The sequence below is a fragment of the Pocillopora damicornis genome, chromosome 2 (assembly GCF_964200805.1).
Source record: "Pocillopora damicornis chromosome 2, jaPocDami1.2, whole genome shotgun sequence".
NCBI lineage: Eukaryota > Metazoa > Cnidaria > Anthozoa > Scleractinia > Pocilloporidae > Pocillopora > Pocillopora damicornis.
In genome coordinates, this window is record NC_142671.1 from 15389187 (window position 1) to 15654317 (window position 265131).

Sequence of the window (265131 nt, forward strand, 5' to 3'; positions counted from 1 at the left end):
ATCAGGCCAAAGGTAATTGGGAAATGGCATATTAGTCTACAGTTATGTATCATACAAGCAACTGTTTAGAGATCATTCTTTTGTTTCTCTTAAAATCCACTCAACTCCAGGTTTAACGAACTCAAGCAAGAACAATGTATCTGAAAACCTGCCTGCTCATTCTGCTCTGTCTTGGTCTCATACAGGCGAGAGGTAACGTTTTCACTTAATTGTTATTTACAGCTTCCCAATTTATTTTCCTTTTATCTATTGGGAGAGGAATGCTCCGATTTTTTATAACAAGTTTGCTACTTTATTCTTTCATACACGTTCAGTGTACAGGAAGATTCCAAAATTGTTTCGCAAGGGCCCGGCAGAGGAATTACAAGTGAGAGGTAGGCATAGTTCGTGGTCTTCTAGTCTCAGAAAACTACGGTACACTTTATTAGCTAAACACTTCGTGTGTTTCTCCTACCTAAAAGCTGGAAATTTCCTGGATTCCCTAATATATTTTCTGTAATATTTTAGGTGTACCATTAAGGAGGTTTGCATCAGAACTTTCTCGAAAGCACCTCAATGGTGATTATCTTTTGTTCGAAAGCAACGTTTTACTCATTGTTCAATTTCTGTTCCCCTAACTACAGAGGTTTTGAAGTGTTACTCCTGCCATGGAAGTAACGCAGACACCTGCGACAAAGAGGAAAAAGTGTGCAAACAAGAAGATCCTGTCTGCATGATAGCAGAAATGCCAGGCTACGCGTATATACTTCAGTGCGCAAGCCGGGCGTATTATAAGCAATCAGTAAAGGATTGTTCGGATGGTACCTGTGACGTGAAGAAGTGTGAGAAGTCTTTGTGTAATGCATAAAGAGAGACACCACGATAAGTCACCATGATTAAGGTGGAAAAATAGATCTTTGGTTCTCATCTTCTGGGCTCATTTCTGAGGATTTCTCTTCACGCACCATTTACATGTTACATTTAACACGAGCGTTTTGCAAGAAAATATTAGGCACATTTGTAAACAGTAAATCAAATGTTTTTCAAGTCAATAAAGCACCAAGAAATGTTTGAGGTCGAAGAGCTCATTTGAAGTCATTATCTCATGAAGTAAAAAGTTACAAATAAGTCCAACTCAGTCCAGTCTAAGCTTTAATTTTTAGACCGGGATAGAATTTTTTTCCTGTGGTCATTGTTTTGTGGCCACATCATCCTCCATTCGGGTTATTGCACTCTTTTTTGTGTACAAAGTTTTCCCTTTAAATTGGAGAAATTACAAATAAACAAACCTCCAGCAAAGAAAGCGATTCAGGGTCATTCAGGTCAAATTTCGTCAAAGACTATATTATAGAATTCCTGATCCGCGGGAGCAGCGCAATGAAGGGTGGAGTCGGGAGGCAAAGGGGCACAAAAGTACGGGAAGCGGGAGAACGTGTTACGGGAGACTCTGACCCCCCTGTCTTTCCCCCCCCCCCCCCCCCCCCACGACATGTGCAGCAAAAAGAAAACCCCTTTAGTTTCCGCGCGGCAGCAATCGGTACATTCTCTGTCGGTGAGTCACAGGTTACGGATTCTGAAGTTTGACATTTTATGGAGTTTTTCTGCTTAACATTATTTAGTTCAAACAAGGACGACACAAATCAGCGGTTTTGCAGAATGGCCTACTGAGGAAGACAGGAAGTTTAACAGAATACAAACAGTTTTGTTTGGCCGTTCACCAGGGCACAAACGAAGCACGCCGCAGCGTTTGAGATCATCGCCAAACCTCAATATGGGATTTCTTAACCGAAATACCGCATGAAATACCAAGCAACTCTGCAAAACCGAGACTTCCAATGTTTCCCTCACGATGGAATGCATCTTGGTAACGTATCGCAGCGAGTTATGATAGGTTACAAATAAATCATACAATTAGTCTAAAATTATGTATTATACAAGCAACTGTTTAGAGATCACTCTCTTGTTTCTCTTAAATCCACTCAACTCCAGGTTTGACGAACTCAAGCAAGAACAATGTATCTGAAAATCTGCTTGCTCTGTCTTGGTCCCATACAAGCGAGAGGAAATTTTTTAGTCAATATGTAAAGTGATTGTGATTGTTAAACCACGATCAAGGTTATTGGGATGTTTTATTTGAATTATTCGAAGGAAGATAGATAAAGAACTTTCATGGACGAGAAAATAGCAGAACTGCACAAGAAAGATTGCATAATCCTCTTCTTCGGTTAATAAAAAGCTTCATGTATTTAGATATATTTAGCACGTTTGCGGAAAAAAACCAACGTTTGCCAAGTCAGTATAGCAGTGAAAAAGGCACGGTTTGGCAGCCCCTAATTGAGGGTATATTTAGTTGTTATGCTATCAAATTGCAAGCAGGGTGTGTAAGATTGATTCAATGGCGAAATTTTAAGCCCACACTACACTACTACATTTTTGTTTGAAAATGCATGCTTTTTGGTGCGTTTTCGCTGGGCATCCAGAAAACATTGATGAAAACAGAGACTTTCGGAAACGGTTTCAAAAGTGGATTTTTTTTGAAAAACGCATCGTTTTGGTGTGGAAAGGTGAAAACGGAGGCTTTTGAAAACGATGACAAAAAAATTAACAGATGTGATTGCTCTCACGGTGGCGAAATTCCAGGTCCCCCTCGTTTTATCGTTTTCGGCCGTTTCAGTGTGGAAAAAAAAAACACGCTGATGTGGGCAGAAATAGTTTGCTTCGTTTTCGCCTGTATGAAGACTTTTGAAAACGTAGTAGTGAGTTCAAGGCCTTAGTTCAAAATGCAGCACTGATCCATTTCCGCCCACACTACTTACGACAAATTTGAGCTTGGCCACAATATAGCCTTACCTTTGCCGGCTCCTCCCTCCCTCTCTTTAAAAGGCACAGACCGCAGTGACGTTAGCGTCTTCGAAAAGCGTAATTGACAAAATGTCTTTCGATCACACTAAAACGTTTTGAAATTCACCCTTTCACTACTGGTTCAAAGGAAGTTTGTAAATTGCTCCACTTTCACACCCTTTTTGCGGGCGTAATAGTCGAAAGGAAGCTGCAAAGTATGGCCTTAGCCTCAAACACGCAAACCAGACGCGTTAAACGAGCTAACGTAGCTGGGATATATACACTTTGGGAATGCTTATCATAACTCAAGCCTGGAAAACCTTTTTGCAACCTGATTCGGGAATGCACCATTTTAAAGAGCTCCTCTCGATCGAATTTAGGAAAGCAGTCTACAAACGTAGAGATTCCTTTGGGAAAGCATTCTTAGAACTCTGGAAAGCAAAGCAAAAACGTATTTTGGGAGCGCAAATAGAAAAAGAATTTGGAGGCAAAATTAGACTCCAATGGAAAGCGAACTTAGAAATCTGTTATAAGATAATGTAAATAGTACGCGCGCTCTGATTGGCCATAAAACCATTTTACATGAGCGTATGTAAACACGGTTTTCGTTCCTCTTTCATTAGTTATTTTATGAAAGAAATGTAAAATGGTTTCCGTGTTTACATAGCCTGAAGTAAACACTCACGCTTATCTCGTGTTCTCCCAACCTCCCGCGTGTTTACACCAGGCTATGTAAACACGGAAACCATTTTACATTTCTTCAGTATCAACTTCTATTGAAGAAGAACAATAAGTGCCTTGTGTCTTCAACGCTCTGAAAATAATTCTATCGTACGGTCATATCTTCTTTATTGATTTCTTAAACAGTAAAACAGTAATTTAATTGTAATTCTGAGATATAAGCACGCAGGACACTCTACCTTTTAATCAAAAATACGATCGAGATTCATAGCTAAGATTCTTACATCACCTCACAAGCCCTGACCACCACATCACAAATTATTCAGAATTTCAATTTTCCTTCACCAGATTGAAATATGTACAGTGTTCGATAAGGACGAACAGTATTCCTTTTCTCGTGTGTAAATTAACAACTGAACATAAACGATGCCAACATTTCTCTCAAGTTCGTCAGCTCATTACATCGCACAGAGTTCTCTAAAGTGTAACATCCTACTCTAAATGAGCTCTAAGGAAATCATTGTAAGAAATCCTTCCTGTCATGTTCTTATCGTAAAACGAAAACAGGTGGAAAAACTCCTCTTCATTTAAGTCGACCTTGAATTTTCTCATCATCTGTCTGAACTCGACAAGTGAGCAAGTTCCGTTTCCACTTTTGTCAAGACCCTGCGGAGGATAGAAGAATTATTACTACTTCCAGCAACACCACCAGAAATTAGGATTTCCATCAGAGTTACCCGTCAGAATCAAGTGAGAAGAAAACAACAACTGTTTTACTGATAGTTCTCCCTCCAAACACTGCACGGACCAATGCAACCCTCTTATTTCACAACCCATTCGCTTAAAGACAACTCCTCTTTTAAATCTTACGGAATGTATGCATGGCCGGCGAAGGCTGTTACAAAATAGACATTAAAGGCAACTCGGCAATGTGCTAGTGGAAAATAAATGATCACCTAAAATCTTAGTTTTTAGAGAACCGAAACACCCTGGCGACTGGGAAAGAGTCTACAGGTGCAATCACGTTCGCTTGTTTAATTCCATTTCATTACATTATGACGACAAAATATCGAGGACTTGTGATGTAATATGCCTTACCCTGAATGCTCTCCTCATCTCCTTCCATTCACGCCTTATTGGTGCTCGAATAGTGGCCATTAGTTCGATTAACCGGTCACTCCTGTATCCTGGACTTGTCTAAAAGAAAGGGACGATAAAATCATGCCTTGATTTAATGAATTTATGCCAACATCATGATTTAAACTGTTTAACCTGACAATCAAAACTCTATCCACGAGAGAGTGTATACCATTCACATAAAACTACTTTCGACCAAGCTTTTCACTATGGAGCGAAATCGTATCAGAGATGACGCAAATTGACATTGATAACTTGTATGAAGTCGTCGAGACTTCTTTTTTTAACATGAGACATTTGGCCTCTTTTTCAAGACGAGGCCTGGTGCCCAACCGTTCGTATGAAAATGAGTTTTCGGAAATGGGCAATTAAGAGCGGTTGTTATTCTAAATTACTTATCCAAACCCTCCGTTATTAGAATTGCACTGAAACAAGGTGAAGACGCCTAGTAAGAAAATTGTATATTAATGACGCTTTGCCTTTTTTGTCACTATCTTCTGAATTTGAGAGTTTTCTTCAACGCAAAGGTAAGCTACTTACCGGCATTCTGCTTGGCTGCAATTTGGGTCTAGTAAGAGAGTTTCCCTCCTGAGATTTCAAATTTAATACAAAATGCCGCATGAAATCTTTGTACACAATTCTGAAAGTAAATGAGAATAACAGAGATGAGACAAAACCCAATACTCGAACAAGCAATTCCCACACTCGAAATGTTTCTGAACCAACATGAAAAAAATAAAGGACCGTAATTTAAATTGGCTGAAATGTATATACTTAAAAATACTGAAATATATCTTACCCTCCTTTTTCTTCACTGCTGTGTTTTCTCCACAAAGACAATAACTCGGTTGGGCTTAGATGAATGTCGTGTTTCAAAAGGACATCTGAAACAAGAATTATCAATTTTACAAAAAACATTACTAGCGCGTGCTTGGTTTGGAATGGTATCAATTTGGGGATGGAACAAAAAGTGAGGAGACAACCATTGCAGTTGCTTAGTCGTCTTGAACGACTTGATGTTTTGATTTCTTTAACCCATCCACTCCCGAGATCTCATTACCAATTCTCCTTACTGTCTGCAATACAGTTCTTGTGATGCTAGTGCGGAGAAATTGGTATTGGATCAACTGATAATTCCTTAATTGATATTTTCTTTATTCTCATCATTTGCCTGCTTGATATTGTAGCGATGTATTAGAAATTCTGTCCTGGTCACTCTTGAGAGTAAAAGGGTTAAGAATGGATCGTTTCCTATGCCAAACAGACTGAAGGTAATTGTTCGATTTTACAGAACAAATTATGGTGACATAAAAAATAAATGCGTTCTTCGTGCAGTGTGATCGACTGGGGTGGCACCAACCTTTAAGTTGTTCAAAATCCACCGTTCCCTTGTTGCCACTGTCGATGTTCCTGAAGGATTTCTGAATCTGCTGCCACCGACGACAGATCTGATGAGAAAAAAATCTCAGTATTGTACTTTTGGTAACACGTCAAGATTCGGAAAAAGCTCCTTAACATATTTTCTTAGACGAACAATGATACTCACCGCGTCTTTTATATTCCTCTCTACGTCACTTGCTGAGAGGGGCGGGGTCAAAGATTCAGGTGAGGGGATCCTAACAGGCGTATGGACTGGAGACATTGCGGGCTCATATGATGCCTAAAACAGACACAATTACATTGTTCTTAAATCATGAATGAGTTTAATTTCTTTCTCTGCTTTTCAAGGCCTAAGATAAAAGAAGAGTTAAAAGAGCTTAGACGACGAAGGATTTATCCTAGCTACTCTAAAATTTGCAACACAGCAGAAACAATGCGACCCAGTTGGAAAAAGAAATTTCTTGGACTCAGAAAATGTGTATTTTCCTACCCTTCTATCGCGTGAATGAGGTGGTGTTGCAGACGCTGCTCGTGTTATTTCAGGTCTTGTAGAGAATATCTTCAAGAACTCCCTATAATCTACAGCACCATCGGAGTTTTTCGGAAGCTTCATCCAAATGTGGTTAAACTGATCACTTGTCATACGGAAGGCATGTTGATTGAGTATCTCATGAAGAGCACTGGCGCTAACTGTCCCACTGTGGTGAATGTCTTCGTCTGTGAGGGCCTTATCAATTCAAAAGAAAATCGTTACGTGATCATCCATTAAATGGTTAAGAATATATGAAAGTCATATATTTGAACTGCGGATAAAGACGTGAACGAAAGTGATCCTCGCAGTAATTTGCACTACTTAGGCAGTAGTGAAAATAAGGCCTGAAAAAAAAAATTCAGGCCTGTACGGGATTTTTTTTTCACTACTGCCTAAGTAGTGCAAATTACTGCGAGGATCACTTTCATTCACGTCTTTATCCGCAGTTCAAATATATGACTTTCATATATTCTTAACCATTTATTCAATCACTTCACGGGTTTATTTAGAACCAACTTCATGACCAGCTCCCAGTTGGCTTGTTAGCTCAGTTGGTAGAGCGCTGCACCGGTATCGCAGAGGTCATGGGTTCAAATCCCGTACAGGCCTGAATTTTTTTCAGGCCTTATTTTCACTACTGCCTAAGTAGTGCAAATTACTGCGAGGATCACTTTCATTCATGATCATCCATTGTTTAACGTTGAAAAGCTCTTTGTAAATTGTACACAGACTTAAGAACCGTGCATCTGGACACAAAGAAATAGCTAAGGTTAAACAAACACATTCTGACAGTTTGAAAATAAAACAACAAGAAAAAGTTTATTAAAAAAAAAAAAGTACCACAAGTCTTTTAAACAAAATATGACAAAACATCCAAGTGAAACGACCAAACAAGACCAACAACCAAGAATAAGCATCAACATCTCTTGGTTTTAAAAGCCGGTAAAACGTCGCCAAGTAATGCATGGCTTTAATTCGCGACGTTACTTTAATAACTTGGTAGGTTACTTGAAATTACTCTTCTTCAGAGAATGACAACTGTAGAATGACAATTGTCACGGGAGATAAACAAAAAACACTTTACCTTTGCAAGACTGTAGAATCGCGCCACTACAACTTCTCGAACTCTCTTCTCTACGTCGGCATCAGTCATAACACGCGACCGCTTGGTGAAGTTATCGGCCGTTCTTTGGCGTTTTTCAGAAGAGGGATACAAATTCTCCAGCCACTTGCGAGTTGCCTAAGAAATAAACAAACGTCTTGCCATTAAATGATCTTTCTGATAGCGCGCTTAAACCGCAGATACGTAAGATTAAGATGCTCGAAACCGTATTTTTAAATCTTTTAAATAGGTCGCCAAGAATTTAAATGTTTAGTGAAGTATTTTACCTTAACTTTGTGCACGTAACGGGAACAAGAACGCTTAGAACGTTTTTTCCCCCTTTTTTTTAAAAGCAAAATGACTCTTCAAACTTCATGCAATGGACCCACAAACACAAGGCATGGGAATTATGATTGTATCGGCGTAGAAGAAGCGACAATCATCGGTACCACTTTTGGCACAAGCAGTAAAGTAGGGGTGAAGAAAAGATCGACAGCGCATTTTATAGATGTTGTGAAAGCGCGTTTGTTATCAAGATCTCCTCGTTATTACGCAAAACCTCATGTGGTACGAATAAACTGAGTCCTTTCATATCATTAGCTTTTTTCTTTTTCTTTTAGAACCTCGATATTTATCCAACCACTCAGAACTACCGAGTGTCCAAAATAGATTGTGGTCTGATTCACCGCTTCTCACTGTAAGTTGCAGTCATCATTTCATAATTCTATAGCTGAAAACAATCGCAGTTGTTCTCACCTCGGCGTCTGATTTCTGAAAGCTCTTCAGGAAATCATCGTATGATATCAAGTCTCCTTCTCCAAAGTTTCCCTTCTTCATGAGTGCCTGCGAAGTTGACAGCGGATTTATGACACAATCCTTCTTAAGCAAATAGTTTTGAACTAAAGTAAACATGACAGCTTCTTGAATACAACGAGAATAAAGAAATCTCTTGAGCTGTTGAGCAGGTTTCAGCTGTAGATTCAACAAACTAAAGTGATCTACATTAAACTACCCCGAACATGGAAATTCGAGCGGTTCACCTGAGTTAAAATTCATCTGTCATGCAAGTATCTTAAAAATTTCCCACAATTTGACCCAAAAGTAAATTGCTTTCAAAATAAGAACCAGTAATTCTGGGATTGCACCCGCGAAAATTTCTGCTACAGGAGAATTAAACTCAAACGTTAAGTAATAGATTCACAACAGAATTATTTTTTTTTACCTGAAATTGTTTATCAGACATCACAAAACAGAACGCATTGACTATTTGATGCAAGTCTTCCTTAGAAACCAGTCCCACTCCTTCTCGATCAAACGCGGCGAAGGCCTAAAGATCAAAGCATAGAATGAATACGAAAAACAGTCAACATTTGAAAGTGACAGAAGTGAACTTCACAAGGTGGGGGGAAGGATGGGACTTACTCTTTCGATAGTTTCAGGATTTTCGCCGATTTTGTTCCTAAGTCTGTTAATGGCGGCTTCAGGTGAAAGTGAATCGTGTCTCTCAAACAGCACCGGCGTGAAAACTTTGCCAGGTGTATCCAAGGTAACGCGCCCATACCCAGTAAGCCTCTGGTCTTGAAACGCGCCCAGGAACTTCTCGTAAGAAAGCTTGTTCTTCCCGGATAGACCACACCTGACAAAAGAAAAATCATGAGGCTCCTAAGCTCAGGATGTTTGTAAGCCAAAGAGGAAGGGTCAGGTGGACACTTTTAATCCCAAAATCTCAAAGCACGTTCGTCGAAATGATGAATGTAATTTTCTCCAATGGCTGTAACGGAAGTTAATGTCATTCCTAACATCATTCACAGGTTGTTGATTTCATCAATTTCAAAATTGTTCGACTTGACGATGTAATCACATTGTAAAAATCAAGACCGCCACTGGCTTTCAATGTTTGTGTGTGGAAAGTAAATTTTTGGTGGTTCGTGTGGTGGAAATCGGTATTGGTCAACAACAGAACTACGCTGATAAAAATAACACAAGTTTCACGTTTCTGTTCCGACAACACAGTCGTCGAACGAAGCTATCAAGAGAAAAACCTTAACAAAGCGTAAAAACAAAAAGGAGAAAAGCTGTACATAGTTTGTCGACAAAAATCGGAACGAGGGAAAATAAAAGCAACAATAAAAATAAACAAACAAAAGAAAATTACACACACGTCGCACCACGAAACTCTACTATCAATCCCTTAACTCCCACAGATGATTAAACAGGTAATGAGAATATTCAAACTTATCAGGTAGGAAATGTTATCTTTATCTAACACCAAATTCTCGTAACTAATTAGCAAGGAAACGTGTAGCAGCCAGGGGGGAGAATGTAGATCTTGGGAATTAAAGGGTTAATACAAACCTGTCGAGTAGAATATTGAGTTGAACATCATCCAGGAAGTAGTGAAAGTCAAACAGAACTTTCTGCAGTTCGTTCCTCGATATGTAACCATCTTTGTTTTTGTCAACTGTCTCGAATGCTTTCCTCAAACTTTCGTAGCCGTCACGAAAACGATCCCTGAAACAAAGACAATGAGTTTATATAAATAAATAGATTAAGCAGCGGTACATACATGGGAGGCTTCTTCGCCCAATAGTACCGAGCTGAATTGATGGAGAACAGAAAAGTTATGGACATGGAGGGAAACCCTCGGAGTAATAATAGAAAATAAAAACAAGCCAAACCCACAGGTTGAGACTCTTAGGTACTGGAAACGGACTCAGGCCACAGTGTTTGTGAGGGGAAGAGGGGTGAGGTGAGCACTTTGCTCACGATATGGATTCTCCTTTCCTCATCATCAATACTTGCGACTCTTAGGAACACAAAATTAGTAACAATAATTAATCGATGGAATCAAATTCACCTCAGCTGTTGTTCAACTTCAATTGCGGATAAGAACGAAGCAGCCTGAGCTTGATTGAGTGTGGCAGCCATGTGCATGTCCTAACAAAGCAAGATAGATAACATTACGTAATGACTAAATGGGGAGACAATACTCGAGGTATCCAAAAATTGAATACCTTACGCCCCACCCTATAACAAAATATGGCAAGTAACACTCCTCCAACGAGACTGCTTAGAAGTCACATTTACAACAGTAGCGTTTCCTCAGGAGGTACACTTCACTGATACTCCTTAGTGCATACAAACACTTCATCACCGTGTACAATAAGGATATCAAAGTACTCTCGCGTAACTGACTTTATCTCCACTGTAATCTACAAACTATGTTACAATAGTATTTATAAGGACTAGCACCTGTTGTTTCCTGTACATACTCTCCATAACCTGTTGGCTCTGTTCAGTTATCTGAGTGCTTGGTCCGTGCACATCACCTGGCGCCATCTCCCCTCCTAACTTGGCTAGGAATTCATGATGATCCACATAGCCATTTCTATCAGTGTCATACCTGACAAGGGTTACGCACGTTGTGAGATACGAGCAATAAATTGAAGACTGGTTTTCTAGAATATAAAAGGATATTTCGAGAAGTTTTCGACTTACTTTTCCCACAATTTCTTGAATTCTTCTTTGCTGACCGGGATCTGAAAGTGATAGAGCACTTTCCTAAGCTCCTTCTTAGTAACTATTCCGTTTCCATCGCGGTCGAAAGCCAAGAAAGCTTTTGACAAGTCTGCATTCTGCTCCCAGGCTTTCCTTCTGATGATGACATCCGCTTGCTCGGCGCTCAAGTAATTTAGATCCTGTGTTTCATTGAAGCTGAAAAAAAAAGCCACATTGTGATAAACAAAATTACATGTACTTCATTGTTGGCAAGAACCACATAGACGATTCAATTACAAACGAGGACGTAAAAAGCTTTAAAAGATCCTACAACAGTCGCCTAACTGACGTAATATTAAATTTTGAAACTAGAATAAAGCCTCGGAGCGAAGGCTTTTTCACTTTTCACTGATTATAATATTGACGATAACTTTGCGTTTATATTGAGCACTTTTCTTTTATGTTAACTTCTTTGGTTACTTTCATTATTCCGATTTTAAAAACTTTCATATTTAATAACACAGCTACATAGGCTTGTTAGCTGACACTGCTTCAGTTACCGTCTAGAAATAAAAGCGTTTGATTGGCTGATTGGGTTCTTTGCCTGAAAACATGATGAATGGGCGAGACCATGACAAGGTGATTTTGATTGTTGACTGTTGTTGGGCTAGGGGAGGGGTAGGTGCGCCGTTCCTCAGATACTGACATTGATCCGGTGATTTCATAGCGAAGTATGACTAATTTTTCGTAATCTAAATATCCAAGAAGTCAGCTTCTGTTACCTGTGGTTAGAGTACAGCCATGGATGTCCCTCTTCAACAGTCTCAACATGCTCGAACCGTTTCAAGAATTCTCTGTAATTCAATTTAGCTCCTTTCTGTATTCCGAGATTTGACATGAGCTTGTCGAACTCCTCGTCTGATAACAGGAACATGAAAGAGTCCAGAATGCGCCTGAATTCCGGTCTGGTAATCAGCCCATTCCGGTCATAATCTATCTTCTGAAACGCCGCACGTAGGTCCTGTTAGAGAAAAGGAAAATATAGAGTATAGTTTTATGTAGAGGCTGTGGGGCAGAAAGTTGTTTCAAGTCGCAAAGAGCCGTTTCGGGCTTTTGTAGGTCCCAAAAGCCGCTGGTACTAAGGGGAAAATGTTGTGCGCAAGCCGTTGACTAGGAATCTTTGATCTCTGGATTATCACTCCTTTGTTTCCAGAGGAAGTTTTTTGCTTCAGTTGTTCTACAGACTATGTGGAAAATTGTGCTTCACAATAAGGTTATAGCAAAGGTGACAGCCTAATATCTTCTTGAAGGGACTGAAAGGCTGATGCTAAGACCTCAGTTGTCCAGGCGTGGATCAACGATCTACACATGTTTTATTGATTCAATCCTAATTTGTAGAGGGAACACCGTAGCACATGATGCAAAAAGCATTTGTAGGGTGGGTTTTACTGTCCTTGCTTTACAGCTTATGTTTTAAAACTTACGACTTCCGTCATGACTTTACATCGCAAACATGAATTCCACAGGGAAAAATAATTTCAGCAGAATGTTTCACCTTCTTATTAACCCCACAACATCTCTTCTACAGGTTCAGTATCAACTTTTTAAACAAGTTGACTCTCGCCTAACGTGAGCATTTACACAAAATGGGAAACTTAGCATAATCATCTCTTTGTCTGCTATGTTTTCTTTTTTTCAAAATGAATAATCCATGCGATAATTCAACCCTATATATCACAATTTGTAACCTGGAAGCTCTCCCGCAATTTGCTTCTCAGTTTCGCCTCCACTACACTTGCTTTCATCGACTCTTCTGGAGGCACCGGGAGGTTGTATCTGACAAAAACAAAATTCCGATAAATTGAGTAACGTGCGTACTTTTAAAAAAAATAGAAACGTGATGACCATTCTGAAAACCTTTACTACCTGTGACTTGGGTATTCGGGTGCTTTTTCTCCGACACCAAAGGACCGTCGATCTTGAAAATGGTCCAGAAATTCCATATATGTAATCTTTCCTTTGTGAAATCCCAATCTGAAAAGCAATCATGAAGTTTCGATATAGAGCGCTTTTCGATTGAGTGTCTTAGGACCATAGTCATTACAAAGGCCAATCAGAAGAAAGGGAAATATCTTACACAGCCGATACGAACTCCACGTAAGAATAAGCAAACTGCTCGATGCGCAGGAAAACGCGGGTGACCAAATCGTGATTGGTTTTAGTTTTGCATCTGATTGATTACGAAAGTGGCGCGAGTTTTCTGGACCAATCACAGAGCGAGTTAAGCAAATACAACTACTATTCCAATCTACTTGCAGCTGGCCTTAATCACACAGATACTTGTAATTTCAACTTGACAAGGTTTCCCGAGCAATTGGCACAATTTTCAACTAGTAAGTAAAGACCGCTTCTCAAGTGAGTGAAGGAAAAGCACTAAAAAAAAAACCAAAGGAATTAGAAGGACCGATCGAAACAGCAGTATTTGGGATCGAGCCAATGAGAACCAGAGGTAAGCGTAAGCAAAATAGCTTGTAAAAAGGGGAAATGCAAGTGACTCAGTCACGATTCGTTTTTGGATCTGTTAAGAGGATGGTGTAAGTCATTTAGTACAAAGAGCGAAAAGACAAAAATAAATCACTGAAAGTTTGGATAATTTTCAAAATTCATTTGAAAAGTGCTCTTAGTTAATAAATGTTTACATTCTTACCTGGCACTGAGAATGCGAAACTGATCATCTGTCATGTATAAACCCAGACTGTCTAAAATCTGCCAGAAAACAAACAGAACACGTGTGAATCATGTACCAACACTCAAGGTATAGACACGTTGAATACTGAACCTCATGGAAATAAAGACAACCTATAATGGACTTCATGAAGTGCTAAGTTAAAAATATCTCAAATGTTGGCTGTCGTGTACATACCAATCGGAATTCTTTTCTCGAAATTTTTCCATCTCCATCGTTGTCAAATTTGACAAAAGTTTTTCGGAAGTCTGGTGACCTTTGAGAGATGTACTCCTGGGAAGACAATTAATACATGTATGCTGAGTCAGCGGCTTGACAAAGTGGATCAGTGGGTGGAGTCAGGTTCGTTCTAGGCTCGATTACCGGCAGGCATTCGTGAAAATGAACCCGCGCTCTTATCCCCAACCCGCTTCTTGGGGAAGAGCGAAGACCAAACACGAGAGAGCGGCGGAAATCGAGCCTAGGTTCGTTCAAGCTCAATTAGAAATTACTATCTATATGTCTAAATTTGGTTCAAGAATTTCCAGGTTGTAGAATCTGTGACAGTGAACACGGCTTTTACCTCTAAGTCTCCGTTAAAAGCAAAGTGATCATAGCTGCCGCTCAAAACTACGCTGACTATACCCAGGAACCAATGAAAATTCTTAGTCAACATATGCTACCGTCCTAACGCGGAAAAAATTCGAGTGACTAAGTCTCGATTGCCTCTGAGTGGCTGAGAGGATGGGGCAAGTTTTACACCAAAAACAAAACCTTTTGAGGTCAAACCGAAGCAACACCTGATAAATTGCGACTGTAAATTGGAAATTGGTCTTTCGTCATTTAGTTACTGTTGGAAATAATACTTAGATATTTTGGTTGTACCTTAAGGATCTCCATGCATTCATTAGCAGTTTTCTGGCCTGTGAGGTTCAGGGCTCTCTCTTCCGCAAGTTCCAGTCTGTAAATATAATAATAAATTGGGTGAAACATACCAGAACAGAACATCACGGTAACCACGTTTCGAACATTACCAACGATATAAAATGCTAATTTTACTTCACACCGACGGCCATAGATGGCCCTTCGAAAGAGTGTCGTAAGACCAAAACCAAAGTAATCCCAACAGCCAATCAGAGGAAAGGAAAAAAATCCTAAGAGCCAATAAGAACTCCAAGTAAAAACAAGCAAACTCACTAAAGCGCGGGAAAACGCAATTGACCGAGTTGTGATGGTTTTGGTTTTGCATCTGTTTGCTTGAAAGAACGACATGAGTTTTTTTGGACCAATCACAGCGCGATGCAAAAATTTCTTTAATTCGTTAGTATTATTCCACTCCTAAAGGGCGTATAATATCTTTATCAGGAGAAGTTCCTTACCTTGTAGACTGGTCTTGTTTCATAAACTGAGCCTTCGCTTCACTTTCATCATGAATTCTAGTGCTTAAACCGTTGATGTCCCCGCCAACAATGTCCACACCCTGAAGTGATATATTCGAGTGGATTTTGATTGTAAGAATAAGATGGAGCCATACAACTTTTGAAAACGAAAGAAAATTTTATTAGTCTGTAATGAAAGAGTACTTACAAGTTTAGCAAGAAATTCTTGAAAATCAACAGTTCCATTTGAATCTTCATCTACCCGACTCCACATCCTAAAATAATTGAAGAATGTCAGTAAGAGTGCGTTACATTTAATTTTGATTACACAATTCCAAACTTTATTTCATACTTAATGTGACAATCTGGCAAAATTAATCAATGACGACACTTTGTGATGCTTACTTCAACTAACCGATAGGGGAGAAACGCAAAACGTAAAAGTGTTTCTTTGGTTAACGCGTTTGTTTATGTTTTTTGTTTTCTTTCTTGATCTTTTGACGCTTGGTTAAAAAGTCTTCCTTATGTGCGATTTTTGTTAGTTAACGAGAGTTGTTGGATACCTATCTCTAGAGCAAAAGCGTTGTTTCGAAAGTGCCGCCACCCTTTCTGGGCATGCGCAACGAAACAAACATCGACCTTCGACCTATCAATCGACTCTGGAAAAATCGGACGCATTCACACAAGATGCAGCATTCTACCGGAATACATCTCAACATATCATCTCAAACGATCTGCACTTAAATCAGTGCTGTTTTAATAAAGTTACAATCATCCGAACTTTACATAAAATGGTGCCTTACAGTTCAAAATGATCATCAGAGACAGGAAGGCAGTATTTTTCCAGCAGTAGCCTCAGTTCATCGCGTGATATGGATCCATCTCTGTCTCCGTCAACACCAAGGTATGCTGAGGCAATTGCTTTCCAGTTATCTGTAATCTTTGCGCGCAAGATGTCTTCCACCTGACAAAACCATTCGGGTTTTGATTCAACAGACTACATCAGTACTTGCATGTAATTTGTAACTTACTTAGGTTTATACGTAAAAAAAAAACCCAGCCTGTACTTAATTAATAATTATAAACTTGTCTTACACCTTCTTCCAAATTGTCTTATCCAAATGAGCGGTAGATCACAGTCTCTTTCAGTTTCCCAACTCCGCAAGGTATAAATCCAAGCGGAATGTTTGAAGAACACGAGAAATTTGGGGCTGTCCTGGTGTACCGGTACACGAGGGAATTCCTTTTGTTTTCATAACCATACATGGAGTTATGACGCAGTTCGTTAATGTTTTCTTCTTTTGTGTGCCGGTACACGAGGACACAACCAGAAATTTTAAAGTGTGGTTTATTGCTTGGGTAAATGACGTCACGTTTTTGAATTTGCTCTAGATTTATCAACACAAAAGACGATAGTGTTGTAACCAATCATTTCTTCGCACACTATCCCAGTTAATTCAGATGGGAAAGTGAAGAATGATAGAAACTGGACAACAACTATAGTTTCATATATTACACTAAACACCAACTTACAGTGGACCAAGCCATGACAGCTGGAGGGGAGACACTTTTTGGTGAATGATCTGACATCAGCCAAGGGTGTGCACCCTAAAAGGAACAGTTACAAACATGTTGAAATACACTGTATGAAAAAGATCTAAACTTGAGCCACATGGCCAGTACATCTGGAGCTCATCCTGGTCTTTGTAACAAGAAGTTAAGATGAGTGTACTGCTACTCTATGGTGTGGGTTACCTGTCGACTGCAAGGTTATCCCCTTCCCCTAGCATTTTATCAGGTTTCCCCACAGTTTGCCAGGACCCATTTAGACCCCAATATGGAGGAATGTAGAGTGTCTTTCTTAGTAACACAACACTATGACCCAACCAGGTTTTGGAATGAGACTTTGTGACTTAAAGCTAAAACCTTTGGGACATCAGGTCTCTTGTTTTTCTTTCAAGCTTGCCTCAATTTTGCAGAGTGGCTATTTGGTAAATCTGTAAAACATATTAGAATCATAACTCAAATGATTCAGACAGTCACTACTATGAAACCACTTTTCCAAAACAGCAAGGAATCACACAGTAGTTAATTTTTTCTATATGTATCCAGTAGCTTCTGCATTTAAAGATACACCAGCTGCAGTCAACTATCCAGATTTGAAGGGTAAAACAAATTGATTATGTGAAGTCCCTGCTGCTCACCTCTGTTTCTCTTTGTTCAAATCTGTCCAGGAAATCTAGATAGGAAATATAGCCTTTGTTGTAAGGATCAATCTTGGCCATCAACTCGTGGAACTGCTGTTGACTCATACGGAAACAGAAGCTTTCTAGGACACGCCTGAAGTCACGTTTTGTGACACGACCATCTTTATTCTGTAAAGGAAACACATGAAAAGCCAATTAGACTACATTTGTAGATAATTGTATTTGTGCTCTGAGGGACTTTCACAATTGAAAGTTGCAGAGCTCTCTCCCAATATAAAAATTTTCAGGCATGTTTCCTATTGGTGACTACCATCTGTCACTCCTAACAGTATCAACCCTGAATCAAGAATCAAAGTTAAATAAATAAAGGAAAGAAGAAGTGCTTTACTGCTGAGTGAATTCTTGATGGCAACACTGGTGTTATGGGAAAAGTTGGAAAACAGTGTAGAGATTATGCATACTGATGTTAGGGTGAAGTGGGTTAAAAGCATCATGTATTGTACACCTACATCATCAAAAACAAGAAAGGCTTGCTTGATGGACGAGAAACTGTTCATGATCTTTGAATGGAGGAGTTTCCATATGTCATCTGTGGTTGGCATTTGTTCTGCTTCGCGCACTGGATTGTACCTGAAACAGCAAGAAAATTTTCCAGAATACAAAAGTTTAATACACCTGTTGTGATGCCTTTGATTGGCCATCTGCAATATCAAGCAAGTTAACTTCAAACAAGCCACTTAGCAATTAATTGATTAACATACTTATGATTGGGTTTGATAGGAAGAGTCTGTCCATTTCCTTTTGTTACTGGTGACTGGAACTTTTCAAGAAACTGTTCATAAGGTATCTTGTGATTTGCACGAATTCCACACCTAGAAAATAAAACAGAAAAAAGGTAGAAATTTTCTAATCTGGTATATCTGTATTCAGGTTTTCTTTCCATGTGAAATCAATCTTTATATTTTCCTCTTATTATCAATTACCTGTCCATCAGCTCCACAAACAGTTTATCAGACATTGGAAAGGCAAAGTTGAACAGAACTCTTTTAAGTTCATCTAAGGTTACAAAACCATCCCCACGCTTGTCAAATGCCACAAAAGCACGAGTAATATTGCTGTGATTTTCTAACATCTATAAAAGGAATAAAATAGTAGTTTTTTTATTTTTACTCTCCCAACATAGCATTCTAAAGAAAGCACAGATTAATCAGATTCCAAAATTGTCTCACAGTTTTGATTATCAGTTTAAAAGCAGATGTCAAAAAATACCAAACAAAAATTTAAAAAAAAACAAAGCCCAACATAAAATAAACTTAAAAATGTGTCTGTAAATAAATTGGAAAAAAAAAGTTTTGGAATGCTTATCAACATTATTTTTAACATTTTTAAAATATAATATTAGAGGCTGCAATAAGGGAAAAGGCTGCAACCATGTCCACTCACCTTGACACAAAAATCAGCTGTAACCCTGATCAAATGTACATTGTAATGATGCTATTTAATGGAACACACTCTGCTAAAAAATTTTCCAAGATTATTTACCTTCTTTCTGAGTTTATGTTCAAGTTCTACAATGGTGAGAACAGGTCAGGACTTTGCTTCCTCTCTTGGCCTGATTTGGGTCGACTGTTTACTGCGGCAAGTTTCACCAACTGTTGACCCTCAACTTGGCCTGAGACAAAAAGTCACATGCAATGATCAATAAATAAGACCTAAATTATGTGAATTTAAAGATAAATTATGACAAAAATCACTTTGTTTACTATATTGTGTACCCTGTAAGAAAATACGATATCTACAGAAGTACATAATTTAGAGCATATCTGTGACACAAGGCATCTGACTGTACACACTGTTATAACCAAAAGGCCTCCATAAAAAGTAAAAACAAAGAAATCAATCAAAGAAAAGCTACATAAACTTAATAGTACTAGTTTTGATAGTGTTATGAGGTGCAGGCTAATTAACACCAAGGAATGTCAACTTCATCTGCTACTTATGACATACTCTGTGTTCTGTGATGAAGATTAAAAGATGTTTCAGTTGTTCTTCTGATACTTTCAAAAGTGATTTTCCTTCCCTCTAAGGAATAGAAAAATGGCATTTCGCCATTGTAGTGATCTTGCAACAAGACTTGCTGCAAAGGTTCATTCTTCTTAATGCTTGGGAAGGTACATGATCGCCTGTGAGCCTTAGACTTGGAAGGTATACGTTTCAAAGGCATGTAGAATGTAAAGTTGTTTTTTTTAAATTATCACGAGCATAGCCTTGGTTTGGCCTTCTTAGTTGTCCTCCAAGTCTAAAAGGAGTTTCCATAGCCAAATGCATAGTGATCTGACTTTAGAGAAGACTGCTTTACTCAAAATATTTATCACCAAAAATTTGATTCTGTTAAATCTTCATAACAGCTCTAGACTGACTGACTCTTCTCTTTGAAGCACACGCTCAGCCATTACCTCACTTCCTCCTTCCCAGAGGCTCTGGAAACAACTGATGATGAATCACATCAATACGCAAGCAAATGATCTAAAAGCATAAAAAAATTGTTAAATAACTGTTGGTATCACACCATGTCTGGAATTCCAACCGTTTTACACGTTAGACACAGTTGCAAATACAAAACTTAGTCGAGGGGTGTACATCTTGCATATACTTAACCGCTGAACTGTTTTAACCTTTTTCAATCTTAACCATTCCTGTTCCTATTTCATTAGTGTGTGTGGTTTTTTTTTTTTGTGACCGAACTAGTATTTTTTCATCTCATTCAACTTAGGTAGTATTGAACATTATGAAATATGGCTCAAAATGTAATGACGAATATCGTATTTTACTCTAGTGTGAAAGGAGTTGGACAGGAAGGGCAGCGCAGGTTATTTACATCGGGTCTAAACCAAACCGCGGATTTACGTAAGCAGTGGGCCTCGGGGATTCTCTATAAGAGAGTTTATTTCATTAAATAACTGTATTTCACCATTAGCTTTCGGCGCTCTTTACATTTTTTACCAAAGTGATAGTTTAGATGAAGGGTTCGACTACCTTGAAGATGGTGTAGAACGCGGTTTTGTTAAACAACGGCTAAACTGGCTTTGTTTGAATAACCGGCGCAAAGGGTCTGCATTTGTTTTTTCATGTTGAACGTATGTATCTCTTCATGGAGTGACGAGTTGGGAGAATGCAGCGCTTTCTCTGCATCACTTACGCTTTTCAATCGACTTGTTCATGGAGGTCACTTTCCGCTCATCTAATGCGCACGGGGCACGACAACACACTCACCCTCAAGGGATTAGTGGGGAGGGAGCGTGAGCTCGAGAACGAGTTTGCTTTTATTTGGCTTAAGTCCAAAATTTACACCGCGTTGATGCCCTTGGATGGGATTGTTGTCTGTTGCATGTATTTGTGTTCCATATCGTTATTAATTCTTCGTATACCTTTTAATGCGAGGCATTTATTTTTTTTAACACCAAACCTGCCTGGAAAATCTTTTTCTCTTAAGGTATGTACGTAGTGGCTTAAACTTTCATGCTCAGAGTTCAGGTGCGGTATCATAACTAATGTTCTCCATAACATTCTGTTTCGATTTGATTAAAGTCCAAAGTTACGCAACGTTGGTGCCCTTGGATGGCATTTTTGTTGTATTTGTGATCCGTATCATTGTTAATTCTTCGTATACCTTTTTAACGCGAGGCATTTATTTTTTTAAACACCAAACCTGCCTGGAAAATCTTTTTTTCTTGAGGTATGTAGGTATTGGCTCAAACATTCATGCTCAGAGTTTGGGTGCGGTATCTTAACTAGTCTTCTGCATAACATTTTATGCTTAGGCAGTTCTTGTTGAGAATGTTTCAGTTTGCTTAAATAGTGGACATTTTACCATTGATGGGTAATGTATATTGTTTCGGTTAGGCTTAAAACTCAATGCAAGGACCAAAGTTTGGTTTTTGAAGTGTCAATATTAACAACAAGATCGGTTGGATTTATGCCCTTGAACTTGCCGCGTTAACCATTCAATCTCATTCAAGTTTTACCGGCAAAAGATTGTCAACCAAGATCGTTGGGATTTTCCTGTTTTTCAGTTCGTTTCCGAACCGTGATGAAGAACTATGACTGAGTGAGGAGAACAGTTGAATTCCTTTTTCTCGATCCGGAAGTTTTTGTTAAGATTTACCCCATTAATTTTAATGTGCGCCTGGTTTGAGGTGAATTGGTTTCACTCAGAAATTGGAAAAGCTTACTGCACGTCTTTGTCATTGAGAAGAAACTTTCTTAGTTGTATAAACTGATAATCACGAGAGACACACAGCTTTTTTTCGATGTTGGTGATATTGCATTTATTGGTGCGTTAAAGCTGTTTGATAAGCAATTGACATTTGTACTCAATTTCCATATTGTTTGTTTCCTTGAGAAACAATAGAGCCACCGAGCATTATATATTTTGATTTACGGCATAAGAAAGCAAAGTGGGTTTTCTTTTAATATGCATGATAAAACTTTTCAGTTATTTGATAAGAAGGTATTATCAACTGAGTTGCAAGCCTGCTTCTTGAAACTTTGAAGTGGGACCAGCTATCATTAAGAAGAAGAAAGCAGAAAGCTATAATGATGTTTAAATCCCTCAACGGGTTAGCCCCAGTGTACTTGCGTGATTTATTCAGTGAGCAACACACAGACTATGACTTGCGTGATTCTTTCCGTAAGTTAAACTTAGCCAATCCGCGTACTGACTATTTGAAACGTAGCTTTGGCTATAGCGGTGCCTTACTGTGGAATTCTCTTCCTGAGAACTGGTATTAGGGCGATTAGATCAATTGGGTAATTTAAGAAGGAAATCAACCGCGCACTTGAAACATTCGATTCCCACTCGGCAATCTTGTAAATCAGTTTTTATAGTTATTTTAATTTTTACAAATGATTTTAATTAAAATACTATTAGTATAACTGAAGATTCTTAACCGAGTTTAAATAAAGATCTACTACTACTACATCTACTACCACTACTACTGTGAATTGTGCAACATAAAAAGGTTCGATGGTTGACTTTCCGAGCGTGAGCCCTTCGTTAGAGCGATTCTGATAAAGAGCTTAGGCTCGAGCACCAGCTTACTCTTTGTGATGGCCATTCACACCCAGACACATTGTTGGTTTTAAGTTACATGTGAACTACCATTATGAACCTAAAACCTCTGATTAACAAGAGATCAGAATCTGTCATCTCATATCCAACGCGCGCTCTTAGAATAATTGTTTGTTAGATGGCCAACAAATTAAAGCATCGTGATCATCATTTTATTTGCCTTTGTAACAATTCAAAAAAATAAACAACAACATTACAATTATACGGCGAGTAGACCTCATGAGCCACTGGGCTTATGGGATAGGCCACCACTTACAACAATGTATTGAAAGAAATAAGAGCTGTGAATGTGCCGCTTGGCTAATTCAGTAATTTTTTCAGTAAAAAGTGTTGCATTTTGGTCGTAAAACTAACAAGACTTGGCGAGTCACTGAAACAGGAAGAGAGTTCCAAATTTTAGGACCTTGATAGAGAATTGTAAATTGCTTGAGATTTGTACGACACAAATGCGTTTGAGAATTACTGGCTGTTCTGGTACCATAGAAATTAATTTGGCTATTTGTTAAAAAAAAGATTGAGAGGCAATGTGGGGAATAAGTAATTATGATAATCAAACACGAATATAGCAATTTCAAAGGTATTGACTTGGAAAATATCTTTAATCCCTATACTTTTTGGAGAATAAAGGAGCAGAATAGACTCGATAGTCTGAATTGGTGGTAGCTCGCACAGCTCTCTTTCGCAAATAAAAAATTCTATACGATTCGTTTCCGTTGATATGGTACCCGATACAGTCGTTAGTCCACCGCCCTCGGCTCCAATTGACATGTGATTCGTAATTCTTTCCGCCACCTTTATTTCTAGACTTCGACATTCTCCTGTTCCCAAAATGCGAACCTAAAAGTAGGAAAAAAGGAGGAACCAGAAATGATTAAAAACATCGTTCCACAAGGAATTCACATGAGGGATAAGAATAGAATAAGGATGAGAATGGGTAGTTTGATAGGAGCATTATCTGGCGTTGGCAATTACCACTGAATGCTTGTTGTAGGTTAAATATTGAAGAACGTTTAATGACTGTGTTTCGCTTCTTCTAGTAGTTCCGACAGAAGATCATTCTTAAAGCTTGAAAATGGAAATCTTTGCGATAACAAGAACAATAGACAGATTTTTAATCCTCTTTGGGCCTAGTGGGTCCCCTGGTGTGTTTCTGTCGTGTTATATTAGAAAAGGGTTGCTATGGTAAGTAAATTCCTTTATGCATTCATTTATCCATTTTTTTAATCATTCGCTTTTCAAAATTTTTCATGGCGGTTGATGTACCTTTACGACTTCTCGTTGGCATGCAACGACACATTATTTTATTCGTTCAGACCCGTGCCATTTAACACTACCACTTTTTGTAACTTTAGAGGAATTCTTTGAAAGCGTTAGCATAAAATGATTGGTTCAAACTGCTTTTTTATTGTCTTTTCGCACTCTCTTTCCTATCTCTAATCGGAGCTACCTAATATGTGTAAAATCAAGAAACCATGTTTATATTGTTTTGGTACATTTCTTTCCTCAAATCTGGGAAACTTTAGTGAGAGGATCAAGATAACTGGCAGTATGATTCTTTTGTGAGGCTGTTGGGTGATCCTTGCACGTCTTGCAAACTTCCTCTCCCTCATATGAGAAGGCTATCCTCTATCCTTATGCCTTCACTCTTCCACGCCTATCATTTATAGGAAGGAATCAAAAGCAAAAAAAAAACGCGAAGTCAACGTTTCGCGAACACTTCTTGTGTTAGGAACTACAGCCTTCCCGTAATCGAGTTCTGACACAACCAAATAGAATTATCATCCCTACTGGTGGCGTTATTTTAGTAATAAGAAGGAACTCTTTGTCCAGACTGAACTCAATCCGATTGGTAAATGATTTAAACCTGTTTTCAATAGGGTCGTTGGTAATCCAGAATTGCTTTGGTTTTTCTTACTTTACTGAGTGATAAATTAATAATACTCGCGCCACTTTCTCCACTGATCAGAGTCACAACTGAAACCTATCGGTACTCGATAACTCGCGTTCCCCTGCGCTCTAAGTAGTTTGCTTCTTTTAGCTCTGAGTTCTCATTGCCTTTTTTTTGTATTTTCTTCCCTTCTGATTGGCTGTTATCTCATTTGTGAGTTTTTTTTCTTTGGTGACTGAATTAGTCCTTCAACTTAGGTAGTATTGAATATCACGAAATATAGCTCAAAATGTAATGACGAATTTCGTATCTCACGCCAGTGTGAAAGGAGTTTGACAGTAAAGGCCGGTTATTTACACCAGGTCTAAACCAAATCGCGGTTTTACTTTAGGACTGGGCTTCGGGAATTCTCTATAAGAGAGTTGATTGAATTAAATAAATGTATTTCACCATAAGCTTTTGGCGCTATTTGACATTTTTCACAAAAATAAAAGTTCAGATAAAAGGTTCAGCTACCTTCAAGACGGTTTAGAACGCGGTTTTGTTAAACAACGGCTAGACTTTGTCTGAATAACCGGCGCAAGGAGTCTGCATATGTTTCTTCTTGTTGAATGTATGTATCTCTTCTTGGAGTAACAAATTGGGAGAACGCAGCGCTTTGTCTGCATCACCTAATGCGCGCGGGGCACGACAGCACGCTTACCCGCAAGGGATTAGTGGAAGGGAGCGTGAGCTCGAGAGCGAGTTTGCTCTAATTTGGCTAAAGTCCAAAAGTTATGCCTCGTTGATGCCCTTGGATAGGATTGCTGTCTGTTTCAGGTACTTGTGTTCCGTATCATTATTAATTCTGCGCATACCTTTTAATGCTAGGCATTTTACCATTGGCGGGCGATATATATTTTGGTTGGGCTAAAAAACTCGATGCAATTGGTTTTTGAAGTGTCGATATTAACAAGAAGATCGGTAGGATCTATGCCCTTGAGCTTGCTACATTAACCGTTCAATTTCACTGGAGTTTTACTGGCAAAAAACTGTCAACCAAGATAGTTGGAGTTTTTCCATTTTTCAGATTTTAGGTTCCGTTTTTAGGTTCCGGTGATGAAGAACCATAACCGAGAGAGGAAAACAGTTTAATTCCTTTTTCTCGACCCGGAAATGTTTATTTAGATTTGTTCGATTTATTCTAACTTGCGCCTGGTTTGAGCAAGATTAGTTTCGCTTAGAAATTGGAAAAGCTTACTGTACATCTTTGTTATTGGGAAGAAACTATCTTGGGTATATAAACTGATAATCACGAGAGACACACGGCTTGTTTTCGATTTTAGAGATTTTGTGTAAATAATAAGTGCGTCAAAACTATTTAATATGCAGCTGACAAATGAACTCAATTTCCACTTTGTCTCAAAGGTATTGTTTGTGACCTTCGGAAACAATAGAGCCATCACTACTGGTGCTGTCATGGCGATTTCTCACGCCATTTTTCCCATATAGAAAGTATGTATCGAAAAACGAAATATGCGTTCACAAGGGGGTTTCACAACATTGTAATCAAGAGGGGTAAAATAGCAGATATTACAGCGCGCCATCAAGAAAAGAAGTGCATTTGCAGGGGGGTGCAAAAGCATTTTTCCATTGCGTGACATTCACATAAAAACAGGAAATCAATGATGATACACAACAGGGACTTTCCGGAGGAAATGATTCATCAGATTACTGTTGTTCTTAGGTCATGTGAAAGTCTTGTGAGATCCTTTGATGTTTACAAATATATATTAAAAGCTTATTTTAAGGAAAGATTACCAGTGAAGCTTGTTGGTTAACTCTGTCAGCTTAGTTAGTCAGTGAAGTTTAACGGTAGGATTTTGGGATCTAACAAAATCTCATATAATGTTATTGAATAATGAATTGTAATTCTGGAATTCATGGCACACTAGACGAATTAAATTATATGTCCGTTTTGTGGTGAAAAACTTAAAAAATATACTGTGATAAGTGAAAAATGTTGTAAGACCATGAAACTTGAAAACGATAATGAAGAATATGTATGAGTATATTAATATTGCGGTCGGGTTGATAGATATGACACGCTTGATGAATTTGATGATTTTTATGGTAATAGCCATAAGATAATCCCAAAGTCCGTTTATCATGGAAAGTATCACATTTGTAATATGATTACCAGTTTATGCAGTAAAGATAACATGCAGATATCAACGAATGATAAAAATAAGATATTAGAGATCTTTGAAAAGATTGAGAGTGTGCTACCTCATATTAATGGTGACCATAAAAGAGTGATCAACATCAATTTCATTTTAAAATACAAGAATATACCAATATCCAGAGCTCGATTTTTTTCTTATAATTTTGTATTTACTGAAAGTCTTTAGCAATACACCTGCTCCAAACATAGTCCCTAATTCGACTGGATTTAGTGTCACACCACCTGCTATTGTGATACAACAAGACATGCTGATGATAAATTGCACTATACGTTCAATTGTTTTAAGTGTTTGTATGCTCTCCTGTATAGCCAAAATTTTTTTATGACAAATCGGCATAAGGATTTGATTTCATCCATCTGATTTTCATCAATATTTTTGTCCATATAATTACAATCAAAAATCGTTTTAGTTCCTTTCATATATATATATATATACATATACATATATATGTATACACACATTTATATATGTATATGGGTGTGTGTATGTGTTTCGATTATTTTAATCAATCAGTTGAAAATTATAACTTTATAGTTTTATAATCTTTATAATAAAAAATGATGAATAAGTTTCTCCGTCTAGCAAACCGGTGCTCAAATCTAGTGTTATGGATGCTCCCTTTCCTAAGCCGACAACGTGAAACGTAGATATATCAAACCAACGACCCTGTTTTTATTCGAAATTAACAATTCTAGAAAAGTTTGTTATAAATTTATTTGTTTCCTTGAGATTTAAAGTAGTTGCAGATGCCTTGAGGCTGTCTTTGAAAAAAATCTGATAAAAGCCTATTTATCGAATAACCAATTTACCTCCATTTTTAAAGCGTCCGACGTTACTGTATATCGGCGTCATGTATCTTTTTAGACACAGGATTTTGATTGTTGACAGGACCAACTATATCCATTTTAACCTTCTCATTGAAATTGATGACATCATTGTAAACCGTGCACATCTTATCCCAAACACTTTTTGAGACATTATTGTGATACCCTTTAACACCATACACAACAAAAATTTGTAAGTCTTGCTTATAACTGATGCCACTTCAATTTTTTAGAGTCATGTCGATAAGGAGATAATTAGGAGTCACGAAATTGTATTCATGATGGTGAATTATACTTTGGCTGTGATCACTAACTCGGTTTTGGTTGGTGTTCTTGAAACAGTCTCAATACTACTTGTTGCTGGTATTTGGACTCAGTGTTGAATGGTCGATTAATGCTGACGGAAAATATAATTAAAAAACGACAGTATATTCTTTGGTCGCAAGACGGTACATATTCAGACCTACACGACTGCTATAAAACCCTTTGCTTGAATCAAGATGAAAGGTTCGTCTACGAGTCGATCCGGCTTTTTAACCAGTAATTCTCCCAGCCAGGAAAGTGTCCGTCTCAGTCAGAGAGAAATTCAAGGCTTAACTTCAGAGGTTGCAGGATGTCGAGGTCATTGCTCTCGTCGATGAACCTACCAAATGGGTCAGCCAGTTTAAGACACGCAAGACACTCTTTCAAGAGCGTTTCTCCCAGCTGGTTAGCACGAGGAGTCAGAGTTTGAAACCTTTAAGTATCTTCCGGTATCGGAAGAAAGGCTCCAGCAGATTTAGCGATACACTGAAGAGGACGAGTCTCTTCAAGTGTTAAAGGCCATGATCCAGAAAGGCTGGCCGGAGCATAAAAGTAAAGTACATAGTATTGTGAATATGAAAGCAATCTTCGCAGTAGTGAACACTACTTGAGCATTAGTGAAAATAAGGCTTAAAAAAATTTAGGCCTGTACGAATTTTTAACAGTCGTTTCACTTCACGGGTTTATTTGGAACTAACATAATTGGTTATTGGTGAAACCCCCAGGCTGTGAACACATATTTCGTTTTTTCGAGACATACTCATGAAAAATGGCGTGAGGAATCGCCTTGACAGCGCCAGTAGTGCTACCGAGCATGACATATTTCCATTTATCTGAGACATGGGTTTGCTTTTTGTATGCATAATTAAACTTTTCAATTATTGGATAATAAGGCATTTTCAACTGAACTGATACTTTGAATTATCCACCATAAAAAGATTCGTTAAATGATGTTTCGAGCATCAGCCCTTTGTCAGAGCGATTCTGATAAAGAGCTTAGGCTCGCTCGTCAGCTTACTCTTTGTGATGGCCAATTCACTCTCAGATACAGAGAATCAAACTTTTCTTTTATCATTATTTTTTTCACTTTAACTTACGTTTCATTACGATGTTAAGAAAAAGGAAAGAAAAAATAACATCTGAGAAAATAAAAGGGGTATTGACAACACAAAATAAGCGAGGAAATTGATAAAAAAAAAATGGGAGGACGGTTCCAGTGCCTTAAACAGTGAATCAAACTAGGTGAGTGACCTTCGATGCCAGTTTTTGCTGTGATAAATGACAGGATTTGCTGTGTTATTTCACTTTTCTAGTCGAAAACAAGAGAGGAGTCTTAGTCCTGTCATATCTTCTTGTGATGTTTCCTTCACCCGCACTGAACTATATGTAACACTCTCTAGACCGTATTATTCTCTCTTCGCTAGTAAAGATTCGTAGAGATTCGTAGTCTAGTCTCCGTTCTAGTATGTCGGAGCTGAAGGTTTATCAATATTCATTTTGCTCGTCGTCGATGCTAAGTTGTATGTGCGACAAAACCATGATCCTAAAAACCCGTACTGAACAACAGGGGATCGAAATTTTAGGAATTTCCTTTCATGAGATCGGTGTTGAGAGTATTTTGTGGGGCTTTTACTTTGCTGTTTGATTAACCCACCATTGTTTTCTGTACTACACACATTCTTAATAAAGAAACGTGTGATTCACTTTTTTTTAGGTGCCACAAACATAAAAGGTTTGAGTGTCAGACAAGATGATATCGTTGTCAGCATTGACGTTCATGAGGCTTGTATTATACTATTCCGGTGGGTGTCAGTTTAATTTCGAGGGGAAATAAGCCATAACCATTTGAAAAAAAGCTTAAGAAACAACTTTCAAATTGAAAGGGATTCTCCTATAGATATTTGGCGAATTCGATAATTTTTGCATGTACATAAAGTAACATTTGATGATATTTGCAAAAGATACATATACCGCTTGAAGCACTACATATATATATATATATATATATATATACTCTACGATACATAAAATATACACTTAAAAGCTGAATAGTTTTCAAAATTACGCCACCACTGTTATCATGGAGTTTTTATCCTAAAGTGTTTCTGATTAAATCGTGGTCCTTTTCCAGATAATATCTATATTTCCCTGCCTTGTGGAGAAGGGGGGCTGCCGCATCTCCCTTCTCAACCCTGTGGCCAGGGCTTGTAGCAAGGGGTTACTACAGGGAGACTGACGAGAGCGATCAAATGACCAATAAAAGCACTTGCTGGCTTTAGAGAGAACGGGTAATACCAATGCTGCAACTAGCAAGCTGCCAGCGGGCAGTCAGCTACCGCACAAGGCAAAGATAGTTCTCCCTTTGGCTTTTGATAGACGAAATTGAGTCGTAAGTATTTGCTCATCGACTGAAAAACCTGCATTCAATTTAACAGATGTTCGCATTCGTTTAACTGGTTCCAACATGACATTCGCTGGACGTGTTGAAATTTTTTCTCATGGAGTTTGGGGACGTATCGATGGATCTTCGTCTTGGGATAGAACAGAGGCTGAAGTGGTATGCAGGCAGCTTGGCTTCCCAGGTGTTGTCACGGCCTTGAAATATTCACCGTTTGGAGAAGGGTCCGGACCAGTCTTGATGTCTTTCGTGAGTTGCACAGGAAGTGAGAAGACTTTACAACAGTGTCAGTACCGAGGCTGGCTTGAAAGTAATGTCAGGGAAGGCAGGGAAGCGGGCGTGATATGCAAGACCCATGAGCTTGAGACTGATGTCCGCGGTAAGTATCTGAATTTAGATTTCAAGGCATCCAGAAAGGATTTCATGCTTGCTTTGGGTCATTTTTGCATATGCTTTATTAGCGATAAAAAGTGTACAATATAAGAAAGTCGAGCAAACTTCATGAATTAAAAATCCTAAGTGTTAGATGTTGGTGAGTTTGGTCGTGGATAATATCATACTCGGGTCATTTTATACCACTGAGCTGATGCATTGGCGACTAGTGTTGGTCATAGGTTTTAAATGAAGCATTCAAGGAAATTGCTTTGCCTGGCCACTCCTTTGATAGTGTTGGAGATCTGAGTACAATCTTTAACATTTCCTACGGACTATCAACACAAATGAAATTAATCTTCTTTTGACTCTGTGGATGCAAACGAAGAATTTTCACAGACAGACTGTGGTTGAAGAAATTTCAGAAAAAGTTTGAAAAAATATCAAGCTTGGAAGAGATTCGAACCCTGTATTCCCATAAAGTTAAGTTTGTTTAGCGGAAGACGTCACAACTACTATGTACCGATTAGGATTAGCAGCGTGCCTGTGGCCAATCAAAATTGAGGTAGTGACAATAATGCAAAATAACAGCTCTTTCCAAATGTTTTGAGCGCTGAGACGGAAACAGTTAATGTAAGATTTAAAGCGCTCGCCAGCTATTTTTTGTGTAATTTGTATTCACTTATTTCGTCCTTTATTTTTTTCATACCTCTCCGTTAGTGTTTTTTGTTAAGTTTGGTAACGTTTTCTTCGTCAATGAAACCTTCTTGCACGTTTCTCATACAGCACGTTATTTCGCAGTCCTATTGTATTTAAAGCCAGATTCTTTTACGCCAAAGTAACTCAAAGACTGGACATTACTCTATAAGAATATGACGCCAGATTATTTCTGTGAGGTGGGTTGTGCATTTCGCTATTTTTGGGACTCTGGTCCTAGACTATAAGAGGTCAACACTTTCCAAGCGTTGGTCTTTTGTCCCAGCAACAATCATAACGACACTTTTAAAAATTGGTCGGCCAAGGCGGTTTATCAGTCTTAAGGGGGGAGTCTGGTTACATTTTGGGCCCAAATTTGTAATAGATTGTAGAGATTATAAAACTCCAGCTATTTAATGTATCACCATAAAATTTTGCATGCAAATAGACTAACCCACAACCTAATGTGGCATATGGTTCGCAGACCATAATAAGCAAATTTATGGTTAAATATTAACCAAATTCATCATGGAGGCTAATTCTCACTAATTTCATGCCCCCCTACTTTTTTTTCTGTTCTAGTAATACAGTAAGCATAATATTTCACACAATAACACTACACAAACTCTCCTACAAACCTATTGAGCAATTTTGGTTTTCACCAAATTGTGTTGTCATAGCAACAGCATACTTTTGTAAAGAGTTTAACCTGGAATAACTTCAACAGAATTCATCAAAAAGAAAAAAGGCTCAATAGGTTTGTAGAGCAGCCTTTCATGTGTAACTGAGCCAAATTTGGCAGAAAATGGATAAAAGCAAATGAAAAAAGTCTAGGGGGGCAGCTAAAAACTCCGTAAAAATGCCTTTTTGAGAAAAATGCTGCTTAAAAATTCCAAAAGCAAAATCAGTGGTGAAACATCCATTAAACAAAACAATCATTAATTAATTTAAAAAACAGCCTTATTAAAGTATCCTGAGATCATTTTCTAGTTATAAATCACAATTTCTATTTTTTTTTTCTTTTTTTCGCTGGTGCTGTAGTAACAGTCAGTTCGTTGAAAGCACCAGCACTGTATGTTGTGCCCTCTTTTTGTCTCCGCTGCTCCTCATCTCTTTGTTTTGCTTGTCTTCGAGCAACTCTGTATTTCTTATGTTGATCCTGGATCCTTTTTTCAGCCTTTTTGATTCGCTCAGAGTCTCTTCTGGTGCTCTCTTTCCTGGTGTGGCCCCCAACAGCAAGCCCAGCCCTTGCCATCACCTCATGCTTTGCTGTTGCTCCTGCACTAAATTGAAGGGTAGCTGATGCTGTTGCCAAAAGAATTCTTTTCCTTCCATGCCATTTGTGTTTTGGGCATCTAATCCACACTAATGAATTGATAGACTCATTTGCATTTTGAGTAAACCCAGGAAGACAGCGTGAAAGAAGGGCAGGATCACTGAGCCTCTCATAAATAGGATGCAAATACTTTTCAAACACCGGATCTAGGTGGTGAGGCTTATCAGGGCAAGGAATTTTCTTCTTGTACCTGCACCAAGAATTGTTTGGGCAATACTTGTGTCTTTCTTTGTTTGGTAACTTCAAGCTGTGGTACAAGCCAGCCATAATTTCAGTCTGCATAACCTGGACAGCAGCATCTCGCTCCTCTACAGAGTTAATGTCTCTGTTGACATTATTTCGAATAGCTTTCCCATAAGAGCGTTTCATTTTCTCAATTGCTGTTTTTGTTAATCGACCCTGTCTTCCTTTCACAGGCTTACCATCTTCTAGTTTTAAAGCAGTTCTTTGAAATTCGTACAGAGCCTTTCCTAGCCTCTTCTGGACATGTCCAATACAATCAAGTTTGATTACTCTATTGCAATCCACAGATCCATCAAGATGTTCATTTTCCCACTTGACATAATCTTCAGATGCCTTCCAAGTTTTGTATTCTTCACTTGTTGACTCTAAAGATTCATATTGATTACAAATGTCACATGCCCCATAGTAGTTCCAAATGGCACTATAAGACTTAGAGTCTCCATCGGAAATCATAAATTTGTATCGAATGGAGTAGTCTTGACTCCTACCCCACAGACGCTTTGCAGATTCCATCTCCATGCTAGCACTTGAGCCTCCAAAACTACCCAGACAGGTATGGTTTTCAGCCCACTGTTCAAAGTCATGTTCATTTAAAGATGATTTTTTTTGTATGCAAGTGTTGCATACCTTTGAAATGACTTCGTAATCCAAAACCTTTCCAGTAGCAGCTGAGATGACAAAACCAATTCCATGGTTGGCAGTGTATCCTCTCCTGGACCATGTGCCATCAAAACTGACTGGGATGTTTACTACAGTGTCCTCATCCCCTGCACTGATCCCTTCTTCTGTCATAGCCAGCTTCCTTGCTTCCCTTCTGTTTTTCTCCAATTCAACCTGGACAACTTCAATGTGAGCTTGAAGCAAGGCATCCTCATGACTATGCCAGGTATCTTTGCTCAAGGAAAAAGGCATATTCAATATTTCACAAAACTTGGAAACATCTTCTCTGCCAATTCCCATCTCAACGGCAGCGTAAACCACTCTCCGATTTAAATCTTTTCCCTGCACAGTTCTGGGGGCATTGTCGGAGGGATTATGATCACCGGTGGCCAGAAATTCCGACAGACCACAATCATCACAAACAGCATATAAGCTGCTACTGAGGCCAAATCGGCTTGTGCTTATTTCTCGAAGTTCTAGATGGTCTACAACATCAAAAATAAAGAAACAACTTAGTGATAACGACACAAGATGAGAAAAGCAATAAAGAACCACATTTTATGATGAATACAACGTAAATTGCGAAAGAACAAATAATTATCTCACCGGAAGAACAGGGCGAATTGGAATGAATCCTTCTCGCAAATTCCACAAGACTATTAATGGACACAAGCCGGTATCCTTCTGGTATTTCACCTTTCGGATCCATACTTTCATCCGAAGAGCTTTCTGTGCATTCGACAGCAAGTTTTCTAAATGACGCCGAAGCAGCGGGCGGTGGAATTTGCTCGCTCACAATATCATCTTCACCGACAAACGTGATTTCTGTAGCAGAATTTCTCGCAACTTCCACGGGAAGTTTCTTCTGCTTTTGGACTCCCTTGAATTTTGGTATCTTTTTTCGACAACTTCTTTTCAGAACGGACTGTTTTTGTCCGATTTTTCCTCCCTTTGGCATGGCGTTATTACTACTATGAGCTGGATTCACGAGGAGTCAGCATGAACAGCGAAATGATCCCGTACTAAGCATCCAGGCCTTTTTTAAGCTTTGGAAATATACACAGATAAGTCTTGGAAGGGACTACAGGAACAAACGAATCATCGGACTTAAAAAAGACTCTCAAGAGACCTTAAAAGTGCATTTATTTGAAACGGTTGCCATGGAAACGGATCAACAAACTTGTACACGTCATAAAGATTGAACTTTTTTACCATTTTCTGGGTAATTTCTGACATTAGAGGCATTAATATTTTAAAGTTGAATAATTTTCCTGTCTAATAACGTGTAGAAAAAAAATTTGACCGAGTTCACAATTTAACTCAAAATTTCAACCAGACTCCCCCCTTAATCATTTAAAAATTATTGTGGTAACCAACTAATTGATTCCCTTGCAAGAAAACTGATAGCCTTGTTTATTTTATTTTCTCGAGATACACCGTTGTTTTATTTATTCGTTTTAGATATTTCAATTCGCCTTCAGGGATCCTCAATTCCTAATGCTGGTCGAGTAGAAGTGATGTACGCAGGAATTTGGGGAGCAATCAGTGGAACCAGCTGGGATATAAACGACGCCACAGTGGTATGTCGCCAGCTTGGTTACCAAGCTGGTGCAGAAGTAGCTTTAGCAAACGGTGTGTATGGGCCGGTCAGCGGTCCTGTGTGGATTACTAATCTTCAATGCTCTGGAAGTGAAGCTGACGTAATGAGCTGCTTTCATGATGGGATTGGTAACAAGTCTGAATCACAAAATACAAGGAGCGTTGCTAGTGTCATATGCAAGAATTTGTTCCACGCGAATGGTAAGCGCTTTGTAGCCTTGTTTCTTTTTTTTAGGATACCCTGAATAGCTTTGTTCGGTTTATGCGCTCTTTAAGTATAAAAATTACCCTATCTATGCTCTTCAAATTTACTCAACATAACTCGTTTACAGCATAGAAGTCGAGGTCTGTGAACAAAACTTTTGGAGGGCTCCTACTACTAACGGCGGATAAGCGTTTTGAGAGCTCTAATCGGGCACGGAAACCCTAAACTTGAAGGTTGCCTCTCGATATACTGGTGCTGAAAAATTTGTTTCTATGATTTTATACCGATACAATTTGAATTGATTAGTTATAACTAATGTCAGTGGGCCAAATTCCCACAATAAGTTTCGCCCTTAGAGTTCCTTAGACTCTTATTCAAATATGCCGGCAGCCATTTAAGCTTTGAAGCCTCACGTGATCCCTAATTGTATGCCAATGAGAGATAGAGTTTTAAAATCAAGCGAGACTTTCTTGCGCGCTTGTTGTTCCCGTGATATTCTCATTCCAAAGATAGAATCTCAATCGACGTTGACTTAGAGTAAAGTTTGATTTTATGATTGCACGGGTCACTTCAGTTTGATTGGATCAACAACTCCTCAAAGTGGATACCAGGAGTTGTTTTTTGCCCTGTATACAATATCTCAATTGACCTGTTTTCTTAATAATAGAATCCCTCCTGAAAATAAAGGACAGACACCTTTTCACTCTCTGCAAGGGAAATTCCCACCTGAGATAGCGGTGTATCTAACGGTACCAACTTTCAGATAAGGGCGACTATATATAATTCACGGTCAATGTAACTTTCCTTATTTCATTCGTCTACACCTAGGAATGCCGGTTAGGCTACGGGGATCTACTTCACCAAATATGGGACGAGTGGAGGTTTATTATGCAGGAATTTGGGGTTCAATTTATGGCTACCTCTGGGATATCAGGGACGCTACGGTTGTCTGCAGGCAGCTAGGATACACCACAGCATTATTGGCAGAAGGACAATTATTTTGCTCTATTATTGTGCCAAATTTTTTTCGAAACTTCAGGTGTCATGGAAATGAATCAGCGATAGGCCAATGTGCTTGGGATTTCTTTGACTACACCTGGTCAAGTTCTTACTGTGCGAATGTTGTGTGCAGCGATGGTACGGCTGACTTAGGTAAATAATAGTTTTGCACACACTCATATGGGGATGTATTTGAGAGCGTGAAAAATGCATCAATGGAAATGAGTTATTTATACTTCGTATTGTAAGCCCTGTAGTGCATTCTCTGAACCTTTGTGATGTCGTTGTCTCAGGGAATATGAGGTCACTTCACTCATGGGTCAAGACGTTGCGACCCATGTCGTTAGTCCTCCTCAAGCAGTGGTATTCATGGTGCATTCGAAGAAAATGTTCCACCAGTGATCCGCTGCACACGGCTTTCCCATTGCTGTATTTTTTTTATCATCAGAATTCATGCCTCTGCAGGGATTTCTACTCCACTGTCCTTGTTGATGCTGTTATGGTGAAGTCTTATGTGCATGGCATCCTTCTCCCTGCGTTAGTAACAATTGTGATCAAGATCAAAAAGATTTTACGTACGTTGTTCAAGAGCTACCAGAATCTCTTGTCAGAGCAGTTCAGTTTACATTAACTAGACCGGAGGACCTGTATAAGAGTAAATCAAGGAGCATGACAGAGATATCCAACTCGTTAAGACACTAATCTCCGCCGTTTCATAGCACCCCCTAACACCAAACGTTTCCCCCTCTAGAACAAAGTAAAGTTCATTTAACATGATCCCCATCACCACCGACAATTAAGTACATTTTTTTATATCTCTTAAAGGATTTGATGTAAGGCTTACAAATTCAGCCGTTAGGCACGCTGGTAGAGTAGAGCTTCGAATTCATGGGATTTGGGGAACTCTTCAGTTAGATCCCTGGCTTTGGCTGCACTACCATTATGATCTCAGTTTTGATGGAGTGATATGCAGACAGTTAAACTTCTCCGACAGTATCCTTGCAGTTGGCTGGGCTGTGTTTGGACCGGGAACTGGACCTCAGTGGTACGACACCACGGATATACAATGCCTTGGAGACGAGAGTAGTTTGCAAAATTGCACCTATTACTACCAGCCTCAATTAAGGCCTGGATATCATGACTATGATCTCAGTGTTATTTGCAAGCCAAATAATGCACAAGCCAATGGTGAGTTATTAACTTATTTCTGGGCAGTTATAACAGTTTGAGCTAAAAGCTAATACAAACAATCAAATCATTTGCTGACTCAGGCGTAGAAACTTTTTTTTTTAGAATGATGTACAAAACACTGACTCTCAGTCTATGGGCTACCACGATGGATTGCCCAAGTGGACTACCCCTACAAAATTCTACTTCGAACGAGTACCATTGGAGGAATTGCTTTTGATATACTTACTTTGCACGCGTGTTCTTTATTTTTGTCCGCAGGGCCTCGCGCCGCTATTTTGAATAGTTATACTAAATGAACAAACGATGAACGCAAAAAACGTACACTCAAATAAAAACGCCTTCTGAGGACAGGTGGTTTTATTTTTCCGCCGTTGCCACGTGACCCGCAATTTCCTTACAACCGAGCTATGGATCACAGCAAAGAGGAGATCACTGTTCCTCCATCGACTCCATAAAAATTACAAGATCTAATTTTTGCTTTCAGATATTAAAAGTACTATTTGCTCTAATTCAAGACCCCACAGTCGGCTGAAGAAATTGCAGCAATAATGAAAGTAGACGCAGACGCTACAGCGCACTTAGTGGAATTGTCAATCATTCTCCACTTATTCGCAAAGATAATGTGAAAATGCATTGAAATTGGCATTAGGCACCAATTACAAATGGATCACAAGCTAAACTTACCGATCGACGCCCCCTCACTCCCTTCCGATGTTGCTATTTACTGATGTGTCGAGACTAATATTGAGAGGGGTAAGGGAGGCAGTAAGTGTTCCAACAAATTATATAGGAGTGTAACTCATGAAATTCACACAGTAAATGTGTCAATCATGTCACCAAGGGGATTCAGTAGATCTAAGATTTATCAGTCTAGGTAGTCCATCGAAGTTGTCCATGGACTGAACTGTCAGTGTTTTGTCCATCACCGGTCTTGTGCATAAGAACTATAAATATGATATGGTATCAGATTTTTCAGGGTTTTAGCTTTTTGAGGCCAAGAAAGTGTTTCTCAACATTACCTTAGTCAGGAAAATCCAGATTTTTCATTTACTTTCGACACATTTCAGTAAATTGCATATGCGAACTAGTTTCGTCCACGACGACTTCGTCGGTTGATACAACATTCAAACGAATGCATAATCTCTGCAGGAACATACTAAAAGTAATCACTCGATGGCAGTGATTTCTCCAAGAAAGAAAGAAACAAAGCCCTTAATAGCAGTGTTTTTGCAATTTTTTTCTTTCTTTTTCTTCCTTTCTTTCTTCCGTCCTAATTTTCATTGCTGCTCAAGTAGTGTTCCTTACCGCGAAGATCGCTTTCATATCGACGTCTTTATCCGCAGTTCAAATATGATTTTCATATACTCACAGTCATTTATTCACCACTTTATGGGTTTATTTGGAACCGACATAATGACCAGTTCCCTGTTGGCTTGTCAGTTCAGTTGGTAGAGCGCTGCAGCGGTATCGCATAGGTCATGGCTTCAAATCCCGCACAGGCCTGAATTTTTTTAAGCCTCATTTTCACTACTGCTCAAGTAGCGTTCATTACTGCGAAGATCGCTTTGATTTTCAAGACGTCATTCCATTCGTTTTTGGAGTTGATCAGTTGAGAGAAAATTGACAACTCCAAAAGCGAATGATTAAGAACAGAAGAAGAGAAAAAGGAAAAGGAGAAAAAATGATTTTCTGATTTTCCCTGAATAAGGTAACAAATGTTATTAAAGTTATTGAAATTGTGCGTGAAGATTTTTGCATTCATTTCCCTAAACAGTTGTTATTGGCTTTTAGGAACCCTTCTTTTAAGGAGGATACTTCACAAGAAGTTTTGTTTGTAGGCTTATTTTTGCATCTTAGCCCAAACGGCTTTGAAATTCCGACTCTAAGGGAAGATTTAAGCTGAAATGATTTAAAGTATCCTTAATTTAGCAATATTTTTCAGATTTCAAGGTTCGCTTGACGGGATCCAATTTAACTTTTGCCGGTACAATCGAGGTGATGTATTACGGAGTCTGGGGAGGAGTATTTGGCGGTGGTTCTATTGATATTAATGCAGGTCATGTGGTGTGTCGTCAGCTGGGATATCCAGGCGCTGATGAAATTTTCCGATACGCAGCTTTCGGACGATTAAAAGGTCCATTGTGGATATGGAGAATACATTGTAATGCGAATGAATCGAACATCTCAGACTGTGCAGTGACGACGTGGGAAAATATTACACACGCATGGATTCAAAGTTATTACCAACGTCCACTTTTTGCAGCCGGAGTATTATGCAGACAGACAAATTTCAAATCATCTCAAAGTAAGTTAAAACTGGCTGTTCTATTCAAGTGATGACACCAATTTTGAAAGGCCTTTTTCGTTAGCGTTAGTGTTCAAGTCTCAAAGTATTAGAGAAACCCATCGGAGGACATTTTCAATTGCCACTTCGCGGTGGAAGCAACTGCGATGACAAGATATTTTCTGTCCTACTCTTCCATTTTTCCGGTTTTAATGTTATTTCGGTAACTACTTGTTTTGCTGCCTATACTGCATGTAAAAATGTAAAGATTTCCAATGTAGGCATACGATAAAGATTCTTTTGTTGAAAATTGCTAAGCATGAAATAGTATGGAATATTTATGTATTAAAGTCACAATATCAATTCCTCAACGTAAAACTTTTCCGGAATCTGAAAATTAAGTTTTGATCTACTAGTCTTAAAATTTGTTTTAAAAACTCTGGTAGATTGGGGTCTTTTGGATTTCTGTCGATTGCTGAATATTTGTACTTACCTATATACTTGTATACGTGTCGGTAGTATAGCCTACATACACTGCGTCGTACAGATTTCTTTTCAATTCTTCAACGAAGCATTGGCTGGTAACATTTACGCGGAGGAAGGTGCAAAAAATGACGGTCGTTTGCTTTGGTTGTCAAAGACGCACGAGTTCCAAACCGCCAGCAACTGTCTGCTGTACGAATAAAAAACTACCAACCAGCAAAATAGCTTAATGAAAAGCATCAAGTCATACCTAGGCAGAAAACTAGCTCGATTGTGGTAGGATTTCACGTAAATGTGATATTCACTGACTTAACAATTTTGTGAGAAATTGTCCTGCAATAGCTTTAATGTCGCGATAAAAACTAGACAAAAATGTGATTAGTAAACATAACAAACATAATGTACAACGACTAGAAGAAAAATCTTAACCGAAAAGGAAAATCCAAGGAAAATTTTAACCGCAGCTTTTACCTTTTACCTTTTACCTTGCCGGCAGATTTAGAACCCGCTCTGCCATAATAACTTACGTATTTTTTCAGTATCGAATGTGAGGCTCGCTGGTTCTCCAATTAGTAATGCTGGACGAGTAGAAGTGTTTTACTTGGGAGACTGGGGGACAGTAGATAACTGGGGATGGGACCTCAATGCTGCTCACGTGGTATGCCGCCAGCTGGGATACCCTGCGAGCCTTTCATCTGGTTATAATAATCAGTTTGGTTCGAGCACAGGGCCGGAATGGTTCAGGAACGTGAGATGTTTTGGCAACGAGACCAATCTTGGAGAATGTACAAAAGATGTGTATGGTTACATTTCCAGTGGATCATGGACTATAACAGTATTGTGCAAGTTACCATATCAAGCAGGTGACCTATCTACTTATTGGATACACGCTTGTGTTGATACGTTTTCACAAAATGATCTCCCCAGAACCTAATTTAAATTTGCATTAAGACAGTCGTATTTTAATAATGTACCCAGCCTTACTTTTCCCTTGACATAAGTGAGGCAAAGGAATGCAAAAACACGCGAAACACGAAGGACGAGTGCGAACTTCGAGGAGTGGGGATTAAGGCATAAAAAAACAGGAACAAAGCAAAAAAGAAAAAAAAGGAAAAAATGCGGGGATGGAGTGGGCTGCACAAAATTTTTGGTTTTCCCTTTTCTGGATTTTCGCTCCCTTTCTTCCTAGAATAATAGTGGTCCAATCTTATTTCTCATTCACACCATTCCATCCACGTAAAAAGGAATAAATGAATAAATAAGTAAATGAAATGATCTATTATATTTTGGGAGGTGGGGGTGATCCAAAGAATAAGTTTCCTCTGTAATGAAACAGTGAGGATTTTCCGACACTTTTACGAAGACGAGGCTCATATCTTTGCAAACCGACCTTTATTGTCTAAAGCAGCTTCTCATTCCCTCTTTTAATTAGCAAAGTTGAGATCTCTAAGAATATTTTTTTCCTTATTGCATTTATTTTCCCAGATATCTCTTCAAAATGCTTGGAGGTCAAATGTCAACACCAAGGAACCTGCATTGACACTGGAGGTGGTGCTATTTGCAACTGCACACAAGGATTCACAGGAATCCATTGTGAAAAATGTGAGTGAAACAACCTTTTTCAATAGTTTTATACGTATACGTGAAAGATAACCACCAGCCAGCGAATTGTGTTTGGACTGACAAGAACTGATTAGACGGATCTATATTCGCATATCGTACCTTGTCAAAGGAAAAAAAGATGCTTACAGAAGATCAGATTCCCTTTGTTGGATTCATGCACTAACGATAACTATAAGTAACGCTCCCATCTTGAAGAGGAATACTACCCTACAGTTCAAAGCTTTGATTTTGAAAGATTACGAACGGTTAGGCGTGATCTTTTCAGAGCTCACCGCACGCCAGATGCAAAGCAAATCTAGTCCGTCTTTCTCTGCTACCTTGTTTGAGCATAAGAAGCTTACTTTTTTCCGTTAATCGGTTCAAGAATCTGATTTGTATATTTTTCTTTCCTGGCACTCTTAATATGCGAAAAGTAGCATAAGCTCAAGAGGTATCTGTACGAACTGATGTTATCACTTTCACACCATACAGACCAAAGTGATCACTTCAGTATCTTTTTTGGCTTGTCTGATTCCTGTAGCAATATCTAATCCATGTCAGAGTTCTCCATGTATGAATGGTGGAAAGTGCATCAGCAATGAATCTTCATATATCTGCTCGTGTCCCGTTGGGCTTTCGGGGCATCGTTGTGAGGAGCGAACTGCCATCAGTAAGTTTATTTATGTGTTCTTCCCTTGTTGCAAATCAATAGAGCTATTATTATGTCAAGTCTGGAGACGAGACGAAATTGTCGAACACGTTGTGATGATAATGAAAGCGAGGCTAGGGGATTTTCCACTACCGCACTATAGCTTATGTTTTGTCATCAAAGTCACCAGATAAGCTTTTAAGGTCTTACGAGTATTTAAATCTTTGTTTGAAAGTAAGCGTATTCATGTTGAGCCTAAGTATTAGAATAGAAACCCTTAGCTCTCACTGGTGGCCAAATAGTTTTTTAAGAGAACTGAGTTTCTTTTTCTTGTGTCTACTATGCAGCCATGAAGCCGTGCCAGAGCCACCCGTGCCCGAACAATGCATTTTGCCACGACAATGAAACTCATTTCTACTGTGTGTTTAATGAGGCAGAGCATTCAACATCACAGAGCGGTGGTGAGCTTTAGCTTTTTTGTGTGTTCTGTTGTCTATTTCTTCTCAAACTCATCATTGATTTATTAAGCTGTCTCAAGGAAAATTTTAAACGTGATAATGGTAAGATACAAGATACATTAAAATAATTTGCTTCTTCGATTGATGAAGTGTATCAAACGCACGAACTGTGTATTGTTACATTTCGAAACACCTCGAAATTTGTTAAAAATAAACGTCATCTAGGACGCATTGGATGTGTCCTTTCTCATGAAGTTGACCTTGAAATTGTTTTTTCTCTACAGATGGGTCCTTGCATAAACAGAACGGAAGTACAACCTCCAAGACTACGTTTCTTGTAACATTATCAATTCTCGCGTCTCTTGTGTTCCTTCTTATTGCTGCAGTTGTTTACCTTAGCTTCCAAAATCGGAAGCTTTCTAAACTTAAACCTAGAGACCAACAGGCAACCTTTAGCAATATGGCCTACAGAAGTGATAAAGAGGAAACCTACTACAGTGACGAAATCGACCTGGGAACAGGAACAAATCACAGTTCTATGCCAACGAGGGACAACACTAACCATTTATATGAAATAGCTCCCACTTTCCATGAAACAGCCACCTCTCGAGCTCTTCCACCAATTCCACCACCACATAGGGCGGAAAGAATGAATCCGCAAGCTGCTCGTAAGAAAGCCAACCGGGGAAATGACGGTTTAAAAGCGATAGCCGTGGAAGGGTCAAAGAGGGCCATGACAGGGGCCGGAGAGCATTACATGGCTTTATCAAAGGAGAACAGCAGCACTGCCTCACGTAATATCTCAGCTGATGGAGGACCGAATCCCAACGAATACATGTCTCTGTCACCAAACAGGCACGGAGATATTTCTCATTCTTAAAGTCCTCAAGCGTCTCCTAAAGATCGATTAACATTACAAAGATAGAAAAAGGCGGAGGGATCTGAAAAAAGGAGAGTCAGAAAAATTTGCTTTATTCTTAGGGAAAACTAGTATTGTACTGCACAATTTGTTCACCTGGATACCTACGCGTGTCTATTCCTTCAAACAAAGCATTATTCCAGGAAAACCAAATACGTAGCGTCCAAAAGGCACTTGGTATGGTCGAAGGCCTAGTTTGAATTCATTAGAGCACGGAGAGAGAAGTTAGTAGTGCGAACTCTCTCTTATTACGCTTTCTCGAGCGATACGCTTTTGTACATCGGCCCTGCTTAACGTATGAAACGCCTTTTGTGTCTCTTAGTATGTATATACCATACATACATGTATATACCATACTATACCGTATATACCATATACCAGGGATGTCTAAGTTCAAAGTCTTCCGGCGCAAATGGGAAAACTTCTTGTGGTTTCAGGGATTTGAATTGTCCAAACCTCGCGGTAGCTTTCTATCTCCTAGATTTCTTCAATCCGTGGGGCTAATATTACTTCCCAAGTAAACACCGAGTTCAGATGACAGCCCGGTTTTGTCTTGTAATCATTAGGGGTTTAGATTTCATTGGCAAACTTTTCAGAGTGAATGAAACGTTAAGTAGGCAGCATCTTTCAAGAAAGTAGTAGAGGATCTAAAGTAATCCAGGACTGCACTATTTTTGCATAATTCTGCTTTATAAATGGTGTCACGCCATCCTCTCGACCAATCAGATTCAAATCTAAAATCAATCCTGACTTGGTTAATTTTTTCACTCTTGTGGCAGAGTAATTAAAGTACTTTGAGCTCTGATTGGCTCTTATGGTATGTTTTGGTTCTATTAGCTTGTTGTGGTTTCATTTATCTTTGTAATAGGACACTCAAAAAGAGCTTTTTTGTGTATTTCTTCTACCCAAACTGATATTATCTATATTCCTCGATTTTAAGACAGTTTTGAACGTCCCAAAATATTATTACCACTCAAGGTATTATGAAGAAGTTTTTAAATCAAACACTTCATTTTACACCAAGGTGAAAAAAAGTTTAACACTAAGTTTCTGCATGTGTTTCTTGTTGGTAAATGTTGGTGTATCTACATGGACTGACAGATTAGTGAACGAAGTGCGCAAATTTATAGCATCAGCTACCTTTTTCAATCTCGTTCCTAGAGGTCCCACTCCCCTCATCCACTTTCGAGCAGGGCTCGATAACACCCACCAAGATTGGTTTCGCTTAGAAATTGGAAAAAACCATTGTACATCTCAGTTCCAAAGAAAAACTTTCGTGGGTACATAAATAATGACAATCTTTAATGAGGAAACTTTTTCACTAAAAAGTGGTTTACAAAAAGGACCTCGAAAATTAAAAATTAAAAATTTACAATGAATAAAAATGCTAAAAGATGCTACTAAAAACTAATGTATCTTATGTGTAATACAAAACTTAAATCAATGAATTAAAAATCTGACGCTTCAAAATATTTACATTATCAGAGGCTTGTATAGTTTTGTCCAGCGAGTTAAAATCACTTACAGCATGATAGCCAGTTCTTTGTTTACCCCAGTTTCTTTTAACGGATGGAATTTTGAGGTTTGCTTTATTTCTTGTGTTGTAACTATGCTTTTCTTGCTGAGTGACTAATGTTAATTCGTGATGCGTGAGACCATTAAGACATTTATATACATGTACGCATCGGCGCTGGAAGCGCCTTTTTCTAGTGTTAACCACTTCAGTGTAGTTAACGCATCAGACGCAGAGGAATACAGTGGTCGATCTAATATTATTTTAGCCGCCTTATTTTGAAGCACTTGCAAACTAGACATTAAAGTTACATTACGTTTGTCTCCCCAAACTAAATCAGCATACTCGAATAAGGGCATAACAAGGCTTTTATAAAAAAAGATGCGCGCCTTAAACGGTAACAAATGCTTAATGCGTCTAAGTAGGCCAAGCCTTTGATTAACTTTCCCTGCCATGTATTCGACATGATTTGTCCACGAAAAATCAGACGATATTAAGATTCCAAGATATTTAAAACAAGTAACATTGTTTATACAATGATCAAAGATTGAAACAGTTAGAGCTATTTTCCTCTGTAACTTCTTGTTACTGCCTATAAGCATGCATTTGGTTTTGTCCAGATTCAGTGTTAACTTATGTTCATTCAGCCATTTCGCCACAGCCAGGAGGTCTTGGTTGAGCTTTTCAGTCAGCTCCTGAGAGGAAGACCCAGGGGTGGATCCAGGATTTTGAGTGAGTAGTTTGCACCCGAGGACCCACTCCTGCTAGGGGGGTTCGGGGGCATGCCCCCCGAGAAAATTTGAAATTTGGAGCTCTCTAAAGGCCATTTCATGCATTTTTAGAAAATTTAATTGCCCCCAAAAGACTAAAAAAGCATGTAATCAAAAAGGCAAAAAACATTTATTTTTCTTGAAAGTACTACAGGAAACACTCTGATCTACAAATATTCCAAACATTCTCTCAAATTTCTTCTGTGTTGTGCTCCTATAATGAATGAAATGAATGAAAGCCAGGCTCAATAAATCCAAATGTTTAGCAACACTAAAAACAACATTTCCTGAGCTGGCTTTTATTCATTTCATTTATAGGAGCACAACACAGAAAAGAATTTGAGAGAGAGAGAAGGGCTTTATGGATGGTTAGCCTGTGTTGGGAGCTGGAATTAAAAAAATAAAACAATTATTAGAAAAATATAAATTATAAGAATCATAAAATGATATACAAATTGAAGTAAAATGATAATTTGAAATAATACTAGCCTTTCTTCATCCTTGGGAATTGCTGTGAAGCTGGTTGAGTTCAGTGAAAATGTTTGTTAACCATTTAAGCTTAACATGAAAACCCAATGTCAATGTCAATGGAAAATCATCACAAGTAAAACAAAAGAGAAAATAACCTTGAAATGAGTTGAAAAAAGTTATACAGGCACCAGTTTGAGCTTCTGTACTGTTCTCCATCAGTTTAAGGATTATGAGACTTAAAGGCCATAACCCAGACAGAACATAACTCACAAGTACTCTAGAAACAGCTGGTGCAAAAAATTATTACAAAATGTTTGCCATTCTCATTCTCCTAGGATGTAACTCAGCAAATAAATCTATTATACGTTCAAGGTCAAAATCCATGTCTCTGTGGGCATGCATCAGTGCCAATCCATTCAGTCTGTCCTGGGTCATTGTATTTCTCAAATAGTTCTTAAGATTCCGAAGGGATGATATGGATCTCTCACAAGATGCAGATGAAATTGGAATTGTGATCAGGACTTTCAGCATGGAATAGATGTTGACATATGCATCTTTGTCAATATCCTTCAGTGTAGCCTCCAAACTGTCAGGAATAATATCTCCTCTGTTATCCCTCCCCTTCCACAATCTCTCCCATAACAAAAGCTCTGCCTGTAATCCTGCATAATTTGGTATGTCCTGTCTGTAATGGTTACAAAATTCCAAAACATTGGCCTTCCAGGCAGGGTCAGTAGCTAGTAAAACAGAGGGAATAATCGAAATACCTTTATAGCAAACAAATACATCATCCTGGAATCTGGTGTTGAGCTGCTGGAGTACATGGTCAAGAAAAACTCTAGTGAGATTGATCTTGAAATATCCCTCAGGAGTTGCGGCAGGAGCATTATTTCTATGCATTTGTCTCTGGGCTATCCTTGGCATTTCTGGCTGGACTGCTACTTGTCTTGCAATGGTCACTGCTTCCTGGTAGAGATTACGATGTCTGTTATCAATGTCAGTGCTCATGTCTTCAAGGACTGATTTCAAAAGAGCAAGTTCATCTTTAGCTTTTAGAAGATCTATTGCTTTTTGTTGCAGCTTCACTGTGAGTGGTCTAGTTAATCCCAAAATATGTCTGACAATAACAAGAGAAACAATAAAGGAAAAGTTGATTGCATTAATTAAGGACTGAGCATCATGTCTGCTTGTTGGATTCCTGGTTGAGTCTCCAGGGCTGTTTCTGTTAAGTGAGATGTCTTCAAGTGTAGCTGTGACTGGGTAGAGAAGTTCAACTATGCGGTCCATTCCATCAATCCGTTCAATCCATCGTGTGCGGCACACATCAATTAAAACAGAATGGTTTGCCCGAGGCAATAGTTCTCTGATCTTGGCTATTAAATGTTGTTGACGCTTGGGAGAGTTGTTAAAAAAATTAGAAATCTTGCGCACAATATCCATCATGTTCCTGACAATTGGCAATTGGCAAGTGTCTGCTATGCACAAATTAAGCCTGTGGTTCATGCAGTGGACATAGATTGCCTTTTCGTGTTCTGCACTGATCAATGAGGAGGCTCCATTTAGTCTTCCAGCCATATTGCCTGCACCATCATAACACTGCCCACGACAGTCTTCCATTGTCAATCCTAAGTTTGCTACAGCTGCAGTTATAATGTCCTTGATAGCCTCCCCTGTTAATCCCTCCTCACAAATGTAATACCCAATAAATTCTTCTCGGATGGTTTTAGTTGTATCCAGAAATCTTATTACTACAGAAACATTCTCCTTATTTGAAATGTCAGCAGCTTCATCTGCCATAACTGAAAAATACTTACTATTTCTTATTTCCTGTGATAGATCATTCAAAATGTGAGCACCAACAGTTTCTATCATTTCATTCTGAATGGTCTTTGAAATGTATGTGGCATTTCTGGGTGCAGTGTCCAGGTGTTGCTGCAGTGTTTGGTCACCACTGTGAGTGTCTACCCGGAATTCTAGCAATGCCTGGAAATTACCGGTTAGGGCAGCATTAGTGGGATCATCATCTCTCCGCCCCCTGAGTGGGATGTTGTTTTTCCCACAGAAAATAATAGTTTTGAAAAGGGACTTTAGAATCTCCCGATTTCTCGCGATTTGCTGTTGAACTATGTTATTTAACTGCTGGTCAATTGGGACAGCTCCTCTTTGCATCATTCTCTTGAAATCATTCATAGCAGTCATAGAAAAATTGTGAATTTCACAATTTCCTAGCGAGTGTTTGGTTAAGCGAGAAGCGGCCGAAGTCCAATTTGTGAGAGGAGACTTCAATAATTTGTCTAACTTATTAGCGTTCGCCCACACTGAACTCCAAAACAAACACAAGCTAACCAAAATGCTCCATCGAAATATTTGGAGTAAGCTAGCCATGGAAATCTTTTCAGCCAGCCCGAGACAAACTTACGAGATTTTCCATTTTCCATTGACAGGGGGAAATCAAAAAGCTCACCTGGTTTCCACACGTTTTCGACGAACTCCAGCTTCTGATGCGGCGAGTAGTTGTGGATCTCGTCGAAAACTAGGCCAATGTCGAAGGGAGAACAATCCTCCCTCCGACAAACAGGATCTCCGCGAGTCATAACACTAGTATTTTTTAAACGTTTAACAGTAAATTCCGTCGTTAACCCCTGAGCAAGTTCAAAAGTACTTGTATTGTAGGAGCAACGAAAGAGACCCGCTGGGGGAGGAACTGCCCTTTTTATACTTTGTCAGTAGTTTCCAAGGTAGTTTCCAAACACAACTGGCCAATCAGAAGAGTGTTTTGAGTGAGTTCCGATGACGAAATCTTTGCTAGCCAATCGTGAGGGGTTTTGACTGTGTTCCGCCTGTTATTGTCACCAAATAAATACAAGGACTTACGCCCACCGGTTGCGTAAAGATTGGCTCCACGAACATTTTCCGACGGCTTCCGACGGTTTCCGAGGTGTAATCGAAGCTCGAAAGGCCAGCGCGTGATCCGGAGCGCTCCCGAACGCCTCATGACCGCAATTATAACGAAATTAGTCATTCTAAACGTATTTTCTTTAATAAATAACTGTAAAACAGGAAGATGGTTTATTTCTGGAAGACGTTTAGTGATTTCCACAAAAGTATCAGAAGTTTCCAAAGGGAAATTAGAGTGTTTTCCAAAAGTACTTTTATCAACATTTAACTAGGTCGGAAAAAATTTGAGTGAGTTCCGGAAATCAGGTAAACTACCCTGGATCCACCCCTGAGACCCATAGCAGTAGATCACCGTGTCATCTGCATAAAGTGATGCTTGACAGGCATCTAGAACGCTTGGCAAATCGTTAATGTAGATGACAAATAGCAGAGGACCCAGAATACTTCCTTGAGGGACCCCATGGGTAACTGGCAATTCATCAGACAACTCATTCCCACAACATGTACGCTGTTTCCTGTCAGTAATGTAAGAGCGGAACCACTGAAGCGAGTTCTCACATAAACCAATTTTGGAAAGCTTGCGTAACAAAATCCGATGGTCCACGGTGTCGAAAGCCTTGGTTAAATCCAAAAACACGGCCCCACACAGTTTACCTTGTTCCATGTTCAATAAGACTTCATCAGCAAATGATGTCAAAGCAGATTCAGTAGAGAGCCCCTTCCTGAATCCAAACTGTTTCCTTGTGAGAAGGTTGTTAATAACCAAGTACTGGTACAACTGGGAATGCACGGCTTTCTCGAGAATTTTACTGAGTGTCGGTAAAATAGAGATAGGTCGATAGTTCGATGCATTTGATCGGTCGCCTGATTTAAACAAGGCTGTAATTTTTGAGCATTTCCACAATTTAGGAAATTTACCAGTAAGAATCGATCGATTCAACAGCTTAGTGATGGAGGGAGTGATTGTATTAGCAGAGCTCTTGAGTAGTCAAGCACTAATTTTGTCCAAACCAATTGCTTTATTTGTCTTCAAAGAGGTAAGCTGCTGAAACACAAACGATTCCTCTAGTTCAGTTAACTGGAACTGAGACAACGGTTGTTCTAAAACCAAGTTGCAATTCGACCAGGTAGTCGTTATTTTGTCAGCTAGGCGCTTGCCTATGGATGCAAAGAAGCTATTCAAAGCAACAGCAATGGATTTGGAAGTGGTGTGCTGAATGCCATCGGAAATGATGCACTGAACCTTTTCTGAGGATGAATTACGATTGCATGCTTCGTTTACAGCTTTCCACATTTTGCCGTGATCTCCTCTGGCTTCCTCGATCATGTCACAGTAATATTTCGACTTAGCAGATTTTACTAAGCGGTTTACTTTGTTCCTCAGTTTCCTGTAAGTGTTCCAGTGCTTTTCTGAGTTCGATTTACGTGCTTTACGATGATACCAGTCTCGATCTCTCATTGATTCGCTAATTTTGCTATTCATTCAAAGTGTTCTCATATACATCTGAGAACCTGAAGAACTCCAAAGTGATGTAAATACAGAGAAACACACATAAATTTGCGGAGAGCTTGAAGCCGCGTCCGAACGCCATGATAAAAGTATCACTTCATATACTGATAATCGCGAGTGACACACACATTCAGCTTGTTTACGATTTCAGTGATTTTGTATCCAAGATAGTTTTGTTAAGACTATCCAGTTAATAGTTAACATATAAATGTTATTTCCATTTCATATTAAAGCCGTTGTTTGTGACCTCGCGAAAAAGTAGATTCAGCTGAAACACAGGAAAACAAACTGGGTTAATTGTTTTATTAACCGAGTTGATAATTAAAATTGGCCTCGCTAACGAGCTTCTAAAGCTAACGTTTTGAGCACTGGCCGTTCGGGCGTCGGTTTTGAGTGTTAGCCCCTTAGGCGTTAGTTTCGAGTGTTGGCCCTTTAGGCGTCAGTTTCGAGTGTTGGCCCTTTAGGCTTTAGTTAAGTGTGCGATGTGGGACTCAGAGGGTCTTAGAGCGCACAAAGTCCTGTAGTAAACCGGAATAGACCCAGAGCACAAGATCGTTTTATCTCAGATCTTAGCGCATAAAAGTAAATCATTAGTTTTTCTCCTAACGACTGAAAAACTTAAATTAAATTCAACAGATTTTCAAATCCGTTTATCTGGGCTCAACGTGACCTATGCCGGGCGTGTTGAGAATTGTTCTCATGGAGTCTGGGGACGCGTCACTGGACCTTGGGAAAAAACGAAGGCTGAAGTGGTATGCAGATTGCTTGGCGTCCCAGGTAACGTCACGGCCTTGAAATATCCTCCGTTTTGGAGAAGGGTCTGGACCGGTCTACATGTTTAACGTTCGTTGTACAGGAAGTGAGGAGACTTTTCAACAAGCACTGCGTGAATTAACAAATATCAGGGGGTGTAATGAGCCCGTATACATGACGTACATGTACAATGAATGTCTATAAAAACCAAGAAGTGGGTGTAATATGCAAGACATATGAGCCCGATATTGACGTCCTCGGTAAGGAATAGAATTTTTATTCTTTTTTTTGCTTCGCTGCGCACTTTTTTTTTTTTGGTAATGAAGGGATTTAAGAAAGTTAAGCTAAGTTTATGAAGTAAAAAATCTCTATGTATCAAGATTTTGTTTTTGAAGTTTGGTCGTGGATAATATCTTCCTCAGATCGCATTTGTATGATTGACACATGTCCTACTAACTATTAACACAAATATATTAAATGTATCTTCTGACTCGTAAATACTGACAGAGAACTTTAGGTTTCGACGGGTTTTGAACCCATACTTCCAGCTTATTTGGCTATGGAAGTCACAACTATGTGCCGATTGGATTTCAGCCAATTGGATAGGAGATACTGACAGTAATGTCTAATATCAATATACAATAGCGTGTGAACTCGACCTGATAACCCAGAGAAAGAAATCAATTTGCAATTCAAAACTATATCAAGTGCGATGACCTAAAAGACAGTTTGCGATGACCTTTTCGTCTGGTAGAATGCAACACTTTGAAGGAGGAAAATGTCAACTCCCTGTTGTTACACTTTATTACACTTTCTAAAGCAATGCATATTTGTATAGGCCCTGTTTAACGCATACAGGTGCCATACGTATTTTGCGTCCTCCAGTATATACACAAGTTGTGCAACGCTTTCGAGTGGTATACCATGGAATATCCAACCGGTCACTAATAATAGGAACACTCAATTAGATGTATGTTTAGTGCAATAATGTCTTTTTCCAACCGCTTTAAATTAAATTTGATTTGACTGACTGTTCTACTATTAAGTTTAAGTCTTACTTCATGAAAACTCTAAAAAACTGGACTTCGATCACAACCGCGAAGAGCAGTAAGGAAATTGTCTCGGTCGGTGATAAGGACTTTATAGTTGAACTACTCTTTCGACTGGAATGCGTGAGAAGGGAGAAAATGCACCTGTCGTTTTCTGCTGCCATCTTCTCTTCCGGAGCAGAATTTAAGTTTAAATTTACAAAATTCTTATTCCAGCTGGAAAAACGGGAAATTTTCAGCTCTCTTATAGATAATTTGCCTGTGACTTCAAGCCGGACATAATATATTACTGGCAATGCAGAACCATAAAAATCGGCGCTATATTAGTGGTACAAACCTATGCTCCAGAAGATTAGTCTTTTCTTTTACTCCCACCAACAAATTTGGCCGCTGGTTACGTGAGTCAAACCCTTTATACATTTCTTGGCCTAAAATTTTGCCGTTTTCCCGTAAGTTTTTGGTACTTTTGGCAAACCATATTCACTTAACAAAAGTTTAAGTTGCGCTTTATTGCATTGACCAACAGTAAACCGTCTATTCGTATTGAAGGCAATTCAATAATTTTACACCGTAAACTGTTTTCACCGTCATCCACACAATCATGCAAGGTTATTACCTCGCAACTTTAACCAAGTCGATCGAAGTGCTTTTATTTTCAAACACCAATCTTTCAATGGATTGTCGCCTCCACACTTTATTTATTAAGCATTTCTGATACCATTTTTAAGGAATGACTCGAAAAATTCGGTTTTTTCGATCAACTTTTGAATTGATTGTTGGAAAATTAAGTAAAGGAATCTATTTGAACCTCCGTAAAAGGGGTTGAAAAAGTTCCAGTTATTGTCTCAGGTCAACCTGCCTCAGCTGTAATGTCCTCCGGTGTTCAAAAATTGGTCGAACTTTCTATTGAGATGTTTTCCAAGCTCATCTACCTCCTTTAATCCTTCTAAAGTTTCTTTTATCTTCCTCCGAAGGGCTGGCCCCTTTTCAGACGAGTCGTTCATCAGCATGCATTCTTTATTCCATCCATTAAAGACGTCTTCGATTCTTCTGAAATTCATCCTCACGTTGTCTAACATGTCGTCCCGGACTCGTCGAAACTTGGTTTCAGCGTATTCCAGATCATGAAAAACTGCAGCTTTCTCATTTTCTTGTCTAGAAACTATTCCATGTGAACTGGTGGAAGTCATTCTGTCCCACATAACTGGCATTGTTAACCTACTAACGCCTCCACCGGGCCGCATCTAAAAATTATGGGTGAAAAAGATGAGATGGGTTGTTAATGGTCCATTCTCGTGATCCAGTTAAACTGATCATTGAATAGACGTGTCAATAAAGTGATTCAGATTGGCTGAGAGTCACGCATGTCCTTTATAGAGCTCAGCTTAGAGTGATGCCTGGTAGTGCCCATTAGTAGTGTTGCCAAGCAGATCGACCTCAACAAAGATCAGGACAGGATCAGGTTTCCATCAAAATACCACCAACAATGCAATATGCCACGATGCCCGTGTATCATATGTGACGCTTAGCCTGTGAATCTTAGGCTATTATCAGCTATGAGAAGTAAGAGCCACTCTTTTACAAGTTAAAACTAACCTTAGCTGACACCGTTACTCCTTTGTGTCCCATACTAACGAATGGAAACAACAGTGATTCCTTATCGTCAAAATTGGTTGAAATGGTTACTTGAGTGATCTGTTTGCCATTTAGAGTAAACAAAATAGGGACTTCTCCATTTCCAGCCATTTCAAACATCACCATGCAACCAATCACATCGCCTCGATCAGCCATAGCATCTGAAATAAAAAATAATTTCTTCAAGGCTGAGTATAGTTAAAGAACTAAAACCACTTTGGGCCCGGCGATAATTGACAAGGAACAATAGTTATGTCCAAATAAACTGTTGATTTGTATCAGTACAATGTCATCCACTTAAAGGAAAAAAGAAATATATTTCAAGCATATCATCATCATTATTATCATCATGATCATCATTTTATTTGCCTTTGTGACAATTCAAAAACATTAATGATCAGCATTACAATTGGAAGGCGAGGAGACCTCATGAAGCCTCTGGGCTTGTGGGAAAGGCCACCACTTACAGTAATACATTGAAAAAAATAAGAGCTGCGAATGTGCCGGTTGGCTAATTCGGTGATTTTTTGAGTAAAAACTATTGCATCTTCGTCATAAAACTAAGAAGACTTGTAGAGTCCCTGAAACAGGAAGAGAGTTCCAAATTTTAGGACCTCGGTAGAGAATTGTAAATTGCTTGAGATTAGTACGGCACAAATGCATTTGATAATTACTAGCTGTTCTGGTACAGTAGCGATGAATTTGGCCATTTGTTACAAAAAGATTAAGAAGTAATGTGGGGAATAGGTAATTATGATAATCAAACATGAATTTTCGTAATTTCAAAGGTATTAACTCGGAAAATATCTTTATTCCCCATAGTTTGGAGAATGAAGGAGCGGAATAGGCTCGATAGTCTGAAATGGTGATAGCCCGCACAGCTCGCTTTTGCAAATATTACATTCTTTACGATTCGTATGTGATACATATTTGTCCTGTGCACCTTCAATTTCAATGATTGAGTTTGCGGTAAAAGCGTCGAAAATATTTCCGTTGATATGGTACCCGATACATTCGTTAGTCCATCCTCGGCTCCGATTGACATGAGATTCGTAATTCTTTCCCGCCACTCCCATCTCTAGACTTCGACATTCTCCTGCTCCCAAAATGAGAACCTAAAAGTAGAAAAGAAAGGAACCAGAAAATGATCAAAAACATCGTTCCACAACGTATTCGCATACGCTGTAAGGATAAGAATAGAATGAGGATGAGAACAGGTAGTTTGATACGAAAATTATCCGGCGTTGGCAATTACCACCTACTGAATGCTTGTAGCTAGTAGGTTAAATATTGAAGAACGTTTGATGACTTTTACTCGCTACTACTAGTAGTTCCGACAGAAGATCATTCTTAAAGCTTGAAAATGGAAATAAGAACAATCGACTGATTTTTCTACCTGTTTAGGCCCAGTAAGCCCCCTTGTGTGTTTCTGTCGGGTTATATTGGAAAAGGGTTGGTATAGTAAGTGAATTCCTTCCTCTACGCATTAATTTATCTATATATTGAGTCATTCATTTGTTTTCCGAAATTTTTCATGGAGGTTGATGTGCCTTTTCGACTTCTCGTTGGCATGCAACTGATTTATTATTTTGATTAATTCAGACCAGTGTCATTTAACACTATGCCACTTTTTGCGACTTTAGAGGTAATTCTTTGAAAGCATTAGCATAAAATGATTGGTTCAAATTGCCTTTGTATTGTCTTTTTGAACTCTCTTTCCCCTATCTGACCGAACTTCATAATATGAGTAAGATCGAGAAAGCACGTTCATATTGTTTTGGTATATTTCTTACCTCAAATCCAGGAAACTCTGAAGTGAAAGGAATAAGATATCTGGCACCATGATTCTTTTGTGAGGCTGTTGGGTGATCCTTGCACGTCTTGCAAACTTCCTCTCCCTCGTACATGAGAAGGCAATCCTCTATCCTTATGCCTTCACTCTTCCACGCCTATCATTCAAAGGAAAGAATTAAAAAACAGAAACAATACTGGTGAAGTTATTTTATTAATAAGAAGGAACTCTTTGTCCAGACTGAACTTAATCCGATTGGTAAATGGTTTTAAACTGTTTTCAATAGCGTCGGTGGCAATCCAGAATTGCTTTAGTTTTTCTTAGCTATAGTTTGCTGAGTGATTGATTTATAAAACTCGCGCCACTTTATCAACTAATCAAAATCACAACTAAAATCGATCGTTACTTGATAACTTGCTTTCCTCCGCGCTCTAGGTTGTTTGCTTCTTTTAGCTCTGAATTCTTATTGTCTTTTTTGAAATTTTCTTCCCCTCTGATTGGCTGTTATTCTAACTTTGGCTTTGGTTTGAAAAGTGCCCTACGTAGGGTAAGGATTATTTTGATCAACTACGTCTAAGTGAAAAAGTTTTCCACTACAGTCGTTTATCGTTTGCCATACGATCGCAATACATTAAAAATCAAACAGGAACTATTTCGGAGCTAATGAAGCACCCACTTCGTATATTAACGGAAAGAACCTCACCTTCGGACCCGTTGGTAAGACACATTTGTCGTACCCATTCGAAATAAAGGTGTTGTAAGCAACTTGATTCGTCATTGGTCGAAGGTTTCTAGTTTCCTGAAAGACTTGATCCATTTTATCTTGATCTGTTTTAAATGAGAAAGGCAAGATTATTCTCTTTCTAAGCAAAAGACAACGAAATATTTCAAAATAATTCCATAGCATCATCATTTCTACATATCTCGATTAATACTGGCTATGTTTGTATTTCAACTTAAAAAGAATTAAACAAGATTAAAAAAAGTAAATCAAAATTATTGTAACAGTTACCTGTGAGTGGAAATATGTACCCATAACTTGCAAAATATTTGGTCTGAAGATTTTTGACAACCAAATCTAACGACTCCCTCTGCAATTTGAGTGCAACAGCAAGAATCAGCTTCTCATACTTTCATTAATCAGGAATTGAATAACAACAATTACAGTGATCCTATGTCACTGAGAAGTTTGGTTCGTGTGCCTCGTATGAAAGTATGAAAGCTTTACCTTAAGTTTTAGCATCTTCTCTTCCATTTGTGATATTCGTATTGATCTTGGTCGCTTCACAAGGTTGCGCTTTGAAAAGTTTGAAATAAACAATATAAAATAGATAAGAATATTTTCTTTAAAACGTCGTGCACTGCGAATGCTTGTTTGATATTATGAGCGTAATAGTTTCCTCGTTGATCTGAATTCAAGTTGTTTCCTTTAACTAACATTATGATATCCTATAATATCCTCGAGAGTAAATTTAGCGATATTCCGACATTATGTCCTCTTAAAAAAGGATAATAATTCTATTGTTTTTTTCTGTTTTGTTTTGTTTCTTTTTATATCGATTTGTTTATTTGTTATTTTTCCTCTTCCCAGAAAAAAGAAAAAAGGAAAAGATGATCTGGAAGAGTTAGTATTCATTGGAAATTATGTGCTATTACTGCTTCATTCCAACTAAGATTGACTTCACTTTACAAATCATTTACATTTCCATCCTTTATGTCGATCTCTTGTTGTCTTTCTCGCCTCCACCTGAGGCAGAAGCAGAAACATTGGAAAGAGGAACGCAAACCCAACAGCAGACTTGAGACGAGGTTAAAAGGAACAGGAATGGGATCATATGAGCTGTACGTCTGAATTCTCATGGCTTTACGGAATGACCATTCTTTTAAGGAATTATCCTTTAAAATGAAAGAAGAATGTAAGTCGAAGTGAAGTATATCTTCCTCTTTATTCAACTCGCTGATCTACCTGGTAAATAGATTATGAGCTCGAGATTTATTTGGCGTGATAGTTAATGAAGGCGAATCTAGAATCATGGAAATCAAGAGCAAATAATATCATTGGTTTCGTACAAATCTACCATTCGTTCAAAACTAAAAAACAAGCAGGCCATCAATCTTATTTTATTTTGCTTACATTCGTAGGTAAGGCGAGTTACTTTACTCGCTGTCTATCACGAATTAGATAGCGAGTAGCGTAGCCAATCAGTTTGCAGCATTTGTAATAGAACGCTATATAGTAAATTTCTCAAACCACCGATATTCAGTTTAGCCTGAGACACTTGTTCCCTCTCAGCCAATTTTTTTCAAAGCTTCCATTTATGGCACGACTCCAGAGAGAATTTCAACCAGAAATCAAGGAACTAAAACCATCTCTCAAGAAATACACCGAAATGTCGAGCAAAGATAGCGAAGCGTATGGGAATGCAAAGCAATACGCGTGAAACACACGATCAGGTAAATCATTCCAAAATAAAAAGAGATTATTACCTCAACTCGTTGATATGTGTTTGATAGAAGTGCTATCATCATATTCATAAGGAGAACAGCTCCCATGATCATAAAACCTCCATACAAAAAGCGAACCACAGTCACTGATAATTCGTCTGACGAGTCCAGTGGATCAAGCTCTACAATTCCCAACAAGGACCAACATAGATGCTTTGCTACAGTCCACCAACTACAACAATCAGAAATTTTAAATTTTAAGATTCACTTTGTAATCTATAGATATAAAACTGTAGTGCATAGTCCACATGTAAGCACCGGTGTGGTTCGATTGAGCATACATACGATTAACACACCCATCGTAAAAGAGTTGCAAATCAAGTTACCCAAACAAAACATACCAGGAAAGAACAGCTGCACTGCAAGCTCTATATGGCAAAAGATACAAAGAGGCTATTATTAGGATTGATTTGCTTCTAATGTACTCCAATAATTAGGAAAACAACTTTATTTTGTACCAGTCAATAACAATGATTTGATAACTTGCATTGGCTTGAGATTCTTCTCTGAGGTTTGTTTTTTTGCGCTTTTTTTTCAAGCGATTTTTTCAAAAAATAATGGCAGGTTAATTCGGATTATTGTTTAAAGTCCGAAATTAGTTACCCGGGCTAAATATTGTCTCATACATTAAGGTTATCATGTCATTTTTAGTAAAAACAATTAATCATCTAATAAACCTTTTTCTGCGCTGAGGAAGTTTAAATGATTGACTTCGTTATCTCTCACTTACGCATTTTTGTCTTCGTCTTCCTTAACGAGGTAGGATTTTTCTGCAACGTATACTTTGGTTATAGCAATAGAAAATGCTAAAATCGCAGCGATAAACTGCCAAAATATGATCGCCACGTCTTTAAGAATGAAAAACAACGCGATTTGAATGGCACCCACTCCTCTGGTAATTTCCATCACGAGACCAAACGCTCGGAAAGTAAGGAACATGGTGTTGAGGCCGTAAAGATAACCAGTTATAACAAGGGCTCTGTTATCAACCACAGAGTCTGATACCGCCCATGTCAGCATTCTCAAGACAAAAATGGTGAGGTATACAATGATTGTGGTTAAATCCAGGACGTTCCAACGATCACTGAAGGACCAAAAATATGCAAAGTCACATAATTAAAGAGATTCTTTACCGTATATCAGGCTCTCTCTCATTCTAAATATCACTCATTTTTTCCCAGTTCTTATCGATTAGGGCCCGTTTTCAATAACTGCTTCATAATCTTAGATGACGTAGCACGAATTTGTACTACTATTCCTCATAACCGGAATCTAACACCCCTCTTTTTTCTGTAAAGTTATCGTCCTCCTCTCTTGACAACCAGAGATTTGAGGGGGAAGTCTTACAGGGGACGCGAGGGGGGAAAAGAGGTTAGAGATACCAGAAACACAAGGTTTCTGGGGCCACGACTTGTAGGTGGGATTAGGCTTAGGATACTCGGACTTAACGTGTCCAGGGAATATTTATGGTGATAATATAACAGATCAAAGATCTCTTGCACAAATATATAACCGGTCTTTCCGGGATATAACCGATCTTTCAAAGATATAACCGGACTTATTTTGCTATCGCAAATCTCCCTTACATCAGTAACCTGCAACATACTTTCTGGAGTAACGCGTAATTTCATAACCTTTCCGTCAAACAGATGTTTAAATAAATTACTAACTATTTAAGTGGGATTGCTCAAGAGATTATAAACTGTTTATAATCTCTTGGTTTGCTAAACCCTGAAAATCTTAGGACATTTTTATGAAATGTTAAAAGTAGTTTTATTCAATAATTGTTCTTTACATACTTACTTCAGGTATTTACTAAATCTCATCCCCAACGACGTTGATTTTGATTTCCGATTACTGGTCTCTTTCAGCTCAGTTAAAATTTCAACACTACCACAAGTCATTGGTTCCTTGATACCCGGCTTGTCTGACTCTTCACTTTGCAATACCTTTGTGTCGCTTATCTGTTTGATTTCAGTTACTATTCGACCCATGTAGAACACACAGACAGCCCACTCTAGTCTACTGATTGAAATGCTCGAAGGCGCAAGACAAGTAGCGAAGTGTAGTCCTAGGTGGACCAGGAAACTGAAAGTGTCACGGACAAAGATGAAATACGGGATGGTGAAGTACTTGAGATAACTTCCTGCCAAAAAATAATAATCGGAGAAAAAGTAAAATTTACCATCGAAGTCTGAAGGCATTAGGTATATATAATACATTTTCTGCCGATAGTTTTACTCACCGTATATGTCTTCCTTGTTGCGAAATATTCCTTGTCAGAAGAAACCAAGAAAAAAAATTTTAATTCGTTAGTGATACAAGAAAAAAATGATATAATATCTGCATTACCTATTGGTTTTAATAATAGATCCACAACAAAGTTTTTCTTCAACGTAGCAAGAAATGTTGTTAAAACTTTCTTAACTTCGACAAACAAAACTTTGCTGAACTTTTTCATGGTGCAGATTATCATTCTATATGCTAAATTTCTGGAGTTTAGTAATCCTTTAAAAAGTAATGTAAAACATCCTTAGGAAAAATGCTTGCATTGCGCCAACGAAGCTTTGCATTGTATCTTTCCTTATGGCACAATTTCAAGATTTCACCATAGAAAGTGGGATGAAGAACTTAAAGTCTCTTCATATCCAAGATTACCTTTTCTGTTCCTCATCTTCTTCCTCGCTAAATGATATCCCCCAAAAACAACGAAGATTATGGGGAAAAGAAAAACATCAAACACACACCAGACGTTCAGGAACACCCATATCCAGCGTTCAGTACTCAACCAAGAACATTTTCGCATCCAGCCAAGTTCACCATGCCACTTCTTTGTCATTTGGCTGTTGATTACTGGGTGTGCAAAGAACTTGAAAAGAAAGTTGCCACAGAGTTTTAAACTCCAGTGAAACCAAATTAATCATGACTAATCTGCTCTGCCCCAAACAAACAAACCTTAATTTTGTCCATTTGACAGCATCTAAAAATTTATAGATTTCCCCTGTCATATATAGTAATGAGGAGGCAAGGCCAATTGCAATAACATCAATCCAGTTCTTTATACGACAAAAATTTTACACAAGACGGCGGCCTTAGTCTAGAGAATGGCTGGAAAGAAGAAGGCCTGGGAGGTTCTGGTTTGTTTACACCTCCTAATTGAGAAAAAAAGGGACAGAGTGATAGTCTCAAAAGTAAAACAACCTGATATGGCTCTAACCTACAGTAGAACTGCCGCAAAGGAAAGTTCTGCCAACAGCCTTGTTAATGAGGCTCGCCAGTTTTCAAATCAGGGCCAGAAACAAAAGTAATTTTACACTTACATTCTTTTGTTTAAACTCTATCGCAGCGTCCATGACGTTGTCAATGGAATCTGATAAGAAAACATCACGTAATCGTCCACCTGATTTTAATGGATCAAAGAGGCGGGAAATAAATTCATCCAAAGAAGCGGCTAGCTTATTGAAATCCTCCTCGTCCGGTCCCTTTTTGTCAGCTAATCGTCGTAGTTTAAAAGTCACCTCAAAATAGATTTACAAAACAACATCGTGAACATAAAATTTATTAGAAATAGCAGTAAATGGCATGCGATACCTTGCCCTAATTTTCTTCACGAGAACGATAGTAAACATGAAAGGCGCCCGCTTTTTCTTCTTTATGAAGTAACTGACATGTTACGAGAGCCCTGTTGGGTCAAAAAATTATCATTTATCGCACCGGTAATTTCATAGGAAATCGAAACATTTGAAAAGGCTCGAAAAGTTTGTAAGTCACTCATCTCTGGCTCGTGATTTACAAATTTTTTTCGTGTTCTCCAAACATCTTGCGTGGGTTATCACGCCGGCAAATTGATAGAAAATGCTGTTTATGGCTTAATTGCATAAAGTTAATGAATTTGACAGAGGGTATTTTTAATGAACTTTCTGAAAAATCATACGAAACTTTCGTCAAGAAATATTCGCTTGCCTCAGTGTTGAATCAAGAAAACAGAACGTTATCGATAGAACAGGTCGGTCCTTTTATGGTCTCATTGCAATATCCGGTGCCAATTATTGCAGGATGTTCTCTGATATTGCTGTCTATAGCATTCAAACAATGTAAATGTAATACATTTTACCTCCATAGCCATCAGCAGAGCGTTCGTGTTACATTTTGTCAAAGCTCTCGGAGTAAGTTTGTCACTGATCTCATCAAAATCTCCATCCTTTATTGTCTTTCTCAAGCTATCTTCAAAGGCTGGCGTAAAAGTCAAATAAAAAGAACGTCATAAATGTGTTAGAATACTTCGAAAACTCAGACCACAGGTCTATTGTACATATATATTCAAGGTAAATACGATTTTACAATTGACCTGAAAACTTGGAATTATACAGATAAATATTTCGCTCTTTAATTCTCCTGAACCCTTTAAAAGCATGCAATAGTTAATACATTGTTTTGACTACAGGTCACCAAATGGGACGTAAGAGGTACGTTTAGACTATAAAAGTCCCAAACAGAACGAATTATTAATGTCATGTGCCTCATTAGAATTACTGCTTCGTTCTGGGCCTAAACGTCCTTCATTTTACATACTAACCTTTCCTGTCGTTTACTTCTTCGTTAGATACCCCCTGCAATTCTAACCAAGTAGTGTATTCCTCCATTGCGTATTCCTCTCTTGATAGATCAGTGTACTGTACACAAATCCCTACTATTCAGAGTTTGGAGCGCGCAAAAAAAGCACAGTGAAGTGAAGACTGCAAAACGGAACAGTTAAGAAATTAAATTGAAAGACAACTAAATCTCCCCAAGTTTCCAATAACCTAAATGGTGTTGCTTAAGCACTACAGTCATAATGTTAATTAACATGCAATATTAAACAATTTTCATAACCCGAGTGACTGATTTTCCAAGTTGACGACCGATGTTTTATACATCTACGTTGACGCTTCCAAGCAGTGTCAGAAGATTCGTTCAACCTTTTCGTTTTGTTCTTCTTTTTCCCCGACCTTAACTTCAATGATGTAAAAAAAACAGTGGCTTAGAGAAAAAATCTGATTGAGCAAAACATTGCTTTCGTCGCTTGATTAGTCGTACTTGGCTGATGGAGTTGATTTTAGGGGGAAAATCTTTACTTAGTAGTAAATGCCGGACCAACTAGAGATTGGCATCCAATTTTTGGATTCGTCTTTAATGAAACTAGGCACTATTAGCTCACTAGGTTGTCAAAGAATATTAACATCTCATTCTGTCTGACGACTGTGGTGATAGCTACTCAATATCGCCCATACGAACGTTAGAAACGAATGCTTCAGTTTTAAAATTTTAAGAAAACTGTACTAACATATTAATAATGAAATTTGCTTAGCTAACCTGTAATTTGAAAGTTCTTAGATTTTATAGCCTTCCGAGCGTGTTTTCAGGCGAATTAATATCCTCTTTAAACAGATTTGTCGTAAACCTATGTAAAAATGTACTCAGTCAGTGAAAAGTGTTCAGTCAGTCCCTGGAGATTCAACTTACAATGCAAAGACCCACAGATTCTTTAGGGAAAGAAAAGCTTTTGCTTTATTTGCACATAAATAAAATGCCGTCAACAGAAACGATTCAGCAATTTTCGTGGATTGCACGACAATATTTTCCCACAATAAAGCTTTTTTTCTCCTAACCATCTAGCAAAAAAATTTCAAATGAAAGACTGCCAGAGGATGACATGGCGAAATGATTTCAAGACTAAGCAAATGTTTTCAAAAGTGTTAGAAAGATTAAATGATGAATGTGATCATCAATGCGTGTATATCTATATGTTATCAGCTTGTTTGGAGAGGTTAAACCTCTAACTCCCGAGATCTCATGAGTAATTCTCTATATTGTCTGACATTCAATTCTTATGATGTCAATTTGGAGAATTTGGCATTGGATCTTCTAATAATCCCCTAATTGATGTTTTACTTTATTCTCATCACTTCTATGCTTGATATTGTATTGATATTGTGAGGAGAAATTCTCTCTTTGTCACTCGTGGGGGGTAAAGGGTTCACCCTTTTATAGGCTAACCAGCAGTACAAAAATAGTCTCTTGATTCAAATCACTGCGCAATAATTCAGGCTACGCCAAAACTGAACATCAACGCTACCGAGACGACCAACCTGCCAAGGTAAGCCTTACTTGATAAGTTCATGAATCTAGGGATGGCTGCAATTCTAAAACTCGGTAACAGAACTGTGTTAATGTTTTTAAGAAGGTGATCCTGTTAAGTAAAGAAAAAAAAATGACGCGATTTTTGATGCAACGGCAGGAGTTGCATCTGGTAATCTTTATGTTAACACCTCTCACAATCTGTCGATGAATTGTTGGTCGGGGTTTCTAAGATTTTGAGGTTCGTGTGGCAAACTATTTTGGAATTTCAAGGATTTGAACGTCGATATATTTTAAGATGTTAATGCAGAATGATCAGTCGAAGCGAGTATGAGTTCAATTCTTGTTAGGTGTGGTAGACAATACCTCTCAACTGTCACAAGCTCACGTAGGACGTTTTAACTGACAATATAGTCGATAGAGGGAAAAGCTGAAGACGGAAATTTCGAAACCATTTCCCGTACAATTCTACCCTTATTGCCATAAATGTTCTTTTCTTTTTCGTTCTGAAATCATCTTGGCGCGACTGATTTAACGTTTGTTCTATGCTAATTCATCAAGGGGGTACTTAATTGGGCGGCAATCTGAAATCTTTGATCTGTGTTAACAAAAGTTTTTAGGAAACATCACCAAGGAGACTGCAAAAAAAGTTCTGAAAACCGCATCAAAAGCAATTTGTAGATAGAATACTGTCACTGCAATGGGTTCAACATTCATAATTCATGCGCACACAACTAATAAAAGTAATAAAAGCATACTACATCCCTGCAAGAGTTGTGGATAAAGTCTGCTAAAAGAAGGTTGTCAAGGCTCAGCGGTTGTTAATTGCAGAAAGGCACTCTGAGGAAGACACGAAGTCAAGGGCGACGCAAAACCTGAAGTAAAGCACGTCACAGGATTTGAGATCATTTCCATACCGCAATGTGGGATTTCTTTACCGGAATACCGCATGAAATACTAAGCAACACAGCAACCCCATTTATTTTGCTTGATGCATGGCAGTGGAAATCTATCTAAACATTTCTTTAGCAGTATATTGCAATCTTTTCTTAAATTTGAACTGTTGCAGCATTTTGTACTGAGATACATCGTTCACGAATTGTCTTTCACTTATTTACTTGTTGCGAACAAACAACTGAAATTAATTTTCATAACGAATGCAAAGGTCGGATAATGCAAAAAGAGGGGTAGTGAGCAACTAACTCCTCTATTTTCTCACTCCTGCACGTTTGTCAGGCCGCTCTCAGACCGTTCACATTAATTCCCCTGTCGATGAATAAGTTTTTGGCTTCCGTTGTTTACAAAAGGGCGGATGTAAGATGTAGAAATGTCCAGAGAATATGCCAAGTTCCGTCTCATTGCCCATCAAAGACTTTACGATTGCCGCTTTTTTTCCATATTATCAAAAGAACTAGAGATCATTCGACGGGAGACGAGGGACTTTCAGTTGTTCTCTTTTAGAAAATTAATTATAGTCCTGCCTGCATGCGACATTCATTTCCATAAAAAAGAAAGCAAAAAAAACTTAGTTAGGTCTTTGCGCAATACTAGAAGGTTATTAGTTTACCGCACGAATAGGCTCTATAAAATTCAAATCACTGCACATTAACTTAGGCAGCGCCAAACCCGAAGAATAGTGCTACAGAGACAAACCAACTGTGAAAGTAAGCATTGCTTGATAAGTTCACGAATCTATTGATCGCTACAATTCCAAACTCGGTTAAAGAATGAAAGACGCTGTTATCAGATGAGAGATAATGTCACAACTATTAATCATTTCCTTAATAATAGCTCGAACGCTCTATTTTGTATGGAGGTTTTAACGAAATCTGTGAGAGGTAATTACCATACAGTACAAAAATAGTCTCTTGATTCAAATCACTGCGCAATAATTCAGGCTACGCCAAAACTGAACATCAACGCTACCGAGACGACCAACCTGCCAAGGTAAGCCTTGCTTGATAAGTTCATGAATCTAGGGATTGCTGCAATTCTAAAACTCGGTAACAGAACTGTGTTAATGTTTTCAAGAAGGTGATCCTGTTAAGTACAGAAAAAAAAATGACGCGTTTTTTGATGCAACAGGAGTTGCATCTAGTAATCTTTATGTTAACACCTCTCACAATCTGTCGATGAATTGTTGGTCGGGGATTCTGAGATTTTGAGGTTCATGTGACAAACCATTTTGAACTTTCAAGAATTTGAACGTCGATATGTTTCAAGATGTTAACGCGGAATGATCAGTCGAAGCGGGTATGAGTTCAATTCCTGTTAGGCGTGGTAGACAATACCTCTCAACTATCACAAGCTCACATAATACGTTTTAACTGACAATATAGTCGAAATAGGGAAAAGCCGAAGTCGGAAATTTCGAAACCATTTCCCGTACAATTCTACCCTTATTGCCAGTAATGTTCTTTTCTTTTTCGTTCTGAAATCATCTTGGCGCGACTGATTTAACGTTTGTTCTATGCTAATTCATCAAGGGGGTACTTAATTGGGCAGCAATCTGAAATCTTTGATCTGTGTTAACAAAAGTATGCATGAAACATCACAAAGGAGACTGCAAAAAAAGGTTCTGAAAACCGCATCAAAAGACGATGTGCAAATAGAATACTGTCACTGCAATGGGTTCAACATTCATAATTCATGCGCACAAAACTAATAAAAGTAATAAAAGCATACTACATCCCTGCAAGAGTTGTGGATAAAGTCTGCTAATTATTCAGATTTATTAGTTTCTTGTCCAAAATCCTTTTCTACTTTATTTAACGCAACCCTCGCTGCAATTTTCTTTGGCATGTTAACAATTTCTTTCTGCTAAAATGAGCAGAGGTGGGTAAAAAAAAGGTTGTCAAGGCTCAGCGGTTGTTAATTGCAGAAAGGCACTCTGAGGAAGACACGAAGTCAAGGGCGACGCAAAACCTGAAGTAAAGCACGTCACAGGATTTGAGATCATTTCCATACCGCAATGTGGGATTTCTTTACCGGAATACCGCATGAAATACTAAGCAACACAGCAACCCCATTTATTTTGCTTGATGCATGGCAGTGGAAATCTATCTAAACATTTCTTTAGCAGTATATTGCAATCTTTTCTTAAATTTGAACTGTTGCAGCATTTTGTACTGAGATACATCGTTCACGAATTGTCTTTCACTTATTTACTTGTTACGAACAAACAACTGAAATTAATTTTCATAACGAATGCAAAGGTCAGATAATTCAAAAAGAGGGGTAGTGAGCAACTAACTCCTCCTTTTTCTCACTCCTGCACGTTTGTCAGGCCGCTCTCAGACCGTTCACATTAATTCCCCTGCCGATGAATAAGTTTTTGGCTTCCGTTGTTTACAAAAGGGCGGATGTAAGATGTAGAAATGTCCAGAGAATATGCCAAGTTCCGTCTCATTGCCCATCAAAGACTTTACGATTGCTGCTTTTTCCCCTGTTATCAAAAGAACTAGAGATCATTCGACGGGAGACGAGGGACTTTCAGTTGTTCTCTTTTAGAAAATTAATTATGGTCATGCCTGCATGCGACATTCCTTTCCAGAAAAAAGAAAGCTAAAAAACCTAGTTAGGTCTTTGCGTAATAGTAGAAGGTAATTAGATTACCGCACGAATAGGCTCTGCAAAATTCAAATCACTGCAAATTAACTTAGGCAGCGCCAAACCCGAAGAATAGTGCTACAGAGACAAACCAACTGTGAAAGTAAGCATTGCTTGATAAGTTCACGAGTCTATTGATCGCTACAATTCCAAACTCGGTTAAAGAATGAAAGACGCTGTTATCAGGAGAGAGATACTGTCACAACTATTGATCTTTTCCCTATTAATAGCTCAAACGCTCTATTGTGTATGGAGATTTTAACGAAATCTGTGAGAGGTAATTACCATACAGTACAAAGGAGTCTCTTGATTCAAATCACTGCGCAATATTTCAGGCTACGCCAAAACTGAACATCAACGCTACCGAGACGACCAACCTGCCAAGGTAAGCCTTACTCGATAAGTTCATGAATCTAGGGATGGCTACAATTCCAAACTCGGTAACAGAATTGTGTTAATGTTTTCAAGAAGGTGATCCTGGCAAGTACAGAAAAAAAATGGCGCGATTTTTCATGTAACAGGAGTTGCATCTGGTGATCTTTTCGTTAATACCTCTCACACTCTGTCAATGAATGGTTGGTCGGGGTTTCTAAGATTTTGAGGTTCATGTGACAAACTATTTTGGAAATTCAAGGATTTGAACGTCGATATATTTTAAGATGTTAATGCAGAATGATCAGTCGAAGCGAGTATGAGTTCAATTCTTGTTAGGCGTGGTAGTCAATACCTCTCAACTGTCACAAGCTCACGTAGGACGTTTTAACTGACAATATAGTCGATAGAGGTAAAAGCCGAAGTCGGAAATTTCGAAACCATTTCCCGTACAATTCTACCCTTATTGCCAGTAATGTTCTTTTCTTTTTCGTTCTGAAATCATCTTGGCGCGACTGATTTAACGTTTGTTTTATGTTAATTCATCAAGGGGGTACTTAATTGGGCGGCAATCTGAAATCTTTGATCTGTGTTAACAAAAGTATTCATAAAAAAACATCACGAAGGGGTTGGACATTTATGAGTTTTGATACTGTAAGAAAGAGTTATGAAAACCGCATCAAAAGGCAATGTGCAAATAGAATACTGTCACTGCAGTGGGTTCAACATTCATATTTCGTGCACACACAACTAATAAAAGTAATAAAAGCATACTACATCCCTACAAGAGTTGTGGATAAAGTCTGCTGAGTTTTCAGATTTAGTAGTTTCTTAACCAAAATCCTTTTTTATTTTATTAAACGCAACTCTCGCTGCAAATTTTCTTTGGCATGTTAACAATTTCTTTCTGCTAAAATGAGCAGAGGTGGGTCAAACATTGTTGTCAAGGCTCAGTGGTTATTAATTGCAGAAAGGCCCTCTGAAATAGGCAAGTCAAGGGTGACGCAAAACCTGAAGCAAAGGGCAGTGAGAGATCACTTCACTGGAATACCGCATGAAAAACTGTGCACTGCAACCCATTTAAAACATTTCTTTAATAGCGTATTGCAATCTTTTCTGAAATGTGAACTGCTGCAGCATTGTGTACATAGATACATCGTTCACGAATTGTCTTCCATTTATTTATTTATTTCTCGCGAACAAACAACCGAAATATATTTCCATAACAAATGCAAAGGTCAGATAATACAAAAATAAGGGGCGTGTGAGCATAATTTTACGGCTGAATTAAAACTTTTAATAGTTCGAAGTCAGTTGGCACGTTATGGGCTTAGTGATGACTGCTCAAACAGATTGATGGATCGACGAGACAGGTTGTGTCCTCATTCGGTAAAATTTCCGCACAGCCCCATACTACATTATGCATTCATTTCTTGGACAGAGAAAACAATGACAAAAACAATACATTGCTATTGGGAAAACAGATTTGTTTCACAATAGCATGGGGCTGTGAGGAAATTTTACCCCCTATTCAGCCCCTCACACGAATCAGTGTCGATTTTGGTTTACTTGCCCGCCACGGTCGAAAACTCCCTCTTGAGACCACAGGAGGAAAGGAATATGGGAAAATACGAAAATAGATGACCTTTTGCCACGTTTCCAAATGAGGCCTGATGCTCAACCATTCGTATGAAAATTAGTTCATTTGCATGTGAATGCAAACTTATAACCATATAAAAAGGTGATTTGAAAATCAGGCCAAAGGTAATTGGGAAATGGCATATTAGTCTACAGTTATGTATCATACAAGCAACTGTTTAGAGATCATTCTTTTATTTCTCTTAAAATCCACTCAACTCCAGGTTTAACGAACTCAAGCAAGAACAATGTATCTGAAAACCTGCCTGCTCATTCTGCTCTGTCTTGGTCTCATACAGGCGAGAGGTAACGTTTTCACTTAATTGTTATTTACAGCTTCCCAATTTATTTTCCTTTTATCTATTGGGAGAGGAATGCTCCGATTTTTTATAACAAGTTTGCTACTTTATTCTTTCATACACGTTCAGTGTACAGGAAGATTCCAAAATTGTTTCGCAAGGGCCCGGCAGAGGAATTACAAGTGAGAGGTAGGCATAGTTCGTGGTCTTCTAGTCTCAGAAAACTGCGGTACACTTTATTAGCTAAACACTTCGTGTGTTTCTCCTACCTAAAAGCTGGAAATTTCCTGGATTCCCTAATATATTTTCTGTAATATTTTAGGTGTACCATTAAGGAGATTTGCATCAGAACTTTCTCGAAAGCACCTCAATGGTGATTATCTTTTGTTCGAAAGCAACGTTTTACTCATTGTTCAATTTCTGTTCCCCTAACTACAGAGGTTTTGAAGTGTTACTCCTGCCATGGAAGTAACGCAGACACCTGCGACAAAAAGGAAAAAGTGTGCAAACAACATGATGTCTGCATGAAAGTATACATGACAGGCTACGCGTATATACTTCAGTGCGCAAGTCAGATGTATTATGAGCAATCAGTAAAGGAGTGTTCGGATGGTACCTGTGTCGTGACGATGTGTGAGAAGTCTTTGTGTAATGCATAAAGAGAGACACCACGATAAGTCACCATGATTAAGGTGGAAAAATAGATCTTTGGTTTCTCATCTTCTGGGCTCATTTCTGAGGATTTCTCTTCACGCACCATTTACATGTTACATTTAACACGAGCGTTTTGCAAGAAAATATTAGGCATATTTGTAAACAGTAAATCAAATGTTTTTCAAGTCAATAAAGCACCAAGAAATGTTTGAGGTCAAAGAGCTCATTTGAAGTCATTATCTCATGAAGTAAAAAGTTACAAATAAGTCCAACTCAGTCCAGTCTAAGCTTTAATTTTTAGACCGGGATAGAATTTTTCTCCTGTGGTCATTGTTTTGTGGCCACATCATCCTCCATTCGGGTTATTGCACTCTTTTTTGTGTACAAAGTTTTCCCTTTAAATTGGAGAAATTACAAATAAACAAACCTCCAGCAAAGAAAGCGATTCAGGGTCATTCAGGTCAAATTTCGTCAAAGACTATATTATAGAATTCCTGATCCGCGGGAGCAGCGCAATGAAGGGTGGAGTCGGGAGGCAAAGGGGCACAAAAGTACGGGAAGCGGGAGAACGTGTTACGGGAGACTCTGACCCCCCTGTCTTTCCCCCCCCCCCCCCCCCACGACATGTGCAGCAAAAAGAAAACCCCTTTAGTTTCCGCGCGGCAGCAATCGGTACATTCTCTGTCGGTGAGTCACAGGTTACGGATTCTGAAGTTTGACATTTTATGGAGTTTTTCTGCTTAACATAATTTAGTTCAAACAAGGACGACACAAATCAGCGGTTTTGCAGAATGACCTACTGAGGAAGACAGGAAGTTTAACAGAATACAAACAGTTTTGTTTGGCCGTTCACCAGGGCACAAACGAAGCACGCCGCAGCGTTTGAGATCATCGCCAAACCTCAATATGGGATTTCTTAACCGAAATACCGCATGAAATACCAAGCAACTCTGCAAAACCGAGACTTCCAATGTTTCCCTCACGATGGAATGCATCTTGGTAACGTATCGCAGCGAGTTATGATAGGTTACAAATAAATCATACAATTAGTCTAAAATTATGTATTATACAAGCAACTGTTTAGAGATCACTCTCTTGTTTCTCTTAAATCCACTCAACTCCAGGTTTGACGAACTCAAGCAAGAACAATGTATCTGAAAATCTGCTTGCTCTGTCTTGGTCCCATACAAGCGAGAGGAAATTTTTTAGTCAATATGTAAAGTGATTGTGATTGTTAAACCACGATCAAGGTTATTGGGATGTTTTATTTGAATTATTCGATGGAAGATAGATAAAGAACTTTCATGGACGAGAAAATAGCAGAACTGCACAAGAAAGATTGCATAATCCTCTTCTTCGGTTAATAAAAAGCTTCATGTATTTAGATATATTTAGCACGTTTGCGGAAAAAAACCAACGTTTGCCAAGTCAGTATAGCAGTGAAAAAGGCACGGTTTGGCAGCCCCTAATTGAGGGTATATTTAGTTGTTATGCTATCAAATTGCAAGCAGGGTGTGTAAGATTGATTCAATGGCGAAATTTTAAGCCCACACTACACTACTACATTTTTGTTTGAAAATGCATGCTTTTTGGTGCGTTTTCGCTGGGCATCCAGAAAACATTGATGAAAACAGAGACTTTCGGAAACGGTTTCAAAAGTGGATTTTTTTTGAAAAACGCATCGTTTTGGTGTGGAAAGGTGAAAACGGAGGCTTTTGAAAACGATGACAAAAAAATTAACAGATGTGATTGCTCTCACGGTGGCGAAATTCCAGGTCCCCCTCGTTTTATCGTTTTCGGCCGTTTCAGTGTGGAAAAAAAAAACACGCTGATGTGGGCAGAAATATTTTGCTTCGTTTTCGCCTGTATGAAGACTTTTGAAAACGTTGTAGTGAGTTCAAGGCCTTAGTTCAAAATGCAGCACTGATCCATTTCCGCCCACACTACTTACGACAAATTTGAGCTTGGCCACAATATAGCCTTACCTTTGCTGGCTCCTCCCTCCCTCTCTTTAAAAGGCACAGACCGCAGTGACGTTAGCGTCTTCGAAAAGCGTAATTGACAAAATGTCTTTCGATCACACTAAAACGTTTTGAAATTCACCCTTTCACTACTGGTTCAAAGGAAGTTTGTAAATTGCTCCACTTTCACACCCTTTTTGCGGGCGTAATAGTCGAAAGGAAGCTGCAAAGTATGGCCTTAGCCTCAAACACGCAAACCAGACGCGTTAAACGAGCTAACATAGCTGGGATATATACACTTTGGGAATGCTTATCATAACTCAAGCCTGGAAAACCTTTTTGCAACCTGATTCGGGAATGCACCATTTTAAAGAGCTCCTCTCGATCGAATTTAGGAAAGCAGTCTACAAACGTAGAGATTCCTTTGGGAAAGCATTCTTAGAACTCTGGAAAGCAAAGCAAAAACGTATTTTGGGAGCGCAAATAGAAAAAGAATTTGGAGGCAAAATTAGACTCCAATGGAAAGCGAACTTAGAAATCTTTTCCGCAGTACAAATATACGACTTTCATGTATTCTTATGACACCTTCTCCATCTACGGGTATATAACGAACTCACAATTGACCAGCTCCCAGTTGGCTTGATAGCTCAGTTGGTTAGAGCGCTGCACCGGTATCGCAGAGGTCATAGGTTCGATTCCCGTTCAGGCCTGAATTTTTTTCAGGCCTTATTTCTCAACTGCTTAAGTTGAGTATATACTGCGATGATCTTCATTTGCTTAAAATAATGTAAATAGTACGCGCGCTCTGATTGGCCATAAAACCATTTTCCATGAGCGTATGTAAACACGGTTTTCGTTCCTCTTTCATTAGTTATTTTATGAAAGAAATGTAAAATGGTTTCCGTGTTTACATAGCCTGAAGTAAACACTTACGCTTATCTCGTGTTCTCCCAACCTCCCGCGTGTTTACACCAGGCTATGTAAACACGGAAACCATTTTACATTTCTTCAGTATCAACTTCTATTGAAGAAGAAGAATAAGTGCCTTGTGTCTTCAACACTCTGAAAATAATTCTATTGTACGGTCATATCTTCTTTATTGATTTCTTAAACAGTAAAACAGTAATTTAATTGTAATTCTGAGATATAAGCACGCAGGACACTCTACCTTTTAATCAAAAATACGATCGAGATTCATAGCTAAGATTCTTACATCACCTCACAAGCCCTGACCACCACATCACAAATTATTCAGAATTTCAATTTTCCTTCACCAGATTGAAATATGTACAGTGTTCGATAAGGACGAACAGTATTCCTTTTCTCGTGTGTAAATTAACAACTGAACATAAACGATGCCAACATTTCTCTCAAGTTCGTCAGCTCATTACATCGCACAGAGTTCTCTAAAGTGTAACATCCTACTCTAAATGAGCTCTAAGGAAATCATTGTAAGAAATCCTTCCTGTCATGTTCTTATCGTAAAACGAAAACAGGTGGAAAAACTCCTCTTCATTTAAGTCGACCTTGAATTTTCTCATCATCTGTCTGAACTCGACAAGTGAGCAAGTTCCGTTTCCACTTTTGTCAAGACCCTGCGGAGGATAGAAGAATTATTACTACTGCCAGCAACACCACCAGAAACTAGGATTTCCATCAGAGTTACCCGTCAGAATCAAGTGAGAAGAAAACAACAACTGTTTTACTGATAGTTCTCCCTCCAAACACTGCACAGACCGATGCAACCCTCTTATTTCACAACCCATTCGCTTAAAGACAACTCCTCTTTTAAATCTTACGGAATGTATGCATGGCCGGCGAAGGCTGTTACAAAATAGACATTAAAGGCAACTCGGCAATGTGCTAGTGGAAAATAACTGATCACCTAAAATCTTAGTTTTTAGAGAACCGAAACACCCTGGCGACTAGGAAAGAGTCTACAGGTGCAATCACGTTCGCTTGTTTAATTCCATTTCATTACATTATGACGACAAAATATCGAGGACTTGTGATGTAATATGCCTTACCCTGAATGCTCTCCTCATCTCCTTCCATTCACGCCTTATTAGTGCTCGAATAGTGGCCATTAGTTCGATTAACCGGTCACTCCTGTATCCTGGACTTGTCTAAAAGAAAGGGACGATAAAATCATGCCTTGATTTAATGAATTTATGCCAACATCATGATTTAAACTGTTTAACCTGACAATCAAAACTCTATACACGAGAGAGTGTATACCATTCACATAAAACTACTTTCGACCAAGCTTTTCACTATGGAGCGAAATCGTATCAGAGATGACGCAAATTGACATTGATAACTTGTATGAAGTCGTCGAGACTTCTTTTTTTAACATGAGACATTTGGCCTCTTTTTCAAGACGAGGCCTGGTGCCCAACCGTTCGTATGAAAATGAGTTTTCGGAAATGGGCAATTAAGAGCGGTTGTTATTCTAAATTACTTATCCAAACCCTCCGTTATTAGAATTGCACTGAAACAAGGTGAAGACGCCTAGTAAGAAAATTGTATATTAATGACGCTTTGCCTTTTTTGTCACTATCTTCTTAATTTGAGAGTTTTCTTCAACGCATAGGTAAGCTACTTACCGGCATTCTGCTTGGCTGCAATTTGGGTCTAGTAAGAGAGTTTCCCTCCTGAGATTTCAAATTTAATACAAAATGCCGCATGAAATCTTTGTACACAATTCTGAAAGTAAATGAGAATAACAGAGATGAGACAAAACCCAATACTCGAACAAGCAATTCCCACACTCGAAATGTTTCTGAACCAACATGAAAAAAATAAAGGACCGTAATTTAAATTGGCTGAAATGTATATACTTAAAAATACTGAAATATATCTTACCCTCCTTTTTCTTCACTGCTGTGTTTTCTCCACAAAGACAATAACTCGGTTGGGCTTAGATGAATGTCGTGTTTCAAAAGGACATCTGAAACAAGAATTATCAATTTTACAAAAAACATTACTAGCGCGTGCTTGGTTTGGAATGGTATCAATTTGGGGATGGAACAAAAAGTGAGGAGACAACCATTGCAGTTGCTTAGTCGTCTTGAACGACTTGATGTTTTGATTTCTTTAACCCATCCACTCCCGAGATCTCATTACCAATTCTCCTTACTGTCTGCAATACAGTTCTTGTGATGCTAGTGCGGAGAAATTGGTATTGGATCAACTGATAATTCCTTAATTGATATTTTCTTTATTCTCATCATTTGCCTGCTTGATATTGTAGTGATGTATTAGAAATTCTGTCTTGGTCACTCTTGAGAGTAAAAGGGTTAAGTATGAATCGTTTCCTATGCCAAACAGACTGAAGGTAATTGTTCGATTTTACAGAGCAAATTATGGTGACATAAAAAATAAATGCGTTCTTCGTGCAGTGTGATCGACTGGGGTGGCACCAACCTTTAAGTTGTTCAAAATCCACCGTTCCCTTGTTGCCACTGTCGATGTTCCTGAAGGATTTCTGAATCTGCTGCCACCGACGACAGATCTGATGAGAAAAAAATCTCAGTATTGTACTTTTGGTAACACGTCAAGATTCGGAAAAAGCTCCTTAATATATTTTCTTAGACGAACAATGATACTCACCGCGTCTTTTATATTCCTCTCTACGTCACTTGCTGAGAGGGGCGGGGTCAAAGATTCAGGTGAGGGGATCCTAACAGGCGTATGGACTGGAGACATTGCGGGCTCATATGATGCCTAAAACAGACACAATTACATTGTTCTTAAATCATGAATGAGTTTAATTTCTTTCTCTGCTTTTCAAGGCCTAAGATAAAAGAAGAGTTAAAAGAGCTTAGACGACGAAGGATTTATCCTAGCTACTCTAAAATTTGCAACACAGCAGAAACAATGCGACCCAGTTGGAAAAAGAAATTTCTTGGACTCAGAAAATGTGTATTTTCCTACCCTTCTATCGCGTGAATGAGGTGGTGTTGCAGACGCTGCTCGTGTTATTTCAGGTCTTGTAGAGAATATCTTCAAGAACTCCCTATAATCCACAGCACCATCGGAGTTCTTCGGAAGCTTCATCCAAATGTGGTTAAACTGATCACTTGTCATACGGAAGGCATGTTGATTGAGTATCTCATGAAGAGCACTGGCGCTAACTGTCCCACTGTGGTGAACGTCTTGGTCTGTGAGGGCCTTATCAATTCAAAAGAAAATCGTTACGTGATCATCCATTGTTTAACGTTGAAAAGCTCTTTGTAAATTGTACACAGACTTAAGAACCGTGCATCTGGACACAAAGAAATAGCTAAGGTTAAACAAACGCATTCTGACAGTTTGAAAATAAAACAAAAAGAAAAAGTTTATTAAAAAAAAAAAGTACCACAAGTCTTTTAAACAAAATATGACAAAACATCCAAGTGAAAACGACCAAACAAGACCAACAACCAAGAATAAGCATCAACATCTCTTGGTTTTAAAAGCCGGTAAAACGTCGCCAAGTAATGCATGGCTTTAATTCGCGACGTTACTTTAATAACTTGGTAGGTTACTTGAAATTACTCTTCTTCAGAGAATGACAACTGTAGAATGACAACTGTCACGGGAGATAAACAAAAAACACTTTACCTTTGCAAGACTGTAGAATCGCGCCACTACAACTTCTCGAACTCTCTTCTCTACGTCGGCATCAGTCATAACACGCGACCGCTTGGTGAAGTTATCGGCCGTTCTTTGGCGTTTTTCAGAAGAGGGATACAAATTCTCCAGCCACTTGCGAGTTGCCTAAGAAATAAACAAACGTCTTGCCATTAAATGATCTTTCTGATAGCGTGTTTAAACCGCAGATACGTAAGATTAAGATGCTCGAAACCGTATTTTTAAATCCTTTAAATAGGTCGCCAAGAATTTAAATGTTTAGTGAAGTATTTTACCTTAACTTTGTGCACGTAACGGGAACAAGAACGCTTAGAACGTTTTTTCCCCCTTTTTTTTAAAAGCAAAATGACTCTTCAAACTTCATGCAATGGACCCACAAACACAAGGAATGGGAATTATGATTGTATCGGCGTAGAAGAAGCGACAATCATCGGCACCACTTTTGGCACAAGCAGTAAAGTAGGAGTGAAGAAAAGATCGACAACGCATTTCATATATGTTGTGAAAGCGCGTTTGTTATCAAGATCTCCTCGTTATTACGCAAAACCTCATGTGGTACGAATAAACTGAGTCCTTTCATATCATTAGCTTTTTTCTTTTTCTTTTAGAACCTCGATATTTATCCAACCACTCAGAACTACCGAGTGTCCAGAATAAATTGTGGTCTGATTCACCGCTTCTCACTGTAAGTTGCAGTCATCATTTCATAATTCTATAGCTGAAAACAATCGCAGTTGTTCTCACCTCGGCGTCTGATTTCTGAAAGCTCTTCAGGAAATCATCGTATGATATCAAGTCTCCTTCTCCAAAGTTTCCCTTCTTCATGAGTGCCTGTGAAGTTGACAGCGGATTTATGACACAATCCTTCTTAAGCAAATAGTTTTGAACTAAAGTAAACATGACAGCTTCTTGAATACAACGAGTATAAAGAAATCTCTTGAGCTGTTGAGCAGGTTTCAGCTGTAGATTCAACAAACTAAAGTGATCTACATTAAACTACCCCGAACATGGAAATTCGAGCGGTTCACCTGAGTTAAAATTCATCTGTCATGCAAGTATCTTAAAAATTTCCCACAATTTGACCCAAAAGTAAATTGCTTTCAAAATAAGAACCAGTAATTCTGGGATTGCACTCGCGAAAATTTCTGCTACAGGAGAATTAAACTCAAACGTTAAGTAATAGATTCGCGACAGAAGGCAACAGAATTATTTTTTTTTTTTACCTGAAATTGTTTATCAGACATCACAAAACAGAACGCATTGACTATTTGATGCAAGTCTTCCTTAGTAACCAGTCCCACTCCTTCTCGATCAAACGCGGCGAAGGCCTAGAGATCAAAGCATAGAATGAATACGAAAAACAGTCAACATTTGAAAGTGAAAGAAGTGAACTTCACAAAGTGGGGGGAAGGATGGGACTTACTCTTTGGATAGTTTCAGGATTTTCGCCGATTTTGTTCCTAAGTCTGTTGATGGCGGCTTCAGGTGAAAGTGAATCGTGTCTCTCAAACAACACCGGCGTGAAAACTTTGCCAGGTGTATCCAAGGTAACGCGCCCATACCCAGTAAGCCTCTGGTCTTGAAACGCGCCCAGGAACTTCTCGTAAGAAAGCTTGTTCTTCCCGGATAGACCACACCTGACAAAAGAAAAATCATGAAGATACGCTGGAGATTGAGGAACGAGGCTCCTAAGCTCAGGATGTTTGTAAGCCAAAGAGGAAGGGTCAGGTGGACACTTTTAATCCCAAAATCTCAAAGCACGTTTGTCGAAATGATGAATGTAATTTTCTCCAATGGCTGTAACGGAAGTTAATGTCATTCCTAACATCATTCACAGGTTGTTGATTTCATCAATTTCAAAATTGTTAGACTTGACAATGTAATCACATTGTAAAAATCAAGACCGCCACTGGCTTTCAATGTTTGTGTGTGGAAAGTAAATTTTTGGTGGTTCGTGTGGTGGAAATCGGTATTGGTCAACAACAGAACTGCGCTGATAAAAATAACACAAGTTTCACGTTTCTGTTCCGACAACACAGTCGTCGAACGAAGCTATAAAGAGAAAAACCTTAACAAAGCGTGAAAACAAAAAGGAGAAAAGCTGTACATAGCTTGTCGACAAAAATCGGAACGAGGGGAAATAAAAGCAACAATAAAAATAAACAAACAAAAGAAAATTACTCACACGTCGCACCACGAAACTCTAGTATCAATCCCTTAACTCCCACAGATGGTTAACATGTACCTTATTCGTATAATATCCATACATCGCAAACAGGTAATGAGAATATTCAAACTTATCAGGTAGGAAATGTTATCTTGATCTAACACCAAATTCTCGTAACTAATTAGCAAGGAAACGTGTAGCAGCCAGGAGGGAGAATGTAGATCTTGGGAATTAAAGGGTTAATACAAACCTGTCGAGTAGAATATTGAGTTGAACATCACCCAGGAAGTAGTGAAAGTCAAACAGAACTTTCTGCAGTTCGTTCCTCGATATGTAACCATCTTTGTTTTTGTCAACTGTCTCGAATGCTTTCCTCAAACTTTCGTAGCCGTCACGAAAACGATCCCTGAAACAAAGACAATGAGTTTATATAAATAAATAGATTAAGCAGCGGTACATACATGGGAGGCTTCTTCGCCCAATAGTACCGAGCTGAATTGATGGAGAACAGAAAAGTTATGGACATGGAGGGAAACCCTCGGAGTAATAATAGAAAATGAAAACAAGCCAAACCCACAGGTCGAGACTCTCAGGTACTGGAAACGGACTCAGGCCACAGTGTTTGTGAGGGGAAGAGGGGTGAGGTGAGCACTTTGCTCACGGTATGGATTCTCCTTTCCTCATCATCACTACTTGCGACTCTTAGGAACACAAAATTAGTAACAATAATTAATCGATGGAATCAAATTCACCTCAGCTGTTGTTCAACTTCAATTGCGGATAAGAACGAAGCAGCCTGAGCTTGATTGAGTGTGGCAGCCATATGCATGTCCTAACAAAGCAAGATAGATAACATTACGTAATGACTAAATGGGGAGACAATACTCGAGGTATCCAAAAATTGAATACCTTACGCCCCACCCTATAACAAAATATGGCAAGTAACACTCCTCCAACGAGACTGCTTAGAAGTCACATTTACAACAGTAGCGTTTCCTCAGGAGGTACACTTCACTGATACTCCTTAGTGCATACAAACACTTCATCACCGTGTACAATAAGGATATCAAAGTACTCTCGCGTAACTGACTTTATCTCCACTGTAATCAACAAACTATGTTACAATAGTATTTATAAGGACTAGCACCTGTTGTTTCCTGTACATACTCTCCATAACCTGTTGGCTCTGTTCAGTTATCTGAGTGCTTGGTCCGTGCACATCACCTGGCGCCATCTCCCCTCCTAACTTGGCTAGGAATTCATGATGATCCACATAGCCATTTCTATCAGTGTCATACCTGAGAAGGGTTACGCACGTTGTGAGATACGAGCAATAAATTGAAGACTGGTTTTCTAGAATATAAAAGGATATTTCGAGAAGTTTTCGACTTACTTTTCCCACAATTTCTTGAATTCTTCTTTGTTGACCGGGATCTGAAAGTGATAGAGCACTTTCCTAAGCTCCTTCTTAGTAACTATTCCGTTTCCATCGCGGTCGAAAGCCAAGAAAGCTTTTGACAAGTCTGCATTCTGCTCCCAGGCTTTCCTTCTGATGATGACATCCGCTTGCTCGGCGCTCAAGTAATTTAGATCCTGTGTTTCATTGAAGCTGAAAAAAAAAGCCACATTGTGATAAACAAAATTACATGTACTTCATTGTTGGCAAGAACCACTTAGACGATTCAATTACAAACGAGGACGTAAAAAGCTTTAAAAGATCCTACAACAGTCGCCTAACTAAGGTAATATTAAATTTTGAAACTAGAATAAAGCCTCGGAGCGAAGGCTTTTTCACTTTTCACTGATTATAATATTGACGATAACTTTGCGTTTATATTGAGCACTTTTCTTTTATGTTAACTTCTTTGGTTACTTTCATTATTCCGATTTTAAAAGTTTTCATATTTAATAACACAGCTACATAGGCTTGTTAGCTGACACTGCTTCAGTTACCGTCTAGAAATAAAAGCGTTTGATTGGCTGATTGGGTTCTTTGCCTGAAAACATGATGAATGGGCGAGACCATGACAAGGTGATTTTGATTGTTGACTGTTTTTGGGCTAGGGGAGGGGTAGGTGCGCAGTTCCTCAGATACTAACATTGATCCGGTGATTTCATAGCGTAGTATGACTAATTTTTCGTAATCTAAATATCCAAGAAGTCAGCTTCTGTTACCTGTGGTTAGAGTACAGCCATGGATGTCCCTCTTCAACAGTCTCAACATGCTCGAACCGTTTTAAGAATTCTCTGTAATTCAATTTAGCTCCTTTCTGAATTCCGAGATTTGACATGAGCTTGTCGAACTCCTCGTCTGATAACAGGAACATGAAAGAGTCCAGAATGCGCCTGAATTCCGGTCTGGTAATCAGCCCATTCCGGTCATAATCTATCTTCTGAAACGCCGCACGTAGGTCCTGTTAGAGAAAAGGAAAATATAGAGTATAGTTTTATGTAGAGGCTGTGGGGCGCAAAGTTGATCAGCCTATCATAAGTCGCAAAGAGCCGTTTCGGGCTTTTGTAGGTCCCAAAAGCCGCTGGTACTAAGGAAAAAATGTTGTGCGCAAGCCGTTGACTAGGAATCTTTGATCTCTGAATTATCACTCCTTTGTTTCCAGAGGAAGTTTTTTGCTTCAGTTGTTCTACAGACTATGTGGAAAATTGTGCTTCACAATAAGGTTATAGCAAAGGTGACAGCCTAATATCTTCTCGAAGAGACTGAAAGGCTGGTGCTAAGACCTCAGATGTCCAGGCGTGGATCAACGATCTACACATGTTTTATTGATTCAATCCTAATTTGTAGAGGGAACACTGTAGCACATGATGCAAAAAGCATTTGTAGGGTGGGTTTTACTGTCCTTGCTTTACAGCTTATGTTTTCAAACTTACGACTTCTGTCATGACTTTACATCGCACACATGAATTCCACACGGAAAAATAATTTCAGCAGAATGTTTCACCTTCTTATTAACCCCACAACATCTCTTCTACAGGTTCAGTATCAACTTTTTAAACAAGTTGACTCTCGCCTAACGTGAGCATTTACACAAAATGGGAAACTTAGCATAATCATCTCTTTGTCTGCTATGTTTTCTTTTTTTCAAAATGAATAATCCATGCGATAATTCAACCCCATATATCACAATTTGTAACCTGGAAGCTCTCCCGCAATTTGCTTCTCAGTTTCGCCTCCACTACACTTGCTTTCATCGACTCTTCTTGAGGCACCGGGAGGTTGTATCTGACAAAAACAAAATTCCGATAAATTGAGTAACGTACGTACTTTTAAAAAAAATAGAAACGTGATGACCATTCTGAAAACCTTTACTACCTGTGACTTGGGTATTCGGGTGCTTTTTCTCCGACACCAAAGGACCGTCGATCTTGAAAATGGTCCAGAAATTCCATATACGTAATCTTTCCTTTGTGAAACCCCAGTCTGAAAAGCAATCATGAAGTTTCGATATAGAGCGCTTTTCGATTGAGTGTCTTAGGACCATAGTCATTACAAAGGCCAATCAGAAGAAAGGGAAATATCTTACTCAGCCGATACGAACTCCACGTAAGAATAAGCAAACTGCTCGATGCGCAGGAAAACGCGGGTGACCAAATCGTGATTGGTTTAAGTTTTGCATCTGATTGATTGCGAAAGTGGCGCGAGTTTTCTGGACCAATCACAGAGCGAGTTAAGCAAATACAACTACTATTCCAATCTACTTGCAGCTGACCTTAATCACACAGATACATGTAATTTCAACTTAACAAGGTTTCCCGAGAAATTGGCACAATTTTCAACTAGTAAGTAAAGACCGCTTCTCAAGTGAGTAAAGGAAAAACACCAAAGGAATTACAAGGACCGATCGAAACAGCAGTATTTGGGATCGAGCCGATGAGAACCAGAGGTAAGCGTAAGCAAAATGGCTTGTAAAAAGGGGAAATGCAAGTGACTCAGTCACGATTCGTTTTTGGATCTGTTAAGAGGATGGTGTAAGTCATTTAGTACAGAGAGCGAAAAGACAAAAATAAATCACTGAAAGTTTGGATAATTTTCAAAATTCATTTGAAAAGTGCTCTTAGTTAATAAATGTTTACATTCTTACCTGGCACTGAGAATGCGAAACTGATCATCTGTCATGTATAAACCCAGACTGTCTAAAATCTGTCAGAAAACAAACAGAACACGTGTGAATCATGTACCAACACTCAAGGTATAGACACGTTGAATACTGAACCTCATGGAAATAAAGAAAACCTATACTGGACTTCATGAAGTGCTAAGTTAAAAATATCTCAAGTGTTGGCTTTCGTGTACATACCAATCGGAATTCTTTTCTCGAAATTTTTCCATCTCCATCGCTGTCAAATTTGACAAAAGTTTTTCGGAAGTCTGGTGACCTTTGAGAGATGTACTCCTGGGAAGACAATTAATACATGTATGCTGAGTCAGCGGCTTGACAAAGTGGATCAGTGGGTGGAGTCAGGTTCGTTCTAGGCTCGATTACCAGCAGGCATTCGTGAAAATGAACCCGCGCTCTTATCCCCAACCCGCTTCTTGGGGAAGAGCGAAGACCAGGCACGAATGAGCGGCGGAAATCGAACCTAGGTTCGTTCAAGCTCAATTAGAAATTACTATCTATATGTCTAAATTTGGGTCAAGAATTTCCAGGTTGTAGAATCTGTGACAGTGAACACGGCTTTTACCTCTAAGTCTCCGTTAAAAGCAAAGTGATCATAGCTGCCGCTCAAAACTACGCTGACTATACCCAGGAACCAATGAAAATTCTTAGTCAACATATGCTACCGTCCTAACGCGGGAAAAATTCAAGTGACTAAGTCTCGATTGCCTCTGAGTGGCTGAGAGGATGGGGCAAGTTTTACACCAAAAACAAAACCTTTTGAGTTAAAATCGAAGCAACACCTGATAAATTGCGACTGGAAATTGGAAATTGGTCTTTCGTCATTTAGTTACTGTTGGAAATAATACTTAGATATTTTGGTTGTACCTTAAGGATCTCCATGCATTCATTAGCAGTTTTCTGGCCTGTGAGGTTCAGGGCTCTCTCTTCCGCAAGTTCCAGTCTGTAAATATAATAATAAATTGGGTGAAACATACCAGAACAGAACATCACGGTAACCACGTTTCGAACATTACCAAAGATATAAAATGCTAATTTTACTTCACACCGACGGGCATAGATGGCCCTTCGAAAGAGTGTCGTAAAACCAAAACCAAAGTAATCCCAACAGCCAATCAGAGGAAAGGAAAAAAAATCCTAAGAGCCAATGAGAACTCCAAGTAAAAACAAGCAAGCTCACTAAAGTGCGGGAAAACGCGATTGACCGAGTTATGATGGTTTTGGTTTTGCATCTGTTTGCTTGAAAGAACGACACGAGTTTTTTTGGACCAATCACAGCGCGATGCAAAAATTTCTCTAATTCGTTAGTATTATTCCACTCCTAAAGGGCGTATAATGTCTTCATCGGGAGATGTTCCTTACCTTGTAGACTGGTCTTGTTTCATAAACTGAGCCTTCGCTTCACTTTCATCATGAATTCTAGTGCTTAAACCGTTGATGTCCCCGCCAACAATGTCCACACCCTGAAGTAATATATTCGAGTGGATTTTGATTGTAAGAATAAGATGGAGCCATATAACTTTTGAAAACGAAAGAAAATTTTATTAGTCTGTAATGAAAGAGTACTTACAAGTTTAGCAAGAAATTCTTGAAAATCAACAGTTCCATTTGAATCTTCATCTACCCGACTCCACATCCTAAAATAATTGAAGAATGTCAGTAAGAGTGCGTTACTTTTAATTTTGATTACACAATTCCAAACTTTATTTCATACTTAATGTGACAATCTGGCAAAATTAATCAATGACGACACTTTGTGATGCTTACTTCAATTAACCGATAGGGGAGAAATGCAAAACGTAAAAGTGTTTCTTTGGTTAACGCGTTTGTTTATGTTTTTTGTTTTCTTTCTTGATTTTTTGACGCATGGTAAAAAGTCTTCCTTATGTGCGATTTTTGTTAGTTAACGAGAGTTGTTGGATACCTATCTCTAGAGCAAAAGCATTGTTTCGAAAGTGCCGCCGCCCTTTCTGGGCATGCGCAACGAAACAAACGTAGACCTTCGACCTATCAATCGACCCGGGAAAAATCAGACGCATTCACACAAGATGCAGCATTCTGCCAGAATACATCTCAACATCTCATCTCAAACGATCTGCACTTAAATCAGTGCTGTTTTAATAAAGTTACAATCATCCGAACTTTACATAAAATGGTGCCTTACAGTTCAAAATGATCATCAGAGACAGGAAGGCAGTATTTTTCCAGCAGTAGCCTCAGTTCATCGCGTGATATGGATCCATCTCTGTCTCCGTCAACACCAAGGTATGCTGAGGCAATTGCTTTCCAGTTATCTGTAATCTTTGCGCGCAAGATGTCTTCCACCTGACAAAACCATTCGGGTTTTGATTCAACAGACTACATCAGTACTTGCATGTAATTTGTAACTTAGTTAGGTTTATACGTAAAAAAAAAAAAAAAAAACCCAGCCTGTACGTAATTAATAATTATAAACTTGTCGTACACCTTCTTCCAAATTGTCTTATCCAAATGAGCGGTAGATCAATGTCTCTTTCAGTTTCCCAACTCCGCAAGGTATAAATCCAAGCGGAATGTTTGAAGAACACGAGAAATTTTAAAGTGTGGTTTATTGCTTGGGTAAATGACGTCACGTTTTTGAATTTGCTGTAGATTTATCAACACAAAAGACGATAGTGTTGTAACCAATCATTTCTTCGCACACTATCCCAGTTAATTTAGATGGGAAAGTGAAGAATGATAGAAACTGGACAACAACTATAGTTTCATATATTACACTAAACACCAACTTACAGTGGACCAAGCCATGACAGCTGGAGGCGAGACACTTTTTGGTGAATGATCTGACATCAGCCAAGGGTGTGCACCCTAAAAGGAACAGTTACAAACATGTTGAAATACACTGTATGAAAAAGATCTAAACTTGAGCCACGTGGCCAGTAAATCTGGAGCTCATACTGGTCTTTGTAACATGAAGTTAAGATGAGTGTACTGCTACTCCATGGTATGGGTTACCTGTCTACTGCAAGGTTATCCCCCCCTTCCCCTAGCATTTTATCAGGTTTCCCCACAGTTTGCCAGGACCCATTTAGACCCCAATATGGAGGAATGTAGAGTGTCTTTCTTAGTAACACAACACTATGACCCAACCAGGTTTTGGAATGAGACTTTGTGACTTAGAGCGAAAGCCTTTGGGACATCAGGTCTCTTGTTTTTCTTTCAAGCTCGCCTCAATTTTGTAAAGTGGCCATTTGGTAAATCTGTAAAACATATTAGAATCATAACTCAAATGATTCAGACAGTCTCTTATATGAAACCACTTTTCCAAAACAGCAAGAAATCACACAGTAGTTAATTTTTGCTATATGTATCCAGTAGCTTCTGCATTTAAAGATACACCAGCTGCAGTCAATTATCCAGATTTGAAGGGAAAAACAAATTGATTATGCAAAGTCCCTGCTGCTCACCTCAGTTTCTCTTTGTTCAAATCTGTCCAGGAAATCTAGGTAGGAAATATAGCCTTTGTTGTAAGGATCAATCTTGGCCATCAACTCATGGAACTGCTGTTGACTCATACGGAAACAGAAGCTTTCTAGGACACGCCTGAAGTCACGTTTTGTGACACGACCATCTTTATTCTGCAAAAGAAACACATGAAAAGCCAGTTAGACTACATTCTGTATTTGTGCTCTGAGGGACTTTCACAGTTGAAAGTTGCAGAGCTCTCTCCCAATATAAAAATTTTCAGGCATGTTTCCTATTGGTGACTACCATCTATCACTCCTAACAGTATCAACCCTGAATCAAGAATCAAGATTAAATAAATAAAGGAAAGAGGAAGTGCTTTACTGCTGAGTGAATTCTTGATGGCAATACTGGTGTTATGGGAAAAGTTTGGAAAACAGTGTAGAGATTATGCATACTGATGTTAGGGTGAAGTGGGTTAAAAGCATCATGTACTGTACACCTACATCATCAAAAACAAGAAAGGCTTGCTTGATGGATGAGAAACTGTTCATGATCTTTGAATGGAGGAGTTTCCATATGTCATCTGTGGTTGGCATTTGTTCTGCTTCACGCACTGGATTGTACCTGAAACAGCAAGAAAAATGTCCAGAATACAAAAGTTTAATACACCTGTTGTAATGCCCTTGATTGGCCATCTGATATCAATATCAAGCAAGTTAACTTCAAACAAGCCACTTAGCAATTAATTGATTAACATACTTATGATTGGGTTTGATTGGAATAGTCTGTCCATTTCCTTTTGTTACTGGTGCCTGGAACTTTTCAAGAAACTGTTCATAAGGTATCTTGTGATTTGCACGAATTCCACACCTAGAAAATAAAACAGAAGGTAGAAATTTTCTAATCTGGTATATCTGTATTCAGGTTTTCTTTCCATGTGAAATCAATCTTTATATTTTCCTCTTATTATCAATTACCTGTCCATCAGCTCCACAAACAGTTTATCAGACATTGGAAAGGCAAAGTTGAACAGAACTCTTTTAAGTTCATCTAAGGTTACAAAACCATCCCCACGCTTGTCAAATGCCACAAAAGCACGAGTAATATTGCTGTGATTTTCTAACATCTATAAAAGGAATAAAATAGTAGTTTTTTTATTTTTACTCTCCCAACATAGCATTCTAAAAGAAGCACAGATTAGTCAGATTCCAAAATTGTCTCACAGTTTTGATTATCAGTTTAAAAGCGGGAGATGTCAAAAAATACCAAACAAAAATTAAAAAAAAAACAAAGCCCAACATAAAATAAACTTTAAAATGTACCTGTAAATAAATTGGAAAAAAAAAGTTTTGGAATGCTTATCAACATCATTTTTAACATTTTTAAAATATAATATTAGAGGCTGCAATAAGGGAAAAGGCTGCAACCATGTCCACTCACCTTGACACAAAAATCAGCTGTAACCCTGATCAAATGTACATTGTAATGATGCTATTTAATGGAACACACTCTGCTAAAAAATTTTCCAAGATTATTTACCTTCTTTCTGAGTTTATGTTCAAGTTCTACAATGGTGAGAACAGGAGGACTTTGCTTCCTCTCTTGGCCTGATTTGGGTCGACTGCTTACGGCGGCAAGTTTCACCAACTGTTGACCCTCAACTTGGCCTGAGACAAAAAGTCACATGCAATGATCAATAAATAAGACCTAAATTGTGTGAATTTAAAGATAAATTATGACAAAAATCACTTTGTTTACTATATTGTGTACCCTGTAAGTAAATACGATATCTACAGAAGTACATAATTTAGAGCATCTGTGACACAAGGCATCTGACTGTACACACTGTTATAACCAAAAGGCCTCCATAAAAAGTAAAAACAAAGAAATCAATCAAAGAAAAGCTACATAAACTTAAAAGTACTAGTATTGATAGTGTTATGAGGTGCAGGCTAATTAACACCAAGGAATGTCAACTTCATCTGCTACTCATGACATACTCTGTGTTCTGTGATGAAGATTAAAAGATGTTTCAGGTGTTCTTCTGATACTTTCACAAGTGATTTTCCTTCCCTCTAAGGAGTAGAAAAATGGCATTTTGCCATTGTAATGATCTTGCAACAAGACTTGCCGCAAAGGTTCATTCTTCTTAATGCTTGGGAAGGTACATGATCGTCTGTGAGCCTTAGACTTGGAAGATATACGTTTCAAAGGCATGTAGAATGTAAAGTTGTTTTTTAAATTATCACGAGCATAGCCTTGGTTTGGCCTTCTTAGTTGTCCTCCAAGTCTAAAAGGAGTTTCCATAGCCAAATGCATAGTGATCTGACTTTAGAGAAGACTGCTTTACTCAAAATATTTATCACCAAAAATTTGATTCTGTTAAATCTTCATAACAGCTCTAGACTGACTGATCGAAACCATGTAAGTTTGTATTTAACTAGTGTTGCTAAGGAGATTCCCTAATTGTTTGTTTTGGTTTTTGTTATGACTAATTTGACAATATTAAGGAAATTAATATTTAACCATCAGCTGTATACTTAACCCTTGATTGGTAGATGAATAATTTGTTTTCAAAACAAGTCAAAGAAAGAAGTGAATCAAAATTTAAAACAACTACTAGGAATGTTTCTACTGGAAGCTTATTAATAATCTACTGTCAGTATTTTCAATACCTCAAAAGTACTTATGTTCAATTTAAGTAAAAATATTTATTAAATCAGATGAGATCACAATAGTTTTGTTTTAATTCAATGCAAGTGTATATGTTTGCATCATTTTATTATTCTTCAAAAGCAGAGTTAAATAGAATTTGGGTAAATGGAATTAAAGAAAATTAAAGAAAAAATGTTTGCTTGGTAAAAATCACAATTATTTGATGGATGACAATAAACTTTATTGATTATTCTACACCTGCAAGCCATTGTACTTATAAATTTTTTATCACAATCAGTAATAGTACTGGTTGATTCAATTCAATAAATCCTATTCATTTGAACACAACCATGATACATGAACACCATAGATGCTGATCCACTGATTTGGAGTTGTCTAAAGTCACATGTAATTAACAAAGGAATTCTGTGCAAATATAACATCAGTTATGGGCAATGAGTATTTTTTTTATATTCACTAGAAGAAATTGATCTCTTTTAACAAGAATAACACAAAATTATATGTATTTACAAATTAAAATATTAAGGATTGAAGACAAAAAACCAAAATTGAAAAATGAAAAACTTAACACATGATGGTAAATTTCATGATGTATCTGTACATGTATCTGTATTTGCAATACTAACAGCAAACATTCAAACAATTGAGGTTTTAAAGTCAACTCAGATTGGAAAGTACTTTCAAGTGTACTACATGTAGATGTCAATCCAATTTGAGCCAAAATGTAGCATGTGGACTGAATAATTTTTTGCCACTAGTTACATGAACATGTCAATATGTGTTAAACATATTTGTTAATGAAGAAATAATTTACATGTACCTGTTTTACTTGCTGTTTGATTCTTAGGCTTTGCATTAACTCCAAGCCGTTTGAGGAAGTCCATGTACTCTAGAGTGTGACCATTCTGAGTCATGTCATATTTACACCATAACCTGTGGTGAGAATGGTGTATATGATTGGGCAGAAATAAAAGGACTCCCAAATATTGAAGCAAATGTGATATAAGAAATAATGTACAGAGTTAAAATAAACATTGCCATAATAATAGGTGATTGTAAAACTGGAAACTTTATGAACTGTGCAGGGGTGACAGAAGGGCCTGCAGGAGTGGAGAGTCCTTTAATTTATACACAACATACTAACTATACGTAACCTATACATACTGACTTAATTCTTTTTTAGACAAGAGGTTGGTCTCATGTAATAAACTACCAACCCCTTCTTAAATGGCTATACTTAGCAAACTACCCCCTATCAAACTGTGCCCCCCCCCCCCACCCACCACTTTTACTTATTTGGCTACACTGCTTGGAAATCCTCTCCCAAAGCAATCATCTTTTTCAATATGAAGAACATTTTTTACAAAATTTTTATGCTTGACTTAGATCCTGAGGTTGGTCTTGAAATTATCAGAATGATGTCATCCACTTTGGAAAAAATAAATTCTTCTCATCTTCTCAGGGAAAAAAATATTTGTCTAGGTTAACAGTAATCTAATTTTGAGTTATTTTTTTAACATACTTGTTAAACTGTTCATCTGTCAGCCTGAAGCAGAAGTTTTCTATAACCCTTTTCAACTCATGTTTCTGTATGTGACCATCTCTGTTATAATCAAAGAGTCTTAAAGCCTTCATCACACTTTGTAGTTGACCACCCATCTGAAAAGAACACATGTAAATCATACGCCTTTCATAAAAGTTTTTGGTCATTGATAATTTTTCTGCAAATTGATATCACCAATAAATTACCATTTAAGTAACGTGGTGATAAAATCTTTACCTTTCTCCTTAACTGGTTCTCAATCTCATCAATGGGTAAGGCATCTCCTGGAGATTTTGTTTGGTTAAACCTAGACACAAGAATTGTAATAATCACAAGGAGAAGACCAAAATAATAGATGGTTTAAGTTTTAAAAGATGCAGTGTAGCCTGAATTAATAGTGGTTTACAATTTATGTTGACACAATTTTCACTTGACTCTGACATTTAATGACCTCCTGAAGGTTGTGGAAAGGTAGTCGTTGATATCAGCAGCTATCGACAACAGAAATCCTTTTCATGACTACCCAGAGGATCAATGGTAATTCATTTACTATATTTATTTGGCTATAAGTCAATTTTGGCTATAAGTCAATCTTGGCTAAAAGAAGAGACCTTGAGTAAAAGCTAAGAAAACCTTCCTCTACAACGTAAACTGTGAAGTGCTCAAGAGTGCTAGCAAAGTAATGTCAAAATATGTTCCTGAAACAAAAAGAAACACTTACTTGTGTAGAGTGCCAAGCAATCGTAACCCTTCTGGTGTTCCTCCTCTCTGGTGGTACTTCTCTAAGAACTCTATATATGATACTGACCCATCTCTGTTTGCACCAATCTGTTTAATTAAAAAAATTCCAAAAAAATTTAATTAATTACCTTGGTTTATTGCCACTGTTGGTTTCTTACCAGGGTTAACTGAGGTGACTGTAATGTAACTATACTCAGTCCGAGAAATAATTACAGAAAAATGTGTGAAGTGTGCATGCATACATTTCAGAACAAAGACATGGCAGACTGAATAACAACAACAACAAAACCAAATAAGTTCAAAGTTTGAGTCAACTGGTCTGATGCATATGGGAATCCTAGTCATGTCTCCCTCCCTAACTGAGTGACCACACCCATACATTGAGTAGTTACATTTCCCCTGATCCTGGTGGATCTAGACTAGAGTGGCAAGACCAAACAGGTCAGAAAACAGCACAGCGGCTGTTTAATGTGTTTTCCAACAAGTGCTGAGAGGGATATAAGAAAGCAAGGAACTTGACACATAAATGACTTTTTAACTACTGCCAAGTTTGGAAAACTTAATGAACCCAACAAACAATTTGTTTGTCAATATGTAAGAAGTAAAATGTTGGAGGCATCAGACAATTGACAACTTTGATCAATATAACATGATCACACTTGAAGGGAGACAGATTACTCTTGGGAGCAGGGTAAGACAGCTTGGGACAAAGTACCCACATTCTGAATGCATATGTCAGAGGGACATGGAATTTGTACCTTTTTAATGAGTTGCTCAAACTGATCCTCGGTGAGAGAAACACAGAACGAATCCAGAGCTCTTTTAAATTCACTTTGAGTTACTGTGTGAGTCTTTTCTGCATCAAATGTTTGCAGAGCCTTGTAAATGAAGAAAGAAAATTTTGTTAATATTTTAACAATAATTCAGATCACAATACATGGGGATGTGTAATATGTAGAACAACCTTTAACTAGAAAATATTATTTGAATGTAATGAAATGGTAGATCAGAATAATTTCCCAAAAAGAGCAAAAAAAGCATAACTGAAAAAAATGACAACAACGTTGTGAGGAATTAGTTAATGTTTATGTTCCACAGGTGTTTCTGCATTTTTTAGTTAGCCCCTCCGTAGGTAATCAAATTATTATGTGTCAGCAATAAACTGATAAACTTCTGACAAGGAACGTAATAAATGGACAATTTTTCCCCCTCAGCAAACTGGGACAAACTTCTTCTTCTCAAATGTTTCTTAGAAATCAAAACAGCTTCACAAAGCAACCAATGAGTAAATTGTCCTTTAAATAATTCGATGAATCTGCTTGGAGACAACTGATTTGAATTAGGGGAAGGAACACAAAATCAGAGGGATGTCGTTGTTGAAACCAACGCTAACTGGGATCTCACCTGACGCAGTTCAGCGGCATTTACTCGGATCTTTTCTCTCAGACGTGACTCGATCTCTACAAAACTCAAATTTGCGTCTGGAGACTTAGGTGAACCTACACAAAACATGGGAAAATGAGCAAACGAAAGCGAGCAATGTTGTTAACAACCCAATGGTAGTCGAGCATCAAACAGCGTCCTATTGAGCTCCATAGAATTCAATTGTACGAAAGATGTAATTTGCTGGAGCACAAGAAGTTCACTTGCATCTGTATGACGAACAAAAAACGTAGTTATTAACTGATGTTTTGTGTTCCGCGCGCGAGGGAACCACTGTTCTAATAGGTACAACGCGCATTCTGATTGCGACCGACAGAAGATTTCGATGTTAACCAAAAATTTATGTGGGAAAATGTATATAGGGAAACTCTGATTTTTTAAAAATTTTCAATAGAACTCACGAACAAAAATTAAAATGGAATTATCTTCTACTAATCAGATCATAATTAAAGTAAAATAGCAACAGATTGAACACGCTCAGCGGGTCATCAAGTTGTTTGTATCGCTTACCTAAACTTGAACCAGAAGAATCCCGCCTTCCAGGGCGTATGATTAACATACTTGATGCAACCCCTTTTGATCCACGTGAAGAAACAGCAACATTCCGCCCGCGAGAAATGTTTCCAGGTGAAGGACGATCAAGTGTTCCAAAGCCAGCTGACTTTCTGGAAGCTGGCCGAGGTGTTATCGTTAGTGCACGCGAAGATGGTCTAAGATCAGAAAAACTATGAACAGCCGGAGCAACTGCAACCTTGGCCATATTTCTGTATCGATCTGTAGAATTGAACTCGAAATAATGGAGGAAATCAAAGCGAAATCTCATTCAGTGTGTTGCTGACATTTGAACAGCCATTTTGCTTTCGTTGTTGTGTTGTTGCTATGTGGCTCGGATTCCCTTGAGCGTGGTTCCGTTGCTAGGCATTCGTTCGCGGGAAACTTTGATGAGCTTCTCGCATCCATGGGCATCTTGCCTCCGTTATGTCTCAGCCTCCTCTGTGCTAGTGCGTAGGCTTGCTGAGTGGAATAAACGGAGCCTTTCGAAAGAAATAAACTCTCAATTGATTTCCACCTAACAATTTAGAGTAAACCTGAAGTGGGTCCACTTAAGATGGGGTGTTCCTTCCCCTAATTTTTTTTTCAGGTCGGAAAGCGGCAGCGGACAGCAGAGGTGAGAGGAAAAGATGCGTTTGTTTCTCTTACCCCCTTACATACACAGGAAAATTTTAACGGAGGTCGCACCCATTATATTTCTGACATTTTCTATTTATTTATTTTTTGTTTCTCCTTTGCCTTTTGTTGGTTTGGTTTTAAATGGTAGTGTGCTTTTAGCCTAAGGGAGGTACCACTGCTACTACAATAGTTCGTCCACAATATTTCTTTCATCTGATCTCCTCACAATGTTGTAGTCAAACTCTTTCTCTGGATTCGATTTAGAGGTAAACTGCAGTTCGCCTCTCGACCCTCATAATCCCCAGTCTCCCGAGAGTCCGTACTTGCTCCCGTAAAGCAACGCTTTTGCGCGCATCCGGTCACGAGTCATAGAACGCAATCTCTTGTGCGTTACGTCACGAGTCATATAACGCTATATTTTGCGCGTTGCGTCACGAGACATAGAACAATTTCCTGCGCGTTGCGTCACGAGTGATATAAAGCAACCTCCTGCGCGTTGCGTCACGAGTCATACGACGCAATCTCTTGCGCGTTGCGTCATGAGGTCAATATACCCCTGTGAGGGAAGCGACTTATTTCCACACAAAGCCATTGAAGGCAATATGCTGAGTCTGATTGATCGTAAAAATTCCACAAAGCTTTTTTTTCCTTGATTAACTAGCAGGAAGTTTGCCTGTGTTTCATGTCAGGCTAGGTAAACCCTCTCAGTGGGTGACAACTTTCAGCAACACATAGGAAAATGGTTCTGCATGACACTGTCATAAATTTCTATGGAGGAAAATAATCAAAATTCGACTAATTCTATGATTGAAGAGTGGAATAGTAGTTGTTATGCAGAGAGCACATTTCTAATCTATGGAGAAATGAACAGAAAATCCACACTTTTAAATATTGGTAAGAGAGGATGCATTGTTAACTTTAATAAACTTCTTAGACCTAAGTTAATTGCTATCAAGGGATTCTATGAAAGAACATACTTTAACCATGTTCTTGTGGATGGGATGATAGTCCATGGATATATAGGTTACATTTTGTTCTTCCATGTACCACACCCTTTGTTTTATGCAGTTTTTGTAGAAAGCAAATCTATATAAGCCTCTTTGATGAGATCAGCTTCTTCAACTCCTAGCTTTGACATCAAGTCCCTTGCAATTTGTTCTCCTTCCATTGCACTTTGGTTTTCCTTCATCACGACCTAAGATGAAGCAGATTTAATGAGATGCAGACCTGTTCGCTGATACGATGAATAAAATGAAATGCAACAATAGAAATCATGGAAAAGGAAGCACAAAGTTGTGTATTTCTTAATTTATAATAATTAAGTGTACATTGTATATTCAGAAATGTTGTCAAACCTCCAGTTCCATAAAACAACCCAATCCTTCAACTTCGTCACAGTGTACTCTTGTCTGTCCCACAAGATATAAGAGACGCTTTTTCTTAACCACACCTGACCAAGTAAAGAAATTAATTCTCACCCTAAAAACCCAAGATAATCACTCATATCTTCAATTAATGACTCCATGGAGAGCTTCTTGGCCAATTCTCTAGGGACTTCAACAGCTAATAGAATCATGTAGGGGACTAAGTCAAACAGAATTGCACAGAAACAGTTTCCCCAAAATCATAGTAATATAGGTTGCTGAAGCCTAATGGATAACTTTATTTTAAGTTTCTAGTATATTTTAGAACCGGAATATGCATGACTATTTATCCTTCATCCCATTATATCAGAATCCATGTTCTCTCTACTATTCAATATACATTTCCTCAGGTGCTGACAAAGAAAATTTGTTTAATAATCAGGAACTGCTTTTGTTCATGATCATTCCCCCTATTATTATGACCTTAATGTTTAATCAAGGGGTTAAAGTGTAAGGAGAAATTAGATTCTAGTCACCCTTGGGGGAAAAAGATTAGTAAAACTTCCCACCATTTTGAAGTGACTGATTGGTAGAAACTTTCCTTCTCATTAATACTCTTTTACCTTTCTCTCCAACTGCACGGGACAGAACATCAGCTAATTCATCAGGTTTATCAGTTGTTGCAGTATAAAATTCTGACACCTTTGGGCCAGATCTGTCATCTCTTTGATAAAAGATGAATTGAGATGGCTGATTCTGAAGGAATCGTAACTGAAAGAAAAAATTTCTGCTGTATCATTCATCCTGACATGCACAAACATAAATCACTGTAGGCCAGTTTGGTTTGGACTCAACCACCCAATATTTTTAAAAAAATGTTTTATTATCTTTAGTTACTACAATTATTTAAGTATATTACTTTCTTCTTTTTAAGTTTGCCGAGGTCGGTAAGACTTTACACCAGTTGCACCACACGACATTGAGCTAAATGACATCGGACAGAAAATCCCCACTTGAAATTTTAACTTTAACCCCTTAAGAGTGATCAGTCCTAAAATTATTAAACACTAAATTCCCAAGACCAGCCAATAAAGATATGTGTTGAGACCAGTTGTGTGTGTTAGCCATGAGAATTTTTCACAAATACCTTGAGCCTTCCTTGTGGTACATTGAAAAATACGTCTTTCTGCTCGATAATCTCTCCTAGGCAAGTAAATGTAAAAAGACGTAGTGCAAATTTCAGCTGGACTATGTTATCATAAAGGTGTTTTTTAAAATTTGCATCTAAAGGTCGCCTGCAGCAGGTAAAACTCGTTTACATTCCAACAGGGACTTCAAGCGACAAATTAACTTGCCCGCCCGCTTGTCTTAAAGCAAACGTCTTACCTTCTGAATCACTGATTTCCTTTGCTTTTCTTTTGAAGGTTTCAAAATCTTTTACTTTTGCTTTGATTTCAACGTTGGAGGGCATTTCTCTTGATGTAACAGTTAAGTTAGAAATGTATTCGAAAGATCGGAAATCGAAGTGAAGAAAAACGCGCGAAACTGTAACTAACTGACGAGAGATATGTTGTGTAGTTTTCCTAAAACGTCCTTTAAGCCATAAGAACATTTTATTCCTTAGTAAGTTTAAAGAGAGAGTTTTTGAATATGAAGTGTTTACTCTCGGTATAATTCATGTATTAAAAAGCTATGAAAGAAGATTCCTGTAGAAGGAGATTTTTCTATCGACATTTCTTTTTATTGTTTTTATATGAAAAAAGTTTGTACCGCTGTTTTTACTCACCACGGGCTAGACTAGTCTCCAGTCTTGCTCTTAGAAAAACTGAAGCGCCATACTTCGAACTAATCAAAATGGCTGCGACTCGACGTGAAAACTCGTGAATGACTGAGCACAACTTTAACAACAATTATGGATCGACCCTCAGTTGATCAAGTAAGGGCTATCATTGGTGCCCTGTACAATGATTCGGATCCAAACGGAAAAGAGAAAGCTTCAGAGTGGCTTCACGAACTTCAGCGCTCGGTAAGGGTAAATTTAGGTAAATGTAGCTTCTCGAATGCATCTTGGTTTACGAGTCAGTTTCGAGAAGTTGGCTATTAATTCAGTTTAGGGCTAACGTCTGCATGGTTGTAGACTCATGAGAAATTGTTTGAATCCTTTCCAGTGTAGATATTTATGTCCTTGGATCAGTCGATATTCCCGAATTAATGATCGCTAATGGTACTTGTAATGTGCCCATTTTACTTCTGAGTTTTAGAGTACTGCTAGAAAATATGTTAATTTTATTTTCTGAGTATCGCTGATGGCCCTCGCAATGTGTAGCTACTTAATTCAATTTTTATGTGGCATGATTCGAGTCATACTAAACTTACACAAGCTTCTTGGATAAGCTGGATCAGAAAATTCAGATTGGTTTTACATTGGTGTAGATTGATGTAGAGGAAGTCTTTGCAGTTCATGTACTTAATCCAAGAACAATTTTGAAGGGTTTCCCTAATCATTTGTACTTGATCCACTATTTAGTCTGTGTTAACAGATGTTTTTTTTAGCCAAGGGAATACCATAAGCTTGCTATTGAATCCTTGCCTCCCTCTACTAGACCTCCTGTGTTGCCTGTCGTATCAACAAACCTGTTCCAGGTCTGATTTTTGGGTGTAACAATTGTTTATTTTAAATAAAAAATTGGCAGGTATACTTCTTATAATGGGCTGTCTTAAAAATGCATTACACCCACACTGAAAATGGTAAGAAGAAAGATTAATTAAGAAACAGGTGGCTCAGTTCTTAAAACAAATTGTTTTTTGAAAAATTGTTTTGTCTTTTTAGGTTTATGCTTGGGAAATAGCTGACCAACTTTTAAGGTTAAACATAAATGTAGAAACAAGTTACTTTGCGGCTCAGACCATGCGTACAAAGGTTAGTTGTATTCCTTTATCAGTAGTTATAAGCATGTTGCTTTCTATTTTTATGATTGAACTCTAGTCTAGTCCCTTTTCTCTTTGATTAATGCTGTCTGTAAATGGGCATCTTTGAGGAAATTTGCAAGTGGTGTTATAAAGAGGATATTCTTATGGTAGAATATTTTGGTATGGTTGAAATACAGGCACTGATTGTAATTGTTTATAATACCACTTAGTTTTGTGGCTGATATATTGTGCATCCTGATTGGCTTAGAGTAAGAAATAATCAGGGGATTACCCTCCCATAGTACCCATAGGCAGATTACAAATTATGTAGATTAAGAAGAACACAAAAGTTCAGTCAAGGATCGCAGCTCCCTTTTTTATGATAACAAAATAATTTTTTGTTGATAAATGTGGGAAAGTAAAGGTTTTTTACTTACTAGCAGGGGTAACTATGGCCATTAATGAAGGTTTTAGTGATGTTAAGCTAAATGACAGTGTGACCCATCATGCAAGTATGTTTCTGATGATGAGATTCAGATAGCAAATCCTTTTTTTAAAATGTGTTAAAAAATCTTTATTTTGAAAGAGTACAAGCCCTGCATGGCACATACTTTACAAGTTTCATGCATGCAATTCTTACTGCTAAGGTGTTAATATCAATTGCCTTTTCCCATTCAGGTTCAATATTATTTTTATGAACTGCAACCAGCACAATACCAGGTAAGATAATAAAATGTTTCAGTGTTTGACACTAATGCTTGTCCCATTGCCTGGGATAAGTGGAACATCTCTATGGGCAAGTAAACAACTCTAAAACTTGCCCAATCAGGCAATTGGAATTTTTGTTTAAGTAATTCATTTGCATAATGAACTGTAGTAGGTAGTAATAGGATATCGTGACCGTAAACGCAACTTAGAAATAGACATCCTTACATCTGTCTTCTTTCTTATTTATTTTTCTGTTAAACCTATTTAGGCATGAACCTTAAAACATGTTTATAGCCATAAAAAATACAATGTTCGCAGCCACCATGTTCTCCATGCAAAAGGAATGCTTGTTTCAATTATGGAGCCCAGTTTCCAAACAGCCAATAATGCAGTTGATATTTTTACAAAGTGTTTACTGAATTTCTACTTTGAAAGTGACAAGTGTGCACCAAATTATCAGATAACAGTTTATTATAGCATTTACTTGGACAAAACTTAATGTCAACTACATTACATAAAATTGAGAATTTATTATTTATTTAGCAATGGGTTTAGCAATTTATTATTTATCCCTAGCAATGGGTCTTAACCCTTTAACCCCTAATAGTGACCAGTATCTAATTTCTCCTAACAGTAATACTGTTAGGCAATTTACTAAGATCACGAGAATAAAGGAAATGAATTCTCCTCGTTAGTAGCAAAGGAAATGTAGCTCTAGGAGTATAGAGAATATGCATACTGATGTTTAAGGGTGTAAAGGGTTAAGTAAAAGGGGAAACCAAACAAACCAAACTGGTTGCCCAAAGGATAAATTAACCAGAAATTTGTGTTGAACACTGTGTTGTGACCAGAATGAATTTGAATCATGGTCATCATCATGATCATCAAGAGCTGTATGTAGCTGTATGAGGTTTGTTTACAAATATGATTGGTTAATTGTCTACTAATTGTATGTTATTAAACTAGTTATGTCTATTCTGACTTTTTGTTGCAGTCGCTTAAAGATTCTCTTTTGGATCATCTATGTACTCTTCATTCTGTCTCTAATGCTATTGTAACTCAGGTATGTAAAGTTGGATTTCAGGATTTGTAACCTAATTCATCAGATGATGGAGATTGAGATAGCAAGTGCTCAAGGTTGAGTTTTGGTTGCCATGGTGAATAAATACGTTTTTGGACTAAATTTACATGGAAAGTCACCAAGTTTGAACTGGATAAGTGCATGTTGTGACAAAGAGTATAGTACGTTTGCTTTTTTATAGGCTAGAATAACATAGATTGAGTTAAGAGGTGCTCTAAGTTGAGACAGTTTTGGTTGCCATGGTGGGTAGAAAGATCTTTTGGACTAAATTTGCATGGAAAAATCTCTTAAGTTCAGACTGTGAAAAAGAGTATTTTTCATTGTTTTTTTGGTCGCTAAAATTTTATGTCAGTTACTAGCCAATTGATGATTTTGGGCAGTCAAAAGGAGACTTTGGAAAATACTTGAGCTTGTAGCCCTAATAATTCAAACAAATACACCATTGTAATGTGTGGTTGAAGTAAAGAACACAAAAGTGCGCGTCAAAGATTAGTCCTTTCAAGAAACATCACTGATGTGCTCTTCCTGAACAGTTATGCCTAACCCTTGCTGATCTTGCTGTACAAATGCCACAGTGGAAGGAGGTTGTCAATGATCTCTGTCAGAGGTACTTGTAATATTTGAATATGTTTTCATGATTTTTTGTTACAATGCTTTCTAGTTGTTAGTACTTTATTTTGTCACTTCTAGATTTGGATCATCAGTGGAGAGACTACCTGTTCTTCTAGAAATCTTAACAGTTCTTCCTGAAGAGGTTAGTGTGCTCTATGTAGTTCAGAGTTCTTTATCAAGTGATGTATTTAGAATCAATATGACAACCAGAGACAGTTAAGTATAGAGTTAAGAGATTTACAGAAGTAAGTTTTTTAAAAGTTTAACTGTTAATAAGGAGACTTACCTTTAGGAGACAATTGTTTTGACTGGTCTCTGTGAGTAACTACCCACACCCTGAAGTGTGTGCTGCATCCAAAACAAGAGGCTGCAAGTTTAATTTTTAAATCATTGTTTTGACCATTGCATAGATGAAAACTAAGTCATGTATTATAACCTTTCTTTTGATAACCAAGTGGATTTTATGCTAGCATTTATTAATTACCATTTGTTGTGATAGGTGGGTAGTCATCATCTCAGAGTAGGTGCCAACAGAAGGGAAGAAGTAACCCAGGAACTTCGTGCCTCAGCAGCCACAGTCCTCGATCTCCTTGTGAGCATAAACTTTTAAATTAAGATTAACAAAGAAACTAGGTCAATTCACAAGCTAGAAATTTTACTTTGCTTGGTGTCCTTTTAAATCTTGTTTGGCAACCTGACTGGTAACCCATAGTGTGATTAACTCTTCTCATCTCTTGGTGATCTGTTAGAACAATGAAGGAACGACACGCAAAGGCATTCTTGACTCAAATTGAATCTTTATTTGTGTGTTAAACAGAACATCAGCTGTTTGCAAACTGTGTTGTGTTTTGTGTGTGCAGGCCAGGTCATTGAGGTTGTTTCAAATGATGGCATCCTTTAGTACATTGGTATTACATCAGTCTCAGTACAGTCAAATCTTGATTATCTGGATTTTTCTATTTTCCAAACTTGCTTCTCTGGTCCCATCTAGAGAATTGAAGTTTGACAGTATCTCGCTTTCTAAAATAGTTTTTCACTACATATTTATATAGAAGTAATCTTATTTTGAATTTTCTTTACAGACAGCTTGTGTTAGCCAATTTCCAACCGATACAAATGTAAAAATTAGGGTAAGGAAAGATTTATTGAAATGTATTTTCATCAATTTTTTTATTTCTTCTGTTTGGTTAAATGTGTTCCTTTAAGGCTGCCTTCTGTTAGGAACCACAGAAAATTATTTGATTCTTGTTTAAGAATTAATGTTCAAAAAGGGGAAACATACAAGCAGGCATGATACAAACTCTTCATCATGAATAGCTGCACTGGATTGAAATTGAGGATAACTCCAATTCAGTTCTTATTGTTCAATAGGCAGCTGACTTGATATTTATGGTGGTTATTTTTTCAGATGTTCCGTTGTGCTGGTAGCTGGGTGACCCTTAGTGCATTTCCACCAATAGAATTTGTAAGCAGTGATTTGTTGCAGTCAACTTTCAAAGTCTTGGTAAGTATTCCTTTAAAGCACCTATTTTTTGATGCTGTAAGTTATGACATTGGTTCAAACTCATTAACTGGCCATGGACCCCTTAATAAATTGACAAGACGGATTGTTTCTAAAGTAGTTTTACTAGCAATTATTGTCTTACATTTATACATTTATTCCAACCAGTTTCTCCATAAGCCCTCAGAAAGTCACAATTATAGAAAATTAAGATACAATGGTGGTAATAATGGTAATACTGCAGTTATACATTGATAGTGATGGTTTCTATTATTTTCATCAATATCAAATCTGTATTGGTTTTAATATTATTACTACCATTAATAAAGATTTTTTTAAAATTCACTTGTGATCCATGGAGCTTACTTCCATCATTTTAAACTGCCCAATACATGTAATTCACTCATAAAGCTGATCTCAAATTGACAGTGCAGTTTCTTTTTCTTTGTATACCTTTTTAGCATGAGGCTGATTGCAATGACGTGTTACATGAAGTAGCTGCAGACTTCATTTGTAATGCACTCTACACATCTGAGGTGTGTAATCACATTTCTTTTGGTTATTGTAGTTTGTTGAGGTGATTTTTAACATAATTTACTCTCAGTTGAACTTATTTAGTATTGCATGGAATTATCTCCATAATTGATTGACTTTACTGAACATAAGATTTTGCGCCATTAAGATCTCAATAAATTCTTCCCTTGTACAATCAAAAAGTTCACATAGTAAAGGTTGCTGTTAAACTGCCTTACCCCTTGCCATGAATGTTAAACTTTGATTTGTGAATCCCAAACGATTACTTACTACTTGTATTTGAAACATTAATTCCCAAAATATCTGATGATAATATATAGATTCTAAACTAACATTTCACAGTCAGTAAATTTAAAACCACTTTCTCAATAATTGATTCTTGTTTAGGCAAATTTTCAATGATTTTGTTAAATATGCAGAAAGATGCATGTACTTTTTGCAGTGTGATGAACTGATAAGGAATATTTCATGTACCAATTACACTGCACCAAGTGAATTCAAGTGACATTTTGCCCAAACCCTTCCTCTTTATTAAGTAACTCAATACCCTTATTAAATAGTGACTGGAAGGGCCCCTCCCACCCCTTAGGGGTTAGTAGAAATGCATACTGTACTTTGAAGAAATTGTCAGACTGACAAATTTATCAACTTTGATCATCAAACTGGAATTAGCCTTCTTTGTTTTTATTGTGATTTCTTTTCTTCTCTGTTTAGAACCTTGACAAACAGGAAAAGCTTGCTGAAGGACTCTTTAACTATGTGATGATGCTGCCACCAGCTTATGAGAAAGCTGTGCAAAGTGAAGACTTTGATCGGTAAGTAACTGTCATCATGGTCACAACATTTAGTAGTAATTATATTTTCCATCTTTTGACACGATTATTTCTCAGGCAGAACTGAGGAAATCATCTTGTTCCAGTCTCAGCTTGAACAATTCAGTTCAGGTTGCATTAAGTAAATATTTCCCCATTGCATTTGGATATTTATTCCTGAATTGTATATTAGAATCATAGTTCACTATCAATGATTTTCTTCTTTAGAATACTCTCTTTCTAGCCAGCTGGGAGACATGTTGTGAAGCGGTTGTTAGACAAATTTCATGTCCTTTGTGTATTACTTTTGCAGCGCTCTCAATATCTGCAGAGTTTTTACTGAAATGGGAGAATCTTTCTTACCTGTGATTGTCGAGTCACCTGGCAGGGTAAGAGGATCTTTATTTACAATAGATACTGCTTATAATACTTGTAAGTATTCTTTGAGACCGTAGACCGAAACGACGCAACAGTTAGAACCAAATCTTTTACTAATCAGCCCTCAAGAGAGTGATAGTGAAACAGGTTACTTCAGAAAACAGGAAACTCCATCATTCCTCATTCAAGATTTAAGAATTTGGAAAAAAGCATTTGAATGGAATTTATGTATGACAGCGTTGCTTGTCACATACATTGCATGCACTGTTTATGTCTCGTGAAACTGATGCAAAAACTTAATCTGTCGCATTTTAATAAGTCCTTGACTTAAAATTTGTTATTTTCTCTCTTTTGCAGGGTCTTGGTGACTTAGGAACACTCACCATTATATTAACATGTGTAAAGCATTATCAATATGAGGTAATTTGTTATCTTGCCGCAGTCTTCATTTGTGTTCTTTAGGGGGCATTTAATTTAATCGATTGTCGTAAAACCGAATAAAAGCGATTTCCCAATCTTCAGGTAATTTGCTTGCTTTTTTCCTGAGTCCTAATTAACAGCAAGTGATATTGCCTTTCATCTTGGTTGTTGTAATTACTTTGGTTTTGGTTTAATGACACACGAGGGAAAAGCGCTCTAAGCAGTCAATTGAAAATTTCTTCATGTGCAGCAAATCAACCCAGCTAAATTCAAACGTAGAGCACCAGCTTATTTAGACAATATTTTCTGAATGAAATTCTTCTGATACTTTTTTACAGGTGGCAGAGGTAACATTTAACTTCTGGTACCGTCTATCAGAAGCTTTGTATAAGACGGAAGACGAAGCAAAGGCAGCCCTCTTTAGACCATATTTTGAAAGTTTACTTGAAGCGTTGTGCGTCCACTGCCGGTTAGAAACTGATGCTGTAAGTATAGAAATAATAATGATTAATATTGCTACTAATAATAAGTGAGTTAATTGTATTTTTGGACAGTTGTGGAAAAGGTCGCTTAGCTTCGAACATGTTTGGTCAGATACTTCCGGACTGGTTTAGCCGAATGCGTCGTTAAGTCCCCGGAAGTTGAAAAACCACCCCCACCCCCACCCTCACCCCTGCCCCGTTCCTCCCCTCCGCTCCTCCCATGTATAATTCCCTAATCCGTAACCGATTCGATTGACGAACGATCTGAGAAAAATTGGGTCAACTGAACAGAGCACAGAAGATTGCAAAGAATATTGCCTGTTGGTAATTAACTTGTCAAAAGACAATACGTTTTGTAAGTTCTAGTCGGAGGCATCAAGGACAGAAACATTTTAATTATTAACTCTTAAACTCTTTTTCCGTTGCCAATTTGTAAGAAATCGAACCAGTCAGCAATGTTTTTGTTATCTTTCATTCTACAGCAAGGAATCCCAGATGACTGTGACGAGTTTGGAGAGTTTCGACTCAGGGTCGCGGATCTCATCAAGGATTGTGTATTTATCGTAGGATCAGGAAACTGTTTTAGTCAGGTGAGACGGTGTAGGGATAATTAAAAAAATAGTTGTATAGGAGTTGTTCAGGCACGGGTCCTATGTTTTGTCTCACTCAACAACATATAAACAGTGTAAAAGGAAAAAAAAAGGGCTTTAAGGTCAGAAAACTGTAGAAGTAAATGTACTTTAATTGACTTTGGGTCATTTGCAAGCAAAAGGAATGGATAGATGTGAATTCTTGTATCTCTAGATGTACAACAGTATTGTACAGCAAGGAGACGCAGTTCCTTGGGAATCAACGGAAGCCGTCCTGTTTGTGATGTCAACAGTGGCAAGAAATGTACCACCGTAAGATAACCGAACTCATTTTTTTTTATGAAGTGTTTGTGGGATGAGGTTAGCTCATCACTACCATGTTATCCGTAACTGATCTGGCAGTTTTATCGCTGAATGCCATGCACTTCTTGCTGACTGGTGAAACAATGTTTTGTTTTATATGACAAATTATATTTCACTTACAAAAGTGATCGTTTCCGAGACCATCGTCAAATGGAGCTATTATTTGAATTGTATATTAAAACAGGACAACCTCTGTTGACAAGTTTAAGGTTTTCCGCTTGAATTGTCTTCTTCAGGAATTTTGAGGTGGTTGGTCACGTTCTACCCGTGGTGTTAAACTTACCATCAAGCTTACATGTGGCTGTGAGACACACAAGCATTAAACTTGTTGGTGAGCTGGCAGAATGGATAAAAACACATCCGGATTATCTTGGTAAGTAGAATGCGGACTCTAATGAATTAAACCCACGGTGTAGTCTGCTTAAGTGCCACTACGTTCTCAGCAGTTTTCTGTGAGAAACATAAGGGGTAGCCTCTTTCCTTAAGCAGCTTTCCAGTTGTTTAAGAATCCTTAAGGTGTTGTCCTTTAAGGATTTAAATATTTCCTAAAATCATCTGCCGCCTATGAAAATCTAACCGATGCACTTTTGGATTGGTTAGATTTTCTGCCCGTTATTCCTCTGTCATTCACCGAATAACGTCTTTGCGCAGATGAATCACATACCGTTTTCCCAATCGTAGCAGTACGCAGGATATTTGTCACCGTGGACCTAGTTTGACCGCCTAGCCTCCACGAGTTTCCTGCAGCTCAGTGGTGAAGCGTCCGAAGCACTAATGAAAAGTTCGAATGTTCGACTGCTATTCGGAGCACTCGGAGTTCTTTTTCTCTGAGTATGCCTGTGTCATTCACCTCATTACATCATCTTGCATTTCATTCCACTTTTGTTCAGAAGATATTGAACTTTATGTTTGTCGGCTAAGAGAGTTACAACGCGGCACTAAATCACCTTGTATCACTTTCTATAATGATATTGTATTCTCGCTTCTCAATTATAAGTTATACTTTTTTTTCTTGTCAAGATCCCATACTTCAGTTCTTGTTGTCAACTGTTCAAGATCCCAAACTATCGTCAGTGTCAGCCTTAGCTATTGAAAGCCTTTGTATGGCTTGTCATTCACAAATGACAAAATATTTCGACGTTTTAGCTCAGGTAACGACAAGTTATGATGCGTTATTTTTGAAATTATTTAGAGACAGAACGCTTTAATTTCAACCTTAGTTAAAGACTATTTGAAAAGTTTTCTAATCTACATTGCGTTAAGTTTTGTTTTATCATGATACGTTTTAAATTTCTATGAGTTGTAAGTTTTAAGTTCCTATGCTTGCATATTACCATAGCCTTACAAACCAATTGAAAATATTTCTACTGAAATGAAAGTTAGTCTTGGTCTGATCTCCGTTTGTCCGATCTGGCTGGTTGAGCAGTTCGCTTTAAGAATGGCTCGGGTCTTCCAGTTCTTAGAACTCTTAGAGAAGGTTTTCCTTAACCCACGCTATCGTTCGAATGGGCCAGTCAATCCTTGAGTTCCTGCGAGGACCACTCCGGAAAATAGTGTACAGAAGTTTACTTTGGTAATGTTGGAATGCCTGTTTAAACCCATTTCCAGAGAGAACGCGATTCGCGCGCGTTTACAGGCGAGTAAGGGGATTTCCACCTATTTTAAAAGGATTAACTTTTGTCTTTATCATCGCAGGTGGTAGTAGCAGCCGATTCGCTTTCCATCTCAAGTGATTCTTATATTGGACTCTTGAAAGGTTGGCTTCTTGATTTCGTAATGCAGGATTCGCAAAGACCAGAAAACTTTTAAAGTATTGGATTTTTTTTACCTTATTTTCCATGGAAGGTGGAAAAGTGATATGTTAAAGTGTGTGTCATGGAAAGGGCTTGAAATGATGGAGAATTAGTTTGAGAAAGGAGGAAAATTGGGTTGTGTCCTCGTGTACCGGTACACAAAGGAACGAAACATTAACGAACTGCGTCACAACTCCATGTATGGATGTGAAAACAATAGGAATTCCCCCGTGTACCGGTACACCAGGACAGCCCCGAAAATTGGGACAGTAGAACGAACTTGATCAGCTCTTAAAAGTAAAATCTGTGCATCACATGTGACACCATCTCCTTTTCAAGAATATATCTCAGCTTCTATTAATCTGTATTTGTTGTAGGAGTGTGTAAAGTTTTAGAAGGGATAGAGTCAAAACAACTTTCCGAAGGTTTAAATTCTATCTGCGGAATACATGTAACGTCACTTAGACAGGTAAGTGTTTTCAAAATCTGTCGTGCCTCCAAGGTAACATGAAACCCAAAAACAGAGATCTGCATGCTGAACCAGTGGTCCCTGTTTTAGGAAATGTATTATGCACGCGGACTGAACGCTTATCGTTGTTGAAATTATTTCCTTATTACACGTTGTGATAATTTCCAATAGTTGTTGTTGGTTTCTTTTTAGAGAGTTTTTTGTTTGGATGTCAAACGTAGTCTGAGATTGCATCTAATTAATACTGATTTACTTCGTTTTCTCCCTCCTCTTAACCTATCAGTTGTGAAAGTGAAATCGATTGCGACTCGGTGGCTGGCGTTTCCTGGTGCTCAAAGCCGTTTCCAATCCCCTTTAAGTGGTTCTGATTTACTTCTCTGGATGTTTTCCACTATTATAATGACCTTTCGTTATGATTTACTTTTCCTACAAGATTCTATCTGCTCCTGCGAACTCGTATCCAGATCCCACTCTGTGGCTGGACAGACTGGCTGCTACGTTTAGGTAAGCGATGAAAAAACACGAACGAACAAGCTAGCAAAAAAAAAAGTTAAAAAAAACAACAACAAAATATCGTACCGAAAAACGAACGAATGAACACAAACAAAATAAAACTAAACAAAAATAACGAACTTTCCCCACTGATTAAGTATATGGTCGTGAAAAAAAATACCATGTTGAGCCACGTCTGTTTTCGTATTGCATTAACGTTCTATCAATGGCTTTAGAAATTTAGAATCGAAAAGCTGGCTTTCAGACCAGTCTGAATTTCACGTGGAATTCAAAAGCTATACCTTTTCACTCTCCTGCAGATATGTTAATCCAAAAATAGAAAATGGTACGGTACACCCAGCTCTTACAGTCGTAGAGGAGGTAAGGCCTGTCACTTGTGTACATGAACTGAGCGAGGTGAATTGTAGCTTAACGTTTTCAACTTGGTTCGAGGTCGAGCGTTCGCCAGATAGACGGCAAGAGTTATTTTTTGGAATGAGTGGGTTCAAGGGTTGGTTTGGAACACCTAGATACTAGTGTCTTGTACTGGACACTTGTGTCTCAAGTTTTGTCCTGCTCGTCATAGAGACCAAACGGTTGCAGTTTGGAGTTAGCTATTTGCCATGCAAGAGACTATTAGCTTTGTAAGAAACGAAAACACTCTATGAGAAAATGATAGATCATAAAGGAACAGGGAACGCCACATTAACCTACATGCAGACATGCACGAACATTAAATTAATAATAACTACAATAATAATGGTAATGATTGTAAACCGGAGATGAAATGGAAATTTGAGAAATGACATTTTCTCTGGCGTTGTAGGTGTGGCCAATACTTTCCAACATCTGTGATAAGTACAGAGGGGACCTGAAGATTATCGAGAGATGTTGTAGGTAAGAGAGCGACTACTTTATCGATCTTCGCTGACCCACTTTTCTTCTTGTCTTTTCTGTGATCGTCATTGTTTGTCGTCTTTCTTGTTTTCTTGCTATTGTCTTAATATGATCCTCCTAATCGACAGTAGTATTCAATTATTGTGTTCAGTAACACACTTATCGTTCTCTTGGGTCGTCGTCAAGTTGTTCTCACAATTGTCTTTGTTTTGTTACGTTTGTCTCGTCTTTTACCAAGTTTTCTACTCTTCATTGTGCATGTTTTCGCCGGCATTAGGATTTGATCCTCGTCCTTGACCGTGTGGTGTCGTTGTAGTTGTCTTCTGTTCATTAACGGATGTATTTGCTTTTAATTTTGGGTCTCTTTTTGTTTGTTTGGTTGGAGAAATAAGGAAACAGTTTTGTCGTTAGGGGACGATCCTTGTTTTTTAGTAAATATTCTAAGTTATCCTCTGGTTGGGATTAAACACCATTTGCCCTAGGGAGCATTTGTAAGGTATGTTTATGGTGGTGTCTTTGTCTCATATTTTTTTCTTTTGGTTTCAGATGTATTAGATTCGCAATTCGCTGTCTTGGCAAATCAGCAATCAATTTACTCTCTCCATTGGTCTCCCAGGTGAAACAAATTTTTTGCTTTTAATGTCCTTTTTTTTTTTTTTAACTCCTTCAGTGAAACCTGCAATTTTACTGTTATGTTAAGTCTCCTGAAGAGTTCTTTGAATACAGACTTTGAGTTAGAAAACGGCTCAATTTGGTGTTTGTGCCTGCGTTGTAGAGGTTTCCACTGATTGCCAGTTAGTTTTATTTTTTTAAAAACAAAAAAGAAAGTGGGAAGCAAAATCAAGACGCAACATTAAAGGTTGTCATCGGAAGGCAAGGGTTTCAATAAAGGCGGGTTCCTGGCGGTCCTGCGGCGCCTCCAAGACCTGTTACCACCGTCTGTTTAGCCTGCGAACAGTTTCATGATTGGTTTCGCTTTACGGCCCATTTTCGGGCACAGCCGCCAATCACATCATTTGCAGCCGCCTATGGAAAAAAAATTATTGTAACTCCTGGGAACGAACGCCTCGTGTTGCATAGATTCCGTAACAGTTGTTAGTCGGTGTCGCTTACTCGTGCCTTCCTTTTGTTACCCGAACAGATGGTGAGCGTGTACGGTACCAATCCCCACTCTTGCTTTCTGTACCTGGGAAGCATTTTAGTTGATGAATATGGTGACGAGGCTGGATGTGTTCCTGGACTAATAGGCATGACTATGGTATGATTACAATTAAGAAGAAAAACGGAAAAGCTAATAGTTGTCATTTACTTATGATTATGCATTTGAAATTAATTACAAAAATAATTAACTCTTCATAGTTTTACATCAGTGTGAATATTCTCCATACGATTATTTATACATTTACCAAAGTGCTGACAGGGAGAATTTGTTTAACAATCAAGATCCTCTTTAGGTGGTGTTCGTTTCTTTTATTTTGGTGACTTCGATGTTTGATTCAGAGGTGATATTGTTGGGTGAAATTAGAGGCTAGTCACTCTCAGGGCGTCACGAACGCGGGACCAAAAGAAAAAAATATCACCAAGCGGAATCGAACCCTGAGCCTTTGGGTCCCACGGTCCGATGCTGTGCCACTGAGCTACAGAGAACTCTATTGTAACCTACACAACAATAAGTTTCGGTGACAGGTTACGTCGCCCCGTTGCACGATTGCCTAAGTTTCGCTGCCTTTAAGTGAAGTCCTATCGTCCCAAAACATGGTTGTGTCGTCCCAACTTGAAGTTGTGTCGCGACCCAACTTTTGACCTAAGGTTAATTAAGGTTTGAAACTTATTGCTTGGAGGTTCGACAGCAGGAGTATTAAAACCTACAACCCAAGGTTCTAGAAGCTATGTGACAATTACTATTGATAAATCCCGCAAATATTTCTTGAGGGCTATCGTGACCTGGCAATAGTGTTTCTTAAGAACGATGTTGTTTTGGGATTGTTGAGTAGCTGGGAGAGTCCTAAGAAAACGTTAGTTGGTTTTGTTTTATTCAGGCTTTCTGTGGTCCAGCATTTCAACTTTTAAGCCAAGACAAAGGAATGATTGAACATCCCGACACTATCGATGACTTGTTTAGATTGTGCGGCAGGTAAGCGATGAGTATGGTGATTTTTTTCTTCTCCCTTTGCAGCTGTTCATTTTGTTAAACTCCCTGCATAATTTATTCATGATCAACCACACATATGATAAGATAAGACAAACCTCAACTAGAAACGCTCAAAACGTCAGCTCTGGAACCTCTTTACAGTGGCCAATTCACATTAAAAATTCGACTCAGTTAATAGAATTAATTATCTTGTAAAACCCCCAACAGCGCTGCGCCACAGATTCTTTTGTAAACTTACCCCTTTTATGCAAGGAGTTACGTGTCGGCAAGCAGGAAGAATTGAATCTCAGATCTTGGAACCCAACAGATGATATGCACGTGATTGTTTAACTCATGTCTACCCTGTCTAAGAAACCTAAACGTTTTAAATTAGTGCAAACGAGATCCTGGTCTTACGCACAACTTATAATTATAGTCATAAAATTTCGGTAGATTTAGCCGCAACCTTCATTTCATATTCATTGTCGTAATGCAGATGTCTTCAGAAGTGTCCTGTGGCTTTTCTTAAGTGCGATGTTGCAGTCCCTGCTATCCAGTGTGCCATAGTGGCAAGTACATTAGAACACAGAGACGCAAATTTGTCAGTTATGAAATTCCTTAAAAGTCTGGTCAGCTGTGCCACAGAAAAGGTTCGTGTTTGCCAAGGGTATTATTTTTATCGGAGATATATTTTGTTTGTGTTGGATGGTATCATTTCTTGTTATGACACCATTTTATGACCTTTCATTTTCCATTTCTTCTCTGGTCATTTTTTTGCAACTTAGTTAGAATACACACCGAACCATTTGCAGCAGTATTACACTTTTCCTGCGGTTTCATTAACCCTTTACACCCTAACATCAGTATTAATAGCGGAGGTCGCAGAGCGTAGCCCCATAATTATACAAAATAGTAGTAACCCATCAAGCCGAAAAAATTTGGATGTACGACCGTACGACCGTACGACCGTACAAGGTGCTACTTTTAACATGCGTGGTCAACTGTACCGCGGGCACGCCAACGCCACGGCTTTGTTCAGTACAGTGGTCAGTGCACTGGGCTCTGAGTCGGACGACCCGGGTTCTAGTCCTGGCCGGGGCAAGGCGTTGTGCCCTTGAGACGTGCGGAAAAAAAATTGCGAGCTCCGCTTTTAGGCTTGGCTAAATGTATAGATTATTCTCTTTACCCGTCTCCATACACTTCGTTTGGTAATGATAACCTTTATTTTCCTGACTTTACCGTTTGAATATGGGGTGATATTGTAAGGAGAGATTTGATGCAAGTCACTCTTAGGGGTCAAAAGGTGTAAATAAGGCTGTCAGTTTAGAGAGGTAGGCAGGTATTTTTGAAGGTTTGGAGGGCCTCCCGTACGTCCGAACTACCCCAGGAAATTTCGAACTAGACTGTTGCAGTAGCATTTTCTCCTGTTTTGAGATCTTTCCCTAGACTGTGTTGCTTTTCTGTTCCTACTGAGGAGTAGGTCAATTTTGAAAACAGTTGAAGATAATTACGAGTGTGTCATTTGTGTAAAGGCAAGAAATCGGTAATCGATTAGATCTATCCGCTACACGGCTACTATTGAATTCCCTATATTGCTGTACATTGTTTGTTAGCAAATGGCTTGAACACGGAAGGTAAGTCATCGTCACGTGAGACACTATCACATCAGTCACTGTCGCCAATCAAAGCTTTTTGAGGTTATTTCTTAACCATAAGATCAAACTACACGATGTAAATTGCTGGACGTTGTTGCAAGCCCTCTTACCTTGGCAAGAGGCCATTATAAACTACAATCTTTTTTCTGGATACACGCAAAATTACCCACACAGGAATTGTATCATAATCAATATTTTCTTTCTGGTCTTAGTCTCGGAATGATATTCAAGAGAGGCTTACTTTAATTCAGAAGATCCTTACAGTTCACGGGCAAAATATAATGACCGGTAAATACTGTTTCATGTTGCTTTGTTTGTTTTTGCTTTAACCGTTATGAGAATTCATTATTTACATCTGATGTGTTCTCTGCTAGGTCTTATTCAAGCATGCGCAGGAGCCATACCATCTTACATGGTGGTGGATGTATCTGAAGTGTTATGGGAATTTATTACTTTTTGTCCAGAGGTGATATTTATATGAAAAGTAATCTTTTGAATGATTAAAATAGTAGATAAAAAGAGAAATTTTCAATTAATTGTAGAAAGTAATCTATGGTTGCTTTGGTTTTGCTTTGCTTTGCTTTGCATTGCTATGTGATTGCATTAGAAAACTCGCGCGTCTTTCCGAGCCAATCAGATTTAAACTGAAACTGAATCTCGATTTGGTCAATCATGATTTCTTGCGCCTTAGCAGGTGTCCTTGTTTTTGCGGTAGGTTCTCATCGACTCGTTATAATATTCCCCTTTTGCTTTGATTGGTTATTGTGATTCTGGTTTTGGTTTCACGATAGGTAATCTAATTGCGCTTCAATAGATAATTAAGTAGAATTTAGCTGGGCCACATCCTCGGTTACGCGATGGGGCGGAGGAGGGTGGGGGACAATGAAAGGTCCGGGTTCAAGTCCTAACTGTGACATCGTGTAGCGTTCTTCGGAGAGTTACCTGGAACTCATATTTAGTTTTGCATCGTGCAATCTACATAGGGCATAAAAGCGCGTGATTATTCAATTGTTTACATTATGTTGTCTTTTGCTATTCGTGTTCCACGCAGGAGACATCGAAGTGGGTTGAGGTTGCGCTTCAGTCTATTCAAACCCAGATTGTTCCCGGTAGTTTCATAGCAACTCCTCAACAACTTTACGAGTTTCACAACGCCTTGATAGGGTAAGACTTAGAGTTTGTTTGCTGATAAGTTGACACGGCCCGCTAATTTGACCAGTCATAGCGCTCTTGCTTACTGAGATATACTTCGGGCAGACTTCTTGTTGTTCTCGCGACATTTACTCGTACTAGCGAACAAATTATAGATATTTAATTTTAGCAGCGAAGCGTTCACTGGTTGCCATGTACGAATGTCCAAAATTTTGGCTATGTTATTCAAGACAACCTGTTGCTCCTCGCACAGTCTTTCACGTGTACTGTTATCTTTTAGATCTTCAAATCAGGATGCCGTTTGGAAAGCTTCCAAGCGCTTTTCGCGCCTGTTCAGATGAAACCAATCCAAATCGAAGGAAAGGAAGTCGAGTGCAGTTTCAAAAATGCGGCAGATGACGTCAACAGAAATCGAACCCAGTCAGCAACAATGTGTCATTGCCGAGAGCTCTACACGGAGCCTGAGTTGTAATTACGTTCAATAGCAAGAACAGCAGAGAAACTTGTCTTTCGACAAAATTGAGGAAACATCAATCTGAGGTGGACATTTTACTGAAGAGACGTCATGCATTTTATGTAAATCCTCGGGAAGATCTGAAAGCAAGGACTCTTCGCGATAAAGATTCATCATTTATTTACATTTAAACCGATAACGCACATATGTGGCTTATCAGGAGGAACCACTTATGCCGGATGGTTTTAAGTGACACGAAAGAACAGTTGAATCGTGTTTTTAGAGATGCCTAGAGGGCATGTTTTACTTTCTAAATTTAACGTCTTTTTTTTCTGCTGGCTTTGGGAATGTTTTACTGGACCTTCTTAAATTGAACTAAATTTAGCTAAATTTCCTTCCTTCAGTAAACTGGAATTTACCTGTTTATTTATTCATTCCTTATACACTGTCCTCGATTGCCGTTCCTTTGCGACAATGTTTAATTATTTTTTAATTTCAACTGACCTGTTTTAGTAAACTGCATGGCTTTCACCTAATACAGAGATATTCGGTGAAATATGAGCGATATTAATTAAAAATTAGTGATAATCTGAAAAGTACGGAGGGCTTGTAGGCTTGGTATTCACCAAATGATTCTTCTAAGAGCCCTTTTAACTAGAATGGCACAGTTTCTGATATCATACCTCACTGCTCTTTGCTTTGTAAATGTTTCGAGTAAACGGGTCAGGATGATACTTGAAAATACGCAAAACTTGTTCTTAAGCTGGCTTAGTCTGAGACCTTTGGTCACATTCGACATGAAGCAATTCAGAAAAGAACTCAGTATGCGCTGACATGTACATTTCGTTTGCTTTGGTGGTAAAATGAAAATTAAAACCGCAGAAAGTAAACCAAAGTTAGCTGGATTAAAAGTGCATGAAAACCTCAAGGAGGACTGAATGTTTCCAAATTAAGCAGAACTCTCACACATAATCACCATTCCATTGGGCTGACTCAGTTCCCTGCCCGTATCCCCTTTCCTTCTCCGAATCAACCCTCGGCTACCACTCTTGTCCACTTCTTGATTCGACCTTCAGTTCCGACTCAATACCATTTGTCAAATACTAATATAAGCGTTAAAGTGTACCTTTTTAAACTTTCCGACCCATTCTCTCTCTAATGTTAACCTCCGGTACAAGTCAGCACTCCCACGACATCTGTTCTTCCTCAGATTTGCATTACGTCACCGCAATCGTCACAGGTTATTAGCATAAACTTTGTTAGACCGCGGGAAACTGGCCTTGAGTGAGTTGAGAGGCCATCTAACTAGCCATCTTAGATTTCCTTACACTGATATGATTGAACAGGTTTTTACATACAATTGTTTTTAATTGTTTGAATCACATTTGCCTCTTTTAATTGTTGGTCATGTTTTTACCTGTGGCAATTCAGGTTTGCATTTATTTGCCGAATTATCCTGTCAAAGGAGTTATTCTAATTTGTTCAATTTAGTTACAGCACCATGGACACTGGTAGTCAGTCTCCAGAAAAGGAGATTGAAGATGTAAAGCTCCTTGTGGAGTCACTGGAATACCAGAAGGACGATTCCTCTCAACAACAACAGGCTCTGAAAGTACTGGCTGAAATTCTGTCGAAGAATAGTGAGTCTAACGTCTGCTTCTGAAAAGAATTTCAGATCGTAATGCTTTATAGTCTTTACAGTTTACAAAGATCTGCGAGTCCGAGAGTAATTTGCTCGAGCCATGTCAAAAACAAGTTTTTTAAAATGGTGGATACCCTTTCCTTTAAAAATGACAACGTTTGGGAAGAGCTAAGGTCATAGTTGTTAACATTATTTTTTATATCAGTATATACCACAAGGAGTTCATGATTTTTATACCAATCAAGGAAGATTTTGACGAGAAATTAAAAATAAAAAAATTGGGAGAGAAAAGTTCATAAGTTTGTGTCTCCCAACGATTTTTCTTGTTTTTATTGAAGGACGGTATTTTTAAATAAAAAAATCACGACATCTTTACATCTCTTTAGAAAGAGCTCAAGACTATTTGTGTTCATCAAATGGCATGGAATACGTCCTCAGTCTGTGTAAAACTATGACGAGTCCCACTGTTGTGCAGTCAGCTCTTTATACATTGGCCATGGCTGCAGAAGGAAATGGTGAGTCAATCATTAAATATAAAATTTTGAAAAATGATATGTATTGAATAATATTTGTGGTGCTAAGACTGTCAAATCATGACTCTTGGATATTGTGTTGCAAATATAGATGCATATATCTCAACTGTCTGCTTGCATAAATCATATAGCCTTGATCGCTAGAGGTTATGCTTTGTGTTTCTTCATTATTTTAACACAGTTTGAATTTTACTAAATAATGATAGCTAAATCAATTCATATTAGTAAACAAAAGAGTCAATAAGTGGATGCTCCACCAATGAAAAAGATTTTTAGTTTGCTTTTAACTGACTGATTTATTTGTTTTGCTATTTTGTCCTTTATTGTGACTATATGTAGCAAATTAAATGTTACCATAAGTTGAATTCATTTGCTTAGGGTTAACATGCTCTAATGACTTGCAGATTTTTGCCAAAGAGTTCTGACAAATAAAAGTGTGTTTAACGTGTTGCGGTGTAATTTGCAAGCCAAAAACATAAAGGCTGCAATGACCTCAGCCTTTCTGGTGATGACAATTTGTACCCAAAACTGTAAGTTCAACTCTTATTCTAGCTGTTGAAATTAACCTTACTTTCTCAGGACCCATGATTGAAAAAAAAAATGGTTATTTGCCTTTTATCACCTAATTGGCAAAAATGGAACTGGTAGGAAAGTCTAAGTTGTAAATTTAAAAGCTGCATTTGTATGTACCTGTAAGTACCACAAGTTTGAGTGTACAAGAATATATGATATGTGAGGTAACTCCTTTAAATACTGAGGCCACCCTAAATAAAGGGGGGAGAATGATCACCTATACAGAATGTGTGTTAAAAGATAGAGGAGTTTGAAGGTAACAGACTTTGTGTATGCAAGTTTCCTTTTTTTTCTAGAGATGGATATAAATCAAGATAATACAAGGTACTTTTGGACTTGGCTTGACTAGCTTTTAATTCAAAAGCTTCAAAAATATATTCACCTTGTGGGAAAATCAGGCCCCAATTGTTCAAAGGGTGGAAAACGCTATCCACAGGATGAATTTCTATACAGTGGATAGTGCAGTACAGTTTGTTGTCTCTAATTTGCTAGATAGCAATTTATCTGTTGGATAGTGTTATCCACTCTTTGAACAACTGGGTCTAGAACCTTTGGTTGTTGGTACCTGTATTGGTAGCAATCTTGAGCCCTGCTGTACTTCTCAAGCAATGCATTTATTTTTTTTATTTTTATTCTCTCTGGTTCATTGCTAGTCTAGAAAGCATGAAATGAGTCTTGGAGGTCATTAGTCTTTTCTTGTTTGTTTTATAAAGGTAACGGACAAAATCTTGCACGGGAAACAAAATGTTTACATAGTCTTTGTGATCTATACAAGTAAGTTTCAGAGGTATATCCATTTACAGCAATCTGCCTTGAGTATAGAAACTGGTCTGTGGAAACATGGGCTTAACCCAGTATTTCATGTTGTGATTGGTGAAGCAGACTCACACCCTCTCTCAGCCAATGAGATTGAATTTCATAACTAAAATGAATTGCAATTTTGTCATATGGGTTTTTAAAACTAATTGTGTTAACTTTTCATTCCTTCATATGTGTTAGATTTTGGACACTTCTGTCTGGACATTTCCGTTCAATTTTGGACACTTCTGTCTGGACATTTCCGTTCAATTTTGGACACTTCTGTCTAATCTTGAACAGTACCATTCAATTTCATACATTTCTGTCCAACAAGACCAATTTTGGATGCTTCAGGGGATGGTTCCAGTTGGTTCCAGACAGTTACATCTGATTTTCCATGCTTTTCTTTAACAGCAGTGAATATTCCTGTAAAAGCAATAAGCATTTGCTCACCAATAGAAGAATCATAATTTTGCAGAATTTTAAAAATTTAACCAAAGGTGCTGAATCTCAGTAGCCTCTGAAGACCTAGAGAAGAAATCATCAAAGGAAAGAGAAACAAATAAGACAAGATGGCTTATGCTTAGTAATTTGATTAACCTCAAACATTAACATACCTCTTACAGAAATAAATCTATCCTTGCTTTCATAGGAGCTGTCTTCCAATACATCGCCTTTCAACCTCTACTGGTGATGAAAGTGGTAAAAAGTGGTTTGATAACCTTGACAAAAACTGTCTTCAGCTTTGGACTGCAGTGGTTGTTGCATTGCATTCCCTTCTGCAAAACCCACAAAATGGTAAGTACTAAAATGGAATTAGGTTAGGGTAGGTAAAGAGGTTAAGTCTGTACTTGAGTCAATTGGCACACCTAGATGAAGCTTATCCCGGTTTCTGTAGCATGAAGCAGCTAGAAGTATTACTACTCCCCCAGAAAAGGATGTTTCTCTATTGCAGGTTACTCTGCATTCTGTCAGCTTTCCCTTGCAGTTCACTAGTACCCATTTCTACTCCTGGGTAGAGAGAGGCATGGTAAGAGTAATGTCTTGCTCAAGGACAAAAGTCCATAAGCCGCCTACATCTCTAACCCTGAATTCTTGACCCAGAGTTCAGCTTATTAGGCCAGTGTGTCTCCACTTATGTTTTGGTAGTGATGTTATTTTTTAATGTAGTGTTGTTTTAAGTAATGATACTTTAGATTGTTTTCTATCTCTGAGGAAGAAATTTTCCCTGTTATACGAATGTGGGTATACTGATCATTCTTCTATTGCCATTTTTCAGCTCAAAATCAAAGACTTTGCTGTCGGCTGTTTCCAGCAATAGTAAACCTATTGCTTTTAGTAACTGAGCAGCATGAAATTCTGCAGCCAACCATAAGCCTCTTAGCAGCAATTGTCTCAGAGAATGGTAAGAATTAAGGATTGATAATTTGTGGCCATGAAGTTGCAGTGGTACTACTCCTCCCTTATCTTTTTGTTTTGTCTTCTAAACACTCTTTTGGGGCTCCAAGCCAAACTGTTTTTAAGATCTATTTGGAAACCTAAAATAATTAAATGGAGAAAGATGTTTTTCGTCCTGTCACAATTGTGGGACAGAATCTGAGCGTGACATTTTGTACAATATTGCAGGTATCTTTCACTTTAATTCCTGTGATGGAAAATTTACAGCTTGCTACATAACTGCTGAACACAGATTGCCAAAGTAGCATCCTCAGCTGCAAATTTATTTTCTAAATTTTTTTTTTTTAACCTGACGGCTGCAGTTTGTGCGGCGCTTGCGGGAAGCATTGCTTAACGTCCGAAACAAGAGCTGTGAAGATGACTTTACTGACACGTTACTTGTTTTCTTCTTTAATAATCTCAGACTTTTCTCTGCTTTTCATCCAGCTGAATGTCAATCTAAGGTGCGACTACTTGGAGGCTTGCGTGCTCTGGTCATTCGACTAAAACAGGTTGTGGACCTGAAAGAGCATGTTGAACAAGACATATTGTTTATGGAGCGCGTCGTCAACACTTTAGGATCTATCATAGCAGGACACGGTGAGCCAATATTCTTTGGTTCTACAGTGCTGATGAATGCAACAGGAGTCTCTCATGCACTACCGAAGTTCTAATGTAAGGTTAACAATAGACCCACGTCATCCCAGACACCCATACACGTAAACGCCCCCAAGCACACACACGCATAGGCACCCAGACACAAAGATAAGCAAATACGCACAGCTTTACATGTTCATATGAGAAAAAGCAGATATGTGCAACTGCTCTTGGTTTTTCGCATAAGGGAAAATATTCATTTGCGCTCCTACACTTATCGTATGCGAGCGCTCGAACAAACTTGCACGCATGTTAAAATGTGCACACGCTTACACGATCTCAGCTTTACACACTTGCAAATCCAGACACCCACGTACGCCTTGTAAAGAGCTTACATCAAATGTGATAATTAGTAACGGCGAAATAGTAAACGATCATCTTCGAAAACTCTATGACCTGTTCCTGATGCTATGGTGTAGTTCATTTTCATCCATCTCTAGCCTGTTTACAACCGTTTCAGTGATCTGTCAGGATAGTGCAGCAGACCTTGGTCTTGTGACTCTGCTGTTGAAGTGTTTCGCCGTCATAAGTCAAGCTACTCGCGTTGATGATGCGGCTGCTAAGCAGTTCAAAACTAAGTGCATATTAGCACTGTCCATCTGCATTGATCAGAGTGGTAAGAAATTAAGAATTCAGTTACACATTATTGAAGCATATTTAGATTGGGTGTGGTATGTAATCACAACAGTTTATCGTAATGAAGGAAATATCAAAAGGAGCTAGTAAGAACTCAACGTGAAAACAAGCAAACTACCTGAGAAGCGCCGGGGAAAATGCCAATCACAAAGGTGCGATCGGTTTATCGTTTAAATCCGATTGGTTAAAAAAGGGAAGCGAGTTTTTTTTAACCGATCATTGAGTGAAGTAATGCAGAAGCAATCACACATAATTTTCGACTCGCAATTGAAATTTTTACATAAATCAAAAAAAAAATTGATAAAGCTGTGGACATCCCCGTGGAGGCTCGTCTGGTTCACTGTTTCTAGGCCGTATTTAGATTTAAGTTATCGCGTGTAAATTTTAATTGGGAAGGGATGAGAACTAAGAAATCCGAGAGAAAACCTTCGGAGTAAAGAGGAGAACCAATAAAAAAGTCAACTAACATGTGGCATGCGCTTCATTTGCTGCATCCCTGCTCCTTAAACATGCTCTTACACAAGAAGTTTGAACACAGGAAACAAGCATTAGGACCCACTATATGTTTAGGTTGGAGTAAACGAAAATCACTGAAGGAAAGTGCTTGTAATTGTTCATCTACCTTTCAGAGCGGAATCAACAGCTATTGAGAGACGGAGGAGGTGTAGAGGCTTTGATTGAGCTCCTGACCAAAGAACAGGTACCTGAGCAGCAACAAACAGCTTTGTCGATAAAGGATTTAATTTACGGTGTTAAGGTTAGGCTGGAGAATTACAGTCATCTATCAAGAAACTCTCGCTGACTGTTTAGACTGCCTTCAAGGTGCACTCGCTCCATATCTGTAAAAACCGGCGGAAGAGTTCTTCCTTTATAGACAAAAGTTGCCCCGAAGTTTAGAAGTATGTGAGCCAGTCAAGAGCCCATGTTTAAATTTCCTCTAGTTTCTTGAATGCAATACTTCAAACTTCTATTTTCTCTTCCCTTCCCTCTCTTGGTACGTTTTTTTTATTCACGAGGGACGCGCGTGATCTGATTGATAAGCCAAATGTTCAGAGACCATGAACATGACTTTGAGGTAGACTTGGAAAGACTCATGGACACTCGTTTTCGGCGTTGAGACTTTTCGAAGGCTTTGTTGACAGCTATTTTGTATATCTCATTTAAGTATTTGGTTCTCTTTTGATACTGGACTCAAGTCTCTATGGGAAAAGCTATTTCTACAACTGCACCTTTTTCGTCTGAGTGAAAGCAAACAACCCGGGAAATTGCCTGCGGACAAGATAGGGTTCAATAGGCTTATCTCGCCCTACTGGATTGCCAATTCGAACAGTTCACTTGTCACCCGAAATGGTTACGATACACGATATTTTTAGGCCTCCAAAGTTGTATAGAGGACCCTGAAAAGAATCATCCGCCACTATCTCTTACAAGTTGTTTGTTTTATTGTTATTATTATTATTATTATTTCTAGTCTGAAGAATTTAGAAGGGTTGCGATTTTCATTCTTCATTGTATCACTGGAAAATCAAAAGGTATTTTTGCGAATTCCCATCTTGAAGTGTTAACACAGCCAGTATTTGACATACAAAACTTTTGATTTTAGGTTAACAAGTTAAAAGCCTTCTACAATAGGATGGCGATGCTTTGATGAATTGGTGATTCTATTCTTTGAATTAAGAAAGATCAGATGTAAAATTTGACAAAGCTTGTGGTTGTTCATCGTGGTTAGGCACGCAGTAGTGTTATCGCATGTCTCCGCACGATGTAGTCCCTTTCAGATATTTCTTGACTCATACACTGTCTTTAAAGATTTAATCCGGTTCAAGACTTGTGAATTACTTCTGGATTGCATAGAGTAACATAATACGCAGATTTTGTGAAGTGCTTTGTTTTCTTTTTTTGTTTCGGTCTGGCCCAGCAAGTTATTGAGTATGGTTAAATTCTATAATTTTTTAATGGCAGGTGAACAAAAGCCACTTTCTCGTGTGGAAACGAAAGAAGTAGGAGAGCAGTGCTCTTTTGAAAGTACTTTAGAAAACCACTTTACCCAGGTAAATTTTGACTTGAAAACGTTAATTGGCCACCGTAATGAATTAAAAGGCTGACGTTTCGAGCGTTAGCCCTTCGTGAGAGCGATTGACGAAGGGCTAACGCTCGAAACGTCAGCCATTAAACTCTTTATTGTGGCCAATTTACGTTTTCAACTCATTTGATAACACTGAATTACTCTGTTATACACTCCCACCGACGCAGCACCACAGTTCTTTAGAAACTCAGCCCCTTTATCAAATTTTGACTTGCCCTGTCTATTATCTTAAGGGGACTGAGTGGCTGGAAAGAAGAAGCAGATCGAAGGGCCAAGTCTCGCTAAATTTTAAGAAAAACTTCTTCGTGTTATAGGTTGTAGTGAGCCCTACAAAGGATGCTCAAACGCAAACCTCTTCCCGTACTACAGCTGGACAATACGAAACCGACATTGGAGATGATAGACCCTCTGATGAAGTGTCACAAGAAAATTTTCGAAGACATAGGACGAGTACACCTAGAAAGAGACGTTCTGTGAAATCCACCAAGGTGTTGAAACCTTTCGCAAGGTCAAAAACTACTCAGTGGAGAATGAAACACCCAGAGATGGCAATGAAAACTAAACCAGATCAGACTTTTGTTACTCCGGGAACATCCAGCCCAAGTAGACATTTGGAAAAGTGTGAAGCGTGTGAAACTGTCCTGAACAGCAGGAACTTTTTGAAAACATTAAGACGGTGTTCCAATCGTTGCTCGTATCACCGCGGATTAGATCGTTGTTTGCGACGGATAATCAGTGACTTACAAAAGCAAAAGTAGCTAGTGCCGATTCCACTCATCCATGCATGTCTATTCCTTTGCTTAGAACTATTTGAGCCCTACAAAGAGCTTGTTTGATTTTTCTATTTAGTTATCTATATTCTTGTCTACTGTAACCACTCACTTCCATACTACACTATTTCATCTCGTCTGTAATGAATCGTACACGATTAACTTTTTAGGCTGGGAAACAATAAATAGTCTTTTTAGTGAAGGATCACGTCCATCTATTATGGGAATTAATACTTGCAGAAAGACCTATGTCCCTCCTCGCACCCGGAAAAAGCAAAAAGAACTGTGGTAGCGATATTGCTAAAAGGGTACGTACGTTGCGTACGTTTTGGAAAGTTGAGAAGAGTACTTCCTTTGCCAATGTAATTTGTGAAGTTGTTTTTGCGCCTAGCGCTCTACTTACTAACGGATAATTGGAATTTGATTAAAAAGTGGTACTACAGAATTTTTAAATGAGTTTTAACTACTCTGCGGTCAGCTTTCGGCATTTTTTCAAGAGTTAAGCAGTGGAATGCACCCCCATTAGACGACTGTCTGTAATCATAGCCCCTTACAGAAATTCCCAATATTTTTCCGAAAAAAATCGATATTTTTTTGTCAAATCTGTTTGTACTATCGCCATGGTTTCCGTGTGTTGTTTCGGCTTCGTCATTCTAAATCGTTAAGTTTCTGATACACTTGAATCGGGCGCAATTTTCAGTTGGGCGCACCAGATATCGGCGATTTTATACGCTTATAGTGCTTGACGATATACGCCGATCGCCACCACTGACACAGATTGGCTAAGGGGAGAGGTATTAGCAAACTGCAGGGAAACCTGACGAAATACCGGGGGTAAACATGTGGTAACCGGTCGTTTCGCTAGCATCCTTATGGGTCGTTTCGCCAACGTCCTAGCTCAGTTTGCCAAAGTCTAATTGGTCGTTTTGAATTACTTGCTTAAGATTAACCAGGTTCCGGCGCTTCTTAGGTGTACCTTAGTTTATCTTATCGTAGGCAACTGAAAACCCCAAAACTATCGAAATGATTTGAGTTGTATCAAATCAACTTTCTGCGTGTATTCAATCGACTTTGTCGATGTATAAAATCGACTTCAGTTTGACTTGAATCGACTTGTATTGATTAGAATTTCAGTTTGTACTGAAACGAGCTTCATCGTCTACGCCTTTTCGGTTGATAGAAGTCGATCAAATTCTGCCGATGGATTATAAGCTACCTCGCCTACAGCTAAGGTCGATTCTCCCAGAAGTCAATTCGCATACAGGTAAACTCGCTAACAGTTCATCTCACCTACTGGGCAGTTCACAAGTCGTTTCGCCTACAGGTCAGTTTCGCCCATTAGCCGTTTCGCATACCATTTCGCTCATTTCGATAAAAAGTCGCAAAAGTCAGTATTACCTGTCTTCAAGATGGATGTCTTTAAGTTTTTAAGGAGCGACCTTTAGACGTTCGAGCAGATCAGTCTTTGCCATGGCACCGATTTCTTTGTTATCACAGATGATTGGATGCCGAGGAGCATAAAACCATACTCCTTCGCTTGGTTCTTGAATGTTGTGAGAGAACTTAAAAATTCATTCACCTTGCTCTGCAGCTATATTTTCAGGATCGTCGTGGACGCTGACATTTGCGTGCTTAGGTTGCGCGGCGCAATGTGTGTATTCCTCTTAGAGGTTGTTATCTTTGGCCGAATGATTAATGATCGAAAATCCTCTTTCTTTTAATCTGCTACTCAGTGTAAAATTGCAGCAGATTTAAAGCTCGTTTCGTTATCTTTTAGGATTATTTTCAGGAAATTAATGTTCTGAAATGTTCTATATAATAACGCAAGGGCGTAGCCAGGATTTTTAACAGGGAAAAAAGAAAGCTCGGATTAATTGTAAAACCTTTGTTAAAACCTTTGTAAAACCTTGTTAAACCTTTTCTTTTGAACAATTTTGTTCCATTTCAAAAACACAACCTAAATTTGCATAAGTTACACTGCGTAGATGTCGAAAAAATTTATTCACCGGAAAAGTAGAATTTCATTTTTAGAGCTGAAACTCACAAGGTGGAAAGTGTAGCCGTGGAAGATAACGTTTTTAGCAACTGAAGTTGCTTCTCAGTTTGATGGAACGCAATAGTGACTGTTAAGCTAAGACAGTTTCAAGAAGTTGCCGAAAAAATCGAACGATTAAAACACCGTTTCAAATTAGAAGGATAGCATTTTACTTGAGGAAAATACTCTTTTTGTGGCCGCTGAAAGAAACACAAAATATGCCTATTGAATTAGGTGAAAAATACCAACTAAATAATCAAAGTCTTGAGAAACTTATACCCCTTCATGTAATACAAAATAAATGTTCCTTAATACCCACAAGTCCTCACGATACCGATTTTTTTTTAACTAAACTCTACTTTCATTGGTCGTTTTTTACAACTGTCCAATAGAAACTTTGTTTATATCCAACCCTTCATAAATGTTTAGAAGATTCAAAAATGGCGGCGCGCGAAGATTACAATAACAAAAAAAGAAAACAACTTAAAGAGCGATAAATATATAATCCTCTGATTTCTGTCAAATTACTTTATATACAAATAGTGAAGAACCTAAGGAGGTAAAATGCCGCCTTTAGACTGGGGAAGAATTATGGGTGCCAATGTAGAGGAGCTTAGAGAAGACCTGGATGCAGCCGATGAGATGTACGGCGTCTTGGAGATGGTAAACTAAACAGATTTCCATCTTTACTACCTATTTCATACCAGGGTTACGCACTTTAGGAAAATGTTAAATCTATATTTGTTTTCTACGCTTTAAGGGCTCAGTTAATCCAGACTCAACAGAAGCTGAAGATGTAAACAAGATGATAAAACTTTTTGAGGTTACTAAGACTGTTATGAAGGTAAATTTTAAGATTTAATTTATCTGGTTTGCTTGTCCTTTTTATTATTTCAAACATGTTTTTAGGATCAGATAGTCAGGGAGAACTGTAGCTAGAGGCAACTCCAGAGTTAGTGCAAGAGGCAGGATTAGTCAATCTTGGTTGGGTACAGGAGTGTCAAACATATAAATTGTCTCAGTCTACAGTATCATTTGATAGGCACAGGTATTTTTTTTATATTTTAGAATGAAGAAATTAACTTTTAAAGAATGTAGTGGTTTTAACACCATAAATAAAACAAAAAGAAACAAAACAAAGGGTCAAACAAATTTTTATCATACATAGATGGAAAATGTAGGGCTGATAATAAAATGAATGAGAAGCCAGATGGTAGAAATGAAGGAATAATAATCTTCATTCTTACATATATCGATGTAGGTTAAATCATTGCAAGCACAGCTGGCTGCTGAAGAAATTGAAAAAGCTGGAGATCAAGGTTAGTATGATACTATTAGCTCAATAGATTTGAGGGAAGTTGTTCAGTTAATTTTCTCATGGCTAACAGTTATTGATTTTTTTTATTGTCAGCCGCTTTGGATGGTCTGCTAACAGTATTGCATGCAATTATTGGATTAGAGCATTTCAGGGTTCATCCGTAGAGTGTAACAAGTTTTTTTTTTAATGCTTGATGTCTGCTAATTGACCCTGTTAGTAGAATCAGCAGTATCAGATAGAAGACAGTCATAAACTAACGCAATGGAGATAAGCATAGTTAATCTAGAACTGTTTGGAGCTAATTAAAGTTACCAATTGAAAATACATGACTTAGTGTAATTTCTAAAATCTCTCTCTTATATTAGTAAACAATATTTACCTTTACACAGCTTGGGTATGTGATCATAGACAGGGCCTCCACTATTGAACAACTTAAAATAATTCTCTCCTAATAGAGCAAGAGTTATTGGAAGAAATTGAACATCTAAAGAGAGAGATCCAACAATACAGGGTAAGGTTCTTTTCAAAAGATTTAATCTTTCTTTTCATCTTGAAAAATGATTTTGTATGGTGTCATGATAGTGGTTTGTTATGCAATCAGAAGGGCTATCTCTCTGCTAAATTCAAACATGATGTCATCTAAAAGCAAACTGATAAAGGCTGTGTCCACATTGCTTGTATGATTATATGTACATGTAGATTTAGTGAATTAGTTGATACTGTATTTTAAATGACATCCTAATTTCATCAAGAAATCTCTTGTAAATTTTGTTTGCTTGATAGAAATATGATGGTGTTGGTGGAGATGAATTAATCAGAGAAATTGAGAAGATTGAAAACAGGGAAAGGGTAATAATATATACAGTCACTAAGAATAATTTTAACAAGAATTAATAATTATATTGGTATGATGAGAAATGAACATGTACCTTTATCAAACCCTCATGTGCCTGTGGATTAGAAACTTCAACATTCCCACACTTTTGAAGTTTGTGTTAGTCAAACTTCAATCCCCTGAACTTAAGTTGGTAATTTCTAGTTTGTACAAATGGACAATCCTGCATTGTAATTGAATGATCAAATGCACTTACTTCTGGCATAAGTTACTGATAACAATTTTTTTCCATCTACTTCATACATAGTCTTCAAAATTCCCAACCACAATTATAATAGCTACTGAGGCCACATTTTCCATCATCAGAGATGTCATCAAAGAAAACAAATGTCCATCCACATGCACAGGGAGGATGTTGGATGTCATTATTGAGAAGATATACCTTACATGTGCAATCAAGGTCAAAATAAAAAAAACCCTCTGACTTCTTTATACTAACTTGCCTTGGAAATAATAATATCCTGTCATTACATGCAGGCTTTGGAACAGGAACTCAATGAAAAAGTGGAAGCCTACTTCCAAGAGAAAAACAAAAGTGATCAAGTAAGCAAATTTATGAGATTTATGTTGTATAATTAACTCACTGAATTAGTTTTAGTCACATCCTAAACAGTTGAACTTGCACCTCTAGAGTAATGTGGGAATTGAAAGGTTCTAATGATGTTTTTTCCTTCTTGTATTTCTCTCCTTTTTGTGCTCTGTTTAGATGGCTGCTAGGCTAGATGAAGCTGAAAGAGAAAACAAGAGCTTAAAAAGAGATGTGAGAATGTTTATGTTAAGCTTATGCTATGAACTGTAACATTCAAGACATTGTATTTAACCACCCAAGCCAACTCTGCTATCTATGGTAGATGTTATTGGTAAAGTACAGTCAGTGCAATCAGTGTACAAAATGTTTAATTCCTGCATTCAGCCCAACTTAACTGTCAGCAGCACTGACAGAGAATCTAAAATTATAATTTCCTATGGATATTGCAAGTGATATACTTATTTGCAACTGCATCTGATTACAAAACATGTTCCCAGTTTTTGCTGTAAGGGTTTTCCTATTATTAAGCACACAGTCAGCAAGTGCAGTGGGAATGACTTGCTTCAGAATTATATTTTTTTTACATACATTATTTATCACCTATGTGATGTCTGTAGCTAGGCTGGCAAATCATCTTGCTCCTAGTTTGAGCTGTAGACCCATTCAAATTGGTAAGAATTTTTACTACAGTAAATACTTAAATAAAGTTGAGAATGATGCAAGTGAAATATTGTGCCTATAATTAATTGTTTCAGATAGAACGGAACAAGATGGACCTAAGAGATTTACAAAGACAATTTGAACAACAGGTACAATCAAAAGCAAACCTTTACCTTTTATATGGTGGCCATGAGAATCAATGTAGAAACTAATGTTATGTTAATTACATAAAGATTTTAAAACCAGTAACATTGATTTTTAAACAATTCAATAGTCCTAAATTTTCATTTTATATAAAATAAATGAATGTGGCTAAGCTTATTAATAGATTGTTTTAATAGTAGTCAAGCTATTTACTGTATTGCAATTTTCAGGACAGTATACCTCAGCAGATAAGCCAAGACTTATATGAATATATGTTAATGCATGTATATTGGTTTCCATCAAGTGCTTCTTGGTGAGTTACTAGGTCAGAACATGTCTAACAATATTGTGTATTGGGAGAAAAAAGAACATAGCCTAAACCTTTGGAATCAAAGGGATGTCCAAAAACAGGTGTATTCAAAACTTTGTATCTCTTACCTCTAGAGAGAAAGTACAACAATGCGCAGAGCAGAAGGTTCTGACTTCAAAGAGAAGATCTCCAAGAAAAACAAGGAATTGTCTGAGTATCTGGATGAAATAAGGGTAAACTACCAACTTGACCTTAGTTCAGTCTGTGTGAAGAAAAACAGCCTTATTTGATAATCATTTGAAAACCATTTCAATAGGTTCTTTAGTGTTATCATTCATTTTCAGAAGCAATAAACTCATTCCAAGTGTCATCCTGTTACATACTTTCAGATGCTCTGATTGTTATTACAACAGGAAGTGTCTTTTAATTTCTGTCTACACAGCTTATATCGTATATTGAAATAAAATGTTTTTATTATTTCTTGCATAGATTCTTCAAGAGGCTAATGATGATTTAGAAGAACGCATGAAAAACACTGAGAAAGAACTTCAAGAGGCAACTGCAGAGATGGACAAGATGACAGATGAATACACCAAACTGAAGGTTGGCTTATGCTTTTAATGTAACATTTATGTACTAAATTGTATGCATCTATTTTGAGTGATTTCTTGATGTGTATGAAATGGTGTATAATTGTGTTACTTTTGTAAGGAAGAACTGTATACAAACTGGTATGTTTCTGAAAAATTTAACAGATTGTTCTGCAGCAGTCAGACATGATCATAGATGACATGAGGAAAGAAAGGGATGCCCTCAGAGCACAGGTTATCATTATCATTATCATATGAATTGTACATTTTTTCATATGGCATAGTAAGATAACAACCATAAACTCATGATAAAATGTAAAAATAAATTCTTACATTGGTATTGAATCATTTTCATTGTGACAGAGCTGCTGAATTTTTTACAAATTTCACTCCAATACAACAAGATTAATGCTAACTAACCCCTTTGCGCAATCTTCCAATTTTTTAAGAGTCAGTAAGGGCTGTGACTGCTTATTCCTTCCATCTTTCTTGTCACTTCGTCTCTTGTCTACTGGTTTTCCCCCTCTCCCTCCCTCCAAGGTTTCTTCAAAATTAAACTTTACAACACTGTTTTTTTTATATGCAACTAATGGCCATAAGCTCTCCTTTTGAGCATAACAGAAGAGAAATGGGCTAAAACCTTGGTCATAATTAACATCAAAGATTGATGTGACTGGACTTGAATTTATGTAGCTGCAACCAATAGAATATTTTTATCAACAAAAGGAGTCAAGTGACCTAACCAGGTCTTAAAAATGCCCCAAATAATGCTTCTCTCTAAGGCTACAGAGATTGATGGAATGGATGCCCAAAGCAATTATTTGTTTTTTTTAATTGTTGATCATGTAATGGAAATCTTTGCCGTGTTCATCAAATGAATTAAGAAGTTTCTTTTGAGCCCCTTGTTTAATGACAATAGTGGCAATAATTTGCAATCCATAATTATTTAGACCCATTTGTTGTCCCTTTATTACTTAGGTTCAAGATCTCAGGATGCAGTTTTCAACCAAAACAGACACTGATGAACAGATTATGGCAGCTGTGAACTCTAAAGTGGAAGAGTGGAAGGTATAAATGGGTGATTCACACCCAGAAAAATTTTATTCAGTAACCTCTTATGCTATTAGTGCTTACAGTTGGGCTTTAAAGATAGTGGTCTATAGAGCTAAAATTTTCATTTTCCTTCAAATATCTTTGATAGGCTGTGCTTGCAGCAAAAGAAATTGAGCTAGAGCAGTACCAGTCATTGGTCCAAGAACTGAAACAACAAGTTGCAGGGCTTCAAATGGATGCAGACAAAACATCCTTGGCCATGTTACAACAGGTATATCTATAGCTTTACATCTAGTCCATAGACTTGCAAATATTGTTTAGTTTCTTTTTTTTTAACATGTATTTCTAATAACAAAATCCTAGTTACATGTTGCTTGTGTGAAATTTGATTCCTCCTTGATAGGCTGTGGCTGAGAAAGATGAACAGATAGAAAATCTTAAAAAGGAACTTGAAAAGGTACCAAATTACATGTATGCAGCTTTCACTTTATTCCTGTTACAGTGTATGTAACTCTTAAATTATCTGTGGGCTGTAAAGATACATTCCTATTAAAGAACATATAATGATTGGTTATGGCCATACATACCATCAAACTCAGCTTGGATACCAGAGGCAACTCACTTTTGTCTTCGACCTCTTGTGTGAATTTGCTTTTATGAATTGATAACTTTGAGAGTCAGGCACCACAGATTACAAGATAAGACCTCTCTGGGGATTATTTCAAAGCTCAGCTTTGTGCAAACAATCCTAATGCCAGAATGGTTTTTTAGGTTTCTGAGTAACAAGGGGTAGAGGGTTTAAATGATTGTACATGACCATGTCAAATTTTGCTTACTTATAGGCATCAAGTGACATGCATGGTGTAGCTTCATATGTGGAAGAAGTCAAGGCCTTAACTGAAAAAGGTACATTTATGTGGTAAACTGTTTACAGGGTAATTTATCAGTGTTACCCTCTAAGAAAACAATTATGTAGAATTAATGCAAAGTTTGTACTATAAATTTGTGGTTTTATTTTTTATTTTATATAGTAACATGTTTACATGAAATGTGGGTATTTGAATTCTTGGTCTGGATTGTAACTCAGAGTTACATTTAACAGCACATGCTTTTGGATTACAATTCAAAGTACACTTAACCGGCACACCCTAACATCAGTATACAAGTTCTCCACTCTGTTCTTTATGCATCCCCTGTCTCGACATGAATTAGATTTAGGGATATTGTTGTAAAGAGAAATTAGATGTGAGTCACTCCCAGTGTTTGAAGGTTTAAGGCATGTGCATATTTTGCACACTCTGTTTTTGATGCAAATCAATTTTTGATTTGAAGATGCTGTTTTTGATAGGTGTTCCATCAGCATACCAGCAAAAAAGAATCAGAGATCTAAACAGCACTCTACAAAAAGAACAGCTGGAAGTTTTGCAGTTTAAAGACAGGATGATCATGGTAATAATTCAAAAGGGTTTGCTTCAAGAAACTGCTTTTAGTTAGTTTTGCTTTAGTTTGGATAAAGCGGAACAAAAACAAATCTTTTCTCAGTAATAACATATGTTCTAGACTGTCGTGACTTTGGATCAGGTTTGTTACAATCATATAGGCCCTAAAGTCCTCCAAACTGCGCATGCCCTACATACATGTATACACCCTTGAGTAAAAAGAAAAACCATGGTGTTTATCCTGAAATTAGACATGCATGCAAGAGTCAGATCATCTATCAGATCCCAGCCACAGACGTGATAAGTAATCAGCTCTCTATGAGATGACCATTGCACCTTGATTGAATTAAAAAACTGATCTAATAAACCAGTTTTGTAATTATAATAAGTATATTCTTTGACCACAAAATCTGTTTATTTATTTATTTATTTTTTGCATTGTAATTAGGTCTGAGTGCAACACGCAGTATTATAATTTATTTATGTTTGTCCCTCCTAAACAGGCAGAAAAGGCTGCAGCTATGAAAGACAAGCAGTTGAATCACTTACTGGCTCGAATGATGCAATATGAGAGGGTAAGGAGTTATTCTCCCTTAATTGAAGTTAACTGAATATTACGATATCATTTATTAGTATAAATTATACTATACAATTGTATGGTGCTTTTCGCGCGCGCTGATTAGCAAGAAGCCGGTGAGAAAAAATCGCGTGTCAAGAGTTTAATATCTGACCAGTTTTTTGTATATTGTAAGAAATAACCAGTTTTTTCGTATTTGTGTGGTACATTTTCTAAGAAACAATTATTCACCTCAGTGCCGTCGGTAGTGGTGGATGTTTACCTCGCCGCTTCGCGGCTCGGTAAATATCCACAATTATTCACCTCCAACTCAGTGGATAATTATTAATTATTACCTGATTAAAAAAAACTTATTAATTAGTCGTACACGTTCAGCAGTCTTGAAGATTGCATCACAATTGATGTTACTATTTCTTTACTGTAGGGGGAGTATGGATTGAGTGAAGCTGTGCAGGAAATCAAGGACTGCAAGGCTCAGATTCGTATCAGAGACCAGTAAGATACAGAAAAAAAAGCAATTTTTAAAAATGTATCTAGTTTTTTTTGGAAAACTTCTTTTTTCGGAGGCTGCTAATGTTGCTTTGACCCCAACCCCCCTCTGTAATAACCCCCTAACCCCACTTAATGATAAACGCCCAAGTCCCCCCTTTTAATATCCCCCTAGCCCCCCCCCCCCTCCCCCCTCTCTAACGATAACGTCAATGCCGCGCTTGCCTGTGCCTTTGCTCTTATCATAGTTGGATGTCATCTCTAATCTGTTGCCGAACTGATGCACGGCAACATGTGGAAGTAAGGAAGCACAAAATTCTGTGTAACGATGATTTTACAGTGTATTCCTAGCCTTTTTGGTTAGTTCTTCATTTAACTCTTTTTCCCTTCAGAAACATTGAAGACCTGACCAGTCAAGTAAACAACTTGGAGATCAAAGTAAATGACAGCGAAATGGAAAACGAGGAATTGCGAGAGCGGCTTGGAATGGATCCTAAGGAGTCGCTCAACATTGAAGATGTACGGCACAAAAAGAAAGTTAAAGCAGAACAGGCAGTGGCTCTGAACAGGGCCTTGACTAAAGAGGTAATTTACTTTTTACACTTCGAGGAAAATTTAACATAACGAATATGTATTTATTGAATGTTTTTTATTGTTCTATGCACTTTGGGGAACCTCTTTTAAATGGTAATGATTTGTTTTGAGTTTTTCTTTTCTTCATTTTTGAAGGTGGAAAGGTTAGAGGAAGAGAGGCTTCAGCTTAAGCGTCAGCTCCGAAAACAAGCACTGCACAGAGGTCAAAGGTAAATGTGGGTTGTTTGTTTTTGTTGTTTTTTTTCGGTTAGCCATAATACTTCGTTAATTGTCAATTCATGGAAATGGAAGGGAGGGGCATTCTATACATGTTGAACATCCACCAACGTAGAACGTTTTCAAATTGAAGATTTATGGGAATTTGGTGTGCCTGTAAGTCATTCACCGATGAGCGACACGTAGTTCCAATAACCGATAACGTATCGGTTTTGAATTTTTGCAATGCCTTTCCTCCCGGGCAGGGCTGTAGAGTTAGGAATCACTGCAGAAGACTTGATCGTGGCCGAAGAAGAGGATGTAGTCTCTTCGCCCAGGAGACTACCTGTAGTGGATTCTGATAGTGACGTCACCAAGGCTATGGTAAGTACCAGGAACGAACAGTCACGTGCTAGGTATAAAGAAGTTCCCAAGGGGTTTCAAGAACTTTTTTTCACAAGCGATTGCCGAGTCGTAAACAACCGTCTTTAGTACATGGAACTGCACTTCCTCGAGTAGACGTACATACAGCTGAGATTTTTAAATTCCGATAGAGAATATTACACGTCTCTTTCTTGAATTGAGTCTGAAATGAAGACTTTACGGCCTGTGGTCCATGACGTTTTTAAATTATTGTAGATGACCTTTTTGTGTGATTGTTTGTTTTTCAGAACCAGAGGCTGGAAGGAGAAGTAGAAAAGAACGAAAAACAAATTGAAAAGTACAAATCTGATATGAAGAAGATCGAGACTGAGAATAAGGTACAGAGAAGTCAGTGGCCAATTACGATAACAATTTTTGTTTGGGTAGATCTGAATAACCCTGAATCTGCGAATCCCTGTTTCTCTCCCTTTCTACTTTTACTTCTCTATCAGGTTAAAACTTTTTCGAACAAAATAGATGTGGGATGTTATAGGGAGAAGTTGCATGTTAATCACTTCTGGGACTTAGAAGGTTAATCTGTACTTTTTTTTTAGTCATTTTATTCCCTTTCAGGTGATTCGTGGTTTTTTAGTTGTGGTCAAACTGACAAACGACATGTCTTTCAAGTTCTTGTTTAATTTGATATTCAGTATAACATTTTCCTGAGACGAAGCAAAATACAGTGACGTGTATAGATCCTGCAAGACTTAAGCAGGAAAATAATTGAACGGGTGAGCTACACAGCACTTAAAAGTCCTTACCTGCCTATATTGCGAATTTCGATCCCTGTGCATAGGAACTTAAAGATGAGAATAAGCAGTTGGAAGTTGGGATGCGGGAGATTTTAGCACAGCTGAGAGAACATGCTGCAGCACAAGGTTCGTTTTGTGGGTTTGCCAGATGTTTTAATTAAAAGTAAAAGCAAAATTTGTCTTGGTACCTCCCTAAAACCATTTGTTGATGAAGTATTTCCTCGTCTTTTTATTGTTCGGATGCTTATAGTTCCTCCCTGTGGAGTGTTTTGTAACAAGAGATCGATTTGTCATGATTTACCCCTGAAGCTTTTGAAAGAAAAGAAAAAGCTTGATGACTTGATTTTTTTTCTCGTTTTAGGAGCAGAGGAAAGTAAATTAGTACAAGTACCAGCCTTAGAAAAGCTTATGGCTGTAAGTTATGCTTCCATCATTCATTAGTTGAATTTGTTTGATATACGGTTTATCTTTTTTGTTGCCTTTCGGAAACTGAACTGTAAATCTCCATTCTAATTTTTTTTGTTTTCCATAAAGATGATAGAATCTAGAAATGCAGTGGGTCAATATGACACAACACTACAATTGAAAGCTCAGGTAAGTTCCCTTTCCTGTTCGTCTTTAGTGAACACGTATGTAATATCATTCAAGCTGTAAGTTCTTCTTTTGGATTTAGATCGAACAACTAAGTGGGAGGAATGAAGAACTCCGACACGAACTGCATAATGCCCGAGAAGAAACAGCTAAAGCCATTATGCAGTTGGAGAGGAAAAAGACCAAGGTAGTAAACGGTGTTGTGAGAAATCTATTTTGTTGAGATTTGAACTGCTCAACATCTTTTGGAGATGAATGCGCAGTCATTACCCAAAGTCCCATAGACGCCCTCAAAACATTCAGAGGACAACTCTAACTCCTTTCTTTATTAAACGTACGTGTGAGTGGGTTAAGTATCCCTCCTCACCCAAACGAGGGTGATGCGAATACAAGGTCAAAGAGTTTAAAGTGGACATTGAAAAAGGGGGACCTGGGCATAAAAACACCACTTAGCTAAAATGATGCTGAAATTGAGTGTGTCTTTGATTGAAAATTTTTTGTTATGATTTATCTATTCATTTATTTTTTATTCATTTCATTGTGTTCTTTTTTTTTTCTTCCAAAACAAAAGATCGAGGATCTTGAAAAAGATATTAAAGTGTTGAAAGAGATTGGTAAGTTCTTCGTTTAAAGAAGCTTTAAGTTAAATAAAGGACAGATTGTCTGTTATTACTATAATTTACTTTGATATGTTTGCAACTTAAGGTGAAGGTGCCGTCAAGTTACAACCCATGCCTTTGCCGCAGGGAATGACACCGTCTTCAACAGAGATCATCGCCAGTCTTAACGAGCATCTTATACAAGTACTTCAGGTGACAAATAGAGCTTTGAATACTTTTATCAACAGCTTTCATGAACTTGCGTTCGTATTTTTTATTTATTTGTGCTTTTTTCATGAACCTGAGTTATTATTTATTTATTTATTTGTCTATTATGTTTGCTTCTTGGCAGTTTACATGCAATATAATCACAATGTTTCCTTAATTCATTTTATAAAGGAAGTCTCCCTGAAAGAGCAACTACTGGAGAAAATGGAGAAGGATCTTGAGATGTTCAAGAGGAAATTCTCGGTCATTCTTCACCAAAAGGTTGGTTAACTCCCCATCTGGTTTTCCCAGCCTGAATGGTCAGTCCATCAACCCTAACTCCCAAATGCTAAGGAAGGGTGACGGGGAAGGGAGGGCCGGGCTTGGTTGACTGACATCTCGAACAAAACTATTCTGGGAAGAATATTACGGGTCTGATAATCTTAGGAGAAGGTATTAGGCGTTTTGTACCTCGATGAAAAGGAAAAACAAGAAAGCAAACCATAGACTACGAACATTACCTCATTTTCGGCAAAATATCTTCGCAAGGGGGAAAAACATTAGTGATAAAAAAATCGATCTAGCGGGTGATGCGTAACTCGAGGAGTGAGGCGCACGAAAACTCACTCCCAGAGTTCCGCGCAAGTAAAATAAACAAATCAACAATGTGACTTTTTTATTTCATACAATCTGAGCTGTTTTTATACTTCACCTTTTTTCTGTTTTGTTTCATAGGGGCTTCTTTATGCTGATTTTATGAAAGAAAAAGAGAAATGGGAGGAGGAGAGGAAAGCGATCGAAGAAGATAAGGCCTCAACTGAACTTGCCAGAGAACACGATAAAATCAGGCTCATGGAATTCGAGGTACTGTTTCTGCTAAATTCTGCTATTCTTCCCTACGTAGAAGATAAAAAAAGTTCTTTTTATATTTATAGATATACAAAATGTAAGGATTTAACCCCAAATTCGACATGTCGCTGATTGCTTTGCATTTGTCATATTCAATGAACAAGGGAGCTTATAATCTATTGAATATTTTTTCCCGCGCGCGATTGGTCTAAACGCATGACGCGACCGAGCATCTCCTAGCTAAAACTGAGGGATATCCGAGGATACACCCCAAACGATAATCCCCAGTTTTCAATCGTTACGTCCGAAAACTCTGCGCCTAAAATTTAATTCAAGATGAGAAAGTGTTGTATTGTTGTTACTGAAGGAACATGTTTTTTTGTTCATTTAATCGAGCCAGGCAACATTGAAAAGAACACGGTTAGCTGTTCGTAAACATTTTTCCCGCGTGTTGATAATAACACATTGGCCTCTTTTTGGTGCGAGATTATGCTCATTTTTCCCGTGCGTTGATAATAACACAATGGCCTCCTTTTGGAGCGAGATTATGCTCGTTTATTGCCCATCTATTAGATTTTGCGCGATTCCATCGGCTCCTTTTCGTCACATGGTGCAAAATTACCGGGCAGTTATTACGCAGTAACCCGCGTTTGCGTCGATATTTGTCCAGCGAATATTTCCGTCGTAAATAAAGAAAGCCAGCGGAAAAAAGCCAGTTCAAAAGTTGCACTGTTTCATCGTTTTTAGTTTACATGTAAGAAAAACGAACTCGATTTGTAGAGTCCAGTGATAGTAACGTTCTTAAATCTGTTCTTAAATACTGCACCGGAAAGTACAAAAAAGTCAATAAAATAAGCTGTCAACTAGCCGATACGAAAATTAATGGGGGGGTTTTAAAACAAATGAACACCCTTCTGGCGGCTGGCATGTCGGCTGATATGTCCTTGGCTGAGAGATTGTCTTAAAATTTTCTCCTTTTTCTCTCGAAGCTTCGCTTCTCGGCCTTACATTCATTTTATTTTTGTCGGAAAATATCTTGGCCGCGGACATGATTATTAGCCGACATATCAGCCGCCAGAAGGGGTTTATTTTCTAAATATTTGTCCTTGGAATTGATCTGTTCCTCCAAGCTCAGAGTTTGCTCGAACTGTTCGCATCCCGTAAAAGATCATGTCCGGAGACAAATATCCATTCATATTTTCGCGCTTTATGGGGGCTGCTGCTTAGATATATAAAACAAAGAAAATCCGTGGGACGCGTAAGACGAAGTATGATGACTCCAGGCGTTTTGAGCCTCGCTACTCGATGGCGTTCGTAGCCAGATGGTTTTCACCACAACGTACAAATTAATATATTCAGAATTGCGCGCGCTACTTGAAGGTATCTGAAATCAAACCTGAGATTGCAGGTTTGACTGATGGGTAAAGCGGCTGGAAGCAGGCCCCTATCCACTGGGAATAGGGGCTTGGTAAGTCACCAGGAAACCGGGTCAGATTAGGTGATGTGGGTGCTGAGTCGAGTTCCTTGATTCGTTCAAATGACATTCTTGGTTGAAGACATACGTTTTTTTGCAGTTTTTGTTTTCATTTCTTTAATTTATTGTGTGAATTTATGGAGAAGTTCGATATTTTGGACTTTCCTTTCCGCAGAGATTACTCGATACCCTGGAAAAAGACGAGGACAAGCAGAAAAAGAGACTTGGAGAAATGACAAGAAAGGTTACAGTTTTGAGAGTGAACGAGAAGTCGCTCAGCAGGAGATACACGGCCATGCAAGAAGTGGAAGCTGCACTCAGGAAAGAAAACAAGAGATACAAAAATGATGTTGTTGCCATGGAGACAGCAATTACCGAGAGACTGGGCTACCTTCAAAGACACAAAGTACGAAATGCTCAGGGTTTTGTTCCTTTTTGTCTTCAACCTTCATCCTCCTCAATTTTTAACACTATATTTTGTTTCGTTTGTTATAGTAGAAGAATTTAGAGTGGCGTGGCATGTAGTCTTGCGCATGAAGTTTGAACAACGCATCTTTATTACTTTGAAACCTGACAATATTGACTTAGCATTTTCAATCACTTTCATACTTTGTTGAACTCACTTATATTTAAGGAAATGTCCACGTACAAGATTGGAGTATTACAGCAAGCTTTAGATGAGAGTGTTCTTGCAACAGAACTAGAAGCAGCGAACAAACAGTATAACGAACTTACGGCCAAGTATCGCGACGTTATACAAAGAGAAAACAGCCTCGTGGCACGATCAGCCATAGTCGACAATCTAGAGGTATGAAGTGCTTCTAGCAATTTATTAAGCGTTAAGCCTGCTTTTCTTGTCTAGCTGGTTCCTTTCGATCTTGTCATAGCTTTGATCTATCAGAGTAATGAAGTAATTGTCTCCGTGTGGTTATTACTAATGATGCGTGGTTAAATTTATCAGTTTCTCCTCTTAGTGTGGTTGGCTACTCCACAATAAGCTGCGTTTTAAAATTGATACATATACCTCTTGCTTGCGAAACTTCCGTTCTCGCTGAAAACAAAAGACCCATACTGTAGTGGACATTGTATGGCTTGATCTTGCCCATCAGACTTACTTGTTTTATGATGTAGAAAGCCTCCTGAATACTTTGTTTATATCACTGAAAGTTACTAATGATTTTTTTTCCTTCAGGCCGACTTGAAGGCTTTGGAAGAAAGAGAAGCTGATCTGAAGAGGGAGATGACCTCACTGAAGGAAAGAAACCACAGTTTAGAGCAGATGGTGAATGAACTGCTATCGAAAGGTGACAAAGATTTAGCGCTGTCGATTTGTAGCTCCTATCTTAACGAAATCGTAGGGGTGATAAAAACTCACTCTTTCCATAGTAAAAGAAAACAATAACCTCTTTCCTCAATTAGATACGAATTCCACTGATACCTACTGAAAATCATGTGTTTCATTGGCCTTCTGTTAGTCACTGCGGCGTTTAATGTTTCTCTTTGACTCCTATGGTAGGTGAAACAAATTTCACCTGAGAAAAATGAAACATTTTGCTTTTTCAGAGGGTGGAGAGGGTGGAGGAGACACCAGCATTGTGCGGCAGGAAGAGATAGACAGAATATCAAGAAAACTCGCCACGTTAGAAATGAAGGTATATCGTGATACATACAGGCTGTGTTTGGTAACCCAGACTGTACATCTATCCCTTTGTGTGGTGCACGATAACTGATGAAGCACCCAGAAAAGTGTAAATCACGATGTTGATATATGATTTAACTAAACCTTAACTTTACCAGGAACTGAATGAGAGAGAGCGTGCCGACCATGCCACGAGGAAATATGAACAAGTTCAGTCTCTTATCAAGCAACTAGAGGAAAGGAATGTAGAGTTGGAACAAAAATTCGCAGAGGTCAGTGTGTACTGAATTGTCTCATTCCTAGACATTTCATAACGCCATCTCGGAATTTAATATCTGATGACGACGAGTTCTCTCTTTTTTACAGATTAGCAAGTTGAATCTTGAATCTCAGAGAGTTGAGCGGCAGCTTAGGGACGAAATATCCAGTAATTATTCACTTTATGTCTTTCATAAAGGTTAACTTTAGACATGTAGACGTCTCTTTGATTGTAGAAGTCACACAGCTTGTGACCTGGTGACTCAGTTCGTAGTTACGCCCAACTGCTATCTAGGAGGTTCAAGGTCAACCCTCATCGAAGTCTGATGGCACCGCGGTTCCCAACATAGACAAAAGTACATTTGCGGGACTAATGACGCCATTACCCTTACATTCCCCGTCACTAGACAGCATTTTAAATTAAGTGGTTGTATTTTCGCTTAGACTCTGTCACACAGGATACTCATGTGGCTGTCACGCGTCGTGTCCAGTCTCTGGAGGAGTCCGAATCTAAGCTAAAGGTGGAAGTGTCACGATTGAAGGAGGTGGCGGAAGTGGCTTCGCATCAAACCGAAGCCATCAAAGCGCAGCAGGAGTCACAGGACAGAGAGCTGACATCTCTCAGGAAGCAACTTTACGACATGCAGATGGAGAGTGATGACAAGACCATTATAGGTATAAATATTTGATGTAAATTTAAAACTATTTTGGGAGTAACTAAAATATTAACTTTACGACTTAGTTAGTAACATGGAGAGTAACACGACATGTCTTCTTTGATCCATGAAAGCAATCAGCTGTACATTTTGAATGAGAATTGTTAATCTTTAACTACAGTATTAGCGGATAAGAAAGTAAAGCAGAGGATTTATTTGATCCTAAATTAAAAATACGTCTTAAAAAATTATTGTTTTGGACGTTCTATCAATATCAAAAGGATATGTTTGACGATCTTCAGGTAAACTGCACCACCATATCGTGGCCCTTCAGGTGAGTGAAGGTACAGCCGTGAGGAAACTGGAAGCTGCTATGCAGAAGCTGTCCAGACAGGAAGCTCATGTGTTACGGCTCGAGCGGAAAATCGATGAAAAAGACCAGGCTTTGTATCACGCTAAGACGGAGGCCAGGAACAAGGCAAAGTTCCTTAAGAGAACCATTCAAGATCTGCGGAGGCAGTACAGCGGAGCTCTGCCACTGATGAAACAGGTAATTAAGCACATTTACGTCAATATAACAACACGTTGACCTAACCCGGAACGGATAAAGATCTGTTTTCGCCCACCTGTTTTTCTCTGAAACCATTTGCGCTGTCTGGGCTTATTATTTTTTGACGCATGTAAAAAAAGGGATCTTGTCAGTTTGGAAAATAGACATTGAAAATATTGAAAATGATGATGGGAACTGGTGCTCCTCCCTTTAACCAAGATTAATGTTCAAAGTATTGAAAGAGGAGTTGAAACATATCTTACAGGTTGTCGTTTCTCGTCAGTTTAAATGTACAATTTGAACTGCTTAACCTCCATTCCAATTTGCTCTCTATTCAGGAAAAGTTTGCCGAGACTATGCGTTCATTACACGAAGACAAGCACAAGCTTGAAGGAGAGCTTAAGAAAGCTAGAACCGACAGAGAAGCAGCTGAAGACAAGCTTTCTGAGCTTCAGCTTCAACACGATGGGTTACAGGAACTGATGGCTACGTTAAAGGATGGCAAAGGGGCAGCTAAAGTCACTGAATGGCACGCAAAGATGGGCGAAATACGACTGCAGGACCTTAAACTGAACCGTGCTATTACCAGACTGCAGGAAGAGGTAATAGAAATGGAAGCTTTGTTTGCAATTTACGTTTGATGACATATGTTTGCACAGTTTTGTAGTGTAGAACAGTAAAGCATTTTTGAGTGTCAGCAAAGGAGTTAATTACGATGTTAGGTTTTCTAACCGGCAAACAGTGCTCGTTTTGGAAGTAGACTTTCAAATATAACGGAGACCTCTGAATGCTATTTCGTTGGGCGCTATTAGGTTTGACGGTCGGTCACTCACATACAAAAACTGTAGAGAACTGAGTTCTCCCTCAAATCAGTCTTCCTTAGTTCATTTCTAGATTACAATCAGGCGTTTTCTTGCTTTACTTCAGTTGAAACACCTGGAAAATATGACAAAAGTTCAGGAACGCACCATCTCGGATCTGGAAGATGAAAATGTCCAGCTTGCCAAAGAGCACGAGGAGAGGCAGTTGCTATGGGAACAGAGGGAGGTGGAGCTTGAGCGCACGATTGACAAGCTAGAAAAACAACAGGAACAAGTAGCAGACGCAGCTGCTAAGTTTGAGGAGGCTACTGGCTCGATACCAGACCCTGATCTTCCAGTAGCAAATCAGCTTGAATTGGCGATTAGAAATATAAAGGAGCACATAAGGATTATTGTAGGAACGAGAGAGGAAAGCAGAGCTCTTAAAAAGGTAACAATACTTAAAAAAAGGAACATGAAACCAGAAAATAAGGGATTATGGAGAGGAGAATGTGCAAAACTATGGAAAGCGTTAAGTAGATCAGCCGAATATGGTGGTTTTTTTAATTGCTTTTGGATACGTATATTCTGTTGGTATATAAAGCTGTCTATTGCATGTCTATTTGTATATTGTCGTCACACGTCAAATTGAAAAAAAAAACAATGCTTAATCGCAGAAATACGAAGAGCTGGATCAAGCTTTCAAGCAGTCAGAAGAAAGGCTCACCCAGAAAGATAAGGTAGTTTGATTAGTTAATTCAGGAATAAAATAACCTCATGAACTAACTGTTTACGACTGATTTCTTATTTAAGTATCAGCCCAAAGATTACCATTCAATTTTGTGTACACGAATTCATTCAGAGGAAGAAAACCGGTTAAGTATATTGAAAATATGAATTCGGTTTGAATAGAACAGTTTTAGAACTTTTCATCATTGATTTTTTTTATTTTGTTTGTTTTTTTTTTTTTAAGAGGAAACTAAATAGGGTACAATTACTGTAACTAATTACACTTCATCTTCATTTTATGTTTTTTAATGAAATAAATATTACGGCGCCAGGCTTCTTTTCTGTAATTGCTTTTAAATTGAAACTCAACTGCGAGGATCATTGCTTTTCTTGATTATAATGTGCAGGTCAAATAAATTTATTTCAGTAAAAATTATGATCAGATTCCTCCTCGGGAAAGAAAAATCCTTTAAAATGCATCCTGTTCTCAACTTGTGGCTTCGCAGCTCAGTGGTTAGTTTCGTCCAACTAGTATCCAGGAGGCACGTGTTCGAATCTCATCAAAGCCTGAATTTTTTCACGCTTCTTGTCTGCAATTAGTTAAATTTTTGCTCACCTGCGAGAATAATTTCTTTACTTTCTTTTCATTTTCTTGTAGCTGATAAACGAGCTGCGCCTCCGTCTCCCTCTGTCAGAGCGCGGGGAGATCACAGCAGAAGCCAAGAAAGCTGCTGGATTAGTAGAGGAGGACTATGAATCAAAACGAGCCCTGAAAGTGGCGCAGGCAACTGTCTCCAGTCTGCAAGTACGTTCTATTTATTGAAATTGTGTGTTGATTTAGTTGACTCAGTAAAATCAAAGTGAAGGTAATCACGACTTCCAATCAGATGATGAGGAGTTATGTCAGGGAGCCTATGAGAACTCAGACCTTTTAAATACCTGTAGTGCTCTGGAAAACACGAGTGACCAAGTCGCGGTTGGTGTAATTTCTAGATCAGATTGGATAAGAAAGTCGCGCACGTTTATCAACATAGCATAAACCGAATCTGCTGCTCACGTAGGCTTCTTATCGAGGCAAAATAACGCATGGTGCTGGTCTAAATATTTAGTTATTAGTTTGCCACACCAGTCCACGATAAAAATTAATAAGGACGCATGATAATTTAAGTAAGATATAACGATGTGTATGGCGAGGAAACCTAAGTGAGACCACGAGGCTCATACAACGTTTTGGTTCAAAGAGAATACTTTCTCAAATGTTAATTGTCACTGGTGCTATCGTGCACACTTGTGTTGAACTCTTAACAAATTCTCAAGGTGTTGCAATCCTAACAATTAAGGATCAACTAAATGATTAGAGTATCATTTCACAGCGGTTTACTTCATCTTCATATGTACTGCTCTTTCTTTTTAATATCACAGCAAATGCTGGCTCGTAAAGAAGAATCGTTGGCTAAATACCAGGAAATGTTAAAAGAAGCACGAGAGGTCAGCTGACAATAAATTACAAATGTGTGGTGATTGTTCATGACGAATAGTTATGATGAATTTTTGGTTAAAAAATTATTTTTTCGTTTATTACTCGGTGAATGATATCGCCATAGTCAGAGAAAGTCTTAGTGCATCCAGCACGGGTGTTACCCATGATCCTCCGAGCACTTGTGTTCTTGCTCTGCCACTGAGGCTGTGGGGCCTCACCCCACTTAACAGGCGCTCAGCGAGAACGCGAACAGTACGCGCGTGGCATCCACACATGCATCGGAGCCCATTGGTGGCCAGACTTTTAAGCTTGGTTTTTGCATAAAACATCTCACATCCACATAATCAAGAAATAAACGATCTTGTTTGATTGAGGAACTTTTGCTTGTTTGTTTGTTTAACGTACAGGAGGCCAAGACTCAAAACGAACAACACAAAGCAGAAATTCAGCTCCTACAAGACAGGTTACATCTGGAGACGGACGAGACGTTTAGAAGGAAGAAGACTTTCCACATGGTCAGTTTTTTACAGAGTTATTTGGATTATGGAAAGTTTGTCTTGATAGTAAACGCGAGGTTTAGTATCAAAGTTATTACATATTAGTGCATTGTGTTTAAAACTGGCTTTTCGACATCCCGAGTGGAATTCATCATTACAGTGGAGCGAAGAGTTCTTTGTCTATGGAATGTTGTGGTCAAATTAATAATTCTACCGTGGTGGTATTAGCTCTATATTGATTTGATTAGTTAGTTTCGATCCGTCAGTAAAGCCAATTAGTTCAGTTTGGTCACTTGGTATTGTCAATGACATGGATAAGTCGCTGTTAGAGCACTGGTTACTGTTTACATCAGTTCAGATGAGTCTGTTCTAAGTTACTCCTCCAGTTACTTCAACTTAGAGCTTTGATAGCTCAGTTTCCACTCTCAACAGTGTTTACACCACACATAGAGTGCTGGAACTACCCCTCGTCCTCAACTGACGAATTCACCATTCTTATACCTTTTCTTCTCATTTCTTCCTTTTTCTCCCAGGATTCCGTGAATGACGATGGTCCTCCAGTTCCTTCTCACAAACAGGTTTGTGTGGTTACCGTCTGCTAATGGTATTTATCTTCATCAAATTAAATAAAAGTCTAGCGGCCGATGGGAGTTGGAATCAACACCGAACCGATGATGTAAACTCTGACATTAGTCTGAGAATCTCAGATGTTTTTGCTTTCGACGAAACGGATGAGACGTGATTTTTACCAGTACTGAATATCTCCATACGTTACAAATTTATACTTATTACATCATTTATTTCCTTAATAGCTGGCACGTTTGTCAGAGCTGGAGGAAATGGTGACAGAACAGGACAATGCCTTGGCCGTGGCGGCAGAGAAGTACAAGAAATCACGAAATGAGATCAGCAAAATGAAAAAGGATCATGAAGAGGAAGTAAACAGTCTCAAACAGCAGATGGCCAGGTAAAACACTCACATACATGTCAATTCAAGTACATGTTCCTTCTCGAACATGTGTCTAAGTTTACGGTCAGTTATTTCATTTATTGTTCGAGTTATTTTCACTCATAACAGCTACACCTTCAGTCTCCTTATTTCGTACTTGGCACTCCTGAAGCCACCAAGATGGCCAGGCTCTAATTGCTTCTTTCATAAGATCCAACCCTTCCGATGAAAGGGACAAAATTCGTATTTTTCACTAAATATGCATGAACTGTCCCGGTTTTTTTTTTGTTTTTTTTTTACCAGGAAAAACGAGGATCATTCAAAAGAAATTACGAGACTTAACAACGAGAAACTAGAACGAGATGACAGAATAATGGAACAGAGTAAGGAGGTTAGTCTTGAAGCTACTTACCTAGCGAATCATTTGCCTAGGATTACTTCCTAACTCTTAAATCACCAGGCTTTTAAATACTGCTATCTTCATTTCCATAATCATTGCGCAGAAGCTTTACACATCGACATATCTATCCTAACAGTATGTAGGAAGTTTGTCACCATGGACTGAATTAAATGGCCTGGCCTACGACGAGTCTCCTGTAGCTCAGAGGTAGAGCAACCGAAGTAATAATCGGAAGGTCGAATGCTATTGGGAGCACTCGGATTTCTTTTTTCCGAGTATGTTCTTTGCACTATTTGTTGATTTTATCATTTTACGCGTAGATCGAGGTACTTAAGGATGAACTTGAGTTAGCAAAGGAAGCCTCCCAGCGTGCTCCTAGTAAAACCATGAAACATTTGGTGGAGAGACTTAGGAACCAGTTGGCATTGAAGGAAAAACAACAGAAGGTATTTATGCCGCCCTCTTGATGCCCAATTGAATTCCATATCCTTTGCTTTTTCTTCATTGTCATATACGTGTTCTTTCCGTCCTGTTCCAACTTTTCATTTTTTATCTTGGTACAACAAACAAATCTGGTTCCTGTATGTAAAGCTTTCACAGATACACAGGTGTATATGTACTTACCCAGAACTCATCACCGTGGCCGCAAATAAGTAACTATATCATCGCTGCGTAAGCACGCGACCTCCCCGCCTTTTCACTCAGTATACTTGATACTCTCTTATTTTACCGCTTGGTTCCCTGTTTAAATTATATTCACAACTACTGTTCGTTTACTTTTCCTTTCGTTCGAGTTTTCTGATACACCCTCTCTCGTAAGAACAATATATATATATAATATATTCTTTATGCTTCCGTGCACTGACATGTGATAATGATCTTATTTTAAGTCCTTGAGTCAAGCTCTCCTGCAGCTCAGAGCTGACATGGTTACGACTGCAGAGGAAAATGTTCAGGTGAAGTAATTCCCATTAAATGTCTTCTTTCCTGTTTAGCGTAGTTTATGTAGGCTCTCGGTTAGAAGAGACGAGCGAAATAGCGCGCAGTCGACGCTTGACTGAAACTACAGCGTCAGACTGTCCCGCCATTTTTTGCTTGCTCGCATTTTTCGCATGTCACCGCTGACTAAGAGGCTGGCACAGACTGAAAAGTAAATGACTGTGGAGCGTGGTAATTATCAAGACCATGTATTTTTCGCCAAGGACTCATAGCCCTTTTCACTTTAACAGCAATATAGTATGCAGTTTTGTTTTTTTTTTTTTTTACCATTTTAATTTTGTTTTCGTTTGGCTTAAGTCCGAAAAAAGGGGGTGTTTCATTGTTAAACATTTCAAATTAATGATGCTGATGTCGAAAATACAAAATTCCTCAAGTAAAACTTTAGCTGCCGTCTTGGTCGATATGTTTGTCAGTGCAAGTTATTTGCACAAACCACAGACTATTCCACGTCCTTTTACCGGATACATATTTCACTTTTTTCTTTCTTCAGGCTCATGCTAAAAAGGCTGAGCAACAGGCCAATGTACAACATATTGTGGAGAAAGAAACTGCTGGCCTTCAGGTATGCTGTACAGACTGAATTTCTTTTTTTTATAAAATATTATACGGTGCAATAATTTCATGGAAAAATACATCGATTAATCGTAAAATATTCCTATGATGATTTTAAGGCACGCCTCGAAGAGCTCCAAGAGAGAATGGAAAAACTCAAGAAAGAGCTAAGGAAACAAAAGGAGAAGGAATCGAACTTTTTAGGGGAAAAGGACAAACTAAAGCAGGTATAAACAGAATTTCGGCGTGTTTCTCTCCCTAAATAGCTCTTACAGTAAAAGGTCAATGTCGTCTTGTGTTACTTTTTGTTATTGTTGGCAATTAGTTATGTGGGGAGTATTTGCCTTGCTCATTGATTAACCAACCAACCGAATGACTGACTGGCTGACTTATTTTTTGGCTCTTGGTTAATGAGAACATGTAAAGGTCGCGTTTGGAACGTTAATAGACTAAACAATTTGAATGGATTTCCCCAAGCCACTGTCGACCTCACCGCTTTATGAGAGAACTTTCCCTGAAACGTTATCAGTGGGGAAATGAAAACAGTTCAATTGGTTAATCTATAACGCGCTTAAATTTGAATTTATGTGCAACTGAAAATTACTCGGCCGTAGCCTCTGAGGAATATGTCTGGTTTGTATGCAAATTAAGAGTCTGTTTTTGTAGTGTACAAATATTAATGTGTCCTAAATTTGGACATTTCTGTTTTGACCTTAAAATATTGCAGTTAGGTAAGTTAACGGAGTAATGGGGTCCTCGAGAACCGCACCGTTTGATAGATCATTTGTGCTGAAATGCGTTAGGCGCTTGTGGTAGGTTTTTTAGACAGCAAAATGTTTTTCAGGTTTCGCAAACAATGCTACAGTAGAATACCGCTAACTTGAACTCGGTTAACTCGAACTCCCCGGTAAATTGAACAAAATCCGATTTCCCTTGACCCATTTTTTCCGTCATTTACTATCAGCTTACTCGAACCCCCGCTAACTCAAACCGGGAATCGACTCTATAGAATTCGAGTTAGCGGGGTTCTACTGTCGTTTTAAACTTGTCACTATACTATCATAAACAACAGTTTTGATGTATTGGATATTGTATTTTTAAGTACATTCTGGATGCCTAATCTAATTGCCCTCATTTAGGAACTTTCAAAAAAGGACTCTGCGCTGTTAAAGCTTGGGCGTGAACTGAAGGAGTTAGAGACTGTGCAAGAACAGTTGGAGAAAAAAGAGGAAGAATTGAGAACTGAGAGGAACACGGTCAGTGGCGACGATAGCTCTTAAAATACTTTGGTAGTAAATTGTAGCACCTTTCGTCACTTTTTTTACCTTGTCAGCAGGAATATTGCATTTACAGATTTTCATGGGGAATCGCAAGAGTTGAAAGCTTAGGTTTTATTCTAAAGGTGCGTTTTTCCTTCCATAGCTTGCTCAGGAACGAGCTGAATGTGAAAAACTACGAGAGAGAGTGAAAAGCCTTCAAGAGAAAATAAAGCAGTTCAAACAGAAGAGCTCTGAGGACTCTGAAGGGGGAGCTGGTGACGATAAACCGATTGTTGAGGAAGTGATTAAGGAAGATAGGGTGAGAACGCAAGGATTGTTTGTTTGAAGCTTCCTCTAAGTTACACTCCAAATTAAAACTCCTCTCACTACTAGTAGACTATTAGCTACTTCGTCAATATGCCGCTACTAAACACTTTTTAATTTTTGTTTTCATTTTGAGATTGTTCTGTAGAGCTGGGATTAACTTGATAGTGTAAATTATAATACTGTTTCGGGAGTCTTTGATCAAGTTACCCCGATATATTGCATGTTGTTTGCTCAGTCTTATACGGTTTTGTTGCTTAGTGTAAAGCTTCACCCGTTTCGGTTACTGTTCGATCTCTACCATCTGGCAGATAGTGGAGATCTCAGGCTTGATTTAAAATGTCTTGCGTTTGACGTATAAGCAAAGAGCGTACTATCCATGGGTAGAACATCAATGCTAGGACCATTCTTGTTTACTCTTAATCGGCATGTGTTTCAGGCGGCAGTGGTCTCTGAAGGAGTTGCGCGATGGGAGGACAACAAGAAGTGGCAACAAAAAGTAGAAACACTTAAGGGAAAACTGGCGGAGAAAACACGAGAGCTGGAAAAAGCCGAAAAGACCATCGGTATGTTACGAGACGCAGTAAGCAGGGCTGAGAAGGACAAGGCAGGACTTCACAGTAGATTGAAAAAGTATGTCATGGTCCGTTGATATTTCATTTCTTCTAAACTGATATTGTACGCGCTCATTACTTATATTCATTGCAGTTCTGCCAAGTCTTCAACAGGTGGACAAGCTCTTGTCACGAACGAAGTTGTTCAGGATCTTAGACAGAATATTTTCAAGCTGGAAGAAGAGGTATCGTTCTTTTTTACATATTGTAATGACGATCAAATACACAGTTAAATGGTCCTACATGAATTAATTTCATATTTCCTGAAGTGTAAATACCATAAATGGGCAAAAGTCATAGTTGAGTATGATTTCATTTCTGTTGTAAAAGGACCTGGAATCTTGTCACTTTATTTACCCATTTGTACGTATCTATGAGCGTTCAGCTAAGTTGTGAAAGACGCAGGGCTAAAGCAAGGCATTGGTGAAATTTTACTTCTATTCATCATTCGCTAATAATCTCACTCACACATGCACTAACTCGTTCATTTTCTGTCTTTCATTCTTTCCTTCCTCTCTTCATTCATTCATTTAGTCATTCATTCAGTGATTAATTCGTTCATTTATTTACTCAGTTCTCTGTTTACCTACTTATTTATTTCACAGAATCAGGAATTGAGACGTCAGAAAGTTCTGGGTCATGACAAACAAATGGAAGCACTTGAGCTTCGAAACAAACAACTAGTGGAGTATATTGAAGATTTAGAGAGAGACCTTGCTGGCAGAATGGCTGAGCAGGTAATTATAATTATTAGATAAGATGTATCATGATAAACCTAACTTCCTATATTCTAACCCAACGATGGTGATTTCATGTTTCCATCTAAAATATCGTTACAATTAGGTAAACCGTAGAACTGAGCTAATTGTAGTAAGGCCTACAATAATAATTGTAGTTGTAGTTGTAGTCTAATTGTAGTTAAGGCCTACAATAACAAAAAATGCAGTTAAGGAAATGAATGCAGTTTTGTCGTTCTTCACTTAGTTGCTCTTCTCTTATGCCCCATTCACACCAAAGCTTAAACATGTTTAAAAGTTGTTTTGTTAAACACAGTTTAATTTTTTTTTTCTTCATAGAAACTATTTAACCGAATATTTTTGACTTGAATGTAGCACATTGGAAATGCAAGTTAGCAAGTACTTGAATCCAATGGAAAATCAAGTTTTTCAGTTCTCTGTTTATAATTTTCATTCAATGAAAACCAGTTTAACAAAACATGTTTTGCTGGTGTGAATGGGGTATTAGATATACCCATGGGTGGGTTGTAGACTCGTGGGCTGCACGATATCCATCACGCCTGCTTAACGTGGCGCTCGTTAGACCTCTTTCCTTTTAAGCTCTTAACAGCCAATTAACTTTATGCCTTTATTTTTCCTAACGACAGCGTACAGTGGATCATGCTGATGCTGATATGTATCGTGAAATGTATCAGAGAAATCAGTCTCTTCAAAAACAGCTCTTGGAGGCAAAAGAGGTTAGTTAAGGATTATGATATCACACACAACAGTTTTAAAAAGGCTTTAGGAGAAATGTAAAAATTGCTTTGATGATGCACTTCATTTTGATGTGACTGTAGGCGCAAGAATTTGTACTATCATTTTTTGTTAGTGTTGGTGTTTCATAGTTTCGTGTTAGGTGTTTATTTTCTCGTCTTCCATTAGTGTCCTTTGTCAGTTACCAGTTTTGTACTTGTTATATTTATTTGCATATCGTATATATATTGGTTGCGCGTAATTTATTTGGTTAGTTGTCTAGTTTGTGAAAATTACCGTTACATATCTAGCTCTGGGTTTCATGTTTTCGTCTTTGGGTTGGTCACATTCGTCTTGTAAGTATCCTTGTTTATCTCGCTTTGTCGTTTTCCAGTACTTTCACTCATACGATGTAAGTTATTTTATGCTCATTCGCGTGTTTGTAATTTTGTCATTTTCAGTTACCGTATTCAACAATGTGTCAAGTTTGTTCTAGTAAAGTTTGAAATACGTGTGATTAGCGTTTGCGGCTATAGTGACATATAATATGTACCCGGCCAGAACTCATAAACACAGTAACATTCCTTTGCAGGAAAATATGGAATTAAGATTCGAGTATGAACAAGCTCGAAAGGAAAACCCTCGACTAAAGGTATCTAAATAGATATTTCGCTGTATAAATGTATGCTAACAGAGCTGGAAATTACAGTCGATCTTTGGAAATTGCCCGACCAAATTTTGAATATATCCGGCCAATTGCACACTGTGATGGACACGATCTTCGAATATTTCATCAACACACTTTGACTTCTTCCCTTGAAGTTCTTGTTCATCCATCAAAGTTCTTCAAATAAATTGTTTGACCTATATTTAAAAAGTACTTAATGAAAGTGTCTTTCATTTCTTGTCCGATTTTAGACATTCAAATCGTATTTATCTACGATCTTTTTTTGTCAAGGCTCGTGTAGAAGATTTACAAGAGTATGTGGAAATTTTGAAAGCAGAACTTGAAGCAAGCAAAAAGAGGGAGAAAGCTCGCAAGGTAAAAAGTGTATTCTAACAAATCAAACGGCTACAGTAGAAGATAACAGCTTACTACTCCAGCAATGGTTACAGTGTACTTACCACTACTTTGATTTGACAGAAGAGTCTGGGCACTGGTATGGGTGGTCAGAGCGTAGAGGATCTGGAGAGAGTAATAGCAGCCATGAGACGAGTTGTGGAGAGACTTCAGGGAGAGAATGATCAGTTAAAGAAGACTGTTGGAGCAGGAGGCCCTCAGTATGGTGAAGTGTTAAAGGAAAATAAACGGCTCAAGGTAAACCACCTGTTTCAGTTTTAAGGTAGTTACAACGATAACAGGAAGGCAGTGAATGGTGCCAAAAAAAAAACCTTTTTTGTCACATTTTTTGTCTGTTATGATTGTTGTTGTTTGGTTTTTATTGTTTTTGGTGCTGCTCTGTAAGGTTCAAAGGGGTCATACATAGGATCGTCCTTGTTTATTTGATGACTAAAAAGGAAATGGAATGGAACAACTCTGTAAGCGGAGGTAGTTAGCTTTTTCTCCAACCAATATCGAAATTCTCAGGAGCCTTTCTTTTTGGTCACTGTATTCCCCTTTTGTTGTTTTGGCCTTCCCATTAAGGACCCACCTATTGGAGGAAGGTAAATCCACTTTGTCGTTGGTATTTCTCTCTTTTCCACTCCCCAATCTCAACTTCACGCATGGTGCATAGACGCTCGAGCACCTTCTCAAGAGTATGGATATGTTTACACCCCATTAATTGTCCACTTTTCTTGCTCTACATCTTTACTTAAATGCATTTTTCTGTCTGCTATACCAGCATGAGTTGGAGAAGGCAAAAGTTAGCGAGAAGACCCAGTCCTCCCGTGGAGGTAGTAGTGAGGGAAATACAGCTAGACTGGTGACTGAGAACGAGAAACTACTTAAAGATTTAAAAAAGGTACATTGAAACTTGGTCATTGAGTTTGCAGAACAGTTCTCGCGAATGTCTAGTCCTTTGTTTGATTTGCTGTCCTTTTCCTCACAGGAAATGGAGAAGGTAGAAAAGTTAAAAACAGCAAACGCTAATCTGGAACAGAGAAAAGAAGAGCTTGTGAAAGAATTAGAACAGGTAACAAAACTTTGGGCTTGATTTATTGCGCATAGAATCACCTTGTTGCTACACTCAGGACAATATCGATAAAAACTAGTTTCCTTTTCTCACAACACGTATCTCTGTTTTTCCTTACCATTTGCCATTGGTGTGATATGAAAATCTATTTTGGAATACGTTCTGTATCATTAGTTACATCAAAGACTTTCCGCCTCAAACATGGATGGACTTGATAGTAAAGAATGGAAATCAGTCGTTTTACCAAAGATATACGAAGAGAAGATGCAAAAACTAGAGGCAGAACTTGAGAAAAAGGTAAGCCTGTCCTCAAATGTGCCTAGAAGCTTCCTGAGGTATTGATACACAGCTATATTTTGAACATCTTTGTCCTAACATCCGATCAGTAATTCGCCAATCTACCTGCTACATTTTTCCTTTTAAATCAGTCGAGAGACGTTGTTTTTTTTATATCCAGTTATCCAAAAAACGCTCTCAATCCCAAGTTTGTCTATTCTCATCCCCTTTTCGGTGGATAATGGAGTGGCCCTATCTGTGAATGTTGGTTCCTCTGTGGGTATCATTTTGCCCTCCACCTCCCCACCCATCTCTTGCCTGAATAGCACTGATAAGGTAAGTGGAAAGAAAGGCAGAGAGGAAGGGAAATGACAAGGTTTTTCAGAACACCTGACCATGTTTATTTTCCTCAGACAAATCTGTTGAAAGATATCAAGACGTACTTGAAAGCAGCTGCAAACAGAGAAACTGAGTTAATGAAGAAACAGCAAGAACTTGAGGAAAAGGTTTGTTATTAATTTTGTGTCGATAGAACACTCATTAAAAGAGACTCGGATGTGTAGGTTGGTGCAGACCCCCAGTGGTTATCTTTTGGAACACCAAAATGACTAGAGGCAGATGTTACGAAAGCGGACAGTATGTATGTAGGGGTTTTGTAGGGGTTTTGTTAAAAGAACCTGAGCTAGTTTCACTAGTGTTCGCTCATTATGCCCGTTTCTCGATATAAATGTAGGTGCTATTTAAGTAATAGCCGTGATGCTATGTACCATAGTTTAAACAACTGATCCTGACTCTGCTAATTTTACCTGTGTTTGGTTTTCATTTTATTGGGAACATTAATTCCTTTTTTTTTTGTAGGTTACAATTTTGGAGCGGTTTCCCGCAAATATTAAAGGTGACAGTGATCTGGTCAAAGAACTTCAACAGACAAGGTAACGTTACGTTTTATCTTTCTGGAAACTTTGAAAAAAAATTGGAATGATTGCAGCTCAGACTACGCATTGGTGGAGTTTGTTTTGCAGAAATCGTACCTAGCATTTTGTAGACGGGTAACTAGCCTCTGTTACCATGCTATACCACGCGTGAAGCCGTAGGCTGCCTATTTATTGTTGTTCTTATCGTTTTCTCTCTCGTCGCCTTGGTCGTTATTGTCATTGTGACTGCTTGTTCTGAAAATTATCCTGTAAAAATTTAATTTTACTTGTTAGATCGTTTATTTAGTCGTTGTTGTCTAGGTTGCGGTTGGCATCTCTCGAGTCAGAGAAAGAAGAAATTTTACACGAGGTACGGCAACTCAGAAAGATGGGACAGGCAGGTGATCTACCACGTGACTTGGTAAGTTGTGTCTTCTTGGTAGTTTAAGAAACTTTACTATTACATTTTCCATGTAGAAGGATTTTCTCTCGGGTTGTCGATCGTTGGAAGCAACTTACCGAAAGTAACTATGACTTCAGTTATTGAAAGAACGTTTTAACTATGAATGATATAAATCCATGAGGGTGACTGACACCAGCACAGCCTGTTCGCTTTAAAAAGGACTTAGTTGCTCTGAGCGTTGATTTTGAAGGTCAGTAAGCAGTATAAAAGATGGGTACTTTACACGACCAGTGTACTGTTTCTTAAAACGTGGCATTCTTCTCTTGACGTTCTAGGATAATGAAGAAGTTCTAGAGAAATTACGAAACTACGACAGAATGATGGCCGAGGACGTGGAACTGAGGTAACTATGTGGGATTTTTCTTCAGCACATTTTCCTAAATGTCAAATTAAGGATATACAACTTAACAAATCTTTTTGCTACTGTAGCAGTTTTCGTATCAAATATATTAACAGTGATAACTTTCTGATTTTCTTTGTAGAACGAGATTGAAAACTGTAGAGTTGGAGCGCGATCGAACGTCGCATGAAGTCTCCAAGGTTTGTCTGAGGCTGTTAATTTGTATCTACTCAACCTACACGAGATAGATAGGACGAGGCATTTACCCTGTGCCATAGTATATTGAGTCTTGTCACTTTGAAAGGTTGGGTTCTCAAATGTCGGAGCTTTGAAAATCAGATTTGTGCCATCGTCGTTTAGGAAAAGTGGGGTGTGTCGAACCATTTATCGATTGGACTTTGAAGTTTTCAACTTCTAGCGCTATTTTAATTTCATGGCGAAAAGCTAGTGCGCGCCTATGCATTCTAAATTGAATAGAACCTCAAAATGCAGTTCTCCTTAACCGCCTAATTAGCACATTTCCGAATACACATTATTCTTGTTCCGAAATGGATTCTTTTTTCTCATTCTTTCATACCAAAGTTACATTCATTCACATCCAAAATGATCTCGTCTCGACGAATTGTTTTACCCCAGCCTTGCTTTGATAGAGAGGGTTCAAGGTAACTCGCAGGTGGAATATTCGAGACATCCATGATTATTTTCTTTGTTCCCAATTTCCCCAAAGTTGGAGTTTTAATTAAAGGTCTGGGTCATAGTTATTTGTAAGGCGCATCGGGAGAATCGTGTATTTTGATACAAATATGTATAAGTGGTTAACTATATCACTTTTTTCAGCTACGAAAAGAACTCGAGGCCTTTGATCCCGCTTTTTTCGAAGAGATCGAAGACTTGAAGTACAATTACCAAAAGGCTGTTGAAAGGAACGTGCTGTACGAGCGACAGTTAAGGCAGATGTCTCGACAGTTTGGAGTTGATGTGAACATTCCTACGGAGGATTAAACTTTTGTGAGCCAGATTCTCCACAGAAAGCAGCGAAAGTTCTACAGCCAAAAATACGTTGGCAAATTTCTTAGTGAACTTCGGTGTCCCAACAACACTTTCCTAACGAGGGAACTTGCCAAAGACGCGCCCATTTTGCAAAGGCCTTCAGCTGAGATTTTCGTAGGCATAGAGAAGGCTTGTGAAGAAAAGAATTGCTTTCCCAGAAAAGATTTTGAGAAAAGTGTGTTAAAAATGCCATCGAGACGCTGAATTTCTATAGACTTACTGATGTCGTGTCAGTCAAAGGAATTCATTGGAACAGACGTGTTCACGATTGAAACGTAAGCTGTGGAAACACCTCTTCTTAGCAGAATTAATATTGTTCACCAATTGTTTGAGGAATGAAATCGAAAAAAAGGGATATACGAACGTATTTTAAGCGGTTTAGAATATTTATAACTAATTTATTTTTAGAGATCATATTTTTATTGTATAAAAGTCTGGAATTGTGATAATTTTTTTTACAAGAATAGTAATTGAACATTTGTTGAGTTCTTAGTCCCCTTAGCTTTGTCTTTATTATTTCCTTTTCGTGTCTTGCCGTCTTTCACTTGAGTTCCCTGTTACCTTTCGTCTTCTTCGGACATCTCATGTCCCTTTGTTTTAATTGTGAATCATCATGTATTCACTTTCCCTTTCCTTCGTCCTAGACATCTCAGTTTTGTTTTATGTGGAGCGTTTTCCGTCATGTTCCCCACTACCTATCGGCTTCCTTTACTTGTCTCGAGTGAGAAGGAAGCGCAGATGGGATCGTTTGTTTCCAGGTTATTTGTTCCCTTCTTTTTTTGAGATTTTTTTCTGATCTATTGGCTTTCACGTTTTCTCTTGACCATTTTGTTACTCATTTCCCTACGTAATCACATTTTCGTTCTCCTTGAGAATAAAACTAAACGAACACTCACAATGTGTCGATATTATTTGATCAACATTATTTTCTGGCTGGATGTTCGATTCGTTTGTGACGAGTGAGGCCCAAGAAGGCCATGTAAAGAAGACTCGAGGAGCCAAACTGAACCCTCTGTATGAAACTCACTTGCTCAGATTATTATAGAGGTGCACGCGTTCTGACTGGTCAAATGTACGTTGCATGTCCAGTGCGATATCGAGAACTGAGAACTGAATGTCTTTAATGAAGAAACATGTAAGACGAAAGGAATGCAGTTTCTCGGATAATCACCTTAGCACTTATACGAAAAAAATAATCCTTATCAATCTCAGCGATTAATATCGAGTAGTCCTAGTGACTTTGTCTCAAAAATGATCATGTCTACAATATTCATTGTCATCAAACATCATCTGACGTTGTCACAGGTAATAGATAGGGTAGATAGTTGTACCTACTATAGACAGTGTAAATAGCTGTACCTAATATAGGCAGTGTGGATAGTTTTACTTACTGTAGACAGTGTAGATAGCTCTACCTACTGTACACTATGTAGATAGTTGTACCTTCTGTAGACAGTGTAGATAGCTGTACCTATTGCACTCTGTAGATAGTTGTACCTACCGTAGACAGTGTAGATAGTTGTACCTACCGTAGACAGTGTAGATAGTTGTACCTACTGTAGACAGTGTGGATAGTTGTACTTACTGTAGACAATGTAGATAGTCGTACCTATTCTGGACAGTGTGGATAGTTGTACTTACTGTAGACAGTGTAGATAGTTGTACCTATTCTGGACAGTGTAAATAGTTGTACCTACTGTAGACAGTGTAGATAGCTGTACCTACTGTAGACAGTGTAGATAGATGTCCCTACTGTAGACATTGTAGATAGCTGTACTTACCATAGACAGTGTAGATAGCTGTAACTACCGTAGACAGTGTAGATAGGTGTGCCTACTGTAGACAGTTTAAATAGTTGTACCCGCTGTAGGTAATGTAGATAGTTGTACTTACTGTAGAAAGTTGTAGCTACTGTTACACAATGATACGTCTTACATAAATGTTCCACAAAATGGCTATATGGTGACAGAAAAATACAGCCTACACGAAGGATTTTACAAAGTGACTGTGTGTTGTTCTGTTATGCAGCATTCACCTTGAAAACGATGGATGCAAACTGTGCGTTCTGTTCCCCAGACAGGTGTATAAACAACAGCTTAAGTAACAGTTGCCTTTCAATACATTTTGGCTCTTGTTTGACGGTATTTGGGTCGGAAAATGGCGTCACAGTGGATGAAAAACTGAAATGGAGACCTCCTGTGACGGTCTGTTCACCTACACGCTAGAGGTAAGGAACAAACATGATCGAAATTAAAATAACCTTTCTCTGAGCACAATAATCTTGAATTCGAAGCTATAAGATTTTGAGTCTCTTATCTTTAAAAACTAAGCTGCATATTATTGACTGGGTACAAACGTCGGACTTAGAACAGCCGTGTAAATCGATCCTATATGTAAACAGTATTTTTTGCACAATTCGTTACATTTTACTTTAACTGGCGTATTGTCGCCCAATCACCTCCCTGAGGTAGTCTATCGCGGATCTTTTTGGCCCATTCCTTAGTAGTAAAGATAAGCTCTTTTCAGGCATCAGTCCGACATGAGATGAGGCCTGGAAAGAGCTTGATATTTGTTTATCAATTGAAATAGCGACTGACGCAGAAATTGTGCGATGCACTTATCACAAATACACTGCACTTTCTGACATGATGTGATTATAATCTATTTGTATTTATATGATAAGTTGAATTTTACACACATTTTGACTGGTTCTTATCTATGTTCTATTTGAGGATAGATGCAAAGATGGCACTGCAACCAACAAAAATTTGCTTTTTTAAGATATAGAACAATTATATTCCATGTTGCCATTCGTCTGTTCTGTTATAGATCACAGGAGATGTTAAAATGTAGAAGGAACAAGTGGCTGGGCCTTGTGTGTTACTCTTTTGCTCTTACCACATTTTGACATTATCTTTGATCTTTTACTGAACAGACACTAGTGTCCAATAGCAAAATTGGACAGAAGTGTCAAAAATAAAAAATTGGGCTCTAGTGTCCAAAATAAAAAATTGGTTAGTATTGTGTGAAATTAAAAATTAGACACAAGTGTCTAAAATCTTAAATTAGATGTTTGTGTCCAAAATCAACAATTGCACTCTAGCATCTCAGTGTCTAAAATAAAAATTGGACACTAGTATCTAAAAAATTGCCATTTTGACTCTTGTAGCATTACAGCAAGAACTGTAATGAAAGCAGTTTGCTCATTCAAAGTTTCCTTGATAAGCTGCTTAAATCTATGTAATTTTTGTTAGAAGAGAAAGTTTTATCTTTTTTGTTTTTATTTTGAGCACATGGCACAGACAAGAAGCAATGGGAAAATAAGTTTGAATGAATTGACAATTGCAAGCAAACACTGAGAAAATTATATATTGGATTGTTAGGCATACAATGATAGATGTCTTAAAAGAAATTAGTGGTGCTGTGTTATTTGATGAGCAAATCTTGATGAAATTTGTTGGTAAGCAAAAACTGTGTAAAGTTAACAAGACTACAACAAACACAACCATAAGAAACAATTGACAGATATCTGGTGCAGTTTAACCAACTGTTTTTACTGCAAATACAATCTTTAAGTAGACACCTCAGAGTAGACAGGTATGGTTTGGCTGCCAAAACTAGTCTGTGTCTGGTCTGAGACTTGTTCTATACAAATTTGATGTGCATGATTTGGTCCCCTTATCTTTGAGGTGCACTGTAGTTGACTCTGGTGCAGTTAGGTGGTCTGATGAAATTTTCTACATCACTAGTTACACTATTTTGGATGATTTTGAAATATTTGTCTTCTTGCAGTAGACAAAGCTGTAAAACATTTGCACATATTGGGACTTTGGTGGGCTCACATTTGAAGCAATAACGACACTATATGTAGTCTCATAGAATTTGTGAAAAATTTAAAAGGAGCATGGTTGTTCCTTAAGCAAAGAGGTTAAGCTTAAAACTTTTGTCACAGTCTGTTGTTCAACAGGGATGCAAAATATATTTTTCACACAATAGTTAGGTATCCTCGCACACTTGCTGAAATTTAGCTACAAAATGATGTATTTCAATTAGGAAAATGCATTTTGTGTAGGTTGAGCAAAATTAATGTAATGTACTGCTATATTGATTGATTAATTCTATGCATATATGTTATTCAGCTCTGTCCTGGTAGTATCACTGCCAAATACCACTACTAGTCATGCTGTTAACTAAAAAATTTCAATGTCTTGCCTTTTTTTCACCAATATTGTTATTTTGTCTTCCAAGTATAGTTTTACTTCTAAGGGTATTAAGAAGTTCAGATAAAATAAATAGAGGGGGCCATTTTCATATTATGATGAAAAAGTGGTACACTGTGTATAAATTGTCAACAGTCAGAAGGATTGCCACTCCAAGAATAATTTTTATTTTACAGGCAGGTACATAGGGAAGAATAAAGACAAGTCTCTAACAATGAGAATTTTGGATAAGATTTGGTAAGTGATCAAAGCTGTGTTTGGATTATAGTTATCTCTGGATAACCACCATATTGAGTAGATTTTTAGACTGGAGATTTATCAGTAACTGGGAAAAAGAAAAATTGGTGATTGTTCAACAGTTTGATTTCATTTTTACACATAAAAGTGAAGGACACCCTTTCTTGCACAAAGGGATGCCTTTCAACAGTAAAGTGTTGGAATGTTGAGCTGCTAGCTTCAGCTTTTTACTACTTACCACATTTTACAACGTAGCACTAGCAGAAATACATTTTCCCCACGTCCTCTCCCACAGCATCATTTGAATATTGATTGAGTAGCCCATGGAATGTGTGATTCTGTAATGATTATGTTTACTCTCATTAAATATTAAAGTAACTTTTAACTGTTTCAGTATGTTCATATGTAGAGCTTTGACCTTGAGGAGACTGTGTGGCTGAAAGCTCCTTGAGTTACAGTTTGTTGCTGAACAAATTACCTCCTTACATTTCCTTGACAGTCTCAACTCCTCACGGTTAGTTGGTCGAGTGATGTTTTTTCGAAATGTAACAGCCTCTGCATTTGGGTCAACTTATTTAATCTGTGAAGTGACAAAGGTGGACTACTTTAAACTCGTTAAGAAATGCCTGCAAGGTCAATGTCCCCAATATTTTAAAGAATATTTTAAACGTAATAATACAATTTACGCCCGCGCCACTAGACGAAGCAACCTTTTACATCCGCCTGCTGTGAAGACTGAGATCACAAAACGATCTTTCTGTTACTATGGGTGCACTCTTTTTAACGAACTATCTTGATGGTATATTTACTTCTAAATTTTTTATTTGTGCATAGTTTTCTATCTATAATGCTATCAGTATCAGTGTAATGCATATGTATACTATAGTTTTAGTACATTGTTGTGCTCAGGGCTCCCATTAATAACAGACAGCTTTTTGCATCTGAAGTGGCTACCCTGAGCAGTGTACGTCAATAAAGCTGCTGCTGCTGCTGCTGCTGCTGCTGCTGCTGCTGCTGCTGCTTCTTCTTCTTCTTCTTCAGAAATCCGTTATCTGGATTAGTCAAGCCTATGTCACTGTCATTAGTCAAGCCTATGTCACTGTCATTTTCGATTCATGATCATCATACACTCATTAGACAAGATACGATTTTGTCACGTGTGACAAAATCTTCTAGGGATGAATGGGATCAGAGCCGAACTATTGCAGTAGTTTCACACTTTATTACAAGTCTTAAAATCAAATAAAAATAAGCCCAATAACTCAAACTGTATCCAAACTGTTTCTGTTTTCAGGTCCTTCTGACGCAAACAAAGGAAGTCACGCCTCAAGTCACATTAAGACTACAACTTCGCACAACAAGGTCGTATATTTCTTTCAAGTGCAAGTCACAAACAGGTATTTTAATTGTATTATTACAGTGCCACTTAAAAGTGGCACTGTATGTTCTCACTTGAGTTTGATTCTATGTATTTAATCTCATCTTCGCACATTTCTATACCAAAAAAAAAAACGAGATGTGGCCTTTAGTACGCGAGATTTATTCTAACACTATCGGCTCTACCGAGTGAATTTGGGGGGGAGGGGGGTGGTTAGGAGTCGTGTACGTTAGACAGGTTATCATTCAATTAACCCTCAAAACGTAGATGGAGTACTGTAAGGAATCTAGAATATAGGAAGTCAAATCAGAGTATATGGGGCTAAATGAAACGATCGAGAACAGTTTGAAAACGCGCGCATTTAAGTAAAAAATGTTTTCTAGTAAAACGAATTGTCATACAGTTGTTAGAATATAGTTCGTTACTATTGGCAACAAGGACGTGGCCAAAGAAAAACTTTAGTGAGCCCATCAATTGCTCAACACGTGCTAATAAAATTGTATACATTTCTTAGCTGTCCTCTGCAAAACAACAACGTTAAATCGCCAAAATTTATGTGGTCTGTGGAAGGGAACTACTCAGTCACGTTTACATTGAAACTAAACGCTAATTACACATCTTATGCTGAAGATGAGGTGTGGCGCCGTTAGAGGCGGTAACTAAATCTACCCTTTAACGAAATTCTGAAGAAAACATAAATTCTTTTTTACATGATCATGTATCATGCAAATTCTATGCAAAAATTAAATTCCATGCTACCCGAGGGATTGAAGTGTTATCCAAATTCTCAAATGCAATGACAGCACTTGGTCTGTTGATTTTCTATGTCCTCAGGTTTTCTTGTCATTGCTTTTTCCTTTCTGTTATGCTGATAGATTTTTACTGTCCTCTCTTGTAGTTAATGTTGTTGATAATTTGCTGCCATTTTATTTCTATGAAATACGATGATTGGGTAAATAATGACACAGAGAAAAAGCTCATTCCATTCTACGTTGTAATTTTCATTTTCTCTTGACAACTTATTTATTCATCAATGATTTTCAATTTACTTCAGATTGACAAGAAGAAAAGCAAGAGTCCAGAGAAAAATGTCAACCTTCAGAAAACACAAGTTGAGGTCGTTATGCTATCTTCCCCGTCCACACACTCCATCGGACAAGAGGTTAAAGCTGTGTACCTTGTGATAACAACAGTTTGTAATACGCATGTGTATTAAGACAGACATTTGGTTTGACAAAACGCATGCCTTTTAAATAAATGTTTGTACCACAAGGTAGACATCTTTTGGAAACAATGAAACAAAAGTTTTTGCCGGAGGTGGGCGTGGCGGGGAAGGTCGGATGGGTGAAAAAAGAGTATATCAATATTCTGTTATATTACTGTATAGATATACAAAGAGTATATCAATATTCTGTTATATTACTGTATTAAAAGATTTCACGTGTCTCATCGAGGCGGATTTGGTGGGGGATGGTGGACGGATCGACCCAATTTGTTATTTTATTCTCTGAATTGGGGGGTCGATCCAATTGTTTTCTTTCCAAGACTGATATTTGTCTCTAGTCTCGTGCTTTGAGGTGATCGCGTTCCTCGGTATCCAGCTTTGGGTGGTCGAAGAAACCTGCATAACAGGGAAATAAAATTAAGACCAAGAATTTAAGCCATAAAAACGTTACCGAAAAACGAACTTTTCTCCCCAAAAGACTTAGACGAACCTCCACAAGCATCTGTTCAACTATGCCACAAATATTGTACTCGTACACTTGAAAATTTTTTAAATTCAGAACATAAAATGAATCCGCATGCGTCCTAAATAAGCCTTCATAACAAGAACGACACAAATTTTCCCTGTCAAAAGACCATGAAAAATTACCACAAACGTTGTACAAGTTTTCGTTCAAGTGAACTACAAAGCTACACTCACCAGAATCAAAAGTATTCCCGTCTTTCTTCACCCTCTCTTTGGGGTTGCTGTAAGAGGAAAGATAGGCGATAATTATTTACCTACAAATTGGCAGTCTTAATAATTTACTGTTCACAGTCAATTCTGGACCATCATAATAGAATTACACCAGTTCTCGTTCAACTACGCCACAACGATTATCTGAAGTAAAATCTTTACCTAATTCTTTTTTTCCTGCATCTAGCAGATCAGGGAAACGAAAAACACTTAAAAACTTCTAGTTCTGGTTAAATATCTTTTTTTCACCCTTGAACGACACAGTCAATTCTGGAAAATAAAGAAATATTTTGGCAGTTCTAAAAGTTTATTCATTTTAATTATTTTTTCAAATAATCCGAAATATTTAAGATACAACTAAAAGATTAAAACTAAAAGAAAAAATTTAGAGTTGAAAATTAAAACTATTTTCAGATCAAACCTGAAGAATTGACATAAAAAGCTTTGGTGCATTTCGTGTTAAGTCGATCGAAAGACCAAATAACTACCTGCCGTTTTTAGGAGACATAAAACTACCTCGAGTACGAAAAAAAAGGAGATAAAAAGCCCGATCTTCCCAAGGCATCTTATCCATCAAAAACATGCTTTCAGAAGCGAAAGACGGCCGCTATCTTGGATCAAATCATATGCCCCGTTTTGGTTATGTTGAAAGTAGAAAAAAAAAATAGGCGCCGAATGGTATATTACAATTTAACCTACACGATTTTTTTTGGAAACCTGTTTTGGTCTTCTCGTACAAATCCAAGGCATTTCTGTGCCCCACAGAAACAAGATTCAAAATACCATGACGATTTATATATTAATAAATACCATCCATTAATGGAAAAAAGTTGAAAAAACCTTATGGGAAGTACCTCGTTGTCTTCTGTTAGAGGAATGAATTAAGCATTAAGTGCAATGATTGAGGAGGTATTTTATTCTTGTAATGAAAATTACGACAAGCTTCAATGGAATATGAAGACATGCAATCAAAAAATCAAATCTCTGCTGATCATTGACCAACCTACAATTCACCCTGGTTCTATCTATTACTCTTTATCTACTCCAAGAGACACAATGGGTGATTCTATAAACTCATCGCATACCAGATATCCAATATTTGATCCGCCTGAGTTCTGCTTCCAGTATTTTCCACATTCATCGCTACGTAATGTTGCCTATGCCGCAATGTTTTCATACTATTTCGTACACGGAAAACGCCTTCGTTTGCAAACAGGAACAAAGTTTCAATGCCATATCACCGCGATCGAAATTAAGCTGTCGAGTATGCGGGAATCATGAAGTGGCGAAATTCGCTCAGGACTTTCGCCAGGGAGCAAACTTGATTCAATCAACGTACAAAATCGCCTTGTGTTTCACCAGCCACTAACGTTGCCTTAGCTCCCAAGTAATATCATCAATAAAGAAATGGAAGTAAATTGAAGTAAAATTATTCGCCTCCAAACAAATTGACTATCCGAGTTATACCAATCTAATTGAAGAGACAGCTAAGGAGACTTAGAACTTAAGCGAGTAACAAAGATTCATTGACTTTTAATCATAGAGGCTCAATCAGAGGCATACAAACAGGAAGCGTCTAAAATCTCATAGAATGTTTGTAACTGGGAACGCTATGCTTTATAAGGCGACCATTCGAAACGCGGATGAATTTCGCTTTAATATGGAATCAGAGGTTCAGCCAATAGTTTCCTTAAAAAAAAAGCTTACGTTAGCTCGCTTGCTTGAAGGACGTAGAAGCTCATAAGAACGAACGTTTCGGATGCCATGATTGCCGGAAAGCGCTGCAAAAGTTTGGTATTTAAAGACGGACTGGGAGAGTATTTCTTGTAGGTTTTGAATTTAACTTCGCACTTAAATTTTGCGATAAAGTAAAGCAGTGAGTCGAGTGGATTGCTTTGTACGTTTATAATAAAAAGGATTAGCTGCTTGGAAAATTAACTGCTGAGTTTAAAAAGACACGAAATGCATGAGATTTCTATATTTCAATCCTGAATTCTGCTGCTACGATTTTATTCAAAACTGTGATATTTATCGGTAAAAAAATATTTTTGGCTTCGTATTTATTCGATTTTGTGATCAAGTTACAATTTCCACACAAGGTTCGCATTCATGGGTAAGGAAAGTAGCATTTCCGTCCTTGTATAGCCCCTTAGTAAGTTGCGTGTTTAGCTCCGCTTGTATGAGATTTTGTTGTTGAGATTTTTGGAAGAATTGTGCTCGAGCCGTAAACAGAACTCGCAGCACTAGGATAGAGCTCTGAAAAAATGCCATTGTCTTTATACACTACCCTAACTAGAAGGTAAATTCTGATAGGAGGGTCCCGTGCTGTAAAAAGCCCAGCCTTGCAAAATACCTAAAATGTTCTTCTATTTTGTGTGCTTTAGTCTAAATTGATGCATCCTAATAATAACAAAACACTTGCCTTGAACACTTCATGGAGCCGATCATGGTCCAATAATCAACTAAAATCTAAGACAAAATTGTCCCCACTCTTGCTTTTGTCCTGTATCAGGATTAAAAGATACAAAAATAAAAAACATTACTCCTCCAGTTTATTAATAAACTTTAATGTATGAAGCAGAAATTAGGTCTCTTCAAATAATTTCAGAGATTTCATAATTTCATAATTTCACCCATCTCTTATACAAAGTTAAACACCTGATCAGAGCATAAAGACAATCCAGTGTCCGAAACAGTTTATCCTCTCTTTTGTGACTAAGTCTTTGCATTACAGATCAAGACTGAAGAAGAGTTGTATATAATGGTAATTGAACTGAGTGGAGTGCAATTCGGGCTGAAATTATACGCGTGATTTCAAAATCGAACGAGCACGCAGTGCGAGTTCGATTTGAAATCACAAGTATGATTTCAAACCAAAATTGCATGACACGAGGTTCAATTACCACTTTATTACATCCATTTTGAAATCACCCAAATTCAGGATTTGGTCAGTTCAAATATTTTATTGATGTAGTACTGAGCTGATTTGAAATTAAATTCATCCATTTTTTAGGGGGAAAAATAAGAGTTTTGGAAACAAAAGTTGCAAAATTTGCCACATGATACTCTTTGTCTTTCACTTTCCTGCAATTTGATCGGTTACTTTAAACAAGCCTTGAAATCTAATTGGCTGTTTTGTTTCTAGTGAAGCCTCCTCATTGGCTGGGAAAAAGATGTGATTCAAGACAAAAAATGGTGCGATTCATGAATAAATTGCACCAATTAAGGCCAATCAGATTACAGGGAACACCAGTGATTTCAAAATGGGTGTAATAAAGGGAAAAACCAGCTCCTTGGCAGGCCAGCTTTCAGTCACCCATCTCTTGTACAAAGTCAAACACCTGATCAGCGCATAAAGACAGTCCAATGTCCAAAACAGTTTATCCTATTTTTTGGGGACCAAGTCTTTGCATCACAGATCAAGACTAAGGAAGACTTGTATAGGGCAACACTGACCCTTGTTAGTGGGTCAGTTTTAAGTCACCCATCTCTTGTACAAAGTCAAATACCTGATCAGCGCATAAAGATAGTCCAGTATCCAAAACAGTTTTTCCTCTTTTTTGGGGGGACCAAGTCTTTGCATCACAGATCAAGACTAAGGAAGACTTGTATAGGGTGACACCAACCCTTGTTAGTGGGTCAGTTTTAAGTCTCCCATCTCTTGTACAAAGTCAAACACCTGATCAGTGCATAAAGACAGTCCAGTATCCGAAACAGTTTTTCCCCTTTTTTGGGGGACCAAGTCTTTGCATCACAGATCAAGACTAAGGAAGAGTTGTATAGGGTGACACCAACCCTTGTTAGTGGGTCAGTTTTAAGCTCCCATCTCTTGTACAAAGTCAAATACCTGATCAGCGCATAAAGACAGTCCAGTATCCAAAACAGTTTTTCCCTTTTTTGGGGGGACCAAGTCTTTGCATCACAGATCAAGACTAAGAAAGAGTTGTATAGGGTGACACCAACCCTTGTTAGTGGGTCAGTTTTAAGTCTCCCATCTCTTGTACAAAGTCAAACACCTGATCAGCACATTGAGACAGTCCAGTGTCCAAAACAGTTTATCCTCTTTTTTGGGGGACCAAGGGTGAAACCAACTCCTTTGGAAGTCAGCTTTCAGACACCCATGTACCTTTTGTACAAAGTCAAACGCCAGATCAGAGCATGAAGTCAGTCCAGTGTCCAAAACAATTCTTCATCTTTTTTGGGGGACAAAGTCTTTGCATCACAGATCAAGACTAAATAAGAGTTATGTAAGGCAAAAGCTTGCTGTGTGATGCTCATACACCCTTGGAAGATGACATTGCACATATAAATAAATAGTCAGCATGTATTTTATACCATCTAATCAAAGGTTTGTCTCATTATTTATTAAAACATTTCCTCTTTGTTCAGTAAATGGTTTGAACCCAAGGGTAACATTAAAGTGTGTAGTAAATGGCTCACTGTGACATGGAAAAAGGTTTAAGTCTGCAGAGGGCTTTGCACAATGTGAAAGCACATCACATTCAATGATTTCTTTTATAAAATTTGTATACTTTTTATTGATAGTTTACAACTTCTGTCATCTTAAGATGACTCCACTTTGACCAAGGACAAAATTTTTTGTTAATTTTGTTATAAATTTCATAAGTTTCCTTTTTACCAGTGCTAATTATTTCTATTTTTGTTTTTGAGCTTTCACCTTTTTTCAACAGAAAAAAAATATTTCAATCTCTCGTGCAAGACCTTCAACTGACACTGACAATACCATTCGGAAGACAGATCCATCCACACCCCCCTACATATAGGTACATTTATCTTCATTGCATTTATTTGGTAAAGCTATCTACACTGTAGTCTATCATAAATGCAACTATCTACCTTTTCCACTTTATTATTGTATACAAGATAATTGGATTTATTGACTGAGTTGATAAAGTGAATTGGCTACATTCTACACTGGCGCATACCATCTTGTATGCTGTCTGGAGTACAGCTATCTACTCCGTTTTCAATAGATGTAACCATCAGAGTGTAGAAATGGCAGGAAAATATTTAAATTTCCCGCGTTCAAGCATTCAAATAATATCAAAACAAATTGATTAAGCAGTTGCTAACCGGGATTAAAAATATAATGATCGACCGGCATTAGAATTAAATTAAACAAAAATTGTGCAAAACGAAACAGCCTTGAGAAATACCTTATCGCTGCACGACTTTCAGATGTTTCTGTGCCCAGCAGTGAGTATGTAGACATCGACATTCACCTTTTTTACGTTTGGCAGCCACTGAAAACATTCCTATTAAATTCAGATGAAGGAACCTTTTAAAAATATTTGTTCTTAAAAAGCCAAGTGATGCTGAAGGGCCGTTTTTTCTCAGAGTTTCATGTCAAATGATGGTGTTCTTAGTCCTCTCACACTCGCTTTATTCCACATAGTAGCTCAAGTAGTTCCCAGTCTACACAGTCAGAAGAACCAAACAACCTCGTTCTCAGGTCTTCCAGGTGAGTGAGGACTCAATATTTGCATAAATCTTAATTCTTCATAACCAAATTTGTGGTCCAAACTGAATAATTACGGACTGTGTTGCTTCCCTTTCGATTTATGGAAGATTTCAAACTTTGAGAGCTGCACTACTACATTTTTCCAACCTATATTCTTAGGTTCAATTACACCCAAGATTCCAATTTGTCCTTGTTTTCTAGGCGTTGTTCCGTTCTCAGAGTTTCATTTGCCCCCTGCTCTACGCTTTTCTGTTTGAACAATCAGCTATGAAAACTTGTAATGGGATAAAAAGATACCCTCCAAAGGAAAATATATTATAACTAATGCTTTTCGTTTCCATCTGCCTTCAGTCGGAGGGCTACCGTGTTTTCGCCAGAGACCTGGGTAGAGCATGTCTACCAAAACACCTGCTAAACATCTCGATTACCGAGAGTAAACAAAGCCAATTTTACATTACATGACCGGAGCCATCAACGGAACTATAATTCATTATTTAAAACGATGTTTCGTACGCGAAGACTTGTACTATGTTTCCATGGAGTGCAGTCAAACTGAAAATGAATTACTCACTGTAACGATGTGATTGAGCGCCTCTGGTGTAACTGAAGTCACTGGCTGATTAAGGACTTAAAAGGCAAACAGATATCCGAATTGAATTTCTAAACAAACTACTGTTACACGTAATTTGCCGTTTATATTAATTTTGTTTACGAAAGGGGTTAACTTAAACTATAACAGCGAGGATACGGAGTGAAGGATTCACCGGAGGAAATCCTGAAATGATGTTGTCTTGGTTACATCTATGTTGTTGGTATCGAGGGATGCTACTTTGTTACAACGATTTTCGCAGGTGAGTTTCTGACTATCAAAGAAACGACAATGGATCGGAAAAGGCAAACGTGCATAGGCCAAGACCTGTGTTTCTGCACACCTTTTTCGGTGAAAGGATCAGAATTAAGAAAGACAGAAGTATTGCATTCGAAATTGGGTAAGAATATTTCTTTACAAATGTGGACTCCTAAAACAAGTGTTGTTGTTGTGCCTCCAGACTTAAAAATAAAAGGAGTATGTCTTGCACATGAACGCAAACAAGCACATACAATTCCAGTAACGAAGATAACAGCTTCCGAAGGACAGAGTGACATTGCACAAATTGACATCTCAAGGATTGAGAGTAATTTTGCCGAGCAAAAACATGATGTGAATAATGGTAAGAAAGGAAACATGCTGCTAACAGTCTTGGAAGCGTCGTTAAAGAAAAAACTGAATCCAGAATATATTCACATACTTCCATGGCGCCTTAATCGTTCCACTGTCGTTCGATCAGCTCAGTACAAAGGCGCTTCCAAACAATTTCGTTTATATCCTGGGCAATCCTTGAAAGAGGAAAGACTACCCGCGGAGTTAAAATTTGGTGTGAGAAATCCCAGAAAGTCGAATTCAACAGCTTGCAAAAAAAGCGAAGTTCTTCGAACAAAGGCAGAGGTGAACTCGTATAGAGGTAAACTTGAGCCCCTTCTACTCCGAGAAAAACCTTCGAAAAATTTACACGATGAACTGGTAAGAGAGGAAGCTCGGGAATTCACAGGAACTCTATGCACATGAAACCTTCATGTCACCTGTCTTTTATCGTGGGTTTTCATTGTTACCGAATTGCAGACATTGTAACCAATAGAGAATTATCTTTGTAAATTAACTTTGAATGCAATCCAAACGTGATCACCAAAATCGCTACCTTTTTGGAGGCGCAGGTTGTTGAGACGAATAAGTCGTAACACATTCTAAACCATAGCAATAGTTTATTTACAGCCTTGCAAAAAAATTTTGATTTGTACATTAGAGCCCTATCGAATTCTTAACACTCCTAAATTATCTAAAGCCTTTATACTATCGGATAGTATTGAATTGGAAAAACGTCAGAAAGTGATATTATAGGTTTAAAATGCTCAGTTGGTTAATCGTTTGGCTGGTTCAAGGTGCATTTGAATTCGGTTTCGCAAAACTTTTTAAAGTGCTTAACTTTAATAAAAAGGCCAGCTTACATCTTTTCATAGCCTGTTAGTAATTAACCTGCGATTAAGATACCTCCAAAGGTTTCTTATGCAGGTCGCCTCATCAGTAGGAAAAGAATAAAATTTAACAGTACTTTCGTTGGTCAAAACCATACGTTTCCTTGCAGTTTTAAATCAACGGGAGGGAGGGGGGGAGGGGGGTGCTAAATAATAACTTCAAGACTACGTTTAAAGCCTCAGGTGCATACAAAATATGCTTTTGAAGTAAAAGATTTTCTTAAAGACGGGGCACGCCTTTCACCGTCTCAACTTATATGGGAACTTTGATCAATTGGGAAAAAATGTGAATACTTATAGCCCATTCACACCAGCGAAAGAAATTTAGTCAAACCAGGTTTAACTGAATAAAAACCAAAATCTGAGCACTGAAAAAACTGAATTTTTCAAAAGTTTCTAATAGTCGCTAACTTGCATTTTTAATGTACTAAATTTAAAGTCGACAAACATCGGTGTCAGCAGCTTCTGTGAAAAACAAATTTAGACGTGTTTAACAAAACAGCCCTAAAACATGTTTAATCTTTGGTGTGAATGGGGTATTAGTTACCGTCCAAGAATGTTATATGAAGGGTGCCACGAGCGGGTAACCAACGCAGTTGATAAGGAACGAAAACAAGTAGAGTTGACGTAATTTTCGCCAATCTAAGATGGCATCCTTACGTTGCACGTACAAAAGACGAAGAAACAGACGAATTTGGAAACGTGTGAATATAAACACTCCTCAAGTGAGCGGTACAACCGTTTGACTGTTTTCACTCGGCAGATTTCCCTCATTTGGGTCAACCAAGCAGAGCCTATAATGATTGAAACGGTCGTCCGCAAGACATTTCGCCTGAGCCTGTAAGCAAAGAATAAAATTCTTACAATACAGTTTAAATTTAAGAAACGTTAGGGCCAAACAGTACTACAACACTGAACTAGAACAATGTACTTTTCATGGTTGTCTGTCAATGACCATTTTGCAGTAAGTACATCTATTTGCTCTCTTCCCTAAGTTTTGAGGTAAGACTAAGAGACACCGAATGACAAATCTCCTTAACTACTCAGAAAAGAAAGGATATTCAATCGACATCTGCAGGGACAGTGATATGAAGAAAGGCCTTTCAATTTAGTAAACATTTGGTCGTGAGACTCTGAAACTTTAAACATCGAGGACTTAGGATTTCTTTTTATACATATGATGCAAAGTTTGTTTTGAACCCATGAAATTCTTCGATGTCACTGTTCAGTTCGGAAGACCTTGCTTTAACAGTTTGTTGAGTGTCTTTCCGCAACAATTTGTGTTTTAGATAGATTCATTATTGTGTTTAATCACGAGTCAAAAGTGGACGATGCTCACACTCTTTTAAGGTCGGAAGAAACATTTAACTAAGATCCAACCAAAGAATCCAAAATGAACACAGGCTGCTATACCCACCCACTCGTCCCCTGAGATAAGTTCATTCAAAATTGATTTGTTTGTCAACTTGCTACCATTCTCTCTTCATCTGATCCCTGAGGCGCACAGAATCCGTAAAGATGAATGGCCTCGGCAACAAGGTTGTTTGGTGCAAAGCTTGAGATTTGACTATATCTCTGAGAAATTTTCAGCCGAGCAAAAGAGGATGAAACTAATTTGGGAAGGCATTGGTTTTGCTTCACCTCGCTCTTTGATTGGTCTGTAAAATTCGTGCCCACCTCGCAACCGGTCAAATGATAAACCAAAACCAAATGCTACTTAGCTACTTGCGTTTTCCCGTCCTTGAGGAAATAGGCTTGTTCTTACTTTGCGTTCTCAGTGGCTTTTTGTGAGATACATGGGTTTGAGTACACAATGATAGCAATAAAGGATAATAATTCATCCATAAGCAAAAGTTTACGGTATTTTCAACAGTACCTTGAACATTAAATCTATAATGGTGGTGTCCTGACAATTCAATCACTAAATCTTCCTCAGTCGGCTCAACTAAGTCGGCGCTAAAGAGTTGATGAAAACGGTTACCTACGTGTGATGTCGCTTCGGTCTGTAGGAGAAACAAGAACAAAACTTGTTTCCAAAAAGTAGACTCCATGTTGTCAATAATAGACCAAAAATCATATCAAAGTATGAGGAAAAAATAAAAAAAAAATGAGCCGAACACACAGCAGGCGTGTGTCACTAATGGTCTTTCCGTCTTCTATGACCCATTACCGAATATAAAATTTATTTTATTTGTCTATTTATTGAAATTGTTCAAGAACATTAATCCAAATTATAGTAGCAAGGAGCTTGTGCCCCGCTGACTAGGAACTCAGTATATTATGACGCATTTCATTATTACATTATTACGCCACTTTACCGAGGCATATTAGGGTAAAAGATTATGAAAAACTTAGTACAGTATTTCACTGTAGACCAGGAAAAATTCGGATGGAAAGTGTGTATCATACGTCTAACCACGTATGTTATCCGCGCCTATAGCATTTTTAAGCATCGTTTAACGTGTGTATGTGTATGACTGTAAATCTCCCGGAAGTATCGGCTAAAATCAACGTCTGTTACACCAGTCAGTTCAAAATGATATTAATAGGAGTAGGCAGCCATCGTCCTCCTTTTTTGTTACACATGCTATTTGTTGGTGATTATTTTAAAAATTAAAATTCTGACAAATTGCTATCAAACGGTTCAACTCAATAAACTGGTCTAAAAACGCTTTGATAACAAATAGTGATATACAGGAGAGGTTAATTTGTAAAAAATGCGCTCTGATAAGCTGTGCACATGAGCGAGGACTCACGCGAAGGAACTGCCCTTCCACGTACATTAAGGATCTTTCCACATCTGACCATCTGACATCGCAAAGTGGTGGAATTCGACTGGTGATTTTTCTCTAACATATTTTGGTGGAGGTATGATAAGCAACTGTCCCAGCAACTGACCCAATTACAACGAAAAAACCAACAAACAAACAAAATCGCCAAATGATGAGCAAATTTTAGATTTTTTTGGTCAAACTCACCTCAAGCGTCCGCATTCCATCGTTTTGTCTCATTCTTTGCTGTTTCGTCTCCCATTGACTGATAAATGCCTATGAAAGTATGATCAAACTCTCAAACTTTCTCAGCAACTCCAAAAGCAAAACCTTTCTTTTGAAGTTCCCACTTAATTGGGTAATTAAAAATACCAAATCGTTTCAAATCAATGACTTCGAAAAGTCAAAAACCTATGGAAAGTGTATTTTCACTGAACCCATGATAAAGATATCGCCACTGACTGGATACCTCTAAAACAATAACATAGCAAGAAAAGCTGACCGATCATTTTCAACGTACTCGACTTTCGTTTCAATCTGTCATCACCCTAGGAGTGCATTGCATCTGATTTCTCCTTACAACATCACTCCTGAATCAAACACTAAGGTAATGAGATGAAATTATCATCAACAAAAGAAGCTCTTGATTGTTGAAAGGCTATTAAGGGTAAATAGAAATATACGCGGAGAAAGCCAAGGAAGCAGACTTACCTCGAGAATTAAGGCAATAAACAGATTAATGATGAGAATAACTGAGATAAGATACCAGGCAACAAAATATAGTTGTGACCAACTGAAAGAAAAAAATTGAGTAAAGTTTAAAGTACAACGATACAGCTTGTACCCCTGTCTATAAAATTTTGACGTGTAAAGAAGCTGTTGTAACTACGCATGGTGCGAAAAAAACCCAACAGAGTTGAATTTGTACATCCCTTAATTCCATAGATAATTGCCGACGAGGATATTGACAGGAAGAAGAAAGGTTAACTTACCTACTCACGACTGCGGCGTACTCTTTAAGAAATACATGCCAATTGTTCACTACCATCAGATCCCACAGTACAACCAAAGCTGCCTGTAGATAAATGAACAAAACATGTTGAAAAAACCTTCACCTAACATGAGAGGGGGTAAGTTCCTTACGGGATAATTTGGTTTTAAATTGGCCACCGTGAAGAGTTTCCGAAGCTGACGTTCTGAGCGTTAGCCCTTCGTCAGAGAGAAAGTTTCTTTACACATGTTTTCTTGTGAACCTATCTTAATGTGTTTACTGCCATTCTGAGTTTCAAATTAACAAAACGCCGGGAAAGAGGCCCGCTGGATACTTGCATTCAGATTGCAGGCGCCAACGTCCAAATTTCAGTCGCGTTGGCGACCAACTGTTAGCTTGTAGATTTGGAAGCTCAGTATTTCGAAGTAGTTGAGTAACTGATTGTTTTTGTGCTTTGAGGTGACGGCAGAAGTTTTTTTTATAAAAAAAAGTGAGCATTACCCCAAAATCGTCGAAATTGTTGGCGTAGTACTGCAACTGGTCAAAAGAACCACACTTTTGAGAAAGAATTCTGAGAATTGAAACAAAACACCGGTCAAAACACACCTAATGCAGGGCGTGAAATTGCGCCTAATACAGGCGCCTATGCGACTAAATTTTTCACTTGGCGACCAAATCCTGAAAGTTAATTGCCAAATTGGCGACTAGAACGTTTCATCATAACCTTACCAAGAGATATAGTGAATTAAAAAGATTTGCAAAGATAAATCCGCGGCAAACTTTCTCATTAAGTTTGTTTCTAAAACGTAGAACGTGCTTCTCGATCGATAACTAGACGCCATCTTGGATTTAGATGAGCCTGAACGTTGTATATCATCCATCCTAGTGTCCACTTTGTAGCACGTTAAAGATCTTTTCCCTAACTTAATTTTGGAGGGTCTATCTAGAACTCTGACAGCGTAAAGAAAGATTTTGTTTGTCTTTGAAAATGGCGACCAACTTTTTTTGAATTGGCTACCACTTTGAAGAATTTAGGAGCCAAGTGGCTATCAGAAAAAAAAGTTAATTTCACGCCCTGTAATGCTGTACAGTATATCGTAACCTTTAACAACCAACACCTAATTCCTCGTATCGTCTGGACTACAGTTCTTAAAATTAAAGTTGGGAGCGTTAGTGGTCAAACCACCTTGGTTGATGTATCTAGTTATTCTCAACGCCTGTTTGCTTAGAAGTATACTAATATCCTGGGGAAATTCTACTAATTGGTAAATCTTGAGAATTTACTAAGGTTAAACTTACAATCAATTGAAACAACTTACCTTGTTTTTTCAGCACCGACAGCTGACGGACTGGTCACGCCTTCGAAGAGCATCATTCCCAATATGGCAAACACATAATAAGAGGCCTGTAACGAGATAAGCCACTGTCACAAGGAACCCAACGCTTGTTCTTAAAACGTGTTTAGTCAGCTTTGAATGCTTTGAGAGGACCTTTCTGACTATTTAAACAATAATGGGAAAACCCATCTTTTCTAGGGGCAATGAGAAGCAAACCCGGAAAAACAATTAGTCATGACAGCTTCATCTGAAGCTTGCCATCTAAGCAATATTTTGCTTGCAGCTATTTCTTATTTTTATGCTGCAACTGTTTGTCGTTTGAGGTTACAATTTCAGTGGAGATGAGAATTATTTGTGAGTTTCTTTCAACTTGCAAGCAAAAGATATTCTACATACCACTATAATGCCCCCAAAAGGCCGCAAGTGTTTTAATAATTTTATCAGTGTTTCAACAATGAGGGAAAGAGACTGAAAAGGAAACAAAACACAAAACATAAGAGAAGATGTGAAAGTATCAACATCAGTAATAAGACTAACTCTTAATTGAGTGACAAAAGTAGTTGGCACGCCTCTCCTCACTATGTGGTCGACAACCCTCTACTCAACATAATAACCTGAAATCTTGTCATTCGTCTCTACTAAGTTACTTGAAAGCCTTCCCCCCCCCCCACCTCCCCTCCCCCTTCCCCTCAAACAATGGAGCATTTTGTCAACATCAGGCGACATTGAAAAGGAGCTGGGAGAGAGATTACTTTTAAAAGTAGTAGAGCGTGCACAGACTTTTGCCACTCAACGTAGTTTATAGGTCTAACAATTGCGCAATAATGCCGCCAATGGTGCATAGAAAATTAAGTCATCATCGCTCAACTTCCAGGAATTTTCTTAGTGAGACAAAATAATTTTCCTCCTTTTTCGTCTACAATCAAGTCTTAAATTGCCATGACTCTTTTGAACAGTACACAACGCGGGAATAGCTTCGGCAGCCCCGTCAAGCACCAAAATCGTGCTGCTTACACGATGAAGGAGTTAAGGGTCTTACATTGATGTTCATTGATTAACAAAATGCAAACTGAGTAATAAAGAGATAAACTGTCGTACCTTGATGCTAGGAACTATTCTCAAAAGTCTGAAGATAATCAACATATTGATTACTCGTATCATGTTCGCTAAGGAGAAGATACTTTCTAGATTGTGTAGAGGTTGACTACTTGATGAGCTGAGAGCGAAAAGGAAAAAAAACCTTTTAAAGTTCAATTTATGGTATTGAGTATTTTCAACTTTCTATGACTAAAACAGACTGTTGATGAGGCTTTTCCAACGACTCAAAGACATACCAACCCTGCATTTACTCCAAGAGAAAGATATGTAACGAAGAAGCAGAGAAAAGCCACGCAACACAGCAAAAAAGCAATACAGAAATAAAATTCGAGGAAGACGTGGAAACTGTGTATCATAACGTTTTTACTTACCTCGAGAAAGGAGGGCCAAAGATAGAGACATGGACAATCTCAAGGGCCTGAAGCGCAAACAATAGCAGTTCGCCTTCAATCAACTGAATAGTACCAACTGATTATTCAAAACAGACATGAAGATCTTAAGAAAAAATATTCGGCTCACTCGACTACATTTCACTTTTTATGTCCTTTTCTCACCCTCCAAACTGCCGTATTCTTAGTCCAAAGGATTAAGAACAACATCGTAAATTCTTTGCAAAATAATTCTGACAACGCTGACTAAGAGCGCTTAACCCTTCATCTTAAGATCAGAATGCATATTCTCCATACATTTCCTAGGGTGCTCACAAGGTGAATATTCTTGAGACCTTAATGTGTGATTGGGTATTGAAAGGAGAAATTTGAAGCAGCATAGACACTCTTAAGGGTCAAAAGGTTAAGTACACTTGATGAAATAAAATAAATATATATATATACATACCACCAATAAGAGGGTAACAACACCACAATAGATATCAACCTGTGGAAAAAAAGCAATCAGTTCTTTACTTCCAAAGTAAACTCCCAGTACCAGTTGTCACAAACATCTTAAGATCTTAAAGTCTTTCACACTTATAATGCATCCTAACCGGGCGTAACAAATACGGGCTCACAATTTTTATCAGTAAAATATGTACTTATTGACTGAGTGGGAGGGCGGACGGGAAAATATTTGTCTGGAGGTCATGATGCCCGACCAGACTTAGTCAATAAGTATTTGATCATACGAACACTAAGTGTTAGAAATTACGAAAATTTTGTTTCAAACCAAATACGATCGACGGGCGCACACAAGACAACCACAAAAAAAAAAAGATTCTACAATAAGAACTTTTCCTTTGTTTTTTCGCGGCAGAACAAGAAATTCACGAAAAACACGAATTTTTTTAACTCCTTTCTTTTTTTTCCCTTAAGTTTTTGCGACAAAGCCGTGTGAAACTGGGCCAGACGGTTTTTTTGGTACCGACCCACGTCAACCCGTGTGGCCCTGTACACGCCAGCTTTCAGTATTAAGAGGCTTTAAGAAATGTTGCGCATAAAAATTCCTTATCCTTAAATGTCCTCACTTACCAAGGATGAACGATATCTTTGCCAACCAATAGCCCACAGTTTTACGATCTAGCAAAAAAAGACAATAATTTAAAGACAGAGGGTCAGCCTAGAAAACTCTGCGACTTTTTGAGGAAAACAAAACAAATGTAAACTAGGATGCTAAACATGGACTCTGTTGACATTCTGTGAAAAATCACTATTGTAACACAACATCGGGTTTCCTTTCACTCCCCACCCCCCCCCCCCTTTATCCAAAAGGATAATAAAATAAAAGTAAGAAAGACACTCACACACCAAAAAAAACGGTTTAAAAGATGGAAATTTTCAGTGAGAAAGCAATGACCTTTTGATACCATAGTAGGCAAATTAAGGCTACGTTACTGCCTCATGTATCATCAACAATAATGACCAATAATTTTAAAACTGAAGGCAAATTACTAAAATCGGAATGCAAAATGCTTAACTGGACCTTAAAATACTAAAGCATCTTCTATTTGGCAACACAGATCTAATGTAATTCGGTTAATTTTGAGACCAGTATTTGATGATATACAACTGTTTTACCTGTTCAATAGTATAGTATAGCACGAAAAAGAAGTTAACAATCTGCAGAATAAAAAAACAACGGAGACACAATGATCATTAGAAATGTGAGAAACTTCGAGCGTCAAAAATTAATCAATCTCCAATTTCAGATTGTCACAATTCAGTGTAAATGTTTACCAGGGAAAGTAGGTTTTTCTAGTATAAAATGTACATGTAAATACTTCATTGCTATTCAGGTATTATATGTACGAATAAGAAAGTATGTGGTAGAGAGCCAGCACTACAGAGTTCTTTTTTTTATACAGCGAGTTAAACTTACGATAACCTATATAACCTTAACAAAACTATACAAATTATAGTCAATATACTTTTTTCTGGTACAAGGCTACTTTGTTTTTCTTACGCAACTATTTGCTGAAAATCCGTTCCAGAAATATTACTTACTGATAAATGAGAGTTGTTTGTTTTCCAAGTCTTGTCGTATTCAAAGTCCAGAAGGATCTAAAAAGAAAAAAAGAGAGAAGAAGGAAAAAAACTTTTCTAAGAGCTGGTGCAAAACCTTCCACCTCTTCGGAAAAAAAAATTAATTTCTCCAGGATAATAAGATACATGAAAAAATTACTCAGTTCTGATTGGTTAAGATAAATGCAGTTTTCAGGTAATTCAGAGCAGAAGAGGTTTAATTCAGTGCAAAGAAGTAACAAACCAGACACTCTGATTGGTCAATAATCAAAGAAACTCACAGATAGCTTGGATGTCGCAACATTTGGTGGATACGCTGAAAATTTGCGAGCGAAACAATTGCCGGCGTTTTAAGTAAGTTTTATTTCGCCACAACAAAAACAATACAGCAGCTGAAAAACAGCTCTAACAACGAAAACACTGTAAAAGGCAGTGCTCTTTGGTTGTCGGTTTGGAGAAAGTAGTGTTTAGAGAAGGGAACTTCCAAGGAAATCGAGAGTTACGAGCCGACCCAGCTCAACACTTTGCTCGAGCGACCCTACGCCGAAATTAAAAACGAACATGGTTAAGGATTCCATTTCATCGAAAGTGATTTGGACACAGACTGAACAATTCCTTGAACTATTTAGCCGGACTCTGAGCTTCATTGTGCCTTAAAGATGTGAAAATATCATTGTATATTTTTGTTGTGATGGTACGCGGTTGTTTTGACCGAACGCACGATTTGGATAAATTATTTTTGCACTTGATGCGCGCGCTTCGCTTATGCATAATTATGATGAGCTATCTCGTATTTTTTCATGTATATTATTAATACGTAATCACATGATTTTTCTTGTGCAATTTGGAATAAATAAGCACTTGTTAATTTTTTCAAAGACCGCAAATTGTACTCGCCCACTTGTTAGTCTTTGAAAAAATTTATTCGTGCTTATTTATTCTATATTGCACGAGAAATCAAGTGATTACCTATACTAACTGCACTAGGCTGCCATTTTGGTACACTAATACTTGAATAATTAAGGGTGCGAGCGGGAGGTTAAAATCTTTAGATCCGTGAGGTCATGAAACTAAAACAGTCTTACAATTCCGGTGATTGCTCTTAGTACTCTTCACACGTTTAACAATGACCTAAAATTTGTGTAGGGTGTAACAAGCGGTGTTTACTTCTCCTCGTGGGTAGAGTGCAAGAATCAAATCTGATGACTGAAAATTTCAAGTCAATGACACTAAAATTAATCAAAAATTCACGGTATGAATTGGTGGTATTTTCAAACAAATGCACGACTGGACGTTGGGGAAATATTCATAAACAAATTTATGTCGGAAACTCTCCTAAAGGGCCGAGACAACACTGGGCTGAAAGGAATTTTCACGTTTTTCATATAAAATATTTACAAGTTACAACATGATTTCTGGTGATATTTGTTGTATATAAGTACTCGTAAATTCTTCAAAGACTAGAAATTGCACAAGCCCTACGGACTCGTGTAATTTTTTGTCTTTGAAAAATTTACTCGTGCTTATTAACAACAAATTGCACTCGAAATCATTACCTATACATTGCGAAGTGAAACGAGAGGCAGTGAAACGAGTGCTGAAGGAAAAGAACATTAAGAAAATGGCGGAAAAAAAATCGAAAATGAGAACACTCATTTATCATTAACCCACAATCAATTTAATTAATTTGACAGTCCAAGGTAGAGAGGCAGGTGATTGAGGAATGATAAGCAAATACGCACGCACGCACGAACTATGTGCGCACGTAAGTACGTATGCATGTACGTAAGCACGTACGTGCGCACTCACTAACTTACTAACTCACAACCTGTGCCCTTGCTTCATACACTTACAGAACACTTACAGAAACAAGAAGCACGTTAACCCCAGACATTAAATCCCCGGCGTAGTCAAAACATCTGCTAGATACAATAATTTGAATCTTTCTCAGCAGAGGATTCTCCACGTAACTCATGGGAGGTCTAATTCGACGTCTGGTTACTTGGTCAAGTGCGTCAAACAAGTCTTGAAATTGCTTCGCATCAAGGTGACCTGTGGTGTTTTTAGCCAGGCGCTTAAAAGACAAGAAATAAAACAGCAAAAGTTGTAAATATCACCGAGAAAAGGAAAAAGAATCGCTAGCATTAAATTACATATGAGAAGGACTATAAAGTTTGCAGACGATCTTCAGATGATTATCGCCCTACCGATCAAATCGCATGGCGGACCATTGACAACCAAGGATATAAATAATGGTAATTGAACTGCACAGCACAGCGCAAGTTCGATTTGAAATCACAAGTATGATTTCAGACCAAAATTGCACGACACAAGGTTCAATTACCACTTTGTTACATCCATTTTGAAATCGCCCAAGTACGACTTGGTCAGTTCAAATATTTTATTGATGCAGTACTGAGCTAGTTTGAAATTAAATTCATCCATTTTTAGGGGGGGGGGGGGGGGGAACAAGAGTTTTGGAAACAAAGGTTGCAAAATTTGCCACATGTTACTCTTTGTCTTTCATTTTCCTGCAATTACATTGGTTACTTTAAACAAGCCTTGAAATCTGATTGGTTGTTTTGTTTTCAGTGTAGCCTCCTCATTGGCTGGAAAAATGGTGCGATTTAAAGCAAAAAAAATGGTGTGATTCATGAATAAATCGCACCAATTAGAGCCAATCAGATTACAGGGACCACCAGTGATTTCAAAATGGGTGCAATAAAACAAGGAACCAGGTAGAAGTTGAAACAAAGTGCAAGTGACCGGCACCAAGCGCAGGAATATGGATGCAAGTCAGTGAATCAAGAGCCGACCGAGTCCTTTTTTTTTGGCATCTGACTGATCAAAAAAGCCCTTAGGCGTCTAGTAACACACTTAAGCCTTGCACTCCTGGGAGTGACTAGCATCTAATTTCTCCTTACAATACCCTTCCTGAATCACACATTAAGGTCGCGAGAATAAAGGAAATGGTAACCAACTAGAGTAGCTTTTGATTTCTGACCAGATTCTCCTTGTCAGCACATTAAGAAATGTATACAGAAAAGTATGGAGAATGTGCACTCTGGTGTTTGGGTGTAAAGAGTTTAGTGAGTCTACAGCCAAAGAAATGCCGTATTTGTTTCCTCTGTGTAGCAAATAGCAGAGAATCATCGTTTCCCCCGGTCAATAGAAGCCTTTGACTTTTTACAGGGCGAAACAACTCCTTACCAACAATACGACTTGACTGGCTCTTCTGCCAATGTTTGCCTTTTCGATGACCGTTTTGGCGTCAGCTGTGCTTACATGTCCTCTGTAAAAATTATTAGACGAGAACACAAACAATTACTTATTGGTGCAAATGACACTGATATGCATAAAAATCACTTTAAAACTACAACATTGATTGGTCATCAGAAAAAAATGTAAAAACATTTGCATGTTATACTGACTTTAGGCACTTGCATTCTTAATATTTTTCTCATTTAGCCAATGAACATTGCACAAAAAGTTATTTTTCTAAGGGCAACGTTTTCGCGGCCAATTCGCGTCAAAAACTGTTTGCTACTTACAATGGCACATCGCCATCTTGATCTTGAATTTTAAGAAGAACCTCAAATGCAGCTCTGATTCCAACTCTTCGACGAAAAAAACTTGCTTGAAGCGAACTCTGGAGGAAAATTCAATCGTGTAACTAAAGCTTTGAAACCCTAATAGCCATTGAATATCAGAAGAGCTAAATATTTATAAATTCATTACACTAATAACCTAGTATTACCAGCTAACAAAAAAAAGTTTGAGGCAAGTATTTTGTTTCTTTCCCTAAAGACAATAGATAATATGTTGAGGTGCATTTCACGTTACCGCTATCCAGTGGATGCGGCATCCAATCAGGCTGAATCCATCAAACTCTGAACAGTTTCCACCGCAGATTCAATGAAGGTAAAAAGAGAGTTTTGTTCTAATGACTAGGCTCATGTCATGCCGCACAAATAAACAAAGAAACCGTGTGCGCGCGTGCGACATGAGTATACCAATAAGAAAAGACAAATAGGCAATTATACAGGCAATTAAAGAGCAGACTTACGGTCAGGTATCCTCTAAACTGGTTATATATGACAGCCGTTAACATATTCAAGAAGAAGTAAAGACCTATATTAAAGAAAAGAGGAATTATGGTATAGTATTGAAGAAATTTAAAACTTGTTTAAAGGGGGTAAGTTTCTAAAAAAACTGTGGTGCTGCGTCGGTGGGAGAGTATAACAGGGTAATTTAGTATTATCAACTGAGTAGATAAAACTAAATTATCCTTTTCAATAGCGTTGTTTAACAGCGTGTCAACGCAATGTGCACTGTTGACACAGAACAGACCAGACTGAGCACATTTAGATAGTACTGCGTTGAAATTGGACAACGTCGGACAAAAATGAGAGACTACTGTTATTGTTATTATAAACCTCCCCTGTGACGTGAAAAATCTTACGTACACAGTCTCTGCCGGGGCGTCAATAATCAGCCTGTAAGTAAACTCGGCGTATCCTCTTCCGATTTTTTTATCTTAGGATCAAAGGAACCTCTCCACAGGGTAGACCCTTCGCACCAAGTCGATTTGCTTGAAAATCCTTGTGAGAGCTGGGAAGGAGTCGCTAACACTTGGACGCGCGAATCGTTTGGCACTCCATTAGATGGACTGGAAAAGGTTAACACAACCTTCAACTCGTCGTTTCAGTTGCCTATTTTAAAGCGCCTACTACTGCCTAATAACAGACGTTCTCATCACTACGTTCGTGAGGGTTACCAAAGTTTGTACAAAGTTTGTAAGTAGTTACTGACGATTGTGGAGCGCAGGGTCACTCGATCAAGAGATGAAACTTGTGAAACATGAACTTCAGCTTAATATCTTTCCTCTAAGTACTCACCAATTATTGTAAAAGTGATGAAAAAAATTGCGTAGAATCTGTTTTTCATGTAAGCAGGCATCATCACTGATTCAAAACAAAGAGAAAACGTCTCAATTAGAAAGTCAACTCAGTCAACCAATCATTCATTTATTTACAAGTAAACCATTCATTTCAAGTCCTCAAGCGAGTAAAAATATATAAAATCCTTCCAAGACGGCTAAGAGTCTGTTTCTCTCTCGTTAAAGTGAAAGAAATATACTTTCTTTAGAAAGTGAAAACGTTTGGGCCTGAAGAGATTGGGGAAGACACGAAAATGGCAGGGCGTGTCTTGGTTGTGTTGTGAGCGAGAAAACTGGACCCAGCCCTTACACGCCATTGATACCGCATCATGCAACCATCCGTTCCTGAGACTATAAGAAGAAAACAAAAAACAGACTACTGGTTATTTAGATCTTTCCCTATTCCAGGTAATCAGTCAGTAAACGGGCGAGAAAGCAACACTGCAATCGTCGTGACTATTGCAACTGGTTGGCAAACTATGCGTCTGGAACGACTAGAAAACAAAATACGCAGTAGAAGATACCAGGCAGCTATGAATTCAACACTGATTGGCCTGGAAAACCCAATAAGTCAGTTATAAGGCTGACAAGGTTGAAATTCAAAAGTACTGAGTAAAAAATATTTCAAAGGTTTCAGAGTAATCTCAAAGAAGTTTTGCTTGAACATGTTATTCTTACCATCTGGGTTATTAGCTGTAGTCAACAGAACCAAAAGACTCCTCAGAGATATTTCCAGCTTTGGGAAAAATTCAGAACCCTCACAAGCTGCACCACTGGCTGAATCATTATTGTGGTCGCTACACGGGTAACTCTGAAATATGAATGCATATTACCTCTTTATGAGCGGCATATGATTTACTACAAGTCACATAACACTTACGCTGAAATGTGCGAATCTATAATTTGACGAGTCAATGTTTGTCAGTTAGAGAGTAATTTAATGGTACTTTACCGCAAGGGTGCTGTTATGTCTTGATGCCTTCCAGTGTGAAGAATATGGCATAACAAGAAAAAAAGAGAGATTAGAGAGTTACATGTAGTCAAAACTATTATAATAACAAAATTTTGAACGTGATTGGTCATCAGCAGCTTGATTTGAGGACACTAAAAGGACAGTGACAAATGAAGATTGTCATAGGACAGCTGGTTGACATTCACTATCACTAAGGAGCAATAAGGATGTGACAGGCAGTCACACAATATTCAGGCCTACAGTATAACAGCTAAAAGTAGGATTTGACAAAGTGACTTACCTGTGGGAACAGAAGCATACCACACATGGCAAAGAACCACAGGTGAAGAAGAAGAAGAAACAGCACACTAAAAACATGAGAGCACACTCAGCTACAATGTAAACTGTAAGTATAAGTAAATATAAAGTCAGACAATGGTTCATACCTGAGAATTTCTGGTACTGTTCTCTTTATTGCATGCAACTGTAGGAGAAATTATTTTGGAAAATATAAAACATCCATGTTTACATGTAGCTTTTAAAGGAAACACACAAAAATTTTGTGTTGAGGAACAAACCAGGTTAGACTATTTTTGAGGGAAGCAATTACTGCAAGGGGTTGTTTCCCAAAACTTAAATGACCAGTTATTCACACAAGGTCTAACCCAAATAGTGGGCCTTACATATTCTCTACAAGAGGTTTACTTTCATAAAATAAACATCCTTCCTTGACACTGTTCACAAAAATAAATGTTCAGATAAAAGATTCAGCTAAATTCAAGATAGTTTAGAAAGCAGTTTTGTTAAACAACAGTTAAACTTAGTTTAAATAACTGGCCCTAAGAATCACAGTGTAAGTATTGCAATGGGGCATAATGTATTGCACAGTTCAGGTTATGGTATATAACCTTCAGGGTATCATGGCCAAGTGATATAAATAATTATAAGGTTCAATTAGAGTCTAGAGGTCCCAGCCAAGTTAAATTGCACATGCTTCCAAGCAAGAGATCTTTCCACCTGTAGTGTCAATTTTGTAACAAAATATCAGTTACTCTGGAGAAAGAATACTTTTGAAATCTGAAATGTATTATTTTAAAATCAATACATAAAATATAAAATAATGAATCCTCAATGTCATCTTGTATATAAGTACCAGGCTGCTCTTTCACTATTTGGGATTTTTTTTTTCAGTTTTATCTTCAGTTTGATTTTTCTCACTAAGCGCTCTAAATCTAACTTACATGTACAACCTTTATCATCACAAAACTTAAAGTTATGGTCAAACCCTCAGGCTGTGCAAAGCATCACTCACCAGTTTTTTCATTAAAGAAGAGTTTTGTATCAGAAAGAATGGTCTGAAAAGGCGGTGAATCCTGACACGCTATTAAAATAACAATGAAATATCAGCAATTTAATATAGACATTTCTGCTAGATAGGTCCTGGAGCAAGTTTGGATTTTGTTTCATTTTTAATACCTTGCCTCACTGGATACTGAAAACCAAAACAAGCAAAACATATTAACTAAAAGTGTGCCACAGTATGCATATTAAAATGGTAGACAAAGTACAAAATAAGCTGCCTAACAGTTATACAATGTCTCATCTACTCATTTTCAGAATCATGCTCTCCCAGATTAATAACTCACCAGTTTACAGCCTGAACTGAGTGAGATAAAAACATCTATGAAGGAGATTATGAGTACCCCACAATATGACAGAAGCCATCTGTTCTTGATGACTTCCTGTCTTCCCAGCACATGACCCTGAAAATCAGAAGTAAACCAGAATTTAGAATAAATTCAATTAAGTAGTATAAATATAGACCTATCTTAAATTCACTTGTCAAATAATTGAATAACAAATGTTGCAGCTACTAGAATATTGCTAGAACAAGCACATTGTGCATCTATATGAGAAATTGCCATCTAAAAATTTTTGTGGATCTTTGTGTAGGATCTTGAGAATGTTCATTAAAATAAATGACATTTAATGCTCTGGACAGCTTAAAACCTTCAAAGATGTTTAGCTATGGATACTTTTTTTTTTAATTTGGATCAAATTTTCAATTGATATCAGAGATACATGCTTACAATATTTCAACACCATAATTGTAAAGCTACAAGCCTGAGGGTCATGCATGAAATCAGTAAAATCTAACTTTGCTATAGATTAATTGAAATGATCAGTAATAAAAAGAAATGCAAGTAGTGAAAAAAGACACACAACCAACTCAAAACTGTTTACATAAAAGTTAAATAATCAAATGTAGACCAAAATTAGAAAATTAAATCCCAGTAGAGATCCTACCATACTTTGAGACCTAAAGGATCCTTAAAATAATTATAATCTTAGAGAGTATCAAGAATTTTGATGTTAATAAAACTGTAATGGGAAGACAACCAAGTCAAAGACAACCAACCTTGACAACCAAGTCAAAGACAAAACAAAGAAGGAAGATGATTTCAAAACTCTCTGTGACTCCACAAGGAGGGTTAGGTCTCTTTCCACGAAACCGAGGATCAGATGATAGCCTTGAAATGAAACAAAGATTGCAGACAAATGATTCAATATTAAACACACACTTTTATGTCATATTGCATTTGACGTCTATCTCAATTTTATTCATTTTCATCCTTGGCTTGAATTTCAATCTCCTCTGTTTTTGAAAACAGTAATGAAAGAAAATGAGTTTGAAACAAAGCGAAGTCAAATTTAAACAGGGGGAAATTTATTAAGGAATTACCCAGATCAAGAATTTTGTGCTCTCTAGCCCAGGTTGAGAACCTTGTCAAGATCTTTTATGATCATGAAAGATCTTGGATGATCTTGTCAAGATCTTTATCTTGGAAGGATCTTGCCAAGATCTTGGCAAGTTGAGACCACTAAAAGATCTTGCTAAGATCTTACCATGTAAGATAGTAAAAAATCTTGCCAAGATCATTCCCTTGCAAACTGAATTCCCAGTTTTCTGGAAATTCCTAGGAATTCCTAGGAATTCTCAAAAATTCCCAATTATGCAAATGACCCTTGCAAACTGAATTCCCAGTTTTCTGGGAATTTCTGGGAATTCCTAGGAATTCCTAGGAATTCTCAAAAATTCCCAACTATGCAAATTAACTCTGATTTAAAAAGCTTGGAATTACTGGGAATTTCTGGGAAAGGAAGACTCCAGTTTTGTGAGGACTTGAAATCCCTAGGAATTCCTAGGAATTCTCAGCTTTACAAACTACCTATAATTTAAGAAGTGTGGAACTCTTGGGAATTTCTGGGAATTGAATTTGAGGCAATTTTAATACCCTGAGGTCCACATAAATTCTAAGAAATTCTCAATACCTTGAATGTGAAGGTTTTAAGAAAAAGAGTAATTTCAGAGGCTTAAAACTTTGGCTCAATAAAAGGTATGCTATACAAAACTTACCAAGAGATATACATACATGTACATGTTTATAACTTAAAGATCATGAAATTTATTACTCAAACTAAGTTTTAGTAAATCTTTACATTAATATGGATTTTCTCATGAACCAGCTGTCAGTTATGTTAAATGGAAATTGCCAACTTCCACAATAATTAACAATAATTACATTGTTATATTACTTCCCTAACCTACATTACTGGTTGCCTTTGTTAGAAAACCATGAAACAGTCAAGCTCAGTTGCCTCAAACACTGTCAGAGACTTTTTGTTGACAATACTTTTAGTAGAAATTTCATGCCTTATACAAACAAATTCAACACCTAATTAATCTTTCTTTTTTCATGATTGTTGTTGCTGCTTTTTTTTCAGTTTTTTTGCTCTATTTTCATGACTAATTGCTGTAATTTGTTTTGCTGTTTTTATTCTTACAAAACATTTTTGTAAGAGTTCCAATACTTGTGGATCATCCACACACTTTGCAAACATTTAGCATGCAGACAAGACAGAGGTAGTCAATGTTCCCTTTGAGGAAAAACACCTTTTATATGACGTCTTCAATTTACTTTATTTGAAACTCTGATCTGAAAATATTTGTCAACAAGACTTGTTAGTAGTGAGAAGTACCAACCAAGTTTCCTTTCATAACTTAATTTCTTAAATGTCCCAATCACTGGATCTCCCAAAAAAATATTACATCTTTTTATTTTTGGTGCAAATTACAAGTCCTTCTTTATATAAAAATGAAAAGTGCTAGTCACACTTCAATAATAACAGCTCTTAAGTTTACTTGTTGTTCTTCTCTGTCTGTCAGGTATCAACAAAATTGTTTTATACTTCGGGCAGTGCATAACTATTTGTGGACCAGAGTTCCAACGCACCTCTGTAATCGCATATAGCTACTCCTGTCTCTTGTACAAATGTTTCTCCTTTGTAAGACGCACTCTACTCTGTTGTCAATACTGCTTTAAGTTCAGTGGAAACGACTGACTGAGGAATCGAGATGGCGGTGTTGGAACGTGTTGCTGAACGCTTGCTACGGTCAAGCTGTGTAGATTTAGGTACTAGTACACTCAGGGATCATCTATGTATCTCTTATACTTGCGAATGTGGTATCCTTCTTTTATAAATATGAGGGTAAAAGACGATTTGTAGTCGCATTCAAAACTGTGATTGGCTTGTGTTATTTCTCACCTTTGCCATTAACACAACTCAAGTGAGTTTCGAGTCTTTGTTTCCTCGACAACTTTCGGCCACAAATCGTGCATTTGTAATACGATCGATTCTTGTCGATTATTTCTACATAGAGTGAGCTCACATCTTTATTTATATCACCAAGCTGTCCATCTTCTAGAAGCAGAGAACTGGTCGGAGAAGTCAGAATAAAGTTGGGCGCTTCTCTTAACACTGCAATCGGCAAGTCAGCGGATTCACTTTGCTAGCCAATGACAAGTCCTAAAAGATCCACGTGATCATGCCCGTGATCGGAAACAAAGAAGACTCCATTTGGCGCTCATCTTTGAATGTACTTTTCATCGGTTGATCGCTTTTCTCAACTGTTTTGCTTAATATAACATTTCTAAAGATAGCTATTATTGTGGTTCAATGGGAAAACGAGAATAGCGTGAGTGTTATAAAAGAGAAGAAAGTCGTTGGCGCCGTGGAGTTAAAAGAAGGGACAACAGTTGACATATGGACTGGTAAAAACAAGGGTTGAGTGGCCATCTGTAAAGCTACGGTTTTGAAAGTTTGTGGTGAGTAAAAATTGCGATATTCGTTACGTGATCAAAATCTTATAAAAGAATAGATGTAGCGGGTTGAATTAAGCTTACATAACTCTCGGCGCAACTGAAACTAGAAAAATTCTGAGAATCGAATCGGTCACTTGCATGCCGCAGTTTCTTAAGCTTATGCTTTACAATGAAATAAACCTATCAGTAAGGTTTCAAGATTCCTCTAGTCACGTTTGGGAACATTCAAGATTCATAACAAACCTTAGTACATAAAGAAGCCCTCCTTGGTAAAAACAAAATAATGTATTCAGCCCTTTTTTAGTAAAATCCATGAGAGAGATGTACTAACTCCAATATAAAAGTCACTCAATAAGATTTCTCAATTTGAGAATCCAATGAATGCCCTTTTCCTCATAGCCATCTTAAAAGCCTGGTCTGAGCTTTAAACATACATATTTTAATATATTATTTTTTTTCAAATTCAGATGTCAAGGAATCCAGATACAAAATGGTCAAGGTTCTTGTTGACAACCTCATTCAAGGCCAACTCATTGTGAGCCCAGGAAAAAAAATACAAACAGTACAAACAGCAGCTAAGTTTGCAGTTTAGGATAACTTCATTCTAATTTATTGTTACAGTTACAACAAGATTTTAATAAAAAAAATCAATTTTATTTGTCTGTAATTAGCCCCTTCACTCCCAAGAATATAACTATATAAATATAACTTAAGATAAATTGTATTTTATGGAAGAGAATCAACAGATTTTATTCACAATTTGTGTCAAACCAAATTTAATGATTGATTAGAACTATTTTATATGAATAGCTGTAATTGAGGATTAATCCATATGAAGTTTTCAAGAAAAGAAAAATAAATCAAATTCCATCCTAATATTACCACACATTGATGTTAGTAATTAATCAAAAATATTTTACATGTAAGCCTTAATTAAGCTTCTAAATAAATTTTATTGAATACTTGAATTTTAGCTGGGTTTTTTTAATTTAAAGTACTTATTTTATATCATTAGCCTCAAATTTTTGCTTAAAATTCCCAGTAATTCTTAAACATTCCTAAAAATTCCCAAAAATTCCCAGAAATTCCCAGAAATTCCTAGGAATTTTTTAGATTTACAGCTTTTCAGGGAAAGTCATCGGTTCTCTGAGTTGGAATTCCTAGGAATTCCTAGGAATTCCAAGTCCTGTTGGCTATAAACTTGGAATTTCTGGGAATTTTTGGGAATTTCTAGGAATTTCTAGGTTTTTAGAACCAGAGTTGTTATGGTTGGGAATTCCTAGGAATTCCCAGTCTGAATTTACTGTGAAAATTCACACCTTTATTCCTAGGAATTCCTAGGAATTCCAAAAGCCATTTCGCAAGGGTTGTAAGATCTTGTCAAGATCTTACCATGATCCTGCATGATTTTACAAAAATTTTGATCAGATCATAACCAAGATCTTGACAAGATCATTAAAAGATCTTGTCAAGATCTTAGCAAGATCTTAAAAATATCTTTCCAAGATCATTGAAAGATCTTGTCAAGATCTTAGCAAGATCCTGCAGCTTCTTGCAGGATCTTGTCCAAGATCTTACATGATCTTACCAAAGGTCTTGCCAAGATTTTATCAAAGATCTTGCCATGATTTCACCAAGATCTTGTCCAGATCTTACCAAGGTTTTCAACCTGGGAGCTTCTTTGAGTTGATATATTTTCCAATAACATCTGCATGTAGCACAGAGATAACAAAACTGAAAATCTCTTTTATCAGTTGTACATAGAAGTAATAAACAATCTGGCCCAATCTACATGTGTTTTTATGTTTAATCTAAACAAATATGCAGCACAAATAACTTAGAAAATTCTGTAAGTCTGCTTGCTAATCGGAGAGTGTTTACTTTTAAAATTTGTTCCAAAGAATGCTATGTGAAGTATGTTAGGCATTATCAGATACACATACAAGTACAAAGACACAAATACTTACGTCAAAGAAGAAGGCTTTTCTACAAATGCCAGCATCAAGTAGAGGAAGATGATAAATGTGTATCCCCTGTAACACAAATTAGATCATATTTTTTTAATGGAAATATCAGTCCACTTCCATATATCTAATTAGAATATCAGTCTGTACAAGATAACTCTTAGGCTAGGGATAAATTTAAAATTCCATCAATTAATAAACTAATTCAAAAAAAATTATTTCTAACAGCATCTTGGATTTTTTAAAAACTAAAAAGAAAAAATGGCAAACTGAAAAATCACTGCTAAGTCAAGTAATAACACAAAAATTGGCAATGTATTGCTCAAATGTTTTTGCCCTTAAAGGATTGAAATTGGTCAAATTAATTATAAGTTTAAGAATTTGTCTCTCCACAGACACTCATTAGTTCAGCAAAAAATAGGCCATTTTTAGCCACATGTAAACCTCTGCTTACTTCCAGTTGACTGGAAGTAATCATGGTGGATGGGAACAAATTTATGTAGATCTCAACTATTAAACTTTCAAGGATATTGTATTTGCTGCTCAGCTATTAAAAATTTAAAATCAAAGAATATCTATGGCCAGCTCGTGCATAAAGTACTTAATTTTGGGATGAAACATGATTGTGAAATTGTAATTATTGGTGTTGCAGCAGCCATGCAAGGTTGCTCTGATCTCAAAAGCCATGCTTCTGAAAAATCAGAGAGAGAACCAGAAGTTCTTTTTGACTGATTGAAGTTAAAGATTTTGGCAATGAATTCCTCAGATTTTCTTTCGTCAGAAAAGCACAGGATTATTTTTCTCCTCTGCTGATCAATCCAACTGCCAGTGTTTACCTAAGATAATTGAATTCAATCACGGTTCTTGTTTTATATCAGATCATAAACAATCAAAGCTATTCTCAGTATTAGGTTTGTGCCCAAACGCAACAAGTTTTTGTTCACTTGGAACTACTCCAATATGCTTTCATGCTCTAGCGACTTTGGGACAACAAATCACCTCAGTGTCTACATCTTAGTGAGTAACTTGTTTCGATATTAGAATCCCTGAAAAACTCATTTGCACGAGTTAAAAATAAATGTTCTAATCCCACATCATAAAACAGTACTCCATTCACTGTATATAGATGTTAGCAGTACAGTCAAACCTTGATTGTCCACACCTTGATAATCTGGATTTCTCAATTATTCAGACTTTTTCTCTCATCCCAGTTTTGTCATGAATATTTAGAAGTCATGATCAAGATTTGTAACCATATTCTTCAAAACTAGAGCATTAAAAAGTGAAATAAAGGCATGTTTGTTTCACTTTCAAAAAGCAAAAGTATGTGTCGTAACTAGTGAAGAACATTTGAATGAGGTCTGATTGGCTTAGACTTGCTTTGTTGCTAAGTGAGATTTCACACTCTATTGGCTCGTTCAGTGTGGTATGCAAGATAAACAAGCTACACAGCATCACAAATGTTTATTCACGATCATCATGTCCTTGATTTGTAAATGTTTTGTCTCACAATTAAATGTTACTTTCTTAATTTCCTCAGTTTTTGTTCCTCATTAATGTTCATGTTCTTGATTATCCAGACCCTCGATTATCCAGACAGTATTTCATCTAGTCCTAACTAGTCTGGATAATCAAGGTTTGACTGTAGTTTAAAATGAGTAACTTTCATCTATATTATCTACATTATCTACTTTCTCTAGAAAATATAATTCTGCTTACCATCTGACAGGTTTGCTGTAGTACCACCTGTACATCCACAGTGACTTGCTGTCAACTTTGTGGTTAATTGATCTATACTATAAAAAGACATGGAAAGGATTTGGATTTGCATGTACATAGAGATACATAATAAGGGTTATTTATCATGCCACTCATACAGTGACATGTGTCCTATTTAACCCTTTAACTCCCTGATCAAATTTTTAATTCTCCTTATTGTCAACCATAAAATCATAATTCTTATAATGTTACTTCAGAGAATTTAGCATTGGATTGACTAATTATTCCCAAATTGAAAGCTTACTGGCTGAGTACTGTTGAGCTGGATGGAAAAATATTTTGCCCTCAGTCTTCAGGGATGTACATCTCTGTGCTTGGTATATACAGTACATCATATCGTCACAAGCCAAATAATTCTCATCTGCCCCTTCAATAACTACACAGTTAAGATCCCAGAATGTTAATGACAAGAGGTTTAATGGAGAAATCTGAAGGACACCATTGAACAGTTAAGACAGAGCTGCTTTTTTATGATTTATAGCACAAATTTCTCCTTTTTTACAAATAAAGGAATAAATTTAAAACCAGTTCACAGCTAATGCTCACCCCCTAGCAAAACCCTAAATCTCACCTTCTTGGTTGAAGGAAAGATGTTCTCCACATCTCTGGAAAACAACCCAGTACAAAGGCATGATATTTGATAGAGGATCCTACAAGGTGGTTTTCTCTCTAATTGTTTCTTGAGGGAGGGGGAGAAAGGGGCAAATTTTGTTTTATCATTTGACCACTAAAAGAGTTATGCCTTCCTTGACCTTAACAGTATAAAATACATGAAGAGGTGAGGGATATGGAGAAGTTAATCACTATCCCCATCCACTACTTCCTAGTAATTTGTTGTTGCTCCAGGCCTCTCCCTTCTGGACTACGAAAATTCTTCTTATTTCCCTACAACTGGCCAAACCAAAATTAGGAAACACAATGACAATGAACTAACAACAGAATTGGAGATGGCCTCATTACCTGTGCTGCATCTTCTACAAACACAGCTGCCTGGTTAATTGCATGTCCTGATATGTCTAAAGAAAGATGAACAATATAAATACAATCAATTTTCAACCCAGATTTCGGCTTAAAAGTACAATCTAATGCAAAATAAATCATGCACTCCTTTAATTTTTATTAAATTGAACACTGGGCTAACAATCAGCGAAAGGATAGCGTCGATGGCATTGAATTGAGGGATTATACATAACCTCTTCAAATGAGTTTTGACTCGTTGTTGGACAAATATATATATTACAAGACCTTTAGGAAACCATCATCATAGAAAGGACTAATATGTAGTATTTTAGGCTTTTAAAGTCGATTTTTGACTTAAATGCATTCAAGATAGCATTCTTGGAGTCAAATCGTCAATGTTGCAAATTAAGAATCGCCAGTGCTAATCGATAATATGAGACAAAGCACTTCTGTTCCCAATCTATCGAGGTTTGATTTTCCACAATTATGAGTAAAAACTCGCAGAATGATCACAAATACTTTACCAGCGTCATTAATTAAAAAACTTTGGATATTCTGCACCTCCATTTGTTCCATTTCACGATCGAATGAAATTGTATTCGTCGCAGTCCCGAAAGCTTCGACCTTGGGAAACACGGGGTGGGGGACTACTGCTGACCATTTGCGGTGTTTACCGTCATAATCAAGCAAAACACGGAGTGGGGGACTACTGCTGACCATTTGCAGTGTTTCCGTCAATCAGGGATGCAAGGGTAAGGAACTTTGAGATCGGGACCAGCAAAGCTTTTCACAGAATCAAGGATAAGACTGATAATAGATAATAAATAAGGTAATAAATGTATGTTTTTATTTACATGGTATGTGTTAAGTTCGTGTACAATATTTGGAGCTGATGCTGGTTGGTCAAGCAAGAGGTGATAACCATTTGAAATGCCAATTATTACTGAGACATTGGCCTTTCTACCTCAAAACACATGCCCTGAACGTAACAACAAATCCGGATGGGATTTTGGGGGGTCACTTTGAATAAACAAATAAATTATAGAAAAACGAAGTATAAATGTTTTTGGGAAGGAATGTTCCAGTTCCGTAGTTTGAGAAACTTTCGACCACTCGTCAATCCTAGTCTCGGATGTCTTCTTATTACTATCTATCGAAATTTTCCTTTAAAACTTGCAAAAAACGAACATTCATCCGTCTTCTCCAAATGTTTAGGGGCTAATGTCTGGTAAAATCCTCAAGTAAGAACGAGGAACGGGCGTTGTTTTCCGTGATCAAAGTCCTCACGGCGTCAGCTAGACTGAATGGAGGTGTTAAGAGAAGATCGACTCCTTTAAAATGCCCGGCGGTCACGGAAAGATGTCACTGAGGGCCCACCTCAATGTATTCTATTTGATCTGTAGTTCTTGGCCCATATCAGTGTCGCACCCCGGATTGAGGGTTCCACTTTCCAAAGGGGCTCAGAGGGAAATTCTTAAAAATCTCCTGCTTCTTGTTTGAACGTCTAGATTATTTTATATATTGGACTCTTTTGCCCTTTTAACCTCCTAATAATAACTATAACTGTATTCTAAACGCGTACAATATTACTCCACCAGAAAGAATTCCAAGCAAAAATTATTTACAGTCATTTCACAAGATATATATAATACACCGCATCTTAGAAACCTACACGATTTTCAAGATTTTTGTACATAAATTTCGTATGGATAGCTGATCTGTCAGTATGAGATGATTCAAAACATTTACCCTATTGATATAGGGGCTAAATTCCTTGAGCGAGATTAGATAAACTTATTGCAAAGTCATTATCTTTTTCACATAGTGAACCCATATTCAACGTGCAGTTAAGTTATTTAGAAAAACCAATACATCAGTTATTCTTTTAGATGACTTCTTTCTCAACAGCCGGTGAATGTATTCCATCCTCGTCTCTCTTTTTCTCTATGTAGGTTTCCCACACCATCATATAAATACATCGTGCGAGAACTACTAAGATCGACCTTGATCTTTAGGACAGGAACTGTTTGGAAGCCAATTATAATCTCCTCGGCTCATCTATGTGTTTCAAGCTTGTGCAAGCTGTAAGGCTGAGATGTGCAGAGGTTGTTATTTTGTCGGAGATGTTCCAGTCTTGCTAGGTTTTGCTGTTTGTAAACGGCGTTTCTTTTCTTGAGACTGAGTCGGTAAAAGGTGAAAGCAAAACGAAACAAAAGTTTGTCCAACTATACATTTAGAAAATTTCTCCAGTGGAGCTACATTTTATTACGATAGAGTGCGAACTCTTTCGTTTGGAAAAGTAGGTAAGGGGGACCTGCACTAGAAATATAACCTGTGTAGGAGAGGAACTGTGGGAGTTTCCGCGTATGAGAATTGTTAAAAATACCAGTCTTAACTATTCTAAACACGAAAACTGGCCTTTGAACCAATCGTCTAGACTGATACATCAAAACAATGGAGACACATATGGGTTTTAATAATGATAATCATTAAATAATCGTTTGATATATTTTGCTTTAGAATGTAGAGTGGAATATGGGAGTATCACTTATTTACTCAAGTTAAGCTTTGTCGGTTCTTACCATTTTAGGCATGTGCCCGTCTGAGTTCCTTTGCTTCTCATTTCAGGTCTTTCTCTTCCCTGTTTCTCCAGAGAAACTTTACGTAATCTATTTAGCTCTGTCAGCAACGCCCTAAAAATTTAAGAAATAAAATTTACTTTCATTTTTTCCCCCAAAAGCCTGTCAGCAAAACTTTTTTCAACTTTAAGGGTTTTACATTTGGTGTAACCAAGATACGAGAGAGATAGTTCTTTGGTGAAGATAAAACTCACCATAAGGTAAATTAAGATTTATTAGGAAGCACACTCACACAACTATTTATTTCTACACTCTCGGTTACAAATGCTCTAGTTATCTAAAAACAAGCAAGTGCACCAAATTGATTTTAGTCCTAATGATGTAAAGAATAATGCAAAGTTTTGAATAACAATGGAAGAAATGAAGACAAACGAACAATTTGAACCTAATCAGACATATTTTTTGGGTGACCAGAAATAACCGTGAACTAAACAGTGGTCTGAATTCAATTGTACGAAAACTTCAATTTGCACCTATACTTTGGGTGGCAACTCTTATTGTGCATTCTATCTTCATCAAGGACCTTAATTCACGAATGTAAAATTTTCTTTTTGTCTTGTTTTTACAGAGGAGCTTAGCTTGGTTGTTAAAATTTTAGTCTTTTCAACAGGTATATTAATAGATATCAGGCAAATAAAAAAACGAAGAGGATAATTATCTTTCTTTCATTCAATCTTCTTGCCTTTCATAATTACAATATCCTTAATGAACTTGTATCCTTAATGAACTTGTTTCAGACTTAATTATGATCTACTCTGACTGAGATAATTTGTATGATTATTGAAGGCTTCTTCTATGTTACCTTACGGTCGATTCAAGGGAGTCTACTTTTTGTCGAAGTATGCTGTTTTCTGAGTTGCACGTCTCCACCCTGAAAAAGAATGGCACGTACCAAACTAAATCAAAATGAAAGTTCGGAGAGCATCGCTTTACGATAATATCCTTAGAGCAATTCTGTGACACTTGAACGTCTTAAATAAACTTTTAGCCGCAAGGCGCAAGGGTGAAAACAGACAAAAGGAGGCAAAGAAAAAGTTACTTACAAAGTAAATAAAGCGAATCCTTAGCGTGCAAGACTGCCTACTTATATTTGTTTCAGTAATAATCCCAGTTTGCATTAAATTAATCAACAATGGTCACATCGCATGGCCATACTTAAACATACTATTTTCCCCCAAAAGTGTCACCACTGACTGCTTTTTTAAGGGCTAAGTGGCTAAGGATCACAGTAACTTTATTGGTAGTTTTTATTTGTTACTATGCAACTTACCTTTTCTCCAAACCTTCGACGTACTCTTTTTTCTTTCGCCTGCTTTCTTGTGCAGAGAGCTTGGAAAAAAAACATACCATCTCTAATTTTGGTTTATTTTATTTTACAACCGCTACTCAACTTATTATCGTGTTTAAGCTGTGGATGTGCAAGAACTCGCATACGTGTTCGACACGTACCGACCGGAGTAGAATATTCAGGACAAACTGACAAAAAACTGATACGAATTGGGAAGCAAGAATAAATCCTTACCTTGTTTTTAATCTTACGCCGAATCCTTTTGAGGGCCCTCTCTTCTGCCTAGAAATAAAATATTGCTGCCTTTAGTAGTCGTTTCGTTCTGGGTACTAACCAACAAAAGATAATTTCTAACGGTTACTAAGACCGCGTCATCGACTAGCAAGAGGACGCCGGTTATATGTATCATTTCTGTCATGCAAAATGCAGGATTTCAAGGTTCACTTCCCACTGCTACCTTAGGACTATTATCCGGTCTCCAGACGAGAGTTCAGTGGCCATATTAATACTATAAATATACCTTTGTCAATGGTATCCTGCTTGGTACTGGAAGTCCTTCAGAAACGAAAGTTTCTTTTTCCTCATCTGTGAGTTTTACTTTATCATCGCAGCCTTTCTCAGTGAAAATGACGTCCTTTGCAACCTAGGAAAAAAAAAATCAATATTCGGTAACAACAATCAATATTTCATTTTATGATTCACGTCACTCCAAAGTAAATAGGAATGAAGACAGCAGCAGCTGAGTAATTTTAATCACATTTTGTCGTCCACACCTGATCGCATTCGTCATCATTGAGTGAATAACCTTGTTCTCCACTGACGTCAATGTCGCTGCTGTCTGAGTGCTCTTGTTCTTCAAAGATATCTTCTGGGTAAGATGCGACTTCTATCTCTTTCTGAGAAGAAAGTAAAAGCGTTAGCTAGTATAGCCACATGATGATAAATTTAATATATTTGGGTGTACACTTAAAATAGGCTTCTTTCTATTCTGGTTCGAAAGGCAATGCACTGCTTGAGGTCGCGAAGGACCTTAGACCAGAAAGGATTCTGCATCTTACACCCTCGTCAGTTCGAACGTGGTTAGCAACCTCACAGCTGACAAAGCTAACGTTTATGCTATACTGTTTCTGACTATGTTTCTTGCGACAAAAGCAAAAAAAAATTGCATAGAAAACGTTCACACCTTTTCTAGCAGAGAAGAGATCTTGAAAAGAAGTTTTCTGTCTTGCGAACGGTCCTTTGGAGAACTTTTCAGGCTGAAAGCATGACAGCCTTTCGATGAATTTGCATTCTAAAGGAACGGAAAAAAGGAATATCAAATGTGACGAAGCCTTTTGTTATGAAAAAAGCAATTTCATGGACCAAAGAACAACGACAATGAATAGGAAAGAACTGAACTCGATGGAAAGAAATCCTCGTAAAGCAAAAACAATCCAGACTGGCCCTTAATAAAACTCGTTCTCTCTAAAAACCCACTTATCATGACGCGTTAACATACACTGAATGCCACACCTTCTAGCTAATATCCTTATTCACAGTACATCGTAAAAGGATCTGAGCACATCGTTGAACTAAATTGATTTCGAATGATATCATGAAACAAAGTTTGATTATGAGACCAAATAATCATGAGACAAACCCTGATCACATAGCAATAGATTTTTTTATGTTTTTTCGTACGTATACTCATACTCGAACCACAGAATCTCCTTCACAGCTCTCTGAAAAGCTCTTTTTCTTTGGAATTTGGTTTTATCTGACCTCATCGCTTTCAAAACCTGGGATAAATGTATTTAAAATTTGCCCCGTATTTCTTCTTAAAGATCTCAGAGTAAATGAAAGCGGATTTTTGCTAAAAAATATTGCAAATATCAGAGCAAGAACAATATGGATTGATAGGAAATGTTGAATTAGGTGTGATCGGTGTAAAAATTTCATCCCGGACTCTATCCATGTATTTACAGTAAGGAGAACGGTGCTATACTGAGTATGAAAAGAACGGTCGAACCTCCTTCTTTTGTCCAACAACAGCCACTTTTGCATTGTTTTAGCGTGTAGTCCTCATTTTAACCTCTCCACATTAGCAATTAAGCCTTTACGTTTTCAAGAGGACAACCCTTTGTAGCTTTATTTCACCAAAGCGAAGAGAAATCATCCTCCTGGAAAGGGCAAACGTTTCACACACCTTATTCACAGTACCTTAACTCGTTTTGTTTTGTTAGCAATTTTTTGCTAATAATAGATTTTTGGTTTCTTCCTTACTTACATATGATTTTGGATTGTATTTCTCAATCTCTTCCCTATATATAACTGCCAACCATCTACAACGGCCTTTTCCTGCCGAACTCAATGCGGCCGTAATGAAGATACTTGAATGCACTTGCAGATGATCGAACTTTGCGTGTTAAGATTCATTATCATATAACAAATAGAAAAACGAAAAGTAGAATTTCGCAATCCAAGTATCGAAGCAAAAAAAAAAAACCAAACGCGGCCAGAAATATTTTGTTACAACCTTTTTACGGATAAAAAACGCAGAGGTGATTCTTTCTTCCGAAGGGAATTTCATGCAAACCCATTTCCGATTGCAGCATCAAGACAAAAAAAATTCTAAACAAAACCAAACCAAACTGAATCTTTTAAAGATATACCTCTCGACGTAGACAAAGCAGCGTGTTATAAATTACGGCTGCGAGTTTGTCACCAAAACAAAGTATTTAAATCGAGAATCAAAAATTTAAAAATGAGCACCACAGCTGAAAATTAAGAACAGACTTGGAAGGATGTCTATGAATTAATTAAGTAGTCCTTTTTTTTCGTATCAGTACCATCAAATAAATATCCCAATATAATTTGCATAAACTTTCAGCTTTGTGCACTTGTAAAATTATCCTATACAACTCACCTTGAGAGAATGAACACCCGTAAATTCGTCGTAAGCTTGGTTAAACGCCTCCATCGCCTCGTCTTCGTCACGTAGCAGTTAGAAACTACAAATTGAAGTGCATACATAATTTTGTTTAAATTTCACGTACATCTTCTAGCGACGTAAAAAGTGACACATGAAAGAACACGATAAAGATGAATGACGCAAATAGAAATTTAAAGACAACTTGAAAAGTAAACTATGAATTCAAACAACGTAAAATTGACTTCAGATTATCTTTTACAGAAAACAGTTATTTTGTAATGGATACTGATATTATTACTGAAAGCAACGTCGTTTCAATACCATTAAAATAGTATGAAAACTGACCATCTATCGTCGGGTCGCAATGCAGAGCAAAGCGTAATAATTTCGCGGTTAAAATCATAGCTTCTCATGGTGGTCCATAAAAATGCTATATTAATGTTCAAGAATTGAAAGATACTTAATCATGCTGATTTTAAGCGTGATGCGAGTACAATTACTTTTACCCTTAATGAGTTTTTTCGTCTATGACGGATACATCTCAAATAGAAGTTGTTATGAAACTGGGACTTCCTTCATCACAACTGTTTTGGTAATTCTCATTTAAGAGTATGGTGTAACATTTTGAACACGTAGCGGGCAGAACTTCTTTACTCGCATTATAAACAACATTATCGACCTTGAGTTGTCCCCTGGAAATATGCATATGGAATATGAAGCGAGTTTTTTTTTAGGCAATTAGAGTGCGAATGATATACTCATCTTGAATCAGTAGAGGAAAGGTAATAAATCTTCCCTTTATAGGGCAGTTTCTCCTGCATCTCCTCCCATATTCATTCCACATCAAAAATTTCAGCATAAGTGTTCCCTTTTAGCGGCGAACTCTTTCGTTTTGGCTTAAAAAGTGGACAAGTTGCTATGCAATCTTTATGTGAAAATAACCTCGAGCGTTGGTACATTGCTTCAACTACGGTTGTGCAAAGCGAATCTCAATTTTGTTCGAAATATATTTTGCCCGTAAGAAGTTAGTCTGCCTTACCTCCGTTCAAAACAGAATCTGAATACTCTAGGTAATAAACCGAAAATTCTTCAGTCAACCAAGTTCTTCACACTTTACTGTAAACCTTTACTCTAAATCTGACTGTGTATAGGAGTGGCGTTTACAAGGTGTATGCAAATAAGGATAGAAGTCGAGTACATGTTAACCAAAAACACGTTGAATACCTTTTTACACGTGAATAAGGTTTCTTATTTCCTCACTTCAGTCAAAGACAAATGCAAACGAATGTCCGGCGTATCGGTCATTAGAGGACGTTTCTATGGTGCAGTAAGATCTGCCTGGAAAAAACGTCATCTAGTCCACAGAAGAGGGCTAATTAGTGCAGTTAACTTTAGTCAAAATACGAACGACTTTTTTGCTGTTAAAACTTAACTGATTATTGCTAGCAAGCTTGCTCACTTTTTTTCTAATACTTCGCTTTTATCAATAAATTTTAAGAAAAAAAGAAAGTTCTGTAGACAGCTTTTCATTAGGTACTTGTTAAACACGAATTCAGTAACCGTCGTCATGTAGAAAGAATCTCCCGTGCACACGTTTGTGTTTTATTTAGCTACGTGCTTCGACGTGTTGCCACGAACCAGAAGATATCGTGGTATTAATTAAAGATTAAAAAAAAAAAGAGAGTTACTTTCGCCATAAGCTGAAGTTGTTTTCAAAATAAATCTGTAGCCATGACCCAAACAGTGCAAACGAGAAAAACTATAAATGAAGTAAATATATACAAAAAAACTACGTTTTAAAAATGTTGATGTCTCGTGTACAATTAGAAGAAACATAAACAATGCATCTTTGCTTTATTTATACATGTAGGTAGAAAAACCTTAAAATTCTGAACAAAGTTATATTTTAAATTAAATGAGAACGCGGTTCTTTTTCAAATTAAGAAAAGCAGTTGCGATATTAGAAAGAATTACGTTGCAAAACTATGAGGTATTTGACGTTGCTTACTAAAATGGGCATTTGCTAATTTTTTTTTTTTGTCTGCTGAAAAATCATACAGCTCCCATGAAATCTCCCTCGATATCATCCAAACAGCGTTAGCAACTAGTAAACGTTCTGCTTATATCAGGATTTCTATAATTAACATTTGGAGAATTTTCCTTTATTTTACTCACCAAAGCTAAATGGGTGATGTAATTACGAATGTCTCCCCTGTTTAATCCTGTAGAACTGCAGGGTTCCTACCTGATCCTGTTTAAACAGCTGTCTATAATAAAAGCCCAGTTTACAAAGCAAGAAACATATTCGCAAATTTACATCTCTTAGAAGGTAAAACGTTCCGCCAGAAGACACAGGGTTCGTGTCATCTCCGGTCCACGACAAACAGCAAGCACATAATGCAGTAATTAATTTTCTCGACAGCACTCAAAGTTTCTACATAAAGTTGCGAGCGCCGCTTTAATCGCCGCTTTGAACGGAGAACTATTCATTTTGAAAAGTGATTTTTGAACAGAATTTCCCGTGATCCTGTCCCTCGAATACCAATTGTTTTGTGAACTACCATACCCCAGAGAAAAAGAGAGCGAGACTATTTAAAGCTATCACGCGTGGACCTTAAGATGTAAATAATAGTTAAATACATTTATTTTTCTGCTGATCTCAACATTTAAAAAGCTAATTTTTTTAAGCCAGAAATGAAAATCAATCTCCAATGAGACCGGACGGAAGTTATAGAGAAAATTCAGAGGTAAACTCTTCCGCAAATATCTCCAATTTCGACCACCTTGAATTCCGTCCATCGAATGAACGGAGCTTCCAAATATTACAAAGCAACGCTTAGAAATAACTACATAACGATTTCTTTACTTTAGTGACAATTGGCAAGAAAACGGTGGATGGAAAAAAGCCGATTTTAATCTCATAAGTGAAACGCCACTAAACCATACCTTATTAAGGCCAAGTTCATATTGGAATTGCTATAGAGTAATTAATTCCGATTCTTTTGCTATAAAATAAGCGACTAATTCAAGTAGGTCTCAACGATGAGAAGAAAAAGAGTAAATTGAAGATTTTACCTAGCTTTAGCGAGGTCCACAGAGAACGCTTATGTACTTCCTTCCTCGTGATTTGCTTTGGTAATTTCCCACAAGTCGATCGAATGTCGAGAACAAACTCAAATCAAAATTTTCTTATTTACCTCTTGTCATGCAAATAGATCCCATTAGCGATGCTGGCCACCCGCGCTGGACCGGCTAAGAGACAATGAAAGTTCAAGCAATAAGAAGGGGATATGGTTATTTATTCAACAGTTCCTTATTTTCTCAATTTCACGCCACAGTTAACACGTTGTCGAGTCAGTTTGCGGACGGCAGGCGGACACGTGGCACAAACTCACGGTGGACTCGTTCTCGAGTCATGAGTACAAACGTGGCGTTTTCAACAAATAAAAAACAGGATTCGACGACCGTCGAATTAAAAAAAAAAAGATCGCATGGTTGAATCATAAATGAAATTGATGATACTGAAAAGAGCGTTCAAAAGTCATTTCGGTATTTTACAGAAGATTTCCTTCTGAAATTCGAGATTTTTTTTACCATTCTTTACGTTTTGCGCCAAGCTTACGCCAAACCATACGTGGCGTGTTAATCTATTGTGTAAGGTAATTAAAGCTGTTGTATTGTGGGAATTTTTTTGATTCTCATCCACCAGACAAAGATTTCTTATTCTTGAACTTTTGAAGGTTTTCCCGCAGGAAAAGATCATGTGAGGCCAAATCAATTCCTATATGACATAGAAATGCGAAATGACAGTGACAACAGCTTACACTGCCTGAGCTAGCCGGCTATGAAATGAAACTACAACAAAATCTGCATCATTAATTCAGATTGCCAGTATTTTCATTAGTTTCCTAGCAATTTAGTTTCAACCAATGGAAATGTCTTTGTATGAAGGCAAAGGCAAAAACTAAGTAGTTGCAAAACCGTTTCTGCCATTGCGAAAGTGAGAGGACAAAAGAAATTGCGTGTTTTTGAAGTATGCTTGTAGTAAATATAAATTTATCTTTGTTGAATAAAGTTATAATTCGTGGTAAATTTAAGAATATTATGTTTATGGTATCATTTTTATATTTTTATCGTTTGGATATAAATTTTAAAACCGTTAAAAAGTATGGCTTCATTTATTCACAACTTTACACGGACAAAGGAAAGCAGGATAAAGTGAAAATTGTAGACGTCACAAAAAGGCCATCAAAGGTTTAACACGCGCGGAAAATCTTCATACCACGTGTGCTGTTTACATTGGTGAACTTGCGTTATCCCACGAGTTTCCAGGCCTAGTAGTCTTCGTTTTTTAGTTCATTTTGATCATCTTTATGTCCTTTATTACTTCTGATCGGAATTTGCTTAAAAAAAGGTTACGGACGTACACAGAGACAATAGTTCCCTGCATTTGAAAATGGAAATCTTAAAAAGGTACGTTCATCATAGCGTCTCAAAGGAATTGTGTTTAGATAGAACAAAATTCTAGAACGAAATTTTAATACTGTGTAAAATAGGATCTAAGAGGATTTCGGCGATGAGAAAAATTCTAAATGTTGGATCAATAACGAATTTAACAGTCTCTACCTTACCATAGAGGGATAATTTACTTTCGACAAAGTACATTTATATTTCTGTAACTGATTGAAGGTATTTTCATTCATTTTCATTGTCGTAAAGAATTTACATAGATAAGCAATAAAGAGGTAAGAAAACACCAAAAACGACCAAGAAAAGTGGAAGATGGAGAAAATTAACATGGATTGTACATGAGGAACCCAAAACCTTAACCCAAAATTTTCAGTACGTGCAAACAATGACCAAGCACAATCAATCGGACTAGACTGAAGTACTGAGGTAGATGGATGTTTCTCTTTCGTCCTTTTCCTTTGCTTTATTTTCCTAAGATGAGAAAATATTGTCATGACAACAAATGCAGCCCTCCAATCAGTTTACTCCGTATCTTGCATTCCGGTAAGCGGTTTTAAAGTCCCGGCCTTTAAAGGCGGATCACCAGCACAATCAACAACGAGAGAGTAGTTTTCAAAACGAAGTTCACCCGGGTTTCTGCAAACATCATTTGATTATCAACAGGGCTGTGGCAGAGCTGCATAACGTTTGCACCCGCTTCATTGACCGCATACCGGTGAGCATATCTTTATTCAGCTCTCCCCAAGGCAGCAGTTTTTTGTAGTTGAGAGGTCTCCAGATAAAAGACAGCAAGAAACTAAGGAAGTACCCCTTGCATCATGCAACAGACTCCGTAACTGCGGTTTTGGGGGCGCTTGATGGACCGGCCAGCAAATCAGTCGAAGCTGCAAATGAAGCCGTTCCATACCTCTTCGGTCTTCGCTAGTATTTTTGGTGCTGCGACTCAGTGCTTCAAAGCGAACCCAAAACCGCTAAAGACGTAGGCTGACCAGCATTTACTGTATACCTTCCGACGTCTGACAACCTCTGTCTTCAACATTTAAAACAACAGACCAAACTAGTTAACGTGAATGATCGACTTATCTCGAGCGAGACGCTTAGGTATCGAATTAAATAAATTATATGCAGGAATTCTAGATCTGAGTGGATTGCTATTGTGTATTTGTGAAATCAACATTGATCAATCAATCGACTGACCATTTATAACACTTAACTGTTTTGATTAATCCGTTCTACGAATCTGTCTTTTTCGCTGACTATTTAAATCGTGAAACGATCCGAAGCTAATGTGGGACGATCTGACTTATTTCCTTGAAAGAAGAATCTGACTTGCATCGAGCTGACTATAAAGCACAGGGACCAGATGCCTTTCCAACTGAGTGTCATTAGTTTTTTTCCAACTTATCCAGTCGGAACCTCCTGTTAGCGGCCATGGCTATTTTTTGTGAGTATATATCTACTACTGTCACATGGTCCACCCCTTGTCGTGGTGTGACGGCTTGAGTACCTCAATGACCCAGAGAGCTATGCACCTGGTAGGGCCACCCATGATGGAGAGGTCAAAGGGTAGAGGTCAGACAAATGTGGACCACCTCACCCAGAAGCTAAATGGGTTTGCGTAGGACTAACACCCCTACCTGTAAAAAGGACCTTGTTACAGAAGCATCGGCCACAACTACCCAAAACACTCACCTGGGAGAGGAAGGGTCTCCACCCCGGATACTTATGATAAGCCCAGAACAGAGTTCGATGGCGAGGGGTCGTCGATGGCCTATGCTCCACACGGAGCCACGGGCCTAAATGAATGAATGATATATCTACTAGCGTCCGACCACAAAGGCTGGAGACCGACCGGTTACGCCTATCTTTTGTATGATCTTGCATGTGTGAGCTATGTTTCCAATTCAGACACAATCTAATGTAATGATATAATCAATAGTTTTACTTATGAATTAAACGTGATGCTCGAAAATTTTAAGTTCTATCATTTAGATGTCCACAAAGTTCCATGTTTCAAATTCTCTATCGAGTCATTGAGAAGCATTCCCGCATTGGGAACGTTCTTAACAACACTGTTGTAAAACTTCAACTTATCGGTATTTTGGTTAAGAAGCAAAAACTGTTCTCATAGTTCCTTTTCTGGCAATGCCGAATCGTTCCTCAGGTTTTGTATCTACCTATAGATGTCACTGCGTATAGTAACACTGGCTTTTTGTGGGAGCTGGGAGAGAAGACGGGTGAGGGGAGCGGGGATCACGAAATCTTCCACTATCTATACAGGGAAAAAAACTCTGTATACTTTAAGGGAGGATCAACAAAAATCCTCCGCACTCCCGACCGGCGATAAGTAATGATTGCCCCTTTAAAGAAAGAAGTCTAACCACACTGTGCAGCGCTTGTAGGAAAATGAAATAAAAACAAGAGCTAATGTTTCCGATATGTGGAAAATTAGAAAAAAGGCTGCTGTTTGTCCCAGGTGATCTAGCGGTGGAGGTTTTGTGGCCGCTTTACAGTTTTGAGTAAGTCATGAGATGGCGGGGCTTCGCCGCTTATCACTTTAGTGCAGTGCACCCCGGTAAAACCACCGTTTACACAGGGCACATGGAGAGGAATACCCTTTATAGACGTTCAACGGTACCTTTTGCACTCTTTCTCACGTCATGTGTTTAAACTAGACTGAAAAAAAGCCCAAATACTCCCTGTGTAGAGATATTGTTCAACAAAAACAAATCAAACAATCACCACCGTTGAAAAATAGTTGGCTTTACGGAACCACACATGGCCATGTTGGTTTAGAATGAAGCTGGAGTCAAATGGAGGGCACATTTTAAAGTCTAGTCCCCACTCATTCATCTCTACTTCGAGTGAGTTAGATTTGAGGTTCTCAAGTTTAATAAGTTCTTGCGCAAAGGCCATGAAGATACTAATCATTAGCCTATGAATTGCCCGTAATCGATTTGCAGAAAAGGAAAGCCAAAGCCATATTAAGATGTTATTAATTCAATGATCAGTTTCATACCTTCATGCGACGACTCTTTCCCTAGTGGAAGGGAATGAAGGATGGAAAAAACGACTGACAATTATTATTCACCTAAAAAATTTGGAACCTCTGTCCACCAGACAATTCTTATAATATTAGTTAGGAGAAATTTATTATTGGATCAACTAATTACCCCCAAATTTATATTTTTCTTTATTCTCATCACTTATCTGGTTGATGTTGCATTGATATCGTAAAGAGAAATTCTGTCGTGGTCACTCATGGAAGTTAAAGGGTTAACGGGCCTTATTACAATCAAACGCCGGTGGATGTGGCATTCGTTGTCTCTGACACTATTAAAGGAACGAACTGGGTCAAATTCAAAGCGGCTTTGTTTCTATTTTGTTCTTCATAACATTTGGGAGTTGTTCCTTGTAGGAGGGTCTCAATGGGGTTAACCGTTAGCCGTAAAACGGCCAAAATATTTAGCCGTTAGACGTAAAAATTGACAAATTTTAACCGTTAGTCGTAAAAAAAGTTAACCTTAAAAAATGTGTCTTGTGGAAACAATGGAAAGGTGTTAACCGTTAGCCGGAATTTGGCCAAAATTTTAACCGATAGCCGTAAAGGCCATCACCCCATTGAGACCCTCTTGTAGTGGAAACTAATGATTTAAAAACTGATTTGAAGAAAAAGGACTGAAAATATCTCCGGATGACTAGGCCAGTTTACAATTCATGGTATGATATAGCTCATGCTGTTAGGGAAATTGTGCAGCTGCTTGTGCCGTTTGAGACATGCAAAACAAAGATAATTTGAGCATCACTGCGTTATTTTTACCCCAGTTCTCTTTTATAGAGTGGCGCAACTCAAACCATGTAATTGTTAAATATGAAGTCAAGGATTTTGATGGATGAGACTTTTAGGGCGGAATGCGACCAGGGATTAAATTTCGAAGCTTAATTATACTAAACATTGGTGGAATGATGTTTGGAAAAGTCTTTGTTGCTATTTAAAGAACAGTCCTGTTAATATATTACAAAACTTGTGCTTTTGTACTCTCTTAAAATAAAAACTGTGTCCCACGAGGGAACCACTAGAACGAATCGAACAGTTCAAAGGTGGAATGATAGTTAGTTACATTCACTGCAGGAAGTCGGATGTCCCACGGAGTTCTTTCCTCCGCAAAAGAAAAGAAAAGACAGAAATAACTTTGACCGGTGTGGATGCAGTGATGCGTAATACTAGCTTAGGTACAACTTGTATGGTTTTAGAACTGAGGTTGGCGACGCTCTATTGTTCACTTCTAGATTGTTCATCCACAATAAAATGAAATGGTTCACACTGTTATCAAAGGTTTAATGGTTTTATATATTTCATTCTGCATCAGTAATCTATTTTTAAACAGCTCCATGGAAACTAAGACTAAATCACACAAATCGAATACCTCGAGTTTTTTTTTTTTGGCCGGGTGGCTCATTTGTGAAGTTAGAAGGATCTTGGACTTATTAAAAAATTTACAAGGATCGAAAACAAACAATCAGCTGTGCAATTATATTTTGTTTAAAAGAAATAGGTGAGTCGCAACATGTAAAGGCATTCTGAAATGATCTGTGATTACAGAGAGAGAGTCAATTGGAATAGGAACTGCTAGTTCCATTCCGCATATCATGGAATGGCGCGAAAAACTTTCCAAACAAAGCTCTAGTATTTAAAAAAAAGTCTTATTTACATTTCGTGGTGGAATTGTTATTGTGGCTCAGACTTAAAGAACTTCAAGACTGTTGATACAAAAGGATGGTGCTGAATGCATGAAACCAAGAGGTGATTAAACCTATTCATGTTGCCACCGACCGAACACAAAAACAATTTTCTGTAAAAAGCAGTTATCACTTTTCTTGTTCAAAGTACACAGTATATGAATAAAGAGGCTGCTTGTGCACGAATGGAGGTCGTGATGGGATTTTACAGAAGGAAATCTTTGTTTACAAAAGAGAAGTTTGAGCTATATTCATGAACAACACTTAATTGCAGCACACGTTTTAGGGTAATGATAAAAACTTTTGCCTTCTTCATTAACGCTTTCTCTATTTTGAAGTGTGTTCTTTTGATTATTTGTGTTATGCTGTGTTAATAGCATTTGAGAGTGAAAACGAAGGGTCCGAAAGAGGTCCTCTCGATTCCCCACTAGTGCCGATATATGGGCATGTTTCCCGCCAAAATGGGTGCTTTTGTGTGTCCTGTTTTTGTCTGAGTATAAGGAAGATCTTTCATGTGGTTCAATATCATTTCTGTTAGTTTCGTGCTTATTATATGGAAAGCACACTACGGTAAATTGTTCCTCCTTCAAGGGTACTTAGTTCCGACTTGTTTTTGTCAGTGTTTGTGTCGTTCTCTTCATTATTCATGAGTTTCGTATTGATCTTTAAAAGCTTCACTGCAGCTTAATGATGTTTACCAAAGGACCTCTTATTCAATTCAATGCATTTCACTTCGTGAAGGGAAACATTAATTTACACCCTGAGGCAGGGTGAACGTGCGGCTAACCATGTAGTGCAGAAGTTTCTTAGGCTTACAGAAATTCAATCTTTAAAGGTTTTCTTATCACAATCAACTACCTCTGGAGTTAGCATACGAATCCACTACAAGCCAAACTGCTAGGGGAAAGAGATTACAGTCAAGTAATATCTTCGCTTAAGTCTTCCGCTGTTTCGGTTGAGGACTTTTTCCTTTGGTGCTGAAAAGCCCAAGAGAGCTAAGATCCCATTACGTTACAAAAACAAATTTGTTTCTCTTTTTATGACGCTGACAAAATAAAAAACCGGAACTCACAAAGTCCTTAGTGTGGTTCTGGACATTTCCAAAGGAGTCTGTTTGTCTCTCCAGCTGTTGTTTCAGTCTGCTAAAAATACTTCCGTAATAACTGGTATATTTTGACGTTGAGTGCGTACTTGTAATGTTGGTTTGTTTTCAATTCATTTACTGTATGTGTACAGAATGAGAAACTCATGGACTATCCAATGAAACATTACCTAATCCATGTTTTGATTCACACTCATCTATCACACAGCAAATCACACTGTTTACAGTTATACCAAGGAAAGATGCCTCGGGCAACTTTCGCCCGTAAGTTAATCACATCACGTAAAGACACGAGAGGAAAATTCTACATTGAAACTAAAAATTTTGTATCGTGAACTAGATAGAGTGAGAGTCCCTTGTTCAAAGAGACAGCGCAGCATCCTCATGATCGGTTCGTTGTAAGAGCACAAATCGGAAGCTGTGGATAAATGAAAGTGTCGTGCGGAACATTCAAGATTAGTATCTTTCCGCCCCAGTTCTCAAGTGACAAGCTGCTTTATAACGATATTATACACTGAATTTCTCGTAATTTGTTTATATATTTTTGCGTTGAAATGTTTTCATCCCTCTCATTGCGTGACATAAAAAAGCCACGCTTGATTCACGGCTCAAGGTAGATTATTGGACAACTTTCAAACAAATTAAAACAGTTATTTACATTAGTGCTTTTCAATCTGATATACACCTATTTTGAGCAACTGCTGAGTCGCTTCAGTTGGATCTCCATAAATACGACGAAAATCGAATTTTTGTCCGCGTCTATGTTGAAGAGGTCTCTATTACTCAACTTTTTTTATATCAACCCTTCGGCCTTTTTGATTTCACCTCAGTTACTAACAGTTACCTGTTAATTATCTCTGTATCGAGGAGAGAAGACGTTTTCTTTCAGGACCTTTTAGTCTGTGATCTCTCAGCCGAAAACATTCTATGCTCCTTGTCATTTAATGACTTGATAAAATTAAATCCTGTGGAAAACTATTTTTTACCGTGAAGACATAGTAGACATTGCATCCTTCAAATTTCTTCTGAGTTGGGTCAAGTTCAAGGCAGAAGAACAATCAATGCATAACCTTGTCTGATTAGTGAATAAAAGCCGCCTGAAATTCTTATCATTTGTTCACGTGCGAAGCCTCGTGAATGTGGTCTTCATCAGTCAGTGTAATTGAGTTTACCAGCTACTGCGAATAAATTCATAATTAGCCTTTCCGCTTTCACAGGATGCCTTTTGGTGTAGCGTTTCAACGCAGGTGGAATTCATGGTAATATCTGCAGTTGCCATTTCTTCCCTCGGTTGTCTCTTACTAAAATGCTATTGGTGAAGATAAACAAGCAAGTAACCTTTAAACTTACTTTTCTTTCCTTAAGAAGACTTGAATCGTGGTATTCCAAAATCACTCCTCCAAGACACATAACTTTGATTAGCAACATAATTCAAATTTTTTCCCGATATAAAACCGGTACTCAAGACTATTAGACAACCTTTAAGGACCTAATTGTCACTGTTAGACAACAATTGATGGTGTTTCACTCTAACACTGCTATGCTATTCAATCCCTTATAAATCATGTCGACCCCACAAAACTGAACTGAAGAGATTTATTATCTAATCGTATCACTCTCTTTGAAATACTGGGCAACTTCGAATTCTTGAAAGTAGCTCAGTGGCAATCGTTAGAGTGATTATTCACGTTGCTTGGAAGAAAGATTAGAAAGAACTAGTCATAGTACCCTATTATATACATTAATTGCGTTCGTATAGCAAATACAGGCCGGCCAGTGACATAAAGATATCAACGTCCGAGCTCTTGTCAAATGATTTTCATCGCTTTCCCTTTCGTGATTGTAGAACTCAGTCCATAGGTGGACTTTCACCCCTCAGCATCTTCCGTCTGATCACTGACCAAGGTTAAATGTAGACGAATAAAAAAAAAATTGGAAAAAACAATGTTGGCATCGATCATGTGATTTGAGTACTAAAGAATTTGCACTATCATAACTGAAAGATGTTATATCAACGGTTTCTGTTTAAGCCAATAGCTTTTGACTTTTTTTCAGCTTTGCATTTTTGCACTGAGAAAAAGAGATAGAGAATGGGTTACTAAAGTGTCTATAGCTCACGCTTTTTGCCGATCAAAGCACGACGACTTGTAATTTGCCGGAATGTCATAGACAACCCTTTGCTCTTATCTCCTTGCCATGGTACAGCACAGTACATATGCAATTTTCAGTGAAAATGTTATTTCAATAAAAAAAGGTTTTTTTTTTGTCGTGATATCCGACTTGATAGCTCGGTCGGGGTTCTTTCATTAGGTTACTCTCACACTGACGCGAAAACAAAACTATCATCGCTCGTCTAAAACCATATCACAATCAATTTATGCTGTAGGTACAACTGGGTTTCGGATGATGGCCACCTCGGATTAGTCAAAGAAAGCCGGTTTTTTTCTACTGGAGATACAATTCCCACCGGTAAAGTGATATGAGGCAGGATAAAGATTTGCGAAAATACAAAATCTACGTTGTTCAGAAAAAGCTTTTCTTCAGAAATAAGAGCGCAGTGAATGATGGATAAACTACTCAAAGTCATTAGATTGTTTGTCGGTACCAACCGGAGCTTTCTAGCACTTCCCATTTCCTACAGAACAAGAAAGCAATCCTCGAATACACTACTGAGTTAAAATCATTCGAGATGAAGAAACATTAGGGCAAAATTTTTTGCATTTTATAGAATAACTTTTTCATTGTGCGCAATTGCATGCAACTGCTATGGATGGGAATGAGCAATGATTGAGTAGATCAGATGCAAAACCTTGTTATCGAGAGAAGCATTCTCCAAGCCTCTTAGATTTTTCCGTTCAAGTGTTTTAAGAGTTATTTCGAGAGCTGAGCATATCAGTCTGAGATTCCATTAAGAGTTGCGGCGCAACCTGTGAATGAATTTTTCAGTGAGACAACTTTCGGGATGAAAAAATTTAGTATTTAGGAGCAAATGTATGGTCACCTCACCCGGTTAAGTTTGTTACAAGTAGTGTTCTGACTATCATTTTCACTTGGGTTGCAACTTCGCAGTGAGTTCTTAGAATATTGGACCTGTCACATTTTATTATCAAGATTGATCGAGATTCTCTTTTCACTGACTTTTGGACTTGTATCATTTAGTTTCTCCACGTTGGCGGAAACTTGAGATAGAAGTTTCCACAATCAAGAGATTTTCGTTTTCTCTAAAAAAAAAAAAAACCCTCAAAAAATCCCTACATTGCCCACTTCATGTCATGTATTGCATTATGCTCTGTCGTCTTTACTTCATCAAAAATCCCTCTTTACCAGCAGGCGCGTGATAGTTCAAACCTTGGTATTGACACACCGTTGCACTTTGGTTATTTTTTTTTTAATCGATGGATGCTGATAAAAGACCAAGTTATCTCTGCGATGCAAATGTTTAAGAGTGGCCGGTTCTTCTAAAAACTGAAATATTTACTTGAATACTAAGCCGACACTCAGGAAGGCTCAAATGGAATACGTATTATCTAATTAAAGTTGAGAAAGGGTTGACTATGTTTGGAGAAGCAACTGATACCAAGTTATCAGTTTTTAATTGTCTTATCGCTTCCCTCTGATATTACTGCTTAGGAAAGCAGTATATTCGAAACATGAACTTCACACTCCGGGGGAAGAAAATTCTTTCAGTTGCATGCTGTTTGGCTATGTTCGGTGCCAATATAGGATGATAACGCAAACAGTTATCTACAATCAGTCGAGGTAAAATTCTAAAACACAGATTAAACTAAAACTTCGTAACAACCAGTAATATTTGCGGGTGACACCATAACAGGTGTATGAATGACAATCTCAGACACACAGTTTCCCCTCACAATTTAAACGCAAGAGTATTGAAAAGTCTCATAGGCGAACCGGCTGTTTTCCTTACGAATATATCTACTGAGTGTGATGAGCCATGTTGTAAAAGTGAACTCTTGAAAGAACAGCGGCTAACTGTGATTATTACATAACATTCAGTTATAATATAACAGAGACTTTTTCATGGTAGTTACAAAACCGTTATTTTAAAAATATTACGATCTAGAGTCTAGTTATCATTATGGACATGAGAAGACATACAGTTATTAGTCATTTCCTTTACTCCCATTTACGTATACACTGAAGTTAAGATTCGTTGTTTGGGAATATAATTCCTTGTTCGGGTGTTTTCAATATTTCGAATTTTTCACGCTGTTTGTGCAACTGAACATTGCGGAAAAACTATCTAATTTTAGAACAGGTAACTGTTTAGGAAAGTAGGATTTCATCATGGCAACTCAGCACATTAGAGATTTACAATTAGAAATTCAGTCGACAAGTTATAATAAAGAAATATTGACATGCATAGATACATAGTAAAGCCTCGGTGGAGTGGTATTGCAAACAGCGCGGCAAATGTAACGGAACCGCATTTAGTTGTAGTTTCAGAAGTCTGACCATGTAATAGTGAGAGAATACTCCTGATTGTTTTGGAAGAAGTGATTCAGTTCTGGAAATTTGAGTCAGAACGGCATCATCAGTAATCTTGAAAAGAAAAGGTAATTTTTTGTCTTTGTACCCTCTAACCGGTGGCCTTTATAAAATTCCTGACCCGTATCGATTTGAATTTTTAACCAACTCGTGGGAACATTTACTGACAACAAAGTTGGCTCCGCATAGCTCGCACTTCAGTATGTTCATTGCGAGACAACACCATGCAGCGAACCATAACCGGGCTGTCGCCGTGACGCAAAAACAATTAACTGTAGTGCCACCTTAACGAGAACGTGTCCTTATTAGCGATCGGCAATTAAGAAAACTGAACTATAAAATCAGAGATAGGAACACTTTCGAAAACAGATAAGGTTAACTTGAAGAATGACGTTTCCAAAATTCATCTGAGGAATTTTTAGCACGTGGCTTTATGTTCAAGACAGGTGTACATTAGAGTTTGCGGGCAGGCACCGCGGTTAAATCGTACGTAGGGCAAATATAGATTTCCATCGCGTGTTTATATCATGTCGAAAGTGCGCACCTGAAATAACAACCGCACGATTTCTCTGGCCATGCTTTTGCTGTCAAAAGTTGAGCGAATTAGTACTGAGGCTGTCCATTTAATTGACACCGCTTGGGTTCGGACAGTGTTAAAAAGAGGGGTGTCAACAAATTGGTAGCATTTTTTTGCGCGTGGGTTGGTAAACATAACACATCATTTAGCAGCACAAAACACACTTGTTATTATTTCGAATTCAAGCCATGGGATTTTTAATGTTTGCTTTCTCTTGAAGAATGCCTTTCACTCTTCGGTGGGCCCTAATTCCATTTGCTCTCTTAAGGTAAACGCATTCTTGGAACAAAGACGTCACTTCTAATTGTCGGTGCGTGCTCTTTAAAAAGAAAGGAAACCGCAGCGAGTTCTCTCGCGCGCTTTTTGCGTAAAAAACAAAACGGGTGCTGGCAAGCTACACACTTGGAAAAAGACGACAGCAATTTGAGAAAATTCTAGTCCTTTATTACAGTATTTACACACGATAGATAGGTTGGCACACACACGGAAGGTTCTGTGACAGTCTACTAAACGCCTCTGTCAAAAATGGATTTCCTGTAAATCTGTTGGCGTACTTGGCGTGCTTCCGTTTTCGATCTTATCTGATGGAGTTTCCGTGACATTAAAATGAAGTACTTCTTCCATTAGTCTTTGGCATGATTGTAGGTATTCCTTAAACCAAAAAATCCCAAAATAGATCAATTTCAGTTTGTTTGTTTGAGAGGTTTTTTTTTTTTTCATTGTAAAGAAAAGTTCTATTTTAAGTTAGATTGTTTTTTTTCTTGCTGATTACATATCAAATGACCAAAAGGCGGGCCTCTTGGTGCAAAAAAAGGAAAAAAAAGGAGTCTTTAAACAAGAGATAAATGTGTGAAAAAACCACGCGTTTTATCAAAGTTTGCGCAAGGCTTTTTCCTTATTTGCTCTTTGCAAAACTTTATTTGCACGGCACAACTGACCAGTCATTCCAAACACTCTTTAACTTAGAATGTTTTTTTTTAAAATTTTATTTCATCCTTACCGGTTCGATATTTGTGAGTCCTTGTAGGAATGATTCAAGTTCTCCGCTTGTCCACAAGCTTTTTTGTTCTGTTGTAGCGAGACCAGCAAAAGCCGCGCAAATAGAAGACGCAGCCAAAGTAGAAGGCGGGTACATAAGAAACTTCTCATCTGAAAAACAATAAAGGCGGAATTTAAGAGAATTAAAAAAAAGGCATTTAGTGATGAATAAAAATATAATATAGTCAAAATACAATGAAGAAGATAAGTGGAAAATAACAAGAAAAAGGGGCTAAAATAGATGAATTCAGTGTGGCATGCATTTTAAAGTAGTTAAGGTTTGATGGGCAGACGCAGACAGTCTTGAAGACCGAGATATAACCCTTATCTTTGTAAGGTAAATAGATAGGAAGCTCGTCTTACCAGTACAGCATAAAGCGATGAAAGTCGCCGCATGCTTTCGGATCACGCTTTCATTGGGTAGGGAGAGGCGGCTAAAAATCTGCTCTAGAAAATCGTAAGGAGTAACAGCTGACAAGTCCCATTTAAGTTTCCCAAGAACTAAAATTTCCCAATCCTATACGAATAAGATAAAGAGAGGAAAAAGGTTAGCTTAAAAGAATGACGAAAATCGCGTTTTCTGGGAATTAGTGGGAAATACACTTAGCCGGAGATAGATTGACAACTCGTTGAAATCAGCTGCCAGACCGCAAGCACACGAACATTGGAGAAGGAATGAATGAACATATTCCTAAAGCGGTATTTCATATCGTATACTTACCAGTAATTCCTGACAAGTGATGGAATTATCTGTATAAATACACAGCTTTTCAGCCGATAGCGGTGATGTCTCTTTAAGTTTGCTTGCAATAAACATGCACACAGCGCCAAGCAGTTGAAGCTGGCATTTTCTGGTTGGTACGACCGATAAAAATCGGTCTAAATAGTTCACTGCCAGTGGAAAGACCTCTTCTTCGCACAATTGCTCCTCGCACACCTGGAAAATCCATAATTGAGACAAATCTTAGCACCATCATCACATCGCAGTTCAGCAAGGGAAAATAAGCATTTACGAAGGAAATACGTGTTCTTATTTACCTCTAGCATCCATGTCGTAACCATTCGCCTCATGCGAGGCTCAATCTCCTTCTGTACAATGTTGAAGTATCTACAGCTGGGAATGTATTTGTCTTCGCAAGTCAGTAAATTACGCAGAACACGATCATCTTGAAGGAGAATTGGATCTTGGTATGCGTACCGAACTCGAGGTCCCTCGCAGCACAACAGTTCCATGCTAGATTCGATGCTGACAGCGGAAGTCAAAGCGCTACGCTGATATGGACAGCGCCGGGGATATAAAGTAAGCCAGTTTGCAGTCGCAGGCTTTGATTACAGCAGCAGATACTTCACTGGATGGAAGGAATGCCGCTGAATCTCTACCTATTGCGTGTGGCCTCTTCGCGACTGACCCCCGGCGCAATTCAGCTCCGCTTTCTAATGTACTTGCGCCAGGTTAGGCGCAGAAAGAACCAGAGATCTGGGATTTTGTAAATTTATAATTGACAACCCGTCATTAGGCATATGCACACCGACGTCTCTACGTTGCTGGGTAGATTTTCCACTTACGCTAGGCAACGTGCATTGTGACAGCTTCCTGTCTTTCATTTACTGACCAATGAGCGAGTAGCGGCACGGACGTATAGAAGAGTATCTTTGACCGCAAAATCCTTCACTGGACCGGAAACGATTATGAAGCTATCAAACAATCTAACCGTGAGGATTGAAATTTTATTTCGATTTCCCGAATCTTTTGAAAGTAAAAGTAATCCGATATGTTCTCTGCATCACACGATTGACTGGTTGCTCTATCGATTTCATAAACGCTTTTTTTTAAACTTTAAAGTTGAACAAGGTGGAGCTTAAGCTTACATGCCAAGCATTCCAGCACATAAAACCAACCGCCCATGACCGACAAAATGAGTGTTGACACCTAAGCGTTTTTGTAGATCAAATTTCAATGAGTTTTTATCTGCTGACAGGTTGCCAAGTATATTTGCGTCTCGGATTTTCTCTTCCAACCGCTGACGTGTCGTTGATGCTCTGTAAGAGAGATGGGAATAAAGGCACTTTGCGGGAAATTTATTGGAATTTTGTCTGTTGCGCAAGGATTTAAGAGAGTGTTAAAAGATTTTATTGGCTAAGTAAACTTTTCAAAAGGTCACGGATGATTAGTAGTGCATTGTTCTAAATATACCCAATGAAAGAAGCTAACTGAAAACCTTCTTTAATCCATGCTACAGTTCATAAACAGACGAAGATTATCTAAATATTCAAGTTCAAGTTATTAAAGATTTGAAGTATGCATGGTTAGGACTAGATAACATTTCAACCAAGCAAGTTCACAAGGATTTAGAAGTGCGATACTCTGCGGTATTTGATTGACAGTTCATATTTCAAGTTAACCAAGAAATTTAACCGATATCTACATTTTCTTGGAAACTGATTCGTGTTAAATAGCGGCATCGTACAAAGCCATGTAACTTATGGTAGCAAAAAAATTTATTTCTATTTTAGAACCCTAATATGTAAAAAATGTTTAGATTATTCAGCACAAATGCCCTCATGGCGTTTTTGTTTAAAAGTGCAAATCTGTATTGATTTTTCGGTCACCGCAGGTCAATAAAACAATACAACACAAGGTACAACAATCTAACAAAACATACTAGGAATGATTGATATACTCTTCAGGCGTTAGTATGGGCTCGATTTGAGCTAAAAACTCCGTGAATATTGCGTCTTATTCATGTAACACCATACATCCTATTCAAAAATACTATTCAATTCCATACCACGAAAACTTAATTGCCTCAAGAATAAAACAATGAAATAAGCATATTCACGTGTTTATCATGTTGATTTCTCTTTTGATTGTCTCTTAACCTCAGTGGCTTTACGTAATTGAAAATTTGCACGTATAAATTTTCTCTTAAGGAATAACATGCCTACTGCGTCTACGAGTTAAACGCAATTGACCCATGTCACTGTTGTTTTGTCAAACAGTTGAAATCGTGAGGTAATGACCTAGCAACATGTCTCTTGCCAATTTAAGTACCACTGTTTTAAGTACGTCGATAACAAATAGAACACAGCTCCAATTTTCGAACCACAGATCGGTAGCCGGTAGGCATTTGATATCCCTGGATAATTCTGATCTGTCCGCTTAAAGGGAGAGAACATGAAAACAACAAGCAATTGCGCTGAGCAAAACGCTCTTTTCCTGTTTCTCGTGCATATTTAGTTTCCGACTGATCCTCTTTCGACAACAGGAAATTTATAATGAGTGAAAGCTGTTTTCCGCGCCAGGGGAGTAAATCTGTATTGTGTTATCATTTCCCACGGAATACTTTAGTATGCACTTCTTCGTTTCGCCAGATAACAGAAAAAAATGACCTTTCACCCTAAAAACAGCTGGAAAACCATCTTTGTGTTGTTTCTAACTACTGGCGGATTTTTCACGGCACTACAAAATTATATATCTGAGGGAGGCCAATACACGTTCGGATGTTTATCAGTGGGCACCAGCTGTACTGCTAACAGCTCGCATAATAAGCAATCTCGCATCCTGCACGAGAACATAACATTAGCCGTTGGGGCGGGTCATCTTGTCTCGACTGGCCACTTAAGAGGGTCCAAAATAAAATAGCTTGCATTGCGTGAAAACTATCTTTTCCACGAAAAACGAGGTGGTCATCTTTATTTAGCGCTGTAGCTCACAAGGTATGAGGAGAGTAAAACACAAAAAGTGAAAATCAGGGAACTTTCTGACAAAACGACAAATTAGGACATTCAGAACAAGAAAGCAATGCAAAAACTTACGGCTAAGACGCTGTTTTGTGGGCATTAAAAATACACCTCGAAAAAAATGTGGCGAAAGTGATATGGATTAGAGGTGTTTAATTACCAATGCTTTCAGCAATAGATATGACGAGAGGTTACCGAGCTGATAAAACGATCTTTATCATTTCTTTGACGGAACACTTTCTGGCAATTAATGTTGCTGATGAAATAATTGTCTTATCGAGAACTGGTACATAATATATCACAAACCAGGAGACATATGGTTTTGTTGTTTTTTCCTGCTGCTTAATCCGCGCGGGAAAAAACAAATTTTTGTCCAGAAATGGCTCAAGTTGAGCATCAAAACAAACTGGTACCCGTATGTTCCCAGAGCAACGAGTCAATTAGTTATATCAATTTTGGCAAACAGGAGGGCTTCATCGCAGCGTTATCAATATCGAATGGCAATCGATCCAAGGCGTTGATCAAGTCAAATCCCTATTTCAATACGAAGGAACGGTTTTCGATTTCATAGTTGTACATTCAATATCTGGACCACCTTTCATACCAACTGGATTTGAGCTTTTGAGATATAACCGCGACTACGTAATTTCCATTCTTAAATTTTTATCATTGAAAAAAACCGAACCCAGGGAATATTTTTAACTTATGCCGAAAATAAATTTAAACCCATTAATATTGCGGTGACCTTGGTGGGCAATGTTGTTATGAAACACGTGTGCAAAGAGCTTTTCGCGCCACTTAAGTTCTGGAAAGCCTCTCGTGCGCATGCGTGTCATTATCGGTCGCGCAAAGTCCGCGCAAAGTTGTTTTAAGTGGAGTTAGCCAAAGAGCATGCGCAACAACTTCAAGAGGTATATCGGGCAGGAACGACGTAGACAAATGAACTTCAGCATTGACGATTAGGGAACAACTATCAATTAAACCTGCTTTGATCGCTGACTTCTTTCTGCCATTGCGACTTTTAGGGCCAGCTGTAGACTGGGCGGATGATGGTATCCAACGGATAAATCCCTATTCATAGGATAAGTAATAGCAAAACGTTATGCACCATCCACCGGATAGAGATTTATCCACTGGATAGGGTTAACCAACCTTCGAACAACCGGCCGGGCCTGGACTTTGAACCCAGGTGAATGAAAGTCAAATGAGCCACTCTTCCTACAATAATTTGCGATATTGGGCAGTCATTGAACTATTGGGGAAGACAAACTTTTGAGTATGATGCCGATGCCAATAAAAGTGGGGCTACTTTGGTGCAACTGCAATATTTTGCACTTGAAAGAGAAACGTTGCTTGCCTGCGCATCTGTTCGCTGTCAACGTGCCACCTTCACGCATACTTCATGTTTCTCTATTTCTGTTGACTATTAAACTGTACTATTCTTTGATATCAGACAAAAAAGAACCTATAATCAGCTTTATTAAGGAATTTTACAATTGGGTTGAATACGTCTCTCAAATATTATATTTCGTGAACTTAAGATGAATTCCAAACTGATGATATCGTTACAATCATGGCTTAGAACCTCTGAGCTGACATAGTGAAGGTCAGCTTAATTTTGATTGCCGTGGGAGCTGAGGTATTGTCTAAAACAGTAATAACGAAAATCCGTAAAGAAAACAACTTAGATTGATTGAAGGAATTCACCTTCACATGAAGTCAGTTTAGTTTTTTTTTATCTCGAACTGTTCCTTTCAATGAGTTACTTGTCTTTTCCCTGCTATATGTAGTAACACGTCAGAAAATAACCGTTCAGTCATAGTACGCCAAATGCACTTTTTGAAAAGCATTTCAGATAACCATAGTCGCAGCGTCGTGATGGCCATGAAAATATTGGAATTCTAATCTTATGTTTCTTTAATACGTGGGGTCAGTGGCCAGGAGCCGATTAAAATAATGCCCCCTCTAAAGTGATTAATAGTGAACTGCAGAGAACCTTTCCAAACGTAATAGCAGTCATGTATTTTGGATATAATGGTTTAGATAACAAAGATTTAATATAATACGATTACGTACATACCGAGCATTGGAATTTTATTGTTGTTAGTAAGATTGATAGAGGGCCAGCTGGATTATCCGAAGAGTTTAGTGGTTATGATTATTTGTTCGAAAGGCAATAAACAAATTAGACAGTGTAATTATATATTTAGATATAACTTTGGTCCAATTTAATTATTGAGTCGTGAAAGCAATCCATTCAGAGAATTCTAGATTCGTGAAATTTCTGACTTGACCTGCACAGGCGGACAAATGCGTACGCACTCGATCAGAGCATGGACTGGGCTCATTAGCTGAAGTGAAATAAATTAGCCATTATTCCAAACCCTGGATAATTAATTGAAATGCCGAAATGTGAACTTGCCGACAAAAAACTCGTCGAAAAATGAAGTCTCCGTAGCTGATTCACTGCTTCACTTTAAATCTTACCCTTCTATGGCGTTGGCTCGGTGTGCCAGCTAACACCTTTGGTCAACTCGCCGACCTCTTCGGTAACCTCGCACGCGTCCTTTGCGCTACGTGCGAATAAAAGAATAAAAATAGGGCATTTGAGATTTTATTTGTCTGGTTCACACAGGCTACTGGTTTGCATTAACTGCTGTTTGTTAAACGTACGATGCTTTTGATTTAATAAGTCAAGACTCAAAAACTTTACACATCCTACACTTACTCAAGTGTGTTTTTTTAAACCGCTAACCTGAAGCTGTTTTTTAACCGGCAGCTATCGTTAAGACCGTTAAAAGAAAGAAAAAGAATCTAGTATAAAAATAAATACTTAACGCCATAAGCACCGAAACTAAACACGCTAAATTATTGCTTTGTTTCCTTCCTGGCTGCATTTTCCTCAACCTTAGTAACCAGAGTTAAAATCGCTAAGAATCTTTGAAAGGGTTTTGTTAAATGATTTAGACGGCGAATTTCGTAATTCAATGTGCAATCGCTCTTTAAATCCAAAAATTTCAAAACGCGTAATATATCATTCGCTGCGACCTTTCAGTTGACCCATCTGAAATGGTAGAGCAAAATATTCCTATTAGTTTATCAGAATCGAGCAAACTGATTGTTATAAGGGTTTCTGGGAAAAAAATGATTGGAAAACAATGACACTCGCAATATTTTGCACACGTTACACTGTAAATTTGACTGCCGAGTTTGTTCTTCATTTTTCTATATAACCCGTTAACAGATTGGGAAGACTGAATAATGTCTTTTTTACCCGACGAAAAACTGATAAAAGATCGAGAAGTGACTGGGGATGAGTATCGTTGAAAGAGACTGGGAAATATTGGAACGCCTGGTAGAATTTGTCGAAAGTCACCAAGTTTCGTTGTACGGACATTAAGTCAAATTTTACATGTACTCTGTATTTCCCTAAAAGACGACATGTCGCACAAGAAAGCGCTTAGTAAGTTTTTATTCTTTATTGTAGCGATGGGCACGCTAGTCATTTGGGCCACGTTGATTTTTAGCTGTTTCGACAGGCTTGAAACATCTCATTTCAGCGTTTGATGCTAAGATAAATTTATAGCTTTTCCAAATTCATGTGTCAGTGGATAAAAGAAGAGCAAGGAATTCAAAAGAATACACGAGAAACTATTCCCATCCAGAACAGAAAATGTATTTGAAAGGGCGTTAAAATTTCACTGGATACTGTACTTACGACCAATGCATTTCTGAAGATGTTGTGGTAGTCAACATATGCTCGAAGTTTGGATAGAGGCCGTGTTTTTCGACAGACATGCACTATTTTCTACTTGTTTACTTCAAATATTTTTTCTGTAGCTTTGCTTGGCTCCAAGGGACCTATCTACATCCTTGCAACTCGATGTTTCTTTTCCACCGATTCTGCAAGCAAAGTTAGCAACTTGAAGGTATTTATTTCTACAATATCACTAAGATCAATAGAAATCGGCTGATAGGCTCCTGAACAGGTAACCTTGGTTGATATATCACTTACTGTAGTGGTGAATAGTTGACTGTTGTATATTGTTTGGTAGTCAATCAAATTATGTACCAAATGATCATTGGCTGGTACTGAAAGTCAATTAACACTTAAGCTACACTCAAATGATAGTCAGCCAGAGTCTCAAGAGCTTGTCTGCAGCAGCATGTCTATAAAAACATTGATCAACCTTTGGTCAATTAAGTTGATATTCAACCATCTATCAGGTCGATTGTCGATTGATTGCTAAGCAACACATTAATCAACTCTTTGGGAATATATCCCCCTAGGATACCTTTTGTTCATGAATTCCATTATTCAAATTCATTATTGTTTAGTCATTAGAATAACTTTTATTACTGAATGACTTTGCCCTTTTAAATATTGTGCTTCTTATAACCCTATAACCCTTTCACTCCCAATAGTGACCAAGACGAAATTTCTCCTTAAAATATCAACACGATCTCAAGTGAACAAGTGATAAGAATATAGAAAAATATAAATTAGTGGATTATCATTTGATTGAATACCAAATTCTCCAAACTAAAACTATAAGCAGTGTTTGGCAGATAGTAGGGAGAATTACTAAAGAGATCATGGCATTGAAAGGGTTAAGTGATATACAGGTTTATATTTAACTTCTTTCAATTTCGATACATTATATAGCAATCAGCTGGTGAGAATAAACAGATTTGTTGGTTTTGATGGAATGTGTTATCTTGACATTATGCTATGGAAACCTGGGTATGCTTTGGCAGAATTGGCTCCTTGACTTGAGGACAAACCAAACATTTTTGTTAGGAAAATTTTTTAAACCAAGGAAAAAATGTTTGTGATGGAGCCAACTAATTTTCTGTTTACAAGAAAAATACAATAGTCTTCAGGAACCACCTCAGGTCCCCTACATATAAAATATATCAAATTTGATTTTATTTGATTTAAGGGGGCTCCATAGGGTTTTTGCTGAATATTGGCGTGTGTACCAGCTTATTGTTTTTCTAGGAATATTTATGTTTCCGCTTTCCTAGGTCACTAAAGGCCATCAAAAGGGTGTTGAGCAAGATTCAGACTATCATTTGCTGTAGTATATATTATCAAAATGATTTTTGTTATTAAGTTAAGGCTCTATGAAGGGAGGCACTTGCCAGAGATAATTTGGCTTAGCCTTTGATTTTCTTCAATTTGCTTCCGTGAAATTGACCAAAATTTTCACAATTTGTAAAATTTGTTCTGCAAATCATTAAAAGCTGAAAAAAATAGGGGTTTTAGGGGCAGTTTCCTCGCCATTTGCAATTTTATGTTTTCTTCGTCTATTTCAAATTTGGTCTTTATGAATTTTTTTTTATCAAGGCACTAGGAAGGGCACAAATATGTTTAATGGTCCAGCAAATCTTAGGAAATTCCACAGAAGGAAACACAATAAATCTTGCTCAAAAGATCTCTATTTTCTTTGTCAGGAAACATTTTGTAATGGGATAGAAATTTGCTAAGTTCTATATCTAAGCATGTATACATTATCAAATCTGTTGCAATCTGTGGCCTTTTGGCAATCTTTCCCACTGTTTTTTCTTTTTGGTTGACCTCTTTATCAGGCATAGAAGGCCTATGAATATTATGGGTGCAGTTGCTGGAAACACGTGATTTCCTTACATAAAAACTGTATTGTGTTAAACTGTTCTTAACTCACCTTTTCAGATGATTGTATCGAGCCACCATGTTTGTTTTGCATGGTAACACTTTTAAAGCTTGTGTATGTTTGCACCCAGATCTTGTACATTAAAAGAACCCTATGGAGCCTTCCTAAACCATTTTAAGACGGATAGGTTTCTTTTTTTCCATTACCTTTCTGTTTAAAAAGGTATTTCTGTTGTGAGAAGAAATTTCATAATTGTCACTCCAAGGGGTAACAGAATTAACACAGCTTTCTTCAGTCTATATAACAATATTATTGCTCTTCATTATTTTTTAGAACACAAATCACTTTGAGTTGGTTGAAATGAGTGGTTGGTCAAGGGTGGTACTGACTCCTGATCCAAGCACATCTTTGGCCCATTGTGTCAGTGCAGACTTTGACATGAGTGATGGTATTGCTAAGAAGTTTAAAAAGAAGTTTGGGAATTATCAGGATCTTGTCACAAAAGGTTTTGTTAACTTTTTCTTGTTAACAAGGTCGTGTGCTAAATAAAATTATGTTGTTTTCTCTCTGGAACTGTATAGTAACTTTTTTCAGAATGATAATTTTGTCCTTCCTGCCTTATTGAATTGTGATCTTCAACATTCCTTTATGAATGGGATTTGTGAGCAAGAAATGTCTATGCATCATGTCTTGCCATGTGCCAAAGGGTAGGTAATAAGTAAGACAGGTCAAATTCATCTCAAGAATGGCCTTGATTACATTCACCAAAAAAATAGACAGAATGTTGCTACACGACAATACAAATATAAACTTCTGGAGATGATTTTTAGTAAGTCATGAAAACGCCAGAAAAAATTGTCTCTGTTTGAAAATATCTATGATCATGATTGCAGCCAACTTGGTGCTTCCCACAAAAGGTCCCACACTTACCAAGTACTTTAATGTTCACAAAAGATGGATTATTATTTTTTTTGTGAGGTTTGTTTTGTGGTGGCCATTTTGAAAACAAGTTTGAGTACAAAGTCTGAAGCAAAAGAGGATCACAGGTGTACTTGAATACCTATGGCTGAGTACTGAGCTCAGGGGTGAGAAATGTATGGAAACTGCTCAGTGCTACTGAGAAAGGAGTACTTTGTAATTTTTTTTATCTTTCTTGACAAGTGATCAAACTTTCCATAATTTTTTAACTTTCTGATAGCCTTAGACCCACACAAACTGTGCTAAAGACCTGGTTTGTCACCTTTTTCCCAAAATCGCTACCACAAAACAGATATCACAAATCAAGTGCAGTGCCTTTTTCTTTTATTTATGAAAAGATACTTCTTCTGCATATCAGAGCATGTTGCACGCTACCCACTGTATGAGTCAGTTGTCCATTTCACATCCAAGTTATGTGCTGTGTTAAGAATGTTATACAGACTCTCCTATGCTCACAAGTAAATGTATATAATTACAGGTCTGTATTTTCAAGAAAAAGGAAAAGTGGGTGACATTGCTGTGTTGGAGAGAAATGAATCAAGCTTTGTGTACTATTTGGTAAGTTTTTTGTTAAGGGAGAAATGCTTTATCTTTTCTCTTCTCTATCTGTTAGTGAAGTGTTACTTTCTACACTGATGACCTCTAAAACTTTTTTTCACTGCACTCAATAGTTTTCCTTCGGTTTTGACCCCTGGTTAATCTTAGCATTTGTTCGAAAGAAAAGGGAAATGTAAGTTTTAGGATTATAGTAATAACAATAATGATAATTATAATGATAATAATGATTATAAAATATTTATCTATATGGCACTGTTTAAAAAGGTTCTAAAGCACTTTACAATAACAGGAAAACATAAAATTGATAAAACTAATGATCATATAGGATAAAATGTATCGTTTATTAAGGTAATTTTTTTAGAGGCGAATAGAATGAACTAAAACTAGTTAGAGCTTACGAGATGTGTATAGGGAGACTGTTCCATATCTAGGGAGCACATATAGAAAGGCGCGGTCACCGTAAGATTTTAGGTTCGATGGATGAGTTTGTAGATTAAAGTTGGTGACCTCAATCGCCTATTGAGGGCACAGTTTCGAAGCAGATCACGGATATGACATGGAGCAAAGTTGCGTAGAGCCTTAAGTGATTAGAAGCAATTTAAAAACAGTACGATGTTCAAATGGGAGCCAAGGAAGCTTTTCAAGTAGTGGCGTAATATGATCATACTTGCGACCACCTAAAGTTAGGCGAGCTGCGCAATTCTGTACAAGCTATAATTTGTAAATGAGACGGGAAGGAAGACCAAATAGTAAAGAGTTACAGTTATCTAACCTTGAAATAACAAAAGTATGTACTAAAATCTTGGCATGATCTTTAAACTCATACTTTCTGGTACGATAAAGATAACGATTGTCAAAAAACAGGACTTGCAAATATCGGTGATATGGTGCCGATAGCTCAGCATGTTGTCAAACGTGACACCAATGTTCCGGGTGCACTTGAATGGGAGAATAACAAAATCATCATAAAATCTAATAGGTAGAAATTGTAAAGGAGTTCTTAACTCTGATCATATTATCACGTTATTAACGAATTTTTATGTCAAATGTATTGAAGGTCAAAAAAATATGACACTTTACTTTCTTATTTGTTTTGACTGGCTTGCAGATCACCAGAGAAAACTGGTGGGACCATGCCACACCCTCATCAATGCGCGGCTGTTTGATGCAGCTTAGGAAGCACTGCCAGGAGAATGGAGTTGATAAGTTGGCTATTCCCCGCTTAGGGACTGGAGCAGACAGAATTGATTGGCCTTTTGTAAAGAGAATTGTAGAAGAAGTTTTCAAGGAAACAGACATTTCAATTACGGCATACACATACAGATAGTCTTTCCCATGTGATATAAATAATACTGTTCATTTACTGATATTAACCCTTTAGGCTACAATAGTGACCAGCATCTAATTTCTCCTAACAATATCATTGCCTGATCAAATGTACAGATCATGATGAATGAAATGATTACCAAAGATGAAATGTCTTGATGTTTGTACAAATTCTCTCAATCAGTTAAATAACAAACATATGGAGAACAGTGACGAGAATATATATGTTTATTTAAAGGGTTAAAGAATCAAACACGAGGCTAGAGCGAGAATGTGTGTGGTGGCCTGGGTTCTAAACATTAACTCGAGTCGCTTCACGTTATGGACGATGATATTGAAAAACATCTGAATTTCATTGTTCAAATTTGAAATTCTCTTGTGCAAAACATGCCCAAGAACTGCACTTTTCACGTTATTATTTCCTTCTTTAGTTAGGTCGCATTTGAAAGGTTTGCCCAAAGACCTTTTAATGGATATATTTAAGGATTTAGATAACTAGATAATGGGTCCTTTGTGTCGCCCAAAATTTTCTTCTATATGGAGACAACTACATGTAGGGCGCTTTTCAGTAGTGTATCTTAAAACAAAATCCGAAAAATCCCCTCGTCAAATTAGAGCACAGGAAAATATCCTAAGCGGCTAGTGAGAACGCAAAATGAAAACCATTGAATGGCTTGAAGCGTGTGAAAATGTAAGTGATTAGAACAGGATTGGTGTTAGTTTTGCATCCGATCGTTAAGTTCTCTTGACCAATAAAAGAGCGAAGAGGAGAAAAACCAACTCAATCCTGGATAGCATTCAACAATTATTTTGTATGTAAGTTAAGACAGAAAGAAAACGCGAAAGTGATGGCCGCAAATCTAAAAACAAAAATGATAGCGACGAATGAAGAAGTTGAAACAATTAAAACGGTTGCAAATAGTTGTGATTGGTCAGTATACAAATGCCCTGCCAGAATCAAATTCTGAGTCTCAGAGCGAGAACCCGCAATATGTCCGCCCAAACGAGCTCTTCGTTCAGCCGACTTATTATTTTTTTCACCATCGGAATTGTTCTCTTAAAATTGACTTACAAGCCTTGATTCATCCTCAATAGTCTCGTGTTCTTCTAAAGCTGTGAGAAATCGGAATTAGATATAATTCCACGCAGTGATAGGAAACGATGGAAGGGTATATCCCTGCATGCTCACAAACTTAACCCCACCCGCGACTTGGTCACACGTGTTTATCTGCGCTCAGGCTCAAGGCTGTTCACGTGTATAAACTTTGAGTTCTGGCTGGTCAATTTCGATATATGTGCCCGTACTCTTTGGATGTTATTATATCATTGGTTTTGGTAGTACAGTTACGACACGTTTTTAGACACGTTTTCAGTTATAGAAACACATGGTCGTTTCTTTTTTTTTTCTGCTTACTTCTTTAAATATGGTTTTAAACGAAAGGCCTCAGTTATCTTTCGATTCTTTGTTTCGCCGAACAGGTACCAGTTTCGTCGGCGGAAACCCTAAAAGTAAATAAAACCTTTGTTTAGACACGTAAGTATACATTTAAAGTTAAATTTATGGCCTGTATGATTATACAGTGGATTCCTCTCTTAGAGTGAAAAAATTTTTAAATGCCTTGTTTCACGCATCTCGGTGTTATAATGAAAGGATAAAATTCCTAGGAAAGGCCGGTTATTTAAGGTATCTTGTTGGTGATGACGAGTCGATGGCGGCCTGTCGGAGGATCTTGAATTTTCAAAATATTGCTGAAAAGAAAAGATTTTTGCCGAAAGCTTGAATTTTTAAAATCTCATCAAAGAGAAGTTCAGACGGATCTTGTCGTCACTATGGGGAATCAGGTTGGGAGAAAGGGAGGAATGTCTTACAAACAGCTGATGCAGTAAATCTTCAAGCCGCACATTTGCAACACTAATTATTATTTTTCTTTGATATATTGTTGTAATTGAGGTGGCCTTTCCCATGATCCTGGTGGTTTCTTGAGGTCTAAATATAGTTCTCATTATGAATTAGTATATTGTAGATTAATTTTTTTGTGTTGTTAAAAAAAATGATGATGATGAAAAGTAGTAACTCGTTAGCATTGCGAGGATACAAAACAAGCGTTTTAATGAAGTCTGGCAACATTTTGACGTAAAAGAGTAACTCCCTTTACGTTAGAAAGTTAGACATTTAAACGCGCTGACTTGGCCTCTCTCTGTAAAATTTTCTAATCTCTCTTCGTCTATCCTCGCTTATTCTGTCTGTTTTGAATCGAGGATATGACTCATTTTATTGCACTTAATAGTGGATATAGACAACTAGAGGGCAAAACTCCCCGCTTTTGACATAAAACCTACCGTTAAAAGTGCTAAAATCTGAAATCTGTATGCCTTAAAGTTTGTTACGTGACCTGCATGAAGCTTTCCCGAGAGGGCCTGGGAATGACTTCAAGTTCACGTGTTGGTCAGTGAATAGCAGAAACACGTGCCGTCTTTGGGTCGTGTGACCACATCTATGCTTTGGGTAAATGTCATAACCAACCCATCGCTAAAGAGGTTAAGTCACATTCTACGCTATAGTTGAGCAATGGAGATCTTCGTTTGAAGTGTAACCCTTTTGCGGGAAAGTACGCCAAATATTTGTCTTACCGACACTGTGTTAGTCGAAATCTATCGTAATGTTTTCTTTCGGAAAAAGTAAAATTTAGGCGATCCAAATAGCAAAACTCAGGGACAAGGCAGATCCTACACTACCATTAAAACAAACTTTAATGCACTGTACACTTTTCGCGACCACAAATTCTTGCTTGAAATTAAGTTTAAATCTTTGCTAGTGGGGTGTATATTTTTCTTTAAAAATCGTTCTTCCGGTCACGAACGGCCGTGAACTTTAGCAGAGGCTTGGGAGTGAATTGACGAGAGAAATCAACACGAGTATCGATCATCACGCACACCGGAAATTATACAACTCAGCTTAAAACTCGAATGCAGAGTGAGGATCTTTACTTTAATTCATAAATTTTTAGTCCTTTAGGTCTAAAATGATCGGATTTTCATTTATAGAAACGATTTGCGGCTACTGGTATAATTTAGTACACCAGTTGATCAGCTGTAGCTTAATGCTAACTATCACTTGTTTTGTTATATAACGAAGGTGCAAACCCGGACGCGTGTTCTGTATTCAAGTCTCGTGTTTTTACGAGAACATGTGTAGTACAGGGAATTTCTTTACGCTTGACGACCTTCATATCTTTGATGTCTTGAAATCGTTGTCTGAATTATCTAGAAATTCTGTAGAAACTGAGAGTCACAGAAGCAGGTTTTGCCATCAGTCTACGGATAAACTACTAAAGAACTCTCTGTGAAAATAATCTTACTATTCACTTCCACCACGGCTGATATCACTAATGTCAACTCCTCCAACGATGAGTCGGGAAGTTCTTTCCGTCCTTCGACGCCGAAAAAGAACTTTGGTAAAGGTAACCTGAAATCTCAATCAAACGCCAGGCGATCCGTAAATGTTGTTATGGAAGATGTATCGAATTGTTTAAACGATTCAAGGGTCAGTGTTTCCAGCGACACTTCCGAAAACAGTTTTAGACCATCAACTCAAATGAAGAGTCTCGAATCAAGCATTTTAAAATCACAGTCGAGCTCCAAACGATCCGAGTCTGCTACTCCAGATGATGCGTTAAGCTCAAATGGAGATCAGTCACAGTGTGGAGAAGGAAACGAATCATTGTTGGTACAAGTAACAGGACTTAAGAAACAAAGGGACCGAGGGGTAAGAACCAATTTTTAGGAGTTTAAACTATGAAAAATATAGTTGTTTAGTTTTGTAACCTGTCGTTAGTTTTAACGTTGTAATAATGTTTGAAAATAATGTTCAAGTTTCTGAACAGGTTTAATGATCGTTGTGTAAAGTTTGGTGGTATTTGGCACAGGATACCAATTCGGAAGTGTATAGGGCCGACGGGTGCAGAACAGGACATTCTGAGTAGAGTTTCCCTCACACCCCACATCTGACGAAATTATTTTCCAATCGATTGAGTTGAGAGGAAAATAAATCGATAACGTTCCGTCATTTTCAAATTTGGTAATATCTGTTTGGAGATCATCTTGCCTAAATTTGTTTTCAATATCATATAATTTTATTATCTTTTTCTTTTATTTTATTTTATTTTTTGGTTTTACATGTGTATCCGAAGTCCATTGTGCAGGGTTTTTTTTGGTAATTCCCAATTACCTGCATATCACTCAGTAAACCAAGGCAGAATATTGTACATCTGTGTAGCTTATGAGGCACTATGGGCTAAGATTCTTTACTATTCAGATGTGTCTTCTGTATCCCAGCTGTTGGTCAAAATATAATTTTTTTTAAATTGAGTTTTAATCCAAAGGGAGGAAAAAGGGTAAATTTCAAGCTAAATGAAGTTGGAAAGATGTATTAAAATAAAATTAAGTGAAATCAATTTTGACCCCAAGGGTAAAGAAATAATTACTGACTCCCTTTTTTTCTTTCCAGTTTTACTTTATTTGCTAAAACTTGAAATGAATATGTTGGGTGAAGTGATATAGATAACGAAAATGGAATTTTTGGAACGTGGAATTTGTCTCTTTGTAGTCTGAATGTTCTCACAAAGTGATTGAAAAGAGACGCAGAGATCGCATCAACACATCTTTGGGGGAACTTTCCCAGCTGCTTCCAGCTCAGTGTAACAGCAAACAGGTATGTTGTGGGGGTTAATATTCGATTTATGCAAGGTATTCACAACTACTGGGAAGGAAGGGAAAAAAACCTTAACATGAGGTGGTAGAAAAGGGATTTTGAAGGGACTTGTTTGATGATGATCATACCAGACTGAGGTAAGTCTTGTCCTTGTAACGGTTATGATATTTGGTAATATATCTCCCTTAATTTATTAGCTCCTTTCATTTGCCCTCCCCATGCAAAGAAATAGTTTTTGCAAACAGTTTATCTCTGTTGAATTATTATTAGAATGATATTTATAGTTGATCACCTGTTGGCTGTATGAAACATATAAAGATAACTTGTTTTAGCAATTGGCTTTTTTCCTTGAAATCAATACCATAGGGATCAGGCAAGCTTGAGAAGGCAGAGATTTTGGAGTTGACTGTGGAGTACTTAAAGGCTCTTCAAGGTCGTCTGGCCCAAAAGCAGGATAAAGAGATCAAACCAGAAGGTGGGTTACATGATTATAAATTTGTTGTAACAACTAACTTGCTAGCTATGAAGCCCTTCATTACTACCTCTTACAGATATCAGAAGAATAAATTATTATTTGTGGCATGTGTCAACCTTAACTTTTTTGGTTATTATACCCTATCTGCTTGAGGGATGGCCTTTTGCATTTACTCTAAGAGCATGACAAGCACTGATGATGCAAGACAATGAGGATGTTTTGGGAAGTTATGCATCCAGGCATACAGTGCAAATTCAGGAATATATCATATGGGCTATAACTTTGTTTTAAAACAGCTTCAGAAACTTTATATTTTGCTCAATGAAAAAAAAAATTTCCAATTGAAATTCTTTTGTTGATGTGAATTTCTTCCGTTGAACTGTCATGCAATGAAGGGGCCATGAAATTTGAATTTTTCCCAGATAATATTTGAATGTTTCTGATTCATGATGAAAATCTCCCTGTTAAAATTTGTTAAAAATATATGGGTCACTGCACTCAAATAAACTCTTCCCCCATTAGGCAGCACACCTGAGTTGCCAAAAACAGGAAAGGAACAAATGCAGTTTTGACAAGTTATTATTTATGGTATTGATTTTTGGTGGTTAAGTTTGATGCTGGGTTATCCCCGACAGAAATGTTCCTTTACTTTGATTAGGAATTACCAAGTCAAATTAATAATGTGCAATTCCCATGACAATATTGTGCAATTCCAGTTTATCTCCTCTTTTGGGCTACTTTCTATACATAACCCATGACTGACATGTTTTTTCGAGCTGGCAATCAGGGTGGGTGTTTTCAATCTCTTTTTACATGCCATACCTGATGGATTCTTATATTTGGCTGGAATAAAATGAGTTAAGTGCAGAAAGAAACCAAAGAACATTTACTCTGTAACTAACTGATGATCTTGTTGACTTTATTCTTTTAGATGATAAAAATTCAGTAGAAGCCACTGCAGAACCAAAGAGCAGCAGCACCAATACTGAAGTCAAGCCTGTCAATCACTTTGGAGGGTACAAGGACTGCACAGAAGAAGTCTTCCGTTTTCTGGTCAATGTGGAAGCTATGGACATGCAACAGCCTTGTTTTCAAAGACTTATGGCACATTTAAGACATCAAATCCAGTTGTTGGCTGAAAATTCATCAAATTCAGAAGATGTGAATCCCAAAGGAAAGGCCAGTACAGAGAACGGAAAGCGCAACACATCAAAGCGAAGCTTTCAGGGTACTATCTCATCATCATCATCCACATCATCGAGTATGGGTGAAATGAGTGGAAGTGGGAGTGGTGGGAAAGTCAAGAGAGCCAGACTTCATGCACATCATAGCAGCAATAACAAGGTACAGAGCAGCAGCAGCAATGGGAACAGTACATCAGGTGGCAGCAGTGACAATGATAACAACTCAGACAATGCCAGAGAAACCCAGAGTGACTCTGCAATATGTTTGGAAGATGACCTTTCAGAGATGCCAGGAAGTACAGGAAAAGAAGGTGACAATGGCAACAGAACAAATGGCAGCAGTGTCAGCAGTGGGACTACAAACAGAAGTGCAAATGAAACTAGCTCTTCAGCTAATACATGTCCCTCTATGCTTCCACAAGGAGGGAACATTCCACTGCGTGCTCCATTTGTACTTCCTCCATATGCAGCTCCAACATATGCACTTCATCCAGCTGGTACCCACTACATTCCAATTGTCTTGCATCCTAGTGTACCTGTACCTTCTGCATCAACATTTAATGGTGCTGGACAGATTCCATTTGGGATGATGGCATCAGGGATGATGCCCCCAGGAGTAATGCCCACTGGAATGATGCCATCTGCAGCAGGTGGAATTCCTCCCAACCTCCCATTTGGTTTCCCCTTTCCATATGTTCCTCCGGCAATGCCCCCTTATGGATATCAAGCACCTCCAATGGGTTTTCCTTTCCTTAATGGAATGAGGAAAGATCTCTCAGGACAGGGTCAAACAGACCCAGGCAATGGGGACAGTGGCTCTAATGGTGATGACTTCAGCATTGAATCACGCATCTCCCCAGAGAGTATTGCTATTCAGACAGATACACCTTCACCAAGTAATTCTGGTAATGAAAGTTCACACACTGATGAAGGAGGAAGTTGAGGTTTACCAATCTAGACTGAATGATATAAGCTGTAAAATTTTGAAAACTTATGTGAGTGGGGTTGATTTTGGTGCAATTTCATGACAGCAGCATAATGGCCAAAAAAAATTTTATCTTAAATTAGTAAACATCAATGAGAAGCTAAGTAAATCATAGAGTTTTTGGAGTCTTCTCCCCAGAGCCCTGTACTGATATCTCCTGTGTATGCTGATTGTATAACAAAGAAGCCAGACCATAATGTATGTTACAACTGAAATCTTTTAAAAATAGTACAGTTACAAGCTGTAAAGGGGGCTATGTACAAATGACAAGGATGCATGTTGAAGCTATTGTATTAGCTACTGAAAATTTAGATGGATAACTGTTCATCATCATTCTTTTTCACAATAAAAGGCCTTTTAGTTTCATAGTGCATAATGAAGAAGTGGGGTCAATAGTTTGGCACCTCTCAAGCCAAGTTTTACTCCTGTGTATGTGTGTATAGCTATAAATAGTCAAGCAAGGAAACTGAAAGTGTGTACAAGAGTAAGTGAAATTATTTCAGCTTTTCCTATTCAATCCTTCACAGTTCCTATATTGCTCCAAGTATGGAGAATGATTTAATAAGGGAAAATTTAAGTTCTGGAAGAATATCAAGTGTGTTTCAATTTTTTCATGACCATTACTGGCTGTTAAGTTTTATTTGTTTGACTAGAGGGTGAAGAATTTGGATGATTTGCCACAAATGTCTAAACCTATCTGTCTCTGTGAGCAGTAAAACTTTTGCCAGTAGGATTTAAATCTTAAGCTATTAATATTAGTATTTAAGTTTGCTTCACAGATTGGTGACATTCCTTCATATATGCAAACTGACCTAAGTATCCCAGACCTACCATGAGTACTGAATGGGATAGATGAATACTGGAAAGGTTCTAGGTTTTTCTGTCTATCAGTGGGAACAGTGATTTTGAAAATGTCACCTCTCAATATGAGGTTTGAATGGGTTGGTATAACCATTGTAAGTTAAAAACAGTTTCCCAACTTTCCTTCAACAACTCTTAAATATGAGAAATGAAGCAAATTAAAAAAGATTTGATGTAGTAGTGTGTTAATGTTATTTTATAGTTATATTGTTTTCATAAGCCACCTGGTAGGGTGTTACTTTGTGTAAAGAGGTTCATATGTCCTGCTCATGGGAAAAATATTTTTTAAAGTTTGGAATAAAAAGTTGGTCTTAGTGAACACAGGACAGGAGTTTACTTCAAGGTTGTCAGTTGAATGAAGGCTATTTCAGGGCGTGAAATTGCGCCTAATACAGGCGCCAATGCGACTAAATTTTTCACTTGGGCGACCAAATCCTGAAAGTTACTGCACATGCATCTCGATCGATAACTAGACGTCATCTTGGATTTAGACGAGCCTGAACGTTGTATATCATCCATCCTAGTGTCCACTTTGTAGCACGTTAAAGATCTTTTCCCTAACTTAATTTTGGAGGGTCTATCTAGAACGCTGACAGCGTAAAGAAAGATTTTGTGTCTTTGAAAATGGCGACCAACTTTTTTTGAATTGGCTACCACTTTGAAGAATTTAGGAGCCAAGTGGCTATCAGAAAAAAAAGTTAATTTCACGCCCTGTATTTGAAGAGATATATATAAGTTTCAATACATATATACACATATAGTTTCAAAAATTGAAGTTAACTAACATCAAGACTTGATTTACAGAGTTACTGTAAGAGGCTGGTCTTTGAACTCTATCTATGTACACCATACAAAGTTTGCACCATACTTCTGATACACTTCTTGACATAAGACCAAGGTCCATTGACAACTTTTGCTTTTGGACCCCAGCAACTTAGTGTTTTTGGTGCTCCCCTCATCAAGGACTAAGAACAGAATCTAGCAAGTTAGAAATCACAGAAGTAATGTTTGATGCATTCCTTAAAACTGTGTTGAATATAGTGTAGAAGCACTTGCCAAAACTTCAAACAATAGTTTTGTTTTTTTGCCTGTTTATTTAATTTCGTTTGTAATATTTTCTGTTTAAACAAGTAAAGGGTGAAAATCGTACTTGGAGATTTGCAAAACATATGAAAAAAAATTAATTTATATAAGCTCTGACTGGGTATTTATTTTAATTTCTTTCATTAATTTTTTCTAGTAAGCTGTTAAACTATGGAAATAAATTATTTATATCATACTTGGAGACTTGGAATAAGCAGTGACAGGGTCTTTCAAAGGCATTTGTAAAAACTATCTTTAGTTTATCAACATTACAACCATTTTGTCATCTTTATGTTCACACAAAATTGGTAATGCTTACAAACATTTACAACTTGAGTGGTAAATGGTTATCGTCTGACATCTTTGAATGCAAACTACAAGAAATGGGTACTGGGTGGAGAACATTTAAGAGAGGCATACAGGTAAACTTTCTGTGTAACATGAAAAACAATAAGCAAACATTTTTGTCTCCTGGTTTGTCTTGTTCTTGTTTCTACTAGAACAGTCTTTGGTAGTGCACTGATACTTAGTCAGAGAGACAAGAGAAACAAAAGATAAGTTGTTGCTTGACAAGTTATTTACTAAAAGTCTTGAGTTGTATAAAAACCTTGTTTCCAAGTTCTCTCCTCTTCTTGCGGTAAGAAGAGGGAGAAAAAAATAGGGCCAGAGCTTCAGGGAGATAGGAAGAAGCCATACCCTTGGAACAATGTTACTATTTGTTTGTTTGATCCAGTTGTTTTGACTTGTATACAATCATTTTGACTGAGGGCCAATATCAATGATTTGACACTTGGTCAATATATTAGTTCACTGAATATGACCAGAGCAAGAGACCTTTGATTGCCTTTGCAAAATGATTTTTCACACAGATACTTGAACAGGGTTTTCTACATGGGAAAGGAGTTGGAGTCTTACATAAGCTCTCATCTGGCATTGGGTCCATATCAGGCTGATGTATTATCATAAATTAACACTTTTTCCTCTTAACTATGGTCCTCCTCCCCTTTCCCTACCCTTTATCAAATGTGATAACAATACTCTATGGTTTTCACTTGTGGTGGAATTGGTGCAGCACAGTTCCTGACATACAGCCTCTTTGAGGTAAGGTCCACAGGCATCTGTTCCTTTGAGAACAATACAATACTTATATAAACTGTCTGCAAACTTGATGCTGCTGAATGAATGACAGGTCTTCCAGGAAAATGCTACTAGACTATGTATAGACGCTTCATTATGTGATAACTGTACACCTCTGACAGGAATACACGTATGTTCTGGAAATCAGCTAGTTTCAAACAAATAGCTAACATTTTCCAGCATAAGAAGAGTGAATGAGTTTATCTGTGCCATGGCATCAAGAGAAGCAGCCTGAGATTTGGACCACACCAAGTTTGGCCCAAACACAATAGCCAGGTTCTTTGCTGTCATTTTATTGACAGCAGAATGTTCCTGTACCTGTTAAGAATGGGAAAAGAAGTTTAAACCTACATGAAGCTGAATAAAGACTGTACCCTGTGGCATCTTATATATCTGATGTTACACTATAATTACATCAAACACAGTAACATAGTAGATGTCTTCGCTACCAAGAACTCACCAGTCTTAAAGAATAAGAAATAAGGTAGAAATGTCTTAGTTACACTAGTGTAACAGCTCTTCAGTCACCTAATGGGTTGTAGCAGTTGTTACAAGTACTACAATGCAAGTTCATTGCAAATTTATTCATTCTTTTGTATAGTGACAGAAATTAACTGAGTTTTTTTTGGTTGCTGTATAGTATATACACCTCAGTATTGGTGAGATTGGAGGATATTTATTCATTTAATATTTATTTATAACAAAAATGGTTAAACCAAATTAAGAACAAAAAATGAAATTGAAAATCATTTCACAAACATTTATCAATTTTGGTAACACATGAACACCAACCTCATTTAAAAACTGCATGAGAAATTTTAACAAAATATAGTTCTCTTCTGCTAGCTCATGGTGTAAGATTCGCCACATCTGCTTTAACTTCTCGGTTTCCTCGGGAATTGCTAATAGTTAGACAAGACATCAACAAAACACAAACAAAAATAAGTACAAAAATTTTGACTCTTAGTTAAAAAGTATATCTGTTTCAAATTATTGCAATTCAGACTTCAGGTCAAATTAAATAACCACTAGATAATTACAATGTGTTTTGAAAAAACATTTGTACATTAATTCTGATAAATCAGAAAGATTGTGACTTACTGGTGCTTTGAATCACTGTATCATAGAGTTTAAAGGTTAGAATTGGCTCTGGAAGTTCTCTTAAGAATCTCTTTATAATAACTGCTGCACAGTGAATGTCCTCTGGGTTTTTATAATGCACTGATAAACCTAAAATTAAAAAATTAACCTGCTCAATTGTCAAAGCATAAAAATCTTCATGGTAATTAACAGTCTCAACTTGCTAAGCCCTACTTAACTTACTACTTGCAGTACAACTGCATTTTTTATTCAATCAGATGTTTTTCCATTAATTTGATTTTGGCTGATTTTATTAAAGATTTCCTCAAAAGTTGCCTTACCATGAAGCAATTGTTGCAGGTACTAGCTTATAGCCTCAACTTTAAGTAACAGGTTGCAGTTGAAACTGTCTATCTCAATGGAACACAACATAAGTGGACCAACCATAACATAATAATATATTTAGTACTAGTTCATGATTAAGGTATTTACAGGTTTAGCCAAAGAATGGCCAGTTTGGAGAATTTTCTTTTTATCTAAAAAAACTACCAACATAATCAAGTACCTTTGTTGAACATTTGAGTGATGTCTTTGACAATTGCTATGTTGCCAGACCGTCGGAAAATGCCCTCAACCTCAAGTGCTACAGAAAAATCAGTGTGATTGTTAGAAAATGGTATTTCTAATAGAATTTATGAGTAATAAAGAGTTTGGTTGTTCACAAATTGATATCTCTGTTTTGATAAGTTCACAACCTAAGGAGAAGGATGATTATAAAAAAAATGATAAAAAATGTAGGGCAACCAAAATAGAAAAACTCAGCATGACAAAGTTGTGAGTAACTTAATGTCCTTAAAGGCAGGTAAACTGCACAATTTCGTGCAATCACCTCAATAGCATTAAAGGTTACATTTGTATATCAATAAGTCAGAGAAGATTCCTGGTTCTACACACAAATTTCATTTCATCCTTACCAGTTTCTCTTAAAAATTCCACTGATGTAGACACAACAGGTGGGATACACTCACCATTGTTGTTTTCTCTCATCCTGAAACGAAGGTAAAGAAGCAGCCCCTATGAAAATCTTTTTGCCTTTTAATTTGACCATACATTGTCTCCTTCTCAAAGAGCACATAGCACACAATTGCAACCCCAGCCAAGGACCTAGTCTAGAGCTGGTAGTCTAGAAATAGAGCCCTTACTAGTGGGCTGTCACAAATCCCACCTGTTTTTGGTATTATCATACATTTACAGTAAGTTGAAGACAAAATATTTTGATACATATCATTTATGCAGCAAAGGGCACCTGATATTTGCTGCCAGATATCATACAAAACTAGCCTGAACAAATTCCAATAACAAAAACTAAATGTTTAACAAAGAAAAGTGATTATCTACAAGACACTACAAGCTATTCAAGCAACAACAGGTTTGCACTTTGAGTAAAACTACATGGATAGATGGATGTAGCCACTCCGAAGGAATTATTTTTAGATGAATATCACCCAAACAAAGTGCTGCATCGTATGTGGGGGGGGGGGGGGGGGGAGAGGAAGGGTGGAGAAGGGGCTGGAAGTAAGGTATAAGGAATAAAATTTTAGAACATTGTAATTTCAATGATAAAGTGTCAAAAATTCTGATGCTGATTGTATGTCAGTACAAAACTTACCATGACAAAGAAACACCAAACTGCTGAGTTTTAGGTATTTCATCAGGAGTTGCATAAAACACTCCTGATGGTTGTTTTGAGGAACCATTTCTCACTTGGCTGGAAATCTGTTTATCATACCTGAAAAGGAAGTCAAATTACCTAAATTATGTTGTTGATTTTCAATTAATTACTGCACACAGTACCTTCCATTTATTTTAGTTTGCATACTCTGGAAGTTAAAATGGCTGCAGCTGTAATTTTTGAAATAGAATGAGAGCAGGATCTAATTCAAACAAATGGAAAATGTTTCTGCTATTTGGAGAATTTTTCATGCTCTTCAATGATAAAAAGCTAACTATGTATACATCATCTAAAAAAAGGCTTGACTTCAAATTCATATCATGTATATCCCAGTATAGGCTTTCAACTGAAAATTCAAGGTACATATATTGAAAATATCATTTTACTGGAAAAAAAAAACTTACAGGATCAGTGGCAATCATGCTTATGTTGTATCTTTCCATGGACCAAATTGTAACATGCCCCAACATTGCTGCATGAGAGGAAGTTCTCTTTCTTCTATGTTTGAAAAACCTGGTTTGAAGTTTAATTTATTTATTTTTATGCTGTGGTTCAAATGTTCCATTGGTTTGAAGTTTTTCAAAAAAGCCAGATTTTTACTGTCCTTTGCTTAGGATGGTTTTATCAATTGAACATAAAATTCAAACAAGTTTGAAAATAAAAAGAATAGAACCACAACATAGAATACACCTCCTAATGAATACTTACTCAGCAACCTGCACTGGGACGTCGATCTGATCAAGATGTACATATTCTGCAAGATCTTCTAGTCGAGTCACATAACACAGCTTCCTTGAAAACTTGGGACTGAAACAAAAACAAAAAACAAAAACAGAAAATAAAATAAAATAAAAAACTTACAAGAAAAAGAGTAAAATTTAAACAAGTAGATGATTATGGCTGTAAACATAAGAAATGAATATAGAACCAATACTTGCAGTTATGAACACTAATGAACTAGTAGTTGAAATAAGGCCTGAAAAAAATTCTGGCCTGTACAGGATTTGAACCTATGACCTTTGTGATACTGGTGCAGCACTCTGACTTGTTAGCTCAGTTGGTAGATCACTGTGCACAGCAGTATCGCAGAGGTCATAGGTTCAAATCCCATACAGGTCTGAATTAATTTTTTTCAGTAGTGTTCATAGGTAAATGATAATTTAAAGTGAAACATTCAGCTTCCTCGCAGTGATTACATTACAGGCTCCAAGCTTAAAATGTTTTAATTCTAACCATAGTGCTGAAGCTACAATGGTTGCAGCTTGGAGCACTGAACTTAAAGTAATTCAATATCTAAAATATTACTGATAATATACCCTTGCTTATAATATTGTTTCAAGAAGTTTCTAAGCTGCTGTTAATAAATAAAAGAAATTGTATCAAAAATTATTTTGTTACTTGTAGGGAAGTATTTTTTGTTATGGTTGATTCTAATGTAATTTATAGATTTAACATTAAACAATATACACTGACTAAAAAGGGAGGCCAATTTAGACCTGCAGTATGTTGCACAAATTCAAACTTGTCTGGCTAATTGTTATTGAGGGCAGCAATGTGAAAAATGGGGACATGTTGTAAGTTGTTACATGCTAACCTTTCTCTTGAAAAATACTTTTGATAAGAAAATGGATCAAGACAGTTTCAAGTCTATTTACTGTGACTCAATATTTTTCAAAAAGTTAAGACACCAACTTTATTTGGTAAGAAAACGTGATTGAAAAGTCTCTTAGTACCTGGCGATTTTGGCAATGGTTGCCCATATTAACTTTATAGTGCTGGATGGGTGCACCACAAAAAGAGCTTTAATGTTCTTGCGGTACCTAAATGATGTATCAAAACCAAACAAAAGAGTTCATTAACCACTAAACTCAACTCAAATTTAAGTAAGCACTGCCCTCTCTTTCCAAAAAAATTTGTCAGAATACTTATTTTCAATAAGCAATGACAATACAAGATATTATTAACACAATGCACTCTTAACACAATGAAACTATGTAGGGGTTAGTCCACTCGTTGTTCATTTGACAAGTTGATGAACGGGAGAACATGGTTTATGATAATATTGAGAAGATAAGTACTTAACTGGTGTGATGAGTGACTTCCCTGTAGCATGTGCACTCTGAGACATTTATAAAATTTGAAACGACAAAAGCTTTTTTTTTATATGATTTTATGGTGTGCAAGTTTCAGTGTTTGTTGAGTCACATTTTCAAGGTTTTTTTGTTAGTGTTAACCACATTTCTGTTCGGTGGTGTTTTTTTCCCCCTGATTAAATGTGTCTGTTTTCCAAAGACTTTCTATAAATGATTTTAAATATTTTCTGGCAACCAGATCATAGCTCATAACAGTTTACTGACGCATCTTGGCACCTAATTTTTCTTGACTAAATCTGAAAAAATCATAATTCTGTTCCATGAGCCCTTTCTGACCAGAAAAATTTAACAATACAAAAGAAAGCTGCAGTGAATGGAGAGCTTGACTCTAAGCTGAATTAAAGATCATTCTAATGGGGGTTAAATAAGTTTGTTTGTTGTCTGTACTGTCCATGTGTACTGACTTGTTAAAATTTACTGTACCTCAGCTCCCATATTCAAGTCCTGTTTAGTAAAATGGAATTAAAATCTTACTTCCTGTCTAGGTCACGGTAAAGCTGTATCACTTTTGACATTGTTGGCTTGTTCTTGCTTGTCAACCCATAATGGAAGTACACAATAGTGTAGTCATTCTCCACATACTGATCCAGAGTGCATAACAAGTACCTGGTCAAGAATGAAGGTTGAATGTTGGAGTGATCAACGATTCTCTTCCCAAGTTTGATTTACAGTGCCACAGAAAATGAACAATTAATGATTCCAGCTACCTACTGTATAATATTGGGCCACTCAGTTTTTACCACTAAAACAAGAAGAGCCAATTCACTGCTTGTTTTCTCTTACCCAATTTGTCAGTATTGTGCAAGTTACCCCATGACTGTAACCACAATTTAATTTAAATCTTTGCCCTGAAAATATTAAAGTTTACAAGCATTTGATATATTTGTTTTTACCTGAACATCCTTGTGTGATCAATGGAGGATATTTGTGGCATTCTGCATGCAGAGAAAACAATCACAGGCCTGCCACTTTTATCATCACCTGAATTAAAATAAAGGAAGTGCTTTGATGTTTTAAGGTATAATTAAAAAACACATATTACTTGCAATACAAAGTACATATAAAACAGAAAAATGCAACAGTCATGTAACACTGAATGGTTCTCTCTCAAAGAGGCTGTGGATATTACAAATCTTTTTTGTTGTAATCTAACTTGGTTGCAATAAAACTTATACTGTGTGACCTAATCATAAGTCAATCCAAATGTTTGTTTTAATAAATGTAAATTTAAGGTGAAGTCTTGAAATTCAGCTAAGATTGCTCAAATACCCTGTCTAAAGTAAGAAAACTAAGAAGTCACCATGAACATTTTGTACAACCCCTTACCCTTACAATGTAAAAAAAAAAAAAAAAGCATTTCTCACCAGCTACTGATAGTATTCGATGCTGAGCAATATCACGGAAGTTGTCATTCAGTACACTCAAACCTTCATGAATTGAACCTGTAAGTTTCACTTCTGGTGTGTTTCCTTCTGCTGTGTCTGTTAAAAAATAGTGATGACTTTTATATGATGAAGGAGGTTAAGATCAGTACAGCTGTAGGGTCAAGTTACAAACCAGCAGACACATTTTGAGCACGAGGCCACTATAATAATTATTGCCACTTCCCTACATAGGAGAAACTCAGAGCAGAGCCATTTTTGAGATGTTAGAGGAATAATTCTTGTTTTATCTTGTTTATATCCCATTGTATTGACAGTAAATGGTTGGTTTAGCATGTTAATACCAAACTGTATTGAGCAAAAAGGTGTGGTGAGCACCAGGAAAGAGAATTTTTAGCTTCTGGATGCTATCTGCATCTAAAAAACTTTTTTTGCACTTAAGATCCCCATTTATACTCTTCACATTTGCCAAATGGTGACGGAATACTTTTTCCTGTCACCAGATGGAAAAATTTTGTTGATCAAAAGTTTGATGTGTAAGAGTGTTGCCTCGCAAAACAATTTAAGTTGTAGGGATCTTTCTCCTCCCCAATATATCTTGCTGCAATCAATGACCACTAGGGTGTAAAAAAGCACAACATAGAGAAGGGCAGAGCATCAATGTTCATGGTTGTAAGATTGTAATAAGGATCAACTAACCCTACAGTAAAACATCCAAATTGCAGTTAAATTATCACTGGATTTTAATCTTGAACTCAGGTTTACTAAAGAATCTGCTACAGTTGATTCACAATTTCCTAGTTTGTCTAGCCTTCTATTATAGACTACAAGCAGTCCCTCCTTTTTGGCAAACCTGTTGCACGAGTCTAGAAAAACTGGTGAAAAAAAGATTGATCTTGGCATGCTACAAGAAGCTCTTGGAGTGACATGGATGCAAGGCAGCAGCTCTAGGAGTGAGGCGTTTGAAAAGTAGGGGCTACCTACTAAGCCCAAGAGTTTGAATTCTACGTTGTGCTCACAAGGCAAAAATATGATCGGTCATCGGCCGGAAATCTCTCAAGAAGTGGTCATCCGTGTCCATGCTTGTCAATGTTTCAGATGGCTGATGACTTGCATAAATGTTTATGCAGTTTCCAACCACTCATTGGCTGGAATCAGAGCAGACTAAGGACCAAGAAACCCTTATTGCTGGCACAGATGTTCTCACAGTTTTGCCAACTGGCTTTGAAAAGAGTGTTGTCTACCAGGTGTTTTGTTTTGCAAAAATTTCTATAGCATGTGTCCTTGTAATTTCACTGCTTATTAACATAGTGGTGGAGCAAGTTAAAGAACTTGGCCCTCTAGCTATTCAGTCACCAGGAAAGGATGAAGACTGCATGAATGCTATCTCTGAAGACCAATTACTAGCACACACATGGCAAAAGTTGTTCTACAATGGTTCCTTAACCAGCCTGCCCTTCTCAATTATCTTCTTAGGAGTTTTGTTCACAAGGGCATCCTTACAGAGTTCCAATTTATTGTGCACCTCAAAATTTGAAATGGTTGTGATAACATGAAGATTGACTGGTAATAAAGATAATGAATTTCATCAGTTATACCTAATTGAGTTTAAATTTTGATACCTGAAATCTACTCAGCCAGTAGAGGGAAAAACTCTTAGGCTTAGTCTGTAGTCCTTACTTTTCGAGCCCCTCACTAATGGAGCTCCTGCTGCGCATCATCATTTTTTCACTGATGTTTTATGACTCATGCGACAGACCTCGCCAAAGAGGAGGGGCTGCTTGAATAATTTGGGTATACAACTAAAGGAAAATGATATCCAACTAAGCTGTCTTGTAAATGAAGGGAAAAAAGACACAAATAACTCTTGATACCTCAATGGTTATCCCTAAATTGTTCAAATATATCTGAAATTATCACATTTTTCTTGACATCCAAAAAAAACATTCATATTACATACGTGCTGACTTTGTTATGGACCATCACACGACTAATTACACCTTCACAGACACAGGCAGTTTCAATTTTCTCAAAATGTTCATTTTTATCTTTGGCATCCTCAGAGTAATCAATTCCTCATATGCGTTCGATTTCAAATACCATTATTGAGAAGGCGGAAACTCAAATATCGCTCTTGGTAAATAACACTACGTGCAAGACGTGAACTGAAATAAACTGACAACCAATGAAAATAAACTCTAGTAGGGCTAACGGATTATAATTAATGTTATTAACTCATGACAGCACACACAGCAACCTTACCGCTCTTCACTGCAGCATTTTCATGGTGTTTAGTAGTGCTGATACTCTCCAAAGTCGTGTTATTTGCATCATAACTGAGCCGTATATGAGAGACAGCATCTGAACTATCAACTGTTGAACTTGTTAATTCTGTTTCGTTAAAACGGCCGGACATTAGTCCAGAACCGCGATGTAGTTCCATTTTGTCCCGTGAGTCTAATCTTTGGATGGATCGCTTTGTAATATTTGACGTGTCTTCGTCCGCCAAACTCGAGCTTATACTTTGAGAAGAAACAAGTGGGTCAAATTGTTCAAGTAGATCAGTCTCCTCTCCAGCCAAATCACCAAAATCTGTCATACCGTACCTCCTGGTTCCACCTGGTGATAGGCTCCCTGACTTTCTGAAAGAAACATTTTCGTCACCTGAGCTGTTCACGTCCGAGAGAAAGTTGTTTCTGGCTTCCGACGATTTAGACGAGGTCGAAATATCCTGCTGCTCTCCGAAATGGCTTCCGAATACAGGAAGCGACTCGTTCATAACTGTCACGATACCTTTATTCCATGAACGAAACGACAAATTAAATCCCTATCAAAGTATTTATGAGAATTTCTGCGCCCATTTCAGTCGTGAAAACGTCATTTACCACATTTGAGATTAGATAAACAGCTTTCCGCCACACGAAATCATCATAAGAAAGTGGCCAAAGTTGTCAACTAAAAGTTTTGTGAAGGGTGGGGGGGGGAGGAGGAGGGAAGAACTGGGCATTTATAACTTTGGATTTAATAGCTTGTTGGTGTTTGACAGTATTGAAAAGGGTTTGAGTTAATTGTGAATCTAAATATTCTAAAATCAATTTTATTTCGATTTCTTCAAATAGAGAATCGGTTGTATGTTTTATTTTTCTATTTCATATGTTAGCCCATTCCCAGCGTGACCCTAGACAGATATTTTCTCACTTTCCCAGTTTACCTCATCTTTTAAGGAACGCCTGGAATATTCCACGCTCGTCGGCCATCTTAAACACATCCGTAATTTGCGCAACGATATTCTTCTCATTTGTTTTACAGTTCCATCGTTGATTTTATCGGAATCTCACGTCACGAAAGATTTTTAAATATGGGCCGCTTGCGGAGAAAACGAATGCACAAGAACGACAAACATCTAAAGAAAAAGTATCGAACCAGAAGGCGAACAAAGGACTTGGACCAAATTCACGAGGACATGCAACCAAAGAATGCTGCTAAATTAAAATCACAAGAGTGTGACATGGATTTACCAGGTGCTGGACAATATTACTGTATACAATGCGCGTAAGTATCTTTATAATGGATGTTGCCTTAATTATAATTGCAATATAGGGAGACCTATTATTTTTGTGGCTACTGCCTCCTTATAGGAGGTGAAGCCATAGATGTTATGAGTGATGTTAAGTAACATTATATTAAAGTTCAGATATAGTGCGCGCTGGTTGAAAGAGCGTGCTATATGAGAGTATCGAGCATAGAGCTGATCGAGCTCAAGCTGTCACGCCATCTGCCAAATTGTCCTATGTCCGACTTTCTCCAGGACTTTTCCCTAGTTTTGTTTCTTTAATTTAAAGTGAAATGTTGAAACAGGCAAGTCGACAAATAGCAACAGAAGAACCAAACAAAGGTTTATAAACATGCCAAACACCATAATTGACGTTGTTATAACATGAGCAGAGACGAAAATCCTCAAAGAGTAAATGAAATGAACAGTCCAAGTTTTAAAGGTTTTCACACTCAGTTAGATTGCAAGCTTACTTAGGGTAATAAAAATCAAACACAGCTGACATTTGTGTGGTGTATATAGTTTCGTGTTCAAAACCAAAACAGAAAAGGAATGATGAAAAATACAACCAAACTGGCGTAACTGTTAAAACTCATACTAATCATGACAATGTCATGCTGATCGAGGTCCAATGTGGCTAACTCATCATGGCGATCTCCGGTTATAGCATTGAGAGAACAACTAAGAGCTTGCTCTGATATCCTTTCCGAGGCATTGAGTGGAAGGCTGCATCAGACACTGCAGCCAAGTTTGACAGTGCTGTCATCCCGAGCAGTCTTCATATTCTGGTAAATTTGGCTGTTGTTCATTCATAAAACAGATGCTTAAATACTTTGTTTTCTAATTTTCATGTGAAAAAAACTTGCATGTTTTTATGAGCCACAATTTGGCCAGATGTCACTGAATGTTTCACTTCCAGATTCTGTAGCAGAGACTAAAAGGCTTCAGGCTAAAGAGTTAAATTCAACCTGCTGAACTATTAAGTTAGTAAACTATTGATTTAATTGAACATTTCACTTTCAGATTCTGTATTAGAGACTAAAAGGCTTCAGGTGAAAGAGTTAAATTCAACCTGCTGAAGTATTAAGTTTGTAAACTATTACAGAATGTGAACTTTGATGGTTTGACATTTTTGACAGCTTTAGATTTAGTACAGCCAATTAGATTATTTGAACCATTCCAGTAAGGATACTGATTTACTGATTGGCTTATTGGAGTACACTTGACATATTGTAGATTGACTTATTGTAGAACACTGTTCACCACTCCAGAAGGGGGGAGAAGCACTTGACTACTACTCATGTTTTCCCTACACTTCTTTCACGCTCTAGCTGCAGAACAGAGCACAGATATAAGGCTTCTCTATTTGTTAAATAGAAGCTGAGCTTCACCTGACTTTGACACAATGAGACTTATTATTCATTTCATAGTACCTTTGTAGTTCTCATTGGTAACCATCTTAATTTTTCTTTGAAGAGAGATCATGTTATTGTTTGAATATAATTTTCTCAGTTTGTGCCGTAACATTGCAAAAGATGATAAACATCTCCAAAAAATTTCACAATGGCCTTTGTTGAAATCAAGACTTTTCCTTTCAGAAATATCTAAATATGTTTAATCTGCACATCATAGAAACTTTCGAGAAAAATTTTATTTATTTAAAGAGAGAAGATTTTGCCATTTCAATCAGAAAATACTGCCGAAAAGAGCATTATTAGAAATACTTGAATTTAAAAGGGAAATCCTAATTGATGGAATGATGGAATGGTGAAATTGCATAATGGTGGAATGTTCTACTGTGTGGAATGCCTTGTTGTATGAAACAAAAGTCTCACAAAAATGGTGTTGCTAGGAGAGGTTGGTTTGGAGGGGGAAGTGTTTTAACAGAAGTTCTTATCTCTGAAACTGTGATTGGTAATGTTTCAGTGGATACTATTTAATTTTTTGCTCATAGCAGTTTTCTCATTTTTTATTCAAAGAAGGAATTCAAACATTTTGGAAATTGAGAGAGATGTGGGAAAACTTCGCCTAGTGGAATGTTTGTCCATTTTTTTTTTTTTTTCGAAATTGCCTTTATTGTGCTGGTGGCCCAGATAGTAAAAGGAACAAACAAAGAAAAGCATTTTGCTTCACTACTGAATTCTATAAAGATGTGCTCTCTCATCAGAGAAATTTGGGGTGCCCGGTTCCTGGACACTTTTACGAAAAGGAAAGATGTTCAACTTGCCATAAGACCAAAGTTATTTTCCCATGGTACCTAATTAACAAATAGAGAAGCCTTGACTGTGCTCTGTTCTGTTATAAAGCACGCAGGAAACGGCTAGAGCACGAAAGAAGTGTAGGGAGAAACACGAGACGTAGTCAAGTGTTTCTTCCCTCTTTTTGAGTGCTTTAGCCGCTTCCTAAGTGCTTTATAACAGAACAGAGCACAGTCAAGGCTTCTCTATTTGTTTTATAATAAAGAATCCATTAAATTCCCCAAGCATTACTTTCAATTTTCAAAACAAACTTTATTTCCAAAGCGAACAACAATGTCGTCAGCATGCTCTATACTCTCATAAAGCACGCTACAATAAGCCAATCAGAATCCCTGTTAGAATGGTTCAAATAATCTGATTGGCTTTACAAGACTAAAGCTGTCAAAAGTGTCAAACCATCAAAGTTCAAAAACCATCAAAGTTCACATTCTACGATAGTTACAAACTAAAATAGTTCAGCAAGTCAAATTTAACACTTTTGCCTGAAGTTTTTAAGTCTCTAATACAGCAAAACTCAGCTGCAGTGACTAATGTGAATTGCCACTCAACATATCGGAAAGGATATCAGAGCAAGCTCTTATTTTTCACTCGAAAGGCGGCTGATGTAGTTTCTGAGGCTTGCTTTACTGTGATGACCAGAGATCACCATGATGAGCAAGCCGCGATGAACTTAGCATGATCATATTCACTCAGACACCATCATGATTAGTATGAATTTTAACAATTATGCCAGTTTGGTTATATTTTTCATCATTTCTGTTTTGTTCTGTTTTGTTTTTGAACACTGAACTTTATATAATATACGAGTGTTAGCTGTGTTTGATTTTATTACTGTACATAAGCTTGCAATCTAACTGAGCGTGAAAATCTTTAAAACTCGGAATGTTTATTTTGTTTTTCCTTTGAGGATGGTGCCTGGTATGTTTACAAACCTTTGTTTAATTTTTTTGTTGCTACTTGCCAGCTCGCTTCAGTTCCGAAATTTCACTTTCAATTATTGGAAAAAAGCTAAAAAGAAGTCCCAGAAAAGCTCGAACATAGTACAATCGGTAGATGGCATGACAGCTGTAGCTCAGTTCTATGCTCTATACTCTCATAGAGCACACTCTTTCAACCAATGACAGCGCACATTATATCCGAACTTTATTATAATTTATCTTAGAGTACTGCTGGTTTAAAAGTTTTTTTTTGTTTGAAGAACCTATTTCTTTTTTAAGAAGATTTTCTGTTTTAAGTCTGAGTCTTTTAAAAATCCTTAAAGCTTCAGCTCCCTCAGTTGTTTGATAGTAAATCCTGCAACTCCCTTTGCAACTTAGACTGCACTAATTCTGATTTTTCCTTAATTCTTGTTATCAGCTGATACCTAATTAAAGTTTAATTGGGTAAAATTTATAATATTTTATATTTTACTATACTTATATTGCTTTATTATTTGAGTCGGTAAATTAGTAATTACTGGTAGTTACAATGTAGGTAGTTAGTTTTTTACTTTTTGATTATTTATAGCAATATGGTTAGGTATCCCAATAGTTAGCTGAAAGATATTAGCATTAACAGTCTAACCTCAGTCTGTAAATCTGAGACTTAATAAAATGTATGATTGTATGTGAGAAATAAAGGGCAAATATTTGAAGAGGTCATTATCAGTGAGCACCAAAGAGTGAAACAAAACCTACTTTAAACTGAAAAAGAAAATTTAAAATGTGCATAGAAGAATCCCTCTTCTAATGACAACTTGATTGTGCAATGACACTCTGCTACAGCCCATTTTATCAACAAAAACCCAAGTTTTGTTATATCAGAAATTACTGAAGAACTTCTCACTAATGCATTTACTTAGCTTTGTCAGACTTCTCTGATTATTTTGAAATTGCAAGGAACTAACAGTTCTTCTTTTTTTTTTGGTCTTTAGAAGATACTTTGTTGAAGAAAAAGCCCTGAAAGATCACATGAGATCTAGAGTTCATAGGAAAAAGTAGGTTACCTATCTTCAACCTTACATATTTTTTTCACATGATTGGTGGCTGTGTGGAAGTAGAAGTCAATAGTAGGACTGATTTCTCATTTTTAAGGGTCTTAAGTTTTAAAGGGATGACAACTATTAATTGAATCAGTCAAGTGCATGTCTATCAAATTTTTTTTGGTCTTATGAAATTAATATTATTACAATACAGATATGGTTTATGCGCAGTCAGACGTGCATTTTGCAATGAGGGTTGTAATGCTAGCATTGGAAAAAGTTTTGTGATATTTGAAAAAGGTCAGCCAGCATACGAAAGGAAATAATTTATGTTATTTATTTATTATTTTACTCCTTAGAGGGCTTCTTCTCAGGTTCATTTGAGAGTGTCCAAGCAGGTCCCTTTTGTTTTTTTGTTTTTTCTTTTTTTTAATGCAGAGCCTTTTGACATTTTCATGTACTGTACTGGCTTACTTTTTATGAGGTGTAGCTATATTGTAACACAAATACTTATTTACTTACTGTATTTTTTTTACTTACATATTTTTAGAGTGAAAATGTTAAGAGAAGTGCCTTACACAACAGAAGAAGCAGAGAGAGCTGCAGGAATGGGATCATACACACTCACATCAACCAAACCTCTGTTACCAGTCAATGAAGATGAGGAAATGACAAACACAGAAAGAGTGGGAAGTGCTGGCACCTAATCACGCAGTGATGATGAAGTGATGCTAAAAATAAATTTCTGATATTTCTACATGTGTGCAATCTGTGTTACTATTTTCTTCTGTTGCTGCAAATGAAAGAAAATGTGAAAATCACATTTGACTGTGGTTTACTTTTGTCATGCCTATACATCAATATAAGAGAAAATGGTGGAAATCTTTAGGTGTAAACGTTAGGGAAAAGAACTCTACTGTAGATGAAGAAAGGTGTTTGCAGCAATGTTCCCCTCTTTACCCCCTCCCCTCCCCCCCCCCGATATGTATGATAATTTGTGCATTACACCTTTTCACAATTTTGCATCATTTTTTTGTCTTGATAGGGCCATCACAGGCAACCAAAAAATAACAATCAATCAATCTTTGTTGCTTCCCCCTTTTATTTCTCAATTTCAGTGATGGATGAAAAAATATAAACAATTGTGGGTTCAACGTTTGAGCGAAATTTTTCAGTATATCACGAATTCGATTGAAGTCAAGCAAATCATCACTAAAACATTATTAATGTAAAGCGACCGTGTGGAGCTTGTGGAAATATCGGTGATACAAAAAATCACGAACAGTTTACGGGATAAAATTGCAGCAAAGAGGGGCAGAGAAACCAAAAAAATTGCGATGAATTATTAGGAAATTTATCGTACGAAAAATATTTTTATACCGAGGTGAAGGCAGAAAAAAGTTCCTGCCCTCATTGACCACTGGTAACTTGAGATGTGCTTTGAGGAGACAAAAAAGAAAATTGTACATGTATTTATCAACACGGCCATATTAAGAAACTTACAAAGGTTTCTTACGTCATTGACACCCTTGTTACTCAGAGTATCAGTTGTCATTGAACGGCGAAGAAAAGATGTTGTGATACAATCACAACCCTATAAATCCAGCCAGCTGTGAAAATTAACTGCAAGGTAAGTCCCATTCAATTTGGATATGAATCGCATCTCCTTGACAACAGTTCTTCTATTATAATAGTTTCTATTAAGGAAGGAACTAAATGTGCTACTGGTTCCAAAATGTAAACATCAGAAATGCCAGAAATTGATATTGCTCTTCTTACGAAAACGATAGAACATTAAAAAAAACTTCCTTGAATATGTATAAACTGTGTTATACCCAAAATTGTGAAAAGATTTGGCTGTTAAGTTCGCTATGAAGAGAGTTCCGTGCATGCGATCGTACGATAATGTTGCGTAATGTTACGCAACCAAGAAGTTGGTAATTTTCGTGACCAGAGGCTTTATGTCTGTAGCATGGTTTTCTTGATTACTGTATTTAATTTGAGCCTCATGTTCGACAATTTATTGAAAATAAATATCGTGAGTGTAATCTAGTGACTTGTTTAATCAACCGTGAAATATACAGTGAAATCTGGCGATTACTTCTCTCCATGTGCTAGAGTTTAGTGTAATTGACATCGCGTAATAGACATCGCGTAATGGACATTGCGTAATGAACATCGCGTATTGATCTCGAGCTTTAGAAATATCAGTTTTAAATCGCCATGAAAAACTTATTAATAAAGTCTTTTCAGTCTTATTTACTTCTGTTAAGTCATAGCTGTGTATCTGAAAAGAGAGAAGATTGCTTTGTACGACACTACCAACAATGTTTTTATAGTAATGGTGTAAACGATAAACGAATACTAAAGACCGGAAATTCCGTCATCTCTTTCGTGTGATAAGATCAATGACAAAAGGAAGGGAGATAAATTTAGTAATAGTATACTTTATTCACAGAGGGAAACGCGAAGCAACTGGTGGATGATTCATGCTAGCCAGTGAGTATCATTAAGCGCTGGCATAAGTCGACTTAAAAGGCACACGCGTGACCCAACAGTGGAGGATCGAAAACGAGAATCAGCAAAATTTCCAATAACAATTTTAGTCGAGTGTTTAAGTGCCAGTTTCGCATTCGTATGAAAAAAAAAATAAAGAGACGATACGACCCAGCGCAAAAATTCTGACATAAAAAATAGTCAGTCCAAAAACCGCTCAAAATAAATTGTATGATCCACTAAAAACTCCATTAATCAGTAGCAATTACTAATACAACCACCTCCCACCCCTCCCTGCGAACTAATAGCTTGCCTCCCACCCCTTCCTGAGTAGTGACAGACTGCATCCCACCCCTCTCTAAGTCCTAATGGTCTACCTCCCCCAATAAAATGGTCCAAAAAATGGTCCAAAAAATAGTCCAAAAATAGTTTTAAAAATAGTCTAAGGGTCCAATGGTCCATTCCTTTTTTATCATATGCCGTGCTTAAGCACTAAATATTATCATGACATATTTAAGTGATTAAACACATACATTGCCTCTTTGTTATGTTCAATGAATAAGGACGAACCAGCGTTGATAATCGGCTCAAAACTGAACCCTTTCTGATGCGACGATGAGTAGGTACGAATGGGTCGCTTAAAGAGCGATACTCAACTAAATATATATACGTCCATATTTCTGCCGGAGTTCCCGTAATCTTGCTTTTCCTGACAAGATCCCTCTTGGAGTTCGAGAAAATAAGTGGTAGCTCAAAAACCTTTTGATTTTTCTCGTCAAATTATCACTTGGCCTCGGGATTTCCTTTTGTTTTTCATCGCTTATTTCATCTTTCCAAAGAGCAACAGCGACGACCTCTCTCCTTTGAGGAGGTACATTTTCAGACATCGTAATGTTTATTTGAAACGTTAACAAGTATGAGAACAGGCTGTACATACAAAAATACAACTGAAAAGTTATATCCGTGCTATTTAAGGCTAATTTTGTAATACGTCGAGACCATCACAGGATAATGATTTCACAATTATATTACAGACCTAACGCAAGGAGAGAAGTGAATCGGTATATTTTCTAACATATTTCGTGGTAATGTTAACAAAAACTTACTCTCCCGCGCATCAATATCATCTAAATCCATTTATGATAAAACTACGGCGAAAAAGCGTTGATCTCTCTCCAAGATCGTTTTTTGGACGTCGAAACAACCTTTCTCCATAAATTTCTTTTCAACAACTTGCAATGTTTGCCCTGAGGAAATCCTAGAAATCTTTGCACAAACATATGAATCCGATTCCGCGCCATGTCACCATTTCCGATGTGGATGAAGACTTTCGACTGCCCGCTGGTGATCGTATTCGGGCAATTTATCAAAAAGTGCTGCAAATCTCAGTTCTACTGCAAAAGGTGTTTTCTTGAGTGCGATCGCACGTTCTAGGTTGCACTTCTTTTCTAGCTCTCATGTTCGCATGACTTGGTTTGATTTCAGATGCTCGGGTTATTGTTTTTAGTGGGGCGTAACGTACTGTTTGAATGCTCTGTCTGAGTCTGATTCTGTTCATAGTTTTGTTCAAGATTGGTTGTTGACATCCTATTTACTGTCGTGTATAACAAGTGAAATTTTCGGCCTTGTTAATTGCTGTTCACAGGAAGCTTAAGCCTGGGTGAAAACTGCTTGAAAACCTTACAGATGGCAAGAAAATCCATGGACACTTTCCATAGAACGAGGCATCACTATTATTCATTCAAACTCCCTCTAGAGCCACGAACTTCTCAACTTCGAAAAAATAAATTATTGAGAACTAACATAATTATTAGACCGTTCGTTTCCGCGGTAATATAATCCGCAAGCTGTTATGAAGTGTTTGGCTATAGTAAATTATGATTTGGTGATTTGTTTATATCCAGCATTTAGTTAAGATTTGAATTCTAAGTCCAGAGTTGTTTGGGCTTTAGCCATCACGATGAGATTCCTGATTTTGACTGTCTTGTTAGTTTGTCTTTTGACTCCGCCTTAGACCCACAGTAAACTTCTTTGTTTTGGCTTTCGAAGTCGAAGACTGGTTGTTTGATCGGAGGCATAAGGTACTTTGTTGTTCCTTTTCGAGATTCTGATGAAAGTGTTCGGGCTATTGCTTTGACAACAAATGTTTAATCTTCCATAGTCAGTTCAATTGTGATTCACAGCCGTAGTCAGTCGATCACATTTAGAGAATCAGAGTTGAACAGTCGATCAAAATTAGAGAATCAGAGTCGATCAGTCGATCAGTTGATCAGAATAGGAGGCAGACTTAGTCCGAGAGCAGGCAGAACCCATTTTTAGCAGAAATGAAGCTGAGGGCGTTAAGTAAAGAAGACTAAAAGTTACTCGCGGGCGGAGAAACGTTCGTGTTGCGGTGATTTTAGTGAAGGTCTACTTGCAAGCTATGGTGCCTTCCACTAAGCGTGATACGCTCTGCAGCTAGTTTCCCCTTAACCGCACTGTTACAAAGCTATCACAGGGTTACAGAACCACGCATGCTCAGACTTCTAATAAGCTAAATAATTGATTAAATATATCTTCCTGCTTTCAGCATCAATGGAGATTTTCGCTGCTGCGCCCTTGAATTCCTCTTATCAGTCCTCAGACGAGGAAAAAGCGAACCCCGTAGAAGGCTATGATGACTTGACCTTTGGTGTATTTGTCGCAACTTGTATGACAGAAGAGACGCCGCTAATCGCCGTATCGCCAAAAGGACGCGGCGCTTCTGTGTGGAAGGCAACCCTGAACATTATCAACTTTATCGAAGGAGTTGGCTTTTTAGCACTTCCATTCGCTATCGCCGAAGGTGGCATTGCAGGGATCGCTGCGTTTATTATCATGCCCTTTATCTATTGGTTCACTGCGAAAATACTGATCGAATGTCTTTACAAGAAAGACAATCTCCATAGACGCATGCGCGTGCGCTCTTCTTGGAATGAAATCGGAAAAGAAATGTGGCCGAGATTTGGTGGGACTATGATAGTTGCTATTCAATGTTTTGATTTAACTGTCATCGCAACATCCTACCTAATTGTTTGCGGCTCTCTGATGGCATCGGCTTTCCCTTCATTGCCCTTGACCGTTGTCAACTGGACGTGCATTGCAGCCGTTGTGGTTCTTCCGTCGACATTTCTTAAGTCTCTCTCGCAGATTGCTTGGCTCAGCGTCATTGGAATCGCAGCTTTACTTGGAACTGCAGCGGTCATTTTTTGGTATGGGGTTACGCATCGTTCCCAGTGGAACCCCAAAGAGCTCTTGTTCTGGGACACGCAAGGGTTCCTCATCTCTCTGGGGATAATTATGTTCAGCTACGGTTCAGCCCCCATTGTACCTTCCGTGGAGAAAAGTATGGCCG

The 265131-nt window shown here is 37.7% G+C and overlaps 19 protein-coding genes and 3 long non-coding RNA genes across 46 annotated transcripts in view; 11 read left to right on the plus strand and 11 right to left on the minus strand.

The window, feature by feature from the left end:
* Positions 1-3652: 3652 nt before the first annotated feature.
* Positions 3653-19685, minus strand: LOC149050045 (EF-hand calcium-binding domain-containing protein 6-like). The gene is given in 32 exon segments (XM_089192041.1): positions 3653-4167; positions 4600-4698; positions 5179-5278; positions 5438-5522; positions 5999-6086; positions 6185-6298; positions 6509-6745; positions 7635-7790; positions 8409-8495; positions 8875-8979; positions 9075-9288; positions 10008-10163; positions 10510-10589; positions 10905-11055; positions 11151-11366; positions 11933-12171; positions 12899-12986; positions 13077-13184; positions 13858-13916; positions 14074-14169; positions 14761-14836; positions 15255-15355; positions 15463-15529; positions 16058-16218; positions 16788-16862; positions 17459-17629; positions 17971-18091; positions 18223-18333; positions 18445-18593; positions 19004-19048; positions 19051-19133; positions 19469-19685. Coding segments are annotated over 32 exon segments (4029 nt in total). The 3' UTR covers positions 3653-3993.
* A 5510-nt stretch (positions 19686-25195) lies between these two features.
* On the plus strand, positions 25196-44822 carry LOC113677228 (scavenger receptor cysteine-rich domain-containing protein DMBT1). Of its 3 annotated transcripts, none has more exons than XM_089196576.1 (12): positions 25196-25299; positions 29547-29634; positions 30268-30609; positions 34999-35337; positions 36170-36493; positions 37166-37528; positions 39474-39836; positions 40838-41161; positions 41784-41900; positions 42442-42570; positions 42897-43010; positions 43292-44822. In XM_089196576.1, exons 2-12 carry the CDS (start codon positions 29583-29585, stop codon positions 43885-43887), a joined length of 3063 nt encoding a protein of 1020 aa, XP_089052702.1. In that variant the 5' UTR covers positions 25196-25299; positions 29547-29582; the 3' UTR covers positions 43888-44822. The 3 variants fall into 3 exon arrangements, with proteins under 3 accessions (XP_089052702.1, XP_089052704.1, XP_089052703.1); XM_089196577.1 differs by lacking the exon at positions 25196-25299 and adding an exon at positions 29052-29074; XM_089196578.1 differs by lacking the exon at positions 29547-29634 and having other exon boundaries at positions 25233-25299.
* Positions 31697-34697, minus strand: LOC149050046 (uncharacterized). Its single transcript, XM_089196583.1, has 2 exons — positions 34144-34697; positions 31697-34022 (listed from the first exon to the last, which is right to left on the minus strand). The coding sequence occupies exons 1-2, from the start codon at positions 34493-34495 to the stop codon at positions 32305-32307; spliced, it is 2070 nt and encodes a 689-aa protein (XP_089052709.1). The 5' UTR covers positions 34496-34697; the 3' UTR covers positions 31697-32304.
* Positions 44823-46841: 2019 nt separating the features above from the next.
* Positions 46842-48642, minus strand: LOC149050047 (52 kDa repressor of the inhibitor of the protein kinase-like). The gene has a single exon (XM_089196582.1). The coding sequence runs from the start codon at positions 48550-48552 to the stop codon at positions 46984-46986; it is 1569 nt and encodes a 522-aa protein (XP_089052708.1). The 5' UTR covers positions 48553-48642; the 3' UTR covers positions 46842-46983.
* A 4363-nt stretch (positions 48643-53005) lies between these two features.
* LOC149050048 (short transient receptor potential channel 4-like) lies at positions 53006-63561 on the minus strand. Of its 2 annotated transcripts, XM_089196585.1 has the most exons (17): positions 63399-63561; positions 62937-63055; positions 62143-62340; positions 61481-61691; positions 61068-61097; positions 60626-60968; positions 59553-59906; positions 59164-59190; positions 58805-58994; positions 58019-58213; positions 57546-57614; positions 57330-57408; positions 57021-57145; positions 56319-56474; positions 55469-55640; positions 54487-54686; positions 53006-54134 (listed from the first exon to the last, which is right to left on the minus strand). In XM_089196585.1, the coding sequence occupies exons 1-17, from the start codon at positions 63463-63465 to the stop codon at positions 53751-53753; spliced, it is 2919 nt and encodes a 972-aa protein (XP_089052711.1). In that variant the 5' UTR covers positions 63466-63561; the 3' UTR covers positions 53006-53750. The 2 variants fall into 2 exon arrangements, with proteins under 2 accessions (XP_089052711.1, XP_089052712.1); XM_089196586.1 differs by lacking the exon at positions 53006-54134 and having other exon boundaries at positions 54538-54686; positions 55531-55640.
* A 3226-nt stretch (positions 63562-66787) lies between these two features.
* LOC113677284 (uncharacterized) lies at positions 66788-71730 on the plus strand. 2 transcript variants are annotated; one of them, XM_089196587.1, is made up of 4 exons: positions 66788-66886; positions 70783-70864; positions 70987-71046; positions 71296-71730. In XM_089196587.1, exons 2-4 carry the CDS (start codon positions 70807-70809, stop codon positions 71514-71516), a joined length of 339 nt encoding a protein of 112 aa, XP_089052713.1. In that variant the 5' UTR covers positions 66788-66886; positions 70783-70806; the 3' UTR covers positions 71517-71730. The 2 variants fall into 2 exon arrangements, with proteins under 2 accessions (XP_089052713.1, XP_027049876.2); XM_027194075.2 differs by lacking the exon at positions 66788-66886 and adding an exon at positions 68779-68933.
* Positions 71731-74552: 2822 nt separating this feature from the next.
* On the minus strand, positions 74553-95153 carry LOC113677248 (EF-hand calcium-binding domain-containing protein 6). Its single transcript, XM_027194031.2, has 37 exons — positions 94768-95153; positions 94219-94313; positions 93573-93692; positions 92795-92901; positions 92311-92380; positions 92053-92189; positions 91351-91463; positions 89394-89521; positions 88832-88980; positions 88614-88724; positions 88358-88478; positions 87854-88024; positions 87180-87254; positions 86572-86732; positions 85978-86044; positions 85770-85870; positions 85275-85350; positions 84588-84683; positions 84372-84430; positions 83603-83710; positions 83425-83512; positions 82450-82688; positions 81668-81883; positions 81422-81572; positions 81027-81106; positions 80525-80680; positions 79531-79744; positions 79331-79435; positions 78852-78938; positions 78078-78233; positions 77409-77645; positions 77085-77198; positions 76899-76986; positions 76338-76422; positions 76079-76178; positions 75500-75598; positions 74553-75067 (listed from the first exon to the last, which is right to left on the minus strand). Exons 1-37 carry the CDS (start codon positions 95078-95080, stop codon positions 74894-74896), a joined length of 4767 nt encoding a protein of 1588 aa, XP_027049832.2. The 5' UTR covers positions 95081-95153; the 3' UTR covers positions 74553-74893.
* Positions 95154-96317: 1164 nt separating this feature from the next.
* LOC113677213 (uncharacterized) lies at positions 96318-98426 on the minus strand. Of its 3 annotated transcripts, none has more exons than XM_089196590.1 (5): positions 98178-98426; positions 97939-97994; positions 97415-97562; positions 96906-97011; positions 96318-96622 (listed from the first exon to the last, which is right to left on the minus strand). In XM_089196590.1, exons 1-5 carry the CDS (start codon positions 98401-98403, stop codon positions 96616-96618), a joined length of 543 nt encoding a protein of 180 aa, XP_089052716.1. In that variant the 5' UTR covers positions 98404-98426; the 3' UTR covers positions 96318-96615. The 3 variants fall into 3 exon arrangements, with proteins under 3 accessions (XP_089052716.1, XP_089052717.1, XP_027049782.2); XM_089196591.1 differs by having other exon boundaries at positions 96906-96990; positions 98178-98422; XM_027193981.2 differs by lacking the exon at positions 96906-97011 and adding an exon at positions 96783-96877 and having other exon boundaries at positions 98178-98361.
* A 176-nt stretch (positions 98427-98602) lies between these two features.
* Positions 98603-117153, plus strand: LOC113677238 (transportin-3). Its single transcript, XM_027194005.2, has 31 exons — positions 98603-98817; positions 99622-99711; positions 100380-100421; positions 101404-101472; positions 102024-102097; positions 102181-102244; positions 102602-102694; positions 103185-103232; positions 103511-103606; positions 104065-104139; positions 104852-104952; positions 105263-105338; positions 105685-105747; positions 106086-106232; positions 106712-106819; positions 107034-107131; positions 107419-107555; positions 108203-108333; positions 108878-108938; positions 109353-109444; positions 109878-109948; positions 110257-110317; positions 110763-110833; positions 111380-111449; positions 111975-112091; positions 112873-112967; positions 113461-113614; positions 114832-114907; positions 114994-115085; positions 115671-115783; positions 116052-117153. Exons 1-31 carry the CDS (start codon positions 98704-98706, stop codon positions 116110-116112), a joined length of 2760 nt encoding a protein of 919 aa, XP_027049806.2. The 5' UTR covers positions 98603-98703; the 3' UTR covers positions 116113-117153.
* Positions 117154-117507: 354 nt separating this feature from the next.
* On the plus strand, positions 117508-125559 carry LOC113677239 (telomere repeats-binding bouquet formation protein 1). Of its 2 annotated transcripts, none has more exons than XM_089196588.1 (13): positions 117508-117571; positions 117717-117865; positions 118254-118382; positions 118805-118930; positions 119687-119747; positions 120424-120569; positions 121051-121176; positions 121656-121808; positions 122326-122481; positions 123131-123258; positions 123973-124033; positions 124464-124552; positions 124902-125559. In XM_089196588.1, exons 2-13 carry the CDS (start codon positions 117727-117729, stop codon positions 125343-125345), a joined length of 1758 nt encoding a protein of 585 aa, XP_089052714.1. In that variant the 5' UTR covers positions 117508-117571; positions 117717-117726; the 3' UTR covers positions 125346-125559. The 2 variants fall into 2 exon arrangements, with proteins under 2 accessions (XP_089052714.1, XP_089052715.1); XM_089196589.1 differs by having other exon boundaries at positions 123131-123201.
* Positions 125560-127819: 2260 nt separating this feature from the next.
* LOC113677229 (centrosomal protein of 290 kDa) lies at positions 127820-160328 on the plus strand. Of its 2 annotated transcripts, XM_089196598.1 has the most exons (69): positions 127820-128055; positions 128153-128236; positions 128654-128711; positions 129166-129221; positions 129494-129559; positions 130083-130148; positions 130312-130365; positions 130890-130943; positions 131383-131481; positions 131738-131851; positions 132004-132072; positions 132817-132906; positions 133040-133162; positions 133295-133348; positions 133734-133797; positions 134240-134340; positions 134834-134905; positions 135332-135402; positions 135789-135981; positions 136126-136199; positions 136452-136569; positions 136857-136946; positions 137405-137486; positions 137722-137774; positions 137895-137954; positions 138034-138138; positions 138523-138565; positions 138657-138763; positions 138950-139039; positions 139493-139621; positions 141256-141486; positions 141715-141888; positions 142273-142384; positions 142644-142732; positions 142878-142991; positions 143086-143146; positions 143422-143652; positions 143936-144183; positions 144522-144785; positions 145111-145434; positions 145661-145723; positions 146371-146517; positions 147135-147200; positions 147600-147707; positions 148223-148267; positions 148502-148656; positions 148942-149029; positions 149359-149484; positions 149929-149994; positions 150528-150599; positions 150709-150816; positions 151729-151845; positions 152012-152167; positions 152612-152805; positions 152881-152971; positions 153392-153523; positions 154171-154260; positions 154851-154910; positions 155217-155300; positions 155403-155576; positions 156103-156222; positions 156310-156393; positions 156568-156690; positions 157083-157175; positions 157528-157601; positions 157905-158004; positions 158322-158389; positions 158529-158586; positions 159224-160328. In XM_089196598.1, exons 1-69 carry the CDS (start codon positions 127957-127959, stop codon positions 159386-159388), a joined length of 7413 nt encoding a protein of 2470 aa, XP_089052724.1. In that variant the 5' UTR covers positions 127820-127956; the 3' UTR covers positions 159389-160328. The 2 variants fall into 2 exon arrangements, with proteins under 2 accessions (XP_089052724.1, XP_089052723.1); XM_089196597.1 differs by lacking the exons at positions 127820-128055; positions 128153-128236; positions 128654-128711; positions 129166-129221; positions 129494-129559 and having other exon boundaries at positions 130088-130148.
* Positions 160329-161422: 1094 nt separating this feature from the next.
* LOC113677282 (uncharacterized) lies at positions 161423-167536 on the plus strand. The gene is made up of 5 exons (XR_016183707.1): positions 161423-161663; positions 163833-163893; positions 164288-164407; positions 165188-165290; positions 166326-167536. It is a non-coding gene; the product is annotated as an uncharacterized LOC113677282 (long non-coding RNA).
* Positions 166249-172669, minus strand: LOC149050049 (uncharacterized). The gene is made up of 4 exons (XR_016183708.1): positions 172409-172669; positions 169654-169734; positions 167196-167242; positions 166249-166892 (listed from the first exon to the last, which is right to left on the minus strand). It is a non-coding gene; the product is annotated as an uncharacterized LOC149050049 (long non-coding RNA).
* Positions 172670-174496: 1827 nt separating this feature from the next.
* LOC113677245 (two pore channel protein 2) lies at positions 174497-199857 on the minus strand. 4 transcript variants are annotated; one of them, XM_027194021.2, is made up of 30 exons: positions 199720-199857; positions 199196-199251; positions 198176-198252; positions 196460-196525; positions 191747-191858; positions 190974-191090; positions 190640-190708; positions 189774-189811; positions 189629-189695; positions 189328-189354; positions 189054-189186; positions 188335-188400; positions 187503-187567; positions 186988-187085; positions 186647-186728; positions 185301-185510; positions 183419-183475; positions 182993-183034; positions 182447-182494; positions 181818-181856; positions 181352-181398; positions 180981-181098; positions 180279-180350; positions 179865-179950; positions 179047-179116; positions 178547-178629; positions 178266-178347; positions 177762-177830; positions 176660-176786; positions 174497-175621 (listed from the first exon to the last, which is right to left on the minus strand). In XM_027194021.2, the coding sequence occupies exons 1-30, from the start codon at positions 199769-199771 to the stop codon at positions 175578-175580; spliced, it is 2319 nt and encodes a 772-aa protein (XP_027049822.2). In that variant the 5' UTR covers positions 199772-199857; the 3' UTR covers positions 174497-175577. The 4 variants fall into 4 exon arrangements, with proteins under 4 accessions (XP_027049822.2, XP_089052725.1, XP_089052727.1 ...); XM_089196599.1 differs by having other exon boundaries at positions 198176-198247; positions 199720-199828; XM_089196601.1 differs by having other exon boundaries at positions 199757-199823.
* LOC149050050 (uncharacterized) lies at positions 194230-195352 on the plus strand. The gene is made up of 2 exons (XR_016183709.1): positions 194230-194495; positions 194960-195352. It is a non-coding gene; the product is annotated as an uncharacterized LOC149050050 (long non-coding RNA).
* A 163-nt stretch (positions 199858-200020) lies between the features above and the next one.
* On the minus strand, positions 200021-217763 carry LOC113677279 (cyclic AMP-responsive element-binding protein 3-like protein 1). Of its 14 annotated transcripts, XM_089196602.1 has the most exons (12): positions 209109-209249; positions 208209-208300; positions 207258-207387; positions 206028-206112; positions 204306-204413; positions 203896-204018; positions 203643-203765; positions 203357-203404; positions 203105-203163; positions 202637-202705; positions 201778-201888; positions 200021-201373 (listed from the first exon to the last, which is right to left on the minus strand). In XM_089196602.1, exons 4-12 carry the CDS (start codon positions 206079-206081, stop codon positions 201250-201252), a joined length of 819 nt encoding a protein of 272 aa, XP_089052728.1. In that variant the 5' UTR covers positions 206082-206112; positions 207258-207387; positions 208209-208300; positions 209109-209249; the 3' UTR covers positions 200021-201249. The 14 variants fall into 14 exon arrangements, with proteins under 14 accessions (XP_089052728.1, XP_027049868.2, XP_027049869.2 ...); XM_027194067.2 differs by lacking the exon at positions 207258-207387 and having other exon boundaries at positions 209109-209283; XM_027194068.2 differs by lacking the exons at positions 207258-207387; positions 208209-208300; positions 209109-209249 and adding an exon at positions 217696-217763.
* A 4090-nt stretch (positions 217764-221853) lies between these two features.
* Positions 221854-224083, minus strand: LOC113677260 (G1/S-specific cyclin-D2). Its single transcript, XM_027194045.2, has 5 exons — positions 223508-224083; positions 223191-223406; positions 222833-222986; positions 222432-222580; positions 221854-222082 (listed from the first exon to the last, which is right to left on the minus strand). The coding sequence occupies exons 1-5, from the start codon at positions 223700-223702 to the stop codon at positions 221951-221953; spliced, it is 846 nt and encodes a 281-aa protein (XP_027049846.1). The 5' UTR covers positions 223703-224083; the 3' UTR covers positions 221854-221950.
* Positions 224084-229551: 5468 nt separating this feature from the next.
* On the plus strand, positions 229552-234852 carry LOC113677287 (ADP-ribose glycohydrolase OARD1). Its single transcript, XM_027194080.2, has 5 exons — positions 229552-229673; positions 230051-230139; positions 232180-232351; positions 233303-233382; positions 234491-234852. Exons 1-5 carry the CDS (start codon positions 229652-229654, stop codon positions 234707-234709), a joined length of 582 nt encoding a protein of 193 aa, XP_027049881.2. The 5' UTR covers positions 229552-229651; the 3' UTR covers positions 234710-234852.
* Positions 234853-238042: 3190 nt separating this feature from the next.
* On the plus strand, positions 238043-243101 carry LOC113677274 (uncharacterized). Its single transcript, XM_027194061.2, has 4 exons — positions 238043-238474; positions 239315-239419; positions 239786-239894; positions 240826-243101. The coding sequence occupies exons 1-4, from the start codon at positions 238217-238219 to the stop codon at positions 242019-242021; spliced, it is 1668 nt and encodes a 555-aa protein (XP_027049862.2). The 5' UTR covers positions 238043-238216; the 3' UTR covers positions 242022-243101.
* An 897-nt stretch (positions 243102-243998) lies between these two features.
* LOC113677273 (rho GTPase-activating protein 8) lies at positions 243999-254459 on the minus strand. Its single transcript, XM_027194059.2, has 12 exons — positions 253754-254459; positions 251474-251590; positions 251003-251090; positions 250584-250715; positions 249690-249776; positions 248665-248763; positions 247894-248013; positions 247199-247272; positions 246790-246867; positions 246246-246374; positions 245937-246046; positions 243999-245462 (listed from the first exon to the last, which is right to left on the minus strand). The coding sequence occupies exons 1-12, from the start codon at positions 254268-254270 to the stop codon at positions 245289-245291; spliced, it is 1725 nt and encodes a 574-aa protein (XP_027049860.2). The 5' UTR covers positions 254271-254459; the 3' UTR covers positions 243999-245288.
* A 159-nt stretch (positions 254460-254618) lies between these two features.
* Positions 254619-260019, plus strand: LOC113677275 (zinc finger protein 593). Its single transcript, XM_027194062.2, has 3 exons — positions 254619-255043; positions 259215-259277; positions 259813-260019. The coding sequence occupies exons 1-3, from the start codon at positions 254850-254852 to the stop codon at positions 259967-259969; spliced, it is 414 nt and encodes a 137-aa protein (XP_027049863.2). The 5' UTR covers positions 254619-254849; the 3' UTR covers positions 259970-260019.
* Positions 260020-260778: 759 nt separating this feature from the next.
* LOC113677216 (vesicular inhibitory amino acid transporter) overlaps positions 260779-265131 on the plus strand; it is a 5891-nt gene continuing 1538 nt past the window's right edge. The window contains exons 1-2 of the mRNA XM_027193982.2: positions 260779-260892; positions 264328-265131. The exon at positions 264328-265131 is cut by the window's right edge and continues 1538 nt beyond it. Of these exons, the coding sequence (XP_027049783.2) occupies positions 264333-265131 (799 nt within the window). The 5' untranslated portion in view covers positions 260779-260892; positions 264328-264332. The remainder of the gene's footprint in view (positions 260893-264327) is intronic.

Excerpts from the sequence above, each read along its gene's own strand:
- LOC113677228 (XM_089196576.1), top strand. The coding sequence starts at position 29,583 with ATGATATCGTTGTCAGCATTGACGTTCATGAGGCTTGTATTATACTAT. Across the intron at positions 41,162-41,783 it reads CAAGTTACCATATCAAGCAG|ATATCTCTTCAAAATGCTTG; the intron begins GTGACCTATCTA and ends TTATTTTCCCAG. Across the intron at positions 43,011-43,291 it reads TTCAACATCACAGAGCGGTG|ATGGGTCCTTGCATAAACAG; the intron begins GTGAGCTTTAGC and ends TTTTCTCTACAG.
- LOC149050046 (XM_089196583.1), bottom strand. The coding sequence starts at position 34,495 with ATGCCAAAGGGAGGAAAAATCGGACAAAAACAGTCCGTTCTGAAAAGA. Across the intron at positions 34,023-34,143 it reads CAATTCGCCCTGTTCTTCCG|ACCATCTAGAACTTCGAGAA; the intron begins GTGAGATAATTA and ends TTGATGTTGTAG.
- LOC149050047 (XM_089196582.1), bottom strand. The coding sequence starts at position 48,552 with ATGATAGAAACTGTTGGTGCTCACATTTTGAATGATCTATCACAGGAA.
- LOC149050048 (XM_089196585.1), bottom strand. The coding sequence starts at position 63,465 with ATGGAGGAATACACTACTTGGTTAGAATTGCAGGGGGTATCTAACGAA. Across the intron at positions 62,341-62,936 it reads CTCTGCTGATGGCTATGGAG|GTGACTTTTAAACTACGACG; the intron begins GTAAAATGTATT and ends ATCTATTTTGAG. Across the intron at positions 54,135-54,486 it reads GAGTAACGGTGTCAGCTAAG|ATGCGGCCCGGTGGAGGCGT; the intron begins GTTAGTTTTAAC and ends CATAATTTTTAG.
- LOC113677284 (XM_089196587.1), top strand. The coding sequence starts at position 70,807 with ATGTATCTGAAAACCTGCCTGCTCATTCTGCTCTGTCTTGGTCTCATA. Across the intron at positions 70,865-70,986 it reads TGGTCTCATACAGGCGAGAG|TGTACAGGAAGATTCCAAAA; the intron begins GTAACGTTTTCA and ends ATACACGTTCAG. Across the intron at positions 71,047-71,295 it reads AGAGGAATTACAAGTGAGAG|AGGTTTTGAAGTGTTACTCC; the intron begins GTAGGCATAGTT and ends CCCTAACTACAG.
- LOC113677248 (XM_027194031.2), bottom strand. The coding sequence starts at position 95,080 with ATGAGATTTCGCTTTGATTTCCTCCATTATTTCGAGTTCAATTCTACA. Across the intron at positions 79,436-79,530 it reads ATCCTGAAACTATCCAAAGA|GCCTTCGCCGCGTTTGATCG; the intron begins GTAAGTCCCATC and ends TTTGATCTCTAG. Across the intron at positions 78,939-79,330 it reads TGTCTGATAAACAATTTCAG|GCACTCATGAAGAAGGGAAA; the intron begins GTAAAAAAAAAA and ends TCAACTTCACAG.
- LOC113677213 (XM_089196590.1), bottom strand. The coding sequence starts at position 98,403 with ATGTTCTTATGGCTTAAAGGACGTTTTAGGAAAACTACACAACATATC. Across the intron at positions 97,563-97,938 it reads TACCACAAGGAAGGCTCAAG|TTACGATTCCTTCAGAATCA; the intron begins GTATTTGTGAAA and ends TTTTTCTTTCAG. Across the intron at positions 97,012-97,414 it reads CCGTGCAGTTGGAGAGAAAG|TCCCCTACATGATTCTATTA; the intron begins GTAAAAGAGTAT and ends TGTTTGACTTAG.
- LOC113677238 (XM_027194005.2), top strand. The coding sequence starts at position 98,704 with ATGGATCGACCCTCAGTTGATCAAGTAAGGGCTATCATTGGTGCCCTG. Across the intron at positions 106,233-106,711 it reads GCCGGTTAGAAACTGATGCT|CAAGGAATCCCAGATGACTG; the intron begins GTAAGTATAGAA and ends TTCATTCTACAG. Across the intron at positions 112,092-112,872 it reads GACTAATAGGCATGACTATG|GCTTTCTGTGGTCCAGCATT; the intron begins GTATGATTACAA and ends TGTTTTATTCAG.
- LOC113677239 (XM_089196588.1), top strand. The coding sequence starts at position 117,727 with ATGGACACTGGTAGTCAGTCTCCAGAAAAGGAGATTGAAGATGTAAAG. Across the intron at positions 117,866-118,253 it reads TGAAATTCTGTCGAAGAATA|AAAGAGCTCAAGACTATTTG; the intron begins GTGAGTCTAACG and ends ACATCTCTTTAG. Across the intron at positions 123,259-123,972 it reads ATTTAATTTACGGTGTTAAG|TCTGAAGAATTTAGAAGGGT; the intron begins GTTAGGCTGGAG and ends TATTATTTCTAG.
- LOC113677229 (XM_089196598.1), top strand. The coding sequence starts at position 127,957 with ATGCCGCCTTTAGACTGGGGAAGAATTATGGGTGCCAATGTAGAGGAG. Across the intron at positions 138,566-138,656 it reads TAAAGTGTTGAAAGAGATTG|GTGAAGGTGCCGTCAAGTTA; the intron begins GTAAGTTCTTCG and ends TTGCAACTTAAG. Across the intron at positions 144,786-145,110 it reads TTACCAGACTGCAGGAAGAG|TTGAAACACCTGGAAAATAT; the intron begins GTAATAGAAATG and ends GCTTTACTTCAG.
- LOC113677245 (XM_027194021.2), bottom strand. The coding sequence starts at position 199,771 with ATGGAACAAATGGAGGTGCAGAATATCCAAAGTTTTTTAATTAATGAC. Across the intron at positions 179,951-180,278 it reads CTTTTGGGGGCATTATAGTG|GCCTCTTATTATGTGTTTGC; the intron begins GTATGTAGAATA and ends ATCTCGTTACAG. Across the intron at positions 178,348-178,546 it reads TACGCCGCAGTCGTGAGTAG|TTGGTCACAACTATATTTTG; the intron begins GTAAGTTAACCT and ends TTTTTCTTTCAG.
- LOC113677279 (XM_027194068.2), bottom strand. The coding sequence starts at position 206,081 with ATGGAGGCGTTTAACCAAGCTTACGACGAATTTACGGGTGTTCATTCT. Across the intron at positions 204,019-204,305 it reads TCTCTTCTCTGCTAGAAAAG|AAAGAGATAGAAGTCGCATC; the intron begins GTGTGAACGTTT and ends CTTTCTTCTCAG. Across the intron at positions 203,405-203,642 it reads GCAGGATACCATTGACAAAG|GCAGAAGAGAGGGCCCTCAA; the intron begins GTATATTTATAG and ends TTTTATTTCTAG.
- LOC113677260 (XM_027194045.2), bottom strand. The coding sequence starts at position 223,702 with ATGGAACTGTTGTGCTGCGAGGGACCTCGAGTTCGGTACGCATACCAA. Across the intron at positions 223,407-223,507 it reads TTACGACATGGATGCTAGAG|GTGTGCGAGGAGCAATTGTG; the intron begins GTAAATAAGAAC and ends TGGATTTTCCAG. Across the intron at positions 222,987-223,190 it reads TCACTTGTCAGGAATTACTG|GATTGGGAAATTTTAGTTCT; the intron begins GTAAGTATACGA and ends TTATTCGTATAG.
- LOC113677287 (XM_027194080.2), top strand. The coding sequence starts at position 229,652 with ATGTCGCACAAGAAAGCGCTTA. Across the intron at positions 229,674-230,050 it reads GTCGCACAAGAAAGCGCTTA|CTTTGCTTGGCTCCAAGGGA; the intron begins GTAAGTTTTTAT and ends TTTTTTCTGTAG. Across the intron at positions 233,383-234,490 it reads CAAGCTTTGTGTACTATTTG|ATCACCAGAGAAAACTGGTG; the intron begins GTAAGTTTTTTG and ends ACTGGCTTGCAG.
- LOC113677274 (XM_027194061.2), top strand. The coding sequence starts at position 238,217 with ATGGAAGATGTATCGAATTGTTTAAACGATTCAAGGGTCAGTGTTTCC. Across the intron at positions 238,475-239,314 it reads AGAAACAAAGGGACCGAGGG|TCTGAATGTTCTCACAAAGT; the intron begins GTAAGAACCAAT and ends GTCTCTTTGTAG. Across the intron at positions 239,895-240,825 it reads TAAAGAGATCAAACCAGAAG|ATGATAAAAATTCAGTAGAA; the intron begins GTGGGTTACATG and ends TTATTCTTTTAG.
- LOC113677273 (XM_027194059.2), bottom strand. The coding sequence starts at position 254,270 with ATGAACGAGTCGCTTCCTGTATTCGGAAGCCATTTCGGAGAGCAGCAG. Across the intron at positions 250,716-251,002 it reads GATCACACAAGGATGTTCAG|GTACTTGTTATGCACTCTGG; the intron begins GTAAAAACAAAT and ends ATTCTTGACCAG. Across the intron at positions 249,777-250,583 it reads TACCGTGACCTAGACAGGAA|GTACCGCAAGAACATTAAAG; the intron begins GTAAGATTTTAA and ends TACATCATTTAG.
- LOC113677275 (XM_027194062.2), top strand. The coding sequence starts at position 254,850 with ATGGGCCGCTTGCGGAGAAAACGAATGCACAAGAACGACAAACATCTA. Across the intron at positions 255,044-259,214 it reads TATTACTGTATACAATGCGC|AAGATACTTTGTTGAAGAAA; the intron begins GTAAGTATCTTT and ends TTTGGTCTTTAG. Across the intron at positions 259,278-259,812 it reads TCTAGAGTTCATAGGAAAAA|AGTGAAAATGTTAAGAGAAG; the intron begins GTAGGTTACCTA and ends ACATATTTTTAG.